The following is a 288,358-nucleotide window of genomic DNA, read 5'->3' as shown; positions in this document are numbered from 1 at the left end:
GCTATTGAGGCAGAGTATTTTCACAACAATGATATTCATTCTCGTTTAACGGGATTTTCAAGACAGAAGGTAAACATAATCTTATCCTCCACAATGACATCACGTTGACTTGAGATCAACTTAACTGCAGTGCAAAAGTAAGTATAAACCCATGTTTGATGGTGGCCAAAAAATAAACAAACAAGAAAAGATTATTCGATGGTTGTGCATTATAGTATTAAAGTTGTGTTAACATAGCACTCGGGAAAGCTTTCAAAAAGTTTTATGGTAGGACATTTTCAGATCTGACGCATCAGTGACAAAATAATGCCAGATGCAACTCCCTATTTTGACCATATGTGTCCGTGCTTTTTCCGTTGAATACTCAACTTGCCTTTGCGTGTGTTTGTGACGAGTGACACGGCAGGATACGCTCACCTTTCCGCGATCACCCGGTATCATCGCTATTTAATAGTGACTCATTAACACATTCTCATGATATAGTTAGAATCGTAAATCGACTATGCTTTTGGCAGAGATTTCTTATGGATATGGAAAGGAGTTTTCGCTTATATATACAATTTACAGTGTTTCGGCGACTGTTCGTAGTCGAGTGACGTTTTCATTAGGTTTGTAATGTTTTGGTCAAATCTATTTTTCAAATGTATACTTTCTTTCGGTTTAAAGAAAATAAGGTAGACGGTCACAGGCGAATTCGTTGTTTTATCTTGAACACGCAAGTTGAAAAAGTCCTCAAATAACAATCCAAACGAAATATTTAGGTATGATCAAAGCAAATATTATTCTCTCGTTTCTTAGTTATAGGGGAACCCCGTCAGCCAAACGTGTGCAAACAATCTTCAACAGATAGTCAATACACATCAGCTGATATGCTCCCCAAGACTGTCAGTTAATGATAAATCTGCTAAACTCTAAAAATCCTGATATGATCCATGCTGTTTCTTAATTCTGTATTTTTAAAACATGTCTTTATAATGAGGAATGTGTAACTTGATTTAAAATGCCATCATGTACATCACGTGACAAATGTTAATATCCAATCTGCATTGTACTGTGGGCCTTGATGCCTGAATTACTGAAGCAACTGTCTGAGACGTATTGTATAACAGAGAAGGAAACACTGACACACGGGCAACAGCTTTCCTTGTTCCTTGAGTCAAGGGGCGGTGGGGTAGCCTAGTGGTTGAAGCGTTCGATCGTCACGCCAAAGACCATGGTTCGATTCCTCTCATGAGAACAATGTTTAAACCCGAGTTCTGGTGTCCCCGCCGTGATATTGCTGGATTATTGCTAAAAGTGGCGTAAAACAATACTCGCTCACACAGATAATCAATACACATCTAGTGTGTAAAAGACACGGAAACAATCTAAACCCGGGCAGCAGGAAACTTGAGCTCGTTTTCCTTGTTCCGTATGGTTTTGGCACAAAGTTAACTGAAACTCTGTCTGCATGTAACACCAAGGAAATATCCGATATCCGATAAGCGTATTTCCTCAAATGAGCGCCATTTTTATATGTCGCCGGCCTCCCGTAAGCGCCGGGCAAGAAGAGGCGTACAAAACATTATGGGCAGAGTGGATTGTGCGTCCGCTCGCATCGGTGAAGGCTAGTGGCTTGATCCATTGACGCGTCATGCCAAAATACGTTAAAATGTGGTACTTGTTGTTGCCCTGCCTGCTCGTCATTAAGGGGATAAAACAAGGACTAGTCTGCTCGGAGTCAGTATACTGTATCTGAGTGGGGTATCCATTTTAAACTGCGGTATGATATCTCAGTGAGTTAGAGCTATATACCCATGAAGATCCGGGTTAAAATAGGTCTTCAGCAACCCATGGTTGTCTTTTGAGGCACTGACGAGATCGGGTGGTCAGGTTCGCTGACTTGGTTGATGCATGTCAGTAGCCCAACTGAGGGAATCGATGCTCATGATGTCAATCACTGGATTGTCCCAACTCGATTATTTACAGACCGCCGTCATATAGCTGGAATATTGTTAGTTGCGGCGTTAAACAACAAACAAACTAGAACTATTAAACCAGTATCAGTCGGGACTATAGAACAAGCAGACACACACACGCGCACACGCACACGCACACGCACACGCACACGTGAATGCACGTCGCTATATATGTGCAGTAATCTTTAATGCGGCGAGAAATCCCATCACCTCTCCTGACCTCAGTGATTGCTCTAATACAAGAAACTCCATCCATTACCTATACATATTCCTCAATATATAGTCTTAGCGCTGGGCTTATGTACTTATTGTAGATATACAATAGTCTTTGTGGTAGCCAACCAAAGACGTTTTCTAATCAATATGTAAAAGATATTACTGGTAAGCTTCGAATCTGTCACGGAAAATCTTCACATTTTCGAAGTGACGGTCCTTGCAAAAGTAACTAACACCACAGAATCCTAGTGACTACGGCTTGCGGTGGAAAGTTGGGGCACGTAGATTTCATACCATTGATTCAACTCCAACTTTATAGTGAGAAGTGATTGACATCATGAGCATCGATCTACGATGATATGCATCAACCAAGTCAGTAACCCTGACCACCTGATCCCGTTGGTCGTCTCTCCATGGCAATCTTCGTTTTGTTTTGTTTCATAACATACTTTTGATAGTAACTGTCACGACTACACAAGCAATTCTTGAGAAATAGTTCCAACAATATCAATAGGAAGAGATAAACGAATATGAGCGAGCAGAAAATATGAAAGAAAATTTCATGTGACATGCGCATTCTAATCCCAGAGCTGGGGAAAAGATGTCGGAAAAATTGTGGCAGATATTACAAGATACTGTGCTGGTAGAAGTAGGATTATCAAGATATACCGGATCCATAGGATTATTAGAGGAAGTCGTGAATATTACAAGCTTTGTATCTGTTAAATCGATACCCAGAGGCGCAATATGTCAATCATTCTAGTGTCAAAGTTTGTTGAACCCGGCTACTGAAATCGTCCAATGTTATCGTATAAAATCAGAATCCTCAGAAACACTAGACATCACATTAGGTCTGTAAGGGGAAATAACATACTGCTCACGAAGACGATGCTTTGCCTGACATTGTTTTCGTCGGCGACATCTGAACAAATCAATAATTCAAAGCCATAATCGTGTTCGAAGCTATGTTCGAATCCCTGATTCTAGGTTTGTCAGAACCACAGCCCTATTCGTGGGTTTCAACAAAGTGGTGCATGTCTAAGAACTGTGTTACTCAGTGATTTCATCAAGCTGACACACTGTGATTAACACTGTTCAAAGGTGCGTTGATGTGACAATTATCAAATAGGTAATATGTGTTGATCGGGTAATTGTCAAATAGGTAATATATGTTGATAAGATTATTGTCAAATAGAAAATATATGTTGATATGATATAATTGTCAAATAGGTAATATATGTTGATATGATAATTGTCAAATAGGTAATATATGTTGATATGATATAATTGTCAAATAGGTAATATATGTTGATATGTTAATTGTCAAATAGATAATATATGTTGATATGATATTTGTTAAATAGATAGGTTGTTCTGGTAATTTTCAAATAGATGATATATATTCGGTTCTTGCCAAAAGTAGGGGAATCCAATGTGGCAGCCACAGTCGCCATAGCATGTCATGAGCCCAGAAGGATGTTCTAGCCTGTAGCAATAGGCCTATGCACGAGTGAAATTAAACTTTAGAATACAGTAGTGGCAGTATTTGAAAAATGAACATTTTGACAATTTTGACAATGGTCTTACTTTTGTTTATGGGAATCTTTCACAAAAGGGAGGTCGTGTCAGCGAGAAATGTGCATCTTTGGAAAGTGATCAAATAAGCTATAAGATAAGTGTTTCACGAAACGGTTAGAGATGACAATCGGACGATTTATCACACATGATGAAGATTAATCGCTTGGAGTTTAAAGATTAATGTAATAGGTTTCCCATTATACAACGTTTCCAAATCTATTAAAATGATAAAGCTGAAATTGGCAGAATTCTCAGATTTTAAAAACAATATCGAAAACAACGGAGGCACAGGGTGACAAACGATCGACATCTAAACTATGTATTATCGTCTTTATGTCCCTCGTGTTAAAAAAACAGATCACAGGAAATCTATGCAAGTATAGGCCTTGGCTCCAGAGCATGCGTGTGGATCCAGCACGTTCAGACCTGTGAATATTTCCCCCCGAATGAGATCAAGTTTCCAATTAGCCTCCAGGAAATTGAAATAACAATTCCAAAAAAAATCAGTTTCTCTCAATTTCATCTAAATCAAGATCAAAGTCAATTATTTGTAAATAATTGATGAAGATGGAGGAAATGGGAGTGTTTGGAGGTGCGATTATATACTTCATCCCGGTGTTGCGACTCACAAATTGTTTCGGGCCTAGAAAATACCATGCAGAACATGAGCGGTGTGTCATATATCCTTCCTCAAAGTACAGATTACCGGATTGATATGGACACCAATCAGAGGGGGAGAAGAGTGATATTGTTTTGATTGAATAAATATCATGTGGTGTTATAGTGCCGTGGATGTATAATATAGAACACAATATTTCCCTTCCGCCACAAACACATTCACACCACCCCTATTCTCATCATAAAATGTTACGCCATCTCATCTACTCCCATCAGTAGGTCGAATATGTCAAAACTCACAAATCAAGGTTGGCCGAGTTGGAATTAGGTTACGTCTCGTTCGAGATTGTTTCACGTATATAGCGACGTGTGTGTACATGAATATGTACATGTGTATGTGACCCGTGAAGATCCGGGGTAGAATAGGCCTTCAGCAACCCATGCTTGCTGTAAAAGGTGACTATACTTGTCGCAAGAGGCGACTAAATGGATCGGGTGGTCAGGCTCGCTGACTTCGTTGATGCATATCATCGTATCCCAATTGTGTGGATCGATGCTCATGATGTCAATCACTGGATTGTCTGTTCCCGACTTTTTTATTTACAGACCGCTGTCATATAGGGGGACTATTAGTGAGGGCGGCGTTACACAACATGTGTTCCGATTGCACATGTACCATGGCCTGTCCGGACTGGTGGTATCCTATTGAGATACTAGCCACAGTTTAACGTGGATAGTAGTAGGTATACTGTATCCATGTTAAACTACGGCATGGTATCTCAGTGGGCTGGAACTATAAACCGGCATCAGTACGGACTAGTACAAGCAGCCACACAAACATACACACACACGCACCAACCCACCCTACAATGCACGCACGCACGCACATGGATGTTGAACGCGACGTTAAACCCCATTTCATGATAAGAATGATAATAATCATAATCATAGTCATCATCATCATCATAATATTAATAATAATAGTTCATTTATCTTGCGCATATTTCAACACCACTCAGCGACATGCTCAAAGCGCTCTTATTATCCCGGTCACTGGAACAGTGAGCACTCAACAATCATTCTCAGCGCCCTGGGGAGTATACTCAAGCTGCTTGTTAGGCGCTAGGAGGTTAACAACCACATAGCCATCTCTTCCTACCGGGTATCCATTCACTGTTGGGTGAAGAGAGGTACATTTTGAACAGTCACTTGCCTTAGGAGACGCCACATGTGTTACATGTGCCTCAGCGGGGGCAGTATCGAAGCCCTCTGGAGCTACGGGGGCGGTCGGGTAGCCTAGTGGTTAAAGCGTTCTAACTCAGGTCTAGTAGTCTCAGCAGTAGCCGTTAGTCTATCCTACCACCCTTCACACGTTCAGCTGACACTGAACCCCCCCCCCCCCCCCCCCTAAAAAAAGAAAGAAACAAAGAAGTGAGTGAATGACTTGATGTTTACGCAGCTTGAACATGCCCCTTGAAGAGGGTATTCAGCAACCCATGCCTGCTGTAAAAGGTGACTATGCTTTTTTGAACAGTCACTTGCCTTAGGAGACGCCACATGTGTTACATGTGCTTCAGTGTGGGGCAGAATCGAAGCCCTCTGGAGCTACGGGGGCGGTCGGGTAGCCTAGTGGTTAAAGCGTTCGCTCGTCAAACCAAAGACCCGGGTTCGATTCCCGACATGGGTGCAATGTGTGAAGCCCATTTCTGGTGTCCCCCGCCGTGATATTGCTGGAATATTGCTAAAAGCGGCGTAAAACCATACTCACTCACTCACTCTGGAGCTACGCTGCCGAAACGCGGTCATCCATCCAAGGACGCTCAGCTGATCTGTGCGCTATGAAGGACCAGGTGAATGATCTCCATTGTTTTAATGGCAAAGGACGAGGTACGGGAAAAATTTAGAAACTCTACTGCTTGCGAAGCCTTTAAAAGGTTTTCAAATGTCTTAAATATGTGCATTTGGGCAATTCTAGTTCTCGGTTGATCCTTATAACATATCATCCTTTAATTAGAACTGACTACAAGTGGTTAGGATGAGTGTGACTGCCAAACCCCAAGCTGAGAATCTTTTTTCCAGTTCTCTATGTTGTATTCATTCATGTTGGCAGTCAGTATGAAATATGACAACTTTCACGAGATATCCAACTTTTTCATCTTTTGTAGTGTGGAAACACAGACCAACTGATTCTGGCATGAATTCATATTTATATCCAGAGGGCGTCGAGCCATTTAAACTTTCTTTTAAGTCTCATAGGCTTGATTTATTTCCTGTAGAAAACTTCAAAGCACCCCATCCGCTATCCTGTCAAAGCAACAAATCACAGCCAAAATATTTTATGACTTAAATAATTGGGATGATTGTTACTACTATGATAATAACGTTGTTGTGTTGATAATCTTGGTGAGAGGAAATTAGGTAATCATTCCAAGTACTTCCCACAGTTGCTAAATTAAACTATTCTTCACTTTTTTTAAAAAAAAGTACTACCTTGTTGTGTTAATATTCTAACTTGTGGTTAACGTCTACAACAGAGATGGGATATCCTTTCAGCGTTTCTCCTTTTTTTCCCGACCCGTGGGAAGAGTCGAACTCAGGTCTACAGCAGTAGCCGTTTGTCTATCCTACCACCCTTCACACGTTCAGCTGACACTCAAGCCGCGTAAACACTCACTTTTTTACAACACGAGCCAGGCATGGTAGAATAGGTCTTCAGCAACCCATACTTGCCGTAAAAGGCGACTATGCTTGTCGTAAAAGGCGACTAACGGGATCGGGTGGTCAGGCTCGCTGACTTGGTTGATGCATATCATCGATCCCAATTGGGTGGATAGATGCTCGTGATATTAATCACTGGATTGTCTGGTCCAGACTCGATTATTTACAGACCGCCGTCATATAGCTGGAATATTGCTGAGTGCGACGTTAAACAACAAACAAACCAAACAATGTGACACAAGTGTATGTTTTACGTTATTGTGTGTGTTCTGATATAGATTTCATCATGTTTGGTAAGCTGCTGTGACCAATTTAAGTGCTTGTGCAGTGTACCGGTGAGTGATGATGTTCCGATATCGAAAGTATACACTTCTAATGGTTGTCGGCAACCATTTTCATATACATCGTAGGCTATCGGTAGATCGATGTATTCATCTGCAAGGTTTTATGTGAAAAGTTGGTTCATTTGAATGTATCTGATTGTTTTTAAGTCTTGATTTTAGTGTTATTTTGATATATTTCTCTGGTGTCATAGTAGAATATTCGTTTGACACTTACATGGCCAGTCTCTCTCACACACATGTACAGACACACACAGACACACACACCATAAATACACAAGCGCGCGCACGCACACACACGCAGACACGGTTTGAGGAACATGTACTGGTAGCTGAGGCTGATGATGTTAATATTTTTTGTATTGATTCAGAGGTGAGGAGAAAGGGGATTTAACGTCGCAATCAAGATAATTGCCCTTGTACAGCGACGTGCGTACGCGCCCCCTGTCCAAGTGCCGGTGTCAGAGAGTGGGATTTCCCCCCTAGCCCAAATTCCCCCCGGAAAAGGGGCTATATAGCCTAATTTCCCCCCGGAAAAAGGGCTATATAGCTAAATTTCCCCACGGGGAAAAATGACTACATAGCCATATTTCCGCTTTAGAGTCAGATTTCCCCCCTTAACACAAGGGGGAAGTATGGCTATATAGCAGAATTTCCCCTATATCCCTCAGATTTTTCAATGCAGTATTAAAAAACATAACCTACTGCACCATTTAACAAACATTGATCAAACAGCAATGGCAAAAGCGAACTTCTTGCATGCCATATTTGACAGAGAAATTGGAGTTAAACGTGTCTCAATTAAAAAACAAGCTTTTAGGAATCCTGTATAAAAAGTTAAGTGTTGAAAACATAGACGATTCCGACTTGCCACTTGTTATTCATGCCAGAGAACTTATTTATGAACTGTTGCTTGATACTAGTAAATACTTCACGTCAGTGATTTTCTACAATGCAATGATTAAGGGTGTGTTGGAATCAACAAACAGCAAAACAGTGGAAGACAGTTATATTTTAGAATTTCTGGACAAAGTTTTGTCCTGTGTTTCTGGCGCAATAGACCAGCTTGAACTCCAACTCCATTAGTATTCAGTAAAATGAATAAAATTATTTTTACATAGTTATTCTGTTAACCAATGTTATGGTTTTAATGGTGCTGAAAATTTCACTGTCGCCTTTATCATGCTGAAGAGCAAGAGGTCCAAGGTTCGAACCCCGTTAGTGTTATTTAGAATAAAGCTTTATTACCCCAAGGGGAATTTTGATTATATTTGAAGTGAAAAGAGTATACATACACTCATTACGAACAATACAATTACAGACCAACACATATATCTGCACTCATACATAGCACTCCATGCAAACTTACATAACACTCCATGCATACAAACATACACACAGAACATACATGCATAACATAAAGCAACAAAATATGCACTATTAAAGAAGATAAAATATGAATTAACACTAGCACATAAGAATTAAACAATGATTAAGAGACAGGTTGACTTGGTTTATCATTCAAAAATAAAATACTAACGGGAACAAATGAAGATTTGGCTCTATTTGATTTAACACAAGGTACACGGTATCTTTTTCCAGATGGTAAAACGTCATACAAGGGTATAAAAAGTGATTTGGTTGGTCTAAAATTCTATTTGCATGCTGTAAAACACGTTGATTGTAAAGAGAGTCCAGACTGTTGAATTTGCATCCTGAGATTTTGCTAGCCACTGTAGTTATTTTAGTTATTTACCTAAGGGCTGACATTAGTACAGGTCCTAAAAGTGTTGTCGCAAGCATAGCCTGCAGTTCACAACCCTGTGCACTAAACAGAATCCGCTCATCAGTTGGTAAATGAACAGATGACGGAAACAGTACTCACGTATATATCTTCCACTGAAACACGAGTTGAAAAACTTGCGGTGTCACCTTTGGAGAGTGATCTTGTTCATGCATGCCTCTGTCCACAAACAGTAAATGGGTACCAAGGAGTTAATGTGGTAATGGTAATGTGAATGGGTAATCTTCTAGCGCCTGACAGGCAGCTTTGGTTGCATATTTCACATGTAGCTGGGAAGTTCTGGAATGCAAAATATACGGGCCTCTGATCGGGGCAAGAAACGCCATGAGCACGCACAGATATATGCGCTATATACGTTGTAAATATACTTTATAATATACTTGGCAGTGAGCGACTGCGGATTCTCGATGACAGAAAAGTGATATGTCACTGCAACCATGATAAGAAGAACGACTGCCGTTCAAGTTTACAGTGCAGACCTGATAGAAATCAACTAGCAAAGTGTGTTTCAACTAGCAATGTGACGTATTGTTACTGAAGACATTTGGAAGATTTTAGATTCGCTTATTTACCTCAAATACACAAAAACTAGATCATAATAAAACAACAACAAATACCCTACTAAAAAAATATATAATAAATAAAACATTTCATTTCGTCAGTGACAAAAGGCTGATCTGATCTGTCGAGTGACAGATCCGCCATATCTCACTGTCGAAATGAACTATCCTCTATTTATTAAAGTTAAGAATGTATGGCGCCATAAAACACAAGATTTTAATCATGGTTTCTCTTGTAAAGTACTCCATCAGTCAACTGTACATCTAGGTACTTTTGATAATAGACATATATTATATTATGGGGGAAATCTGACTCCAAAGCGGAAAATTGGCTATATAGTGTATTTTCCGGGTGGGAAATATGGCCATATAGTGTGCTTTCCGTGGGAAGTATGGCTACATAGCCAGTTTTCCAGGGGATATTTTGCTATATAGCCCCTTTTCCGGGGGAAATTTGGCTATATAGCCCTTTTTCCGGGGGGAAATTAGGCTAGGGGGGAAATTCCACTCTCTGACACCGGAGGTATAATGCGAAGCCAATGAGATGTCTGCCGCAGTTTAACATGGATACTACACTCAGACGCATTAATTTAGACGGCTGAATTTTGTGTGGATTGGGAGCGAAAAATCATATCTGACCTAGATGGTGTGAGGTGAAATGGGGCTTATGTCGCGTTCAGGATTATTGCACTTATAAAGCGACGTGTGTGTGTGTGTGGCTGCTTGTCCGGGCTGATGCCGATGTATAGTGGTAGCTCACTGAGATACCATGCCACAGTTAAACATGAATACCCCCTCAGACACAGTATACTGACTCCGAGCTGACCAGTCCTTGTTTTAGCCCCTTAATGCCGAGCGCCAGACAGGGTAACAACAAGTACAATCTTTTGACGTCTTTTTGTATGACGCGGTCGGGGATCGAACCCCGGACCTTCTGCTCTCCGGGCGGACGCTCTACCACTAGACCACGGAGGCGGTCCCAGCATAACATGGATATCTCATTCAGGCACATTATATACTGACCAGGACTAGTTCCATGTCATGCCGAGCGTCAGGCAGGGTACCAACAAGTACTGTCTTTTAATATATATTGGCATGACGCCGCCATGGACCTCCCGCTCTCCCGACAGACGCTCCACTATTGACACAGAAGTGACTTAAAACCTTATGGTGATTATTACGCTTTGGGTAAAAAAAAAGAAACATAACCGGATAAAAACTGATCGTCAATGATTCATGAAATAGATAACCTGTTGAATATGTAAATTCAGCTAATAACACATCTTTGAAAACCTTCGAATTCCACAATTGCCAAATGACTTAATTGCCAAGTTATATATTTTGTCAGAGTGATCATACGCCGACACACAGCCCCTTCGGTTTCCAATGAAATGTTCACCGCTCAGAGTGAGTGAGTGAGTGAGTATGGTTTTACGCCGCTTTTAGCAATATTCCAGCAATATCACGGCGGGGGACACCAGAAATGGGCTTCACACATTGTACCCATGTCGGGAATCGAACCCGGGTCCTCGGCGTGACGAGCGAACGTTTTAACCACTAGGCTACCCGACCGCCCCTCACCGCTCAGAACCATATTGCAGTAATATATCACGGCCCCGTGATGATCCGGGTTACAATTGGTCTTCTTCAACCCATGGTTGTCGTAAGAGGCGACTAACGGGATCGGGTTGTCAGGCTCGCTGACTTGGTTGATGTATGTCGTCGTATCCCAATTGCGTGGATCGATGCTAATAATGTCAATCACTGGATTGTCTGGTCGAAACTTTATTTACAGACCGTCGTGATATAGCTGGAATATTGCCTGATGTGGCGTTAAAAAACAAAAATATTTCACAACTTTGACAACTACAACTTTGCCAAATAATTTGTTTCGTTATTTTGTCAGAGTGATCATACACCGACACTAATCCCTTTGGTTTCGACTGGAAAGTTCCGGAATTTAATCTACTTTTGAAACCACAAAATTAAAAACACAATAATTTTAAATCGTAACTCACGTGAAAGAGACCACTTCATCCCAGATGTACATTTCAAGTCCCACATAACAGTAAATGTTCACTGAAGAACAATAACAGTACATTATCGCAACAATCCCACCTTCCGCTGTAGATAACCATTTCTGACGTACAACACGTGAATCAAATACACCGCCATCCGTCTTATCGTTGTTAGTTTAAGAGTTGACAGCTATAGACATCACATAAGTCGCCCATGCACTGATCAAGTCATGAAGATAGGATGAAATAGACAAAGCGTGTTTCACCCAACAGGTGCGAGAGCTACGACCAACATGTTAAGATAATTCTATGTCCCTCTATTTCCGAAACAAATAACTAGAAGTTGAAAGTGGTAAATTTTATCACCAGGTGCCAAAAAGGTGTTTCATTGGAGTAATACAAGCTGACACGTTCTTGAGTAACGGAAATTATACAACCGATAGAAACTTACAGTCCGCTTAGCGTCATGTTGGTTATATCTGGTAGAGTGGTATCTCTCGGCTTAGACATCATACATGTATTACTGGCAATGTCAGTGAAAGGGGGGCACTGGTGGTCCGGTCTGTTAAAGCGTCACAAATTGCCGTGTAGAGTTGCGTCCCTTGGGCACGCCAGAAACCTATGAGCATGGGTTCGAATCCCGGTGGTACCCGATTATGTGTCTAGGTTTGTCCCCCTCGGGGGTTTTACCAATGTGGTAAAAGTTTAGACCTGTAGCCATTTGGGGTTTACATCCTATATTTAGCTGACACGCCCTGATATAACGTGAATACTGTTCAAAGTGGCGTTAAACTCAACTCACTCACTCACTGTTAGTGATGACATTGCCGTGGGATAGTCATGGACATTGAAGAGAACGTAATTGTTTGCTTTGGAAATTGAACATTAAACAGGATTATATTCTGATACAATTGTCACCGTAGAAACAATAATTGTAATTATGTTTCAGTAGGGATTGAGGGCTAGAGGGCTTGCATAATGTGTAGACTAACATCTAGTCACTCAAATGAAAATATTTAACAGAAACAAATAGTTCTTAAACAGTAATTTTCTAAACTGCAGTAATCTAGAACTGGCAACTATTATAGACTTGCACGGACTGTAGTATGATAATTCACTGAATTATGATAATTCACTGTAGTATGATAATTCACTGTAGTGTGATAATTCACTGTAGTATGATAATTCACTGTAGTGTGATAAATGTATGGTGTGCGATTATTCACTGCAGTTTGATACCAGTAATTCACTGTAGTGTGATAATTCACTGTAGTGTGATACATGTAATTCACTGTAGTATGAAAATTCACTGCAGTGTGATAATTCACTGTAGTATGAAAATTCACTGCAGTGTGATAATTCACTGTAGTATGATAATTCACTGTAGTGTGATAATTCACTGTAGTATGATAATTCGCTGTAGTGTGATAAATGTCTGGTGTGCGATTATTCACTGCAGTTTGATACTAGTATTTGACTGTAGTATGATAATTCACTGTAGTATGATAATTCACTGTAGTGTGATGAGTGTCTCCTCAACACTCCCTCAACAGCTGGTAGTCACAATGGACGAGAATACAGTCCCTAGTGTGTATTTCCTCCAGGAGAGCGCTGCTGATAGCATGATGTGCGCGTTTCGTGAACACTTGGTGTTACAAAACATTATTCGGTTTTAGCCTTTGACGTTATCATTTATCAGGCCGAAATCCAACTTACACAATACGTGTAAATATGCCAACACAATGTGCAAAGGCAATATTGGCCGATGAAACGTTCTGGCCTTAAAATGTTAACTGCAGAGAATGGGTACCAAAAAGTTCTTGGTATACATATGACAACTCAGGAGCCGAGAATGAAAAGCTATACTAATAATAAACATTATACATAGTGCACTGTTACTACTCGGTATGCTTCGAATAGCAACTTGGAACATACGAGGCATTATGCACGGTACACATCAGTTATGTACCAGACTAGACAGCACAGATCTATTCTTTGTGACTGAACATTGGTTAAGTGAACAAAATGCCTCCCTTATGAACACTATACATGATGATTTTGATGTTTACTATAAATGCAGCTGTACCAGTACTTCTCAGCGTGGGTCAGGTGGTATAGCAACCTTCATACGTAAAGGCGATTGGTGTAGGGTATCCGTAATCAATACATCACAAAGCCAAAATGTAATCGGAGTAAGTCTACAAATAGGTAGTAACACATTTTATGTGATAGGAACGAGATTACCTTCCACTAACATCTTAGACAGTGTATACTTTGAACAGCTGGATTATGTGATGGAATTGTATGACATATACTCGCAATATGGTCTTACTATCCTTACTGGAGATTTTAATGCAGATATACGACAATCTGCTGTCCAAAGAATGAGATCTCGCTGTCTTCAAAGGGTACTAAATGAACGAACCCTATATTCAGTTGTACCATTAGACGATATTACTAAGTATACGTTCTCAAACAAATGTAAAGATGTGAGAACAATGATAGACTATATGTTTGTGAGTGTTGATTATCTGAATAACGTTATTGGTTATACCATTGATACCGATATACCATATACTGTCTCAGACCATCTGCCTATCCTTCTGTGTATAACAAATGACTGTCCTAAAAAAACATATGGTGGATATAAGCTCAACTGGAAGAAAGCGTGTGATACTGATCTTATGCTGTATCGCTATGAAACTGAAAATTACTTTCGTGAAGACATATGCAAGTTGTCCCAATTCCCATCCCACAATGAATATATTGAAACGTATAATAAGTACATTACAGATGCCCTCCATGCATCTACTGCAGTAAGTATCCCATCAACAAAGTTTAAACCCTACCTCAAACCCTACTGGAAAAAAGACAACCTGAAGTTATTACATGATGAAATGCGCAGTAAAAGACGACATTGGCAAGAGAATGGCAGGTCACATACTAAGAACGATGAGAACTTTGTTAAATATAAAGAAGCAAAGCGTAGTTTTAGAAGACAGCATCGCAGATCCAAACAATCGCTCATAGATAGCAGACTGAAAGAACTTTATGAGGCAGCTGAAATAGATGTACATGAATACTTTAAAACTGCTAAACGATATCACAAAACTAAGGACCAAGTACACAAACTTCTTTATAAATGTAACCAAAGTAGTAACGCGGAAGGTATTTGTGGAATCTTTGGTAAATACTTTCGAGACTTGTCAATCCCAACCATGGAAAGTCATTTTGACTGCTCTTTTGCTGATGAAGTAATATGATCAGTCAAAAATATTGAAAACAACGAAACATCTGATGCTGATACCGATGTAACTGCTAACCATCCATTGAAGAGACCATTCACCATTGCAGAGGTATTAAGTACAGTTGAAGGACTGAAAAACAATAAATCTCCAGGACCTGATGGGCTCACAAACGAACATATTAAGTATGCGGGAAGATCTTTATTAAAGCATATTATGGTATTATTCAATGCTATTATTAAACATGAATATATACCCAAAATGTATCATATTGGCGAAATCTTACCAGTACATAAGGGACGAGGAAAAAGTAAAAGTGATCCATCTAACTACAGGGGCATAACACTAACCTCAGTCCTAAGTAAGCTTTTCGAAAGAATGCTTCTCAACAGAATCGAAAAATGGACAAGCGACGATGTAACCTTCCCTCACCCACTACAGTTTGGATTTAGAAAAAAATGCTGGTGCTGAAACGGCGGCTCTCACTCTTCTAGAAAGTATTTCATACTTTAACGAAAGAAACTCACCAGTTTATTGTGCCTTCCTCGATAACGAGAAAGCCTTCGATCGTGTTTGGCTTGACGGTCTCTTCTACAAATTACATAAATTTGGTATCAATGGTAAATTATGGAGAATTCTACGTTTGTCTTACAATTCTATGTACTCATGTGTTAGCTTTGCTGGCTTCAAATCTGATGTTTTCCCTGTTAAACAGGGTGTAGGTCAGGGTCGTGTCATATCAACATGGCTCTTTACTCTTTATATAAACGATTTGCTTCATGAACTAAGCAATTCCGGTTGTGGACTATGTCTCCCATGGGGACGATGCCCAGGAATACTGTTAGCAGACGACACGACCTTGATCAGCTGTAACACAACAGGTCTTCAAATGCTCCTAAACGTTGCAGAAAATTATGGTAACAAGTGGCAGTTAAAATACAATGTGTTCAAAAGTGCTGTCCTAACTTTTAGATGTAGTAAAAAAATAGTGTCGCCTGAACATCTTTACATTGGTAAGATAAAATTACCTGTTCAAAAGGCAATTGTCTATGCGGGAGTGTACATAAGTACTGCTAAAACTTCGGTAGAAAGAACGAGGTTAGCATGTGAAAAACTGAGAAAATTGATAAATGTAAACCATGATTCTGACCTGTACTTTGGTGGACTTAATCCTATAGCCGCAGTGCGCATCTGGCAACGAGTGGTATTACCCTGTGGCTTATATGGATGTAATGTGTGGGGTAAACTATCATTAAAGGAATATGAAATGCTAGAAATCACTCAACGCTATTTCTGTAAGAAAATCCAGGGTTTTAATAAGCGTATGCCTAAAGAAATTGAGAGAGACACAATTGGTGTTATATCAGTACAAGGATACATTGATCAACAAAAGCTTTTGCTCCTTGGTAAGCTATGTAATTCAAACCTAATGTATATTTTCAAACAAATGTTTCTAGCACGACTTGGACAGTTTAGATATAAAACAACACTAGTTAATAAGAACAAGTGGGACACGAAATCACCCATCTTTAGCATGCTACATCTTGTCTCCAAATATAATTTATCTGACGAGGTTAATGATTATATAATGTGTTCAAATTTCATCAAGAAACGATTATGGTCAAAACTGGTGAAAGAAAAGATTCACCTACACGAAAAACAATTACTGAACAATGCGTTTCTGAGCAGATTATCTCTGTCAAGATATCTAACAATACGATCTGGACGAGAACATAGATTATGGAAACTTGCTCTCGATAGACCAGAATATTTTACTTCCTTAGCTAGGCTAGTTCGCTTAGGTTCAATGCCAATGGAATCAAAGGAATGTATTTGTGGAACAGTTGCGAATGATATAGTGAAATACGTTTTCATGTCATGTCAAAAGAATTTAGAAGAAAGAAATATCATATTTGATAAAATCATTGATTTGCTTGATGTTAAAATATTTGTGAGAATCTGGGCAGACGATGACACCTTTCTGACGTTTTTGCTTGGCGGGTTACCTGAACAACTTGAAGTAGAATTAGACTACAATGTATGGGCAGAGAGCATGATAAATATTGGTGGTGCAGTAAAAAAGTGGGATGAAGTCATCCGAAGCTGCTTATACTAAACAATGTATGTATTGTAAACAAGTGTACATTTGTAAATAACACGTGCTAATTGTCCATCTAATAACACAAATAATCAATACGATACATATGTATATGAACTACTTCTGACATATATGTAATATATATATGTATGTGTGTGTGCACATTTATACTATAGATGTTGTCCTTTCACTGTATACCTTGTACTCTTCATGAAATGGAGGAAATAAAGAAGATCTTTCCTCCAGGAGAGCGCTGCTGATAGCATGATGTGCGCGTTTCGTGAACACTTGGTATTACAAAACATTATTCGGTTTTAGCCTTTGACGTTATCATTTATTTTATCTGGATTGGCATGCGTGTGTGGCAGGGAAATACTTATCATAGTATGTGTGGGCCAAGAAACATCAATGTCGCTACTATCGTAACTGAATATGTATGTACAGATATGGCGTTCAGGTCACTTCGCCCAAAGTGCCCGTGTTTTATCAACTAACCACTTTACAACTAGTCTGTCGCTCTTGGTTTCTTTTGAAGATCTTTGCAAATGAAGAAAACAAACCGATAACGAATGCTACGATTGTCAAAATGACTGCAAAGTTGAAAGACTTGATTATACATAATCGGGATTATATTTCCAATGACAGTCATGGAACGCATTTTGAAGTGTGTCTTCCTGGAGAGCAGGTCAGTGTTCCGATCCCCCGCCGCGTTACAACAAAAGACGTTAAAGGATGGTACTTGTTGTTACCCTGTCTGGTGTTCGGAATTAAAGGGATAAAACAATGGCTGGCTGGCTCGGAGTCAGTGTAATGTGTTTAAATAGGGTATAAAAAAACCAGCATAAATCTTGACTAGTAGAAGGAGCCACAAACACTCTATGAAAATTTACCTGACCGCCTCTGTGGTCAAGTGATAGAGCCTTGGCCCGGACAGCGGAAGGTCCAGTGTTCGATCCCCGGCAGCGTCATACCAAAAGACGTCACAAGATGGCACTTGTTGATACCCTGTCTGGCGCTCGGCATTAAGGGGCTAAAGCAAGGACTGGTCGGCTCGGAGTCAGTATACTGTGTCTGAGTGGGGTATTCATGTTAAACTGCGCGCGGCATGGTATCTCAGTGAGCTAGCACTATAAAATCGGCATCAGTCCGGACTAGTACACACAGCCTAACACACACACGTGCATGCACGTCGCAATAATTCTTGACGCGACATTAAACTCCATTTCACCTCTCCTGAACACCAACCTCGCCTCACCTCAGCCCCTCTCACCACAGCTCTCCACACCTCACCTCACCTCACCTCACCTCACCTCATCTCACCACAGCTCTCCACACATCACGTCACGTCACATCACATCACTGTGGTATGTTTTGCAGTTGCGATCAGTTAGCAGTTTGCAAGTGATTGCATCAGTGTTTAGGGCCACGGATGTCCCAGTCGTCTAAGGCACCGAAATTTGAAGTGCAGAGTTACGTCCTTTGGGGACGCTAAAAAGCATGTGACCGTTGTCTCGAATCCCAGTTGGCCCCGATAAAGTTTTCAAGTTGTCAGCACCATACCCGTGCTCGTGGGTTTCACCAAAGTGGTAGATGTCTAAGACCTACATCACCTCGGGCTTTCCTCCCACATTAACTGGCACGCCCTAGTATATCCGGGATACCATTCACAGCGAGGTTAAACAAAACTCACTCACTCACTCACTGTATCAGTGATTGCGTCAGGGGGTTTGCAGTAACAGCCTTGTTGGCTGGTGCTTTACCCCCTATTAGGATGTCGGTAACAAGGTTTGGAATATGACCTTTTCAGAGAATTCTTTGGTTACATTAGTAATCATATTAACCATCATTATCATTCGTTTATTTAGGAATTGACATTCACTTTGTGTGAGGTCATTAGCGTATAAACCTTCATAGAGTGAGGGCCAAATTGTCTGAACGTCGAAGCTTACACGTGCAGATGCGTGTCACTGTTACGTCTAAACAAGACTTTCCTATTTAGCTGCAGTGAAATGGGGTTTAACACTGCGCTCAAGATTATTGTTAAAAATAGTGTGTGTGGTTCTTTGTGCTTGTGCTAGCCTCATGAGATACAATGCTGCAATTAAACACGGATACCCCACTCAGACACAGTATACTGACTCTGAGATGACCAGTCCTTGCTTTAACCCCTTAATGCCGACATCAGGCAGTGTAACAACAAGTACCATCTGCTAACGTCTTTTGGTATGACGTGGCAAGGGAATCAAACCACAGACATTCCGCTCCCCGGGGACACGCTCTATCGACTTGACCACAGAGGTAGTACCATATTTTGTAAAATACACTCTTCAAAAACAGAAACGCACAGGTAGTATGTAGTTCATTGAACCTGACTACACCAAAAATCCGGTATGTAAATTGGAAAAGGTTGGTGGCCTGATATTCGGCAAACGGTGCGTCAAAACGCAGCCGTTGTCGATTTGCAAGTCCTAAACGGCATTGTTTTCACACTTGTTCAAAAAGTCATGAAGGAAAACAGTAAAGCAAAATGCACGTGCAAGTTATGGTATTCGTAACTCGTGGTAGTGGCTATAAAAAGGCAAGCATAAGCGAATAATTTGTCATGCAATTGTCAACATTTTTCAAGTTCGAAAATGCCGAGACTCGGAACATCGCCATAGGACGTATCAAGAGAGGGGAATGGCAGTCTTCTGTTTCACGACACTTCAACGTCTACCACAGCACCATATGCCGCCTTTGGGTCCGATACACACAGTTCAATTCCACTGCAGACCCCTGCACAGGATCGCTACACTCGACTGTTCCACCTACGTCATCGCAATACCGCAGCAACGGAGACTGCAGGACGCATCCTTGGTTTGAGGAGGATATCGGACCAGACTGTCAGGAACCATCTTCGCGAGGCTGAAATCCGACCCAGAAGAGCAGTTACGTCCCTGTTTTGCAACAGACCCATCGACAGCGACGCTTGCGTTGGTGCCATACCTTACAGCCGTGGAATTTGAGAAACTGGTTTAGCGATGAATCACGATATCTTCTTCACCGGCGAGAACACGTGTTTATCGTCGTGGAAATGAGCGTTTTGCCCCATATTGTGTACGTTAATTCGACAAATTCGGTGGCGGTAGTGTCATGGTGTGTGTGTTGGGGGGATATCCTACACCACGAGATCTGACTTGGTTGTGGTTCAGGAAAATTTGACAGCAAATCGCTACATGAAACAAAATCTTCAACCTCACCTTCTTCCAATCATAGACCGCCAGAGGGAGCTGTTTCAACAGGACATCGCTCCACCGCACACAGCTCGTGTCACGGTAGACTACCTGCATAATTCCAACATCAACGGCTTGCCCTGGCCGTCGAGATCTCTAGATCTCAACCCAATCGAACACCTCTGGGATGAGCACAATCGACGTGTACGTCAACGTCAGAACAGAATTCGTACACTTATCCAGTCAGTGCCGAGGAGATGCAGAGCCGTGATTGCTGCCCGAGGCGGTCACACGAGATACTGAGTTCAGCGCAACCTTGTGGCCTTGACTATGACAATGAACAGTTTTCAATGCCTTTGTGTAACGACAACATGTGACTATCAAGCTCCAAATTTTCATATTTGTATTTATGATATTGAATTAAATATATAAATATTAGGTACAATAAATTGACTAAAGATCTACCTGTGAGTTTCATTTTTTGAAGAGTTTATATAATGATATTAACCTATATGCGTACATTGTATAAAGGTGAAGTGTGTCATTTCAGGTGTCTCCGCCGTGATGTACCTGGAATATTGTCAAAAGCGGCGTTAAAACACCTCACTCACTCGTAATATACCCTTGTACGGCGTAACGTCCGATGGAGCTCTGCCATTCTGCATGGTACGTCATCTGCCCTCACAGGGGAAAAGGGAAGCGCGATGTCGGATGGAGGAGACACCTAAGGACGACCTCCGTAAGTAGTGATGAAACAAACCAGGATTAAAAAAACACAACGAAAGTATTTTACTTTGTTATTCAGCGTTGTTATTTAGCTTTAAATGGTTTCCGTGTGAAATGGATCCGTCTCGTAGTTAGCGATTTTGCCCCAGGTCAAAGACTCGTTAACGGACACATTTATTGCCTCGTTAGTTAAAGGTCGTTCCTGTTTAAGCTCCGTCACGAAAACATACCTAATATTAATTACAGGATGAACAAATTATCAAATAACAAATATCAGGATATATATATCCGTGCACAAGGCTGTGTATTGACTATAATCCCCGTGAGAACTCTCAAAATACGTATTTTAATTAGGACTCCCCACGCCCACACACACCCAATCACCCCCCCCCCCCCCCCCCCACAACACACACACCCAACCCCAACCCCCCCCCCCACACACACACACACACACTCACATACCCACCCTCCCGCCACACACACACACACACACACACACAGCACAGCTGTGTCCCAAACACCCCACTGTCAGTCGGAAGAGTTGACTGAATTGATTGATTCCGCGAGGATGATTTCTTGAAAGCAAGCTATGCTGTAAGCCACTAGATGAATGTCAATCACTCCATTGTCTACTCCTTACTCGATTCTTTTACAGGATACCCTTATATAATTGGAATATTGCTACAATGCTATTAAAATGTTGAACAACACATAACAAACAAACAAACGACACGGCAAGTTATCTCCCGGATCATTACTTCCAGCAGAGGAAGCGCCCACTCCTATAAACAGAATCAAATTTCCTCTCCATGTGTTATCGATGACAGTTCCTGCTGTGCGGGCAATCTGCCGACGTAGTGACAATAGACCGTAGTTGTCTGCCGGCTGTCGTCATACTGTTAGAGATTCAATAACTTGGCTCAAACACAATCTGTAAAACAGTTCTCCATCAAGCCAATGTATCATTTTGTTGCCGATCTTGAGGCAAATAATTTGTTTCTGACAGCACATATTTCTACACATTCCCTCTCCCACACACCATCTATCACAGGGAATAAGCACACCACACCCACACACCTTCTATCACCTGTGATCATCATACCACGCCCACACACCATCTATCACCTGTGATCATCATACCACGCCCACACACCATCATTCACCTGTGATCATCATACCACGCCCAGACACCATCTATCACCTGTGATCATCACACCACGCCCACACACCTTCTATCACCTGTGATCATCATACCACGCCCACACATCATCTATCGCCTGTGATCATCATACCACGCCCACACACCATCTATCACCTGTGATCATCATACCACGCCCACACACCATCATTCACCTGTGATCATCATACCACGCCCACACACCATCTATCACCTGTGATCATCACACCACGCCCACACACCATCTATCACCTGTGATCATCATACCACGCCCACACACCATCTTTCACCTGTGATCATCATACCACGCCCACACACGATCTATCACCTGTGATCATCATACCACGCCCACACAATATCTATCCCCAGTAATCATCATACCACGCCCACACACCATCTATCACCTGTGATCATCACACCACGCCCACACACCATCTATCACCTGTGATCATCATACCAAGCCCACACACCATCTTTCACCTGTGATCATCATACCACGCCTACACAATATCTATCACCAGTAGTCATCATACCACGCCCACACACTATCTATCCCCAGTTATAATCATACCACGCCCACACATCATTTCTCCCCAGTAATCATCATACCACGCCCACACATCATCTATCCCTAGTAATGATCACACCACGCCCACACACCATCTATCCCCAGTAATCATCATACCACGCCCACACATCATCTATCACCAGTAATCATCATACTACGCCCACACACCATCTATCACCTGTGATCATCATACCACGCCCACACACCATCTATCACCTGTGATCATCATACCACGCCCACACACCATCTATCACCTGTGATCATCACACCACGCCCACACACCATCTATCACCTGTGATCATCATACCACGCCCACACATCATCATTCACCTGTGATCATCATACCACGCCCACACACCATCTATCACCTGTGATCATCACACCACGCCCACACACCATCTATCACCTGTGATCATCATACCACGCCCACACACCATCTTTCACCTGTGATCATCATACCACGCCCACACACGATCCATCACCTGTGATCATCATACCACGCCCACACACCATATATCCCCAGTAATCATCCAACTCGCCCACACAATATCTATCACCAGTAATCATCATACAACGCCGACACACCATCTATCTCCAGTAATCATCATACCATCCCCCCACACCATCTATCTCTAGTGATCATCATACCACGCCCTCACACCGTCTATCACCAGTAATAATCATACCACGCCCACACACCATCTATCACCTGTGATCATCATACCACGCCCACACACCATCTATTCCCAGTAATCATCATACCACGCCCCCACACCCTCTTTCCCCAGTAATCATCATACCACGCCAACACACCATCTATCCCCGGTAATCATCATACCACGCCCTCACACCTTCTATCACCAGTAATCATCATTCCACGCCCACACACCATCTATCACCTGTGATCATCATACCTCGCCCACATACCATCTATCCCCAGTTATCATCATACCACGCCCACACATCATCTATCACCAGCTATCATCATACCACGCCCACACACCATCTATCCCCAGTAATCATCATACCACGCCCACACACCATCTTTCACCTGTGATCATCATACCACGCCTACAGAATATCTATCACCAGTAATCATCATACCACGCCCACACACCATCTATCCCCAGTAATCATCATACCACGCCCACACATCATTTATCCCAAGTAATCATCATACCACGCCCACACACCATCTATCCCCAGTAATCATCATACCACGCCCACACACCATCTATCCCAAGTTTCATCATACCACGCCCACACATCATCTTCCCCAGTTATCATCATACCACGCCCACACACCATATATCCCCAGTAATCATCATACCACGCCCACACATGATCTTTCCCCAGGAATCATCATACCACTCCCACAAGCCATATATCCCCAGTAATCATCCAACTCGCCCACACAATATCTATCACCAGTAATCATCATACAACGCCGACACACCGTCTATCACCAGTAATCATCATACCACGCCCTCACACCGTCTATCACCAGTAATCATCATACCACGCCCACACACCATCTATCACCTGTGATCATCATACCACGCCCACACACCATCTATCCCCAGTAATCATCATACCACGCCCACACACCATCTTTCACCTGTGATCATCATACCACGCCCTCACACCTTCTATCACCTGTAATCATCATACCACGCCCACACACCATCTATCCCCAGTAATCATCATACCACGCCCACACATCATTTATCCCCAGTAATCATCATACCACGCCCACACATCATCTATCCCTGTAATCATCACACCACGCCCACACACCATCTATCCCCAGTAATCATCATACCATGCCCACACATCATCTATCCCCAGTAATCATCATACCACGCCCACACACCATCTATCCCCAGTAATCATCATACCACGCCCACACACCATCTATCCCCAGTTTCATCATACCACGCCCACACATCATCTTCCCCAGTAATCATCATACCACGCCCACACACCATATATCCCGAGTAATCATCATACCACGCCCACACATCATCTTTCCCCAGTAATCATCATACCACTCCAAAACGCCATATATCCCCAGTAATCATCCAACTCGCCCACACAATATCTATCACCAGTAATCATCATACAACGCCGACACACCGTCTATCATCAGTAATCATCATACCACGCCCTCACACCGTCTATCACCAGTAATCATCATACCACGCCCACACACCATCTATCACCTGTGATCATCATACCTGCCCACACACCATCTATCCCCAGTAACCATCATACCACGCCCACACATCATCTATCACCAGTTATCATCATACCACGCCCTCACATCATCTATCACCAGTTATCATCATACCACGCCCACACACCATCTATCACCTGTGATCATCATACCACGCCCACACACCATCTATCCCCAGTTATCATCATACCACGCCCACACATCATCTATCACCAGTAATCATCATACCACGCCCACACACCATCTATCCCCAGTAATCATCATACCACGCCCACGCACCATCTATCACAGGTAATCATCATACCACGCCCACACACCATCTATCCCCAGTAATCATCATACCACGCCCACACATCATCTATCCCCAGTAATCATCATATCACGCGTACACACCATATATCCCCAGTAATCATCATACTACGCCCACACACCATCTATCCCCAGTAATCATCATACCACGCCCACACACCATATATCCCCAGTAATCATCATACCACGCCCACACATCATCTTTCCCCAGTAATCATCATACCACGCCCACACACCATCTATCACCTGTGATCATCATACCACGCCCCCACACCATCTATCCCCAGTTATCATCATACCACGCCCACACATCATCTATCACCAGCTATCATCATACCACGCCCACACACCATCTATCCCCAGTAATCATCATACCACGCCCACACACCATCTTTCACCTGTGATCATCATACCACGCCTACACAATATCTATCACCAGTAATCATCATACCACGCCCACACACCATATATCCCCAGTAATCATCATACTACGCCAACACACCATCTATCCCCAGTAATCATCATACCACGCCCACACACCATCTATCCCCAGTAATCATCATACCACGCCCACACATTATCTATCCCCAGTAATCATCATACCACGCCCACACATCATCTATCCCCAGTAATCATCATGCCACGCCCACACATCATCTATCCCCAGTAATCATCACACCACGCCCACATACCATCTACCACCTGTAATCATCATACCACGCCCACACATCATCTATCCCCAGTAATCATCACACCACGCCCACACACTATCACCTGTGTCCATCAAACTACATCCGTAATCTTGTGTTTCAACAAAGCGGTAAAAGATTGAGATCACTCACTCACTCACTCACTCACTCACTCACTCACTCACTCACTCTTTGTTACTTCATCAATCATTGTACCTATTTCTATTTTTGGTTTTGTAATGTACAGGTTTACATGACACTGTGACTGGTGAACCTTGACCCCGTCAGTCTAGACTTCAGGCACATTGATCACTCACAAATTTGGCTCACTCACTCGACAAGGCACCTCATATTTCAAAGATTCACAGAATGTCAATTAAATACCTTTATGACAATTTCGGACAAGATCGGTGCCACATGCTTAGCTCAGGATCAACAGCCCTATTTTAGTATGCAACTGTCGTAAGTCCGCGAGTCTCAGAGTCGCCAAACCAGATACCTTGTACATCCGGTTCGAGGGGAGAATTGTGAAGACGAAACCGGAATATTTCTGCTTAACACATTTTACGGAGCTACGCAAAAATCTGCTTCGTGCTGTATTAATTATGTGCACAGTCACAGTCACAGTCACGTTGAATCTTCTGGGATGCACCGTCAGGACCTCGGTTTATGCACGTAAATTCATCATATAGACAATATTTAATGGATGACTCGTATTAATAACTCAAACCCATCCTCTCTGAATTTTGGAAACCCGCTCCGACAAGACTAGTACATGAAACCTGGATCTTCCAAACTAATGGCCACCTCATTACAATGGTTCATTAAGTTCTTAATGGTAGTGGCGGCAATAGAATTGTGTGGACAAAGCCTGACAATGTGTGACACAATCAAGTGCAATGCTGCAATGGAGGTTAGTGGCACGTTAATGTCTGGTTAAGTTTGATAAAACCGGGTCTTGGCCTTCCCACTCTCTCTCCATCTCTCGCCATCGCCGACTGCTGTTCTGTCACGTAAAGCACCTCTCTCAGTCGATGATTCCGTCTGTTCTGCCATGTAAACCTAAACCTGACGTCACATCTAAACATGATGATGAAGGAAAACTTAAACTACAGTAAACTACGTTTATAACGAACTCACGGATAAAACGAACTGTCTTTTTGGTCCCCTCAATTTGCTATATATATACTGCTTACATGCTTATTACGAACTTGGGTTATAACAAAATAGAATAGAGTTTTCTTTGAGTTCGTTATATCCGTAGTGTCCTGTATAACATATAACGTGGTCCAGGTGTCTGTATAATAACGGTCGGCCTTGGCATCTGAAGCATGTTCTATGGTGGGAACGTGCTTTTAACGTTTCTGAACTATATATGGTCGCTATGTCCACATGGTGAGAGGGTGAATACAATCGTTCTGTTACTGTATTAGGGTTTCGTTGACAACAAAGAGAATACTGATGTGGTGACTTGGTACCTTCATTGCTGGACAAGCCACAACGTTTCCGTGATGAGATTAAGCTCAAAATATAGTCTGTAACTCAATATTGATTCGCATCAAGACACTTGTTTAAGAAAGAACAAAAGCTTGACTCGATGCACCATATTACTGCATGTCACTCCAGTAGGTATGATCATTTTGTAACGGTTCAACACCTAGGGACCTGGCCGTTGTGGAACCCGACAAACTGCTGAATGAAGACGGTCACATTCCATCTTTGGAAACTCAGATGCTGCTTTCTAAATGTCAAAGTTCATCCAGGGAAATCCATACCATCATCCTCGTCTTCATCAGCGGAAGATGCACTGCTCCAAGCACCAAACACTCGCGTCTACTATGGAAAAGGGAGATGGATGTGACGCCGCTTTGAACAGCTTGTGAAAATCCGGGTATTCAAAATGAACATTGATGAAAATGTAGTATTACTTTGTGCACTATTACATAGCGTAGATGAGCGTTGGATGAAATTGAACAAGGAAGGGTCCCAGAAAGGTGACAGAAGCTCTCGGTTCTTGTCCGTGAACATCATATATACTAGTATTTATTATGGTAGTTTATCATTGTTGATGAGCTGTGGTACCAACTGAAAACCAGACAGATGGATGGTGGGTGGGTGGGTGTGTGAGTGAGTGAGTGGGTGAGTGAGTGAGTGAGTGAGTGAGTGAGTGAGTGAGTGAGTGAGTGAGTGAGTGGATGAGTGAGTGGGTGAGTGAGTGAGTGAGTGAGTGAGTGAGTGAGTGAGTGAGTGAGTGGGTGGGTGGGTGGGTGGGTGAGTGAGTGAGTGAGTGAGTGAGTGAGTGAGTGAGTGAGTGCGTGAGTGAGTGAGTGAGTAAAAACAGACCTTAAACTGTCCCCAAGCCACACGATTGATTGAGGGAATCGAGTTGAAAAGAAAATTATTAATCAAAATATCTCACAAAATATGTATTGTATTACAACAATATACGACAGACAAACCTTGTCTACTATATTCAACGTACACTAAACTCCGGAGCCAGAACAGTTGTGATAAATTATAGGTGAGGTGAATTTGCGTTTCACGTCGCGTCCAAGATTATTGCACTTATATAGCGACGTGCATGTACATGTGTGTGTTGCTGCTTGTACTAGTCCGGACTGATGCCGATTTAAAGTGCCAGCCCATTGAGATACCATGCCGCAGTTTAACATGACTACCCCACTCCTAGCCGACCAGTCCTTGTTTTAGCCCCTATATGCCGAGAGCCAGACAGGGTAACAACAAGTACCATCTTGTAACGTCTTTTGGTACGACGCGGCCGGGGATCGAACCCCGGACCTTCCGCTCTTCGGGCGGACGCTCTACCACTAGACCACGGAGGCGGTCTTCCATAATTTATAACTGCTGTTTATACATATATTATAATCACTAGTGGAGTGGCTATACTATTTGAAAACAAATTAGAATTTTAAACTACTACATAAAAAATAGACCCACTCTTCGGTCGTCAGTTAATACTGAACACCCAAAGATCAAAATACATACACGTAGTGCTGCTCAAGGTAGTTTGCTCGAGTCTCAAGATCTTTTGGAAAAAAAAATAATTAAGACTGAAAAATATTTATTGTCTAAAACGAAAAACAATCTGTAGACTAATACAAAATAATATAATAAAAAACATATTATCCTTAAGAAGATGTAGGCACAAACAAAATAGAGAACCTGTCTTTCATATTGATGAGCAGCCATTTGTCGAAAGTCTACTTCTCCATTTGGTAAAACCTTTAAATGTGCAAAGAAATAAATTTTAAAAATCTTGTCAAATCTATTTACGGTCTTGAAATGAACATCGATGAAACAGATATGAAAAAGAAAAGAGAGATTTTGGAAAACTAAATCAGACTAAACAATATCGAGAACAAAACGAAATCAACAGACAAATTATGGAGAATGGAGCCAAAACCTTGAAAATAACAGATGGATCTTTACATCAACCACAACTAGCACATATCAAAAAGATACCATGACAAATATAATTATGACATTTCAAAATGATCTTGTGTGTACAAATCACCTCTACTATTTCCCCAGTTTGTAACACTGTTCGTTTGTATACAAGCGCAGTGATGTCTGTCCAGTATTCTTCCCGTTCGTGTTCGTGAAACACTTTTATACAAGCACAGTGATGTCTGTCAAGTATTCCCCCCGTTCGTGTTCTTGAAACACTTTTATACAAGCACAGTGATGTCTGTCAAGTATTCCTCCCGTTCGTGTTCGTGAAACACTTTTATACAAGCACTGTGATGTCTGTCCAGTATTCCTACCGTTCGTGTTCGTGAAACACATTTATACAAGCACTGTGATGTCTGTCCAGTATTCCTACCGTTCGTGTTCGTGAAACACATTTATACAAGCACTGTGATGTCTGTCCAGTATTCCTACCGTTCGTGTTCGTGAAACACTTTTATACAAGCACTGTGATGTCTGTCCAGTATTCTTCCCGTTCGTGTTCGTGAAACACTTTTATACAAGCACAGTAATGTCTGTCAAGTATTCTTCCCGTTCGAGTTCGTGAAACACATTTATACAAGCACTGTGATGTCTGTCCAGTATTCCTACCGTTCGTGTTCGTGAAACACATTTATACAAGCACAGTGATGTCTGTCCAGTATTCCTCCCGTTCGTGTTCGTGAAACACTTTTATACAAGCACTGTGATGTCTGTCCAGTATTCCTACCGTTCGTGTTCGTGAAACACATTTATACAAGCACTGTCATGTCTGTCCAGTATTCCTATCGTTCGTGTTCGTGAAACACATTTATACAAGCACTGTGATGTCTGTCCAGTATTCCTACCGTTCGTGTTCGTGAAACACATTTATACAAGCACTGTGATGTCTGTCCAGTATTCCTACCGTTCGTGTTCGTGAAACACTTTTATACAAGCACAGTGATGTCTGTCAAGTATTCCTACCGTTCGTGTTCGTGAAACACTTGGATACAAGCACTGTGATGTCTGTCCAGTATTCCTACCGTTCGTGTTCGTGAAACACATTTATACAAGCACTGTGATGTCTGTCCAGTATTCCTACCGTTCGTGTTCGTGAAACACTTTTATACAAGCACTGTGATGTCTGTCCAGTATTCCTACCGTTCGTGTTCGTGAAACACTTGTATACAAGCGCAGTGATGTCTGTCAAGTATTCTTCCCGTTCGTGTTCGTGAAACACATTTATACAAGCACAGTGATGTCTGTCAAGTATTCTTCCCGTTCGTGTTCGTGAAACACTTTTATACAAGCACTGTGATGTCTGTCCTGTATTCCTACCGTTCGTGTTCGTGAAACACTTGTATACAAGCACATTGATGTCTGTCCAGTATTCTTCCTGTTCGTGTTCGTGAAACACTTTTATAAAAGCACGGTGATGTCTGTCCAGTATTCCTCCCCCTTCGTGTTCGTGAAACACATTTATACAAGGACAGTAATGTCTGTCCAGTATTCCTCCCGTTCCTCACTTCGGACTTTCCTCCGACATTAAGATGATACGCTGTGATATAACTGGAATACTGTTCCAACACACTCACTCACTCCCTCACTCACTCACTCACTCCAGTTTGGGAAATGTTAGTCTATCTGTAGGATCATGTCTGTAGTTGCTTGCCCTTGACTTCATGATTTCAAATCCGTGTTTGCTGCATGGACACTATTTCTATCGAGGTGTAATACGCGTTTCACCCCCTTCCTGAAATCGTCCATTCTGTAGGTGTAAATAAAAATGTTAAAACAAGTTCCAAATAGTAGAGACACAGACGTGATCAGGCTCAGAGGAACTGCTATTCCAAAAATAAACTTCATCATTATCAAACATACAATTGGACTCCAACACAGCCCGAACACAGCAGCAGACAATATGGCTGCCATTGCCTTGCTGTGTCTCACCCTCACGCCGTGCTCTAAGTCACGCGCAATGTGTCTCCTGGTGACGACATAGATCCGCGCGTAGAACACCACGACCACCACCAGCAGGGTTAATGCCAGCGGTGGTTCTACATACTTGAAGCTGATATACTCTCGTATGGTCGACGTAAACCCTGAGACGATCCATATTCCAACTGCGACTGCAATACATCGCGGGTATGTTACATGTGTAGTGTATCGATAGGGAAACTGAATTGCAATGAAACGTTCACATGCCACTGCAGAAATGTTGAAGAAGTTGAGGTAGGCCGACGTATAACGAAACCATCTTCTCGCCGTAATGAAGTCTGTGTTGCAAAGCAGTTCAGTGTAAAATAAAGGCATAACATCAAAACCACATGTAAAACAATAGAACAGATCCCCAACTACAATGTTAATAATCAACACGTTACATGTCTTTCGTAAATCCTTCACACGAGCAAATGCTGCGATGATGATGCTGTTACATGTTACACTAAAGACTTCAAGGGCGATGGCAGTTACCCCTAAACCATACCGCACTGGCTCCGAATACAAGCCTCCATGCGGGGACTGACATGTTGAATTCCCGTCGCTCATGGCGAGGTTGTGACATCTGACGCTGAGTATGAGCCTTGGTGCAGTTTTGTTGAGGCAAAAGCTACTCTCATTTATATATCAGGTGCACTTAACGGATACATCTCAGTCACAGATACACCCATCAGGGTTACAGACCATTGCAGGGTTGATCTGAACAACAGACACACGGGTCATCATCACACGACTATCACCGGAACATCATAGTAACAGTTACACAGGTCGGAGTCACCGGGTACATCTCAGTAGGAGATACATAGTTCGGGTTCACAGTACCATCAGAGGGTACATATCAGTCACAGATACACACCAGTGTCATAGTACCATCACAAGGTACATCACAACCACAGATACACAGATGCATCTCCGTCTTGGCACAGTGTGCCTGTCTTGTTGATTGTGACTAGAATATAAGGTTCTGAGTGTTAGTGTGGGTATCACACGAATAAATAATTAGACTGTCGCCTCTACGGTCCGCTAAAATATGAATCCGTGTCTTACAACAGCATGCAACACCAGTTGGGCATTGTCTCAAAGATAAAAAGACAATTTCACACCTATTCTTGGCATTATCTGCAGGACATACACGGAGGCTTATAATTGGCATAGGTGTTGCCGACGTAGTGTTGAAATGCTGAGAAAATAATGGCTTGCTATTAATGATGATGATGATGATGATGATGATAATACTAATAATACTAATACTACTACTACTAGTAATAATAATAATAATAATAGACCTTTGATATAGCGCTGTACTCCATACATAAGCTTGTTCTCAGCGTTAGACATTTATTACCCCTGTTAATGGATCAGTGTGCACTCAACAAGCATTCTCAGCTCCCTTGGGAGTATACAACCCAAGCTGCCTGTGCCATTCGTTGATAAAAGTGGTAAAACTCCTTGGCAAGCCTCGGAGTTTTTCCACTTTTGTCAACTCGTGTTGATATATTTGATATCAAAAGAAACGAGGTTGAGATTCACTATTTGACGTCCCGTTCACAGACCAGATAAAACCACCGATATGGTGTTTTACCTAAATTCATTTTTTTTTTCCAAAAATTGTTTTTATAGCATCTTCAAGCTGTTTGTTTTTCCATCTGAATCAAATGGCACAGGTACAGATACTATATTGCCGTAAGTGTAAACTGAAAGTACTGGCTACACGGGCGGTGGAACATGGTATGTGTCGTAAGCGACTGAAAGTACCTTTAGCGTGACTGAAGAAGTTACATCCAAGACATCGGCTAAAGGAATCATTATTTCATTAATTTGGACACGTTTCGTGTCTGGTCGCAGAAAATCTGTCGAAATTCCGAAACTTGATTTTTGAAATTGTTACATCCTTATAAAACAAACTGCAATCCGAATCAATAGTTCCTAATCCCATGACAAAACTCTTTTATATGTCGTTACAGTATCCACACGACTCGTCGTACATGAAAGTTATGCAGGTACCGATACATGTATATCTCCCGAAAATGTGTTAACGACTTTAGCTCACATATACGTAAACAGAATATCTTTATCTGTTACTATAGTTCGCTAGGAATCGGGCAATGGGATAGCCTAGTGGTTAAAGCGTTCGCTCGTCACGCCGAAGGCCCGAGTGCGATTCCCCACATGGGTACAATATGTGAAGCCAATTTCTGGTGTCCCCCACCAGATATTGCTGGAACATTGTTAAAAGCGGTGTAAAACCATACTCACTCACTCGCTAGGAATACATTCCAAATGCAATTCTGGCAAAGCAAACAGTTTTCTTCCGACTTATCATGCAGACTTGCTATTTTGAAACGGGGCAAACATGTAATTATAAAGCGGCGGCAATGTTGCGTCCGAAATCATTAAGCTTAATCTGAATCCACATGTATTTACTTCATAAGAAAGCCCTTGTGAATAAGGTTTCCGTATTGTAAGCATATTTAACTAAAACAGCATAGCATAGCATAGCATAGCATAGCATAGCATAGCATAGCATAGCAAAGCATATTTCGTCATAGGTTTTAGAAATTCCGACAATGTTGCAATAGTGCTGTACAAAATTATATCTTCTACCTCCTACTCAACGTTTGCTAAGGATCACCTCTTTTACAGACGGACATTGACTTCAGGGTGTTTTTCTTATGCATGTTCGGGTAAAGAGTAGTATGTGTTGTTTTTGTAACAGCGTCATTGTCCACACCACTAGAACTTGAAACCAAAACAGTCGAAAGCTCTGTTTAAAATCTGATAATCCAGTTCTACCATCACGTCTAGCAGCACCAAACAAGAGAAATCTGGTATTCAGCGTTGGAGAAAAACTCCGCTCTCTTGGTCTTGAGTATGTGTCTAACATTTCGAATAGTCTTTTAATTAAACAGACTGTATATTCTGTAAGAAATGCAGTTTATCATCTTTTATTAGAAATTTGGAAGACATCGATTTCTCGACCGGAGATTGCAAGATGAAATGGAGGAAACAAACTGCGTGTATATAACACACAGGCGTACGTTGGAAACAAAATCCTATATCACGAACTACATTCCAAGACCCCATAGAAGAGAGTCGCCCCTATCCATATTGAAACTGGTCGTTATTGTAACGCCGCTCTAGCAGAGAGAACATATGTTCACTGTCGAAATGTAATAGAAGATGAGCTGTACCTGTTGATAAACTGTCCTTTATATAACGACTTAAGGGAATATCTGTTCAAGAATTGTGTGGAATTCAGGGATGCTATTAGATATGCTACATATGAAGAGAAAGTGTGTTTTATTTTGTCATGCCCTACATTTTATAAAATTAGTGCCAAAACCTGCAAACTGAAATTGTATTTTAGAAACGATATCCTACAGTCACGCAGAGGTCCAGTCACCAGCCCTGTGATCTACTCAAAGAGACAAGCAAAGACAGTCATGCAGATGTCCAGTCACCAGCCCTGTTATCTACCCAAAGAGACAAGCAAAGACAGTCATGCAAATGTCCAGTCACCAGCCCTGTGATCTACTCAAAGAGACAAGCAAAGACAGTCATGCAGATGTCTAGTCACCAGCCCTGTGATCTACTCAAAGAGACAAGCAAAGACAGTCCGGCAGATGTCCAGTCACCAGCCCTGTGATCTACTCAAAGAGACAAGCAAAGACAGTCCGGCAGATGTCCAGTCACCAGCCCTGTGATCTACTCAAAGAGACAAGCAAAGACAGTCACGTAGAGGTCCAGTCACCAGCCCTGTGATCTACTCAAAGAGACAAGCAAGGACAGCCCGGCAGATGTCCAGTCACCAGCCCTGTGATCTACTCAAAGAGACAAGCAAGGACAGCCATGCAGATGTCCAGTCACCAGCCCTGTGATCTACTCAAAGAGACAAGCAAAGACAGGCATGCAGAGGTCCAGTCACCAGCCCTGTGATCTACTCAAAGAGACAAGCAAGGACAGCCCGGCAGATGTCCAGTCACCAGCCCTGTGATCTACTCAAAGAGACAAGCAAGGACAGCCCGGCAGATGTCCAGTCACCAGCCCTGTGATCTACTCAAAGAGACAAGCAAGGACAGCCCGGCAGATGTCCAGTCACCAGCCCTGTGATCTACTCAAAGAGACAAGCAAGGACAGCCATTCAGATGTCCAGTCACCAGCCCTGTGATCTACTCAAAGAGACAAGCAAAGACAGTCACGCAGAGGTCAAGTCACCAGCCCTGTGATCTACTCAAAGAGACAAGCAAGGACAGCCCGGCAGATGTCCAGTCACCAGCCCTGTGATCTACTCAAAGAGACAAGCAAGGACAGCCATGCAGATGTCCAGTCACCAGCCCTGTGATCTACTCAAAGAGACAAGCAAAGACAGGCATGCAGAGGTCCAGTCACCAGCCCTGTGATCTACTCAAAGAGACAAGCAAGGACAGCCCGGCAGATGTCCAGTCACCAGCCCTGTGATCTACTCAAAGAGACAAGCAAGGACAGCCCGGCAGATGTCCAGTCACCAGCCCTGTGATCTACTCAAAGAGACAAGCAAAGACAGCCCGGCAGATGTCCAGTCACCAGCCCTGTGATCTACTCAAAGAGACAAGCAAGGACAGCCATGCAGATGTCCAGTCACCAGCCCTGTGATCTACTCAAAGAGACAAGCAAAGACAGTCACGCAGAGGTCAAGTCACCAGCCCTGTGATCTACTCAAAGAGACAAGCAAGGACAGCCCGGCAGATGTCCAGTCACCAGCCCTGTGATCTACTCAAAGAGACAAGCAAGGACAGTAACGCAGAGGTCCAGTCACCAGCCCTGTGATCTACTCAAAGAGACAAGCAAAGACAGTCATGCAGATGTCCAGTCACCAGCCCTGTGATCTACTCAAAGAGACAAGCAAAGACAGTCATGCAGATGTCCAGTCACCAGCCCTGTGATCTACTCAAAGAGACAAGCAAAGACAGTCATGCAGATGTCCAGTCATCAGTCCTGTGATCATCACAAATAGACAAGCAAAGAGAGTCATGCAGAGGTCCAGTCACCAGCCCTGTGATCTACTCAAAGAGACAAGCAAGGGCAGCCCGGCAGATGTCCAGTCACAAGCCCTGTGATCTACTCAAAGAGACAAGCAAAGACAGTAACGCAGAGGTCCAGTCACCAGCCATGTGATCTACTCAAAGAGACAAGCAAGGACAGCCCGGCAGATGTCCAGTCACCAGCCCTGTGATCATCACAAAGAGACAAGCAAAGACAGTCATGCAGATGTCCAGTCACCAGCCCTGTGATCATCACAAAGAGACAAGCAAAGACAGTCATGCAGATGTCCAGTCACCAGCCCCGTGATCTACTCAAAGAGACAAGCAAAGATAGTCATGCAAGCCGCCAGTCACCAGCCCCGTGATCTACTCAAAGAGACAAGCAAAGACAGTCATGCAGATGTCCAGTCACCAGCCCCGTGATCATCACAAAGAGACAAGCAAGGACAGTCATGCAGATGTCCAGTCACCAGCCCTGTGATCATCACAAAGAGACAAGCAAAGACAGTCATGCAGATGTCCAGTCACCAGCCCTGTGATCTACTCAAAGAGACAAGCAAAGACAGTCATGCAGATGTCCAGTCACCAGCCCTGTGATCTACTCAAAGAGACAAGCAAAGACAGTCATGCAGATGTCCAGTCACCAGCCCTGTGATCTATTCAAAGAGACAAGCAAAGACAGTCATGCAGATGTCCAGTCACCAGCCCTGTGATCATCACAAAGAGACAAGCAAAGACAGTCATGCAGATGTCCAGTCACCAGCCCTGTGATCTACTCAAAGAGACAAGCAAGAACAGTCCGGCAGAGGTCCAGTCACCAGCCCTGTGATCGACTCAAAGAGACAAGCAAGAACAGTCATGCAGATGTCCAGTCACCAGCCCTGTGATCTACTCAAAGAGACAAGCAAAGACAGTAACGCAGAGGTCCAGTCACCAGCCATGTGATCTACTCAAAGAGACAAGCAAGGACAGCCCGGCAGATGTCCAGTCACCAGCCCTGTGATCATCACAAAGAGACAAGCATAGACAGTCATGCAGATGTCCAGTCACCAGCCCGGTGATCTACTCAAAGAGACAAGCAAAGACAGTCATGCAGATGTCCAGTCACCAGCCCTGTGATCATCACAAAGAGACAAGCAAAGACAGTCATGCAGATGTCCAGTCACCAGCCCCGTGATCTACTCAAAGAGACAAGCAAAGACAGTCATGCAGATGTCCAGTCACCAGCCCCGTGATCTACTCAAAGAGACAAGCAAAGACAGTCATGCAGATGTCCAGTCATCAGTCCTGTGATCATCACAAATAGACAAGCAAAGAGAGTCATGCAGAGGTCCAGTCACCAGCCCTGTGATCTAGTCAAAGAGACAAGCAAGGGCAGCCCGGCAGATGTCCAGTCACAAGCCCTGTGATCTACTCAAAGAGACAAGCAAAGACAGTAACGCAGAGGTCCAGTCACCAGCCATGTGATCTACTCAAAGAGACAAGCAAGGACAGCCCGGCAGATGTCCAGTCACCAGCCCTGTGATCTACTCAAAGAGACAAGCAAGGACAGCCATGCAGATGTCCAGTCACCAGCCCTGTGATCTACTCAAAGAGACAAGCAAAGACAGTCATGCAGATGTCCAGTCATCAGTCCTGTGATCATCACAAATAGACAAGCAAAGAGAGTCATGCAGAGGTCCAGTCACCAGCCCTGTGATCTACTCAAAGAGACAAGCAAGGACAGCCCGGCAGATGTCCAGTCACCAGCCCTGTGATCTACTCAAAGAGACAAGCAAAGACAGTCATGCAGATGTCCAGTCACCAGCCCTGTGATCTACTCAAAGAGACAAGCAAAGACAGTCATGCAGAGGTCCAGTCACCAGCCCTGTGATCTACTCAAAGAGACAAGCAAGGGCAGCCCGGCAGATGTCCAGTCACAAGCCCTGTGATCTACTCAAAGAGACAAGCAAAGACAGTAACGCAGAGGTCCAGTCACCAGCCATGTGATCTACTCAAAGAGACAAGCAAGGACAGCCCGGCAGATGTCCAGTCACCAGCCCTGTGATCATCACAAAGAGACAAGCAAAGACAGTCATGCAGATGTCCAGTCACCAGCCCTGTGATCATCACAAAGAGACAAGCAAAGACAGTCATGCAGATGTCCAGTCACCAGCCCCGTGATCTACTCAAAGAGACAAGCAAAGATAGTCATGCAAGCCGCCAGTCACCAGCCCCGTGATCTACTCAAAGAGACAAGCAAAGGCAGTCATGCAGATGTCCAGTCACCAGCCCCGTGATCATCACAAAGAGACAAGCAAGGACAGTCATGCAGATGTCCAGTCACCAGCCCTGTGATCATCACAAAGAGACAAGCAAGGACAGTCATGCAGATGTCCAGTCACCAGCCCTGTGATCTACTCAAAGAGACAAGCAAAGACAGTCATGCAGATGTCCAGTCACCAGCCCTGTGATCTACTCAAAGAGACAAGCAAAGACAGTCATGCAGATGTCCAGTCACCAGCCCTGTGATCTATTCAAAGAGACAAGCAAAGACAGTCATGCAGATGTCCAGTCACCAGCCCTGTGATCATCACAAAGAGACAAGCAAAGACAGTCATGCAGATGTCCAGTCACCAGCCCTGTGATCTACTCAAAGAGACAAGCAAGAACAGTCCGGCAGAGGTCCAGTCACCAGCCCTGTGATCTACTCAAAGAGACAAGCAAGAACAGTCCGGCAGATGTCCAGTCACCAGCCCTGTGATCTACTCAAAGAGACAAGCAAAGACAGTAACGCAGAGGTCCAGTCACCAGCCATGTGATCTACTCAAAGAGACAAGCAAGGACAGCCCGGCAGATGTCCAGTCACCAGCCCTGTGATCATCACAAAGAGACAAGCAAAGACAGTCATGCAGATGTCCAGTCACCAGCCCCGTGATCTACTCAAAGAGACAAGCAAAGACAGTCATGCAGATGTCCAGTCACCAGCCCTGTGATCATCACAAAGAGACAAGCAAAGACAGTCATGCAGATGTCCAGTCACCAGCCCCGTGATCTACTCAAAGAGACAAGCAAAGACAGTCATGCAGATGTCCAGTCACCAGCCCCGTGATCTACTCAATGAGACAAGCAAAGACAGTCATGCAGATGTCCAGTCATCAGTCCTGTGATCATCACAAATAGACAAGCAAAGAGAGTCATGCAGAGGTCCAGTCACCAGCCCTGTGATCTACTCAAAGAGACAAGCAAGGGCAGCCCGGCAGATGTCCAGTCACAAGCCCTGTGATCTACTCAAAGAGACAAGCAAAGACAGTAACGCAGAGGTCCAGTCACCAGCCATGTGATCTACTCAAAGAGACAAGCAAGGACAGCCCGGCAGATGTCCAGTCACCAGCCCTGTGATCATCACAAAGAGACAAGCAAAGACAATCATGCAGATGTCCAGTCACCAGCCCTGTGATCATCACAAAGAGACAAGCAAAGACAGTCATGCAGATGTCCAGTCACCAGCCCCGTGATCTACTCAAAGAGACAAGCAAAGATAGTCATGCAAGCCGCCAGTCACCAGCCCCGTGATCTACTCAAAGAGACAAGCAAAGACAGTCATGCAGATGTCCAGTCACCAGCCCCGTGATCATCACAAAGAGACAAGCAAGGACAGTCATGCAGATGTCCAGTCACCAGCCCTGTGATCATCACAAAGAGACAAGCAAGGACAGTCATGCAGATGTCCAGTCACCAGCCCTGTGATCTACTCAAAGAGACAAGCAAAGACAGTCATGCAGATGTCCAGTCACCAGCCCTGTGATCTACTCAAAGAGACAAGCAAAGACAGTCATGCAGATGTCCAGTCACCAGCCCTGTGATCTATTCAAAGAGACAAGCAAAGACAGTCATGCAGATGTCCAGTCACCAGCCCTGTGATCATCACAAAGAGACAAGCAAAGACAGTCATGCAGATGTCCAGTCACCAGCCCTGTGATCTACTCAAAGAGACAAGCAAGAACAGTCCGGCAGAGGTCCAGTCACCAGCCCTGTGATCTACTCAAAGAGACAAGCAAGAACAGTCCGGCAGATGTCCAGTCACCAGCCCTGTGATCTACTCAAAGAGACAAGCAAAGACAGTAACGCAGAGGTCCAGTCACCAGCCATGTGATCTACTCAAAGAGACAAGCAAGGACAGCCCGGCAGATGTCCAGTCACCAGCCCTGTGATCATCACAAAGAGACAAGCAAAGACAGTCATGCAGATGTCCAGTCACCAGCCCCGTGATCTACTCAAAGAGACAAGCAAAGACAGTCATGCAGATGTCCAGTCACCAGCCCTGTGATCATCACAAAGAGACAAGCAAAGACAGTCATGCAGATGTCCAGTCACCAGCCCCGTGATCTACTCAAAGAGACAAGCAAAGACAGTCATGCAGATGTCCAGTCACCAGCCCCGTGATCTACTCAATGAGACAAGCAAAGACAGTCATGCAGATGTCCAGTCATCAGTCCTGTGATCATCACAAATAGACAAGCAAAGAGAGTCATGCAGAGGTCCAGTCACCAGCCCTGTGATCTACTCAAAGAGACAAGCAAGGGCAGCCCGGCAGATGTCCAGTCACAAGCCCTGTGATCTACTCAAAGAGACAAGCAAAGACAGTAACGCAGAGGTCCAGTCACCAGCCATGTGATCTACTCAAAGAGACAAGCAAGGACAGCCCGGCAGATGTCCAGTCACCAGCCCTGTGATCATCACAAAGAGACAAGCAAAGACAATCATGCAGATGTCCAGTCACCAGCCCTGTGATCATCACAAAGAGACAAGCAAAGACAGTCATGCAGATGTCCAGTCACCAGCCCCGTGATCTACTCAAAGAGACAAGCAAAGATAGTCATGCAAGCCGCCAGTCACCAGCCCCGTGATCTACTCAAAGAGACAAGCAAAGACAGTCATGCAGATGTCCAGTCACCAGCCCCGTGATCATCACAAAGAGACAAGCAAGGACAGTCATGCAGATGTCCAGTCACCAGCCCTGTGATCATCACAAAGAGACAAGCAAGGACAGTCATGCAGATGTCCAGTCACCAGCCCTGTGATCTACTCAAAGAGACAAGCAAAGACAGTCATGCAGATGTCCAGTCACCAGCCCCGTGATCTACTCAAAGAGACAAGCAAAGACAGTCATGCAGATGTCCAGTCACCAGCCCTGTGATCTATTCAAAGAGACAAGCAAAGACAGTCATGCAGATGTCCAGTCACCAGCCCTGTGATCATCACAAAGAGACAAGCAAAGACAGTCATGCAGATGTCCAGTCACCAGCCCTGTGATCTACTCAAAGAGACAAGCAAGAACAGTCCGGCAGAGGTCCAATCACCAGCCCTGTGATCGACTCAAAGAGACAAGCAAGAACAGTCCGGCAGATGTCCAGTCACCCGCCCTGTGATCTACTCAAAGAGACAAGCAAAGACAGTAACGCAGAGGTCCAGTCACCAGCCATGTGATCTACCCAAAGAGACAAGCAAGGACAGCCCGGCAGATGTCCAGTCACCAGCCCTGTGATCTGACAAAGAGACAAGCAAAGACAGTCATGCAGATGTCCAGTCACCAGCCCCGTGATCTACTCAAAGAGACAAGCAAAGACAGTCATGCAGATGTCCAGTCACCAGCCCTGTGATCATCACAAAGAGACAAGCAAAGACAGTCATGCAGATGTCCAGTCACCAGCCCCGTGATCTACTCAAAGAGACAAGCAAAGACAGTCATGCAGATGTCCAGTCACCAGCCCCGTGATCTACTCAATGAGACAAGCAAAGACAGTCATGCAGATGTCCAGTCATCAGTCCTGTGATCATCACAAATAGACAAGCAAAGAGAGTCATGCAGATGTCCAGTCACCAGCCCTGTGATCTACTCAAAGAGACAAGCAAAGACAGTCATGCAGATGTCCAGTCACCAGCCCCGTGATCTACTCAAAGAGACAAGCAAAGACAGTCATGCAGATGTCCAGTCACCAGCCCTGTGATCTATTCAAAGAGACAAGCAAAGACAGTCATGCAGATGTCCAGTCACCAGCCCTGTGATCATCACAAAGAGACAAGCAAAGACAGTCATGCAGATGTCCAGTCACCAGCCCTGTGATCTACTCAAAGAGACAAGCAAGAACAGTCCGGCAGAGGTCCAATCACCAGCCCTGTGATCGACTCAAAGAGACAAGCAAGAACAGTCCGGCAGATGTCCAGTCACCCGCCCTGTGATCTACTCAAAGAGACAAGCAAAGACAGTAACGCAGAGGTCCAGTCACCAGCCATGTGATCTACCAAAAGAGACAAGCAAGGACAGCCCGGCAGATGTCCAGTCACCAGCCCTGTGATCTGACAAAGAGACAAGCAAAGACAGTCATGCAGATGTCCAGTCACCAGCCCCGTGATCTACTCAAAGAGACAAGCAAAGACAGTCATGCAGATGTCCAGTCACCAGCCCTGTGATCATCACAAAGAGACAAGCAAAGACAGTCATGCAGATGTCCAGTCACCAGCCCCGTGATCTACTCAAAGAGACAAGCAAAGACAGTCATGCAGATGTCCAGTCACCAGCCCCGTGATCTACTCAATGAGACAAGCAAAGACAGTCATGCAGATGTCCAGTCATCAGTCCTGTGATCATCACAAATAGACAAGCAAAGAGAGTCATGCAGAGGTCCAGTCACCAGCCCTGTGATCTACTCAAAGAGACAAGCAAGGGCAGCCCGGCAGATGTCCAGTCACCAGCCCTGTGATCTACTCAAAGAGACAAGCAAAGACAGTAACGCAGAGGTCCAGTCACCAGCCATGTGATCTACTCAAAGAGACAAGCAAGGACAGCCCGGCAGATGTCCAGTCACCAGCCCTGTGATCATCACAAAGAGACAAGCAAAGACAGTCATGCAGATGTCCAGTCACCAGCCCCGTGATCTACTCAAAGAGACAAGCAAAGACAGTCATGCAGATGTCCAGTCACCAGCCCTGTGATCTACTCAAAGAGACAAGCAAAGATAGTCATGCAAGCCGCCAGTCACCAGCCCCGTGATCTACTAAAAGAGACAAGCAAAGACAGTCATGCAGATGTCCAGTCACCAGCCCTGTGATCATCACAAAGAGACAAGCAAGAACAGTCCGGCAGAGGTCCAGTCACCAGCCCTGTGATCTACTCAAAGAGACAAGCAAGAACAGTCCGGCAGATGTCCAGTCACCAGCCCTGTGATCTACTCAAAGAGACAAGCAAGAACAGTCCGGCAGATGTCCAGTCACCAGCCCTGTGATCTACTCAAAGAGACAAGCAAAGACAGTCATGCAGATGTCCAGTCACCAGCCCTGTGATCTACTCAAAGAGACAAGCAAGAACAGTCATGCAGAGGTCCAGTCACCAGCCCTGTGATCTACTCAAAGAGACAAGCAAAGACAGTCATGCAGATGTCCAGTCACCAGCCCTGTTATCTACTCAAAGAGACAAGCAAAGACAGTCATGCAGAGGTCCAGTCACCAGCCCTGTGATCTACTCAAAGAGACAAGCAAGAACAGTCCGGCAGAGGTCCAGTCACCAGCCCTGTGATCTACTCAAAGAGACAAGCAAAGACAGTCATGCAGATGTCCAGTCACCAGCCCTGTTATCTACTCAAAGAGACAAGCAAAGACAGTCCTGCAGATGTCCAGTCGCCAGCCCCGTGGTCATCACAAAGAGACAAGCAAAGACAGTCATGCAGATGTCCAGTCATCAACCCTGTGATCTACTCAAAGAGACAAGCAAAGACAGTCATGCAGATGTCCAGTCACCAGCCCTGTGATCATCACAACGAGACAAGCAAAGACCGTCATGCAGATGTCCAGTCACCAGCCCTGTGATCTACTCAAAGAGACAAGCAAGGACAGCCCGGCAGATGTCCAGTCACCAGCCCTGTGATCTACTCAAAGAGACAAGCAAAGACAGTAACGCAGAGGTCCAGTCACCAGCCCTGTGATCTATTCAAAGAGACAAGCAAAGACAGTCATGCAGATGTCCAGTCACCAGCCCTGTGATCATCACAAAGAGACAAGCAAAGACAGTCATGCAGATGTCCAGTCACCAGCCCTGTGATCATCACAAAGAGACAAGCAAGAACAGTCCGGCAGAGGTCCAGTCACCAGCCCTGTGATCTATTCAAAGAGACAAGCAAGAACAGTCCGGCAGATGTCCAGTCACCAGCCCTGTGATCTACTCAAAGAGACAAGCAAGAACAGTCATGCAGATGTCCAGTCACCAGCCCTGTGATCTACTCAAAGAGACAAGCAAAGACAGTCATGCAGAGGTCCAGTCACCAGCCCTGTGATCTACTCAAAGAGACAAGCAAGAACAGTCCGGCAGAGGTCCAGTCACCAGCCCTGTGATCTACTCAAAGAGACAAGCAAAGACAGTCATGCAGATGTCCAGTCACCAGCCCTGTTATCTACTCAAAGAGACAAGCAAAGACAGTCATGCAGATGTCCAGTCGCCAGCCTCGTGGTCATCACAAAGAGACAAGCAAAGACAGTCATGCAGATGTCCAGTCGCCAGCCTCGTGGTCATCACAAAGAGACAAGCAAAGACAGTCATGCAGATGTCCAGTCACCAGCCCCGTGGTCATCACAACGAGACAAGCAAAGACAGTCATGCAGATGTCCAGTCAACAGCCCTGTGATCACACAACGAGACATGCAAAGACAGTCCGGCAGATGTCCAGTCACCAGCCCCGTGGTCATCACAACGAGACAAGCAGAGACAGTCATGCAGAGGTCCAGTCATCAGCCCTGTGATCATCACAAAGAGACAAGCAAAGACAGTCATGCAGATGTCCAGTCATCAACCCTGTGATCTACTCAAAGAGACAAGCAAAGACAGTCATGCAGATGTCCAGTCACCAGCCCTGTGATCATCACAACGAGACAAGCAAAGACAGTCATGCAGATGTCCAGTCACCAGCCCTGTGATCTACTCAAAGAGACAAGCAAAGACAGTCATGCAGATGTCCAGTCACCAGCCCTGTGATCTACTCAAAGAGACAAGCAAGGGCAGCCCGGCAGATGTCCAGTCACCAGCCCTGTGTTCTACTCAAAGAGACAAGCAAAGACAGTAACGCAGAGGTCCAGTCACCAGCCCTGTGATCTATTCAAAGAGACAAGCAAAGACAGTCATGCAGATGTCCAGTCACCAGCCCTGTGATCATCACAAAGAGACAAGCAAAGACAGTCATGCAGATGTCCAGTCACCAGCCCTGTGATCATCACAAAGAGACAAGCAAGAACAGTCCGGCAGAGGTCCAGTCACCAGCCCTGTGATCTATTCAAATAGACAAGCAAGAACAGTCCGGCAGATGTCCAGTCACCAGCCCTGTGATCTACTCAAAGAGACAAGCAAGAACAGTCATGCAGATGTCCAGTCACCAGCCCTGTGATCTACTCAAAGAGACAAGCAAAGACAATCATGCAGAGGTCCAGTCACCAGCCCTGTGATCTACTCAAAGAGACAAGCAAGAACAGTCCGGCAGAGGTCCAGTCACCAGCCCTGTGATCTACTCAAAGAGACAAGCAAAGACAGTCATGCAGATGTCCAGTCACCAGCCCTGTTATCTACTCAAAGAGACAAGCAAAGACAGTCATGCAGATGTCCAGTCGCCAGCCCCGTGGTCATCACAAAGAGACAAGCAAAGACAGTCATGCAGATGTCCAGTCACCAGCCCCGTGGTCATCACAACGAGACAAGCAAAGACAGTCATGCAGATGTCCAGTCAACAGCCCTGTGATCACACAACGAGACAAGCAAAGACAGTCCGGCAGATGTCCAGTCACCAGCCCCGTGGTCATCACAACGAGACAAGCAGAGACAGTCATGCAGAGGTCCAGTCATCAGCCCTGTGATCATCACAAAGAGACAAGCAAAGACAGTCATGCAGATGTCCAGTCATCAACCCTGTGATCTACTCAAAGAGACAAGCAAAGACAGTCATGCAGATGTCCAGTCACCAGCCCTGTGATCATCACAACGAGACAAGCAAAGACAGTCATGCAGATGTCCAGTCACCAGCCCTGTGATCTACTCAAAGAGACAAGCAAAGACAGTCATGCAGATGTCCAGTCACCAGCCCTGTGATCTACTCAAAGAGACAAGCAAAGACAGTCATGCAGATGTCCAGTCGCCAGCCCCGTGGTCATCACAAAGAGACAAGCAGAGACAGTCATGCAGATGTCCAGTCACCAGCCCCGTGGTCATCACAACGAGACAAGCAAAGACAGTCATGCAGATGTCCAGTCAACAGCCCCGTGATCACACAACGAGACAAGCAAAGACAGTCCGGCAGATGTCCAGTCACCAGCCCTGTGGTCATCACAACGAGACAAGCAGAGACAGTCATGCAGAGGTCCAGTCATCAGCCATGTGATCATCACAAAGAGACAAGCAAAGACAGTCATGCAGATGTCCAGTCATCAACCCTGTGATCTACTCAAAGAGACAAGCAAAGACAGTCATGCAGATGTCCAGTCACCAGCCCTTTGATCATCACAACGAGACAAGCAAAGACAGTCATGCAGATGTCCAGTCACCAGCCCTGTGATCTACTCAAAGAGACAAGCAAAGACAGTCATGCAGATGTCCAGTCAACAGCCCTGTGATCTACTCAAAGAGACAAGCAAAGACAGTCATGCAGATGTCCAGTCACCAGCCCCGTGATCTACTCAAAGAGACAAGCAAAGACAGTCATGCAGATGTCCAGTCACCAGCCCTGTGATCTACTCAAAGAGACAAGCAAAGACAGTCATGCAGATGTCCAGTCACCAGCCCTGTGATCATCACAAAGAGACAAGCAAAGACAGTCATGCAGATGTCCAGTCACCAGCCCTGTGGTCATCACAAAGAGACAAGCAAGGACAGCCCGGCAGATGTCCAGTCACCAGCCCTGTGATCTACTCAAAGAGACAAGCAAGGACAGCCCGGCAGATCCTTAGCAAACGTTGAGTAGTAGGTAGACGATATCGTTTTGTACAGCACTATTGCAACATTGTCGGAATTTCTAAAACCTATTACGAAATATGCTTTGCTATGCTATGCTATGCTATGCTATGCTATGCTATGCTATGCTTTGCTATGCTATGCTTACAATACGGAAACCTTATTCACAAGGGGTTTCTAATGAAGTAAATACATGTGGATTCAGATTAAGCTTAATGATTTCGGAAGCAACCGCTTTTAACAATGTTCCAGCAATATCTGGTGGGGGACACCAGAAATGGGCTTCACACATTGTACCAATGTGGGGCATCGAACTCGGGCCTTCGGCGTGACGAGCGAACGCTTTAACCACTAGGCTACCCCATTGCCCGATTCCTAGCATACTATAGTAATAGATATAGATATTCTTTTGACGTAAATGTGACTAAAGTCGTTAAAACATTTTTGGGAGATGTATCGGTACCCGCATCACTTTCATGTACGACGAGTCGTGTGGATACTGTAAGGCGACACTTTTTTTTATTTCTTGGTTTACGGATTTCAAACTCATTTCAAAAGTGAGGCAGGCCAATTAAAAAAAAAAAAAAAGAAAAGCCTCTCACATTTTTTTTACCAGAATTTTGTCCTAAAAAGTTAGGTAGGTATGAAAAAAAATATCCTGGCGTAATAAAAGTAAAATAACTCAATTTTTCAAGAACATATTTTTTATATCCCTGGCACTCAGCAAGGGTGGCAACATAACAATATTCATGTCATGGGTGGAAATGCATGAAAGACGCTGCTATTTTGGCAACATGGGCAACATTTATCTCTTTCAACACCAGCCAACCAGAAGATTACTGCTGTGACACCAAGTTCCCAGAGACTGTTGTGTGATAGATGAAACCAACATGTATCAAGGAATTATCTGCTGAAATTAACATCTTTGCTACTACATGTTTGGCCATACACTATTTGAAAGGTCTAATTAATCCTATTGTTTATAAAAATGAAAGTTATGTGTATTTCATTATTTAAATAATTCATGAACAGCTAAATAAAGTTCGTTTTAAATAAATAATAATGTAAGCTAAAACATTCATAACGTCGGAATTTAGCGCAAATCTAACGATTTTTTCGGCAAATGTAAGAATTCATAAAATCCACTTACCGGTACCTATTTCTTTTTAATTTTCATTTGTTTACGTTGTTGGAACATTATTTTAAAAAGAATTACAAATAATATCTGTCATCACCCATTTCCCGATGATAGTGGCTGTCCGCTCACTAACATGAGGAAATACCTCGGTTTTCAAAGCTTCGTATGAATAACACATACGTCCTGCCATGTCAGTATACATTAAAAAAACTTATATTGTTTCACCGACAAAATCTGCTACAAGGTTCGTGATTGGTCAAATTTAAGCACGTGACCTAAGGCAGCTAATCAAATTACAGCAACGATAATTTTCAGACTTTGGCGAAAGGTTTGGGTTAAATCATGTTATTCTGAACATTTTAGCATGAAATCGCGATCTATATTAAAAATATGGAACTTTATGGATGCATAGAGCTAGGTTACGAGCTGTGACAAAGATTTCTTATGCATATATTTTGGCATTAAGACATCGTGTCCGAGCCGAGAAATCGAGGCGACGAAAGCCGAGATGTCATTTGACTTACGATATGCGATCGCACGAAAAGTTGGAAATAATACTTTTATAGATATATTTTTGATGATTTTATTACTTTGTAAATAAAGACGTTTCAGCGCGTGAAACGTCTTTATTTTGCTATTTGACATGTTCGATGAGGACCCGTTGTCGAAGTGTGTCCGAGAATATTTTCAATAACATTGCGGGAAATCGTGTCAAGTGAATACATTTTTAATCTATAGATAAAAAAAATGATAAAATCAAATGGAATACGTATTTCAGACATTGTGAAATGTGATAGATTTAATAAATGAATGATATGACAAGTAGGTTAATATAATTATAAACTATTTTGACGTAACTTGGACGGTCTACCGTGCGGTGTGACTTGTGGCTTTGAACGGCCAACAGTGTTGAAATAGTTAAACTGGTCACCACTGCGCTTTGCTTTGACAAGCTTTGATGGTATTAGAGAAGGTTCCCAGCAAGAAATATCAGAGTGACTTACCTTTGCTTTACGCTTGACGAGGAAAAGAAATCTTTTTTTAATTTGTTTGAACTTTTTGTCGAAAAGATCGGCGGTAATAAAAAAAGGGTAATTTTCATTTTTATTTTTTTTTAACATTTGGACTTTGAAAGAGCGGCGCATCCGTAAACCAAGAAATAAAAAAAATGTCGCCTAACGACATATAAAAGAGTTTTGTCATGGGATAAGGAACTATTGATTCGGACTGCAGTTTGTTTAATAAGGATGTAACAATTTCAAAAATCAAATTTCGGAATTTGACAGATTTTCTGCGACCAGATACGAAACGTGTCAAATTTAATGAAATAATTATTCCTTTAGCCCGATGTCTTGAATATAACTGCTCCTGTCACGATAAAGGTACTTTCAGTGCGTTACGACACGTACAGGGTAATGTTCCACCACCCGTGTAGCCAGTACTTTGAGATTATTATTATGGCATTAAACAATATGTACCTATGCAATTTGATTAACAAACAGCTTGAAAATGCTATAAAAACAATTTTCGAAAAAAAGATGAATTTAGGTAAAACTCCATCTCGGTGGTTTTATCTGGTCTGTGAACGCGACGTTAAATAGAGAATCTCAGCCTCGTGTCTACTGATATCAAATATATCAACACGAGTTGATAAAAGTGGAAAAACTCCGAGGCTTGCCGGGGAGTTTTTCCCCTTTTATCAAAGAGTGTTGATATATTTGATATCAAAAGAAACGAAGGTGAGATTTTATTTATTATCAACTTTTTCAGTTTGTAGACAGTAATACGTAATGTCTAAAGTGTAAAAAAGTACTGCTAACAGCTTCAATAGCAGAGCCATTAGTGATGTCATTTGATTGTGACGTCATGGTAACAATTACATCACAATGGTCTGCAAAGCATTGTGATGCAATTTCATTGCAGCGATATCTACAATGTAGATATCGCTTGATCTCACCCGTGATAAGCCCATTTCACCTCACCTCACTACTGTTTAAAACATGGGGCTTGGGATTGTGTTTCAGTCTTGTCACTGGGGTGAGGTGGCATATGGAACAAGAAGCTGAAGCATTATTGATTAGCGATACGTAATAGGTCTGACACTTCTGTACGTATAATGATGTAGAATGGCTCTATGGATGACTTTAAAGTGATAACTTCGTCGGTAGCTTCAGTCGGTTGTCCCTGTCTCCCGTGTATTATTAACTTGTAGTGTGTTTTTTAAACGCAAAGACGACAAACGTTTGTATACAAATTAGTTTGTACTGTTACTGGAGCAAAATATCAATGGTCTCACTGACTGGACACTGACGCCGACGGCAGTTGTACTGCTTACTTGTAGGGACCCGACACTACTCATACCACTGCTTGAGATGATAAAAATTCTGTAATGTCCGAATATATAATGGCTTTGCATAAAGAAATAGATCAGTAACAAAATTAAAGGATAGATGTATGTAAGAAGGTGACCATCTCATCGAGATGTTTTTATTTTGAAGTTTATGAAGTTGTGGCACGTGGTCCTATGCACAGCGAACGGGTCACAAGTTGGTGAAGTTAAGTAACGTCGGTCGCGGAGAGCAGCTGGATGGATGACCGAGTTCAGCAGCTTGATTCCTGAGAGTTTCTAAGGCTTCGGTCCTGACTCCCAACGAAGCACATGCAGCACATGTGGTGTCTCCTTGGGCAAGTGATTTCGTTCAAATTGTGACTCGTTTCACCCAGCAGTGAATGGGTACCCGGTAGGATGAGATGGCAATATGGGTGTTAACCTTCTAGCATCTCACAGGCAGCTTGGGTTATATACTCCCAAGGGAGCTGAGAATGATTATTGAGTGCACACTGATCCATTAACAGGGGTAATAAATGTCTAACGCTGACAAGAAGCTTATGTATTGAGTACAGCGCCATATAAAAGGACTATTATTATTATGATTATTATTATTATTATTATTATCATTATTAGCAAGCCACTATTTTCTCAGTATTTCAACACTGCGTCGGCAACACCTTTGCCAATTATAAGCCTCCCTGTATGTCCTGCAGATAATGCCAAGATTAGGTGTGAAATTGTCTTTTGTCTTTGAGACAATGCCCAACTGGTGAGGTTCAGAGTTTCATACGCATGCTTTTGTAAGACACGGATTCATATTTTAGCGGACCGTAGAGGCGACAGTCTAATTATTTATTAGTGTGATACCCAAACTAACACTCAGAACCGTATATTCTAGTCACAATCAACAAGACAGGCACACTGTGCCAAGACGAATATGCATTTGTGTATCTGTGGCTGGTATGTACCTTGTGATGGTACTATGACACTGGTGTGTATCTGTGACTGAGATGTACCCTCTGATGGTACTGTGAACCCGAACTATGTATCTCCTACTGAGACGTACCCGGTGACTCCGACCTGTGTAACTGTTACTATGATGTACCGGTGATGGTCCTGTGATGATGACCCGTGTGTCTGTTGTTCAGATCAACCCTGCAATGGTCTGTAACCCTGATGGGTGTATCTGTGACTGAGATGTATCCGTTAAGTGCACCTGATATATAAATGAGAGTAGCTTTTGCCTCAACAAAACTGCACCAAGGCTCATACTCAGCGTCAGATGTCACAACCTCGCCATGAGCGACGGTAATTCAACATGTCAGTACCCGCATGGAGGCTTGTATTCGGAGCCAGTGCGGTATGGTTTAGGGGGAACTGCCATCGCCCTTGAAGTCTTTAGTGTTATATGTAACAGCATCATCATCGCAGCATTTGCTCGTGTGAAGGATTTACGAAAGACATGTAACGTGTTGATTATTAACATTGTAGTTGGGGATCTGTTCTATTGTTTTACATGTGGTTTTGAGGTAATGCCTTTATTTTACACTGAACTGCTTTGCAACACAGGCTTCATTACGGCGAGAAGATGGTTTCGTTATACGTCGGCCTACCTCAACGTCTTCAACATTTCTGCAGTGGCATGTGAACGTTTCATTGCAATTCAGTTTCCCTATCGATACACTACACATGTAACATACCCGCGATGTATTGCAGTCGCAGTTGGAATATGGATCGTCTCAGGGTTTACGTCGATCATACGAGAGTATATCAGCTTCATGTATGTAGAACCACCGCTGGCATTAACCCTGCTGGTGGTGGTCGTGGTGTTCTACGCGCGGATCTATGTCGTCACCAGGAGACACATTGCGCGTGACTTAGAGCACGGCGTGAGGGTGAGACACAGCAAGGCAATGGCATCTGTATTATCGGCTGTTGTGTTCGGGCTGTGTTGGAGTCCAATTGTATGTTTGATAATGATGAAGTTTATTTTGGGAATAGCAGTTCCTCTGAGCCTGATCACGTCTGTGTCTCAACTATTTGGAAGTTGTTTTAACATTTTTATTTACACCTACAGAATGGACGATTTCAGGAAGGGGGTGAAACACGTATTACACCTCGATAGAAATAGTGTCCATGCAGCAAACACGGATTTGAAATCATGAAGTCAAGGGCAAGCAACTACAGACATGATCCTACAGATAGACGAACATTTCCCAAACTGAGTAGGTGAGTGAGCTAGAACAGTATTCCAGTTACATCTCAGCGTGTCATCTTAATGTGGGAGGAAAGTCCGAAGTGAGGAACGGCAGCAGGAATGCGGGACAGACATTACTGTCCTTGTATAAAAGTCTTTCACGAACACGAACGGGAGGAATACTGGACAGACATCACAGTGCTTGTATAAAAGTGTTTCACGAACTCGAACGGTAGGAATACTGGACAGACATCACTGTCCTTGTATAAAAGTGTTTCACGAACACGAACGGTAGGAATACTTGACAGACATCACTGTGCTTGTATAAAAGTGTTTCACGAACACCAACGGGAGGAATACTGGACAGACATCACTGTGCTTGTATAAAAATGTTTCACGAACGGTAGGAATACTGGACAGACATCACTCTCCTTGTATCCAAGTGTTTCACGAACACGAACGGGAAGAATACTGGACAGACATCACTGTGCTTGTATACAAGTGTTACAAACGGGGGAAATAGTAGAGATGCTTTGTACAAACAAGATCATTTCAAATGTCATAATCATATTTGTCATGATATCTTTTTGATCTGTGCTAGTTGTAAAGATGTGAAGATTCATCTGTTATTTTTCAAGATTTTGGCTCCATTTTCCATTCTCCATAACTTGTCAAGTGTTTTCGTTTTGTTCTCGATATTGTTTAGTCTGTTTTAGTTTTCCAAAATTTCCATTTTTTATGTAGTAGTTTAAAATTCTAATTTGTTTTCAAATAGTATAGCCACTCCACTAGTGATTATAATATCTGTATCAACAGCAGATCACATCTGTTTTATTTTACATTCTGGTTCCGGAGTTTAGTGTACGTTGAATATAGTAGACAAGTTTTGTCTGTCATACATTGTTGTAATACAATAAATATTATGTGAGATATTTTGATTAATACATTTCTTTTCAACTCTATTCCCTCAATCAATCGTGTGGCTTGGGGACAGTTTAAGGTCTGTTTTAACACTCACTCACTCACTCATGTTCCATTCACGATCACAAAGGATGACATCGCTGAATATGAGAAGCGACGTTTAATAAGCTCACAAGATTCATCATGCAGTCATATGGATAGATGATGTCATCCCATCCATCTTACTGGATTTCAGTTGGTACCACAGCTCATTAACAATGATAAACTACAACAATAAATACTAGTATATTAGATCTTCACGGACAAGAACCGAGAGCTTCTGTCACCTTTCTGGGACCCTTCCTTGTTCAATTTCATCCAACCGCTCATCTACTCTATGTAATAGTGCACAAAGTAATACTACGTTTTCATCAATGTTCATTTTGAATACCCGGATTTTCACAAGCTGTTCAAAGCGACGTCACATCCATCTCCCTGTTCCATAGTAGACGCGAGTGTTTGGTGCTTGGAGCAGTGCATCTTCAGCTGATGAAGACGAGGATGATGGTATGGATGTCCGTGGAAGAACTTTGACATTTAAAATGCAGCATCTGAGTTTCCAAAAATGGAATGTGACCGTCTTCATTCAGCAGTTTGTCGGGTTCCACAACGGTGTTGAACCGTTACAAAATGATCATACCTACTGGAGTGACATGCAGTAGTATGGTGCATCGAGTCAAGCTTTTGTTCTTTCTAAAACAAGTGTCTTGAAACGAATCAATATTGAGTTACAGACTTTATTCTGAGCTTAATCTCATCACGGAAACGTTGTGGCTTGTCCAGCAATGAAAGTACCAAGACACCACATCAGAATTCTCTTTGTTGTCAACAAAACCCTAATACAGTAACAGAACGATTGTATTCACCCTCTCACCATGTGGACAGAGCGACCATATAGAGTTCAGAAACGTTAAAAGCACGTTCCCACCATAGAACATGCTTCAGATGCCAAGGCCGACCGTTATTATACAGACACCTGGACCACGGTATATGTTATACAGTACACTACGGATATAACGAACTCAAAGAAAGCTCTAATTCTATTTCGTTATCACCGAAGTTCGTAATAAGCATGTATGCAGTTTTTATACAGCAAATTGAGGGGACCAAAAAGACAGTTCGTTTTATCCGTGAGTTCGTTATAAACGTAGTTTACTGTAGTTTAGGTTTTCCTTTATCGTCATGTTTAGATGTGACGTCAGGTTTAGGTTTACATGGCAGAACAGACGGAATCATCGACTGAGAGAGGTGCTTCACATGACAGAACAGCAGTCGGCGATGGCGAGAGATGGAGAGAGAGTGGGAAGGCCAAGACCCAGTTTTATCAAACTTAACCAGACATTAACGTGCCACTAACCTCCATTGCCTAATGCACCATTGCACTTGATTGTGTCACACATTGTCAGGCTTTGTCCACACAATTCTATTGCCGCCACTACCATTAAGAACTTAATGAACCATTGTATTGAGGTGGCCATTAGTTAGGAAGATCCAGGTTTCATGTACCGGTCTTGTCGGAGCGGGTTTCCAAAATTCAGAGAGGATGGGTTTGAGTTATTAATACGAGTCATCCATTAAATATTGTCTATGTGATGAATTTACGTGCATAAATCGAGGTCCTGACGGTGAAAGTCCAGAAGATTCAACGTGACTGTGACTGTGACTGTGCACATAATTAATACAGCACGAAGCAGATTTTTGCGTAGCTCCGGAAAATGTGTTAAGCAGAAATAGTCCGGTTTCGTCTTCACAATTCTCCCCTCGAACCGGGTGTACAAGGTATCTGGTTTGATGACTCTGAGGTGAGGTGAGGTGAAATGGGGTCTAACGTCGCGTCCAAGATTATTGCACTTATATAGCGACGTGCATGTACGTGTGTGTGTTTGTGTTGCTGCTTGTACTAGTCCGGACTGATGCTAGCTCACTGAGATACCATGCCGCAGTTTAAGATGAATACCCCACTCAGACACAGTATACTGACTCCGAGCCGACCAGTCCTTGTTTTAGCCCCTATATGCCGAGAGCCAGACAGGGTAACAACAAGTACCATCTTGTAACGTCTTTTGGTATGACGCGGCCGGGGATCGAACCCCGGACCTTCCGCTCTTCGGGCGGACGTTCTACCACTAGACAACGGAGGCGGTCTTCCATAATTTATAACTGCTGTTGATACATATATTATAATCACTAGTGGAGTGGCTATACTATTTGAAAACAAATTAGAATTTTAAACTACTACATAAAAAATAGACCCACTCTTCGGTCGACAGTTAACACTGAACACCCAAAGATCCAAATACATACACGTAGTGCTGCTCAAGGTAGTTTGCTCGTAGTTTCCTAACGACGAGTCTCAAGATCTTTTGAAAAAAAAAATATTTAAGACTGAAAAAAATATATTGTCTTAAGCGAAAATTAATCTGTAGACTAATACAAAATAATACAATAAAAAACATATTATCCTTAAGAAGATGTAGGCACAAACAAAATAGAGAACCTATCTTTCATATTGATGAGCAGCCATTTGTCGAAAGTCTACTTATCAATTTGGTAAAACCTTTAAATGTGCAAAGAAATAAATTTAAAAAATCTTGTCAAATCTATTTACGGTCTTGAAATGAACATCGATGAAACAGATATGAAAAAGAAAAGAGAGATTTTGGAAAACCAAATCAGTCTATACTATATCGCGAACAAAACGAAATCAACGGACAAATCATCTCTACTATTTCCCCAGTTTGTAACACTTGTATACAAGCGCAGTGATGTCTGTCCGGTATTCCCCCCGTTCGTGTTCGTGAAACACTTGTATACAAGCACAGTGATGTCTGTCAAGTATTCCTACCGTTCGTGTTCGTGAAACACATTTATACAAGCGCAGTGATGTCTGTCCAGTATTCCTCCCGTTCGTGTTCGTGAAACACTTGTATACAAGGACAGTAATGTCTGTCCAGTATTCCTCCCGTTCCTCACTTCGGACTTTCCTCCGACATTAAGATGACACGCTGTGATATAACTGGAATACTGTTCTAACTCACTCACTCACTCACTCACTCACTCACTCACTCACTCCAGTTTGGGAAATGTTCGTCTATCTGTAGGATCATGTTTGTAGTTGCTTGCCCTTGACTTCATGACTTAAAATCCGTGTTTGCTGCATGGACACTATTTCTATCGATGTGTAATACGTGTTTCACCCCCTTCCTGAAATCGTCCATTCTGTAGGTGTAAATAAAAATGTAAAAACAAGTTCCAAATAGTTGAGACACAGACGTGATCAGGCTCAGAGGAACTTCTATTCCCAAAATAAACTTCATCATTATCAAACATACAATTGGACTCCAACACAGCCCGAACACAACAGCCGATAATATAGCTGCCATTGCCTTGCTGTGTCTCACCCTCACGCCGTGCTCTAAGTCACGCGCAATGTGTCTCCTGGTGACGACATAGATCCGCGCGTAGAACACCACGACCACCACCAGCAGGGTTAATGCCAGCGGTGGTTCTACATACATGAAGCTGATATACTCTCGTATGGTCGACGTAAACCCTGAGACGATCCATATTCCAACTGCGACTGCAATACATCGCGGGTATGTTACATGTGTAGTGTATCGATAGGGAAGCTGAATTGCAATGAAACGTTCACATGCCACTGCAGAAATGTTGAAGAAGTTGAGGTAGGCCGACGTATAACGAAACCATCTTCTCGCCGTAATGAAGTCTGTGTTGCAAAGCAGTTCAGTGTAAAATAAAGGCATAACATCAAAACCACATGTAAAACAATAGAACAGATCCCCAACTACAATGTTAATAATCAACACGTTACATGTCTTTCGTAAATCCTTCACACGAGCAAATGATGCGATGATGATGCTGTTACATGTTACACTAAAGACTTCAAGGGCGATGGCAGTTACCCCTAAACCATACCGCACTGGCTCCGAATACAAGCCTCCATGCGGGTACTGACATGTTGAATTACCGTCGCTCATGGCGAGGTTGTGACATCTGACGCTGAGTATGAGCCTTGGTGCAGTTTTGTTGATGCAAAAGCTACTCTCACTTATATATCAGGTGCACTTAACGGATACATCTCAGTCACAGATACACCCATCATGGTTACAGACTATTACAGGGTTGATCTGAACAACAGACACACGGGTCATCATCACAGGACCATCACCGGTACATCATAGTAACAGTTACACAGGTCGGAGTCACCGGGAACGTCTCTGTAGGAGATACATAGTTCGGGTTTACAGTACCATCAGAGGGTACATCTCAGTCACAGATACACACCAGTGTCATAGTACCATGACAAGGTACATACCAGCCACAGATACACAGATGCATCTTCGTCTTGGCACAGTGTGCCTGTCTTGTTGATTGTGACTAGAATATACGGTTCTGAGAGTTAGTGTGGGTATCACACGAATAAGTAATTAGACTGTCGCCTCTACGGTCCGCTTAAATATGAATCCATATCTTACAAAAGCATGCGTATGAAACTCTGAACCTCACCAGTTGGGCATTGTCTCAAATATATAAAGACAATTCACACCTCATCTTGGAATTATCTGCAGGACATACAGGGAGGCATATAATTGGCAAAGGTGTTGCCGACGTAGTGTTGAAATGCTGAGAAAATAGTGGCTTGCTATTAATGATGACGATAATAATAATAATAATAATAATAATAATAATAGTCCTTTTATATAGCGCTGTACTCCATACATAAGCGTTAGACATTTATTACCCCTGTTAATGGATCAATGTTCACTCAACAATCATTCTCAGCTCCTTTGGGAGTATACAACCTAAGCTGCCTGTGCCATTCGTTGATAAAAGTGGTAAAACTCCTTGGCAAGCCTCGGAGTTTTTCCACTTTTATCAACTCGTGTTGATATATTTGATATCAAAAGACACGAGGGTGAGATTCACTATTTAACGTCCCGTTCACAGACCAGATAAAACCACTGATATGGCGTTTTACCTAATTCAGTTTTTTCCCCAAAATGTTTTTAGCATTTTCAAGCTGTTTGTTTTGCCATCTTTATGAAATGGCATAGGTACATATTGTTTATTGCCGTAGGTATAAACTGAAAGTACTGGCTACACGGGCGGTGTAACACTGAGCTCTGTCACAGCAGGTTACCAATTGACAGCAATGAACATGGAACGGATTTCTCGTGTAATAGAGGCAACGAGAAAACCGTTCCATGTTCAATGCTGTCAATTAATGTCAACCTTATATATATATGTGTGTGTGAGTGTGTGTGTGTGTGTGTGTGTGTGTGTGTGTGTAATGTATATACGTATAATTGACGTAGAATGCGAAACCAAATGGCATTACCCTCTATGTGTTGTAAGCCACTGAAAGTACCGTTATCGTGATTGGAGCAGTTATATCCAAGACATCGGTTAAAGGAATCATTATTTCAAATCATTAAATTTGACACGTTTCGTGTCTGGTCGCAGAAAATCTGTCGAAATTCCGAAACTTGATTTTTGAAATTGTTACATCCTTATAAAACAAACTGCAAAACTCTTTTATACATCGTTACAGTATCCACACGACTCGTCACCATCATGGACATTCGCTCGTTCCTTCAAAACATGGAGTAAGCGGTCATAAGAATACAATCTTGGTTGTGATACTAGTATGGATGATCCATGACTGGCATTCTTTTGGCACAGAATACAAAGATTCCAATCTGTAGTGACTGATGTTGATATCTTCTGACTCACTTGCCCAATACAAGTTGGGGTAATGATATCATCATTTAGGTTGAAATTTTCCTGAAACAAACAATACAGATCATAAAGAAAAAAATAGAATAAAATAGAAATAGTATTTCTTTTTTGTTTTTATAATCAAACATCCTTTATTAAAAATATTTCTTTGTACATTGTTTGGCAAAAAACATTCAAATAAACACCTCTATTTAAAAAATTTCAAAATTTGGAAATATTACAATACTTCAATACAAATGTATATGAAACTTTTGTAAATCCAATAGAATACATTTTATTCACCAACAAGAATAATATTTAAGCATTGAAAATGCTTTCAAACGTTATGTCCAGAAATATTTTTGAAAAGTGTTTGTGCTATTTAGTAAAAAACAATCATTTCAAGTCTTCATACTAGAATTTGCTATTATTCATAGTTGTTAGGAAAACATTACTAAAAATGTTTTATGTATACTACAATATCTTATGGGTTATAATTTGCAAGTGAAATTACCAAAATATTTAACGTTTCATCTGAAGTCTGCAAGCAAAAGTATTGCTCTAATTAGTTGTCTGGACACAACAGTATGTGACATGCACAGAGCATTGCAGTGGGGCCCTTTTAAGGATGTATAAAAAATTGTTTTTAATGCACGCATATAAAATTATTTAATATATATAAATTGATAGACATGTTGCATAAAGGTACATAAATTATCTATGAAAAATTTAAGAAACAAGAATTATTGCAATATTTTACAAATGCAATTATACTAAATCCCCAAACGGAACGCATATAATTTTTCTGTAGTATAACTTGAGCTAAATAGAATTGTTTAAACTAAAATTGAAATTTCCTGAAACTGAATATACACTAGGAAGCATTTCTAGTTAAAGGGGAAGTGTACACGCAAAAATCACTTTCTTTCTTTTTCTAAACAAAACGCAATTTTAGAATTAATTAGTATCTGTGTTTGAAAGTATACACTCATTTTTTTCACAGTGAACGTAGGAAGCTCACAATAGTGTGAAAATGATATGCCGTTATGAGGCCTTCGTTTTTCGAGCTAAACAGGCCTGAGTTATCCCCCTTAGATTATGACGTAATTGGTGCCAATTCAACTGGGTCCCTGTCTATTCTCAACGCAAAAGATATCAAGTACCAGTTTGCGGTAAAACAACATGGCCTAATACACACTCCGGCGCAGTGGTGACTCAGCATAACACTATGCTGGCTGGCATCTGAGACGCTAGAATCACACACCTGGACCTACACCACGTGAAGCGGCTCTAACAAAGCATGATGACGTCATAATGTTTATCAATTGGCACCAATGACGTCATATTGCAAGGGGCATAAGCCATGGTGTTTTTGTTGTGGAAATAGAACACTTGGTAAATGTGAAAAATATAAATCGTTTTAATGCGAAAAATATGTTAATTAATTGTGATATTTTTATATTTTTGTCTATGACACTTCTATGTTAACACTTTTAATGTGGAAAAAGTACAAGAAAAATAGGTTCATTTCCGTGTGAACTTGCCCTTTAAGTTTAACATGTAGCAAATGGTTGCAATATACTTTTAATGAAACAGATCAAGCCTATGTTGTCAGTCATGTGATTATGAAGAACTCATGGCCGTTCAATTTCTCAATAATTATCAATGAACCAACATAGATAGCACATGTCATAATATTCTATAAATATTCACTCACCTATTTAGATGAATTTCAGCGAGTCTTGGTTTATGATAAGCCTTCCTTGATGAAGGAAAAATTCTTCTTGTCCGAGTTGTCTCAGCCATGTTGACTTGAATGGTCAATGTCACAAGGGGAGATAACTCATTTTTGTAATATTTACCTACAACTAGTCATTATTGCTGTCATCCACACTGACATCAAGTCATTCATTCGCAAACTATGGACCCCAAAAATTGGAAACATTGGTTTTTATGTTGAGTAGGCTCCATAGTATGTGAAAATATATACAGATGCAAATCTCCAAAGTTTTTGAACGAAAAATTAAAAACGTACACAATACAATGTACTACTACGGCAATAAACAATATGTACCTATGTCATTTGATTTACAAACAGCTTGAAAATGCTATAAAAACAATTTTCGAAAAAAATGAATTTAGGTAAAACGTCATCTTGGTGGTTTTATCTGGTCTGTGAACGCGACGTTAAAAAGAGAATCTCACCCTCGTGTCTTTTGATAACAAATATATCAACACGAGTTGATAAAAGTGAAAAAAACTCCGAGTTCAGCAGCTTGATTCCTGAGCGTTTCTAGGGCTTAGGTCCTGACCCCCAACGAAGCACATGCAGCACATGTGGTGTCTCCTTGGGCAAGTGATTTCGTTCAAATTGTGCCTCTTTTCACCCAGCAGTGAATGGGTACCCGGTAGGATGAGATGGCAGTATGGATGTTAACCTTCTAGCACCTCACAGGCAGCTTGGGTTATATACTCCCAAGGGAGCTGACAACCACCTTATGTATGGAGTACAGCGCCACATAAAAGGACTATTATTATTATTATTATTATTATTATTATTATTATTATTATTATTATTATTATTATTATCATTATTAGCAAGCCACTATCTTCTCAGTATTTCAACACTGCGTCGGCAGTACCTTTGCCAATTATATGCCTCCCTGTTATCCTACAGATAATTCCAAGATAAGGTTTGAAATCTTCTTTTGTCTTTGAGACAATGCCCAACTGGTGAGGTTCAGAGTTTCATCCGGATGCTTTTGTAAGATATGGATTCATATTTTAGCGGACCGTAGAGGCGACAGTCTAATTATTTATTCGTGTGACACCCACACTAACTCTCAGAACCGTATATTCCAGTCACTATCAACAAGACAGGCACACTGTGCCAAGACGAAGATGCATCTGTGTATCTGTGGCTGGTATGTACCTTGTGATGGTACTATGACACTGGTGTGTATCTGTGACTGAGATGAACCCTCTGATGGTACTGTGAACCCGAACTATGTATCTCCTACAGAGACGTACCCGGTGACTCCGACCTGTGTAACTGTTACTATGATGTACCGGTGATGGTCCTGTGATGATGACCCGTGTGTCTGTTGTTCAGATCAACCCTGCAATAGTCTGTAACCATGATGGGTGTATCTGTGACTGAGATGTATCCGTTAAGTGCACCTGATATATAAATGAGAGTAGCTTTTGCCTCAACAAAACTGCACCAAGGCTCATACTCAGCGTCAGATGTCACAACCTCGCCATGAGCGACGGTAATTCAACATGTCAGTACCCGCATGGAGGCTTGTATTCGGAGCCAGTGCGGTATGGTTTAGGGGGAACTGCCATCGCCCTTGAAGTCTTTAGTGTTATATGTAACAGCATCATCATCGCAGCATTTGCTCGTGTGAAGGATTTACGAAAGACATGTAACGTGTTGATTATTAACATTGTAGTTGGGGATCTGTTCTATTGTTTTACATGTGGTTTTGATGTTATGCCTTTATTTTACACTGAACTGCTTTGCAACACAGGCTTCATTACGGCGAGAAGCTGGTTTCGTTATACGTCGGCCTACCTCAACTTCTTCAACATTTCTGCAGTGGCATGTGAACGTTTCATTGCAATTCAGTTTCCCTATCGATACACTACACATGTAACATACCCGCGATGTATTGCAGTCGCAGTTGGAATATGGATCGTCTCAGGGTTTACGTCGATCATACGAGAGTATATCAGCTTCATGTATGTAGAACCACCGCTGGCATTAACCCTGCTGGTGGTGGTCGTGGTGTTCTACGCGCGGATCTATGTCGTCACCAGGAGACACATTGCGCGTGACTTAGAGCACGGCGTGAGGGTGAGACACAGCAAGGCAATGGCAGCCATATTATCGGCTGTTGTGTTCGGGCTGTGTTGGAGTCCAATTGTATGTTTGATAATAATGAAGTTTATTTTTGGAATAGCAGTTCCTCTGAGCCTGACCACGTCTGTGTCTCTACTATTTGGAAGTTGTTTTAACATTTTTATTTACACCTACAGAATGGACGATTTCAGGAAGGGGGTGAAACACGTATTACACCTCGATAGAAATAGTGTCCATGCAGCAAACACGTATTTGAAATCATGAAGTCAAGGGCAAGCAACTACAGACATGATCCTACAGATAGACGAACAATTCCCAAACTGGAGTGAGTGAGTGAGTGAGTGAGTGAGTGAGTGAGTGAGTGAGTGAGTTGGAACAGTATTCCAGTTATATCACAGCATGTCATCTTAATGTCGGAGGAAAGTCCGAAGTGAGGAACGGGAAGAATACTTGACAAACATCACTGTGCTTGTATAAAAGTGTTTCACGAACACGAACGGGGGGAATACTGGACAGACATCACTGTGCTTGTATCCAAGTGTTTCACGAACACGAACGGGGGGAATACTGGACAGACATCACTGTGCTTGTATAAAAGTGTTTCACGAACACGAACGGGGGGAATACTGGACAGACATCACTGTGCTTGTATCCAAGTGTTTCACGAACACGAACGGGGGGAATACTGGACAGACATCACTGTGCTTGTATCCAAGTGTTTCACGAACACGAACGGGAGGAATACTGGACAGACATCACTGCACTTGTATCCAAGTGTTTCACGAACACGAACGGGAGGAATACTGGACAGACATCACTGTGCTTGTATAAAAGTGTTTCACGAACACGAACTGGAGGAATACTGGACAGACATCACTGCACTTGTATCAAAGTGTTTCACGAACACGAACTGGAAATATACTGGACAGACATCACTGTGCTTGTATCAAAGTGTTTCACGAACACGAACTGGAAGAATACTGGACAGACATCACTGTGCTTGTATAAAAGTGTTACGGAGAAATAGTAGAGATGCTTTGTACAAACAAGATCATTTCAAATGTCATAATCATATTTGTCATGATATCTTTTTGATCTGTGCTAGTTGTAAAGATGTAAAGACCCATCTGTTATTTTCAAGCCTTTGGCTCCATTCTCCATAACTTGTCAAGTGTTTTCGTTTTGTTCTCGGTATTGTTTTGTCTGTTTTAGTTTTCCAAAATCTCTCTTTTGTTTTTGTTGTCTGTTTCATCGATGTTGATTTCAAGACCGTCAATAGACTTGACAAGATCTTTTTAAATGTATTTCTTTGTATATTTAAAGGTTTTACCAAATGGAGTAGCAGACTTTTGACAAATGGTTGCTCATCGATATGAAAGACAGGTTCTCTATTTTGTTTGTGCCTACATCTTCTTGGAATAATGTATTTTTTATTATATTATTTTGTATTAGTGTACAGATTGATTTTCGTTTCAGACAATATATATTTTCAGTCTTAATTATATTTTTCAAAAGATCTTGAGACTCGTCGTGAGGACACTACGAGCAAATTACCTTGAGCAGCACTTCGCGTATGTATTTGGATCTTTGGGTGTTCAGTATTAACTGACGACCGTAGAGTGGGTCTATTTTTTATGAAGTAGTTTAAAACAATTCGTTTTCAAATAGTATAGCCACGCCATTAGTGATTATAGTATCTGTATCAACAGCAGTTATAATTTATGGATCACAACTGTTTTATTTTACATTCTGGTTCCGGAGTTTAGTGTACCTTGAATATAGTAGACAAGGGTTGTCTGTCATACATTGTTGTAATACAATAAATATTTTGTGAGATATTTTATTTCATAATTTTCTTTTCAACTCGATTCCCTAAATCAATCCTGTGGCTTGGGGGCAATTTAAGGGCTGTTTTTACACTCACTCACTCACTCAATCACTCACCCACCCACCCACCCACCCACTCACTCACTCACTCACTCACTCACTCACTCACTCACTCACTCACTCACTCACTCACTCACTCACTCACTCACCCACCCACTCACTCACTCACTCACTCTCATGTTCCATTCACGATCACACAAAGGATGACATCGCTGAATATGAGAAGCGACGTTTAATAAGCTCACAATATTCATCAGGCGGGAGTTTCACATGGATAGATGGATGTCATCCCATCCATCTTACTGGATTTCAGTTGGTACCCCAGCTCATTAACAATGATAAACTACCATAATACATTCTAGTATATTAGATGTTCACGGACAAGAACCGAGAGCTTCTGTCACCTTTCTGGGACAGTTCATTGTTCAATTTCATCCAACCGCTCATCTACTCTATGTAACAGTGCACAACGTAATACTACGTCTTCATCTATGTTCATTTTGAATACCCGGATTTTCACAAGCTGTTCAAAGCGGCGTCACATCCATCTCCCTTTTCCATCGTAGACGCGGATGTTTGGTGCTTGGAGCAGTGCATCTTCAGCCGATGAAGACGAGGAGGATGCTATGGATGTCCCTGGATGAACTTTGACATTTAGAATGCAGCATCTGAGTTTCCTAACCTGGAATGTGACCGTCTTCATTCAGCAGTTTGTCGGGTTCCACAACGGCCAGGCCCCTAGGTGTTACCGTTACAAAATGATCATACCTACTGGAATAACATGCAGTAGTATGGTGCATCGAGTCAAGCTTTTGTTCTTTCTAAAACAAGTGTCTTGATGCCTATCAATATTGAGTTACAGACTTTATTCTGAGCTTAATGTCATCACGGAAACGTTGTGGCTTGTCCAGCAACGAAAGTACCAAGACACCACATCAGAATTCTCTTTGTTGTCAACAAAACCCTAATACAGTAACAGAACGATTGTATTCACCCTTTCACCATGTGGACATAGCGACCATATAAATGCTAAGTTCAGAAACGTTAAAAGCACGTTCCCACCATAGAACATGCTTCAGATGCCTAGGCCGACCGTTATTATACAGACACCTGGACCACGTTATATGTTATACAGTACGCTACGGATATAACGAACTCAAGGAAAGCTCTAATTCTTTTTCGTTATAACCGAAGTTCGTAATAATCATGTATGCAGTATATATACAGCAAATTGAGGGGACCAAAAAGACAGTTCGTTTCATCCGTGAGTTCGTTGTAAACGTAGTTTACTGTAGTTTAAGTTTTACTTTATCATCATGTTTAGATGTGACGTCAGGTTTAGGTTTACATGGCAGAACAGACGGAATCATCGACTGAGAGAGGTGCTTTACGTGACAGAACAGCAGTCGGCGATGGCGAGAGATGGAGAGAGAGTGGGAAGGCCAAGACCCAGTTTTATCAAACTTAACCAGACTTTGCCACTAACCTCCATTGCCTAATGCACCATTGCACTTGATTGTGACACACATTGTCAGGCTTTGTCCACACAATTCTATTGCCGCCACTACCATTAAGGAATTAAGGAACCATTGTATTGAGGTGGCCATTAGTTTGGAAGATCCAGGTTTCATGTACCGGTCTTGTCGGAGCGGGTTTCTAAAATTCAGAGTGGATGGGTTTGAATTATTAATACGAGTCATCCATTAAATATTGTCTATATGATGAATTTAGTGAGTGAGTGAGTGAGTGAGTGAGTGGGTGTATGGGTGGGTGGGTCTTCTTGAGTGAGTGAGTGAGTGAGTGAGTGAGTGAGTGAGTGAGTGAGTGAGTGAGCTTTGTTGATTACGGATGTAGTTTGATGATCACAGGTGATAGTGTGTGGGCGTGGTGTGATGATTACAGGTGATACATGGTGTGTGGGCGTGGTGTGATGATTACATGTGATTCATAGTGTGTGGGCGTGGTGTGATGATTACATGTGATAGATGGTGTGTGGGCGTGGTGTGATGATTACATGTGATACATGGTGTGTGGGCGTGGTGTGATGATTACATGTGATAGATAGTGTGTGGGCGTGGTGTGATGATTACATGTGATACATGGTGTGTGGGCGTGGTGTGATGATTACATGTGATACATGGTGTGTGGGCGTGGTGTGATGATTACATGTGATAGATGGTGTGTGGGCGTGGTATGATGATTACAGGTGGTAGATGGTATGTGGGCGTGGTATGATGATTACAGGTGATAGATAGTGTGTGGGCGTGGTATGATGATCACAGGTGATAGATAGTATGTGGGCGTGGTATGATGATTACAGGTGGTAGATGGTATGTGGGCGTGGTATGATGATTACAGGTGATAGATAGTGTGTGGGCATGGTGTGATGATTACATGTGATAGATAGTGTGTGGGCATGGTGTGATGATTACAGGTGATAGATAGTGTGTGGGCGTGGTATGATGATTACAAGTGGTAGATGGTATGTGGGCGTGGTATGATGATTACAGGTGATAGATAGTGTGTGGGCATGGTGTGATTATTACAGGTGATAGATGGTATGTGGGCGTGGTATGATGATTACAGGTGATAGATAGTGTGTGGGCATGTTGTGATGATTACAGGTGATAGATAGTGTGTGGGCATGGTATGATGATTACAGGTGGTAGATGGTATGTGGGCGTGGTATGATGATTACAGGTAGTAGATGGTATGCGGGCGTGGTATGATGATTACAGGTGGTAGATGGTATGTGGGCGTGGTATGATGATTACTGGTGATAGATGGTGTGTGGGCGTGGTATGATGATTACTGGTGAAAGATTGTGTGTGGCCGTGCGTGTGTGTGTATGTGTGTGTGTGTGTGTGGGGGGGGGGGGGGTCTCTCTATGTGGTATTGTGTGTATTTGTGTGTGTGTGTGCGTGGGGGTTGTGATTGGGTTTGTGTGGGCGTGGGGAGTCCTATCAATAGCGTGTTTTTAGAGTTCTCATGGGGATTATAGTCAATATACAGCCTTGTGCATGGATATATATATCCTGATATTTGTTATTTGATAATTTGTTCATCTGCTATTAATATTAGGTATGTTTTCGTGAAGGGGCTCAAAAAACAGGAACGACCTTTAACTAACGAGGCAATAAATGTGTCCGTTAACGAGTCCTTGACCTGGGGCCAAATCGCCAACTACGAGACGGATCCATTTCACACGAAACCATTTAAAGCCAAATAACAACGCTGAATAACAAAGTAAAATACTTTCGTTGTGTTTTTTTTAATCCTGGTTTGTTTCATCACTACTTACGGAGGTCGTCCTTCGGAGTCTCCTCCATCCGACATCGCGCTTCCCTTTTCCCCTGTGAGGGCAGATGACGTACCATGCAGAATGGCAGAGCTCCATAGGACGTTACGCCCTACACGGGTATATTACGTAAGGGGGAGATGTTTTAACTTCGCTTTTGACAATATTCCAGGTACATCGCGGCGGACACCCCTGAAATGATACACTTCACCTTTATACAATGTACTCATATAGGATAATATAATTATATAAACTCTTCAAAAAATGAAACGCACAGGTAGATCTTTAGGCAATTTATTGCACCTCATAAAGTCGATATATTTAATTTAATATCATAAATACGAATATGAAAAAAATTGCAGCTCGATAGCCACATGTTGTCGTTGCTAAAAGGCATTGGAAACTGTTTGTAGTCATAGTCAAGGCCACAAAGTTGCCCTGATAGATGGTGTGTGGGCGTGGTGTGATGATCACAGGTGATAGATGGTGTGTGGGCGTGGTATGATGATCACAGGTGATAGAATGTGTGTGGGCGTGGTATGATGATTTCAGGTGATAGATGGTGTGTGGGCATGGTATGATGATCACAGGTGATAGAAGGTATGTGGGCGTGGTGTGGTGATGATCACAGGTGATAGATGGTGGGTGGGCGTGGTGTGGTGATGATCACAGGTGATAGAAGGTATGTGGGCGTTGTGACGTGATGATCACAGGTGATAGAAGGTGTTTGGGCGTGGTGTGGTGATGATCACAGGTGATAGAAGGTGGGTGGGCGTGGTGTGGTGATGATCACAGGTGTAGATGGTGTGTGGGCGTGATATGATGATTCCTGGTGATAGAAGGTGGGTGGGCGTGGTGTGGTGATGATCACAGGTGATAGATGGTGGGTTGGCGTGGTGTGGTGATGATCACAGGTGATAGATGGTGTGTGGGCGTGGTGTGGTGATGATCACAGGTGATAGAAGGTGTTTGGGCGTGGTGTGGTGATGATCACAGGTGATAGAAGGTGGGTGGGCGTGGTGTGGTGATGATCACAGGTGTAGATGGTGTGTGGGCGTGATATGATGATTCCTGGTGATAGAAGGTTGGTGGGCGTGGTGTGGTGATGATCACAGGTGATAGATGGTGTGTGGGCGTGGTGTGGTGATGATCACAGGTGATAGCAGGTGTGTGGGCGTGGTGTGGTGATGATCACAGGTGACAGAAGGTGGGTGGGCGTGGTGTGGTGATGATCACAGGTGATAGCAGGTGTGTGGGCGTGGTGTGGTGATGATCACAGATGATAGAAGGTGGGTGGGCGTGGTGTGGTGATGATCACAGGTGATAGCAGGTGTGTGGGCGTGGTGTGGTGATGATCACAGATGATAGAAGGTGGGTGGGCGTTGTGGGGTGATGATCACAGGTGATAGAAGGTGGGTGGGCGTGGTGTGGTGATGATCACAGGTGATAGAAGGTGGGTGGGCGTGGTGTGGTGATGGTCACATGTGATAGAAGGTGTTTGGGCGTGGTGTGGTGGAATCACAGATGATATAAGGTGTGTGGGCGTGGTGACGTGATGATCACAGGTGATAGAAGGTGTGTGGGCGTGGTGTGGTGATGATCACAGGTGATAGAAGGTGGGTTGGCGTGGTGTGGTGATGATCACAGGTGATAGATGGTGTGTGGGCGTGGTGTGGTGATGATCACAGGTGATAGAAGGTGTTTGGGCGTGGTGTGGAGATGATCACAGGTGATAGAAGGTGTGTCGGCGTGGTGTGGTGATGATCACAGGTGATAGAAGGTGGGTTGGCGTGGTGTGGTGATGATCACAGGTGATAGATGGTGTGTGGGCGTGGTGTGGTGATGATCACAGGTGATAGAAGGTGTTTCGGCGTGGTGTGGAGATGATCACAGGTGATAGAAGGTGGGTGGGCGTGGTGTGGTGATGATCACAGGTGATAGAAGGTGTTTCGGCGTGTTGTGTTTACTCCATGTGATAGATGGTGTGTAAGAGCGGGAATGTGTAGAAAATATGTGCTGTAATCTGTGAGAGATGTTTTAACGCCGCTTTTGACAATATTCCAGGTACATAACGGCGGACACACCTGAAATGATACACTTCACCTTTATACAATGTACGCATATAGGATAATATCATTATATAAACTCTTCGAAAAAGAAACGCACATGTAGATCTTAATTAAATTTATTGCACCTAATAAAGTCGATATATTTAATTTAATTTCATAAATTATATCTCGCCGGTGAAGTAGAAATCGTGAAGAAATCAAATACTTCAACCTCACTCATCACACTACAGTCAACTACTGCTATCAAACTGCAGTGAATAATCGCACACCAGACATTTATCACACTACAGTGAATCATCACGCTACAATGAATTATCACACTACAGTGAATTATCACGCTACAGTGAATTATCACGCTACAATGAATTATCACGCTACAGTGAATTATCACGCTACAATGAATTATCACGCTACAATGAATTATCACACTACAGTGAATTATCATGCTACAATGAATTATCACGCTACAATGAATTATCACGCTACAATGAATTATCACACTACAGTGAATTATCACGCTACAATGAATTATCACGCTACAATGAGTTATCACACTACAGTGAATTATCATAATACAATGAATTATCACGCTACAATGAATTATCATAATTTAGCAAATTACTAGTATCAAACTACAGTGAATAATCGCACACCAGACATTTATCACACTACAGTGAATTATCACACTACAATGAGTTATCATACTACAGTGAATTAGCACACTACAATGAATTATCATACTACAGTGAATTATCATATTACAATGACTGTTCACACTACAATCAATTATCATACTACAGTGAATTAGCACACTACAATGAATTATCATACTACAGTGAATTATCATACTACAATGAGTGTTCACACTACAATGAATTATCATACTACAGTGAATTATCATACTACAGTGAGTGAGTGGGTGGGTGGGTGGGTGGGTGGGTGAGTGAGTGAGTGAGTGAGTGAGTGAGCTAGTGGGTGGGTGGATGGGTGGCCGGGTTAGTGGGTGGGGGGGGTGAGTGGATGAGTGAGTGTAAAAACAGACTTTAAACTGTCCCCAAGCCACACGATTGATTGAGGGAATCGAGTTGAAAAAAAAAAAATATTAATCAAAATATCTCACAAAATATTTATTGTATGACAACAATATACGACAGACAAACCTTGTCTACTATATTCAACGTACACTAAACTGCGGATCCAGAATGTACAATAAAACAGTTGGGATCCATAAATTATAACTGCTGTTGATACAGATACTATAATCACTTGAAATATGAGGTACCTTGTCGAGTGAGTGAGCCAGATTTGTGAGTGATCAAGCGCCTGAAGTTGAGACTGACGGGGTCAAGATTAACCAGTCACAGTGTCATGTAAACATGCACATTACAAAACCAAAATAGATGAAGGGCCATGAGTGATTGAGTGAGTGAGTGAGTGAGTGAGTGAGTGAGTGGAGTTTAACGCCGCTTTGAACAGTATTCACGTCATATAACGGCGTGTCAGCTAAATATAGGAGGGAAGCCCGAAATAGTTACAGGTCTAAACGTTTATCACATTGGTAAAACCCACGAGGGGTGACAAACCTAGAAACATCATCGGGGTGAACCGGGATTCGAACCCATGCTCATAGGTTTCTGGTCTGCCCAAGGGACGCAACTCTACACAGCAACTTGCTTCCGTCAAAATTACCGTCTGTCTCTGGGATAAACATTTGAACGGAGGAGGCGTTGCACAGTTTGTGGGAAGCACTGCCATACAATCGCAACCATATATTAGACATTCCGGAATGTTCGTTTGTTCAGTTTTCAAAATATTAATCGAGAACTGTGTCAACATATTGAAATGGAAGTCGCCAGATTGAAACGAGTGCCGTAAAGCTCGAGAAAGCTGCTTTCTAATTGGCTTATGTCGACTTCTTGTTTGTCGTTTCAGTGGTCGGTCAAAGTTCGCGAAGGTCGTTCTGCCGTGACCCGTAATGGGATGTCCTCAGATCTTTGTTTAGCGGCAACGAGAACTTAGATCTGATTTTAATGAGATTGGCTCATTATGCTACCCTCACCCGCAGATAACACAAGTGGGGAATCAATGGAGGTGCTGGCAAGGTGAAATAATTACCATTGGACTTCACACTCACAATAATTAGTCTCCGGTGTACAGAGATCGATAAACCAATACCATCCAGACGATACAGGTGATGCAGCAGTTAGTCAGCACAATTCTCACCATGACATACACCTGCCTACACCCTTATTGAAAGTATTCAATTTTACTTACAGCGAGATTCTACAGTATATGCTGCTTTCTTAGACAATGAAAAGGCTTTCGACAGAATATGGCAGGACGGCCTTTTTTATAAATTACACCAAATGGGTATCAGAGGAAATACATGGAAGTTATTACACCATAGCTATACAAATAGCCATGCTTTTGTTACTTATCAGGGTGAACAGTCAGATATATACCATGTAAGACAAGGTGTCGGACAAGGAAGAGTTCTCTCTGCTTGGTTCTTCTTAGTCTTCATTAATGACCTTATAACAGCCCTTAGACAAGCAAATAGTGGTATTTGTGTATTTGGTCTAGATATTCCAACTGTTTTGCTTGCAGACGACACAACTCTTGTGAGCACCTCGCCACGAGGGCTTCAAAACGCACTTGATACAGTACATTCATATGCCTCAAAGTGGCGACTAACGTATAACCCTTCAAAAAGTAATGTTGTTGTCTTCTCTAAGACAAAACAAAAGGGGTTAGATATTAATTGCAAACTTGGTGATATAAATATAACAACATCTGACTCTGTCATGTATGGTGGCATACTACTAACGCATAACCTGTCATGTAAATCAAGTATTGAAAAATGTTGCCAAAAAGCAAGACAAAGTATTAATTCGTTAAAATCTGTGGGACTCAACAGTTCTGAGCTACATCCAGCTACCAGTGTAAAAATCTGGTTAAGAATGATATTAAAAACAAGTTTTTACGGCTGCGAACTGCTCTTTGATATTAAGGGTCAAAACATTAATGTCATTGAAAATACTCAACGCTATTTCGCGCGAACTGTACAAGGACTTGATAAAAGATCTCCATCAGAATCCACTATTGCTAATCTTGGGCTTTGGACAATGATCGGCTATATCGATAACTGTAAACTTCAGCTGCTTGGCCGCTTATGTAACTTAACCTGTAACAGTCTTGTTAAACATCTTTTTTGCGCATACATTGCAAATCCAACTAATTCTAAATCTGTATGTGGAGATTTATTATCAGTTCTTAACAAGTATAACCTACGAAACAACCTTTGTACATATATAAGCTGTGGTGTATTTCCTACAAAGAGAAACTGGTAGCAACTGGTAAATAAAACCATTCATGAATATGAAGAAAATATGTGGCGCAGAAAAGTTTCTGTCAATACAGGTCTTTCACGCTTCATGCTAATACACACAAAGCTTACTCACCATATATTATGGCAACTAGCATATCAGTACCCAGAACAGAGGTCAAGTTTAACATTTTGTGTTAGAGTTTCATCACGTAACAAAACTTCCAGGGACTGTTTATTGTGTAACAAGCATGCCTTTGATTATGATAATCACATCATATTACATTGTGAAGCTCTACTGCAAGAAAGAAATGAACTGTTTTCAACCTTTATTGATCTGCTTGATGTTGAAACCTATGTCCAGTTGGAATTACAAGATGAAGAAGATATGTTGTCATTTTTCTTTGGTGCTGATACTCACTTCTCACAATGTATTGATATAGTTACATGGGAATCTGTTATACTGATATTTTCTGCTTATGTACTTACACGAAAGCCTTACCTTGATTATGTCATCTGATCTAACCTTTTGTACTGTGTGAATAGCATGACACTGGTGCTACTGTCTTTTATTGTATATATGTACAGGTAATATGAGTCTGTGTGAATACGTTTGATTAATTATGTATAATCTGCGGATTAACTTCTGGAGGAAATAAAGAATCTCTCTCTCTCTCTCTCTCTCTCTCTCTCTCTCTCTCTCTCTCTCTCTCTCTCTCTCATATGTTAGAAGCTTACCATCCGTGTTTAATCACGCACTGCCAAGCCAAACATCTTAATCAGACCAATTCTTGGACATGAACCTATCATCATCGTTGTCATTGTCGTTATTGTTTACAGATTAAAATTTTTAAAAAGCAGCAAAGAGGTTTTGGGTGATCTTGGCACAGTCAGGCTGGTTAGGCTCATCATCAGCTCAGGGCCCTTGCCCCCTCTACACGCAGCCCAGACAGCGAATGGGACTTCTCCCAGGAAGCGCCGCCTAGTCAAACCCACCCAAAACTTTCGGAGAATGTGAAGACTCCCCAACACTGCAGCCTTCTGTATTCCTGTAAGGGTTGTATTCCTGGAAGCAAATCCGGGTACTCCCCCAATGTGAGTCAATAGACTGGAAGGTACCAAACCTAAGGCACCGAGAACAATGGGGAGTCGGACAACTTGGTACTTGGGATGCAAGCGTGACATTTCGAACGCGAGGTCCGCATATTTGCCATGTTTTTTCCGAATCTTGTCAATCACATTACTGTCAAAGGGACTGAACATTCAATAACATAAATGATTTCATTGGATTTATCAAAAAGGACTAGGTCAGGTTTGTTGGCCTGGATACGTCTGATGCTGTATACGGGCCTATTCCAAAGAATTTTGTATTGATCATTTTCCATGACGCCCTCTACATATCCTAGGTCTTACCATGGATGGACCTCTGTGTCAAAACCACAAGCATTGCGAAGACGGTAATAAAATGATCGAGCTACACCATCATGTCGCTTAAGATACTGTGTTTGTGCTAACGCGGGGCATCCGCTGACAATGTGTTGGACAGTCTCATTAAATTCACTGCATAATCTACATTTCATATTTAGATTTTGATGCAAAATCACACATTGAGGGTTTCGAATGGGAAGTGACTGGTCCTGAGCAGCAAACAGAACAGAAAGCCGTCTGTTTCACTTTTCAAGCCAGCCGACTTCATCCAAGTGAAGAACTCTGCAGGGTTGATCATCCTCTCAACACACTGCACATAAACTGCAGTGGTCGATATTATTATTATCATTATTATTATTATTATTATTATTATTATGAGATGTTTTTCAAAACTGTTTTTCATTATTTATTTCTTGGCTGTAGAGTGGCCTAGTGGTGAAATCCTTTGCTCGTACCGCCAAAGATCCGGTTTTTATTTGCAACCTAGATATGTCGCCAACTTGTTGGCGTCCCAGACGTGGAATTGCTAGAATGTTGGTAAAGCGTCGTAAAACACGTTGTTCTCAAATCAGCAATATTTTCATTATTATCTAGCCTCCATTCAACTCAAATGTGAAAAACATCTCACCCTAAAAGAAAATCGGCTAAATTCGTGTTCACCGTATCCCGCTCCACCCAACCTATTTTACTGTCGACCTGCATCGTGGTCCTTGTTTCCTGATTCCGTTTTGTTTGTTTGTCTGTTTGTCTAAACGCCGCACTCAGCAAAATTCCAGCTATATGACAGCGGTCTGTAAATAATCGAGTCTGGACCAGACAACCCAGTGACTGATATCATTAGCATCGACCAACGTAATTGGAATACGATGATGTGCATCGACCAAGTCAGCGAGCCTGACCACCAGATCCTGTTTGTCGCCTCTTGCTGAAGACCTATTGTAACCCGGATCTTCACGGGTCTTTGTGTCAGTACATACCACATACCTGCGCCCTGGGCCTGACTCGACAGTCTGCGTGTCGATAAATTAGTCTCCATCACACGACAGCTGATAACCGTATTATAACCCGTGTCGGAGAAACAGGTGCTTGGCCAGTATAAGCGCATTATTTGTATTGGCATTTTCGAGGACGATGACTATACTTTCTTTACAAATGACAGTGGAAAATATTTTTAACTTAAATCTTAAATCATGTTCTTATCAAAAGGCCACAAGGCCACGAAAGCTACATCTTTTGAAGGTGAGTGAGCGAGTGAGTTGGGTTTGAAGTCGGGGTGATGCAGATCATTGACGTTGATGGCGTTGATGAAACCCACTATCATGCCTGGAAACATTTCTGACGGTTCTAGGATTCGAAGCCCCGATTACAGCATCATGGCACATCTAAGGGGCGTAACTGTGCAGAATGTATTGCGGCGGCTTAGACACCTGGGCTACCAGTGCCCCCTCTTAATGAAGATGAGTAGGGCCAGAATATGCTTTGACTTTGTTCGTCAACTAAATTGAACTTTTCAGTTATTTGTAAAGAGAGAATTGGAAAACTAATCTTCAGTTGTGGAATACTAGTATGTAAAGCGTCCTCTATAATTATGATGGGTTTCGGCATCAGTGATGGCATTTAGATTAAGAATTCAGCTTTTATGTCTTTAATTTGAATAGAAATTTCTTTTCTAAACTGTGATCAAGCTGACTCATTGTGTAGGCAGCACACGTCGTTTAATATATACATACTAGATTTGCTAATACTTCAGATTTTGTATCACTGATTATGTCCCATGTCCCTCAGCCTCTGCTGAGAGTGTATTACTATCCAAGATGTTTCCAAGGTGTATTTGACAAGGTGAGTAATTAAGTCCTTAATGCGGAGATCAGGTACCTAACCTACACATGACTTGGCACTGTGTTATGAGCCACTGTGCCATTGGAAACCTTAGAAGCTCCCACACGCCAAAAGCGGATTATATTTTGCCCTAGCTGAACAACAAAAGTCAGTTTATTGCAGATGCCTGGCGTGATTCTAAATTAGCTATAGCTACATGTATAATGATCCTTCACACGCACGCACGCACGCACGCACGCACAAACACACACACACACACATCGTGTCCGTCACTGGCTTAAAGCCTCTTTGAACAGTAGTTCAGTCACACCACGGGGTGTCAGCTTGATGCTAGAGGAAAGCCCGAAGTGATGCAGGTCTTGCAAATTTATCACTTTGATGAAACCCATGATCATTGGATCCTGACACGACAGGGGGACGTAACTCTGCACAGCGAATTTCGGTTTTTGAGATGACTTAACTCTAGTTTAACATATAGTCCCAAAATACGGTATGTAAATTGAATATTAAATAACAATATAAGGAACCATACGATCTCTTAATTTCGTCAAAAAAGGGGAACAGAAGAGATGCAAGATCTGACATGGGGATTGGAACAAGGTAATACAGAGACTTGATGTTCTAGGTCGGTAAAAGGCACTATTCGTATCCAATATAGATGGAGCATCAAGAGATATCTGCACACATACATATACCAATCAAAGGTGAGGTGAGGTGAAATGGGGTCTAACGTCGCGTCCAAGATTATTGCACTTATATAGCGACGTATACCAATCAAAAATAAGTTAATGACCACTATAGGTTAATGTCACTATAGTTAATCTGTTATGCCACGCTGCAGTAATGTGAAACAACCGATGGTCCTTAACTTATTTTGAGTAGTATATGTAGAATCGCACCGGGTATCCGGCGTCGTGTTTCTTTTTCCAGTAGGCTACCACATCTATGTTGGGTCAAATTACAGATCCAGGCATGATATACTGGGTTGAATACCTCGCACCTTTGACCTCAATGATTATGTGTTACAACGTATCCAAACGTATCGATTGGGGCTCATTCGATCACCCACTTGTTTGCCTCGGTCGCTATAATCCACAGACTGTCACTACATAAGGCGACTGTGCCTGTCATAAGAGGCGACTAACGGGATCGGTTGGTCAGGCTCGCTGATTTGGTCGATGCATGTCATCGTATCCCAAATGCGTGGATCGATGTTCATGATATCAGTCACTGGATTGTTTTGTCCAGACTCGATTATTTACAGTCCGCCGTCATATAGCTGGACTATTTCTGTATGCTACGTTAGAGAACAAACAAAGAGTCACTTGATAGCTGTGATATCCGCCGCTAACTGAGTCAGCTGCAACGCGCGACTGGACTTATTACAAACAGAGAATATAAACAATTTATAAACCAGGACGTATACAATCAATGTTCTTATGTCGTAATAATTTCATTAATGACGCTCCTTGTTACATGATTAATAAATCATGACATATTCTTGCGTCACAGCCCTACGTGACATAAAATTCAATAATCAACAGATATCATTTTGATGTTAGTAAGTAATTCAACCCATATACACCACACGACAAGAGCGTTACTTGATAGTGTCAGCGCCTCGGTCGAACCAGATTACAACTTAAATTATTCAAAGTACGAGCAAGATTTTAATGACTTCATTCCCCCATAAAAACAGATCGCATGTTTTTTTTATGGAAATCCACGTAGCGGAATTAGGATCACTTTGAAAGTTGTTTGTCTGATATATAAATGTCAGAGAGAGATGGCACCGACTTGTCTCTCAGAGCTGCTCCTCCCAGCAGGATACAGTCCAAAAAGATCCTTTAGATCAGAAAAAGATCATCGTCATATTTATTCATTATTATTATTATTATTATTATTATTATTGTTGTTGTTGTTGTTGTTGTTGTTAATAATATCAATATTATTATTGTTGTTGTTGCTGTTATGATTTTTTAGTGGTAGTATCAGTAGAACCATCATCATCATCATCATTATCGTCGTCGTCATCATATGCATCCATTCATTTATTATTGTTGCTATTATTTAGTAGTAGTAGTAGTAGTAGTAGTAGTAGTAGTAGAAGTAGTACCACCATCATCATCGTAATCACCAATATTTTGTTTTACGGTCGGGTAGCCTAGTGGTTAAAGCGTTCGCTCGTCACACCGAAGACCGGGTTCGATTCCCGACATGGGTACAATGTGTGAAGCCCATTTCTGGTGTCCCCCGCCGTGATATTGCTGGAATATTGCTAAAAGCGGCGTAAAACCGCACTCATTCACTCAATACATAAACCAATGATAACGGAGCACGGTGAAACTGAGCTGTAAGATAGTGTACATTGTCGCGTGGTGACACAACACTATGGGTTAACCGTGGACGGATATGACCCAATCGAATACGCCACAGACATACACTGAAAATGCAACACGCGTGACAGACAGCGCCACAGCTGTGGTCTGAAAGGCAATAACACGCTGGTTATAACGCGACGGTTCGAGAATAAGGTAAGTGCAGCTTTTATTTCAAAATAGTATCAATGACAATTGTTTGTGAGCAGGGGAACTGCGATTTCAATCGACTGGAATCATAATTTTGAAGTTTTATGAACACAAATAATTAATCATTCATATTTCGTAGAGTTGTTCAATATGACCCAGGTGTTGCAATAGGCCAATTTGTTTAGATTGAGTGAGGATATATTGTCGTTAGAATCCAACGCTTAACACCTGTCAATAATGATCAGAAATAGTAATAAACGTATTCCGTCAAAAGTGTTACATGCAAAACAATTTGCAATATTTATTACGTAATAATGTAACAACCAAGTAGGATATAGTTAAGTTTGTTTTCCTTGATATTGTTAATGTTTTCTGCCATACATGTATAGCGGATACAGCGCTGTAATCGTTACCCTGATCGCCGAAACCTCGTTCTGTTATGACTCAATTCTCACATGCATGCCTTTGTTGAAGGGTCATAGCCCGTATCGTGGATATGTAAGTGTCATTGTAACAAAATTACAACAAGGGTGCTAAGTTTTTCTGTGTACTATGCTGGTCAGCTTAGCAAATATTTAAAAAAAATAAAAACCGTGGTGACGTAGGCTATAAAGAAAAATAGCGATAGAGCGATTCGTGTAGCCATTCTTCGCACCTAATCACATGTTCGAACTTTTGATTTTGGGATTGACAGATTACTGGGTTATGTATATTCAAGTTTGCAGGTTCCCCCAGACTTGAAATAACGAGACCCCATAAGCTCATCAGGGCACCTACTGTTGAAATAGAAAAGGTGTAATCTAGCACCAGAGGGCGCTTTTAACAGTTACTGATCTGTGTGTCCCGCCTTGCGTCTGTTTCCTCCCTACAGTACTTATGGTTTCACGATTAAGCCGACCGTATTTGGAAAATTGGAAACGTCGGAGTTATGATTCCTGCAGATAAGATTTGAATTAAAGTAAGAAAGCGAGAAAATTATTTAAAAAGGAAAATAGGCAACAATTTAAAGGAAACCCATATGTAATTTATTTGTATACTAATTTATATACTATTTATATTATTTCTATTCATAGTTCGTCTCCTTGTCGATTTAATGACAATGTTTCATCTGATAGTACGAGCGGTTTCTACCATGATTCTAAGATGTAATTATTTCTAGTCAAGGTTTTAAATGCTAGATTAAGAGTCTAATCAACACCTTGACGATCTCGAATTTCAAAGCATTGTACAACGGTTATAACGAACTCAATGGGACCACTTATTCTTAGTTCGTAAAAATCCTATTTCGTTATAAGCATATACACGGCATATAAAAAGCAAATGGACCGGACCAAAAAAGCAGTTCGTTATAACCGTCAGTTCGTTATAAGCATGTTCGTTTTAAATGTAGTTTACTGTATACACCAAATTCATACGAGCACTTTGATTATCTTTGAGTGAGTGAGTGAGTGAGTGAGTCAGTGAGTCAGTGAGTGGTTAGTTTTCACGAACTGGAGAAAAATACACCGATTTCAGTTCGACATAGCTTTAAGTATTAAGTAATTTCTGTTCGGTATTAAGAGGCTGCAAGTTGTGTATTTTGAATTTCCCTTCGTGTCACGGAAAATACTAATCTGTCTTACAGACCCTGATACAAATATATATTAGATACAGCCCATGCAAGTCTATAATGTTTGGCAAGTCACAAGATCACTGCAGTATCAGGCTGAAAATGAAGAGAGTCACTGGGCTCCTTTTTATTATATTTTTATTAAGATAACTGAACAACTGTATTTTGCTGTACGATATGTTCATTTCAGAGACTAGATGTTAGTCTAGGAAAATGCCGATGGCTGAGCAGATGTAATGCAATTTAGAAATCGGTTGTACAGTGACAACAAACCGTCAGTCAGTCACACAGTCTGGTCCCCTTTGAAAGCATGTAAATACTGCAATAATTCTGCAGTCAAATGTCTACTTTTAATATACATGCTCTCGGTAGCACCACAATCCAATTAAATAACGAAAATTCCTTGGCATCTGGGCGAAGAACAGACAGGGTGACAGTTCTGTATTAGCAAAAGTCTGCTGTCTGGGGAATGTCACACATGACGTGTATATTTGGGGATTAAAAAGCCACTTCGATTGTTTCATTTTTTATATTGTTTATATCTGTGATCTGGGATACATGTAACTGTCATGGTTAAGAAGCAAGGGGGACCGAATCATCCAATACTTGAGCGATTCTGTTTGTTTATTGTTTATTTGTTCTAGATGCCGGGTCAGTTGTAAGCTTTGGAATGTGCCCCACATCTCGGTTACCAATTAGGCTGTCTAGGCCACAGAACCTATTCTCAGATGCTGTTGTGTTAAAGTGCCGTGGAGCACGGGTGGACCAGTCTAAGGTGCCGCAATTAGCTGTGCAGGTTGTGTCCCTGGGGCACGCCAGAAAGCTGTTGTTGTGGGTTCGAATCCCAGTTCGACCGGTTATGTTTCTGGGTTTGTCAGCACCATACCGGTGCAATTGGGTTTCACCGAAGTGGTAAACGTCTGAGACCTGCACCACTTAATTCGGGCTTTCCTCCTACATTAAGCTGACATGCCGTGATATAACTGGAATACTGTTAAAAGCGGCGTTAAACCCAACTCACTCACTCACTAAATGCCCATTAAATGTAGTCACCGATTTGATGGTCAGTTCCAAATCTTCCATTCACAATATGTATGTTCAGAATTGAACACATTTTCAAAAGAGTGAAATGACTGGAATACTGTTCAAACCATCTGTTTATATGAACAATGGCAAACTTATCGAAGACAAATAAAACAACAAACCCGTTTGGTTCTTTCAAATTTACATGGTTATCTTGAAGTTTGTTCCAGAACAAGTGGATGATATTATGAACACATTCACAGCAGGAGACTGAGTCAGACCACCCGATCCTATTAAACCACCCCTTAAAATCAATAGAAATGCTGGGGATTTATTTTGCCCCTGCCCCCTCGGGTTTATTAAGGAACAAATTCTCAGTTGCCTTCGAGCATCGAATACCGTATCTCAGTGAGCTAGCACTAAAACATCGGCATTAGTCCGAACTAGCACAGACACACACACACGAGCATGCACGCCACTATATAAATTTATGTGCAATAATTTTGGGCGCGACGTGAAACCCCATTTCACTTCACCTCACCATAATAATTTACATCGTACAGATTATAATGTAGATAGACACCGAAGGGAGAGGACTGATGAAGTAATAGATACTATAAGTATAAAACTACTTTTACTACTGTACTGTCCGCTTATCTAGACTTGCTTATCAGGAGGATAGAATTACCACACACCCATGAACTTATCTTTCAGTACAGCCTTGGAGGAAGGCTATATCGGAATACCAACGGGTTGAGTGTCAGTCATAGTGAGTGAGTGAGTATGGTTTTACGCCGCATTTTAGAAATATTCCAGCAATATCACGGCGGGGGCCAGAAATGGGCTTCACACATTGTACCCATGTCGGGAATCGAACCCGGGTCTTCAGCGTGACGAGCGAACGCTTTAACCACTAGGCTACCCGACCGCCCCTATATATGTCATAGAGACATAACCATTCAATATGAGGTTTAAAGCAATAGGTATACACTGCTCAGTTTTATGTAGTTATCTAACAAATTCGACATCTCTTAATCATGAAGTTTGATTGTTGAAAATAGGGATTAACATTCTCACAGATAGCACAACTGCAGCTTGGTTTTGTAGCTGCCCCCTCTCAATTGAGATCAGAGTTAAACTGACTGAATGAGTACCTTCATTTTGTGTGCAAGATCTTTTGAAATGTTGGTTACCGTCATTACATAAAGCTAAAATAACAAACAACTTCACACTACGTAAACATAAACATTTCATAGGCTAGTGTTTATACAGGAAGTTAACAGAGGGATAACATGATTATTCTATTGAATTTTAAGTAGTACCTGACCAGTAATGCTGAGTTATAACACATACTAGGGTGGTGATTACGATAATGCCAATTATCACATACACAAACATGATAATATCACATTTTGATCATATTATTACGATAATAAATACTACACAAATTCAATTGTTGTATTCGGATCATATTTTCCAAATTAAGGTTAGGAAAGGAATCGTTTTTACACTAGTCAACATTAAAGACGTTCAAAGACTTTTATGTGTTGCCCTCGGCGCTTGTTATCTCCTCATAAACAGAAGGAATCTCAAAGATTTCAATTAAACCGAGTCTAGGCTCGATGTGTTTTCTTTCTTCTGAGCTAAGGGGGCACTGTTGACCCTGTCGTCCAAGGGGCAGCGATCGTTTGGCAGAGTTGCGTCCCTTGGGCACGCCAGAAACCTATGATTGTGGGTTCGAATCCCGGTTCTTCCCGATTATGTTTCTAGGTTTGTCTGCACCAAACCTGTGCTCGTGGGTTTCGGTGGTAAATGTCTGAGACCTGCATCAATTCGGGATCTTCTCCCATACTAAGCAGCCCGTGAAGATTGCGGGGTAGAATAGGTCTTCAGCAACCCATGCTTGTCGTAAAAAGTGACTATGCTTGTCGTAAGAGGCGACTAACGGAATCGGGTGGTCAGACTCGCTGACTTGGTTGCGTGAATCGATGCTCATGATATTAATCACTATAATCACATTGTCTGGTCCAGACTCGATTATTTACAGACCGCCGTCATATAGCTGGAATATTGCTGAGTGCGGCGTTAAACAAGAAACCAACCAACCAACCAACCCATATTAAGCTGACACGCCGTGATAAAACCGGAGTACTCGTCACGGAAGCGTCACTCTTTTGAGCACAGAAGTGATGTTTACTTTGACATATACCTTTTCTCCAGTAATACATGTTGCGCTGTGGCAAGTTTGAAGTTCATTAACTTTATAACCTGTTCGTGGTCAGAAAACGACAACCAAAAAAATTATTTTTATGTTACATATAAGTTATAAGACCCAATTTCTACTTTCATGACCAATCAAATTCAAACACGCTGAAGGGGCCGTGGGGTAGCTTTGTGGTTTAAGTGACTCCCTCTAGGTTTAAATACCCACTTAGGCTCATTATGTGAAGGTAATATCTCTACAGTGCTCGTAAAATGCGAAGTAAATTCATATTCAATCGCTCACATGGCTTCAGATGAGGTGACGCTGCTGATTAGACAAGACCGTTCACGCGTTCATGAAATATGCATCAATACCGATTTTGAGCCGTTAATCGACTTGTTTCTGAATCATCTTCACCCGTTATAACGGTTCGTCCCATAACGGATCATTACATATTAATTGCAAATGTTTCGGACCTAACATGTGTCGGACGCGAAAGCATATTAATAAGTTTAACGATTTACAGTTACACCTGTCAATACTTGCATTGTGGCGTGGTGGTAGCTATCGGTAATGATGAACCAATTCGTTTTCAGTTGTCACTACGATAGGAAATGTAAACATCGAGACCTCATCAACAGCACCCAGTGTACCTGGAGAATGTTCACAACGGTTGTTTTTGTTTGTTTGTTTGTTTGTTTGTTTGTTTAGTTGTTTGGTTGGTTGGCTGGTTGTGTGGTTGGTTGTTTGGCTGGCTGGTTTGTTGGTTATGTTGTTTGGCTGGTTGATGATATTGGTTGCGTTGGTTGGTTGGTTGGTTATTTGGTGGTTGGTTGTTTGGCTGTGTTGGTTGGTTGCCTGGTTGGTTATTCGGTGATGTTGGTTGGTTGGTTATTCGGTTATGTTGGCTGGTTTTTTGTTACTGTTGGTTTGTTTGTTGGTTGCTGGTTTATGTCGTAGTCAGCAGGATTGAGCTCTTTCACGGCGGCCTATAAATAATTGAATTTCGACCAGAAAAACTCAGACTATTTGTAGTTAGATGAATTCCTCAACCATAGAAAAATAACTGAAAAAAATAGTGATATATCACAGCTGATGTTTACAAATATTATTACGCAGTATAACTGCAGCTGACACAATGAGGTTTTCCGGATTGCTCAGCACCGAGGTGTATGTGTTGCCACACACATGGCCCGGATGTGATTAGTTGGCTGCCATTACATGATAATTGACATACGTCTCTTTCAGCAGACAATAATTGACATATTTCATCCCATTGGCACAGGGATGTCTCATGACCAAAACTGTCGTTGGCCATAAACATAATGTTTGACGTACCTTCTTTCCTAACATGGCTGAAAATAGAGTCAGTCACATGGATGTGATATAAAAACATTAATTGTAAACCACATGACCTTTGTAAAATACTTATCTGTGACCTTTATGATCAGCACAACTAGGTCACGGCTGTTGACCTATATATATTTATAGTACAAGGGCTTGCATAGGTGGCTGCACTTATCTTGAATATGCCGACGACGAGTTGGATAAAAAGTATTAAAGCTACTACGTTATTGTAGGCGTTGCTCGCTATAACAGTAAGGGTCCTCTATTTCTGTTATGTGCGTGAGTGTAATGTGACAACTGTACACGGGAAGACTTGTTCAGCGTTAATACGCTCATATGCTTCGTGCATAATAACATCACACGTATGTGCTGCTTGTAAACGCTAAACGAGATCAATTATATTTTCATACCAAGTCATGAGATGTAGTTTTTTTATCACGATATGGTTTTTTTCTTTAATTCCGTTCAAAGGAGGTTTGGTTTAACGGCGCTTTTAACAGTACAAAGTGCTACCAGCTTAATGTTAAGAAAATCCCGAAGTGACGCACCTTTTTGTTAAGACCCTTAAATCAGGGTATGTTACAGGTTAAGGGTCTGCGGATCCAGTCACGGTCAATGGATGCAACTCTGCACAGCAATTGGGGGTGACTTAATAATTCAATACTTCATAACTCATTTGAATATACCCGGCAAAGGTCAATATTTTAGTTTATCATATCATGTGTGGGTTTCCCGGCAGAATAACGCCAACGGATGAAAATGGTATTGCAAAAGGCGGCGCGTAAAACAACCTTCAATCATTCGCATGCTGTATGAAATGTGGCGGTATATACCAAATACTTCTAACACTGAAGGGACACGGGTGGCCCAGTCGTCTAAGGCGGCGTGGTTCGCTGTACAGAGTTGCCTCCCTTGGACAAGGCAGAAACCTATGATTGTGGGTTCGAATCCCGGTTCGCTCCGATTATGTTTCTAGGTTTGTCAGCACCATACCCGTGCTCGTGGGTTTCACCGAAGTGGTAAACGTCTGAGACCTGCATCACATTTTCTCCCACATTACGCTGACACTCCCTGAAAAAACTGGAATACTGTTAAAAGCGGCGTTACACCCAGCTCACTCACTCACTCTAACACTGAAACTTAGTTTTTTTCACGAATGAAAGACACCATATAGTGAAGATCATGTATGTCGTACACAAACAGGGATATAAATCACCTGGCGCCTGTCACAAATACGCCAAGCTTGTCCAAGGACGTCTGGACGACCGTACTGGTATGTTTCATCCGCACGTGGTGAGATGTCGATTTCACTGCTCATATTTCGCAGCTGAAATGAACACTGTAAGTGACTGGCAGATCGCGTTGGTTTCTGACATTAATTGCCTCGCACGCATGCCAACCAATACTCGCCTTCCTCTCTACCAGGAAAAATAGCATCCCTTTTACGTGCAGCTCAAAATAACTCACGACCTGTCTTGTAAAAAATGCACATGACTTTCAAATATGTAAATAGTGCTGCCACTCGAGGGTAAAAAATAAAGAAGCACTTTAGAGCTTCGAGACAATTGCCACCGCCACTGTATTATGAGACAGCAAACAGATCGTTTTGTTTATCACTTTAAGTAGTGCTTCATCGCATTAAGATGCATCTGTCTGGTTCCATATGACCTTTTTATATCCGACGCAACTACATGAAGATAAATGTATTTTGCTTTTTTCCTATTATATGTTTGTAAAATGATTCTGTGGGAAATTAGCTGAAACAATATTTACTTAATAAAATTAAATACGAAACAAGAGTTCCATTACAAATCGTAGATACACAAACTTCCTGCTCATTTTTTAGATTGCTGTTTTGTTTTCGGCGTAATTGCGCATGTTAATTTTCATTTGACTTATCTACCGTCGTGGTGTTGTGGAATCGGGGATGAGATCGTCCCCAGTACCCTATGACAGTCGTCAGAGCTGACTTAGATAAGATCGAGTGGTAACAACGCCTGACCTGGCTGACTTTGTCGTAATCGTGCAATGATATCCTCGCTCATGTTGCAGGCAGTGACAGCTATTTTCGCGTATGTGATACACCCGTGATGATCCGGGTGAGAATAGGCCTTCAGCAACCCATGCTTGACGTAAATGGCGACTATGCTTGTCGTAAAAGGCGACTGATGGTATCGGGTAGCTTGTTGTTTAAGCTTGTTGCGCTCAACAATATTCAGATTATATGACTGCGGTGTGTAAATAATTGAGTCTGGACCAGACCATCCAGTGATTGACAACATGACAATCGATCTGCGCATTTGGGATACGATGACATGCATCAACCACGTCAGTGAGCCTGACCACCCGATCCCGTTAGATCCCGCCTTATACGACCAGCATAGTCGCATTTTATTTGGGTTGTTGAAGACCTTTTCTACCGGTCTTTCACGGGTCAGATCGGGTAGGCAGGCTCGCCGACTTGGTGGATGCATGTCATCGTATCTCAATTGCGTTGGTAGCTGCTCATGATGTCAATCACTGGATTGTCTGTTTCTGACTTCATTAAATTACAGACCGCTGTCATAAAGTTGGAATATTGCTGAGTGCGGCGTTAAACAACAAACAAACATATACTCAACATATTTCTGTTGTTCTTCCATATGGACATATAACGGGTTTGTGAGTCTTTGGAAAATGTTTGGGGATACACATTTTATAGCGGGTAGTATATTGGCTCGCACGCACCATGTACTCCGAGGGCCTTCTAAAAACATCCCGAAACTTCTCGAACGATCATTCCTGGCATGTTCAAGTTTACACAAAGGTGGATAACTCTATATTACTTGCTTCCCATGTCAGCCGCTAAAATATGGTATGCACCATTTTACCAGCGCTTCAATCAATGACAACCAATGCAATTAAAATTAAAACGGTCTCTCCTGCCACATATGTTTCTTTGTGTGTTATTAAATGACAAGTTACATTGCCTGCACATGTCTAATCTCCTGTGGTTTTGACGATCATCCATTAACACCCGAATAGCCAATTCCCTTCCACTATAGTCTCGCATAACCATACGGGATGGCTCATCACATGTATTTTATCACGTGACCTGTATATATATTTTATTTTGTATGAGGTGAGACGTGAAATTAATAACCTTACCTTTTTTACTGATTTACCGTCCTGAACAGGAAGTAAAGTAGACCAGTGAGACCTCCTCGTCTGTTTCATACTTAGATCTATGCATGACGATTCAGAGTGACAAGAAAACTCTCCACAAGACTGTATGACAAGAAGGATGACTTCAACGTTCCTTTCCAAAGTCAACTTTTCCTTCAAGTCGAGCAATATTCCAGCAACTCCAGATTTTGGTGTCAACATTAAACACCCTTTGCGGTACAATCGATCATGTTATTTCATCGAAGATTGCAAGGAACGTCATACAACTCTTATTTATAAGTTGTTTGATCACGATTACAACATCCATGGCCTCAGTAAAGCTTTCAAAGGTTTTTATAGTAGACATGTGAGGGGCATTTCAAAACGTGACGCATCAGTGACAAAACTGATGTCCGATGCAATTCCCCATTGTGACTTGTACCATATTAACCTGCGTGTTTTAAGATGAACATTGACTTGCCTTTGCGTGTGTTTGTGACGGGTGTCACCAGTGGGGAAAGATACACATACTATTTTCGTGAACACTCGGTATCATCACTATTTGATAGTGATCTGCTTTTAACAGATATTTCTAATGATTGTTGAAAGGTTTTATCGTTATTATTCACAAAATCACGTGACGTTTCTCGTCTCAAATATCTTCACCACTTATGCAATTTCAAGTAATTGTTTTTTCAAGTATTTACCTTCAGCTTAGCTGGTCTTAAACCAGTTTAAATATCAGATGGCATGGCATGTGTCTTCATGTTACGTTGACATTTAACGTCTGGGTGGTACCAGATGAAACCAGTGACGTTTCTTGAGTGAGTGAGTGAGTGAAGTGGGTTTAACGCCGCTTTTAACAGTATTCCAGTTATATCGCGGCGTGTCAGCTTAATGTGGGAGGAAAGCCCGAAGTGATGCAGGTCTAAGACGTTTACCACTTCGGTGAAACCCACGATCACGGGTATGGTGCTGACAAACCTAGAACCGGGATTCGAACCCACAATCACAGGTTTCTGGCTTGCCCAAGGGACGCAACTCTGCACAGCGAATCGCGGCGCCTTAGACGACTGTGCCACCCGTGCCCCCTGACGGCTCTTGACCAAACTATAAGAGATGGGTAGGTGAAGTGTAAAGCAAGGTAAGGTGAAACAGGGTTAAACGTCGCGTCCATGATTATTGCTAGCACTGAGATACCATGACACATACTGACCAGTCCTTGTTTAGCCCCTTCATGTCGAACGCCAGACAGGGTAACAATAACTACCATCTTTCAACGTGTTTTGGTATGACGCGGCCGGGGATCGAAACTCACGTAGGTGGTCTGAAGTGTATGACATTGTCTTCGGATGGTAGATTTGACAAAGAATGACAGTTAATCAACATGTAGGGCCCGTGTTAGCGCTGCTACTGGTGGCAAGAGGTGACTGCATTGGGTCGCCTCGCACACTGGTCGATGGTCACATATTCTAACACTTAGTAGAAGGGGTCTCACAAGTTGTAGTGGGCACAGCTGGAGCACAGCAAATATTTCTGACTGCGGCGTAAAACAGCATCCGCCAGCTGCTGTTTTAAGGGAATTAATAATGAGGATTATTTGCCACGTCTATACGTTTCTCCATCGCGCTATCTGCTTACAAACAGGAAGTAAGAGTCTTAAATTCATCATTTCGGAAAGAGATACACATTCTTTATCGTGCGTTTGACTAGCTCGCATCTCTAGTCCGCTATGTATAACACGCCATCTTATTGCAGTTGTGATCCCCTTAAATTTATAATATTTTTTATCAATATTTTATCAGAAATACCCCCGTGCAGATCCGGTCTTCAGCAACCCACGCTTGTCTCCATCCGTGAAGATCCGGGTTAGAATTTATCTTCAGCAACCCATGCTTGTCGTAAAAGGTGGCATGTAGGGTCGCGTGGTCGGGCTCGCTGATTTGGTTGATGCATGTCATTGTATCCCAATTGCACAGTCACTTGACTGTCTAGTCCAAAATCAATTATTTACAGACCGCCGTCATATAGCTGGAAACTGTTGAGTGCGGCGTTCAACAACAAAGAAAGAAATTAATCAAAAATAGATTTTTAAAAATGGTAAAAGCGGTTTGAAAATCACGTCAGAAACATAACAAGTTTCACCAAATTGTTGATGTAGCTTCAGAAAATAACCACTCATTCGTGAAACGTTAATCAAAGAAAGATAATTTAGTTAACGACCTATATAAGATGCTGAGGCAGCTTTGATCACCCCGTATCTCCTCCAATCATCTTCAGATCGCCCGGTTTGTCTGCAGATGTAACGTGTGTGTCGCAACTGTCCCGTCAATCAACTCGTAATCATGTACATATCACTCCGGCAGCACAGAGCCTATGTTAATAGACAAGATCCACTTTGAAGTTCGCCGCTTTTCATTAGTCAGTGTCACTCACCGACTGATGGTTAACTCCCCCGAAGATTCAACTCGTGTAGGTTGCGAAACACACACAGGCAAGAGGGGGCTTGTTAATTAGCCCGTACAGTGCTGGTGTCGTGATAAGGCCAACTTCGTCATGTCGAGGCTTATCATTAAATTAGGCACTCTCGTTTTCGCGATTACAGCTCGTGTGAGGAGTACAGTTATCAAGGCGGGGCACAGGGTGGTGTTCTGTTAAACTCGTGCGTGGTGTGTGTAACATTTGTAATGATGATGAATATAATGATGATACTACTGCTAAGGATATATACCGAAACGTCGCCTTTACAGTCTTTAAGAAGTTGTTGTCTACTTTGTCACTACTACTACTACTACTAATGCTACTACTACTACTACTACTACTACTACTACTACTACTACTACTACTACAACTACTACTACTACTACTACAACTACTACTACTACTACTACTACTACTAAGGATCTATACCGAAACGTCGCATTTACAGTAATAAAGAAGTTGTTATCCATACGTTGTGTCTACTTTGTCACTACTACTACTACTACTACTACTACTACTACTACTACTACTACTACTACTACAACTACTACTACTACTACTACTAAGGATCGATACCGAAACGTCGCATTTACAGTAATAAAGAAGTTGTTATCCATACGTTGTGTCTACCTTGTCACTACTACTACTACTACTACTACTACTACTACTACTGAATAAGAATAAGAATAATATAATTGAATTTCCTGTCCCTTTTGACACTAATGCGTTTGACAAGATTCGGGAAAAAACATGGCAAATATACAGACCTCGCTTTCGAAATGTCACGCTTGCATTCCATGTACCAAGTTGTCCGACTCCCCATTGTTCTCGGTGCCTTAGGTTTGGTACCTCCCAATTTGTTGACTGACTTTGGGAGAGTACCCGGGTTTGCTACCAGGAATACAGCCCTTCTGACAATCTGGGTAATGCAGAAGGCTGCAGTGTTGGGGAGTCTTCACATTCTCCGAAAAGTTCTTGGTGGGTTCGACTAGGCAGCGCTTCCTGGGAGAAGTCCCATCCGCTGTCTGGTTTGCATGTAGAGGGGGCAAGGGCCCTGAGCTGATGATGAGCCTGACCAGCCTGACTTTGCCAGGATCACCCAAACCCTCTTTGCTGCATTTTGTATTTGTAAATACACATAATGATGGTACACTGCTCCTGATGGTTCTAGCTTGTGGCTGGGTGATGGTTTGTGTGGCTTTAATTGTGTTCTGAATGGTGTGACTTCTTTGTTTCTTAAAGAGTCTCTGGATTTTGTGGCAAACCTTTCCAGAGTACAGGAGTCTGATCACAAAGGGTGCAGACTGTTGACGGGGAGATTTCTGAGATTTCTTGGTGATGTTCTGTATCGTCTGTTGTACCAGCTGCTCTGCTGAAATTTCATTGATCGAATAAATCATACTCGATGGCAAAATCTGCTTGTAACATGCTAGTCAAAGTTAGGTCATATGATAGTCACGTTCTAAGCATGTGCTAGCCACACGCTTGTCACAGGCTAGTCAAATACAACCGCATAGACTGGTTACATACCATTCACAAGTGACTTACGCGTGTCATGGAGACTAGTCAAATAATAGTGAGTGACATGCTAGTCAAGGCTAGAAGATATGACTGAATTTGACTGAATGAGGAATATAAGTGAGTTTTTTTAAATATAAGCATATAAAGACGGCATTAAACATACACTAAATATTAAACAAATAAGAAATGGCTATTCGATGGTGATTAATTTTATACGGATACGGTAACTTTTGTGTTTTGGACTTTTAAGTTTGCAGTATTTTCGTCGACTGTTTTCAGCCATGTAACGTTTTGATGATGTTTGTAATTTTTCTTCAAATCCGATTTTCAAGTGTATGCTTTCTTTAGCCCGATAATTTAAAATGCTCTTTCGTCTTGTTATTAAGTATGATTTCTTGTTCAAGGAAAATTGAAAAAAAAAAATTATACTATCGGAAATAGTTGCATTTTTCAGGTGAACCCGGGTGGTAGCTATAGGGTAGCCAAGTGGTTAAAGCGTTCGTTCGTCACGCCGAGGACCTGGGTTCGATTCCCAAAATGGGCGAATGTGTGAAGCCAACAGTGGTCCCTGTAGGGGTATTGCTGGAATATAGGAAAAGGCGGCGTAAAACCATACTCACTCTTTCGGGGTGAACCCTTCCTGAGAAAATGTTGACGGTGGTGATATTAGCGTGCACTCGATGCACTTTATGTAGTTCAAAAACTCAAAAGAAAGTTAGAGGACGGTAAAAAGAGCTGATCTAATTATAACAGTCTATTGAATTTTCTTTTGTCATTTGTATCAAAATCATAGCACTTACGCGTTTGTAACAGGCTTGCACAGATGCGACATTGATTATTTTAAATCTGTCCATATTATGTGGAAAATACACGCATTCGTGCTTATGTGAAGAGCTGACCCTGACTAAGCTACGTGTGTAAGAGGATTTATAGGGGGATTAAAAGTCACATCTGTTTTTCAAAAATGGTTATACAATTTCTTTTTGTGCACGAATATAACACTTTGATTAAAAAATGCCATTTCCTTTTTTAGTGTTGTTACACGTTAACGTCAGCAATAGTACGTTACTTCACGTCTCTCTGTACGGGTTTCTAATATAGATAAGGCAAACTGGTGATCGATGCTATGAGCAAATGTTGGTATCGAGGTTAATTTATATTGCTTCCCAGAGAGAGTGAGTTGGGTTTAGCACCACGTTTAACAGTATTCCAGTTATATCACTGCATCTGACCTTAATGTGGGAGGAAAGCCTAAAGCGCGCAGGTCTCAGACGAATACAACTTTCGTGAAACCCACGAGCACGGGTTTGATGCTGACAAAGCTAGAAACATAATCGGGGCGAAACGGGATTCGAACCCACAGTCATAGGGACGCAGGTGCGGTCGTGTAGCCTACTGGTTAAAGCGTTCGCTCGTCACGCCACAGACCCGGTTTCGATTCCCGACATGGGTATATGTGTGAAGCTCATTTCTGATGTCCCCCGCCGTGATATTGCAGGAATATTGCTAAAAGCGGCGTCAAACCATACTCACTCACTCATAGGGACGCAACTCTGCACATCGAAGTACTTCGTCGTGCGTCCTCAAGAAGACGTTTATTCTTTACATCAACATTCAACGTCTAAAATGAATTTATACTGTAATTAATACACCTCAGCATGATTCATAATAAATGTCTCATAAACTTAATTAAATCTATTATGGAAATCCGTTTTCGCGTCATATTAATATATATGTCACGCAATAAGCGACCGTATCTCTCCAGTCTGGTCACCATAATGCAATATACAACAAATAATTGTAATGTACAACGTCAATAACTGATAACGGACGCATTCAGGCGGCCTCGTAAGAAGCTCGTTCAGCCGACACCCGCGGCTCTGCAATAGGACACGGGGTTGTTGAGATAAGCGCTTGTACATTTCAAGCCAGGCTGGCTGTGTTATCGGTAATTCCTGCGACATCTGGGAGGGAGTGGAGTGGAGCGGAGTGATGTTTTAATTTGTCCTGAAACACATTCAATATTGAGCGTCCATTAGACCAGTTTGTATAAATATTTATTGTCATTTTATTTGTGTTCACACATGTGATAATATCAATGAGGGCTATAAATAAGCTAAATGTGCACACGGGGAAAGAAATCGAATCGGTTGCGTTCCGTTTATGTTATGAGTCTAGTAGTTATTCCTCCTCTTCATCTTTAACCTTATCGTCAACTTCATCATCATCGTCGTTGTCGTCGTCGTCGTCATCATCATCATCATCATCATCATCAGTTCATGTGCTACCATGTTCACGTAATACTGTCCGCGGCGACTTAATGGATCGGGTGGTCAGATTGGATAAATGTTTTGAGTGTCACTGTACTCCGCGGCGTGGGAATTTGCTCATAACATCAACCATTAGTTAGTGGATTATAGACCGCCTTCATATAGTCAAACACCGCTGTGTGGAACTTGAAGGGCCCTACGTAAATACTTCGACATATTCGAGGCTCGAAAATAATGAATAAAGAAGGAATACGAAGGGACCAAGCTTTGTACTTCGAAACATCTTTATGTTCGACACATCAGAGTTCGACACAAAGGTGTTTGACGATATGAAGGCGGCCTGGAACTGGATTATTGCTGAGTGAGGCGTTAAACATCCCTTGTCTAATTTGACATCCCTTGTGTGACGTGTAAGAATGAGTAACTAGAACTTTTGCGTGTCGTAAGAGCTGACTAAATGAGGATTGGGTGTCCACAATGTGCAACCTAGCTGCCGAGTGAGTGAGTATGCTTTTACGCCGCTTTTACTAATAATCCAGCTATATTACCACGGGGGACACCAGAAATGGAATTCATACATTATAGTCATGTGTGGGGAATCGAACCCGGACCATGGGCGTGATAAGCGAACACTTTACCCACTAGGCCACGCGTCCCTCCTGGCTGTGAAAGCATATCACGATGGTGCAGATAGCTGCTCATGCGACAACCTTGATTATGGTGTCCAAGAATGAGCTCATTTAGTCCAATCTGATGTCTTGAGGTTCCCGTCCTTCAATGTTTGCATCTCCGAGTGAAGACGTCAATTATCTGAGAGTAGATCTGCCTGTCAAAAGCGCTAAGGGTGTTTATAAATCTGCAAGCTGCTAAGGGGAGATAAGCCAACACGTGAGATCTTTAGCATCGGTAGTGTAGACGCAGTGACGGGACTTAGAACGAAACTTTTTTTTGTGGGGCAGTACGTGGGACAGGCTTATACATGCAGCGAACACCCCGCGTCATGTTCGCATCCAACAGCCCTATATTTGTAGTTGGCCCCTATCTTTGTTTCGAACTCCTTGTGTTATTTTCGCAGTGAACACCCCTATCTTTGTTTCGAACTCCTTGTGTTATTATCGCAGTAAACACCCCTATCTTTGTTTCGAACTCCTTGTGTTATTATCGCAGTGAACACCCCTATCTTTGTTTCGAACTCCTTGTGTTATTATAGCAGTGAACACCCCTATCTTTGACTCGAACTCATTGTGTTATTATCGCAGTGAACACCCCTATCTTTGACTCGAACTCCTTGTGTTATTATCGCAGTGAACACCCCTATCTTTGTTTCGAACTCCTTGTGTTATAATCGCAGTGAACACCCCTATTTTTGACTCGAACTCCTTGTGTTATTATCGCAGTGAACACCCCTATCTTTGTTTCGAACTCCTTGTGTTATTATCGCAGTGAACACCCCTATCTTTGACTCGAACTCCTTGTGTTATTATCGCAGTGAACACCCCTATCTTTGTTTCGAACTCCTTGTGTTATTATCGCAGTGAACACCCCTATCTTTGACACGAACGCCTGGCATCACTCTCGCACCGAACATCCCTTTCTTTGTCTCCAGAGCCTGGCGTCATTTTCGCACCATACATCCCTGTCTTTATCTAGAACGTCTATTGTTATGCTAGTCTCGAACACCCCCTTTCTTTGTCTCGAACGCCTAGCATCATTCTCGCAACGAAAACAGCTATACTTGTCTCGAGCGTCTGGAGTTATTCCAGCCTCGAACACCATCTCTCTGTCGTGAGCTGTCATTATCGAACTGAAAATCTGTTTCAGTGTATAGTATCGTACTTATAGCATTGCTTGATCGGGGCCTCATGACCTCATACCGTACATTTAACGCAAAAACTATTTTATGTTCGTGTTTCTCATCGGCCGTCTGGCAGTTCCTTCACTACTGATACAAAATGAAAATATATTGCTTTCTACATTCCTGCTCACTCGACTAGAACCCTCCTATCTCCAAATAATCTGCCAATTACGACAGGTAAATTGGAGGGAGGCTCTTTCAATATAGACCATGGCATCTACATGTATCTACGCCCTGCCAAGACAACACATGATATATCTATAGAAAGTTCCAAATCATGTTTGGTAAACGCCTTACCGGGTTATTCTGACCGTCTTTGTAGTGCACATGTACTCATAGTGAAGAAACAATCTCTGTCCTAGGACAGTGGTTCCTAGCTTACAATGTCGTTCCCTGCTCACTGATTCCTAACACAGAGCGACTAGGACTGTGTTTCTAGTTGGTCCTACTTTCCGATGTTATTGCTACTACGCGGAAAGAACGGGCATGTAACATCATCACCACCATCATCGCTTCATGCTGGTCTTGAGCTACATCCTTGTTCTATGAAGACGTTTGTTTGTTTGTTTGTTTGTTTGTTTGTTTAACGCCGCACCCAGCAATATTCCAGCTATATGACGGCCGTCTGGAAATAATCGAGACTGGACAATACAATCCAGTGATTGATATCATGGAGATACAGGGCATTTGGAATACGATGAAATGCATCAACCAAGTCAGCGAGTCTGACCATCCCGTTGGCCTTTTACGGCAAGCATGGGTTGCTGAAGATCTATTCTATCCCGGATCTTCACGGGTGCTACCAAAACGTAACAATGGTGGGGCAGGATACGTTTTACGTTCACGAACACCTATTTGATGTGATTCATGGACACGTGAACATGATAATTATACCTTTAAAAGATATTTCTCATGGGAAATTATTTTGACGCTTTTATATACAACTTTTGACGTTCAATCGAGCGTGCGCTAAGAAAGACATGTTAGATCAGGGTTACATTATTCAAGACCTTGGTAAAGCTTTCAAACCGTTTAGGGTGGACATGTGGAGGGCATGTCCAAGTTTGACGCATCAAGGAAAAAGGTGATGTCCGATGCAATTCCCCTGTTTTAATTGTACCATTTGTTCCCGTGTTTGTTCAGGTTGGCACTTGACATGTCTTTGCATGTGTTTGTGACGGATGCCACCGGTGGGGCAGGATACGCTCACCTTTTGGAGAACACCGGGTACCATCACTATTTGATAGTGACTCATGCTGTAGTCGGATCGTACAATGGAATCTGCTGTTTGCAGATATTTCTGATGATTATGGAAAGAATTTGATTAATAATATTATATTTTTGTCCGAGGTATGTGTTCGAATCCCTATTGACTCTTTTTTTCACAGAGACATGGGGTGAAATATACTCATGAAGTTATCAGCCGCGATACAACCTTTATTCAATAAGGTTTCATTTCAGAATCGTTGTGACCGCCTTCGTGATCTAGTGGTAGAGCGTCCGCCCGGATAGCGGAAGATCTAGGGTTCGATCCCCGCCCGCGTCATACCAAAAGACGTTTAAAGACGGTACTTGTTGTTACCCTGTCTGACGCTCGGCATTAATGGGCTGAAACAAGGACTGGTTGGCTTGGAGTCAGTATACTGTGTCTGAGTGGGGTATTCATGTTAAACTGCAGCATGGTATCTCAGTGAGCTAACGCTGTAAATCGGCATCAGTCCGGACTAGTACAAACCACACAAACACACACGTGCATGCACATCGCTTATATAAGTGCAATAATCTTGGACGCGACCTTCAACCTAACTTCACCTAACCTCTGATTGCCTACACGCCAACTAATGTGGACATACGTGTATGGTGGAGCTGTAACTGACAACATGCAATCTAAATCTAGTGTACTGAAGTTGAGCTTGTCATAATGCCGCCACATAGAGACAAAAGTCTTGGTAGACCGTAGTCCCGTATCAAATTGCTTCTCCGTGTCATTTACGACATTATTTTCAAGGTTAAATGTCACTATCCTGCCGTTGTATTGCTAATAACGTGCCTGTGTGCAGATGACGTCACGTAAAACAGAATAACTAATTTCCTTTATACCAAAAAAGTAATCAAAATACATTTTCGTGAGCATTCCTGTCTATAAATTGAATGTCGTCCTGCTGTTCTAATAGATTAAGCTTTTTTTAAACAAATCAATGTTGTTTCTACCTTTTCAAAAATTGGACGGGTCCATTACAAAATATTTCTCCAATCTTAACGTTTGAAATTGATACATGTTTTCAATAAAGAAGAAAATTCGATATGCAATCCAGATAAACCTCAAACGCCACAATGTCCCTTGATGGCGGAGAAACGTCTATTATCTGAATCGAAACCAGCGTGTTTTGTTTTCCAATACACCCACAACGACAGACAATTACCAAGGGCTTATGGTAGGCTCCAAGATTCACTTCGCCATGTCCAGATTAATTTCAAACCACTTACTTGTCTCTTGTGAGCGAGTTTCTTTTAACACAGCTTTGAACAGTATTCCAGTTATATCACGGCGTTTCAGCTCGATGTAGGAGGAAAACCCGAAGTGATGCAGGGCTTAGACGTTTATCACTTTGATGAAACCCATGAGCAAGGGTATGGTGCTGACAAACCTAAAAACATAATCGGGGCGGACCGGGATTCGAACCCATTATTGTTTTTGGTGTACCAAAGGGACGCAACTCTATAAATCGAATTGCGGCGCCTTAGACGACTGGGCCACTCGTGCCCCAGCTTTGTTTTGAACTGACTTCAGAAATGACGAACACCAATTAAAATATATATTGGGACCTGTTTTGTATTTTGAAAGTTACAGAGGCAAAGTCGCATTTGATCCTTCGTTATGAGACCTAATTGGTTTGTTTGGTTGAACATATGAGAGACAAATCGTCCCACAAGATAAAGCTAGCCCCAAGGGCAATTTCAAGTCTGTCGTAAAGTGTATGTTTGTTTGTTGTTTGACGCCGCTCTCAGCAATATTCCAGCTATATGACGGTGGTCTGTAAATATCTGAGTGAGGACCGGACAATCTAGTGATTAATAATCATGAACATCGATCTACGAAAATGGGACACAATGACATGCATCAACTAAGTCAGCGAGCCTGCCCACCCAATCCCGTTAGTCGCCTCTTACGACAAGCATGGGTTGCTGAAGATAGGCGATGTATGTGATGAAGAAATCAGGGCGAAGTTGGTCGTGTTGGTTCTACTTTCAGAATCAACAGATTCGAGTGATTTCTCTGCTTTAAACCATGTCATGGTTAAAGTATAATTTCTCTATTATTTTTGATAATGACAATTAAAATGAACATTTGGAATGACCAGTGAATTCCTGGCTCAGAATCAACTGCAACAACAATAACGTGACGTCATCATAATTGTTTTAACTAGTTACTTGTTCTCTCCTGCTGAGACCAAAAGAACTACACGGAGCTTTTGAGTAAGTGGGTGAACATGGTTTTACGCCGCTTTTAGCAACATTCCAGCAATATCACGGCGGGGGACACCACAAATGGGCTTCACACAGTGTACCCATGTGGGGAATCGAACCCGGATCTTCGGCGTGACGAGCAAACGCTTTAACCACTAGGCTACCCGACCGCCCCTGTGGACAAATGAAGTTTTAAAGAAACCTAATTCAACAGGTTTCCACTATGACAAGTTTATTTAAAAAAAAAAAAACACTCGAGAGTACCCTTATGGAAATATTTTTATGTATCCCTTTAAATAAACTTATTCCAGGAACCATATGTTAATGGGCGATGGGCTAGCCTTGTGGTTAAAGAGGTCACTCATCACGCCGGTGCTTTTGAAATCAGCTCAAATGTGTATCAATAGTCTCAGTAATTGCCCTGTACATTGTCTATACATTAAAACATTTGTCCATTTCAAATCGGCCACCACATGATATAAGACGTGTGATAACTGACATAACTTGTACATCTACCAAAGTATCTCCAACATTGCTAAAATCGCGCCAATGTGACGGTGTTTGAAATTTTTTACAAAATGCCTTCAGCTCTTATAAAACTAATGAACTTTACTTTGCTACTTAAAAGTCCAAGACAATGATAAATAACTCCTAATTTGAGACCGTGAGTGTAAATGCACTTTTTCCACCTTTTGACATTTGCATAACACTCCTTATATGTAAACATTATGATTAAATACTTAGGAGTACAGGCTTTTTTTGGTCAAAAAGATGAAAAAGAAGGTTCCATCAAAAGAAATTATTTTTCACCAATCCTATCGCGCAGGGAAAATACGTCGGCAACGTCGATGGGGAAAAAGTGTCTTCGATCTGAAGAGCTTTCTGTTTCTTTTAGCATTGCCGGGAAGCAGATCAAACAAGCAGGCTTGTATGCTCGGACGATCTGTTTCTAACGAGACAGATGTCAACCGGGTTGGTTACCAATGGTCGCCACAGAGAGGTACACACAAGCGTGCTTCAAATCTTAAATTGGAAGATGGAAATTTGCCGTTTTCAGTTTAAGGGTTTAAAAAGCCTGTATTGCCTTTTATACGGGAGGGTTTGAAGTATGACGAAAACGTGGTTGAATTTTTGTGAAATGAAATGAATAAATTGCAAACTACACTTTCTGTTTAATGATTAGGTCGGTTTGATTAAGATTTTAAAATTACTTTTTTTTGCGTTTAAAACTAGGAACGGGTTTTCATGAAGTGAAAGGCCTCTGGTTATTCTGAGAGGCGTCGATTCCTAAGTTGAAAACGTGTCTTTATTGCTTATTCGTGAAGAGGTAGCGAGTTAGTGATTTTTTTACGCGGCTGTAAGTATTATTCCAGCAATATCACGGCGGGGGAAACCAGAAATGGACTTCATACATTGTATCCATGTTGGGGAATCGAACCCGGGCCTTCGGCATTAGGAGAAATCGCTTTAATCACTAACCTACCCCACCGTAAGGAGATTATTAATTACCCGTTTAATAACAAAATAATTGTATTCATCAGTGTTTTATAACATCGCGTGCGGACGAGTGAGTGAGTGAGTATGGTCTTACGGCGCTTTTAGCAATATTCCTGCAATATCAAGGCGGGGGACACCAGAAATGGGCTTCACACATGTGCATCGTACAAATGCATCTCAGAGCTCGCTGTTCATGTCAGTAGGTTGCCTTTGATCTGTCGCAGGACCTGCAACCAAATACGTTTGACATAGAATATACGGACTCACTTTTGTATTGTAGTGATAAGCACCATGGCATTATCAAGGAATATCAATACATGATGTCGAAGCATCGTTACCCCTTGAACGTCGTGTTGCACATGAGAGTATCCCACTCAGAGTAAGTGGATTGTCGTTAGAAATGCCTTCCTCGTTATCTCAACCGACTGGGTATGTTCAGTCTTTAATGAAATGTCAAGTGGATCAATCGGTTTTTTTCAATAAGGAAGGGGAGATTTTTCCCAAACCCGACAATACATTTAAGGAATCGCTTTGATTTTAAAAAGTCTTAATTATTCTTATTATTTTAGCTGGGGTCTTTTAGAATATGTTTTGAATATAAGTATTTGTAAACTTTGTAAAATCAAGATGGAATATGAGATGGAAGTACAAAGGGTAACTGTAATTTTAGTCAGTAAATGACACGTCATATTGTATTCATCTCTTCCTGTCTCTCAAGGAAATGTTTTCGCAATGTACAAATATCGGTAATTAGTTTCTCGCTGGATTAATGGCTCAATTACGCCTACAAGTCTAATATTGATTTCCTATCTGTTTGTGATTGACCGATGGGCTTGGGGAAGTGAAAAGGAGGAATATTGTAATGCCAACTGAATCTAAAACCTGAGGCAACGGAGATTGGTTTGTATTGAAATGCGGTAAAGCGATGAACTAATTTCGCATGGCATTTAAAATATGGGAAGGGCTACGGTTATTACCGATTGTATCGTGTTCGTTGTCAGAGAATTCCGACACTGATTACTGTCAGGAACTTCTCTCCGTTTTTATTTAAGTTGGGATCAAGAAGTCATACAATATTTTTCATATGAGGCGACAAACGGGATCGGGTGGTCAGACTCGCTGACTTGGTTGATGCATGTCAACGATCCCAATTGCGTGGATCGATGCTCATGATACCAATCACTGGATTGTCTGGCCCAGATTCGATTATTTACGGACCGCCGTCATATAGCTGGAATATTGCTGAGTGCGGCGTTAAACAACAAACAAACAAAACATACATGTGTTTGGTGTATAGGTCAGGCTGTAGGAACACATAGGGTGTGTTGTTATACAGGAAATTCTTATTCTATACTAAAAGGACGTGATCAACAAATCTGTCATGATGAGAGCGAACTCCATCATCCCAGGAAAGTGGTGAGACGGTGTCCGTTGTAGAAGGGTACAACGCCCCCGACACCTCCGGTTACACTATTCAATATATATCACGCTCACTCTCAAAATATGAGCTATATTATCACTCATGTCATTTTTTAAAAGAATTTTTCAAAACTGAGCATGCCTTGTCCTTGGGCCAGGTGTCTTTGTCGGTTTAATGATCGGGAATAGCAACATATATTCGATAAATGTTGCTGTGATAGTATCGGAACGGCCAAATTGTCTCATTGTTGTCAGTCTTGCTTGCCGTGTTGACATCGGGCTATGTACCGTGTCCTAGACAGCCTTCACATTATAATCTCCGAGGCTCGTTTTAAAACCGGAAAAGGCAAAGTGTGATTGAGGTCAATGGTCGACTCATCATCTACGAATATTGTATTCATACGCCACTCTCATGCCGGTGACGTCATGTTCTGACACTGAATTTTATTTAAAACAATGTGTCAAATTCATAATGAGTCATAAATATACTATTACACCCGTCACTTGTTAGATACCGTTTGGGTGCACGGGTGGCCCTGTCGTCTAAGGCGCAGCAATTCGCTGTGTCGTGTTTAGGATTGTGGGTTCGAATCCCGGTTCTCCATGATTATATTTCTAGGTTTGTCAGCACCATACCCGTGCTCGTGGGTTTCACCAAAATGGTAAACGTTTGACACCTGCATCACTTCGGGCTTTCCTCCCACATTAAGCTGACACGCTGTGATATAACTGGAATACTGTCGAAACCGGCGTTAAATCAAACTACCTCACTGAGATACCGTTTCTTTACAACACGTGTATTTCAAAAAGCACATTTTAGATGCGTATTTAATGGGGACTCATACGACAATCTATTATATACTATGCTAAAAAAGTAGGGCATATTGGAAATCATCAAGACATATCTTGTGATCGATATTGTATTGGCAAATGGAAATGATATGATTATAGCTGCTGGGGAGTAGGCGATAAGATCTGATGGGGTCCAATGGCTGGGTTATTGAGATGGTGCCGCACTAGTCGTTAAAGACGTCGGAGGTCAAAGTCGAAATTTGCATTATGTAGTCAACGTCACAAAAATGGGGTAAAACCACATTTGTTGGACAGACTTGAACGAATTCTTCGAGGCATGCTTCTGATGAGTACTGTCAGCGCGTGAGAGCAACACGAGTTTATTGAGAGTTGATGGTGGAGTTTGACGTTGACGTACCCATCTCCCAATGACGTCGAGGCGTGGTCATTGGGGGAAAGGTCGGGACTGAATGCTGGCCATGGAAATGACATGAAATGACAAACATAATTATTTCATCATCTAGAGTACACTGTTCCAAACATTCCTAGAAACAGCGTCGTCAAGCAATATTAGCAATATCTCCGTTACTTACACTACCAGTTATCTCAAGCTAAGCTGTCTCTTATCGATTTCAGCTCGTGCTAAAGGTGTCACCTGCAGTGCGTTAACGACGCCACATGGCTGAAATTGATTATAAACTACACAGCTTCCAACAGCTTCTGTAATGCATCGGTCGTTCAGGCTCGGAAAGTTTGTTTGTTTGTTTGTTTGTTAATTTGTTTGTTTGTTTGCATAATCAAAAGTCATATACGAATTGTTTGTTTGTTTGTATTTGTTAAACGTCAAACTCAACAATATGTTAGCTATATGACGGCGGCCTGTAATTAATCGATCCTGGACCAGACAATGCTTTGATTGACATCAGGAGCTTCGATCCACGCAAGTGGTGACTTGGTCGTTGCGTGCCCACGGCGTTGATCGGTACTAATCATGTCAGTCTCCGACTTGTCCCTGGTGCAGACTCAATATATTCACGGGCTGCCGTCATATAGCTGGAATATTGTTAAGGGCGTCGTAAATCAACAAACACACAAGGTTCTGAAAAGCATTTTTATTGCGTAGGGCTTTGCGCCACTGTGTAAGGAAATAAATTTGTATCACTCTTCCGATCATTTCAAGGTTAATATTGTTCATCATCCCCACCGAGCCTTAAGAACGGCCGTGCCTAATATTACATGTATGTCAATCTCATTCATTCATTCATTCATTCATTCATTCATTCATTCATTCATTCATTCATTCATTCATTGTTAACATAATATTGTCTAAATTACTGACATTCATTAAGTCGATCCAAAATGTCGGTGCTCACTTTACTTACAGTAGGGTTTTTTCGGAGTTTTACATTTAAGTGAGGCACAATGTCGGTTTATTTAGTGCTCACGTTACTTACACGAGGGTTGTTGCGGAGTTTAACGTTAGGTGACAATAGTCAAGCATTTTGTTGAGGCACAATGTCGGTTTATTTAGATCAGCTATTCATTTCTATTATCCTTCAGTTTGAGTGGGATGCTGTTAAACGCGGCGTTAAACCCAACTCACTCACTCAGTATGTGTTGGCGGGCAGGTGAAGGGTTGACTGAGGTCGTGTCAATAATCTGGTGAACTGTTGTTTCGTTTACTACCGATTGTTTTCTATCTGTTTCATACCAGTATTTTGTAGTTAATATGCAGCAATGATACGAAGAGGCGACATATGTCTATGGATAAATTCTCCCATGGGTTCTGCGATGGGAACTGAGACCACAAACACACTCCATGTAGAACTAACGGTCCCACCTAGGTCAGCGCCAATTCACCATGTTACTAGACATGTACAGTATGCATATATCGATGAACTCCACAGCTGGCATGTTTATAAGGCTTTTGTCTAACTAGCAATAGCTGGACATATGTATCACACATAAGGTCTGAAAATGATATTTTAAATATATTCTGTACACCGGTGAGCCTATAAACTCAGCCAAGCGACTGATGTCGAGTAGGATTTGGTTGTTTGTTTGTTTGTTTGTTTGTTTGTTTGTTGTTTAACGCCGCATTCAGCAATATTCCAGCTATATGACGGCGGTCTGTAAATAATCGAGTCTGGACCAGACAATCCAGTGATTGATATCATGAGCATCGATCCACCCAATCGCGATTGATGACATGGATCAGCCACGTCAGCGAGCCTGACCACCCGATCCCGTTAGTCGCCTCTTACGGCAAGCATAGTCACCTTTTACTGCAAGCATGGGTTGCTGAAGAGCCCTTCTACCCCGGATCTTCACGGTTCGACGAGCAGGACTATCACAGCGCGGATCCGGAGTCACGTTTTGACACAAGCAGGTTCATATCTGAAGTGACGGCACCGGAAATGTGATTACAACCCGGGGCGTCAGAAGTTTTAGAGCTTTACTATGCCTGGGTTGTCTGACCATGCATGACTGGTTTATCCACGGCTCAGTGTAATCCGTGTGGTCACTGACCCGTATAATCTGTTTGGGAGAGACAATCAGCCACATCCGTAGGTTCCTTAACACAAAGACCGCTGCAACATTAGTTCAGGCATGTGTAATTTCACATCTTGACTATTGTAATGCTTTGCAGCTTGGCCTTCCACAACATCTCTTAGCAAAGCCCCAGAGCATCCAGAACTGCGTTGCATGGCACGACTAGTCACAAAGACCACAAGACGAGATCACATGCCACCGATGTTAAAGGACCTTCACTGGCTCAAGGTGACGGACCGCATCAAGTACACGGTCCTCACATTGTTCTTCAAAGCAAGACAAGGTCGGTCACCAGCATACATGATTTGTAAGTATGAAACTAGACGCAATCTGCGTTCAGTTGATCAAATTACTGTGCATACCCACGTCACGAACACCCAGATTTGGTGATCGCTGCTTTGCAAGAGCAACTCCAATGTTGTGGAACAGCCTATAGCTACCACTTGACATTAGAAGTCGCCAAGACCCGGGCAGCTTCCAGAGCAGACTGAAGACCTACCTTAAGAAATACTTAGTTATGATTATGATGATTATTATTATTACTTACAGATTAAAATACAAAATGCAGCAAAGAGGGTTTGGGTGATCCTGGCACAGTCAGGCTGGTTCGGCTCATCATCAGCTCAGGGCCCTTGCCCCCTCTACAGCCCAGACAGTGAATGGGACTTCTCCCAGGATGCGCTGCCTAGTCAATCCCACCCAGAACCTTTCGGAGAATGTGAAGACTCCCCAACACTGCAGCCTTCTGCATTACCCAGATTGTCAGAAGGGCTGTATTCCTGGTAGCAAACCCGGTACTCTCCAAATGTCAGTCAACAGATTGGGAGGTACCAAACCTAAGGCACCGAGAACAATGGGGAGTCGGACAACTTGGTACTGGGGAGGCAAGCGTGACATTTCGAATGCGAGGTCCGCATATTTGCCATGTATTTCCCGAATCTTGTCAATCACATTACCGTCAAAGGGGACAGAAAAATCAATAATATAAATTACTTCATTGGATTTATCAGAAAGGACTAGGTCAGGTTTGTTGGCCCGGATATGTCTGATGCTGTATACGGGCCTATTCCAAAGGCTTTTGTATTTATCATTTTCCATGACGCCCTCTACATATTCTGGGTCGTACCATGGATGGACCTCTGTGTCAAAACCACAAGCATTGCGAAGACGGTAATAAAATGATCGAGTCACCACATCATATCGCTTAAGATACTGTGTTTGTGCCAAAGCTGGGCACCCACTGACTATGTGTTGGACAGTCTCATTAAATCCATTACATACTCTACATTTCATGTTCACATTTTGAAGCAAAATCACACATTGACGGTTTCGAGTTGGAAATGACTGGTCCTGAGCAGCGAACAGAAAGCCTTCTGTTTCACTTTTCAGGCCAGGCGACTTCATCCAAGCAAAGGACTCTCAAAGGACTCGCAAAGGATCTTCTCACCACTCGATGCAGTGGTCGTTCAGAAAGCCTCTCCTTGGTCGACTCCATATGGCACTTCGCTTGGTTGACACTCATTTCTGTACCGTCCAGCAGTACAGAACCACTGACATTGAGATTATGTCCCACATCCTTGGCTCGTTTTAGAAAACTGTGGAATGCCTTGTTTTCATCATGAGTCTTGACATGTTGTTATTTGAAATCCGTATCAAATACATCACCATCTAATAACTATGTATTGTTTGTTTCATGTTTAGCCACCATCAAACAGGTGTATACTCTCTAACACCCGGTAGTATATTACTGCGGTGTCAAATAACATACACTCACTCTAGATATTATTTACTTATAGTGAGAGAAACAAACATTTCTATTACCTAATGTCAATTTGTCACGTGGGACTTCAATACTTAATATTACTTGACGTGGGGTATAAATATTCACGATACATAAATCTTCACTCACGCAACTGCTGTCGCAATTACAATCCAACATGGTCGTAAGGCCGGTACTGTCATAGACGGTGCCTCTCATCAAAGGCAGACAGTAACTTTGAAGTTTATCTGCGAATGATGGTTTAGCATTTACGTTACAACACACACACACATCTGACATCTGACGATGTCGCTTACAGTGATATATACTGACGAGTTAAATGTCAAAGGCCAAACTCTATTTGAAGTGGACAAAAAACATCTTTCTACTTGTTTGATGAAATACTTATAAGCTTAATGAGGATACGCTGAATTAACGGAACAATGGTAAAGCGATAAATCTACCACGCTTTTTGCTACACATTTGAAACCTCGCACTCTTGAGCGCTCGCGATCCAAATTAAAAAGGAAAACAGCATTATCACTAACCCCCGCAATGGGGCACATTAACTCCAGAAAACACTCAGTCTTGACAGGTTCCATGGAAGCTTTTGTCAATGACCTAACTGCAAGTTCAGCATGTGTTTCATACATATGCAAAGTTTCAAAATAAAATATGAAACGGTTTCCGAGTTATGCTCTGGAAATGAATGTTACACTTATATGCGTCTAAGTCCGGTTTGCTTAGGAAACACAAAAAAAATATTTTTGGGAAATACTAACACATCAAAAGGCACCAGTTCAGCATGTGTTTGATGCATATGCAAAGTTACAACACCAAACAGTTTCCGAATTATGCTCCGGAAACGAATACTAAGCGTATTTGAGTCTAAGTCCAGGTTATTGCCATGGAAACACCAAAGTATAAGAATTAGAAAATCCATAACACCAAAAAGCCACCTGTTAAGCATGTGTTTGATGCATATGCAAAGTTGTATAATAAAATATTTAACGGTTTCCAAATTATGCCCCGGAAACGAAACGTGACGGACGCACGGACGAAATGACGGAGGGACAGCACCCACTCCTATATCCCCCTCCCACTTCGTGGCGGGGGATAATAAGAGATTTCTTATCTACCGTGGGACTACATCAAATTTCAAAACATAGTAGGCATGTTTCTGGTCGATTCTAAATATTGCAACCCCGGGAGCTCAAATCCATGTACATGCCCACTAATTTAATCAACGTTTCTTAAATCAGCGCTATAAATATCCAAGCCGGCGGCCATTTTTCTTACGCATGTTACAGTAATCAATTCTGGTGATGAAATTGCCGGAAGGCCAATAAGTCGGTTACTTCAATCGAAATTGTTGAATGAAGTGAACGATCTGGAAAGGCAAGGTTTAAGGGATTTTCATGAATTTCTAAATAATGAGAAATATGAGTTTAGGCGCATATGTCGTTTTTCAGTATCTACAGCGTGGTCCATAGATGCGGGCGGGGGGGGGGGGGGGGGGGGGGGGGGGGGGGGGTTGGAGGACGTGCGTACGACGTGTGTGCATGTTTGCATCGACCCCGAGCCGAAACCAGACCCTGTTTTATTTCCTTAATGCCTAGTGGCAGGCAGGGTAACACCAAGTATCATTTTTAACGCGCCCGGATCGAACCACCGTCCTTCCGCTCTACGGACAGACGCTCTATGTACTAGACCACGGAGGCGGGGCCTAGGATAATATATTCAGTGGTGTTCCTTCGGGTTAACTCTGTGTTATGACTAGATACAAACTGATTTTATGTGGGGGCACGGGTGGCCCAGTCGTCTACGGCGCCGTGATTCGTTGTGCAGAGTTGCGTCCCTTGGGCACGCCAGAAACCTATGATTGTGGGTTCGAATCCCGGTTCGCCCCGATTATGTTTCTAGGTTTGTCAGCACCATATCCGTGCTCGTGGCTTTCACCGAAGTGGTAAACGTCTGAGACCTGCATCTCCTCGGGCTTTCCTCCCACATTAAGCTGACACGCCGCGATATAACTGGAATACTGTTAAAAGCGGCGTTAAACCCAACTCACTCACACACTGATTTTATGTTATGTAACTGTACCGGAAGTAAACGTGAATGTGCATATAATAATGTCAAACACCACGATGGCATGTTAATATTTATGAAATCACTTGTGTAAAACCAACGTCGCCATGTTGTCCACAAGGTTACACTTACTCCTCCATCAACAAGCACCAACAGTGATGCGCTGTCACTGATATATAGTGGATGGTGTCGAGCGGACATCACGTTTCATCATAAAAGTATCACTATTACCTCCCTTTACTGCCGCTTGTGCAACAGCGCGACACGTTTATTGCCGATAGACGGCGCTGTAATGGAGGCTTTGGGAGGAAATGGACAGTTTATGGTCATTTTGCTCATAAATTCTCGCATTGTTGTTATTCGTTACTGTATCATGTCAGCCACAATCTCATTATTCCCGTTTTAAATCGTTTAAACATCACTTTGTGTTTCTGTCTACTCCAATTTTATGTATATTAATCTAACAGTTAATAATTAGCCTAATCACACGGAGACAGTAGCGCAGTTTTATACTTGTCACTGGTGACAGCGGCTAGACCTAGCCGTGGGTATTGGCACCGGGCGGGGTTCCTCTTCAAGACATCAATTAAAGTTACTGGATTCGAAACCCGGAGATCTGGACGCACTGAATAGATGAATACATTTCCTGCGTGCGTGCGTGTGTGCGTGTGTACTTGCTTGCGAGCCATTGTGTTGTTTAAAGACGCTCTATATTACAGCTTTAAGTAGATAATCGTGTCTGGACCAGATAATCCAGTGATTCATAATGTTTGAGGAACACAAATTCCCCATGACCACCACTATCCATTACGTTTGTTTGTTGTTTAACGCCGCACTCAGCAATATTCTAGCTATATGACGGCGGTCTGTAACAAATCGAGTCTGGACCAGACAATCCAGTGATTGACATAATGAGCATCGATCCACTCAATTGGGATACGATGACACACATCAACCAAGTCAGCGATCCTGACCACCCGATCCCGTTAGATGCCTCTTACGACAAGCATAGTCGGCTTTTACGACAAGCATAGTCGCCTTTTACAACAAGCATAGTCGCCTTTTACGACAAGCATTGCTGAACGGTTCGAATCCCGACAAATGATCACAATGTGTGAAGCCCCTTTTCTGGTGTCCCCCGCCGTGATATTACTGGAATATTGCTGAAAGCGGCGTCAAACCATACTCACTTACTTGCTACAACCGATCATAACGATTTCTGTCATTCGTTGAAGGCGAAAGTGTGCAAAACTGTTATATTCAACTCCCAGTTGTTTTCAAAGTTTTCTCTTGCATGAGTGATGAAAAGACAAATCGGTACGACCTTTCTTCTCGGATTCATCTTATCCAAATTGAGATCACCAGAAATATAATATGTCGAAATGTTACGGAAGTGATGTGAGCGTTACCTGACCATGCGGAGAATTAAACAGCTTTGATCATATAGATCATCTGGGCAAAGATTGAGAAGGCCACATTTCTGCTCGATGTGTAATGTAGGTAACGGATTAGGCCGAGTGGAGCCGAATGTCATATAATGTAAGCTGATTGGACCCGAATATGGCATAATGTAGGTAACGGAATAGGCCGAGTGGAGCCGAATGTTATATAATGTAGGCAGAGTGGACCCGAATGTTCCACATGTAGGTAACGGAAAAGGCCGAGTGGAACCGAGTGTTATATAATGTAGGCCGAGTGGACCCGAATATGGCATAATGTAGGTAACGGAAAAGGCCGAGTGGAACCGAATGCATAACGTTAATAACGGAACAGGCCAAGTAGAACCGAATCACGTAGCTGACGGAAGAGGTCCAGTGGGTCCGAATGTTAAATAATGTGGGCCGAATGGGTCCGAATGTAGCACCATGTGGGTAACGGATTGGCACCGAATGTGTTAATCCCTTGACGCAAACATCAAGGCTGGCCAAAAAAATAGTCCTTGTGATGAAAATATTTTAAGAAAAATGACTTACATTTAAGAGAAAATCTTCATTTTCAGGCTTGTCCATTATGAACCTGCGTGGATATTTGAGTTTCAGGGAATGTATGACAGATGCAGGAACCTGCGTACTTTACACTAAAATTAGTTCCCTTAACCATTCCCACGTGTCTTTACTGCAATAGAAATTCACATCAATAAATGTGCGCTAACCATTACTGATTGGCAATGTTGAATTGCCTTCATAAGAACTTTCTTGTCATTTTATTGCCGTGATCTCTGTGCCTTGTTACCAAATGTTTAACATTCTCAGTCATGTATTCACATGGCATACACAGCCACCTTGCCATGCGAAATCATCACACTTAATTAACGTTGATGGTATTGCGCTCCTACAAGAAGATACAGTCGTAAAACTATTGACACTTGACTTCGACGTGAGCTGTGCACGCAAACACATTCCCCTTAACAATCTGCACTCCTCTGTTCTCCTTAAAACTCAGTTGTCCGCCGTACTGATTTTAAACATTTATGGTATTTAATTTCAGTTATTCTAGTTGCTGTTTGTTTGTTTGTTGTTTAACGCCGCACTCAGCAATATTCAAGCTCTCTGACGGTGGTCTGTAAATAATCGAAGCTGGACAAGACAATCCAGTGATTGACATCATGAGTATCGATCCACGCAATTTGGACACGATGACATGCATTAGCCAAGTCAGCGAGCCTGACCACCCGATCCCGTTAGTCACCATTCACGACAAGTATAGTCACGGCAAGCATGGGTTGCTGAAGACCTATTCTACCCCGGATCTTCACGGGTCTTTTCCAGTCATTGAAATCGCGTGACAATTTGAATATATTACTTCATGAAGTAACGGTAATAATTTGATAGAATTAAAATATATTTAAATGTATTTCTGTAATCTCAAATTTGAAACCCCAAACAAAGCATGAGCCTTAAACTAAAGCTAAGTGATGCAACGCCACACGCAGATTCGACGAAACTTTTTTTTTCTTTCATGGATATCTGTACGCTGGCAACTCAAAATTATTTCAGTTTTGGTGATTTACCGTATTGGATGTAATAAGCGCCCAGGGCTCTCTCAAAATTAGAAATAGGGGCCTCTTATTCGAATATTATTTTGGTGAAAAAAAACAGAGTTGAAAGATAAATTTCGTGGTTTATGCTGACAGCCAGAAATGTTTATATACGAAAAATATGTTTTTCCAGAATTTAAATGCCCATAATTAAGGGTGCATATAACACACGAGTGCGTATTATTCGCGAATAAATAAGTCTTATGTACATTGACCAATCGGAAGGGGTGCTAATTGCGATTGTTCACTAGCCAATATATTAGTAAATATCGCCGTGGGCGCTTATAAGAGCGGGGCGCGTATTACGTCGAATACGGTATGTTGCGTATTTAACGTAGATACGCAGCTTGCCAGTAACTGTGTTGACAGGCTGTCGTGTTGCAGCTGAAGGACGACAGTCGACGGCGTACAACAACGTACCTGGGTGTATTTATGCGACCCAGTCGTCTAAGTACCTCAGTTCGTTGTACAGAGTTGCGTCCCCATGGCGCTACAGGATCCTATACTCGTGTATTCGATCACAAGATTCGCCCATATAAATCCTTGTTCATTCATCCCCATGACTGTGCTCGCTGGTTCGTTGGCTCCACCCATGTGGCTAATGTCTCAAGTCTCACTTAGGGTGTTCAGTTTGTGTCAGTTCACAAGCGAATAACTTCAGTTCAGTGTAACCCTCAAATAATAAGGTTTGGAATGCAACGATAAGACGTTTGATTTCTCTAAATGAATGCCACACGTCCCCAAAGGGGCCTGGCGTTCTCTTCCTGTTCCTTGCGAATTATTATTTCAAGCAGGAAAAAAAATCGTGTTTTTTTCATGGATAATTCACTTTGAAGGTAGATAGCCACTGGGGAAGAGAGTATCCGACAGTTTCAGATGTTAGAGGGAAGGTCGTGTTTACTTTTTCACTCGATAGGATATACGAGAGAAAGGTTACACGAAGTCGATAAACTTGTTCCAGGTTTATCAGTGTTTGTTTATTTCTGTTTATTTACTAATGCATAGTATTCCACTTGTAAACCAATGCCCTTGCTACCACAGACGAGGTATGGGCGTGGCTCGGGTAGTGGGGTGTCCCAGCTGTGTACACTACTATTGTAATCACTGCTGCTTCTAATACAAACACTACTACATCAACAACAACTACTAATACTACTACTACTGATTCTACAACTACTACTACTACTACTACTGCTTCTACTACTACTACTGCTTCTACTACTACTACTGCTTCTGCTGCTACTACTACTACTGCTTCTGCTTCTACTACTACTACTACTACTACTACCAACGCAACTACTGATACTACCACTACAACTACTACTACCACCACTACTACTACTAGTTACTACTACTACTACTTCACCACCGCCACTGCTACTTCTACCACGACTGCTGCTGATGCTACTACAACTACTGCTGTTATTATCATTACTACTACTACTACTACTACTACTACTGTTGGTGATGCTACTACTACTACTTCTAATACTGATGCTACTACTCGTTCTACTACTAATGCTACTACTACTAATAATGATAATACTAATACGGATGCTACTACTACTACTACTGGTTCTACTACTACTACTATTACTACTGCTACTGCTACCACCACCACCGCAACTACTAATACTACCACTACAACTACAACTACTACTATTACTACCACTACCACTACTACTGCTGCAACTACTACTACTACTACCACCACTGCTGCTGCTGCTACAGCTACTACTACTACTGCTGATGGTACTATTACCACCACTGCTGCTGCTGCTACTACGAATACGGATGATACAACTACTACCACTACTGCTACTGCCACCACTACTACCACTACTGCCGTTGTTCAAACTAAACATTGTTTAATAGCTGTCAGTGTTGGAATCTGAGCAGCTGCTCGTCTGACTGCATTGCATTGTTAGAAGTGTAACGGCACGGTCCAACCAAGGCCATTACCCCGACGTCGTAACTGATGTATTCCCTAGGTACACCTGCATCCTGTAACTAGGCAACATAAGTAGTGACGCCAACATCACAGACAGAACACTTCACCCGGATTCCACGCGAGTCGAGTATCTCCGAGTTTGCCCGCTAATCTCCCAAAAGCACACAACGTTCAACAATAGCAGGTTTATCTCCGGGTAGCCTGCTCCTTGTCTTCAGCAGACGGAGGACAATGCACAATGATTCTCGCCGAAACCAAACACACACATTTTATCTAACTAAAGTTTGCTCGCCGGGCCTCGCGCTCGCGAAACCACTCGTCGCAAACACAGCTGGCAACGACCTCGTACAGGTTACACACAACCAAATGTTTTCCCATAGACTTCTATAGTAACGTAATAAATTTGTTTAATAACTTGGCATTCAAAAGCCATTGCATTTACATGTGTGCACAGTCTGGTCTTAAAGCTGCAATCAAAACACAAATTTTGGCAATGTTAGCCAGCTTCCGAGTACAGGAAGCTGAACACACCAACCCTAGTTCCGCACCAAATGTTACCTTCTTGAAAATATCTGTGCTCACATAAAGCACAAGTCAACTTGTTAAAAAAATCAGCACCAAATATTGACAAATATGGTCAGTTTTAATTACTGAATGGATGTACATTTAAAAGACATAAAATTCGTACAAATATCATCCAATCACCGCCTGCAGTTATCTCTCGATCTGCCCTGAAGGTTGAACCGCACTGTCACAACTGGTTCTGATTACATTAGGGAAGTAGTACCACTAGCTATACATGTCGTTGGTTGGAAAACCCAAGAGTGTCCTCGATGTTTCTGTGAGACGCGTTAAGAGGTATGTAATCTTCATTTTGTTTTTTTCTGAATGTTATTTAACGCCGTAATATTCCAGCTATATTGGCAGCCTGTAAATGATCAAGTCTGGACCCGAAAAATCCAGTGATTGACATTATGAGCATCGATCCATACAAATGGGATAAGATGTAATGCATCAACCAAATCAGCGAGCCTGACCACCCGATCCATTTAGTCGCCTCTTACGTCAAGCATAGTCGCCTATTGCATTGGTCGCTGGTGAGTTGGAGGTGGACATTTTTTTAATTGTTGCGATTCATGTTTTATTGTGTGTCTTTTGGCAAGTATTGTGAGGTGAATTGTTTTCTTTGTTTTGTTTGTGTCAATTGTATTCATGTAGACGTTTCGTTCATGCAACGACTTGATTGTGTAAGACGCATATCTATTTTCTGTCTTCCTCGAGGGAAATAGAACAAGGAGAAGGAAGTTTCCGTGTCCAAACCAAATAAACGATTTGTCTGTACCACACTACACTATATTTGACCATGTACATTATTCTTGGTTGGGTCATGTAACAATACATTTGTCAGAGTCATGAAAACAATTAAGTACCTACAAGCGAAGACATCAAATGCATGAAATGATAATGATATATTATTATGTGTTATAATATAATTTAATTTAATTTAATTTAATTTAATTTAATTTAATTTAATTTAATTTGTATGGTCAACGGTTCCGTGTATCAATTACCTTCCCAGCTTCCTGGGGAGTACACATTTCCAACTGCCCGCTTGTTGTATCGTTACAAGTTATGCCGAGTGATGCTTCACCCCAGGGCCAGGAGATAAGGAGAGCAATAACTGCCCCGCCCCTTCAACGTGTACAAAAACTCAATACGGAGAACCAAACGTCTCACAGTTTCAAAATAAACATTGTGATGTCTTCAGATAACACGCCTTTCAGTCTTGACACATGACATGACACACGCGATTATGGCATCCATTCAAACGAAAATACTTCACGAATATATAACCATGGAAACTGTTTTAAAACATTCAGAATATGAAGTGCAACATGCTCAATTCGTTTTAGCAACTACGGAGTAGCTACAGAAATGTACAAGGTTTTTACAAATCTTGCCAGTTTTGAGATGGGGAAAAAAGCGTCTGGGGCCCAGTTTACTTATGATACATTCAGCCTGCGGATGTTGGAGATCCGGTTACAAAATTAAATATATCCAGACCCGGAAGAGGGTTTCAGAAGGGCAACTGGTCTTGCTAAATCAGGAACGTCTTCACGTTCTTCTAATACCTTTCAAATTGGCGATACCGTGATATTGACAAGTTTCACCGGTCTTCGAGGCATTGGAAGATTAAAATATTACCACAGTTCGAGAAGATCGAGATTAAATGTTGCTGGCTTTTTTATTCCTATGTAAATTATCTTAGATATGTTATCATTCCATTTTGTTTTTTTTGTTTTATTGGGTTTTTGTGTTCTTCAACTCATCTGCGTTTGTATTCATCGATTTCGTAAAGTTGGACGCATCCTATCTTTATAATCATCATGGTATCAAATATATATTTATATGGACAATTTCATTTCATTTAAAACCAGGATCGGGTTCCATTCCCTACATGGGTACAATGTGTGAAGCCCATTTCCTGTGTCTCCCGCCGTGATATTGCTGGCGTAAAACCACACTCACTCACTCACTTTCTTGGATGAGTTAAGTGTGTCTTGTGAAATCTCTCATCTGTTGCAAACTTATTCCAATAAGACCAGTTGTCATTGGCGCGACAATTCGAAGTACAGAGTTGCCTCCCTTATTCGTACTAAGATCCGGAAATCGCTTTTTGGAATCCCCGATGTGTCCCATCCTCCCCCAACCCCCCACGTGTTAGTGCACCTCAAACTCAAACATACCAAAAGACGTTAAAAGATGGTACTTGTTGTTACCCTGTCTGGCGCTCGACATTAAGGGGCTAAAACAAGGACTGGTCGGCTCGGAGGTAGTATACAGTGTCTGAGGGGGGTATTCATGTTAAACTGCGGCATGGAATCTCAGTGTACTAGCACAAGCAGCCACACACACACACACACATACACGTGCATGCACGTCGCTATATAAGTGGAATAATCTTGGACGCGACGTTAAACCATTTCACACGGATGCGGAGGGCAGGCTTATCTCGGTTACAGGTAAGAGCTCATTTCTACCTGTGTGGGATGCTTCCACCGGTTGTAACACTGTTACACGACACCGAATTGCTCAACCGATCCGGACACTATACACCTCCATTAGTTCATACTCTCAGACTCTGTAGCTAAACAAGTAACAACAAAAAACACTCCATTGTAATTGGCAGCCGTGACGTTGATCCCCTGGAATGTAAGGCAACTGAAATTGAGCCTAAGCTGATCTTGTCATATATTTCTAGAGGCTTTAGGACTAGAAACTTTCGCAGGGGAAAAAGTCACATATTGACATTTGCGGTTTTTTGTATGAAATAAAGTAAAAAGAAGCAAATACATTTCAGAAACTACATTTTAAAGTGATTACCAAAGGTGAACGTAATTACCAAAAAACGTTTTTAGAAATATGTTTTGAACTGTATATCTAACTAAAAGCCACATAAACGTTTTCGTAATCACAACAAATCAGTACCAACATGGAAGTACATGGAAGCTTCGACGATGTCATAATGTTGTTAGTTTGTTGTTGAATATTGTTGTCAGCAATATTCCAGGCATATGAAAGCGGTGTGTAATTAATTGAGCCTGGACCAGACAATCCAGTGATTGATATCATGAGAATCGATCTACGCAATTGGGATACGATAACATGCATCAACCAAGTCAGCGAGTCGGATCACTTTATCTTGTCAGTCGCCTCTTACGACAAGCATAGTCGCCTTTTGTGACAAGCATGGGTTGCTGAAGACCTATTCTACCCCGGATGTTCACGGGTAACGATGTCATAAGCATGTGTTTATGAATCACTATCATACCAGATGTCCGCGAAAAGGCATCAATCACAAACACACGCAAAGGCCAGTATATTCTTCACCTGACACTAAACGGGAGCATATAAGTGAAAATATGGAATTACATCGGACATACTGTTTGTCACTGATGTCCCACATGGCATTTATGACACATTTATATATAACTACTACTTTCATTCAATGAATAATCCTCAAAAGGGTCTTGTTTATCTTTACAATCAAACGTATTTATCTGTAAATGAATTAATAAAACAAAAGTAGAACCAGAAAGGTCAAATCCAATTCCTCACAAGTTTTGAGACACGCGTGTGTCATAACCTTTGTTATCATACCTGTTTACGTCCTACCATCTGTGTCAAAATGCCGAATAACTTCCCTGACACAAGTGTCGTGCAATATGAATGAAATTCCTGGATGCAAATGGTGTGATCCTTGTTGATTACTTGGAAAGTGACATGGGTATGCTCTCTTTTCATCGGCAGTTTATTTTCGAAATAGAAACTTAAGAAATGAAGCAAATATGAGTTGTGTTTATGGAGGTAAAAACGTACAAGCCGCTGTCTGTTAGCTGACGGGCGTCGCATTTGAGCCTCATTTCCAATAAAATCACGTATGTAACGAAATCGAATCGACGTCAACGTCGAAACGTCAACAAACTCATGGAAACGTTTTTCGCTATAACTGTATATATTTGTTATATTCAACCCCGTTATATCCAGGACTGACCATAACTATCTAATTAATTATTTGACAGTGCCTTTCTTTGGAGATTCAAGATATAGATCAGGTCACTTACACTACAGCGTTTTGTCTTCGACAGTAGGTACAGACATACTTATCTGCCGTCTGATTACGTCTTACACGCTGTCAGACAGCGATGTAATGTATAGCTACCGCTAGGTGTCGCCACCAAGCCTAAATTAGTGCTTACAATCAGCTCTTGTGCACATCAGTCGCCCTGCAACAGCTACGTCTTTGACAAAGTATCTTGACAGTGGAGTATCCGACATAGGAACTCGATTGCTATGAAACTCGCCTGGTGTGTCGTAGATGCTGTCTTGAGGACGAGGATAGATTACAGAGACGACGTCAACGCCGCAAAATCGCTCTTGAATGTCTGCAAACGATCGGTAACAGGAAACTCTACAAAAAAGTGGCCCTGCTGGTTCTACTTGTGTAGAATTCCTTTAACGGCGTCGTCAAAGTCGTCGTCGATGTATGCCTGTTGAAAAAAATCTTTATTTATGCGAACCTTTTTTCTGGAAATGAAGCAAGCATTGACCTGAAACGTTGCTAACTCTTTTCAACCAAAACTTTGCTCATGCCATTCCGGAAATTCAATATGGCCGTCTGGTAGCCATTTTTATGTTTCTGATATTCTGAACAGACGTACGACTCATCGAGAGGAATCTTCGTAGGTCAAAATGCCGTACAAAACTCGTTTCGTAGATTGTGTCCAAGTTTTTTTATTCTGGAGCTGCGAATACCTGTAATATTGTTGATGTGGCGTAAAGTAATATGTATTCATTTTTACTTTCGAAAAGAAAATGACCTCCTGAACTGTCATTTTTACCCTAATTTGTTGTCAGTTATAGGCAATTGCGATTCGAGAAACACATAATGAAACTATGTCCTGAAACTGCGTATAACCGCCCCACAATAACACAGGGTATTATGTTTCAGCCATATGTTATTCTAATGCTATAATTAGTAAGTACCAGACATCCGGTCAGCAGGGACATGCTTGACCACTGGCGCCCGATGACCATTAGCTACATTCCACTGTCTCCCTGGACGCGGGTAGTGTCGGCTCGTGTTGCATAAGTGTCTGAAAGGTTAACGTCCAGTGCCTTCACATTTACTGTCCAGTCAACATGTGGGATGCTTGAACAGATTAACATCACCTTTGTTGCTTCATGCATCGGTCAGTCTGGACTTCCACACTGCACGTACGAACGGTCAACAGCGAGATGGACATGGCGCTTGCTGGTAACATCACACGGTAGTCACATTTCTTCATTAAGATATTAGAAACACCATCAGTTAAGTCACCAGTTCACGTCGAAGTGAGTTTGTAAGCTGCCAGCACCCCTGACAATACGTTACGTTTTCACCCAGATGGGCTTCGCAGCCATTTGGCTACAGTTCTCATATGTTAACATGAGCGGGTCTTTGACCCAAGCTGACTTACTTTGAAGATGTGTTTCAGGGGGGAATTGCTTGATGTAAGGCAATTCTGAGCAGTTGACGGATGACAAAGTGGACACAATTTATAGATAATAACTTCTCTGATATTCTATATATTATAGTACAGACTATTGTGAAAAGCTACGAAAATGGATAATATTGACCATGACCCTGGTCTCCACTTCGGCCGTTTGTTGGTAAGGTGAAATGGGGTTTAACGTCGCGTCCAAGATTATTGGACATATATAGTGACGTGCATGCACGTGCGTGTGTGTGTGCGTGTGTACGGCTGCTTGTACTAGTCCGGACTGATGTTGATTTATACTGCTAGCTCACTGAGATACCATGCCGCAGTTTAAAATGAATACCCCACTCAGACACAGTATACTGACTCCGAGCCGTCCAGTCCTTGTTTTAGCCCCTTAATGCCGAGCGCCAGACAGGGTAACAACAAGTACCATCTTTTAACGTCTTTTGGTATGACGCGGCTGGGGATCGAACCCCGGCCCTTCCGCTCTCCGGGCGGACGCTTTACCACTAGACCACGGAGGCGGTCTCGGTCGTTTGTATCCTCTGATGGCTGTTCGTATTTGGAATCGGGTGATTTTACCTTGGAGTAAATTTGGGGCAAATTGTCCCTTGAAGAATATGAAATGCTAGAAACTGCTCGGCACTTCTTCTGCAAGAAAGTCCAGTGTTTTACTAAGTGTACACCAAATGACATTGTGAGAGATACAATTAGGATAGCATCTCTACAAGGATATATAAATAAACAAACTCTCTTACGCTTATGTAAACTACTTTAGTATGTAATGCTGACACAATATACAGTTTTAAACAAATGTTTTGAGTGCATCTTAGACCGTACCGTTGTAAAGAATCATTGATATACAAGAACAAGTTCGATATGAAATCCCTAATTTTTAACATGTTACGTCTTGTTTTAAAATATAATATGCTTCATAATGAAATTTATGATTACACATGCTCTTCTATGTCTATGGGGCAATTGCTTGGTCACAACTAGTTGAAGACAAGGTAACTGCATATGACCAAATCCAAATAGTAAATGCACAACATACAAGGGTACGTCTCTCTTAATACTTAACAATACGGTCAGGACGAGAGCATAGATTATGGACACACTCGCTCTAGAGAGACCTCGGAGCTTCACTGCTATTGCCAGACTAGTCTGTCATACAGACCCTAAACAAATATATCCAATACAGCCCATGCAAGTCTATAATGTTTAGCAAGTCTAGATTACTGCCGTATTAGGAAATGGAGAAAGTATCTGGGTTCCTCTTTTTCATATTTTATAACTTTAAGTTAACTGTTTTTTTCTGTGAAATATAGGCATTTCAGAGACGAGATGGAATATATGTTCTATGTTTTGAAATACAATGACAGCAGCATAGAAGGGCGTAGGGGGACGGAGGGAGGGGGGTATATACTTTATCCGCATCCCTTATATTGGTCAAGTTATCTGAAACAATTTCACAGGATGTAAAAAGCTGTGGTCTTCATTGCAATAAAGTGGACAATGAAGTGAATCATGAGACGCGTTTTCTATTAAGTCAGGGCAGTTAACCCATCTTCTTTGATCCCGGGAAAAGATGGAGAAGCCACCTCTTTCGACCTTCGGGGTCAAATCCGCATCTGAAATAGGCCAAATCCCCCCTACAATTACGGGCATGGGTGTTAAAACACGGGGCAGATTATGTGCTTGAAGCGAGAACACACACCCACCAGCTGTCCCACCACAGCGATTGTTGCAAGCTTGTATCCCAATTGATGTACTGCATCATCAATTGTGACGTCATCTTCAGCTGCCGATGCTGCTATTTCTAATACTGCCATCAGTGGGTATGTTACTCCACCATTAGTACTACGGTTGACATTGCTTCCATAACTACGTTACAACAACTACAACCGATACGACCAATACGACTTCCTTTGTTAGTTTAGTATTTCGACTATTTCTTGAATTTACATCACTGGTTTTAATCATGATAATGCCGACGTTTATTATGACTACAACAATGGTGATGATGACGACGAGGATCAAGATAATGTAGATTATGATGATGATGACGTCGATGGTGGTAAGATGAGGACAATGATGATGATGACGTCGATGACCATGATGTTAACGAGGTTGACGATGACGACAGTACTGCAGTATTAGAGCTTGCAATTAACAACATCATATACAGCAAATAAAGATTGTTCACTGACTAACTACCTTTTACCGCAGGAAGTTACCATTTCCCGCTCCCGCAGGAAGTTACCATTTCCCGCTCCCACAGGAAGTTACCATTTCCCGCTCCCACAGGAAGTTTCCTTTCCCCGCAGAAATTTACCATTTCCCACAGAAAGTTACCATTTCCCACTCCCGCAGAAAGTTACCTTTTCCCACAGGAAGTAACCATTTCCCGCAGGAAGAAACCTCTTCCCGCCGAAAGTTCGTTTCCTGCAGGAAGTTACTCGTGACACGGTGAAGCTTTATCAATTTCCAGGAACGGTTATCTCAGTCCCAGCATATGCCATGACAGACATGTGCCTTGCATATTGACCTGCAACGACTCAGGCAGTATCATCAAGTACCATTAACAGGAGAAAAGTGGAAGCGAAATGTTGAGATGAAGCAGGGGATGACGTTAAAGATGACAGCCTTTGTTACAAGATATCTAAAATTATGGAGGCCATAGCTACTTCTTGAGGCGATATTTGGCGTGAGCATCCGGCACCATCGACAAGCTTTCGTCAGATGTGCTTTGAAACTACTTCAATACTATTGAACGACTGTAAATAAATCTGTTATTTTGAATGCGTCCTTTCTCTGTATAGAGAATACCATATTCACTCCATTTGAAGAGAAATAAATTGTTGGTTTCACAAAAAACAGTAAGCAACTGAGAAATGGGCCACTTTTGGATTTCCTTCCGCTTAAAGTTGCCACGCAGTGATGTAACTGGAATACTATTTAGGGTGAGTAAAAACGGTCCTATTTAAATCAGATCTTAAATCTCATTACCGCTGAACAATCTAGTTTAACACGGGGTTTCTGAGCGACAGTTACGGGTTACGACATCCTTCGATTCTGTAGGAAGAACATTTCAAACAGAAGAGACTTTTTCAAAGTCGGTAGGAAGCACTGCCATGCAATCTCGGCAATCTATTGGACATTCCAGAATTTTCTTTTGTACAGTTTTCAAATTTTGAGTCGACATTTTTCAAAGCATAGTGTGGAACGGAAGGGGGTGGTCAGGTAGCCTTGTGGTTAAAGCGTTCGCTCGTCACGTCGATTCCCGACATGGGTACAATGTGTGAAGACCATTTCTGGTGTCCCCCGCCGTGATATTGCTGGAATATTGCTAAAAGCGGCGTAAAACTCAACTCAATCAATCACTGGAACGGAAGAGGCCAGTTTGAAACGTGTGCTGTATAGCTCAAGGAAGCTTCTTTCTGATTGGCTAATGTCAACTTTTTGTTCGTCATGTCATTGATCGGTCAAAGTTCACGAGTTGTCGTTCTGACATGACCTGTAATGGGATGTCCTCAGATCTTTGTTCAGTTGTAATTAGATCTGATTTTAATTAGAATGGAGGAAAAACGAATTAAGTCACTCACTCAGAATCAAGTTACTATGTTCAAAGATAACAATTTCTGTGCCATTTACAGTAAACGATGATTGTGTTTTCGTTGGCTTCCATTGGTTATACTTCCTCAAAACTAACATTAAAGAACCTTTGAAGAAAGGGTATAATTGGGTTAAAACAAATTAAATCAAATTAAAAATAGACGTTCGTCGAAGCACAAGACGCCGCGATGCCGGTCGTACAAATGAAGAAGAAAGAACAAACGCAATATGATTTTTATTATGTTACATTAAAGAAAATGAGAACATTTTTCCTGCGTGAAATAATACCAAACAGTGCGTTTATGACAGACGTAGCTTGTGTTTGCCACACTGTCTAGAACTGTTACTGATTGCTTCCGTGGTAGAGCATCCGCCCGGGGAGCGGAGGGGCGTGGGTTCGATCCTCGTCCGCGTCAAAGAGAGTGAGTGAGTATGGTTTTACGCCGCTTTTAGCAATATTCCAGCAACATCACGGCGGGGGACACCAGAAATGAGCTTCACACATTGTACCCATGTCGGGAATCGAACCCGGGTCTTCGGCGTGACGAGCGAACGCTTTAACCACTAGGCTACCCGACCGCCCCTCCGCGTCAAAAGTCTCTACAAAATGGTATTTGTTCTTTCCCAGCCTGGCCCTCGGCATTAAGGAGCTTAAACAAGGCCTGGTCGGCTCGGACTCAGTAAACTGTGTCTGGATGGGGTATTCACGTTAAACTGCGGCATGGTATCTCAGTGAGCTCGCACTATATCACCGGCGTTAGTCCGGACTAGTACAAGCATACACACAAACATAAACGTGCATGCACGCCGCTATGCAAGTGCAATCATCTTGCACACGACGTCATTAAACCCCATTTCACCTCACATCACATCCGAGTGGTCACGAAGTTAGTCAAAGGAAACCGAGGGATAGCGACACCCAGGTTATCACGACATTGTTGGTCCAGTCGTGATTAAGGGTTATTTATATTTATGCGTTAGAATAAGAACTCATTCTTCAAGAGAAGGGTTGAATGGTTATCATTTAGCAGTATACATACATAGTTGTTCTCGTTTTAGCAAGAACAATCTCACAATCAGATATTTCACATTTTGTCAATGTCACACCTGGGACGGTACATAATACCGTTTGGCAAATGTAAGATTCATGATATATTGATTAATATTAGCCCTGGTTTGAGAACAATAACAGAACGGACGCTCAATACGTAGCTATTTTAACTGGTAATCTTGAAATTGCAGTTGTAGCGCAGGCTACAGAAGTTTATGTCATTATGTGAAAAGGGAATACAAAGTCAAGGCCAGAGAATAACCAGTCTCGATTATCTGCCGAAACAGATTCCATTGGACGGAAAAGGCACAGTAGCGGTGAAATATATTTGACTGTATGAATAAAGTAACTCTTAGATTCAGGAGGTTGGGCGGGAATGGGGCGGTTAGGGTTGAGTATTATATTTCCTTTTTTTTTGGTTGCGATTTTTTCTGCACCTAAAGACGGTTGAGTTCATGTTTAGTCGGTTGAGGGTGCACGGGTGGGCCAGTGGTCTAAGGCGCCGCGATTCGCTGTCCAGAGTTGCGTCCCTTGGGCACGCCAGAAACCTATGATTGTGGGTTCGAATCCCGGTTCGCCCCAGGTATGTTTCTAGGTTTGTCATCACCATACCCGTGCTCGTGGGTTTCACCGAAGTGGTAACCGTCTGAAACCTGCATCACTTCGGGCTTGCCTCCTACATTAAGCTGACACGCCGTGAAATAACTGGAATAATGTTAAAAGTGGCGTTGAACCCAACTCACTGACTCATTTTAGTCGGTTGAAATGTACGAACAAAGCTCAGTTAAAATATCGTCGGGAGATGGGTATCTCTGATAAATGCCACAACAATGGTGGCGTTATTGAAATAACATGCCGTAAATTGGAAATAGACGCGTCGGCCTTGAGAGCAAGATTTATGACCATGTCGGTTATAATTTGTTAAAATTACAAAAGAATTTTCTTGTCGGTGAGAAGATGTATGGCACACCTATCCTGACGCCAGTTTCAAGAGGTTGTCATTCAACACCTCTAACGTCAGTGAACAACTTTCACACTCATTATTTCACTGATTGAGTTGGGGGTACGCCGCTTTCAGTAATATTCCAGCAATAGCACGGCGGGGAACACAGACATGGGCTTCACACATTGTACTCATGTGGGTAATCGAACCCGGGCCTTCGGCGTGATGAGTGATCGCTTTAACCACTAGGCTAGCCCATCGCCCATTAACATATAGTTCCTGGAATAAGTTTATTTAAAGATATTTCCATAAGGGTACTCTCGAGTGTTTTGTTTTTTTAAATAAACTTGTCATAGTGGAAACCTGTTGAATTAGGTTTCTTTAAAACTTCATTTGTCCACAGGGGCGGTCGGGTAGCCTAGTGGTTAAAGCGTTCACTCGTCACGCCGAAGACCCGGGTTCGATTCCCGACATGGGTAAAATGTGTGAAGCCCATTTGTGGTGTCCCCCGCCGTGATATTGCTGGAATATTTCCAAAAGCGGCGAAAAACCATACTCACTCACTCATTTGTCCACAATATGTAGTTCTTTCAATATGTTCAGAAAGTGAATCGAACTTACATGTGTTTTTTCTGTATTCAGTAAACTTTATGCGTATCCCTTCTAATCATAAGCCCCGGGCAGGACACTTATCCCCAGCGCCCACGATTATTGCACTTATATAGCGATGTGCATGCACGTGTGTGTATGTGTGTGTGTGTGTCTGGACTAATATCGATTTTATAGTGTTAGCCCACTGAGATACCATGCCGCAGTTGAACATGAATACCCCACTCAGACAAAGTATGCTGACTCCGAGCAGACCAGTCATCGTTTCAACCCCTCAATGATGACCGGGTAGCAAGACAGGGTAACAACAAGTACCATTTTTTAAACGTCTTTCGGTATGACGCGGTCGGGATCGAACCCCGGACCTTCCGCTCTCCGAGCAGACGCTCTAGCACTAGACCACCAAATGGTTCACCGGTAATCAGCCTGAATCCATTGCTCACTTGCTACTGGAATGTCAAGACATTCCCCATCCCGGGCTCAGTTAAAACGAGAATTTCAGTCTCAAGCCAAGAGATTCATGAACGAAGGCCAAACTAACTCTGTTTCTGAAAGCCAGACAGGGTAACAACAAGTACCATCTTTTAACGTCTTTTGGTATGACGCGGCCGGGGATCAAACCCTGGACCTGCCGCTCTCCGGGCGGACGCTCCACCACTAGATCACGGAGGTCTGAGAAGGGTTGAGAGTTGAATGGGGATTAATTGTTTATGAAAGATGTGCTCTGGGGTGTACGACAAACTATTTTATTGCCTAACACTCGTGTACAGTTTGGAGCGATGGGGGAGCCTAGTGGTTAACGCGTTCACTCGTCACGCCAAAGCCCTGGGTTCGATTCCCCATATGAGTACCATGTCTAAAGCTCATTTCCGGTGTCCCCCGCTGTGATATCGCCGGAATATTAAAAAGAACGGCATAAAACCATACTCATTCCCTCTTGTCACAGTAGCGTCAGTGCATTAGTCCTTGTACGTGTGCCAACATTTCTCCTGTCAATGCTTTTACCAAAATCCTTGAACTTCCAGTAAGAAGAAAGGAATGCATGCATTATTTATGACATATTTTTCGTTTTCGTTACCAAACTTGACAGCTCTGTCTGTCTGCCACGCGAACACTTCGTGTCAAAGACAACGGAATGCAAAAGAATTGATCATCAGCGAATAGGTAAGACAGCCATACCTACTTTATTTGAGTCCACGTTAAGTACACAATATATGTGTCGTTAAAGTCATAAGTTCATTACAAAACATAAACTATACTTACCGGAATTATAGGAGAATGCATCAATGAGATATTTATTTACGTTCAAGGAGCGCAGACCTTTACGAGATTGTTCTCTGCTTAAAACATATCCCTACTTTCTCAAACCTAAAATACGTTCCCACTTCTAGATGTTTGACAAAACATGCTTTTGTGGCAAATACTCGGAAATTAAACCATCTTTGTGGTCGGTATTTCTACTGTGTGAGTCGCCCTTTCATGCTGCGCGAGAGATGTTGATGATAATGATGCACGAGAGATGTTGATGATAATGATGATAAACGAGAGATGTTGATGATAATGCACGTGAGCCAAGCTCCTTCGCGAGATGATCCTTGCTGTACATGGTTCTAGGTTCTTTGCTATTACATGGGGCCCTGAACGAGTATTTTATCAATCGCATGACGCAATCGCAGCACAGAAAGACATATGTTTCCTTTGTTTATTAAAGTGTTTCTCTTAAACGGGTTGTTTGATTATTTTAATCTGAGTGAGTGAGTGAGGTTTTTACGCCGCTTTTAGCAATATTCCAGCAATATCACGGCGGGGGACACCAGGAATGATTTTAATCTGAACGTTGTTGTCATTGGCATAACGCTATACATGTTATATTTGTTTATTTACTGATTTGAAAATATTCATTCGTAAGTCAATGTTCTTTTGATGTGTGGCCGATGCCGAGGTCGACTATTCGACGTCGTCAAAGTCGAGTTTGAGAGTGTCGTCGTGGATGTGTTTTAAATATGTGTATACCATTTGAATGTACAAATGTACTTCTAAATTATGGATTTACGGTACAGGTTGATAGATAGATTATCCTAAACTAACCACTTTGACATGGATTTGTTCCTCCTACGTTTTGTTATCACTAAAAAGTCTTTAACGCAAATTAAACAAACGGTGCAGCTATAACTGCAAAATCACTGACACCAAGAGAAATATTTCTTTGTGTCAGCGTACCATTGTAACGTGACTCTAGAACTTTCGTCCGCTCCGATTACGAAGCGAGTCTAAACGTGGCAAATGCCGCTTGTTAATGGCTACCGTGAGTGAGTGAGTAGTGAGTAGTGAGTGAGTGAGTATGGTTTTACGCCGCTTTTGAATTCTGATACTCTTCGACCCTGTAGATGAAGCTTTAAGAGCTAGTCTTGACCTGACGCAGACCCGGAATCCCCGTTTTGGAGAGTAGGACAGTAAAATGACGTATACTGAGCAAAATGAATGACGGTTTACATTAGGACAATGATCTTGGGCCAAAACAATAGTGGGTCTTAACATCTGGGAAATCTGTTTACACATTGAACTTATTTATAGAAAAAAATCAAATTTAAACCTGACGTTTATTGGTTTGAATTCTGATACTCTTCGACCCTGTAGATGAGGCTTTAAAAGCTAGTCTTGACCTGACGTAGACCCGGAATCCCCGTTTTGGACAGTAGGACAGTAAAATACAGCGTGTTGAGGCACAATACCTACATGTAATTCCATAGTAGTGAGTGAGCGAGTTTAATTTTACGCCGCTTTCAGCAATATTCCAGCAATTTCACGGCGGTAGACACCAGAAATGTAATGGCTACAGGAAATGAGGCTGTGAGTTGCTGTAACGCGACGTGTCAGGACAATTTTCATACATGTTTAGTCTGGCATTCCGTCTCAGTTTCAAAAGTAGGTAAGTATGGAATCCTTGAAGGGACATGGATGCGTTGTCGCATGTATTTTAGACCTTAATTTTGCAGTGTTTTGATGCTTATGCTGTCAACCACTGGATTGTCTGGTCCAGATCGACTATTGACAGACCGCCGTCATATAGCTGGAATATTGCTGAGTGCGACGTTAACCAAAAAAGAAACGAATAAATAAACAAATAAACAGTGATTCGCCGATTGTTATCAGTTGAGTAACGCTTTGATAACGTTTTGCAATTTTGTGCTCAAACCCAATTTTCAAGTGTATACCTTGCTTTGCCCGGCTATTTAATCAATAAGCCGGCGTATTAAATATTAGACATAAATATTACGCTTAAACTCAATGCTCGCAAGAAGATAGTGAAATTCAAGATTGAGGGACTTTTAAATATTGTTTTCACTGAACTGATAAGGCAATTTTATCAATTTAATTCCAGAAAATATTCATTTTAGGGTTTTAGGCTGGTTTTGTGAGGCGTGTGCATCGCCTACACACAGGGCTATGCAGTCCAAATCGTTCTTTAAGTCATCTTCATGCTTGCTTGATTTGGGTATTCAAAGTGTCAAGTCGTGATTTGCTGCAATTACCATTTCCTTGAAATTACGCTCATAAAATGCCAGCTGTATCACCTGGGATGTTATTTAACTGTTACGAATTGCTTCACTTACTATGTTTTCGAAATCTGTCAATCGAACGGTGGCATTTCCGAATTGAAGTTGTTGGTTCGCCATCAATTTCACAAGTCGAGAAGGAATGATCTATTTTCGTTTAGCCGTTATCAAACTAGTCGTAAAACATGTCTGTGTTATAAACTGCCGAGCAAAAGAAAGCATGAACTTGAAAACAGTCGCCGAAATAGCGACCCTCGTGTTCCCCGAGCATTCGTCACCACTCGGATGTTTCCGTAACGTATACGGCTTGTCCCGGAATGGGGCGAATTGGTCACGAATGGTTCCTTGAGATGTTATGTGCACCTCACCTAGGCCTGTTGTGAGACTCGTTGATATAATGCATATTACATCGCCTTTGATACCCATGTCAAATACATCACTTTCGAACTATTTCCTGTTTGTTCTTATTTTTTAGCCATCATAAAAATTGGTGGATACTCTTTTTTGCTCAGCAGTTTACAAAAGAAAATCCCCATACTCAACAATATATCTGTTGAGGAACGCACGTGGTCACCGGATCATTGCCTGTGACGAGAAACGTGTCAGTCTTATTGTGGTGAGCGGTTAAATGTCTGGGGGCGGTCGGGTAGCCTAGTGGTTAAAGCATTTGCTCGTCACGCCGAAGACCCGGGTTCGATTCCCGATATGGGTAAAATGTCTGAAGCCCATTTCTGGTGTCCCCTGCCGTGATATTACTGGAATAATGTTAAAAGCGGCGTAAAAACTCACTCACTCACTGCTTTGTCCTTTATTGGTTATAATACGATGCCATGTTGAATTAAAGTTTTTAATCAGGGGGGTTATTTTGAATATACTATTTTAGATATACTTGAATCGTATGTCGTACAGAAGACGATATGGTATGATGCTTGTTTGTTTGTTTGTTGTGTAAAGTTGTGTATAAGGTAAAATAAATATCGTTCTTCAAGTACACCCACCAGTGTTAAAGACACCCTCAAGTATCTTAATTTCCCGGAGTTGATGGGCGGTGAATATATAGGCTGCTAGAGATATGAGTGGAATGGTGGAATGGCTATAAAATGTATACTCTGTGGCCTTAACAAATACAGTCCTTGTCAAAATCACGTGGACCAATTAGATCTCATCATTCTGACATGGAGGTGTGATGATATTTGTACTAACTGGGAACATTCTCAAGTTCAATTCGTCTGTTTGTTTGTTTGTTTGTTTGTTGTGTAACCAAGACACTAAACCTGGCCACCAGATCCATTCGTCGCCTCATTGATTAGTATAGATACTACGTCGCGGACTATGGGTATTAATGGCTAAAGCAACACTCGCCTAAAAAAATATTTTTGTCTCGGGGAACCGCGTTACTTTTAAATCATTTTGACTGCTCACAACAAATCGATCCATAACTGGACATACTTTGGAGAGCAGAGTTCAATGTTTGCCCTGTTTAGTTTGCTGGTATATTTGGTTGACAAAAAAATGATAAAGTGTTCCTCCCAACACACTTTTAAGAAATTTATGCACGAGAAACTTAAAAGTAACTTATGCAGCCTAGATAACAGTAGAAGAATGGACACATAAGATCTTAGCCTTCGCGGAAAAGTATCCATGTCGACTTGATATTTAAAAGTGATGTGTATGAATATGTGATATCATATATTTAATGTATAGGAGGGGGTACGGGTGGCCCAGTCGTCTAATTCGCTGTGCAGTGTAGCGTCCCTTGGGCACGCCAGAAACCCATGATCGTTTCGACCCGATTATGTTTCTAGGTTTGTTAGCACAATACCCAAAGTGGTAAACATCTGAGCCCTGCATCACTTCGGGCTTTCTTCCCACATTAAGCTGACACGCCGTGAAATATCTGGAATACTGTTAAAAGCGACGTAAACCCAAGTCCCTCACTCACTCACCTGCAACGTTTGGAAAAACTAAAACGAAACGAATATGATTATGACATTAACGAATGATTTTCATCATGGGCAGAGACATTTAGGAACAAATCTTCAGCCATATTGATGTAGTCGGAGCTTTGTACTGGCTTCCTGTCGCAATTAACGAGCTTGTCTCTGACGGGATCAGTGTTTCCGTGGGGAATCGCGAGATGTTGACATCGACAACAAATTATGGTGATCAATTTCGGTTTTACAGACGTAAATCTCATGTCGCCATCAGATAACTTATAGACACGCCGTGTCCTGACACTGGTGTTTAGAGTTGCCAATTAAAGAAGTGACAGTAAATTGTTTTTACTTGAGAGATTTTAATTTAAAATGTTGTCAGATTAAAAATTTAATTTAATTTGAATTCAGAAGGCGTCGACGAGTGAGCTGAATTGAGGCAAACATAGTCAACAGCGAACGAAGCGTATAGAATTGAACAGTTCAGTGTCATAAAGGGGCGATTGAAGAAGGTTCAGATGTAAAAACTCGTTTTGCATGTACATTCAGTGCTTCTCCCATGGAGGCACATCCATCTGTATCCATAATTAAAGATGAAGTTTGCAAACTCACTGAAAGATGTTACTTCGACTTAAATATACATTGCCCATGTTTCAAGCAACAATATATGTAAATTCATGCTACGGATTCTTTTGTGGGCTTCACCGTCAGTTATCCTTCCGCGCGAAGGAATACATCCTGGCATTGATAATGTAAAGTGTAATATATAAGAGGACAGCTCTTTCAGCTTAAAGCTGGATTGATGTATAAGAGTTCATAGAAGAATCCACTCTTGTAGATTAGCTTGGAAAAGAAGCGGCAAGCCAAGGATTTTCTCAAGTTTGTTTGCCAGTGAGCAGGACTTTTGCATATTTCAAACAGGCTGAAAGAAATTCATTCAGTCTATTTAAATATACACTTTGGCAACCGTTAGTTTAAGAGTACACTTAAATTGGACAGTTTTCGCTTTAAAGGGTCACTGCGTGCAGAGTCGCGAACCAATACCTTTTCCTCAATGGAGATATTTCCGGTTAATGATAGTTCCTGAAAGGGAATGTACTTGATAACCTTCCTCGCGACCCAAGGACTTGTCGCAATTTCTTTCAAAATTGTTATTCCAAAATATAGTTAGGTTGTTGTCTGGGGAATATTACATTTCAAATTCATTGCTGACTGGAGTGATTTCCAGACGACTGCGTATTTCTACACTGGCGGTTTGATGTCATTAGTCGTGCACATCACGTTGGTATATCAATGGCAGACATCGCCTCTGTATCTCACTGTCGTTTTCTCATCAAGGTGATGCTAGGGTGAAGATGACAGTGACCTCCCTTGATTGTATGTACTCAATGCATCGCGAGTCTGTGTTTTCTGTGCGAGGAGTTCGTCACATACATGCGCAGTTCAAACAACGATCCGACACTATGACAAGTGAGCCTTGACGCCAGACACCAACGCGGCGCCATGTTGTTGTATGCTGAAAAGACAGTCTTGGAGTAAATGTAGACGGAAATACTTCTTCTTTTTTAAACCAAAGAATACTGCAATGACATATCTCCCTCTCACAATTACACCCCTGGAATCTTCTCTGGGTCCGCCTATGCACTTCATAATATGACACAGTATATTTTATATACGTATACTCCATTGAACATTTTTTTCAGAATTGTTATTTACAAAAATAGTCCGGTTGTTGTCAGTGAAATATTACATTTCAAATACATTGGTAACTGGAAGTGATTTCCAGAATTCTAGGAACCCTCATATCTCTTTATTTCCAAGAATTTAAAAGGGGTGAGTATAGGCTGCTAGAGCTGATACTGGGACAGGAATGAAATGGGGGGCGAATGCTTTAAAATATATACACTGTGTTTTGCAAGAGAAACTAATGTTTGAACTAACAGATGACCTGTTTGAAAACATTCTCAGATTCAAATGGTTTGTTTGTTTGTTTGTTTGTTTGTTTGTTTGTTTGTTTGTTTGTTACATACAGTAAAAATCCAGCTGTATGACTGTATGAAGTTTTTACCAGACAAACGAGTGATTGATATTGTGAGCAACCATCCACGCCTTCGGGCTACAGTGACGCGCAATCGAACAAGTTACAGAGCCTGACCACCCGATCCATTAAATCGTCTCTAACGACGAGCAGAGGTTGCCGGGGCTCACTTGTTACCCCGAATGCCCACGAGGATAAAGATTTATGAGTAGATGTCGATGTCATTTTGTTACTCTATCGGGAGTAACAGAAGAATAATTAACAGTTACCATTGACCGGCGTGTTGAGCTAAAAACGTCACATCACACGTGACAACACCAACACCGATTGTGTACCTCGATCGCGAAAATGACTTCTTGAAATTGATTATGTGTGAAGTTGTCACTAACACATGCAGGCGTGTTATGTACATGGCGGGAGATGTCATGGTTTTGACTGAGTGACGCATGTGATGTATTTCCGTCATCAACACATGACAGACACTGAAAAACCATTCTAGAGTACCTTACAAGGTACAGGCAGCACCAGGAAGTTTACATTTAATATATCACCCGATGTATTCTGCAGCTGATCAAATGGCCTTTTACGAAAACCCATCGACTGGAAGCTCGTGAAATCGACAACATAAGAAGTAAGATATTGAGTTGTGCAGTTTAACCAACAGACTTGCGCTTATTGAGAAACCCCATGAGAGATAGGTTCAGTTACCCACAATTAACTGTTATGTGTAAACAGACTTCCATGCACACAGAGAGAGAGAGAGAGAGAGAGAGAGAGAGAGAGAGAGAGAGCATTGTTCCTGCTACCACTAAACAAAGACTTAAATTGATACTTATTTTATTTGCTGTTTTATAGCAAGTGCAAATGTGGTCGCAGAGGTCGCATCTTACATGTAGTTCTTGCTACCGCTATACAAAGATTTGAGTTGAGAAGTGACAGTACTTCTTTAAATTGTCATCAGCTTTATATTTATGCTTGACAATACAATATCACGAAACGACTCATAGCATGCTAGTGTCATATTTCCATCCTATACATATGATGCAAATAGCACTTTGTGTTTGAAGACAGACTGTTGGCAACTTTGTTCTCAGAGGAATTGAACCGCTGTAAATATTCGTTATATGACAGTTATATTTTTTAGCAACATGGATTTTGTTCATCGTAAGCAACACACGAACCCAGTGGTGACTCGGGATGATAATTTGCCCGTTTCAGCTAAATGGAATATCCGTGTCTGTGAAATCTGGACACACACGACGTACTTGTAGTTTCCGAGGATCTGTACGATCTGTAGTTTAGGGTCCCGTGTAAACATGTTAGAATAAAGTTTATTGTTTTTCAGTGATACATATATTGTCACTTTACAGGTTAAAATTCCCTTTCTGAGCTATTGAATATCCGGGTTAAAAGGCGACTATGCTTCACGTAAGAGGCGACTAACGGGATCGGGTGATGCGGTCAGACTCGCTGAATTGGTTGATGAATGCCATCGTATCCCAATTGCGTTGATCGATGTTCATGATGTCAATCACTAGGCTGTCGTCATATAGCTGAAATGTTAATGAGTGCGGCGTTAAACAACAAACAAACAAACAAAAGTTATCTAAAAGCTATTGACCTATGAGACACGACACATAAAACATGAAATTACAATACTATACAATACATAATTAAACATTTTTATGAAATAATCGCAATAAGTCATATTTTTCGTTATTTATTGAACCTTATGTCAAAGTCCCTGTTATGCTTTCAGTTCGGTGCAGCCAACAGCTGTGTTGCTGGACTGTCGCTCCATCCCTCACCTCGCGTCGACGGCTGAAGTAATTCATAAGTCAAGTCGCGGTTGTGTTTGTGTCTGTCACGATAATTATATGTTTTTCTTGTTTGTTTGGCTGCCAACCTCTGCATCTGTAATATATGTATACATACATGCACTAGGATGTAAACAGCTCAACTTGGCATCCCTGTTACCGTGGTTACTCCACAATTGAGGGAGCCTGCAAATGGCTGGTCCGCTTTGTTTGAACAGTTTCTCAAAGTCAGATTCTACAGACTTTGTTAAAAGTGACGAATATGTGAGTGAAATCAGTTTAACAACCAACTCAGCAATGCCCTAGCTATATGACGGTGGTCTGTAAATAATGGGTTCTGGACCAGGCACATTAGTGGTTGATAGCATGAGCATCGATCCACATGATCGTCACAGGATCAGGCCTCCCAATCCCCATTATAGTCAGCTCTTCATCATACACGGGACACACGGGAGCTATTCAATCCCCTCAGGATTCATTCCAATTGACTTGACTTTGCATGTGTTTGTGACGGGTTCTACCGATGGGGACGGATACGCCTATCTTTTTGCGGACACCTTGTTTTACCACCATGCCATAGCGATTCATAAACACATGCTTATGACATAGAATCGTACAATAGACTCTGCTTTGAGTGGAGATTATAGAAATGGCTTTGTCTCTTTTATTCACAATAGTATGGTTTTCCAAGCCTTTATTTGTTCCATTTGCACTAGTGTGATCTCATGATTGGAAAATCCCCTAGATCGCTATTTGCCGATAGAAACGACATTTCAAACTAATTTCCATCAATACTGAAAGACCGATTTTCGATTCGTAATATTTGTCGACAATAACTTGTTAAGATGAATTTGAACAAAATCGATCATCATCAACAATTGGGGGGGGGTGGGGTGGGGGGGGTGGGGGGGGGGGGGGGGGGGGTGGGGGTGAAATCATCCCTTTCCTCGATCCCCCAACCCTCCTTCCGCCTGTGTTGCGACCCTCTCTAATCAAGTTTGGACCAGGTAACCTAGTGGTTGACATCATGAGCACCAATCTACGCAATCGGGTTACGTTGACATGCATTAACTAAGTCAGCGAACCTGACCAACCGATCCCATTCGTCGCCTCTTACGGCAAGCATGGGTTGCTGAAGACCAACTGTAATCCGGATCCTCTAGGGGACCTTCCTCGATAGCGGGATGGGAAAGATTAAGGGATCTCAAACACCATAATTCATTATCAATCATCCTGGTCATAAAGTACTTCAAATTCGTGGCATCAAACTTTAATCACGACAGATTTTTTTCAATCAGCACATGAGGACCGGGACCCACTGGAGGGAAATTCAAATAGAAGAATATTTATCATCTCTACTTCTGCTTCCTCTTCATACTCCTTCTAAGCATCACCTGCGTTAAGCTCTGCCGCTGCAGCTATCATCTATCATGGAGAATCGCTAACTTAATGGTTCGACATAGCCTTGCACCAGTCTCGAAGGCAATAATTATTAGTTTATACATAATTTCTAGATTATGTAAAAAATAAGAACAAGTTGTCCTTAAAAGAAACTGGAGTCCATCCACATAAGTAGACTTGCCTGTTAGGAGGATAGAATTACTACACATCCAAGGACAACCTTGAAACAAGGTTACGTTCGACCGTTTTGAGGATAAATTAGCTACCTAATCTCTAGGCGACAGACAAGCTGTCATATACAGATGAAACTAGCCTGCGTTCTGTTGCTGCGGCGGAGTATAGTGAGGTCTGTGGCTGATAAGATTACTTAATTATTATTTAATGAATATAAGATTGATATTAACCTTTATAGATACAAGGATGAAAGAGTCTTTACAATCCGTCACTGCAAGAGATATTAGTTTGATGTATTACGTCCAGGATTTGTATAGTTTTATCGATGTAATTAGAGTGACTGTTTGTTTTCACTGTAGGTTGGTGACTGCTCCGAAAACAGACTTACCTAGTTCTCGTTAAGCATCGTTATTTGGTGTATATTCCATTTCCCGGTGGTCATAAATTACCGTGCGGGTCATTGATCCGTTCTCCCGAATGAACAGATATTTTCTGTAAAACTTGTCTACCGTTTCCCTTCTTTGAAACCCTCGCCACGTTCGTTGCCCTTCCAATATAGTTCACTACTCAAGGGAAGCTAAAGACCATGACCTATTGTCGATAGCCACATGTGAAAATCGGGTGTTCAATAACTTGTTTGGAGTAGTATTCAATAACGCATAGATTATAAACTACTGTCGTGCATTACAACACTACGTTTCTGTTGTATACCACACCAACGAAAGGGTTGGGTTTGTTGAAAATAATTTGCTTTCGCCCTCTAGTGAGTGAGAGAGTTGGGTTTAACGCCGCTTTTAACAGTATTCAAGTTATTTCACGGCGTGTCAGCTTAATAGGGGAGGAAACCTCGAAGTGATGCAGGTCTAAGACGTTTAGGACTTCGGTGAAACTCACGGGCACGGGCACAATCCTAGAAACATAATCAGGAGGAACCGGGATTCGAACCCACAATCATAGGTTTCGGGTCTGCCCAAGGGACGCAACTTTGCACAGCGAATAGCGGCGCCTTAGACGACTGAGCTACCCGTGCCCCCCTTCCGCCCCCTAGAGCTTGGTATGAAGATGAGAAACACAGGGATGGTCTAAGAATTTGTTCGAAATATGCTTCTGTTTACCCAACAGTGAGTGGGTACCCGGTAGGATGGAATGGTGATGAGTTAACGTCCCACTTCATGTTCAGATACCCGTAATACTCAAAGTCGCACTCTGGCAGTGCAAGGTACACTACCTTCATAGTGTTTCGGCTTCTGGGAAAACTGTGCTTGTCTTCAGATCCGCTTAAAATTGTTTTACGCCGCACTCAGCAATATCCCATCTAAATGACGACGGTTCGTAAATAATTGAATCTGGACAAGGCAATCCAGTGATTGATATCATGAACATCGATCAACGCAATTGGGATAGGATGGCATGCATCAACCAAGTCAGCGAGCCTGACCACCCGATGCCGTTAGTCGCCTCTTACGACAAGCACAGTCGCCTTTTACGGCAAGCATTGGTTGCTGAAGACCAATTATAACCCTGGTCCGATTAAAATGATAATTGCGCGCGCGCGTGTTTGTGTGTGTGTGTGTGTGTGTTAAATGTTAAGACACCAACGGAAATACTCGCCACGGATACATTAACACACATACCGATCCATCTCTTCAAAGCGGACATTCAAATTTGTGGACAGACCCCTTAGGCCAATTAAAATAATCTTCTCATCACTGAATTCGGATCTGCATTTATATACATATGTCTTATTCTGAAGTTGCACTTTTCAATGTAACCCGTCCTTGCGTCCATTTCGTTCATTTACCAAGCAGCGACTAGTGAAAGAGATGCCATTAATAGTATTAGTACAGTGAAACCCTATTAATACGGACGGTAATGAACCCTTGAAATCGTACGGTTAAACATATGTCCGGATAAATGAATCATGTTACTTTGATCATAAATGTTCCCTATTGAGGTGTCACGTGGTCATGTGTACAACGCACAGGTCATAAATCAGGTGAACGCTGGTGGCGGAGAGTAGTTGGATTGGTGACCATGTTCGACAAGTCCAGAGAGTGCCCAGGGCTTTAGTCAATTTCGATTCAGCCCCACACTGAAGCTCATGTTACATGCGGTGTCTTTTTACGCAAGTAACCTCGAAATATGCCTCTGTTCACCAGCAGTAAATGGGTACCCGGTAGGATGAAACAGTTATGGGTTTGTCGCTTTTATTCCCAGTATTATTTCGAAGTCTATATTTGATCCAACTGTGCTAGTGTGATCTCATGATTGGAAAATTCTCTAGATCGCTATTTCCCAAGAAAGGTCATCGTTCCGAAGGTTTCCGTAGTAAGGAGGTTCTATATTTCAACCTTTAGCAAAATATATATCTGCCCTTGAGAATACGGTCGAGTGAATCACATGAAACAAATAGCTAATGATTTGAGATATAGGGGAACACACGTGATGGCAGATACGAATCATTATTGGTAAAAAGTTCAGCCAAAGAGATATCTGCTCTTGGGAATATGTATAAAAACAGTGTGCTACAGTTAAACACTGAATCGCCTACTTGCCGAAGATAGCAGGGGAATGTGCGTTATTGAAATACCTTTTCTCTGTCTTAATTTTGAATAGCAATGTTCGAATTTGATCTGTAGTACACAACCCTCGATAATCCAGTGCATTATGTCTCCATTCCATCCTGATATCTACAGCGGGATGCAAGAATCGGTTGCTATATTCAGGTGTTCGTAATCACCATGTACGCAGTAGAGAGGTTTAAATCCGTTCATTAGAGATTCAACTATTCGCAAATATTGATTTGTGATTATGTATTTTAACCATGATTTAACTTATCTGACAGTTTGGAATCAGAAAATCATACTGCGTAATAGGAACGAAATATCGATGGTATTTTTTCTTAATTTAAGATTATCGACATTGTAAATATTTGATCTTGTTTTTATGCGTTAAACTTGTAATCTGAGCGTCGTCATCAACCCCCAAGTGCTGAAACCGCTTCAGTGACTTAAACTCCTCTGGCATTGACATGCTATGTGCTGATTCTTGCTCACCATTGCTATCAGTTGTGATTGGGCAGATCTTATCGCATCGCTGCAATCGATTGCTATTTACAAGCTAGAGATTACACAGGATCAAATGTTAGGTGGGTGTTGGATGGTTCGGGGAACAACAAAGGTAGTGCGTGAGTATGGTTTTACGCCGCTTTTAGCAATATTCCAGCAATATCAGAGTGGGGGCCACAATAAATGGGTTTCACACATTGTACTCATGTCGGGAATCGAACCCGGGTCTTTGGCGTGAGGAGCGAACGCTTTAACCACTTGGCCACCCCACCTACCCACACTATATATAGGTTTACGGGAGGGAGGGGCGGGGATCCAGGGTGTTGTGGGGCGGGATAAGTGATGGATTGAGGGAGTATAACAGGTGATGTCTGAATAGCTGCCAACCCGCTAGCCCGTGGCTGATAACATTTTTTAGGGACAAGGTCTGATAACCGAATGTCTGATAAACACATTCAGCAATAGTTATTGTATTTATTTTGACAGTCGGTGAAGATTTACTGCATTAAACATTTGCTTTACTGCAAATCACGACTGAATTTCGATTCATTTCGTCTTTATATGGACTGGTTATCAGTTTCGGTGTTTACGAAAGTTTAAACGTGCGTCAGATTGGTTCACCTCGGCATGCGGGCCAATTGTAGTAGAGGTAATAATCGATGAAATCCCTCTGCCAAAATGGCAATGTGGCAGGTCCTGGAAGCGTGTTGTTGCTAGGCCTCTGGTTTAGGTTGTTTTACACGATTTACGATGTCTCAGTCGAATATATTTAGAATTTTTTTGGAAATACTGATGATTTTATAGATAAGACAATGGAAGAAAGGGAGAAAGAAAAGAAAGAGCGAAACCGCGATCAAGACAAACATCGGCGAGTAAATCAGAGAAATGATAATTTAATTTGTTCGTTATCTACTCTAGAATGCACTAACTGGACTGTTAGGGTGACATTTTTTCACACACTGACACCAAGGAATTTGTATAGTTGAGGTGGGGTTGGGCAATTTTGATGCTGGCAAGAACATTTAGCGGTGTTCCACTCTTCTGATGATGATGGGGAAGTGTTTGGTGGTTATGGTATTTGGCAGGTGGATGCAGAGTTGAATGGTGGTTGTTCACTGATGTTGTGAGTGTTGAATGGTGGTTGTTCATTAATGGTGTGAGTGTTGAATGGTGGTTGTGTATGGATGGTGTGAGTGTTGAATAGTGGTTGTGTATGGATGGTGGCGTGAGTGTTGAATGGTGGTTGTTCACTGATGGTGTGAGTGTTGAATGGTGGTTGTTCATTGATGGTGTGAGTGTTGAATGGTGGTTGTGTATGGATGGTGGCGTGATTGTTGAATGGTGGTTGTTCACTGATGGTGTGAGTGTTGCATGGTGGTTGTGTATGGATGGTGGTGTGAGTGTTGAATGGTGGTTGTTCACTGATGGTGTGAGTGTTGAATGGTGGTTGTTCACTGATGGCGTGAGTGTTGAATGGTGGTTGTTCACTGATGGTGTGAGTGTTGAATGGTGGTTGTTCACTGATGGTGTGAATGTTGATTGGTGGTTGTGTATGGATGGTGGTGTGAGTGTTGAATGGTGGTTGATCACTGATGGTGTTAGTGTTGAATGGTGGTTGTGTATGGATGGTGGCGTGAGTGTTGAATGGTGGTTGTTCACTGATGGTGTGAGTGTTGAATGGTGGTTGTTCATTGATGGTGTGAGTGTTGAATGGTGGTTGTGTATGGATGGTGGCGTGATTGTTGAATGGTGGTTGTTCACTGATGGTGTGAGTGTTGCATGGTGGTTGTGTATGGATGGTGGTGTGAGTGTTGAATGGTGGTTGTTCACTGATGGTGTGAGTGTTGAATGGTGGTTGTTCACTGATGGCGTGAGTGTTGAATGGTGGTTGTTCACTGATGGTGTGAGTGTTGAATGGTGGTTGTTCACTGATGGTGTGAATGTTGAATGGTGGTTGTGTATGGATGGTGGTGTGAGTGTTGAATGGTGGTTGATCACTGATGGTGTTAGTGTTGAATGGTGGTTGTGTATGGATGGTGGCGTGAGTGTTGAATGGTGGTTGTTCACTGATGGTGTTAGCGTTGAATGGTGGTTGTTCACTGATGGTGTGAGTGTTGAATGGTGGTTGTTCATTAATGGTGTGAGTGTTGAATGGTGGTTGTTCATTAATGGTGTGAGTGTTGAATGGTGGTTGTGTATGGATGGTGTGAGTGTTGAATAGTGGTTGTGTATGGATGGTGGCGTGAGTGTTGAATGGTGGTTGTTCACTGATGGTGTGAGTGTTGAATGGTGGTTGTTCATTGATGGTGTGAGTGTTGAATGGTGGTTGTGTATGGATGGTGGCGTGAGTGTTGAATGGTGGTTGTTCACTGATGGTGTGAGTGTTGAATGGTGGTTGTTCATTGATGGTGTGAGTGTTGAATGGTGGTTGTGTATGGATGGTGGCGTGATTGTTGAATGGTGGTTGTTCACTGATGGTGTGAGTGTTGCATGGTGGTTGTGTATGGATGGTGGTGTGAGTGTTGAATGGTGGTTGTTCACTGATGGTGTGAGTGTTGAATGGTGGTTGTTCACTGATGGCGTGAGTGTTGAATGGTGGTTGTTCACTGATGGTGTGAGTGTTGAATGGTGGTTGTTCACTGATGGTGTGAATGTTGAATGGTGGTTGTGTATGGATGGTGGTGTGAGTGTTGAATGGTGGTTGATCACTGATGGTGTGAGTGTTGAATGGTGGTTGTGTATGGATGGTGGCGTGAGTGTTGAATGGTGGTTGTTCACTGATGGTGTTAGCGTTGAATGGTGGTTGTTCACTGATGGTGTGAGTGTTGAATGGTGGTTGTTCATTAATGGTGTGAGTGTTGAATGGTGGTTGTTCATTAATGGTGTGAGTGTTGAATGGTGGTTGTGTATGGATGGTGTGAGTGTTGAATAGTGGTTGTGTATGGATGGTGGCGTGAGTGTTGAATGGTGGTTGTTCACTGATGGTGTGAGTGTTGAATGGTGGTTGTTCATTGATGGTGTGAGTGTTGAATGGTGGTTGTGTATGGATGGTGGCGTGATTGTTGAATGGTGGTTGTTCACTGATGGTGTGAGTGTTGCATGGTGGTTGTGTATGGATGGTGGTGTGAGTGTTGAATGGTGGTTGTTCACTGATGGTGTGAGTGTTGAATGGTGGTTGTTCACTGATGGCGTGAGTGTTGAATGGTGGTTGTTCACTGATGGTGTGAGTGTTGAATGGTGGTTGTTCACTGATGGTGTGAATGTTGAATGGTGGTTGTGTATGGATGGTGGTGTGAGTGTTGAATGGTGGTTGATCACTGATGGTGTTAGTGTTGAATGGTGGTTGTGTATGGATGGTGGCGTGAGTGTTGAATGGTGGTTGTTCACTGATGGTGTTAGCGTTGAATGGTGGTTGTTCACTGATGGTGTGAGTGTTGAATGGTGGTTGTTCACTGATGGTGTGAATGTTGAATGGTGGTTGTTCACTGATGGCGTGAGTGTTGAATGGTGGTTGTTCACTGATGGTGTGAGTATTGAATGGTAGTTGTTCACTGATGGTGTGAGTGTTGAATGGTGGTTGTGTATGGATGGTGGTGTGAGTGTTGAATGGTGGTTGTTCACTGATGGTGTGTGTGTGTTGAATGGTGCTTGTTCATTCATGGTTTTGGTGAGTGTTGAATTCTCATGATGGTGAGCAATTGTTGGGAATTACACACTGTATGAAAGCAAAATAAATATAAACACATCTCGCGCTGATAGCAGTATAAAGGGGCGTGGTCGAACGTGGGCGGGACATGTGGTGTGAGCGGGAGAGGCGGAACTTGGGCGGGGCATATGGTGTGACCCGGAGAGGCGGAATGATGTGAATGGAAGGACGGAGTGGCTGTCGATAACTTAGATCTGGCATTTATTTGGAGTGTTCAATACAACCCGTTTAAAACTATATCGCATTAAACCTAGCAATCTACGTACAGAAAAAGACGCACGGACTCGCTGTCTGACCAACACCTGCCTGGTTCAATGTATAAACCCCAAAGGGCAAGTAGTATTAATCTTTTTATCTTGGTCGATCGCTGATAAGCTGATTAGTAAATATATACGGGGAGGAAGAGACACCTGTCACTGTCAGTCACAACATGTCTCGCTGGTCACATGAGACGTTTTTAAACCTTTTTTTACGAATCAGAAGGCTCCCTCAAAATATGAAATGTGAAAATAAATTATATAAAATAAAATGTGAATAGTATTCTTTTTTTATATTCAACCGATCAGAACTATTATATGAAGTAAACCCTCAGTAATCCGGATATTACGGTTCTAAGCAAATCTTCCTGATAAACAAATGTCCGAACCGTGTATAAATATGTCCCCACTAAGGTCATCGGATAGATGAGGGTTCCATATGAACGGGTTCAGAATAATAAAGTGGTTAAGAAATCATATAAACATATTAAAATAACATTGAGATAATACTCATCGACCCATTTATTTTAAAATATATTTTTGGATTAAACATACGTATTCGCAAGAAGTTAACGGGATATGGGACAATATAGCTTCCAACTTTTATTGCCCCCCCCCCCCCCCCCCCCTGGTATGTACGAATTCAGCACTATAGAAGAGACATAAAATGATTGATAGATAGATAGTGTGTATGAGAGAGTGAGAGAGTGAAGATCGATTATTTGAATAAGAAATCAAATACATTGCTGGATAAACAGTTCATTTTGGACTGCCTTACATGTATATAGCTTCAGTATCTGTAACAACGTGATCTGCATTGCAGTGTAACTATAGGTTTAGATCAACGGGTATGTTATGAACACTGTCAGTATGTTTAAGGCTTTAAACATGACGACCGCCTCCGTGGTCTAGTGGTAGTTCGTCCGCCCGGAGAGCGGAAGGTCCGGGGTTCGATACCCGGCCGCGTCTTACCAAAAGGCGTTAAAAGATGGTACTTGTTGTTATCCTGTCTGACGCTAGGCATTAAGGGACTAAAACAACGACTGGTCGGCTCGGAGTCAGTAAACTGTGTCTGAGTGGGATATTCATGTTAAACTGCGGCAATGTATCTCAGTGAGCCAGCACTATAAATCGGCATCAGTCCGGACTAGTACAAGCAGCCACACAAACACACACACGTACATGCACGTCGCTATATAAGTGCAATAATCTTGGACGCGACGTTAAACCCCATTTCACCTCACCTCACCTTTAAACATGACACGTTGGTGACTAAACAATGTACATTTCCATGAGTTAATGATATGCATTTTAACATGTAAATGTTCATGTACAGTTAGGATGCTCTTTGATACCAATTCCATAATAAATCATAATCCAACTGCACAACTACGATTTCTTTTAATGCACTCGTTTTATATTTATGCCATGTCCATAATTTGCATCGAGTTTAATGTAGTATTTCTGAAAACATGATTGAGCAAGGGAATTTTAATTTGTAAAGTGACAATATATGTATCAAGGTATAACAGTAAACTTCATTCTAACATGTTGACTCTTGACTGGAACCGAAGCTTCAGATTGTACACATCCTCGGAGACCACAAGTACGTCGTGTGTGTCCAGATTTCACAGACACAGATGTTCCATTTAGCTGAAACGGGCAAATTATTATCCCGAGTCACCATTGGGTTCGTGTGTTGCTTACGATGACAAAATCCATGTTGCTAAAAAATATAACTGTCATATAACGAATATTTACAGCGGTTCAATTCCTCTGAGAACAAAGTTGCCGACAGTCTGTCTTCAAACAAAAAGTGCTATTTGTATTTAATATATGTATAGGATGGGAATATGACACTGGCATGCTATGAGTAGTTTCGTGATATTGTATTGTCAAGCATAAATATAAAGCTGATGACAATTTAAAGAAGCTGTCACTTCTCAACTCAAATCTTTGTATAGCGGTAGCAAGAACTACATGTAAGATGCGACCTCTGCGACCACATTTGCACTTATGAACTTGCTGTAAAACAGCAAATAAAATAAGTCTGAAACAAAATACCTACACTGACAGTAAAGTGTTTGGGAAACGCAAAAATGACGTAAACTGAGCAAATTGAATGGCGGTTTACATTAGGACAATGATCTTGGGCCAAAACAATAGTGGGTCTTAACATCTGAGAAATCTGTTTACACATTGAACTTATTTATAGAAAAAAATCAAATTTAAACCTGACGTTTATTGGTTTGAATTCTGATACTCTTCGACCCTGTAGATGAGGCTTTAAAAGCTAGTCTTGACCTGACGTAGACCCGGAATCCCCGTTTTGGACAGTAGGACAGTAAAATACAGCGTGTTGAGGCACAATACCTACACGTAATTCCATAGTAGTGAGTGAGCGAGTTTAATTCTACGCCGCTTTTAGCCAATATTCCAGAAATATCACGGCAGGGGACACCAGATATAGGCTTCACACATTGTACCCATGTCGGGAATCGAACCCGGGTCTTCGGCGTAGCGAGCGAACGCTTTAAACACTAGGCTACCCGACCGCCCCTAATTCGAAAGTAAGATGGCGACACCATACATGAAACTTTCTATTAAGAGAATTATTTAGAGAAGTTTTCCATCATCAAACGAAATAGAAATATACCCAAGCAGAGTCACTTAACTATCCTATGTATTATGCCTCACTTCTTTATGATTAATAACCTAGATCAATTCTCCACCACAGCTTCGTGGCGGAAGTGACGTCACCATCTCAACCTTATCACTCACTCAGCCCGTAATGTCTCTCGCTCAGATCGGTTGTTTTTTACGTTCTTTTTTCGCGAACCAAACTCAAGATGAAGTTACGATGGCGCCATCCAAGCTTTGTATAATAATTGAATGATATAATATACCAGATAATAGCGGATGATACATCACTGGCTTGCTTTTTTATTAGTGACACAAATATTCCAATGGCATACAACAGGTACTCCTTATAACAGGTTGTTTATGTATCATTTTGAGTGGAAACATGACTTCGTATGTGCAGCGTCCTGCAACAAACATTTACTTTTTTGTCCAAATTGTGTGAGCTACCAGGAAGGCTGGACATGCTCACATATTTCGCAAACACCTGGTGTCATCACTGATTTTCAGTGATTCATTCATATCATTTTCACCGCTATTTTGTCTTTTACACCAAATCGAATCTGTTTCGTTGGATAATCGAGACTAGCTTTGACTTAATGGCTCGGATTTTGTATCGAGATTAGATGGGGTTGATGATGTGTCAGCGTGATGTGGGAGGTAAGTCCGAAGCGATGCAAGTCTCAGACGTGAAACCTACGAGCACCATCTTCCCGAGGCAAGAGAGTTAACTGACTTGAAAAGTCCAGTTTCCACCCTTGCCGAACAAGGCTGGACTTACTGGGCCCGATCGTAGCGCCACCAGTGATTATTACGAGTTATGTCCCTTATAAGCCTCTCCTAAGGACCAATCAGATTCCCCCTCTCGTATCACTTGCATTTGTTTCAAACAAAATGGCGGCGCCCAGTCAAGACGATTTGATCGATAATCAAGATCTATGTTGTGATAAAACGGGTCTTACCTCGCGAAGTGCATCAAATCCCGTGAGCAGCTTGGTCAAAACGTGAAAAGCCTTGGAAAATATCTGTTGACAACGAGTTGGCGGTGCACATGCTTTGCAAATCATGCAATCGACCGAAATCTGCACGACAGTTTACTAACCGGATTTCGATTTCGGTGCGTGATTTTAATTGGACTATGCATAGACTCGTTAGTCCAGCCAAAATGTAACTCCATAATACCAGCCTAGTTCGGCAAGGGTGGAAACTGGACTTTTATAGTCAATTAACTCCCTTGCCTCGGGAAGATACGTCAGAACGGCCTTTCGCGAACTTTGGAGACGAAATGAAAGGGCTAACAAGAAGCCGTCATTAGCCAATCACAAAGCGTCTTTCTCGAGCTTTACGGCACAAGTTCAAACTGGCGACTTCCATTCCAGACTCCGCTTTGAAAAATATTTTGACAAAAAGTCTCGATTCAAAATTTCAAAACTAAACAAATAATTATTCTGGAAAGTCTAAGAAAATGGCCGAGATTGTATGACAGACTATGGAAAGTGTCGAGCGTTTCAAATATCTTTCCCATATTGGAGCGAGAGAGAGACGATGAATCTGACATGAGTCTTACAGTCCGTAACCGTCGTTCGGAATACCACGTGTAAACCTTTTCGATGTTGCATGATTAGAAAACACATTCCGTCTGTCATTTCCCGATTTGGTAGTCCTGATTGGTCGGATGAAATGTCCCTAGAACTGACGTGACCCGTAATGGGATGTCTTCAGATCTTTCCCGGTAGCGAGAGCTAAGATCTTAGTTTAATTAAATATAGATTGGCTAGGAACCCATTACCACAATTAAACAATGACATGGCCGTCCTTGTAAATCAACAGACTTTTATTAGTTGCACGTGTGATCACTTGTCAGATCTAAGACAACATGATTTGAATTCGGCCGTTGCCTCCTTATCGCTTAACTTTCATCACTGTTTAACAAGACAAGTCAATTCTCAAACACAGTAATATCATGTATTAATTTTATTGGTCATATTTCATTTTATTATCATCATCATCATCATCATCATTATTTACAGATTAAATATAAAATGCAGCAAAGAGGGTTTGGGTGATGCTGGCACAGTCATGCTCATCATCAGCTCAGGGGCCTTGCCCCCTCTACACGCAGCCCAGACAGATTTATTATTATTATTATTATTATTATTATTATTATTATTATTATTATTATTATTATTATTATGGCCTGGTATTGTTTATCCCATATATCATAAACCAATCAGTGCCCTTCGAGTATGTTTGCTGTTTAACGCAGCAATACTTCAGTTGATAACGGCGGTGTGTAATTAGACGAATCCGGACCAGACAATCCAGTGATTGACATCATGAGCATTGATTCAGGCAATTGGGATTAAGTGACAAGTTCACGAGCCTGACCATCCAATACATTCAGTCGCCTCTTACACATGTTGCTGGGGACCTATATTCTTACCCAGAATCCCATCGGTTTATTTCCGATTGGACATCCGGGGCACGAGAATACAATATAACCTTTCTCCTTCTCTTCTTCTATGCTAAACTATCGTAATCTCCTCAACACATTTCAGAGCAAAGTATATTTTCAATGTCGAGAACCTCACCCAATCTGACACAAGGATCCAGCGCGATGCCATCAACAGGTGCCGCGCGCCGTCGTGGTATACACCCCATCAGAATTAGACATTTAGAAGTAGTAAAGTAGGATGTGTTGTCTAACAGTTCCGTTTTCCTATCAACTATCGCGAGTGTAATCACACATGTTTCCTCCGAGGTGTGTTTCCTCCACCTACAACGATAACGTATCGTAACCGTCGATCACGCAACAAAACGCAAACACCACATGAGGTAGCTGTGCATTGTCAGATAAGATACCGAAAACGTTCACAGATGGTTCTAATCATTAGCGCGTGAGCCCACCCTTTCTTCGTATACTTTAATTATTTTATTATATATCCACGTTAAAGTGCTTAGTCTTCCCATATGGCAATTACATAAAACCTGGAATTTTAATGAGCTTATCGTAGTACCAAACGTTCATGATTATGTAATAAAATGGTTGTCTGGAGTGGCGGGAGGCCCGCTGTTTGTTTGAGTTAATTGAGACATGTTTATGTCTTGCTTGCGATTGAGTTTGGGTTGAAACGTATTTGTCTGTTTGATGTATGTTGCGTGTATATTTCATTGATGGTGGGCGATCCAAACGTACATGTTTTTTTGATGTAGGTTGCTTGTATATTCCAGTGGCAGTGGGCGGTCAAAACATACATGGATATTTCGTGTATATTTCATTGATTGTGGGCGGTCACAACACACATGGAAATTTCATGTATATTTCATTGATTGTGGGCTGTCAAAACATACATGTATATTTCATTGATGGTGGGCGATCCAAACATACATGTATATTTCATGTATATTTCAATGATTGGGGGCGGTCACAACACACATGTGAGTGAGTATGGTTTTACGCCGCTTTTAGCAAGTTTCTAGCAATATCACGGCGGGGGACCCTGGGAATGGGCTTCACATATTGTACCCACAAAACGTACATGTATATTTCATGTATATTTCATTGATTGTGGCAGGTCAAAACTTACATGTATATTGCATGTATATTTCAGCGACGGTGGGCGGTCCAAAGAATATCTAGATCGAGACCAAACAAATTATATAACGTAATAAGAAGAATAAGGAGGTATAATTTCTGCAAATAATTTATGTCTATATATACCTACCGATTTGCTATTTATGTATCAGTTCTGATATTACTTATTACAAGAAATGACCTTGATAATATCTCAACTGAACCGATCATTTCCAGCGTGTGCAAAGGATCGTTCTTACAGATAAACATGTGTTCGGAAGTGTTGTAGCGGAAACAAGATTATATATCCTAATGTTTATAGTGTGAGCGTTATCTTTCCTTATGAACCAATGTCAGGCCTCTCATGCGTATCAAGAGGCGTGGGGTAGCCTTGTGGGTTACAGCGTTCCGAAGACCCATGTTCGAATCCCCACATAGGTATAATGTGTGAAGCCCATTTCGTGAGTATTGCTAAAAGCGTCGTAAAACCATACTCACTCATATCATTAAGTGTAAAACGGAAGTGTAAAACATGATTGTCGTTTTGTCACTATCAATAGCGGTTTAATAACAGTGGCAAATAATCCACCCTTGGTCGAGTGTGAAATCTGGAGGACCAACCTCAGACATAAAAATTGGAGTTTTAGAAGTTGGAAGAACTTTTCGAGATAACAACTTCATTAATGTTTGTAACGACATCTCAGGGCCTCCTCTTGCCCCTCAGACCCGTGAAGATTCCGGGGTAGAATAGGTCTTCAGCAAGCCATGCTTGTCTCCCCCCGTGAAGATCCGGGGTAGAATAGGTCTTCAGCAACTCATGCTTGTCTCCCCCCGTGAAGATCCAGGTAGGGTAGGTCTTCAGCAACCCATGCTTGCCGTAAAAGGCGAATATGCTTGTCGTAAGAGGCGACTTACGGGATCGGGTGGTCAGGCTAGCTGACTTGCTTGATGCATGTCATCGTATCCCAATTGGATATCCCGTGGATCGATAATCATGATGTCAATCACTGGATTGTCTGGTCCAGACTCGACTATTTACAGACGGCCGTCATATAGCTGTAATATTGTTGAGTGCGGCGTTAAACAACAAACAATACAATACAATCTTGCCCCTTAATCGTACACAAGGTAGGAGTAATGGACAAAGATAATACGGCGAGGAAGCCAATGGGCTGGACGGGAGATAAGCCACATAAGGGACAAGAAGTAGCCATAAATCGTCGTTACAAACGACAAATGAGCTGTGGTCAATAAAAGTTTCATGTCTTCATAATCATTGAAATACAGTTGTAACGCGGCAACCCATTATATGATAATGTCGCCTTTTTCTGCTGATACATTAAGTATTGTGTCATATCTAAGCGTTCTTTTCTGCGCAAATATTATTGAAGAACAGTAATATTCTAATCAGGGAAATAATTATTTTGTAACCTGTATGGACAAAGCGATCTTCCGACTTCTTGAACAACAACAACAATTAAAACAAATTAACCATAAATTAAACAATTACAATCACGCCGAGAGATAATCGATCTATCGTTTGTCAGGTGGTCCGCCCTGTTTGGCGACACTTTGTTTACCAAGACTACAAGGGTGTACCATTACTTGTTTTGATCTTCACTCGACTCATTCTTGATCATTTTCAGGTAATCTCCAAGCTCCTAACACTGCCGCATCCTGTTTCTGGTTTGTGTCGTTGGGGGGGCACCTGGTTGGCTCCAAACATCACGGTGTCAGATAGTAGATGCGAGAATGTGGCGGCAGCGTCGATGTATGGAGCAATCGCACAGCCAATATCGGCAATGTGATGTGGAGTTCAGCTCAGCGAATCTTCAGCAGACGATAATTGCCAGCGAGGCTCTTGCTTTGGAATATGGAATATTTCCCGCTGTGTCCAGATGGTGAACGCACTTAGAGGTGATATAGTGATCGTCGGTGTTAAGGAAACCCTTCTATGATTCACGACGACGTTCAACATCATTTACCAGATTAAAAGAGCGACAATTTATGTAACTATTTATACATGTTGGTTTTTCACGTGTACACACGTGGCCAACAACAAACATTAGATACTTCTTGAACATTTCAGAGAGCAGTTCATGCATCTGGTGGATGAGTTTTAGCTTGTTAAACTCTGTTCTTTCTCAACTTTGGACTAGGAAGTGGGAATAACGGTTTGATGAAGTTAGCACTAGGGCGTTTCTTCACGACAGTTTTATGTTCTGTAAAGACACCTCGAGGATCTGAGAAATATCGTTGTTGGACAAATTAACCTACTGATTGAAGAAGAATTCGAAAATGGATGGTTCCATGGTGTGTTGGATTTACCTGTTATGGTCGGTCGGTGGATATGTTGGAAATTCTCAACAGGTAAGTAACACTTTTATATAATCTTTGTGTTGGCTCGATAATATTAATTTATATTCAAAGTATTATTTAACTAGATTTTACAATTGAGATAACTGTATCATAATTACGAATGTATTTACATGTTTTTTGTTGTAATGAAAGGAGTTTTGTTGCTGCATTTTTTATAAAGTTAGAATTGAAAACTTCAGATTTAATACAGTATTCATAAATGAATAACCGTATATACGTGTTGGAAGCACATTCTAGTGGGACAGTATTACACATGTGTGCAAGTTAACTAACCAACAGTGGTACACAGAAGATCGTCCGAGTTATGTTATAATCGTAAGTCATATTGTGTGATAAATCTTTGACGTTCTTCACCTCAACATTTCATTGTTGAATTATGTTCAACGTTGTCGTCACTTATGAATAAAGTTCTAGCACATTCGTCAGCACCATGTCGCGCTCGCGGTTTTCCTAAGGAACCATATCGGTATGTGGTCTCTGGTTTCGTCGAAATGTGAAATGTCCAAGACCTGACATTTGCTGATTCACCCGGGGTTTCATTCCAAATTTAGCGCAATCGCCGTGATGACTGATATTTTACGTGAAACACAAGTCAGCCACAGCGTTGCTCCAGACAAGTCAAACTGTTAAGATGAGCCCACCCTCAGATTCACACGAAAGATAATTGAGTAATCCATATGAAACAATTCTACTTTTCTATGAAATTACTAGCTCAGCGAAATCTCTTTACTTTAACCCCATATATGTTAACATAACGTGAACGACCTATTCGTTCACTCTGTTGATAAGATGTGTTAAAGAAGACCTTTTGTACTTTTTAAGAACATTGTGACACTAGGTCTTCAGCAACCAATGCTTGCCGTAAAAGGCGATTATGCTTGTCGAAAGAGGTGACTAACGGGATCTGATGGTCAGATTCGCTGATTTGTTGATGCATGCCATCGTATCCCAATTGCGTGGGTCGATGCTCATGTTTTCAATCACTGGATTGTCTGGTCAAGACTCGATTATATACAGACCGCCGTCATATAGCTGGAATATTGCTGAGTGCGGCGTTAAACAACAAACAAACATACGATTTATTGAGTGGAATATTTAATTAATTTTCAACTGAAGCTCTTTATTAGAGTACAAATTAAAAATACTTTAAGATACTTTTTCGAAACACTGCAAATCTGAAGACAAAATAAATGTCCCATTTTAAATACAGATGTACATTGTCGAAACATTCGCCCCGTGATTACTTATACATTCCTGGGCAGCCTATCAAGCCTAAACATGCAACAACATACTGCGATGATGAGTTTTGGAGCGCACTCGATCGGGAATAGTCAAATAGTCATTAATGAAGGTCTTTCTACGACGACTCTAAACTGAGGCGTTTGTGAACAAAAATGCACTATTAACTGCGCTGAAAAACAACAAATAAAACAAGTCTGTAAAAGAAAACACCGACAGTTAGCTGTTTTGGAAACGCAAACATGTCGTAAACTGAGCGAAATGACTGGCGGTTTAGACTATGACAATGATCTTGGGCCGAACAAAAGTTAGTAAAAAATATCGGAAATCTGTTTACACATTGATCTGATGAATGAAACCTGACCGTAAATTAATTGGTTTGGTCTCTCTGTTGTTTAGTCTCATTGTAGTAGTGAGCTTCCTAGAGCTATACAGCACACGTTTCACACTGGCCACTTTGGTTCCAGTGATCGGTTGACTTGGGGTTTCGGTGCATTTAGCAATATTCCTGCAATATCACGGCGGGGGACGCAACACACATCAACTGTAAATGGTAACGAAAGGAAAGCAGTCAACAACAAAAACACAATTCTTTTTAGTTCATGTTCAACTATGTTAGAAAATACGTGCCAAAGGCGGCCAACTCTATTTCTTATGAGTCGGGGCCAGTTGGTGTATGTCTGGGATTCGTACCAGTACCACACATCATCTTGTGTCGTACAGATCATCCGTCATCCACAGGGCTCTTTGGAGTAAGTCGTTATCGCGTTTCCATCTTTGCGCTTTTAAATTCTTGACTAAGCACTTATGCGCCCTGATTTGTAGTGTTCAATTTTAAGGTCAAATGTGCAGCCATTAAATTATTGTCTCCTGACTTTCATGTCCTAAAGACGTAATTCATGACATCCTCCTGTAAGTTGTAGGCGTTACCACGCATTAATCAAGGTCATTAATCATCTTGTTGTCGAGAAGTCAACTTGTCTATACAAGAATTGATCCAGCACGGGTTAGAATAGGTCTTCAGCAACCCATGCTTGTCGTAAAAGCCGACTATGCTTGTGGTAAATGTCGATTAACGGGATCGGGTGGTAAGGCTTGCTGACATTGTTGATGCATGTCATCGTATCCCAATTGCCTGGATCGATGCTCATGATGTCAATCACTGGGTCGTCTGGTCCACACTCCATTATTTACAGACCGCCGATATACAGCTGGAATGTTGCTGAGTGAGGCGTTAAATAACAAACAAACGTTAAGAAATTAGTGATTCTTGCGTAACGCCGCATCAGAAATCTTACAGCAATTCGCTGCAATGTTTAAGGGTGGGTGAGATGTTTCGATATTTAACCTGTCACATCATGGCAATATACATTGTTTATTCGTCGCTTTTGGAGACAGGCCTAGTTATATTGTCAATAATTACGATATTGTGTGTTATAGATATAACATTTCTTAAGGGTACCATTGACCATACGAGGCCCACCGTTTCCGTTGTCTGGTGGCGTCTGCCCGGAAAGTGGCACGTTGTGGTTCGATCCCCGGCCGCGTCATACTTAAAGACGTTTAAAGATTATACTTGATTCCCTGTGTGGCGCTCGCCATCAAGGGGTAAAAACAAGGACTGGCCAAGGCGAGGTCAGTTTACAATGTCTGAGTGGGGTATCCATGTTAAACTGCGGCATGGTATCACAGCGGACCATCACTTTATAAAAGGAGTGCATTATTATTGTGTATATCCAAAAAGTGTTCACACCGGTTTTTATGTTTAGAATTCCATAAACGTAAACCATATTGTAATCAATTCTTAAATATAGCGTTTAAACAAATACTTCGAAAATAATAAATTCACAAATTGCTTTTTTAATCTTTAACATGTCAAAAAATATAAACAACATTACGAAATCATTGACATCGTTCAGCGAAATAATGCCACACAAGCCCCGCAAATTCTATTATCAGCCAATCAGGAAACAGTAGTCCGTTAGCCCGTAATATTTCGGTTTAAGTTAGCCAAACAAATGCCGCGGAATCACTTGAAATCTATTTATTCTATGATGGGATTGTATATTCATGGTAAGTGATTTACGGAACAAATATGTGTCTTCCTCGTATCCCAAATGTAGTTCACTGTTGTATTATATATGCTTGTCAATACAATTGTACTCAGCTATAAAAATATATACGGTGACATTTGCCCAAAGGGGCCATAACAGAAACGTCACTTCTACCGTAAGTGATGTCTAACGGTGAGCAGCCCACAGACGGCGTTACATAGTGGTGTAAATGCATGTGGTGCCAGAAACTCTCCCCATTAACACTTGACCTTTAGAGCTCGGAAGCAATGTATTAGGCTGATCGTTGGGATGACAAGATTTATTTTTGATATCACTTGTTAGCGATTCCCTAAATGCCAAAATGATCCCTAACCAGCGATTCAAATTAGCCTCTTTTATTTTTCATTTACGATACATCGCAAAACTAATGGGATTATAAACCGCAATCTGATCCCTTGAAATACGCTGCTTAAAGGTATTCAGGACGCAAAGAAGTCTTCGCACATTTCACTGCGTATAAATACATTTTCTTGACACGGATTGAATTCGTTTCTTTACAATCCTAAATTTAAAAAGATCATGCCACTCGACATGACGAAATGGACACGACGTCAAATAGTATTAGTTTTATCAATATTTATCAGAACAAATCCGATGTAGTTTTACCCCACATCCAGGTGCGCGTAATCATGTGACGTCATCCATTGTATCATGACGTCATCGCATTCCAGGGAGACAACACAGCATTACAGAGAAAAATCATGAATGTCTAACAGTTGTGAGAATTTTCGTAGAGAGAGTTTTTTTTTTAAAAACGTGCAAATAACTTGTGTCTTTTTTCAATGTAGATAAACGTTATAATATATTTTTTATTGAATATTACCAAGAAATCTGTGTTATATGTTTCCGATCTTGGAATAATGCTGTGTGCGGCGTAAAACAACAATCAAACCAAACCAAATCATTCGTTCTTTCTTCAGTTTCTCTCTTATAATGTCAATGAATAATATACATGTAAGTAGCGGGCGATTCTCCGAGTATTCTGGAAATATCTTTCTTCATACAATCTTTCATAAACATTATTTCCTTTTTATATAAATCGTTCCACTTTACGGTCACGTTCCCTATTTGTACATCACTCGCTCCATTTGTCTGTCTGTGGGCCAGAGAAAAAACTTTTCGGGCTGTTCGCAATGACTTCCGGATCCAGGTATCGTGAAACCTCGCGTCACTGCACGATAGTTAATGTCAGCCTGCGACTACCAGGCACAAAAGCAATTAGGTGAAATTACCTTGCAGTAACTTCCAAGGGATGAATTATAGAACTCCCCCAAGTGCAGGACCAGACAAGTCAGCTCCTTGAGGTTTGGAACACATTGTAATTGTCCTCTGTCGCCTTCAGTTGATGCAGAAAGGTGTGTGCAGATGCGACCCGTGTCTCAGTGGTGACAGAGTAGGCACTAGTCCTGCACCATGACCGTGGAATATATTTATTTTATGAAAAAATAATAATCTAGAAATGCATTCAAAAGCAAGTCTAGCAAGCTCAAGCTAGCTCTATTCCACAGTCATGTTATTTTGGGGAGAGGACTGGTCGAAATAGCGAACGGTAATTAAGTCCCTTTCTTATCATATCAGAGAAATCAGCATAGGGAATTTTTTTTATTTTTCGAGTCAAGAAGGATATTGTGTAATATAAGATTTCAGAGACTAAATGTTAGTCTAAGTAGGCACCTCTTGTAGCCAGACTCATGCACAATACAAGGCCTGGAGCTGTACATCCGATTAGGCCACACAAAACAGTCGTTTGTTTCCAGGTCCAGGGTTTTCAACAGAAATGGGTCGGTAGATTGGTGCAAGTAATTATTTATGCTTGTAAGGGGCGAATAGACCGAAGAGCGGACAATCACGCCCACAAACTCGCTATATAAATGTAAACCTCTTTGACGCAACGTTAAACCCTATTTCACCTCACCCTATCCAAGAGGCGACTAACGGGATCGGGTGGTCAGGCTCGCTGACGTGGTTGATACATGTCATCGTATCCCAATTGCGCAGATCGATGCTCATGATGTCAATCACTCCGTCTGGTCCAGACTCGATTGACAGACCGCTGTGTAGCTGTAATAGTATTGAGTGCGGCGTTAAACAACAAACAAAACAAACAACAAAACTAATTCTCAAATATGCATCATTCTAATTACCTTCGTTGGTGGTTTCTTTCTAGAAAACAGCTGTTCTAAAAGTGAAGTCTCTTGCGACCACGCTCCACGCAAGCCTCTCATAATCAAATGTGCAAGAGCAACTCGAGACTTTTGTTAGCGGGGCTGTGTTTAATCCATTGATTATCATGATAACCCTCGTCGTGAAGTTATCTTTACACTGTCGTCGCGGATGTCGGCGCTCTTGTAGCCGTGGATAAAGATGTTATGAAACGTCATATCTCCCGATAGGCTTGTTATGAAAGAAACCGTCAGATTGTTTGCGTACAAGATCAATGTTGCAACGGTGACGATCAGATCAGTGTCTTCGATTCAGACGTTATACATTGATCTGGGAAAGTCAAATAACCACGGATAACTCTAGTGACCTGTCTGAAAATTGTTACAAAAGGCTGTATGAAACGCACATAGCTCTTATACACAATTCAGAGCAAGCGTAATAAGGGTGTTGGATTATGTTTGGATGATATTCTTGAAGCAAAATAGCTTGCTTATGCTCAATTAAAGTCTGATGGTTGTATTCAGATTGTGATACGTACTTCGTTTAACAAGACATTCCTGTTTATACAAACCTTATCGAATTTTAACTTATTTTTTGTGACCTTTTCACAGAATGTTAAAAAAAACACCCTTCTTAATTTTGTAGTTATGATCGTTATTACGTTATTTGTCTCCTCTTACGACAAAAGCGTGCTGGGGACCTTCTCTATCGCCGATCCCCACGGGGCTCTACAACACGTGTTTGAAACACCAGTCCCAAATTCTGTGATTCTGCCATCGCGAAAAGATAAGCAGAACATGTAACTCACCGAAAAATTGCAGAAATGATCGCGGAATTTGCCATTGTTTTAATCAACCAAAGCACTAATTTTCATTATTTTCAGGCTTTTCTGTCGAATGTTGCACCCGAATGATGCCCAAATATTTAACATGTAATTAAAACATACAAAATATGAATCTTGCAATATAATGATATAGTGTAACATTGAAATAAATAATTTCCACTTGCAGTATTATAACTTCTTACGTCGCTACGTTTACATCTTACCCCACATAACTATGTGTATTCATTTGATTAATGTTATGTTCTATTCAAAAACGCGTTTATAATGACAGTTTGTGGTATTATTTCATTTCGGAATTGGATTCGAGTTTTCGAAACATTAGTTTGTATTATTGTTTTAGGGGGAAATGGTTATGTTTTTAACGTAATATTGTTATCATGCTGTTGGTTATATTGTTACATGCCTGGATAACTTCCGTGGCCAAGCTGACTATAACTTTGACTGTGGCCTTGGCTAGAGGCATTTTTACATGCTTTACGGAAACATATAACAATGATTCATAGTCTTTATTAGGTATCTTAAAATAACATTCTAAATATACACAAAAAAACGTGTTGGTCGGGTGAAATTAAAATTTGTAATAGAAAGGTTATATCACTATTAATAGTCAAAGGTGAGGTGAGGTGAAATGGGGTTTAACATCGCACCTATATAGCGACGTGCGTGTACGTGAGTGTGTTTGTGTGGCTGCTTGTACTAGTCCGGACTGATGCCGATTTATAGTGCTAGCTCACTGAGATACCATGCCGCAGTGTAACATGAATACCCCACTCAGTCACAGTATACTGACTCCGAGCCGACCAGTCCTTGTTTTAGCCCCTTAATGCCGAGCACAACAAGTACAACAAGTACCATCTTTTAACGTCTTTTGGTAAGACGCGGCCGGGATCGAACCCCGGACCTTCCGCTCTCCAGGCGGGCGTTCTACCACTTGACCACGGAGGCGGTCCTAATAGTCAAAGGCATCCTCCAGGGCTTGCATGTCGGCAAACCTGTGCACTAACTAACCCTCGGATCTATTCCCGTAGTTCTCGCAATCTCAAATTACCTGCCCTTGATTTCCATTTGCCAATTTGATTGGCTACGCTACTAGGTCTAACGTACCAATCAGAATGCAAGTTACAAACCAGCCTCAATGTTCGGTTGTCAATTTTAACATCATGGCGGCCAGTCCCATTGGTTATGATCGAGTTTACGAGGAATTCAACATTGATAAACTAACTGACACGCAAAAGAAAGCCTCAACAATCTTTTTATTTGAAAGGATATCTTCATGTCCATAAAACGGGTGGTTGGCTTTGGTTGTTAGGTAATACGAGTTGCCTCCCTTACAGTTTCCCTTAGTCGACGTTTAATTGGTCGGTAACATGGCAATGAAAATCAAGGGTGGGCAATTTACGAACGCAAGAACAACGGGAATGGATCCAGGGGTAAGTGTAGGTTTACCGAAATGCGAGCCCTGTGGATAGAGAGAATGCGTCAAATGGTGTTTCACTCCCTGATTTGAACAAATGTGAAGTTAGAAACCTTACATTGCACATTCGACAGTTCTTTTTATTTTGGGGAAATTTTGGTTTGGCGTATAAGTAAAGCAACAATTATTAATTCTTAATTTATATTCCTTAAAGAATACTTATATAATAATAATATACACTCGTGTGCATGAGTAAAACGGTACTGAGCATCATCGTATATTTGAAAAGTTACGGACATCTTGCGACTTGACGGTGATATCAACTTGGACGCAATGATTCAGTGTGATAGGTCGACACAAGACATAGGCGTCGATCATCAAACCAAATTGTTTTAAGTTAAAACATTCATAAAAAGGGCAGTCCAAAATGACGGCTACCTCCTTCTTAGTGTCGAGGGTGTGTTTGCTTTGGAAACAGAAATTCGCTAAATCAAGAGATGAGGCTGAGGAATCGATCGATCGATGACACCAGTCACTGACCGGTCATGAACCATCCGATCACGACAAAAACAACATGTGATAATGGTCTGATATGTTTTTTAACAAATCAGAATGGTTCTTAATCACGTGATAGGCCATATGAAACGTCAATGGCAGATACTAATCTCGATTATCCGCTGAAACAGATACCAAATGGCGTAAAAGGCAAAAACGGCAAGGAAATTAAATGAAAGCCAGGAAATTGAAAGCATGAAAATAACATGAAGCAAGGTTCGAACACCTTAAAAGAACCTTCTCATGGTGAAGCGAGTAGTGCGGGCGTTGCGATCGAATCGATACTTGGTTGGCCCCTGTTGTCCATTCTGTGACGAGCCTGTCCTGTCCAGTTAGTTGTGTGATCAGGGATGGACCGAGCGGTAAAATATCTAACAAAGTTTTGTATAGGTAGGCTTTGCTGAGTGGCATCCTCTTGGCACGTCGGAAATCTGTGGTCGGGGGTTCGAATCCTTTTTCGCCCCAATTTTGTTTCTAGGTTTGTCAGCACCACACCCCTGCTCGTGGGTTTCACCAATCTGGTGACCTGCATCACTTCGGGCTTTCCTCCTACATCGAGCTGACACGCCATGATATAACTGGAATACTGATAAAAGCGGCGTTAAACCCAACTCACTCACTCACTCGTGTATGGTTTCTTTCTTTCTTTGTTGTTTAACGTCCCCCTCAGAAATATTCCAGCTATATGACGGCGGTCTGTAAATAATCGAATCTGGACCAGACAATCCAGGGATTGACATCATGAGCATCGATCCACCCAACTGGGATACGATGACAGGCATTAACCAAGTCAGCGAGCCTGACCTCCTGATCCCGTTAGTCGGCTCTTACACTAAGTACTTTGGAGCTACGGTTCTACATGACATATACATATATACCATTGTCACATCACAATTCGTGATCTATGCGTTTTGAGGGTGTTCCACTTATACATATTATTTATATGAATTAAGCATTGATAAGATCATGACTCTATAAACTTTAGAATTTCTATCAGCGTTAAAATCGAAAAAAAAACCTCCAGTTTCCGTAGTCACAGCTGAAAGCAGAGGACATTGTATACGATTCCGACCAGATTATAATGCAGGTATTTATTAATCTCCATCCATGAGTGATGACACCAGGTGTTCGCGAACAAGAGAGTCTTCCGCGACAACGCACCCGATGAAGCCTTGCCACCCGATCCATTGACAATATATTTAAATCAAACCAGATTGGACAGAGGGCACTATGAACCATAACGGGCATCGAACCTCGATCATGCCGAGAACGGACGACCAGGAGGTTTCGCTGTAGCTACTCAGCAGTGCTCATCGAGGATTCCTGTTACAACACGTCGTTGTTGAGTGCGGACAAGGAAGTCGAGATCGTTTGTCGTCGCCATCGTCGCATGTAATCTTTGGCCTTCACACAGTAAACACTTGAGAATGCACAAGACACTATTTTAAGTTCTCCTTTGCAGCTTTATGAAGGCAAGAGCTGGATGAATGGCGTTTCAGTGACTAGACTCTAAACCCAATCGATGTAATCTGCAGTGTTCCAACCTTAGGCAAAAAAAGGTATCATGCTCGTTATTTCCAAACGTCAGAAAGTCTTTTGTTTTTCCGGATTCTTTTAACCAAGGGCGGATAACTCTAACCTGCTTTCCCACGAATGGAAGCTCCGCATGACGCACCATGCGTTTCATGCTTGTGTAGGTTGTGTGTGTCGGGGGAAATAGAGTGATTATAAGTCCCCTTGGTCAAGTATAGTGTTGACATCACTCTTCGGAACTGTTTTGAATTGCTGTGAAAATGTCACTGTAATACATCAACGTTTTTCAGCCAGACGATTGTACTGTTCTACTGTTGGGTTAGTGTTGGTGACAGACCGCAACGGACATGTAAACTCTGCAAATCGCCAGCTATACCTGATGAGTTTTATTATGTAATGTTATTATGCTATGTTATGTTATGTATTATGGAAACGGTAATGAATACAGAACATCTCTCACAGCCGATAAATACATACATTATTCAAACATCACTCAATTAAAAAACTCATTTTTTCCAAAAAGTCACAGATCTCTAAACGCTCGCAACATTCCTCATAATCATTTAGTAAAATATGAAATAAATAACTAATTTATTAATACCCATGCATACCTTTATAGTGTAAGAACTGGTGTGTTCCCGTGTACTTTTTCTCGCACAGACAAGATACGGTCATGAGGTGATTAGACAAGAGCCATGAATAGCGTACTGTACAAAGTTGCGTGAAGCCCTTTTCTGGTGTCCCCCGCCGTGATATTGCTGGAATATTGCTAAAAGCGGCGTAAAACCATATACACTCACTCACTCACTGTACAAAGTTCAGCATGGAGAATTTGCACTTACATTTTTGTGAGGATAGCGTCGAAAAGTCGTGGGATTTGTGTAAGGGTTGCCAGCCTTGTGAGATGGGATGACTGCTATTAAATGACTGTAGTGATTGCAGTAGGTTTTTTGATGAGAATAAACTTGAGTTGAGTTGAGTGAATCGTGCGAATGAGTTCGTCAAAACCAAATAAAGCCGCGTCGCGGCGTAGTTTTAGGCCAAACTAAAAGACCAGATACATCATACTAATGTTTGGCCTTAACGTGCATGTCAAGTGAACGGCAGACAGCAGCCGCAGATTCAAAATGTTTAAAGGGGTGGCGTGTTCTATGGTGTGTGTTTAGGGGTGCGGGGTGGGTGAAGCATTTTGAATGTTCATCTTCAGTGGGGTGCAGACTTGGGAGGGGGTCGATTGTGTGTGTGTGGAGGAAGACTGCTTGTCAATCAGACCTGGCTTGAGAAATATGGACTGCAGCACTGACAGCAAATAACAAGAAATAGCTTAAAATATAATTGTGACTTTATTATTAATATTGTTATTGTGGTTATTTATTATCATTATTTTAACAAATTGGGATGAACATCTTTTGGTATGACAAAACTAAACCTGGACAGTCTTAAGTGGTGATATAGTGTAAGTTGTGAATACTTGTGGCATTTTATAACTGTTGGAATTGCAGGTACTATTATATCTTTAGCAAATATTTTTCAAACATATTTACTCTCAAGACAATGATTGGGCACATGTTATTACAACTAAGATCGCCATCTCCCGTCAATTGTCGATGAAGTTTATTTCACAATTCAGTTCGTGGAGAATAACTCATATACCACGGCATCAACCTTGACTACCCATAAGGACCGAATAATGCCGACACTGCAGCTATAACAGGTCGTCGCTTCTCATCTGTTTTAACATTTCAACAAAACAGTTATTGAGTACGGTCACATGTGCACTGAACTGCATGTTGACGTATGCCTGCTTAGTGTTAGAGCAGGATTTGTAAGAGACTAATAGCAGCTGATATTGATCTTTTTAAGTCGTCGTCAAAGAAAGTGTTTCATCATCCCTGATACGTTTGAGTGACAGGTGTGGTTTTCTCATGGCAAAAGGTATCAAGATATGGAGTTGGGGTCAACACCTGCCTAGTCCGTGCTGCACGTATTACACGTATCAACACCTGCCTAGTCCGTGCTGAACGTATTACACGTATCAACACCTGCCTAGTCCGTGCTACACGTATTACACGTATCAACACCTGCCTAGTCCGTGCTACACGTATTACACGTATCAACACCTGCCTAGTCCGTGCTACACGTATTACACGTATCAACACCTGCCTAGTCCGTGCTGCACGTGTTACACGTATCAACACCTGCCTAGTCCGTGCTGCACGTGTTACACGTATCAACACCTGCCTAGTCCGTGCTACACGTATTACACGTATCAACACCTGCCTAGTCCGTGCTGCACGTATTACACGTATCAACACCTGCCTAGTCCGTGCTGAACGTATTACACGTATCAACACCTGCCTAGTCCGTGCTACACGTGTTACACGTATCAACACCTGCCTAGTCCGTGCTGCACGTATTACACGTATCAACACCTGCCTAGTCCGTGCTGCACGTATTACACGTATCAACACCTGCCTAGTCCGTGCTGCACGTGTTACATGGGTCAACACCTGCCTAGTCCGTGCTGCACGTATTACACGTATCAACACAATAACACGGAAAACAACACGAAACCAGCGACAGCTCAAAAATGCAACACAGGCCCCGCCCAATCTGTTATCAGCCAGTACGGAGACAGGAGTGCGATTGTGAGCGAGGCCTATTTGTCTTTTTTTGAAACATGAACGCAAAAGAAATTGTGTGTTTAGTCAATCAAATGCAACGGAATCACTTGCCAATATTTTAAGGTATGGATGGATGATATTGACACAATCAATAAGGTTCGAGCACAAAGCGTGATTGATGTTATGGGCGGTGTAACACAATGCCGATGGATGGTTATACAGTTGATAAGATGGATCTGGGAAAAGTTGCATGATGTGTTGATTGATGAAGAAAAGATCGCAATTATTGGGATGGGCAACAAGTTGGTAGGAAGCCAGTTGGTCGCTGAAGTTGGTTTTGGTTTGTTGTTCAACGCCGCACTCCAGCTATATGACGGCGGTCTGTAAATATTCGAGTCTGGACCAGACAATCCAGTGATTAATATCATGAACATCGATCCACGCAATGCATCAATGACATGCATCAACCAAGTCAGCGAGCCTGACCACCCGATCGCGTTAGTCGCCTCTTACGACAAGCATAGTCGCCTTTTACAGCAAGTATGGGTTGCTGAAGACCTATTCTCGGTTAACACTGACAGATTAGTTTTAAAACAAACAGATACCTTCAAAATTACATTATGGACGGACACTGCCTTAAGGTTATTCATACATTGATAAATTAGTTCGAATGATTCATAATAAGAATGGGTATGGCAACCGTTATAAATGGTACTCACGAGACCAAGAAGCTTAATCTTCTTATTCATATTTAAATAGGTGATATACGACTTGCCACAATGCATTTAGTCTTTGTTTGTTGTGTTTGGTTTGTTTGTTTGTTGTCTAACATCGCACTCAGCAGTAAAGTCTATACGTAATCGAGTCTGGGCGAGACTATCTTGACGATTCCAAGCTATCAGCTGCAGATCCCGAACACCCGATTCATTTGGACGCCTCCTTCAACCAGCATAGGTTGCATGTGGGACAAGCTCGAACCCGGAGTCCCCCCCCCCCCCCCCCCCCCTCTTCAATCGTTAAGTCGTGTGCCATGCAGGAGATAGCTGGTACATAGCTTTGATGGCGGTAATATCCTTTAACTAGTTCTCTAAAGTTTAAAAAAGTTTGTTGAACACACTTTTCTCGCACTGACAAGATACCGTTATGAGGTGATTAGTCAAGCGACATGACAAGCGTATACAAAGTTCAGAATAGAGAATTTGCAATTATATTTTTGTGAGGATTGCTCGCCTCAGATAGGCTTGCGGTGAGATGACTGCTATTAAACACGGAGAATTATCAAACATCAGATCAAGAAACAACAAACATACACAAAAAGGAAGTATGTTGAAATCATATATATATACACACACACTATATAAATACACAATGATTAAGGTACGCGGCAGGACCGTTTGTTGTGTGTCGTGTCCGCACCGTTTAGCGATATCTTACACAGCTTAGCGTATATGTCTACTTCGTGTAAGCCGATAAATGTCATATTTTACATATCTCCGTGGCATCAAACAAGTAGTGGTAATGTTGGCGTTAAGTCTTATCTATGTCAGGGCATTATCGCACAGTCTCGCCGATGTCTCGTACGTCCACACTTGGGTGCGGTATTTCGTATTGTCCATTTAACTGGCTTAATAAACACTTTAAGCCTTGTGTATACGTGTCTTTGACACCGTACTCACCGGTTGAGGCAGTACTAGACTAGGATTTCATGGGTATTTCTGTGTATTGTTAAGCATGATTCATGGTTTCAGTTGTAGTTGGCATAAGCAGGGGATTTCGGAGCCATTAAGTTTTGCCATACTGTGACAGGTTAAATATCGAAACATGTCACCCACCGTTAAACATTGCAGCGAATAGCTATAAGATTTCTGATGCGGCGTTACGCAAGAATCACTCATTTCTTAACGTTTGTCTGTCTGTTTGTTATTTAACGCCGCACTCAGCATTATTCCAGCTATTTCACGGCGGTCTGAAAATAACCATTCTGGACCAGACAATCCAGTGATTGACATCATAAACATCGATCAACGCAAATGGTATACGTTGACATGCTTCAACGAAGTCAGCGAGCCTGACCACCCGATCTCGTCAGTCGTCTCTTACGCCAAGCAGAGTCGCCTTTTACGACAAGCATGGGTTGCTGAAGACCTATTCTAACCCGGATCTTCGCGGGTCGTAGCCATTAAGGATCTCATTTAAGGATCATGTGTGGGAAGTGTAGTCATAGCAACAGGCCCTTGGCTTGGAACACTTCATCCAGTGCACACAGTAAATTCAAAGTTCTCACTGAAAACGGGGGCACGGGTGGCCCAGTCGTCTTAGGCGCCGCGATTCGCTGTGCAGAGTTGCGTCTCTTGGGCACGTCAGAAACCTATGATTGTGTGTTCGAATTCCGGTTCGCCCCAATTATGTTTCTAGGTTTGTCAGCACCATACCCGTGCTCGTGGGTTTCACCGAAGTGGTAAACGTCTAAGACCTGCATCATTTCGGGCTTTCCTCCCACATTAAGCTGACACGCCGTGATATAACTGGAATACTGTTAAAAGCGGCGTTAAAACCCAAATCACTCACTCACTCACTCTCACTAAAAACTAGATTAATGGGGTTTCCGCATATTCTACTTCATGTTCCCCTCACACCTAAGTGTGTGCCCTTTCCATGGGCACTTCCGGGTCGTAAAAGATCACAAGGAAACTGTGCTTGTCTCACCGTGGGGATTCCGGGTTAGAAAACGTCCCCCGCCATTTAGGCTTCCGAACGAGGCGATAAATGGATGAGGTGTCGGGTGCGATGACGTTGTTTTATTGCGTGTCAGCGTTCCCCGACGTCGTGGGGCGCTGCTCATAACATCAATCACTGGTTAGTTTGGTCCAGATTGGACAATTTACAGGCCGTCTTCATATAGCTGGCTCATTGCAATACAAGGCGTAAAATGACAAACAAAAAATCTTGTCCGCCCTTACGACAAGCATGGGCTGCTGGTGACCTCATCAAATGTTAAATCCTTGCTATAAACATATGGTTTTGGGGAAGTTTGGTTACAGCAAGGTGTTGGAAATAAAAATGCATTTCTATTGTGTTTTAAGAAAAGATGTAAAGATATCTGCCAACAAACATGGAATAATAATTTAGAATGTTATTCTTAGCAGGAATATGTTTGCTCTGTCAGGGAAAATTATAATTATGAACATCTGACTGATTGTATTGATATAGCCATCCAACAAACAACACTTGTTAGGTTTAGCTGTTCTAATCATAATCTATTGGTAGAGGCAGGTAGGCGTCATAAAATACAAAGGCCAGAACGTCTTTGTCCGTTTTGTATTGTGCCATATGTAGAAACTGAATTCCACTTTTGTCTCGGGGGTCCATTACATTCGAATTTAAGGTACTTCCTAAATATTATTGCATATGTCCTACTCTGGATAAACTAAAACAGTTATATAGCTGCAACCTCTATGTTATAAGAAGATTTGCAAAGTATGTATTTCCCGCTCTCAAGAAAAGGAATACTCTTCTTAGAGATGTGCCAGTTTTGTAGTACTATGCCATTGTAACAATGTGAGACTGGTTGTTGCCAGTGTGTGTAACATGTGTTGGGACCAAATCCACGGGGCGTTTGTGGGTTATGACCGGCTTCAGTAAACTTTTGTGCATCCCTCTCAGCACTCTGATGAGTGTTGACCACTTGTTCGTGCCTCGCGGGCGCTTTTGTGAATCGGTTCCCTTATGTAATAATCAGCGTTTCTCTACATGTGAACTGACAAATCCAATGTACCTTGTATAATGGGCCGGTGGCCCCTTTACGGAATAAACGCATTCTACTATCAACTTGCATTCAACTATCACCTAGCATTCAACAAGCATGGGCTGCTGGAGACCTCATCAAACCCGGATCCTGTGACGTACCACAATAGGACCGTGATATGGCCTGCTGTTACCCTAATCAATGTCATTATACAGCCGGCAACATGATGAAACGAGTGTTCGGCTCATGAATTTAAAAACATACTTTAGAGCGATGAGTAGCTTACTGTAACTAAATATCACCATTCAAATTCCGCTCAGAGTGTCAGATATCTGGACACATACTCAGTGAGTACTTCGTGGTGTTAAATGACTCCATGGAAATTAGTATTATGTATTTCAATCAGTCAGTGTGACGTCCATAGTACTCTGACACCGAACCAAAGCATATTTCGATCTATCAACCGAGCGTTAAGAGTACATAATTGATCAAATGATATACCATGCGGTGTGCGAGAATGTATTGAGGACTGTCCGTGTGAGCAAACTGCCGATTTATATTACATAATTACAACATATCGGGTTACTGGTGTTATTATGAATAATAGAACATGTGGGGTTAGCTTTTCTTCATGATTAATGAAGGGAAACATTACCACCGCGATCTTCCTTCCATGACCGGAGCTAACGCAAACATTGATTGAATTTGGGATACGACGCGAGTTGTTTGCTAAAGAAGACAAACGTGTATTTCAAAATATATTAATCAAAAGAGGAACAATGATCTTGTCTTTTTGAAACAGATTCGTGATATATTTGTTTTTCTCACTTTGCCGAGCCGTAAGTTGTTTTTAACTTATCGAATACAAGTGGGTACTGCTTGAGACCTGGGTGTCATGGTACAAACCAACCATAACACAATGACTGTCGTAAGTCTATGTTAAGGTATGGAAGTTACGATCACCTCAGCGTTAAGATCGCATTTACGTCGACTCCTTCCACAGCTACGTCATACCCGTAGGAAGAATAGGTCTTCAGCAACCCATGCTTGCCCTTAAAGGCGACTATCCTTGCCGTTAGAGGCGACTAACGGGATCGGGTGGTCAGGTTCGCTGGCTTGGTTGATGCATGTCATCGTATCCAAGTTGGGTCGATCGATGCTCATGATGTCAATCACTGGATTTTTCTGGTCCAGACTTGATTATTTACAGACCGCCGTTATACAGCTAGAATATTGCGTTAAACAACAAACGAACAAACACAGCGACGTCAACGACAGTAACACCAATAGTATAGTAATTGAGCCACACATGCGGTGAATAAACCGATTTCTTATTTTTAACCTTGCAGGCTAAGTGTTGTGTTTGTTGTGTACGGCGAGCTAAGATATGAGTGGGCTTTAATGTCGAAAGTAACATGGTCAACAGAACAGCTCAGTTGAAGGAAGACACCGATATATACTCAAAGGTTGGAAGCCCTCAAGTTACACGTGACCTCACACGTCACAACGGATCCTCTTTCTGCACACGGCACCGGTGTCATAACTTTCATTTAGACTTATATGTTGACAATTTCTCAATGTGAAATGATTTGTTATATCACAGGAGACGTGTTCTAAAGAAACTTACTTTTTACAGTAGAATAATTGGGAAAATAATCTTTTCATCTCAACATACCATGTACATGTTGAGTTAAAATAAACTCGGGTTCGTTTGAGGCGACCAATTTGGATCGGGTGGTAAGGATGTGACACTTAGCTGATTTCGTTTTATCGTGCTCCGATGGTGTGGATCGTTGCTCATGTTTTCAGTCACTGTTTTGCCTGGTCAATGTTACAGGATTTACTTTGAATTTTTGCGACAACAGGATCAGACAATATTCATTCGTTAACAACCAGGGCAGCTGACAACTAGGGGACATAACTCTTCGCGGTCGATACTCTGACGCGGTTCCACCCGGGGAGCGGAACGTCCGGGGTTCGACCCCCGACCGCAACATACCAAAAGACTTAAAAGATGGTACTTGTTGTTGCCCTGCCTGGCGCTCGGCATTAAGGTGCTAAAACAAGGACTGGTCGGCTTGGAGTCAGTATACTGTGTCTGAGTTGGGTATCCATGTTAAACTACGGCATTGTATCTCAGTGTGCTAGCACTGTAAAACCGGCTTTAGTCTGGAATAGTACAAGCGGCCACACGCACGCACACACACGTGCATGCATGTCACTATATAAGACCATTAAACTTCACGTCGCGCCGGGCAGGGTAACAGACAGTGTCTTCTTTTAACGTCTTTTGGTATGACGCGGCCGGGGATCGAACCAACGGCGTCCGCTCTCCAGGCAGATGCTGTATCCACTACTCCATGGAGCCAAGACGACCCCTAATATGTGTGTCAGCTTGCCTTTGCAGGCAGAGCACGTGCTCAATATACACACCTGGCATCCACCTGCGCGAGACAGTTATAGGTGACCGCACCACTCTCTCCCTGTTCAAACGGAAGACTGTGCCATTCCTTAATGAACTTGGCTACAGATCTAGTTCACCGCTAGTACTGGTGCACGTTTCAGAGTCGGTTTCAGATTGAGTACAAATTAAGCAAAGACGAGTATAAGAGACTATATTTCAACAAGCGTGACGAGCCAATATGTGATATGTTCCTGAAATAGCAGCATGTTATGTTATTTTCCAAACGTCACATTGACTTTTTAAAGGATTATCTGTGAATGGATGCGATTGGGATATGTTGTTGTGGGCCGTAAAGGGCGACAACGCTTGTCGAAAGGGGCGACTAACGGGATCGGGTTGTCAGGATCGTTGACTTGGTTGATGCATGTCATCGTAACTAAATTACATAGATCGATGCTCATGATTTTAATCACTGGATTGTCTGGTCCAGACTTGATTATTTACAGACCGCCGTCATATAGCTGGCATATTTCTAAGTGCGGTGTTAAACAACAAACAAACAAACACACTGACCAGTCGCTTGAGTTGGGCGTAGACAGGTTGATCACAGCATCCTCATCTCAGCAGTGGTCACGCGGAACGTGGATCAGTTCGGAGCAGTAAATCATTGCGATATGCACCAATACATGAAGTAAGGGTATCATGTTTCCCTACTTTGTAATACATAAATATAAATTTGTCAGGGGAAACACTTATAAATGCTGAAATACCATTACCATCACGTTCAAAATCTCAAAAAGCACATAAGGTCAATCCAAACATAAACAGGTGCGCTCGTCAACAGGTATATGGCCCTATCTTACGTTTATTGCAAGACGTATCCTAAAGTATACTGTTTACATGGCCGAATGCTAACCCTTGTACCAAGGTAATGAACAGCCCTCGGCCGGTAGTGTGCGTCGTCTTAGGAGCAGTATGTGCAATGACCAGTTTATCTGGAATTTATGTCCCGCATTCCCCAGACTCCCATAAGCACGGAGCTAATCTATATGCCATACTGCCAGGCTAGAGGGTGAACATGTTCGACGGCATCACGTTGGTACACTTTAAGCCAAAAGACATGGTTGTGGGATTCTGTTATCATCCAGCATCAACTTCAACCTATTCCGCTTGTGAACAGTAATAACCAGAGTGTAGAAAGTAAAGCTTATGGCTTCAGTGGCAGAGAGATTAGTGATGTCATTTGATCGTGTCGTCATGGTAACGGTGACGTCATAAGGGTCTGCAATCACTGCAGCGATATCTCCTATGAGATATTACACCGGTAGAAGCTAGTTTATGGATGATAAATCACAATAACCCATCTACATATGCCTGTGCACAAATTCAAAATCCCAATAGTATAACGACACTATGAGTTATTATCCAGTGTATGGCCTTTTTCATCTGTCTTCACAGATCTGTAAACATATACATGAACTGTATGCTGCATTGTACAATGCTCAGAAATTCTACGTCTGTTTTTTGTAACTTCAGCATGTATCGCGACAGGTGGGGCAGCGTTCGCCAGGAGAACGAAAGGTCGTGGGTTCGATCCCCGGCCGCGTCATACCAAAATACTTGTTACCCCGCTGGCTTTCGTCATTAAGGGCTAAAACAAGGATTGGTTGGCTCTGTGTCTGAGTTGTATACATGTTAAACTGCGGCATGATATCTCAGTGAGCAAGCACTATAAATTCGGCATCTGTCCAGACAAGCAGCCACACACAAACACACACATGCAAGCACGTCACTATATATGAGCAATAACTTTGGACGTTAAACCCCATTTCACCTCATCTCACCCCAACATGTAACGCTGTAACAAATGGCACAGTTGGGGCAGCTCATGAAAATATGTAAATTAAAAGTCATCTAAAAGAGTGTGAGTGAGTATTGTTTTACGCTTTTAGCAATATTCCAGCAATATCAGAACACCAGAAATTGGCATCACACATCACATCAAACCCGGGTCTTCGGCGTGACGAGCGAACACTTTAACCACTGGGCTACCCCGCTGCCCCTCACCTGAAAGAGCATAAAAAGGATGCTGAATTATATTTAGAAAAAGCATAGTCATTGATATAAAAATACCCAATAGTTTGGACCCAAGGGAGTTAAAAATATTGAATTCCTTGAGAAAAATATCAATACCCAAAATGATCGATGACGTGAGCAAATACTCAATGGCTCCAAAATTATCTGGAGCCTTGATTTAAGTTCGATTCCGGATTAGGGTAATATTTGAGGCCCTTGGTGTCCCAGACGTGATATAAACTGCCGGAAAAACGAAAGTATACACTTACCTGCTTCACATTGCCACATGCCTGTGTTGTGTGAAAATGCGCCCCCATGTCCATTGCGACGTTATGTGCACGTCGGATGCCCCGAAGACTCCAACCCTTTGAAAGTCCTTGTCAGCTATGATCTAAACAGCATTTTTTATTCCCTTCGTGCACTTTAGCCATCGATGTTCCCCCATACAGAGATGGTTCAAAGTCCACCACCCAGTGAAATGAGATGACACGTGGTGTACATTTTGACAGAAGCAGATATTAATGGCGCACAGATAACCGTACTCTCGAGATCTATTTACCGTTAGTCATGCTGGGGGCCCACTCCAATGCCCTCTTCTTGGCTCTGGTCAAACTCAGACGTTAAGTAAACGCGACGCAAGACTCATTCATTGACTGATATGCCACAACCTTCATACATGTACAGACATACAGTGAGCGATACCCGTGACAAACCAGGTTAGAATTGGTCTTCAATGGCCAGGATGCTCTCGTAAGGAGCGACTAACGGGATCGGGTGGTCAGGCTCGCTGACTTGGTTGATGCATGTCATCGTGTGCCAATTGCGAGGACGATGCTCAGGATGTCAATCACTGGATAATCTGGTCCAGACGCGATTATTTACAAACCGTCGTCAGATAGTTGGATATTGCTGAGTGCGGCAATAAGCAACTAACAAACAAACATTAATTTTGTGTAGACTACTTAACGCCATGCAATTACATATGCATGGGGCGGCCGGGTAGCCTCGTGGTTAAAGCGTTTGCTTGTCACGCCGAAGACCCGGGATCGATTCCCGACATGGGTTTATTGTGTGAAGCCCATTTCTGGTGTCCCCCGTCGTGATATTGCTCGAAAGTTCCTAAAAGCGGTGTAAAACCATACTCACTCACTCACATGTACATGAAATCTGGTCGGTGGTGTTGTTGATCCTTTAGCTCATGGCTTATTATATTGGCCTCACAATGTCACTGGATCCATCTCCGAGCTTTGTCCATATGCAGTAATTGGGTTACGGCAGACAGATGGGTATGTACACATGAATGCGTGTATACTTGTATACCGTCGTGGTTGATTGATTGAATACAGCTCAGGATGACACGTTCACCATCTGTCTCAGGTTGAAGTGGGTTGACTGATACAATGATCGTATAGAGACCATGGGAATGTTGTTAAAAACTAAAGGTGTGCCCCCAAAAGCTGAAACAATATAGCAAGAAGAATAATTAATTCTGTGTCACTGGAATTTTATGGCCAAGACTCGATTGTCTACACTTACGTTTTTATGCGAATTGTGTGAGTTGTGGGTGCTACAACATGCTTACCCTTTTCGCGAACACCTGGTGTCATCACTGATATCCTGTGATCCAGGTGTCATCACTGATATCCTGTGATCCAGGTGTCATCACTGATATCCTGTGATCCAGGTGTCATCACTGATATCCTGTGATCCAGGTGTCATCACTGATATCCTGTGATCCAGGTGTCATCACAGATATCCTGTGATCCAGGTGTCATCACTGATATCCTGTGATCCAGGTGTCATCACTGATATCCTGTGATCCAGGTGTCATCACTGATATCCTGTGATCCAGGTGTCATCACTGATTTCCTGTGATCCATTGATATAATTTTCACCACGAATTTGTGTTTTACCAATCTGTTTCAGCAGATAATCGACTGATTAGTCCCGGCGTTGACGTTTAATATTCCAGAAAAAAAGGAGATTAAAATCCGATACCATATTTGACAAAATAGTATGTCTGAAACCAAAATCCCAATTAAATTATCTGTCTCTACGAGTCTCTAACTGTCCATACAATAACATTTAGGGATGTAACGATATTCCTACCTCACATATCGATTTTGAGTGATCATTAAAATTTGTTTTGGTGTTCGGGCAACGAGGGCCATTTACGCTTTGCCCATATAAAGTAGCTAAATTATATCAAAATAAGCGAGAATTACATTCTCAACGTCATGGCGAACAATATTCCTAGAATTTAAAAGTCCAACCAGTAAGAGGTCAATATTGAGAACTTTTGGAGACGCCACCATTGCCTTACGTTGACTGACATATTTATGGCAATGCAGTAAATCATGAGCCACATTGAACAATTACACACTGTCTTTATTGATGAATGTCTTTAAGAAATGTCTTTATTAATAACATTGAGATTCGCAACAAGACCACAATGCCCAAGACGAATTCTGGTTAAGGGAACCCTCTCTCCGATTGTTTCGAGATATTTCTAATTTAGTAATAAAATGCCACAGAGATGACGTCCTTTTAAAGATGATGTCCATCTCTGTTGCCATTTAGTTTTAGCATCGATCTTTCTGACGGTGCCTAATTCTGCAGGGGAAGGTAATATTGTCGCATCCTGTTCTGACTCATCAAAGATTAAAGCAGATTTTGCAAATGTATCAGCCTCCTCATTTCCAAGTCGTCGAACGTGAGGTGAGGTGAAAAGGGGTTTAACGTCGCGTCCATGATTATTGCATTTATATAGCGACGCGCACGCCCGTGTGTGTGTGTGTGTGTGTGTGTGTGTGTGTGTGTGTGTGTGTGTGTGTGTGTGCTTGTACTAGTCCGGACTGATGCCGATTTTATAGTGCTAGCACACTGATATACCATACCGCAGTTTTACATGAATACCCCACTCAGACACAGTATACTGACTCCGAGCCGACCAGTCCTTGTTTTAGCCCCTAATGCTGAACACCAGACAGGGTATTACAACAAGTACCATCTTTTAACGTCTTTTGGTATGACGCGGCCGGGGATCGCACCGCGGACCTTCCGCTTTCCGGGTGGACGCTCTACCACTAGACCACGGATGCGGTCAGCCCAACAGGAACAGGTATCCTTGAAAATTCAATAACGTTGCGTATCGCGATACAGTTTTTCGTGTCCCTTCTTCCTCTTTGTATGGGGATGTTGCTCTGGACCAGCTTGATGTGTTGAACTCCCATGACTCGTTAAATCAAGATCGTTCTAATACGTGTACCTTCTTCCTCTGTGTAGGGGGATATTGCTCTCGACCAGCTTATGTTGAACTCCCATAAATTAAGATCGTTCTAATAGTACTATGCAATCAGATTCAGTGTTAACCTTTACCGAAAGGTGGTAAGGTTAACGTTAACCTGAATTATTATCACTTTGGTTACTGCAAGGCATCGTAAATATCCGATCAGTCTATCTATATGTAAACTGCCGGGCGGAAAAGTACACACTTGAAATTTACGCGTCACTCTGCACATTTCTGGGTATTTTGAAAATGAGACATGTTCCTTGGTCCCTGTTCCACTCATTGATTTATACATGTCATAACAGCTCTTATATCCGTATCAAATACATCGAATAACCACTTCTTGTTTCTTCCATATATAGTGTATAGGTGTATACTTCATTTCGCCCGGCAGTTTATATTGCCAAGGCTGAGACGCCACGACTTAATTCACGCGGGACAGATATTTGTCGTTGCTTGTAGTTTAATTTTCTATTTTTTCTCTTCTAATGAAATAAGATCAGTTGTTGAAATTATCTCCCGATCATCTCTAAACCGGTGGTCTGACGAGAGGGTCAATCAGAACACAGGATTCTAAATGCCCTGGTTGAATTTCAGTTAAATGTAAACCTGGATAGAGTATGGTTTAGATGTTTGGCAGAAACCCAATCTATGTGTAGCTATGGCTATCCAGCAAGGAGTCGGTATGTCTGATAAGAACAACCACATGTGTCACATGCTCTATTGTAACATTGCTAGCCACCCTGTACGCGCTGTGAGACAATGACCACTCATTATTTTCCAAACAATTGTCACAAATATAAAACGACCAAAATAGCGCAATGAATATAGCAACTGTTTGATTTCTCGGTCACTTGGCAGGTTTGGTGTAGTGGATAGGTGATCACCTCGGTACTGTTACCACCCAAACGAAGATAAATATCAAGTACTATTAATATGTCCAGAATATACAGGTTGAGAAATGACTACATTCAACGGTATTTTAGAAATGTTCGTTTGTTTGTTTGCTGTTTAACGCCGCACTCAGCAATATTCTAGCTATATGACAGCGGTTTGTAAATAATCGAGTCTGGACCAAACAATCCAGTGATTGACAGCATGAGCATCATCCACCCAATTGGGACACGATGACATTCATCAACCAAGTCAGCGAACCTGACCACCCGATCCCGTTAGTCAACTCTTACGACAAGCATTGTCACCTTAACGGCAAGCATTGGTTGCTGAAGACCTATTCCGCCCCGGCTCTTCACGGGTAGTATTTTAGAGTACATGTGTTTCAGACGAGAGTTAAGAGGCCTTTACGAATTATTATTAGCATCAAAACAATGATCCTTTATTTTCATGGCAAAGGTTTAAGCGTGTCAAAATGCACTATTTGAAACGTGCATTTCTACGTGTCGTAGTGTTACTTTGCATGAACATAACATGGAAAAAGAACAGTTTGCAATATAAACGTACAGTTTGGGTGCATTGTGTGCAGTACCTATTTGAAACCGCATTGCATTCAAAAACTTCATTCCACGTCTCAACGCCGTAAATCGAAACATTGCCATGTGACGCCTGGAGGCAGAGGAGTCTCAGTCTGCAGTTGCACGTCATCGCAATGTTCCCAAGGCCACTGTGTCTCGTCTTTGGGATATATATCAGCAATACAATTCCACACAAGATCGCCACAAAGTGCAGACATCGGATCACCACTGCCGCCACTGTCGCTACATCCAGGTACTTAATTTGCGAAACGAGACTGTCGACACTGAAACTGCAGGTTGAGAACCTGGTCTGAGAAGAGCGTCGACACAAACGATCCGTAATCGGAAGACCGTATGCTGTCCAGTTGCAATCGTGGGTGCAACACGGGCTACGCGTTTGGTTTAGTGATGAACCATGTCTTTTGTGATGAGAAAAATGATTGAAAAAGAAAAGAAAAAAAATGTCTTTTGTTTCAGTGAGTTGGGTTTAACGCCGCTTTTAACATTATTTCAGTTATATCACGGCGTGTCAGCTTAATTTTTTGGAGAAAAGCCCGAAGTTATGCAGGTCTCTGACGTTTACCACTTCGGTGAAAACCCACTATCACGGGTATGGTACTGACAAACTTAGAAATATGATCGTGGCGAAGCGGAATTCGAACCCACCATCATAGGTTTCTGGCGTACCCAACGTACGCAACTCTGCACAGCGAATCGCGGCGCCTTAGACGGCTGGGCTAACCGTGCCCCCTCTTTTGTTTCAACGCCGTGGTTGAAGACTTTGTGTCTACAGACGTCCAAAAGAATTTAACAGCTTTTCGCTACAGCAGGGAGTCTTTACAAAGAAACTCCATAGCCTCCGAGGCTACAGCGATGACATCACACGGTTCCCATTCTTGACCGACAGATCTTCCATCAAGATGATACAAGGCCGCATACTGCAACTGTTGACTATCTACCGAATGAGAACAGTAGTGTTCACCCACGGCCTTTCAAATCGCCAGATCTTAACCCCATAGAACATTTTCTGGGATGACGTCGATAGACACATCGGTCATCGTAAACCGTCATCCCAGACGCACCAGAACTTTTACACCCATTGCAGGACGAGAGGGCTGGGATTCCTGAAGCTCCGATCCACAGACTCCTTCCGTCCGTGCGGCGAAAATGCAGTGCAGTCTTTGAGGCATATAGTGGACACTGTAGGTACTGAGAACAACGCCCACTCGTGAACATGCGTCATCAAAGATTGACCCTTTATTGACTCATTTGTGATTACTTACATTCCGACTTTCTTTAATATTGTGTAATTTTGCTGCCACGCGTTTAAACAGCTGTACGTGGGACCATGCTGTCACCCTTTTCAACAGCTGTACGTGGGACCATGCTGTCACACATTTCAACAGCTGAACGAGGGACCATGCTGTCACACATTTCAACAGCTGTACGAGGGACCATGCTGACACACATTTCAACAGCTGTACGTGTGACCATGCTGTCACACATTTCAACAGCTGTACGTGTGACCATGCTGTCACACATTTCAACAGCTGTACGTGTGACCATGCTGACACACATTTCAACAGCTCCACGAGGGACCATGCTGTCACACACTTTAACAGCTGTACGAGTAACCATGCTGTCACACACTTCAACAGCTGTACGAGGGGCCATGCTGACACACACTTTAACAGCTGTACGAGTAACCATGCTGACCGAATTTCACAACACCTGTAAGAGGGAAAAAGCTGACACACATTTCAACAGCTGTACGAGGGACCATGCTGACACACACTTTAACAGCTGTACGAGTAACCATGCTGACCGAATTTCACAACACCTGTAAGAGGGAAAAAGCTGACACACATTTCAACAGCTGTACGAGGGACCATGTTGCCACACATTTCAACAGCTGTACAAGGGACCATGCTGACACATATTTCAACAGATGGACGGGGGACCATGCTGCCACACATTTCAACAGCTGTACAAGGGACCATGCTGACACATAGTTCAACAGATGGACGGGTCACCATGCTGCCACATATTTCAACAGCTGTACAAGGGACCATGCTGTCACATATTTCAACAGTTGTACGAGTGACCACGCTGACGCGCAGCTGCTTCATAGCCAAAAGGATCGCATATTCCACAAGCTGTATGCTTTGCCATGCAAGCATGTTCGAAATTGTCTGACATGTAAACAGCTGTACCCTGGATATTCGTTTGCACAAACCTTGCGTACTTCACCACGTACGTGTACCAAACGGTCAGACATTCAAATAATATACGATTGGATATCAGAAAGATTTTAGCCTGGCATATCTATTTTATTGTTATGCTTACGTGTGTCACATGTATTGACCTGTGGTTGTCACCGTTCACAATTTGGTGTGCCTCACTCCAACGGCTGATAATTGACTTCGACGGGTAGGACAAAACTGAGTGTAGAGGAGTCATCAAAGGTTTTACCCTAGGGGGTCAGTCACCAAAGAATATTGATGAACGGTCGCATACTGTTTATGGAGAGGCTGACCTATAATATGCCACAATTATACGTTGGGGGAAGGAATTCCAGCATGGGAAAAGGGGGAGTTAGTAAGGTGACCCTCGCTATGGTCCACCCAACACTAGCACCGCTAGAGGCATGTTACATTGATGCCGTCTTCAATTTCCTAACAAAAGGCGCGTTTCGCTCCATGAGTTCCAGGAGACAGGATAATCCTTCATGAACACCTACACATGTCAAAGATGTGCGCGATGGGTCCCTAGAACGCTATCGGCTGAAATGAAGGCCACGCGGGTCACCACCTCCAATGTCCTGTTCGAGCCAGATATAATCACTATCTGGAAGGTTTTCATTTTAGGATCCATCACTGTGATCCCAAAAGAAAACAAGAATCCACGAAGTGGCAACACTTGGGATCTCCTAAACCCAAACGTTTAATTGGAACAGATCCACTGGGAAAGTTATGGCCACCTTCTCCTCGGGCAGTTCAGGCATAATATACATCGATTATTTACAACTATGAATATTCTGCCAACATATCGAAAATATTGCGCGGGCATATCAAACAGAGGTACCGCAACAAAGTCCAATGTGGTGTTCTCCTCACAGACTCCAATGTGCTTTTCTCCTCAAAACTCCAATGTGGTGTACTATTCACAAACTCCAATGTGGTGTTCTCCTCAAAACTCCAATGTGGTGTTCTATTCACAAACTCCAATGTGGTGTTCTACTCACAAACTCCAATGTGGTGTTCTATTCACAAACTCCAATGTGGTGTTCTACTCACAAACTCCAATGTGGTGTTCTACTCACAAACTCCAATGTGGTGTTCTCCTCACAAACTCCAATGTGGTGTTCTACTCACAAACTTCAATGTGGTGTTCTACTCACAAACTCCAATGTGGTGTTCTATTCACAAACTCCAATGTGGTGTTCTACTCACAAACTTCAATGTGGTGTTCTCCTCACAAACTCCAATGTGACGTTCTCCTCACAAACTCCAATGTGCTGTTCTCCTCACGAACTCCAATGTGGTTTTCTCCTCACAAACTCCAATGTGCTGTTCTCCTCACGAACTTCAATGTGGTGTTCTCCTCACAAACTCCAATGTGACGTTCTCCTCACAAACTCCAATGTGTTGTTCTCCTCACAAACTCAAATGTGGTGTTCTCCTCACAAACTCCAATGTGGTGTTCTCCTCACAAACTCCAATGTGCTGTTCTCCTCACAAACTCCAATGTGGTGTTCTCCTCACAAACTTCAATGTGGTGTTCTCACAAACTCCAATGTGGTGTTCTCCTCACAACTCCAATGTGGTGTTCTCCTCACAAACTCCAATGTGGTGTTCTCCTCACAAACTTCAATGTGGTGTTCTCCTCACAAACTCCAATGTGGTGACCTTTATACCGTTCACCAACCCAACTACTACCACTGGCACTGAACCTGAGGTACCCACCATCTAAACTTCACAGTATTTAACCTCCCATGAAGATCCAGTGATATATTAGAAATGATCTTCAACTATCCATGCTTCTCGCAAGAGGCGACAGACGGGATCAATGATTTGGTTATGCATGTCATCGAATCCCAATTGCGTGGAACGATGCTCATGTTGTCAATCACTGGATTGTCAGGTGCATACTCGATTATTTACAGACCGACGTCATATAGCTGGAATATTTACGTTAAACGACAAACAAACAAAACAGTATTTAACCGTTGTTTGTTACCTTGCGCCATCTGTCTGGTTGAAGTACCTGTGAAAATACCACACCCGACATGTATGGAGTCTCTCACATACCACGCTGTATCGCGTTGCAGTGTTTTGAAACAAATAATCAGTACGTTGGGGTGTTTTTCAACACTTTTGACAGGTTTATTATTCATATTTCGAAGAAGATTATCTATCATTCGTCACTATCGCTGTTTCTGCCTTCAGCGCGTCTGTTTCAATTTAAACCCAGACGGTGTGACTCCCGATATGATCTTACACGTTCGTTTAACCTTGGTTCTCGCTATGGCAACTTGAAGACTATATTATTACTGAGATGATGAAAGTTATTTATTGCTCTCAAAAATACGGAGGGGGTCATGGGATATAAAAACATAATGTTAAGACCGGTCGATGAACGAGAGAAAAGAACGGTTTCAGAACCACACGTACGCCCCAACACATCCGAAACATTGTACGTAGACCATACAATTCCTCTGTGCACGTGGGTAGGGGCGGTTTTTTTTATTTTGACACTTCAGAGAAAGGTCTTCTTATCGCTCTGAGCTAACAGTATTGTTGGTTTTCATAATCTATAGTAGCAGGTAAGCTCTGTTTTCTTGCTTTAATGCTGCATTTGTGATGAGGTGGGAAAAGCCTCGTCCACAACGTGATGAACGTATGAGGGCTTTTGGCAACCTTCAAACAGGTCGAAGCTAGGTAGATGTAACCAATATATTCAATGGATCACTATGACTGCCAGAACGCCACTGCATGTTGTCCATGGAAGGGTCAGTGGACAGTACTACCGAGACAGCGTACTGGCGCCAGTGGTTGTACCGTTTGAGCGCCCCACTGGTCCACGTTGTGTCTTTCACGACATTAACGCTCCTGCCCACCGTGCACGTGTCGTAAATGACTACCTCCAGCAGCCAAACATCACCAGAATGCAATCTGACCCTTCCGCCACAGAGGACGTCTGGGACATGATCGGTAGACGTGTACGTCGACGTCACAACGTACCCTACGTCCGCTGACCTGGGCCAGGCGCTGAGAGAGGAGTGATGAACACTCCTTCGGACCAGGCCACAGCGTAAAAACGAATGTGTGAACAATCATGGGGCATGACTCATTGTTGATAAAAACTTTCATATTTTGACAACACACGCTGTCATCTTTCGTGTTTGTTTGGACCGTGACAATACACCGCCAACGCGTCATATTGGTTGTCATGTTACACCCCCATGTATTTCTTCCATTATCCTCGATCCACACCTCTTTGTATTTCAGGTCTCTGATTTCAGAAAGCATCCGTTGTTTTCGAATATCCACTACTTATTTAGACACTCTATGTCTGAAAACGTCCGCCTTATGCAGGTGCTTAAAGTCGATCTCACACCTACATGTATGTGAACGGTCCTGGCAAACATCGATACACGTAATCAAAACCCTCTTTGCATTTCAGGGTATCAGTCATCTCCCAAACATCAGCAAAGTGAATTATTGAACTGATATTCAATAAGTTAATGCTTCTTGAAACTGATTGTAGGCTAGCACGTTGTACACTCGCCTGTCATGATACGGTCCGGCCGAAAAGACGAACATATGATCCCCGACATTAAGTTATGTATTCGATTAAATAAATAATCTACAAAGGAGTATTAATGACCCAGCTTTATGTCAGAGCTTAAAAGGGGGTAAGTGTGGGCTGCTGAAGATGAGAAGAGGATAATGGAATGGGGGCGTTTGTGTTATAAATGTGTGCTCCTGGGTTTGTAAGAGAATCTACACGCCAGGAAGCGAACTGTTGTTAGGCGGCTTCATTTATCAAAGTGTAAACACCAATATAATAGCTTTGATCGAACACCTATCAAGACGTGGTTTGATATAAAGTTGTAGCCCCCGGTGGAACATCGATATGGGAGATGATGTTGTGGTGGCGTTGGCTTTGACTTTGGCGTTGGAGTTTTAGACAGCATTGTTCGAGATTCCATTTATTCTTTCATTTTTGTTTGTCATTTTTTATTTTACTTAATTGTAAATACTCAATTTTAAAACCCTTTAGTACATATCTTTATGGTTAGACATGTTATAATATCGGTGCGATATTCACATAGCATGTGTTCAACATACGTTTCAATTTGTAATTACAAATGTGTGATAGTTTAATTGCAGTCCCTGAAGATAATAAGGAAATGACCTCTGGTGGATTATTTGATATATGATAGGGTTCATGGTCGTCAGCTTTTAAAAGAAGTTGCTTAAATAAAACAAATAGAGGTTGTTTTGAACTGCCTAAGTCATCAGTAACAGATAAGAGAGATAATTTAGATTGCACAAAGAAAGTCTTCTGTGGATGGAGTATCTGTCAAGGATATTCTAACGCTTAGTCTCTGAAAATGTATCATTTTGAAAGAAACTACATTTAGATTGAAAAGGAACCTCGATGAGATGGGGTACGTGTCCCTGAACCTGTGGACAATCTAGACTTGCTTCATTTAGAGCGTTAGCATTACAGTAAGAGCTAGGCGAAAAGGAAACACAATTGTTGTTTTGAGACGGAGGTGTGCTGTCAAGGTATCAACTCATGTCTACTGAGACAGTCTCGTATGAATTCTGCACATGTCCCTATAACTCCATGCTTGTCATAAAAGATATAGTGAAATGGGGTTTAGTGTCGCATTACAGGTTATTACAAGAATGTGTGTGTGTGTGTGTGTGCGTGCGTGCGTGCGTGCGTGCGTGCGTGCGTGCGTGCGTGCGTGCGTGCGTGCGTGCGTGCGTGTGTGTGTGTGTGTGTGTGTGTGTGCGGACTATTGCCGGTTTTATTGTGCTCGCCCACTGTGATACCATGTCGCACTATAATATCCAAATCAGACAAATAATACAGACTCCGAGCCGACCAGTCCTTGCTTTTGTCCCTTTAATGCTGACCGCCAGACATTTTTTACCGTCTTTTGGTATGACGCGCTCGGGGATCGAAACACGGACTTTCCGCTCTGCGGGGTACTCTCTATCCACTTGGCCACGGAGGCGGACGCTTGTACTAAGAACCAAGTGATGAAGATCAGTACTGAAGATGTTTTGTTTGTTTGTTGTCTGTTGTCTAACGCCGCGCTGTACCAATCCGGACTACTGCCGGATTTATAGTGCTAGCCCAGTGAGATGCCATGCCACATTTTGACAAAGATACCCCACTCAGACACAGTATATTGACTCCGATCCGACCTGTTCTTGTTTTTTCCCTTAATGTCGAACGCAGACAGGGTAACAACAAGTACCATCCTTCAACGTCTTTTGGTATGACGCGGTCGGGGATTGAAACACGGACCTTCTGCTCCCCCATGAAGATCGGTATTGACGATGTAGCACCCGACTGTCATCCTGCCCCGACGTCTTGGATAGGTGTTCATGCATTCAACCACAGGTTTGCCTGACCAAAATCGATAAATTACAGATCGCCGTGATATACAGTAAAACCCTGTTAGTTCGGACACCTGTTAACCTTGACGCCCTGCTTTAGAAACGCCTACTTTGCTGCCAGGCAAAAGAAAGTTCAAACGGTACTAAAACGTTACTTGTATCAAATACATCACCATCGACTAACAATGTCTTGTTTGCTCAAGTTTCAGCCACCATCAAACATGGATGTATAGTTTTCTTTCGCCCGGCGGTTTAAAATGAATAAGAAAACGAGTATGGCCACATCAAAATACTCTTTTTTCCCCGGCAGTTGATACAAAAGGCATGGTTCTTTATTCCGGACGTTTGTTAATCCGGATAATTTATTCTTAGACCTATACCAGACTAATGGGGTCTACCTGCTTGATAAAATAACGATCATAATAATATTATCATAATTATAATAATCAATATTTTATTAAATGCCACTGAGTGTTTTCTGTCGTTTAGTTAACTGTCAAAGAGTGATATGGTGGCACATAAAGACAAATTAACAGGCAAACAGTTAAAGTTGGTGTTAATTAATTCAAGATACTCATATTACCAAACACCAATTTAAACTTTCAAGTTGTACGAAACAAATGGTTTGTCATTTGAAATGATTCCGTCCTGTCCAATTCTAAACTGTCGCTGTTCTCTTCAAACAGACATCTAACATTTCGGGCAGTGTTGTATCTTTATAGCTGCGCATGCACAATTCATCAACACACACACACATATCTCTTATCGTCAAGTTTTCTATTTCTGATTGCGAGGACCTTTATCAGATGCTGCGACTCAAAGATACCGACGGCAATTAACATCTGTTACTGGTATTCATGTAGCAATAGATAAACGCTGATGAACGACAGCTTGGCATCAAATCAGTTCCTTGTGAAAACAGAATCTGTTGAATTATGACTTTAAACCTCCAATCATCCTTCTTCAGGAACCAGAAAGCTGCTTCCACTATATTTTCGCATTCCCTTACAGTGTAGTAAAAGTAAGCTCCTATACATTTGTCGTCGATGCAAGTGGTAACATCATTGGTAACAGATATGCACATATATGTTGGCCCCTTTGTGAAAGACAAATGGAAACTATGATTATTGTCTGCAGATGTTGATCAAGTCCTATATCAGTATTTATTTTCTCAGGAATAATGCAAACTTTTGTAGAATTAACGTCCAAGTGTTTTGGTCTGGAAGCTGTGTGAAGTCAGAATTAGTCAAATAAAACAACATGTTTTCATCCCATGCATGACGAGTGAATGACTAAAATGAGGATCGGGAGGCCATATTGTGCTATCGTGCCCCTATGAGGGTTCTCATGCCATATTCCACTACTTAACCCACACTCAGGTATTTGCAGGACAGGATATACTTGTAGAGCGTACAACACTTGCTCCCTTGTACTTGGGTTGAGCGAAGGCTTAAAATCTTGCCCTTCTTGGCACTTTATGCCAGAAGATGCTTTCTGTTTGAGAAACTTAGGTTTCATTTCAGTTAAGACAAGGGATAAACCAGCTAATATCGATCATAGTCCCAAATATACTAAGCAAAACACGCGGTGGACCACCCGATTCATTCATATTACGCAATGTGACAGATAAACTTCAGTAAAATGAAATAATTCGGTGGTCCTTTACTTCTTAGTATTGTACTACCAGTATCGCCGCTACATGGTATTTCTATCATTGTACATAAACATAAACTTTGTACATCACCCAGTTAAATAAGATTAGACGTGAAGTACATTTTTACAGGAGAAAATATTAATGACGTATAACATTGTGCATGGATTCTTTACTCTGAGATCTGTTTAACAGACGGTATGCTGGGGGCTCACTCAATGTCCGTTCCTTGGCTCCGGTCAAACAGACGTGAGCAAATTGAACCATCTTGTTTCACGGTTCACAAGAGTGCACTCAGGAATGAGCAATTTGCTCTCGGAATGCTGCGTGCGTGCTGAGAAATGCGTGTCTGTGTTGGCAAGGTGTTTTGTGTACATGAGAAAACGACTTTGCATTACGATTGGTGAAAGGAGATATGTGTAGACGCGTTGCACTAGGTGATGACAACTGGTAACTGATTGCATATACTCGCAACGTTAGCGCTTATGCTTCTCAGTGGGTGTTTCGTGTCGTGATCGTTGGTTATTTGTTTGCATGTTTCTACTTCTGACGTGAAGGGTTTTAGGAGCCCCAGTGTCTTTTATCTATGATTCAGAAGCCCATATGTAAGGTTGCATTAGCTTATGTTGTGTCGAGTAGTCAACACACTTTTCATGTTCAACTTCGTCAGAAATGCTTGATGGATTGAATGTTTATGTGTATCTTCTTCATTAACCAGAAAGGGGTTCGACTTGATACAACTCAATCGATTTTGTGTTTTTTGTGTGTAAACTTGACTTAGGGATCTATCGACTGTTAAAGGCCTCTTTCTCAGCATCCACACGGTCCAGACATGTGACCTTTTTCATGAGTGATACTGACAACCTGCAATAGTTGCATGGGATGGTCTGGGAGACGTTAATGTATAGTCGGTACTTTGCGATAAAAGCCTTTAGCTTTGATCATTTCTTCAAATATATGTGGCATACGTACATAATAAGGCTTTTTACTGATTCCTTGGTTTTACGGACATGCCGACCTAACATGTTTAAAGGACATATATGAGTGAGTATGTGTTTACGCCATTAGCAATATTCCACAAGGTCACGGTGGGGGACACCAGAGACGGGTTTCACACATAGTACCAATGTGGGAAATCGAACCCTGGTCTTCCTCGTGACCATAAAGGCATGACACCGATGGCGGAGAAAGATGTACCCATGAAACGTCCTTACAGACAGGCAAAAGAAGTTGTCTAAAAATAGATTGTTAAAAGCCTCTTTTCTTAGCATCCATTCGGTCAAGAACTTTTTACGAACACCTGTTATCATTATCATTTCATACTGATTCATAAACACATGCACATGGTACAGTTGGAATCGTATAATCGACTCTGCTTTTAAAAAGGATTTCTTATAAATATGGAATGGGTTTTGTCGTTTTTATTTCCTGGGTCTGCTTTGAAGCCCAAGTAAATTCGTTTGTTTGATCTCGTATTTCTGACTACATCTGGGGTCTTATTCAATATGAAACACTGCTGTTGACGTCAGACTGATTATTGCCAATGTTTCATAAAGATGTAAAGTAACAATAGTCATTTAGCACAAAGAGGACGCTTTCACTATGTCCTTTCATGTGAAGTTTAAAAAGACGGGATTACAAAGACATTGTTAGAACACGATTTTCTTGTGCTGTGGTACAAGGCTGCTAAATAAGTCGTAATATTGATGCTTTGAATGTAACTTCAAATGAATAGGGTTTTTTCCGCGTTGATGTTTTCATTATAGTTAATAACTAGACTGATTATTTTAAAACGTTATGACGATTGATTGAGTTTGATTAACATGTCTCTAATGGTATGTCGAAGTAAAACCGCGGCGAAACATAAAATCATTAGTTTGTGGAAACCATTATGATTTATTGAAGATTTTCATCAAATGTGGATCTTTATATATTTCCATGGACTTTAAATATTTTAGGGCTAGAAGACACAAGATAAAATGACGACTCTGTTTTTCACACAACTATTTCCATTGTATATAATGTTAGACGTATTGAAAGTCAATACCGTATCTTAAAAAAATACGCATAAGTATTTTAGGAGAATGGCATTGCCTCACATCCCAAATCTTTAGAATTGGAAACTCGCGAAGACAGTACGTAACGTGTGAAGCATGTTGCCTGTTCTCGTTATGTGTTTGTGTGGTTTGTTGGCAAATCTATACCTTCGTTAATGCACTGCATCGTCTACTAACCACCAGACCGCCTCCGTGGCCTAGTGGTAGAGCGTCTGCCCGGAGAGCGGAAGGTCCGGGGTTCGATCCCCGGCCGCGTCATACAAAAAGACGTTAAAAGATTGACGGAATGTACTTGTTGTTACCCTGTCTGGCGCTCGGCATTAAGGGGCTAAAACAAGGACTGGTCGACTCGGAGTCAGTATACTGTGTCTGAGGTATTCATTTTAAGCTGCGGCATGGTATCTCAGTGAGCTAGCACTATAAATCGGCATCAGTCCGGACTAGTACAAGCAGCCACACACATACACGTGCATGCACGTCGCTATATAAGTGCAATACTCTTGGACGCGACGTTAAACCCAATTTCACCTCACCTCACCACTAACCACCAATTCCATATTGGGCAAAGCAGAATATTCTCTTTTTAACGTTCCCGAAGTAACGACGTGTTCCTTAAAAGAGCAGAAGGATACACAAAGTGCAGTGTGGTCCAATGGGATCCGTAAAACGATACACGATTTCCTGAATATTTAAAAATACACACAATGATGGCCGAATTACTGTTCTTTATGAAAAGACGAATATTTTCCGGAAATGTAACATGTCATGTTATTAGGAGCCTGCACATTCTTAAACGTCAGTGGGGATGTAGTAACCTCCCCTGTAGCGATAGGTCAACTGTAGGTTGATTTAGCTCTGAGTGTTTAACGAGGTCGTTAATTAACGAGACGCTCGGGGAATACGTTCATCGCGAAGAGATGACTCACATTCACAGTTCTGTTTTTATCCAAAACGGTTATCGTGTGTTTGTTTGTTGTTTAACGCCGCACTCAGCAATATTCTAGCTGGATGAAGGCGGACAAAACAATCCAGTGATTGACATCAGGAGCATCGATCCACGCAGTTGGGATCGATGACATGCCTGACCAACCGATCCCGTTAGTCGCCTTTTACGGCAAACGTTGGTTGCTGAAGACCTACCCCGGATCTTCACCGGTCAAAACGGTTATCAAAACACTTATGTTGTTCAGTTCAGGGACTGAGGTTTTATGAAAATTATCTATTGCTTCGTCAGGCTTCAGTGCTTAGTCTTCTCGTACAAAATAACCTCAGCGGGCGCATGGGTGGCACAGTCATCTGAGATACCCCAAAATCGATGTGTGTTGCGTCTCTTAGATGTGCCAGAAACCTATAATTATGGTTTCGCTTCCCAGGTTCGCCTTCATTATTTATGTTTGTTTGTTCCTTAACGCCACACTCAGCAATTTTCCAGCTCTATGACGGCGGTCTGTTTATTATCGAGTTTGGACCAGACAATCCAGTGATTAACATCATGACCCCCGATCTATGCAATTGGGATGCGAAGGTATGCATCAACCAAGTTTGTTTGTTTGTTGTTTAACGCCGCACACAGCAATATCGAGTCTAAACCAGACAATCCAGTGATTGATATCATGAGCATCGATCCACGCAATTGGGATACGATGGCATGCTTCAACCAAGTCAGCAAGGCCCCTGACCACACAATGTCGTCAGTCGCCTCTTACGACAAGCATAATCACCTTTTACGGCAAGCACGGGTTGCTGAAGACCTATTCTAACCCCGATCTTTACGGGTCGCATCAACCAATTTAGCAAGCCTGACCACCCACCCTCTTACGACAAGCATGGGTTGCTTAGGACCAATTGTAACTCGTATCTTCGGTGGTTGCCCCTGATTATGATTCGAGGTTTGTGAGCACCCAACCCGGCTCGTGAGGTTTAACAAAGTGATATACGACAAACCTTACCTCCATCACTTGAGGTCTTTCTCGAACATAAAGCTGACACACCGTGATATAACTGATATACTGTTCAAAGCGTCGTTAAACAAAACTTAACCAGTTAAAAATGCTGACATAGTCGTTGCGCTACGAGCGCTTTGTTGAACCGGATCTTGTGAGAAACCCGCTGGTAGCCTCGATTGGTTCAAACTATCCATTATCTATCTATACTTACACGTGCGACCCGTGAAGAGCCGGGGTAGAATAGGTCTTCAAAAAGCCCATGCTTGGCGTAAAAGGCGACTGTGCTTGTCTTAAGACGCGATTGGCGGGATCGGGTTGTCGGGCTCGCTGACATGCTTGATGCATGTCATCGTATCCCAATTGCGTGGATCGATGCTCATGATGTCAATCACTGGACTGTCTGGTCCAGACTCGATTATTTACATTCATATAGCAGGATTATTGCGGCGTTAAACAACAAACAAACTTACACGTTCATCGGTCGCTCCCTGACATCGCTGTCAAGCACGTGTGGTACACGTGATAGGTATTTACGTAGTGCATGTGTTCTTAACGTTTGATTAATCGGAATTTCCAAGTCTGCGTCATAAAAAATATCCCCGTCATTTCTGTTGTTTATTACGCGTCGTGCTAAGCTGAGCGGAATGAGTAGATCCAGCTGTAGATGGCTCCTAAACGAGAGCAAAACGTTCACTAGAATACTACTTGGTAGTTATCTACAGGAATCTCCTGTGGCCCAGGTAAAATGATTCCTTGCGTTACGTGAACGTAGAAAGAATAATGGTTTTATAAGAAGGTACATTTGGCAATGTTTACTCACCCTGACAACATGGCTTCATTAAAGAGAATTAAAGCCGGAAGTTCACTGTTTCATCGTTTAAAATGTATTTAGGGATGTTTGAACACTTGCTTAATTTCCACTTCAAGTTGCATCAGTGTTGTAAGTTTATCAAGTGTGGCTCCTCTATTTCCCTTCAGTTCTTGGTTATTGCATTTCTGGTAAAGCCCCCATCGCGTAGATGGGATTCCATGTCTATCAAGAGAGACGCTAGATAGCTGATGTCAAACTGTGTACAAAATATTATACTGGTTATTTACGTTCATGTATGTTTGTTTACGTTTCACATGAAACGTGCAGAGCCTCAATATTTGATATGTTATGTTTTTAGATTTATTCACGGACTTTTATCAGAATAACGAGGCTGGTAGATTATCTGTATGCGCGAATGTTTGTGCTTTTTCAAAACGTATAGATAAGACTTGTTTAGCCGGATCCAGGATTTTGAACAATCTTAACATATTTGTTCTGACACTACATATCTCTTAAATCAATTCGAAGAACATTGTTTTCGCTAACGGTACCCTTGATAACCTTCATTAAACCCCCCATTTAAGTGGCTTCTTCAGGTATCAAGACAGAATCCCGTGTTTTTTCCCGTAACCTTTCAACAACGTATGTATCTTGAACAGTGTAGGTAGTAATTAACTCACCTTGTCTTCGGGATGTCTTGTTAGTCAAGACAAATGTTTACAGGCCCATTGATTACTTAGGAATTTGCAAAGTAAGGGCGTCTGCCTAGAGTACCTATTCTGATATTCCTAGCCTGTGTTTTTTGGAATACGTAACAAAAGAACAAAGAGGCGATCGGGTGGCTCTTGGCTCACGCGTCCGTCCGTCAGTATATAATTGCAGGAATATTGCGAAAGAAGTGTAAAACTAAATTCACACACCTACTGAACCATGCTCCCACGTGCACCCACTCACAACAAAGGTGATCACCTCCTTTGAACACCGAACCTTGCCGAGCATTAAAGCATTGATGTGACTCGCATAGCACCAGGGGTCGACACGCTACAAGGTTACATGTGAGTGTCAGGCTCAGTACCCCCACCACCCCCAACACCCCCACCCCCTCTCCATCCACTCTTACATCAGTGTAAAAAAGCTACCGCAGCTTAATTATTTTAGCATTTCACGAATGAAGCAATACTTATATCATCTAAGAGGAACAGCCAACAAATTATGGCATATCTATTCGATCAAACCGCACCTCTGAACCGACGGATTCAAGTAACACCAAACTGTAAAAAATCCTTTCCACATCAAATAGAAATCCCTGCATAAAGCAGAGTTGATGGTCGACTATATCATGAGCATGTGTTTATGAATCACTATCAAATAGTAATGATACCAGGTGTTCGCGAAAAGGTGAGCGTATCCTGCCAAAAACATTCACTAACTCACTTGTTTACACTGTCGTTCATGGAATCCATGTTGACGTATCTGATAGTTTCTATAGTAACCTAGATAATAGTCACAGTTTGTCACAGGTCAATCTATATGTACCTATATGTACATTAAATTTTTGGCTTTATACGGAAAAAAGTAAATATAAAATGCCAACGCGAGAGAATATCTTGAATGTCCGCCAAAACAGATTCCATAGGTCACAAAAGCAAACTAACGGTGAACATTACAGGAATGGATGATAATCAGTGATGACACCAGGTGTTCGCGAAAAGGGTAAGCACGCTCGCTCTACCGGTAGCACCCGCACACCCGTTTTTAAAATTATATTTTTCTGTGTTTTATATAATTATTATTATACTTACGAAATACGAAAACAAAATAAAAATCCACAAAGATGAATAAAGATAAAAACACAAAAGTACAAGTTTTGTTTCTATGAGATGACTCAACCGCTATCGACAGTAAATGCCAAGTCTCAAGATGATTGACGGAAAATATATATCTGAAGTGTTTTCCAGTGCAATTCGATTCAATGTACAATATATATTATTTAACAAGGATATTAGTCCTATACTTATGGCTATCTGTCAGACACATCTGCGTTGTTAATCGTAATAATATGTTGTGCACGCGCTTGGCCATATGTCATATTGATGTGACCAGTATTTATGCAGTGCCCCTAATAACAGCAGGGAATCGGTTACTTCAAAGGTAATGAATAGTTTGAAGCGAAACTGAGCCATTTCTTTTGATATTACTTTTAACTCCGTCAGACATTGTTAAGTATTCAGAGACTACCGCTTGAATATCTGTCATGAGGAATGATTAAACTAAATGCATTGTTGGTGATCTTGGTAGCATTATGTTTGTTTTGTTTTGGTTTTTTTGGGGTGACAGGATTGCCATACAAACTGCCGGGTAACAGAAAGTAAACACCATGTTTGATGGCGGCTAAAAAATAACCAAACAAGAAATGAGTGAGTGCGTGAGTGAGTTTGGTTTTACGCCGCTTTTAGCAATATTCCAGCAATATCACGGCGGGGGACACCAGAAATGGGATTCACACATTGTACCCATGTCGGGAATGGAACCCGGGTCTTCAGCGTGACGAGCGAACGCTTTAACCACTAGGCTACCCGACCGCCCCAAATGGTTATTCGATGGTGATTTGTTGTTACGGGTATCAAAGTTGTGTTTTGGACCTCATTTTTTCAGTGTTTCGGTGACTGTTTCATTTTCTGCCTAGTCTCGTTCTGATTCAGAGCAAACGTAATGTCAACATTGTGTGACTTTGACTTCGTGGTTTGGCAAGAATTCATCTGATATATAATTTGTCCGTCTTAAATACTTCGAAACACTTATTCGAATTGTCATGTCACTGAATTAAATTGTTGATACACTTTTGTGCGTTCTAGGTACAAGTTGGAAACCTCAAAAGACTAAAGACTTTTAAGATGATACATGTTTGTTGAATGTTTTCAATGACATTTGTGGAACATTATTGTAGAAAAGGAACATATCTTTAATATTATTCTTAAAATCTCGAGTTTTAACGATATATGTAGTTTTACATACCTGGTATTTCTGATATCTTAATTCTTTTGATTACGAGACGCTTGCTTCTTCTCACTAAAATTAATGTGATCGCACAGTATATTATGTAAGTATAAGTATACAGTAACACGAAGACAGCCAAGGCAACACATACATTGAAATACAGTACTGTTGAAATGATGGTACAACTCCTGTTTGTTTGTTGTTTAACGCCGCACTCAGCAATATTCCAGCTATATGACGGCGGTCTGTAAATAATCAAGTATGGACAATCCAGTGATTGACATCATGAGCATCGATCCATGCATCAAACAAGTCAGCGAGCCTGACCACCCGATCCCGTTAGTCGCCTCCTACGACAAGCATAGGTTGCTGAAGACCTATTGTAACCCGGATCTTCACGGGTCGGTACAACTACTGCAATTGTATACCTGCCCCAGTAGTCAACCCACCACAAAGCCGTGTTCACCTGGGATTCTCTTGTAGCAGTAGTTAAATTATATACTGAACTATGCATATGGCACTACCCGAACTAAAATATATAACATAGACAATTTCAGGCATATCATTAGCCGTTACTGACATGAACGGACTTTCTTAGTAGCGAGGGGTCATGAACAGTCATGCTGGTTGATATTTATACTACTCAAAAGAAGTTAAGGATCACCCGATTCTTTCATATTGGTAATGTTAATCTGTCATGGCATGAGAGATTAACTATTGTAATATGAAAGAATCAGGTGATCCTTAACTTCTTTTGAGTAGTATACTTCTTCGAAACACATTACATTTAAAATTTATATGCATGTTCATATATTCAAAAACGGCCAGGGCATCATCATCGTCATCATCATCAGCAGCATCATCAGCAGCATCATCATCAACAACAATCAGTGTGCACTCGACCTTTTATTCTCAGCTCCCTGGGAATATACATGGTGCCTGTGTGGCGATAGGCGATTTACAGTCTCGTTACCAGCTCCTTCTACCGGCATTTGATAGATACAGACGCCATCAAGACCAAATATCGGTGTCTCGGTATTCCACACCATGACTGTCATATATCTGCATTTATTGTGATCACAACCAATCTACAAAATATTTATAGGCAAGTCTAGCTAGCTGCATCCCGCAATAAAATCAGAATTACAAACATATTTTGCAGAAGAGAGAGATGTATCGTGTTATAAAATATCTCACAGACAAAATATTGGTCTGGTATTTCCCAACCGGTGTAGTATTTGTTGCAACACGTTGCAAGTATTGTGACAGGTATATGGCTTTCCCCACAAGTCTCCTGTATGGGGCTTGGCAGCATCTTCCGCTCAACCGGCAGTTGTCATTGATAACGTATGGGAAGTGTGAGTGGCAGGCCCTTGGCTGTGATAGAGTGAACGTCCTGGCACCTCACGCCCTCGACTGCTGGCTGCAGTGATGTAGTATGTCAGAGATCATCAGTATACGGTCTCTGAGTATGCATATGCTTGTATGGGTGACTTCTGGCTTATGGGTCTTTGCTGCCGGACGGATAGTAATTTAACTGCCCATCCAATATCAACTTAAGTGAGGAAGACTGGTCTAGAATGGGGAGGGCACTGCTGTTCTCGAAGATGTTTTCTGCTGCCCTAATGGGATGGGTAGTGTTGGTCTAGCAGATACTTCTAGTTGTATGAATGGGGTGGGTAGTGTTGGTCTAGCAGATACTTCTAGTTGTATGAATGGGATGGGTAGTGTTGGTCTAGCAGATACTTCTAGTTGTATGAATGGGGTGGGTAGTGTTGGTCTAGCAGATACTTCTTGTTGTATGAATGGGGTGGGTGGTGTTGGTCTAGCAGATACTTCTAGTTGTATGAATGGGGTGGGTAGTGTTGGTCTAGCAGATACTTCTTGTTGTATGAATGGGATGGGTAGTGTTGGTCTAGCAGATACTTCTAGTTGTATGAATGGGATGGGTAGTGTTGGTCTAACAGATACTTCTAGCTGTATGATTTGGATAGGTAGTGTTGGTCTAGCAGATATTTCTAGTTGTATGAATGGGATAGGTAGTGTTGGTCTAGCAGACACTTGTAGCTGTATGAATGAGATGGGTAGTGTTGGTCTAGCAGATACTTCTAGTTGTATGAATGGGATGGGTAGTGTTGGTCTAGCAGATACTTCTAGTTGTATGAATGGGATGGGTAGTGTTTATCTAGCAGATACTTCTAGTTGTATGAATGGGATGGGTAGTGTTGGTCTAGCAGATGGTTCTATAAGATACTTCTATAAGTAGCTACGCGATAAATGGCAAAGAACAATGAAGAATGAAGCGTGAAGAATGACGAAGTTTATTTCACGATAAATCATTGTTCTATCATGACGTCATTTCTGGAGATTCGAGTATGCGGAGTGTCTAGAAAGATGTTCCTCACAGATGTAGCTGAGCTTCGGAGATAAACTCAGTGGCCGAACGATTGCATCCAAAAGTTGTAGAGAGTTGACAATCGGTATTAGGAGAACAGGTACAGAGATCGACGTGAGGATTGTGGGAATATGCGGGGAAATATGAAACTAACCAACCTGTACGTGACATGGACTTGCACGACATTTCCGTAGTCGGATTCTATTCAGGGAGTCATCATTATCAAAATTTTGGTAAATATTTTCAAAGCTTGTACATTATATCAACACCCTTAAAGAGGCTGTACATAATGTTGATATCTCATATCGGATGGGGTGGGTAGTGATGGCGTTGGACTAAAGGCATTAGCCATGAAACACGCCGGGCACACTAGAACACATATTGTGACTATTCGATCTTCATATTAGTCCCGGCCCGCCTCCGTGGTCTAGAGGTAGAGCGCCCAGAGAACGGAAGGTCCGGGGTTCGATCCCCGGCCGCGTCATACCAAAAGACGTTAAAGATGGTACTTGTTGTTACCCTGTCTGGCGCTCTGCATTAAGGGGCTAAAACAAGGACTGGTCGGTTCGGAGTCAGTATACTGTGTCTGAGTGGGCTGTTAAACTGCGGCATGGTATCTCAGTGAGCTAGCACCATAAATCGGCATCAGTCCGGACTAGTACAAGCAGCCACACACAAGTACATGCACGTCGCTATATACGTGCAATAATCTTGGACGCGACGTTAAACCCCATTTCACCTCACCTCATATTAGTCCCCAATAGTCGGCTCCAATATCAAGTATATATGTGACACTGGACGCCTATTTCCGGACACACGTTCCTCTGGGAGTGAAACATGGAACTAGAGTACAACTAGGCTCCATGATGGCCTTAAAAAGTGCTGTCTAAAGACTGTCCACCAGTCTACCCTCACGCACAGAGTGGATAGATATGGGCAATGCAGAACACCGTCATTAGGCAAAACGGATTTGGCGTCGACGACGCAGTGTCATACGCGAGGCGATCTGTCAAACGGGAGATAAAAAGTGCTCTGGAAATCTCCGAACAGGGTCTTTATCGTTTTTGCTTTCACGACATTTAGAATTGTAGGCATTGTCCTAAAAGAATTATTTAGGATCATCTCTTTTTTGTGGTGGCCGTGATGGGTTTCCGTACATCTACATGTACTTGAGTACACGATGGGGAGGCTTTTAGGCCTCCCTTTGGAATTCAAACTGACAGTTTTGTGAACAGTAGTAAATGTTTATCAACACATGAAGGTGTGTTACGGGATCACGTCATCATTTTGTGTGTACAATTGGGATTAAGTTTGCAAAATGGCATGATAAGACTATTATTATTGTTGATGGTATTATTATCATTTACAGATTAAAATAAAAAATGCAGACATAAAGAGGGTTTAGGTGATCCTGGCAAAGTCAGGCTGGTTAGGCTCATCATCAGCCTAGGCCCTTGCCCCCTCTACACGCAGCCCAAACAGCGACAGGAAACGCTGCCTGGTCGAACGCACCCAGAATTTTTTCGGAGTATGTGAAGACTCGCTAACAATTTTGTATTTTTCATTTTCCGTGACGCCCTCTACATATTCTGGGTCGTACCATGGATGGACCTCTGTGTCAAAACCACAAGCATGGCGAAGACGGTAATAAAATGATCGATCCACTCATGTCGTTGTGTTCGTGCCAAAGCTGGGCATCCACTGACAATGTGTTGGACAGTCTCATTAAATTCATTGCATATTTCGTATTTACATTTTGAGGCAGAGTCACATATTGACGGTTTCGAGTGGGAAGTGACTGGTCCTGAGCAGGAAACAGAAAGACTTCTGTTTCACTTTTCAGGCCAATCGACTTCATCCAAGCGAAGGACTCTTACCGTTGCTGATCCACTCAACACACTGCACGTAAACTCGGCACACGCTTGGTTGACACACATTTCTGTACCAGCAGTACAGAACCATCTACGAAATCAACATTGATATTGAGATTATGTCCTACATAATTATTATTATTATTCCAACAATGATGCTTACAATATTGTTCCTGAAGACAGTAGTAAACAATATATAATCTTAAATATGTATGAGAACATCAATAAATGAAACCAATTGTGTCATGTTCGATATAACGGACACACATGCACACACGCACACACACACACACACACACACACACACACACACACACACACACACACACACACACACACACACACACACAATACGCACACACACACAATACGCAAACACACACAATACGCACACGCGCATACATCACATGCAGTCACGTCCAACAACACACGAACTCACACACTCGACTTTAACGTTGTATATGTATGTGACCCACCAGGAGAAAGGGGACCTTATGGGTGTTAGGATACAATTGTGCTGTGACGTCATGAGACGATTGACGTCAACTTTCACCAGTGAGATTCGCCATGTGTACTGTACAAAAATATCTTATTTTTCTCTCGTTAGTTCTTGATGTATTAAAAACATTTAATTTATTTCAAAACCTTTTAGCATACATGTCTAACTACTTTCAATTCATCGATTATTATGTCTGAAAACTGCAATATCTCATATATATTATGTATATATATCGTAGGCAAGTCTAGATCAAACTAAACCAAGTCTAGTTTCCTTGATTCCATATGAAAACAGCAGAGGAGGAAAGGCTCCTTTGAAAAAAATAAGTTACAACTATTTAAAAAAATATTTTCAAAGACTATGTGTCAATCTATAGCACAACCTACAATCTGGCTTTCCGAACCACTGAAAATAGAACCAAATGTTGATAGCACCACAGACATATCTTATCAGCATGGCCCTGACACTCGTGGCTAGGTCAATAGTCCCACCATAACGTTTGCTTGTCCACATGTGGTTTGCTCGGCCACAGGTACCGCAAGTCAAGTTTGCGACCAGCGCAAGTGAATAGGGCCAGGTCGATCATATTTCACAGGTCGTAGAGTTGAGGTGAAATTTGGTTTAACGTGGCGGGCAAGAATTATTGCGCTTATATACTCACGTGCACGCACGTGTGTGTTCCTGGTTGTGCTTGTCCGGACTTATACAGGAGTTATGGAGCACGGAGACTCCCAGTCGACCAGTCCTTCTTTTATGTCCTTAATGCATAGTGCAAGGCAAGAAGACAAGTACAATCCTTAAACCCCCTTTGGTATGACGCAGCCGGGATCGAACCACCCAACTTCGGGCAGACCCTCTATCCACTAGACCATTGGGGCGATCCACTGGTCGTCGACTTCATCGTAGTGTGACGTCATGCACATGCATATTGCAGTCCTTCTGTTATTCACAATCAGGATATATATACACTACAGCCTACCTCAAGGGAATGTTTCAGAACAGACATACTACAATATTATACAGCAGAATGATTGGTTAGTGATATTTTGCATAATATTCTATACCAGACCTTTTGGCCAGAGAGGATGTGGATGGGCCATGACTGTTAGCATCTGAACCAATTCCCGACGTTCACGGGATGCAATTCCAGGCTTGTTGTGACAAGCGTAAAGATGAGGGATGGGTTCGACTGCCGTTGAGGCGATTTGCTGCTATATCCTTAAACATTCCTTCTTTGTTGTTAAACACGGGATATGGAGCTGGGTGTTGTTGTTGGGGAGGAATTAGCGTGGTGTTGAACAGTGTTGATCGTATGTAGCATCCCCGCTACACTCACCAGTAGGTTTGAAGAGGCTTCAGGTGAACAGCAACGTGTTTGTTGGTGAACACGTTTGTTCGACGTGGTGCTCAGGGAAGCAAATTTGAGTATATATTTCTTGTTTCATGGATGGTTTTCATTTCAAGGCTGAGTGGTGAAGTGATTGAAGGGAAAAGGAACAGTTGAAGCGATTTATTAGTGAAATGGGATGCGTGCAGGGTTTTGCGGAGTTGCAGTTTCCGTGATGTCACGTGTATTATCTAAATGAATCGTGGATGGGAATCTCTGTAATCAGCTGTTTCACGCTCGTGTGCATGTGTGCCAGTGAGCGTCTCACACACGTGATTTACGTGCATTCTTGGAGGTTTCACAAACACAACGCTCAAAATATCTATCATCCTCGGCACCGGTGTACCCACATTGGTGTAACCAGTCCCTTGCTTTGATCAATCAGATCACTTGATACATACACTCCAGTTTGAATGGCAGCCGTGTGATTGAAATAGACATGTGTATATTGCTGTCAATCACAACTTGGTCCGCTCCTGAAACTACATTTACAGAATAATAGTAAATTACATTACTTCCAACTTTTCCGTCTCTGAACACGTTCTTAAGAAGGTCACAGTGCGCGTCAGAGATTGAACAAGCTGTTGACGAGAGTTCGATATTCGTCAAGGGATAAGGAAATGGACAACTAAACAGCGCACGGAATATAACACTACTGGGTTAATTATTTTGGATGATAGATGTGTATTTCGAGGATCGTGAACAAGAAACCTGCCCACCCCATGTACAACGTTTCACCCAATAATCACAGCGTTGAATGACTTCAAGCTTGATCTGCTTTTCAGAGTCGCCATCCGCGCATACACACGTTGTATTGTGTTACACGAGTGCTTGAACCAGTCCATATAACGTATATACTTGACTGGGCTCTTTCTACATGCTATTCAACTGAGTGACAGCAAGACGCGACGTGTGATGTATATTACAATCAACGAAGATATGGATCAGTCGCGTGAGATTATGTGCCTTTAAATAACCACCTGTATAACGCAGTTACACACTTGAACGCTGACACGACATTCCTTCAACCGATATGAGGCCAACTCCATATGCGAAGTAAACAATATTGAGTCATATACCTGTTGATATCGGGCGGGATAATTGCTTCTGTTGTTTACTGAAGCTGATCATGAAACGACACCTTGGAGATTTTACGCAGGTACATATTGTTTGTTCACCGACAAAGGTTGTTGATCAGATCTGTGTTGTGAAGCCGTGTATGTTTAATACATATAATTTACTGCGTTGATCACCGATACACAACTGAAACCTTACCTGTAAAAAAGTGTTTAACAATCTGGCGTTCAGTTAAATTCGTTTGAGGATTGGACCTTTACTTTTTGGCACTGTTGGTTATGATTCCTAAAACGACTTCCATGCAACGGTACGTTGTGTGACATTATATCTTGTTATATTTAACCACGCTATCTTGACGTACCTGATTGATATATCTACAATAGTATTATATGAAGAATTCATTCGGATGTGTGAGTAAATTATCATTAATGATCATATGTTAAATACCAACAGCATCAATTTGACATACACAAACGAACGTACGTGATCCTGACGTTTAAGCGTTAACGTCAATCATCAACCTCGTTAAACCAGAAGTAGATCTACCTCCTACTACAATCGGGACATATCAAGTTCCATCGAATGAAGGTAACAATAAATTTGTTCATTCGACCGCCGTGGTTACTATCGACATGCAAGCACTAACAGTGTGCTTGAGAGACAAGGCCCACTGACCCGTCACACTAACTCACAGCCCTCCTGAACGCTTGACAACTTCGCGCTTAGGACAGACAACAAGTACAGATGGGATTTCATACCAGGGCGACAAGCACGTCGGCTGTGTAGACTAGACAGAAATAAGTTAGGCTTGTGATATTCCAACGCATCTTGACTTTGTAACGGGCACAGTTGTGATGTTTCTGCACGTGTTCTATGATTTGACGGAGTCAGTTTATCAACATAATGTGGCGAACATTGTTGTAAATAACAGATTGTGACTGGTCACTGTAAGGCAATTCGGTTAGTCCAGTGGATCGGGTAGAGGATGACCAGTACGGGTTGTATGTGAGTCGTGTTTCCCATGAAGGACGTTTCATATCGTCTTGTTATCTTTTAAAAAAGTGAAAAAGAAGAAGATGTACATGTGATTGACAGCTATTTTCCGCGACCACGTTTTTTCCGGATACGACCTCCTCCCGAAGAGATCGCTATGGATAAATAAATCTGACATCATATGTGCTTTATACTTTACTTCAGCAAACAAACCATGAGCGTGTTTCCTCGAGCTATACCTCACCGATAAAATCCGAACGTGTGTTTCCTCGAACTATACTTCACCGATAGGATCCATACGCGTGTTCCATCAAACTATACTTCACCTATAGGATCCATACACGTGTTCCATCAAACTATACTTCACCTAAAGGATCAATACGCGTGTTTCCTCAAACTATACTTCACCTATAGGATCCATACGTAAGTTTCCTCAAACTATACTTCACCTATAGGATCCATACGCGTGTTGCCCCAAACTATACTTCACCTAAAGGATCTATACGTGTGTTTCCTCGAATTATACCTCTCCTATAGGATCCATACGTGTGTTTCCTAAAACAATACTTTAGTTGTAATTGAGGCTGTAGTTTATACCTCGACATCTGCCGCGCATCTTCACCATGGTTTACACCTATCTGAATCACACCATCCATCCCCATCTTCCTCACCAGATCACGTTGCTAGAGAAGTTCAAGCAGCAGCAGGTGCTCAAGAAGGCCTATCTTCAGTGTCAGGAGCGTCATAACTCTACACTCTCTACACTTACAGGTAGGTCGCTGTTTATTTATTTTTAGTTTATCTGTCACTGAGTCTATGAACGTGACTTATAATGAATAATGGATGTTACACAGATAACGAGGGGAGGGGAGCACATCCCTATCCTCATAATCACCCACCAACACACTCACATCCACATCCACACACCCACAGCCACATCCACACCCACGCAGATACAGACATCCACACTTGCACCCATACCCACACACATGCCCACAGCCATTGCCACACCCACATCCATACTTCGACACCCAAGCGGACTCTCACACCAACTCCCACTTTCCCACTTACATAACCGTCTCCATCTTCACAGGCAACCACCCACACCAACACCTCCACACACACACACACAGCCACAGCCACACCGACGCACACCCACACCTCCACACACCCTAAATAACACAAACACACACACACACACACTCACCAACACACCCCACTGGCACCAACACACACACCTCCACACACACACACCTCCACACACATGTAGGGAGCTTGCAGTTTCATACAAAAGGATAGCAAATATTACTAAACAATCTCATCACATTCAAACTGGGCTCTGTCTTTTCAAATCGATAGCAATGGAGGCGCCATTGGTTAATTAACTTAGGCACTTGAGCAACTTCCGCCCCCGCCTTTAGGATATTGCTAACTCCGTGAATGGCGTGCCAATGAGTGAGTATGGTTTTACGCCGCTTTTAGCACTTTTGTCAGGACGGAGGACACCAGAAATGGGCTTCACACATTGTACCCATGTGGGGAATAGAACCCGAGTATTCAGCGTGACGTGCGAACGCTTAACCCACTAGGCTACTCCACCGCCCCGACAATGAGAGTATTGGAACACTGCTGTTCAAACCAAACACTGCCTCTCCTGTAATGAATATTCCTGAACATGGTTATAACCCAGAGGGTGATTGTTTTGACTGATAGTAAACCAAGTAAGTGTTTCAACGAACTCGACTATGGCGCCAAATCTTCGTGCATTGGTCGCGATATAGGGAACATTCGTTTTACTGTTGAGTACCCTTGTTTGGATTTTCTTGGTTTTAGCAATAGTTAACGTTTTTAGTACTTATACATTATGAAACTGCATGTTTTAAAGTTAATTTGGTGTCTATCTTGTTCTCTTCTCCAGTATTTTTAACGTATTAAACAGTGTAAGCTGCAAACCTTTAAACAGCGAAAGTGACAAACTTATGAAATAGTGAAGGCTGCACTCCCTTAAAACAATGAAAGTGACAAACTTATGAAATAGTGAAGGCTGCACTCTCTTCAAACAGTGAAAGTGACAAACTTATGAAATAGTGAAAGCTGCGCACCCTTAAAACAATGAAAGTGACAAACTTATGAAACAGTGAAAGCTGCACACCCTTAAAACAATGAAAGTGACCAACTTATGAAATAGTGAAAGCTGCACACCCTTAAAACAATGAAAGTGACAAACTTATAAAATAGTGAAAGCTGCACACCTTTAAAACAGTTAAAGCTGCAAACGTACAAAACACTGAAAGCGACACACTTATACACAGTGAAAGCTGCACACTTTTGAAACAGTGAAAGCGACATATCTATAAACAGTGAAAGCTGCACAGCTTTAAAACAGTGAAAGTGACAAACTTATAAAATAGTGAAAGCTGCACAGCTTTAAAACAGTTAAAGCTGCAAACGTATACAACGGTAAAAGCGACACACATATAAAACAGTGAAAGCTGCACACCTTTAAAACAGTGAAAGCGACAAACCTTTGAAATAGTGAAGCTGCAAACCTATGAAACAGTAAAAGCGGTATATCTATAAAACAGTATATATAACAATTTTATTATCAATAATTCGCCAGATATCAATGAATAATAGCGCGTATTTTGTATATGCGAGTTGTGACCGGTACGATTCGTTTCTCAAAACATGTCATGTTCTATGTAGGGAGAACATTATTAACGCACGCGAGATATGCCTCAAGGCATTCGAGGTGTCATAAAAACTGACAGAAAAGGTAAGGGAACAATTATAAGAGGGGCACTTCATGTACCGTATGTACGTCGAGATATTGTTTGACGATAAAAGGAAAAAAAAATTTAGCTTCAGGTTTACAAAACAAATATAATTTTTCTCTGTCTGTCCTAGAAATGAATAATTTATGCTGCCGGTCAAAACTGCTTCCGCTCCTCCGGGTGTCATGAAACTGCACAAAAAGATGATTTGTCGGTGACAAGGATTCCCCCTCCCTCCTCCATATTCCACCCCACCCCGAATAATAAATCGTAAGCGCCTGAATCTGTCTATTTTTCTTTGCAGATTCACACACATATATATGTCTTTGTGGAACACGAAAACCTCTTATAATGCATACCACACACCTAATCCCTCTGACGTATAACGACCGCCTCCGTGGTCTTGTGGTAGAGCGTCCGCCCGGAGAGCGGAAGGTCCAGGGTTCGATCCCGGGCCACGTCATACAAAAAGACGTTAAAAGATTGTACTTGTTGTTACCCTGTCTGGCGCTCGGCATTAAGGGGCTAAAACAAGGACTGGTCGGCTCGGAGTCAGTATACTGTGTCTGAGTGGGGTATTCATGTTAAACTGCGGCATGGTATCTCAGTGAGCTAGCACTATAAATCGGCATCAGTCCGGACTAGTACAAGCAGCCACACACACACATACACGTGCATGCACGTCGCTATATAAGTGCAATAATCTTGGACGCGACGTTAAACCCAATTTCACCTCACCTCACCTGACGTATAACATTCCTATTGTTAAAGACGAGCCCGTGTTACTTGGCCGCAGCTAACTGTCCCCTTTCCGTGGGTATTACTATAGCGTCACTATTTTTCAGCTGTCTGCTTTTGTTGAATATTGCTTCTACCTCTGCTAACGGAGTATGCAATTTCGTTTTGTCAGAATGCTATTTCGTATTGACATAAGAGGGTGTGAAAACTGCCAACGCGTCAGTTTGACTCTTTGTCTCTGATCCACCGGGATCCTACATGCGTACACTAGCTTGGACTTATCAAGTGAGGTTGAGTTTGACTGAGCCAATTTGGCTTTTGAAGTTATTACCCTGACAACTGGGAATATGAATTGCGGAATTAGTGCTGCGGTGCGAATTGGGAGTTAGGATTGCGGAATTAGTATGACAGAGGCCAATATACCGGTACCCACGTGAATAGTTGGCATCTGCGTCGGTGGCTTGATGCGGAATGTAATTAGGAGTATACTTCAGGGTTGATAGTGCAATATCGCGAATGATAAGCTTGAGTGACTGTGGTTTTCTCTTCTGTTCAACGAAACATGCAACACATATTGACCCTGACGCTCATGTCAGTTTCCAGGGAGTTTTAACCCCGATTGTCTTACGAAAGGGCGTGTATAAAACTGCTGGATCTTGTATGACCAATATGTCTGGTGTAAAGCTTTGTTTGTTTGTTTGTTTGTTTGTTTGTTTGTGTGTTTGTTTGTTTGTTGTTTAACGCCGCACTCGTCCAGCTGTATGACGATGGTCTGTAAAGTCTAAGTCTGGACTTGACTACGTAGTTTTGACAAAATGAACATCGATCTTCGCAATTGGGATGCGATGATGTTTAGGTACGTACAAATATTGTGATACGATGACTGCATCAACCAAGTCAGCGAGCCTGACCACTCGATCCCATTCGTCTCCTCTTAACGACAAGCATGTATTGCTGAATACCATATATCTACCCGGCTCTTTACGGGTATGGTCGAAATAATGAGTGAGGGTGGTTTTACGCCGTTCTGCACAGGGCGAGGGTCAGCTAAATGTGGAAAGAAAGTGCACAGAGATGCGACACATTAACCTCATTAACTGTATAAAATTATCAAATTCTTCAATCTTAAAAAACATATCTTGAGCATATAGATGTTTTTTGACAGTCGTTTGTATTTAGATTCACTGAACTTCAACCAGGGCTTTGAATCCTTCTTCTTGCAGATCCTTGGTTTGTCAGCACCGCGGCTTTCCGCTACTTTCAGTTGACATCCATGAAATGTGTCTCTCCCGACCCGACACCTTTAAGACTATGAAAGTCAAGTGATCTAAAATAAGATGTTTTACTCCGATGCTAAACCTCTGTACCTGAGGACACTTCTATATAAGGTCGTGGGCACAGGGGCAAGTCGTCCAAGGCGCCGCGATTCGCTGTGCAGAGTTGCGTCCCTTGGACACATGAAACATATGATTGTTGGTTCGAATCCTGGTTCGCCCCGATTATGTTTCTAGGTTTGTCAGCACCATACCCATACACGTGGGTTTCACCGATGTGGTAAACGTCTGAGACCTGCATCACTTCAGTCTTTCATCCCGCATTAAGCTGACACGCCGCGATATAACTGGAATACTGTTAAAAGCGGCGTTAAACCCAACTCACTCACTCACTCTATATAAGGTCGTGTCAGGTGAACTTTCTAAATAGGCTTCTGTTGAGGTGTCCCCAGATCTTGACTTGTATATTGGAGTAATGATCTGATTTTAATGAGACTGGTGTAATTGATGACTTTATTGCTGCGCGCGCGTGTGTATGTGATTGTTGGTGCGTGTGTGTATGCTTTCTTATACTAGTTCACACTAATGCCTCTTTATAGTGCTTTCCTTCTTAAATACCATGCTGCATAAATAGTATGTCTGCGATTGTCTTTAGGAACATTTTGATAGGTCAGTTCACTGGTGTAATTTAGCTTCGCCATTGAGTACCTTGTAGATTAGAGATAGTGAGTGAGTATAGTTTTACGCCGCTTTTAGCAGTATTCCAGCAAAAACGGCGGGGGACACCAAGATTAGAGATAAGATCAAGGCAGTGTAGCGTGGCCATGCATGTGACACTGACATGACAAGAGTGAGGAGAGCTGTCTATACAAGCATTAGTCACACAATGTTAACTTCAGCCGTATGTAGTCACAATTAAGTTCCAGTTGATGCAATTAGAATTAGCTTATTCCTTTGCGTTTATGGAGGTTTTCACGTAAAAACCAATGGCACACTGTACATATAATAAATACTTCAACAATGACAACTTCATCGGGATTTTATTTAAAAAAATTATTGCCCTCAGAGAAAGCGCGAAAGAAATAATAATTTAAAAGAAGAAATTGTCTGCCACAAAATTACATTGTTGCAAGGTGTTCTTGATCTTAATTTAGCTTGGCTGATTGTTGTAATTGAAAGAAAATATCTGGTTTAGCAGCTGTATGTGAAACAAATATCTAGCCCCATACAAAATCCACATTTATGACTTCAGTTTGCAGCCTGAGCCGGGCTCGTCGTGTACGCGATGAGAAGTCCACAAACAAGTCCACTGTTCGCGCGCAAGCTTCTCAGCTCGTGGGGAGTCAGAAGGCGAATGCGTCCCCATTGCTCTTTGTCTGTCTTAAATGTAAGACCCGCCTGGCATGCGGCCACGTTGATTGACGAGGGTTATGTGGTCAGATAGGTGCAGCCGTGATGACTGTTCAAACAAAAAAGAAATGGTCTGGCACAAAAAAAACTCAGATACCTCTTGCTTATGCATTTGAAACCTCGCCTTCAAACGAACAGTTGGTTTATCTCGTAAATGACACCCGCAAAGTTGATAAAGCTTGATAGAGAAAACATAATAGTACAACTATTTATAATCTGTTTCGTTTCGTGTGTTTTGTCGATTTAATATCTGTGTACTGTTTTGCGTATCCCTGTGCCGAGGCACAACAATAATACGTAGAGTCTAAAAGAATGGAATTTATTTAATGAGTCGTGACGTTTACACGTTTATGTTTTGAAATATTAAAGTTTGTTAATCTGATTAACACCCCTGTAAAAGCCACACCAACGGATCAAACAAACAAACGAGCTGAATTCTTTAATGAAATGATTCATCTTGGCTTCTGTTTGACATAAAACAATTCTAGTACAAATCTAACGAGCTGTGCTTAGTAGGTCGACACCTTTTTGTGAGAAACTGATGTTTGATGGCAAAGAAACGAGGAGCTGCTATAATTAACATTGGCGTTTTTATTAATTTCCTCACGCATAATTTGACAGATGATTGATTGCTTTCCATAAGTGTGGTCCTCGTAATGCACGAACAAGTAAGTGTGTGAGTGTGTGTGTGTGTGTGTGTGTGTGGGGGGGGGGGGGGGGGGGGGGGGGGGGGGGGTGAAGATTACCTCTCGCCGCAATCAGTAGTATTCGAGAAGACTATTAATAACTGAGTCTTGGCCATGGGTGGATGAGTTGGGTTTAACGCCGCTTTGAACAGTATTCCATTTATATCGCGCTGTATCAGCGAACCGAGATTCGAACTCACTATCATAGGTTTCTGGCGTGATCAAGGGACGCCACTCTGCACAGCTAATTCCAGCGCCTTACATGTCTGTGCTACCATGTGTGTGTTGGGCCATGAAAACCTGTGGTTGATAGTGTGAGCGACAATTCCAACCGTCAGATACACTAAACGTTTTTGTTTTTGTGGCAAGCATTTGGTACATGGGATCTTCTCTGCCCCGAAATCGCCACGGGGAATAAATAACATTCCTATCAAAATAATATAACAACGTGTTTGTAGACACTGTTTCTTTATTTTTGCTATTACTGTTTATAAAACAATGGTTGTACATGTTTAATCGCATATTGTGGAACAGACACAGTGTACCATCGTCAATAATTGTTGGGGTGCATGTGTACTTCTGTATCATGTATCACACCTCTTCCGTGGTCAAGTGAATAGGACCCGTGAAGATTCCGGGGTAGAATAGGTCTTCAGCAACCCATGCTTGCCGTAAAAGGCTCGCTGACTTGGTTGATGCATGTGATCGATCCCAATTGCGTGGATCGATGCTCATGATATCAATTACTCGATTATTTACAGACCGCTGTCATATAGCTGGAATATTGCTGAGTGCGGCGTTAAACAACAAACCAACCAAAATCAAGTGAATAGACAGCCCGAATAGCTGCAGGTCCGTGGTTCGATCCCTTGTTCTTTTAAGACGTTAGAAAATGGTACTTTTTGTTACTTCTTGGTACATAAGCGTAGATATATTCGTTTGAGATCAATTTTAATTTTCATTGTTTTGCGGTTACATGTCTTACAGACTGACACCGTGTCCGTGTGTGAATATTGATAATATGGGCTTAAATATGTAACTATACAGAACCTAGCTTGTGCCAACATCCTACCAACTCCGTAGTCTAGTAGACAGTGCGTCTGTCTTGAGAGCGGAAGATTGTTGACAAGCGTCATACCAAAAGGACGTCAAAAGATGGTACTTGTTGATTCCCTGCCTGGTGCTTGGCAAGGACTGGTCGTTTCGGTGTCAGTGTAAATCTCTGAGTTGGGTCTCCATGTTACACTGCGGCACAGTCGACGCCAAACCAAACCACTACACCTCACCATTACTGCCCAACAACCTACAGACTAGTATATCATCGCCTCATAGCTTCAGGGCTGTTTAACAAACGTCAGTTGCGGTCATTGCCATGCTGAGTGGTAGGCGTAATCAGCAAAGCAGCACAACCTTACCGTTTTCCTACAGTGCCGTCTCGGTGATTGTCTGGTAGGGGGAAACTAATGGCACATACATAAATACTTCCATTACTTACGTAGACGATAAGAGCTCTGAGAAGAAAAACGTTCAGCATGTACATTTCCCAAGTAGGTTGTCCAATGCAGTTAACATTGGTGGGGAAACTTGCATTGTATAGGAGTAGCCTTCTTTATAGCATATATACATGTAGATAAACGAGTTTCTTGGCGCAGTAAGGAGATAAACCAAGGACTGGTCTACTCGGAGTCGGTGTACTATGTTTGGCATTCGTTACCAACTCGTGTTATACCGTGACAAGCCGAATAGCGACTCGTGCACCTCTCGTGGCCATTTTTGCGACTGGGTTCCGTCTAAGCGCACACGGGCATAGCTAAAAGAATACTCAACTCGTTGCACACTGATATTTACCCAATATATCGTATATATTTAAGATGCTATGGAAAACATCGGAACTTACAGTATTATACAGTACTATTGAACCATGTTAAATGTATCTTGTGTATGTTTTTAAATGCAGTCATATATAAATTCAAACATTATTCCTGAGGGATTCTTTGACCGAAGTACTTGAAGTCATACGCGCATGCTGATTGGTTTGTCATATTTTCACACATAACATTCATCGATAGGGGGACGAGTCTTCTTGCAGGTGACGGAACGGGGCGAGTGGTGACGAATGTGTGACTGGGTAGGTGACCTTGGTGAACTGCGGCATGGTAGCACTGTGGGCTAGCACTATATTCTCGGCATTGCACACACACAGGTGCATGTGCGTCGCTACTTAATCAGACGTCAAATCTCATTTCACCTTCCCTTCATAAGGGAAATTTCTACGTGAATAAAGTTTATTCTAAAAGGCTACGTGTAATATCAAAGAAAACAGGCATTTAATACATAAAAATATATTTCGATTTTTCAGCAGAACAGGTATGCGACGTATGTATATAATAATTATTGATTTAATACATTACGACCTTTAATACCTGCGTGATACCTTAATACAATGAGGAACAGTTGAAAGTGCATTTCATGTAGCAGCGGTAGGTTTTGACTTTCGTATGAAATTGGTAGATGTACTATGCGCCTTTGAAATTACAGATGTATTGGCGCTTTAAAAAAGTGTTTGAAAATACTTTGCACGCCGGGCCTAACAGTGTCAATGAGGTATTCACTTGTGGCGAGGTTGGCACAAGAAGGTGTATCGAACGCCAGGTTATGTCCAGTCGACTCTTCGTGGGGGTTCTATAATCTCATTTTCCTGTGTCTACTGCTGTTTCGACAGACCTTCATCTCACATCAAGAGCAGGATTGTATCACTAATATCAACATCAGTCCCATGTTTTGCAAATATGTTCACCTAATGCTCACTCAAAGCTCATTTGTAAATCGATACTCGGCGAGTGTTCAACATATTGAACAAACGGTATGCCGAGTTGCCCATTGCGGACTCAAGCTGAATAAAGCTCTGTGTTAATGTTTTGAGTAGTTTTTGAAGACGTTGTAAATATCCGGAAAAGGTCTTGGGTACACAAAATGTATGGAGTGAAATTAAAAAGAACTAAAGTAATTACAAAAAGAATGAAAATATTCAAACGTGCACATTTTAGAGAAATTGTAATGAAACATTAATTTATTCCGACAATCATTATTTACCATCAGATCTGTTCTGTTTTGCGAGGAACAGACTAGCTAGCAACACTAATCAGGACGTCAACATTTTGATGATACCATGTTTAGACTGACTGTCCATTTCCAGTAAAGATCCAATATCCCCTCAGCACACACGCACACGCACGCACACGCACACACACACACACACACAAGCACACACACGCACACGCACACACACACACACACACACAAGTTTTCTTGACATATGCCAGGCGATATTGTTAGAAGGCGACTTGGTAAGGGGAATGACCAATGGGGTCATCTACAGAACAAGTCAGCCTTCTCTATAAATAACATAAAAGACGATTAATTATAAGGGACTGTGAGCTGTGAAGAAGTGTTACGCTGTGCCGGTCTGTATGATGAAGTGCGTCTGTCGCCTTGACCCAGGTTTACTTGTTGGACCGAGATCACAGTGACACTCCACCGTTTCCCGTCGTTCATCACAGTCAGAAGCATCTCGGAGACAAACTCTGGAGATTAACAACGAAATTGATGCAGTGTTTTAGTTTTAGTTATATCAAACTTGTTTGGTTAGGAATGTGTATCAATTCGTCGTGAATATCGCCTGGTTTACAAGACTTACAACTTTTACAGAATCGTGAATGTTGTTTTATATCATGGTCGGCAATTTAAACACATTATAAATTAGGTTTGTAATTAATAGTGTCTTGTCAGAAAAAAACCAACTGTTGATAACATGGGCAACGGTCCATACAGTTGGGTCACTGCAACACTCAATAATTGAGTGAATGAGTGAGAATGGTTTTACGCCGCTTTTAGCAATATTCGAGCAATATCACGGCGAGAGAACCCAGAAATGGGCTTCACACATTGTACCCTGCGGGGAATCGAACTCGGGTCTTCGGCGTGACGAGCGAACGCTTTGACCACAAGGCTACGTACCCCACCGCACCCATCAAGCGAAAAGGGTGGTAACATTTCACGAAGCGATCTTAGCATTAAGTGAGTGAGTGAGTGAGTGAGTGAGTATGGTTTTACGCCGCTTTTAGCAATATTCCAGCAATATCACGGCGGGGGACACCAGAAATGGGCTTCACACATTGTACCCATGTCGGGAATCGAACCCGGGTCTTCGGCGTGACGAGCGAACGCTTTAACCACTAGGCTACCCGACCGCCCCTCTTAGCATTAAGACCATCGTAAACTGGCATACGTCAAGGTACATGTACAGTCGTGGCACTAAGATCATGTTGTCTGTCAGGACCCGGGTCACACAGTTTGACCACTCAACTCCGTCGGGTACAGTGGCAGTCCCAATTGCGTGGACCGATGTTCATAATATCAATCAATGGATTGTCTGGTCCAGACTTGATTATTTACAGACTGCCGTCGTAAAGCTGGAATATTGCTGAGTGCGGCGTTAATCATCAATCAAACAATCTAACAGTGACAAGCATGGAGTGCTGGGGATCTATTCTGCCCCGGAATGCCCAAAGGGCAGACAGGGAGCGTGATTACTGCATGAGGCGGGGACAGGGGTGGGTTCGAGCTGACCGCTCTGTCTGGTGCCTGTCTGGACTGCCAAACACCGGAAGCTGTGTCTCTGGTAATATCGCTGCATCAGCAACACTGGCTCAGCCGAGTAAGGGTGATGAATGGATAACCGAGGTCTATCAGGCACGACTAGGCTAATCAGCTGAGGGGAAGTGTTTTTAAGGGGTAGACCATTTGATTTCTAGTGAGGGCCGGGGGTTGGAACACAGCTCATAATTTTGTGTAAATAAAATACTCAGCCCCCTCTGCTTGAAGTATCATGCTCAAAACAAAAGCCTCGACCGCAATATGGCCATCCTCATCTTTGACATCGAGACATGAGCATGACAGACAGTATGTCTGTAACACTCATTTATTAATAATCATTTCAAATCGTCCATTTCAAGATTCCAGATCATGCAAGCCACTGTGTCATATCCTTGGCTATGACTGAAACAGTTGTTGACTGGGATGTGAAATGCCCATTAATCATCACTTACCCTTACTTGGAACAAAATACAACATAAACATGCCTTTATTGTCAAAACACATGAATGATATATCAACAACGTTACAAGTTATGCTGCGAAAAAGGTACTGTGTCCACAGTTTGGTGGATGGGGTCAGGTGTTCAGTATTCGATCAACCATCAATCCTGAAATCAGCACATGAAACTCCTTTTAATCCTTCCTAATGTCACGACTGTCAGTCAGTATTGTGTATGCCCGCCGCGAGTACCAATGCACGCCCCAACTCGACCATGAGAAGATGTGGTACGTCTGATCACAAGAAATGGGATTCAACACCACTCTTCTCGGATGGCCTGTGCTAACTCATCCTTGTTGTAATGGGCGACCTGGTCGTGCTCTAATTTGGCGGTCACACGAGTTCTATAGGTGATAAGTCTGGTGATTGTGCTGGCCAAGGCAAGATGTTTTATTGGACCTTGTGTTGGCTTGTTGAAACAGGGTCTGTCCTCTTCTGCCAATATGAAGCTTCAGAAAACGGCTTTTACTAAACATGGTGTTGTGAAAAATGGTCTTTCAGTATATATAAATGCTTTATTATATTGCAATGTCCAATGTTCTGTTTTAAAATCACATACATGTGTCCTTTTTTCTGTGAACAGGGAGAAAATTTTATATATTCTTTCCATTTGCTGATTTTGAAATGTGACGTAAAAAAATCTCAGCTCTCTTTTATGAAGAAAAAAATCTCAGTTTCTAAAAATGATGAAAAAAACATTACTCTACTAAAAAACAGCCGTTTCGCCAAAGAACGCCATTATCCAGACATCTGGAAAAGGTAATGCACAGTTTTTTTCATGTTTCCTTATTTTTTTTAAAATCGCATCCTGTATTAATTTTCCGATCAAACACAGATGTTTTTGTTTACAAGATGACATACACAATGAAAGCAGAAAAATAAATCGGTTATCTAAGGACTCTGCCGCTGTCACTAGTTGTTTGACGATCCTTTCAAGTGTTCATCTGCACCTTCGCATCATGTTATGGATTATCCTAAAGTGTTCTTTATAAACCATCTAGCATATATCGGCGGCGATGTTTACCAAGATGTGATCAATACCGTATGTAGATAGTTCCAACAAATTCATGGAAGTTCTCTAGTGCAAAGAATGGTTGACCCCGTTTCAATCTATCACTCTTTTCCCAGGGGTTTACGAACTATATACTTGTGGCAATCAGGCGAGCTTGTTTTTTCTCTTTTTTTTGTTCTTATCATTATTGTTGTTGGTGGTGTAGTCGTTAGCGAGGAGACGTTACTAACTCACATATGTCGGAAAGTAATATACGATGATAAAGCTTTTCTTGGGCAACATTTGTAATGTCTTCAGATTTTGATGACGGTCTGTGTACAGTATATCCTTGCTAGTCAGGACCCGGTTATGCGATTTAAAGACATCTGCTATAAATATAACATGCATGTACAAAGATGTTGTTTGTTGTTTAACGCCGCACTCCGCAATATTCCAGCTATATGACGGCGGTTTATGTACAAAGAAAATTAAGAATTGATTGAAGTATGTTTTTAGGATGTACACAGTGTGCACATCGGTTTCTGTGTTTATACCTCTATAAAAACAAAAATATTGAATTCATAAAAAATATTCTTAAACGTCAATAATACTAACTTCCCATATTTTTTATTTAATCATTAATACAAAAAACAGTAGACAACGATACGAAATGAGTTACGTGGTTCAGAGCAGTAACACAACATGACAATGAAAGTAGTCCGCTAGTAGGCGTGGCCTAATTGTTTGAGGTTTATGTTAACATTACCGGAACGAATTGCATGGTTAGCCAATCAAATTCCATGTTATCAGTTTCAACATATTTATGACTCAAGAGCACATATTGCTTAAATTCCAGCTAAAACTGTCTAGGTGATTAACGAGGTAACGCTGATTATAAGCTGGAATTCCTGACATGGCGACATGATTGTACAACATGGATATTTAACTTGATCGAGGGTGGTCTGTATGAACGTTCCTCCGACACAAAACTGGCACACAGTGAGATAACTGAACAAAAGCGTCAACGCCCTTCCCATAATCAGAAGAAATCTGTACTTAAGGCTGAGAATATATGTTTATGAATCACTTTCAAATAGTGATGACACCAGGTGTTCGCGAAATGATGAGCGTATCCTGCCCAACCGGTGTACCTGTCAGAAACACATGCAAAGGCAAGTCAATTGCTCATCTGGAAAAAATACGGTACAAGTAGTACATTAGGAATTGTTTTTTGTCACTGATGTGTCACAATTTGGAAATGCCTTTAAAATATTTACTAGGGCCTTGAATGTTGTAACCCTGATCAAACACCTCTTGATTAAGAGTTGTATGACGGGTATGCACTGAACTGATCTTACCCACTCTGTTCAACTTGTCAGTTGTGCTTTGTGATGCAGGTACACAAATTCATGAGTAAGTTTTACTCACCATTCGCTGTGTATTAAATTGGGTTTAACTGGGTGGACAATTATTATTTAAGAACACAATTTTATAGATACCTGATCAGATAAGGTAATACAATGTATAAAAGCATCATCCAACAAGAAGGTAAAAAGGGACACGAATCCTACACGCAAACGTCAACATTTTTAAATGATCACCAAATATCGTGCAGATTAAGGACATGTGCTTCTTTTAGTTTCTTGAATAACTTTTTGTAGGTGATGGTGTTTCGTCATTCTATCGCAACTGTTTGTGTTGGTTCACAGTTACAAAAACATTATCCACACGACTATATGACAAGAACTAATTAGTTCCAAGAACTAATGTTAACTTTATGTCGAGCAGTATTCCAACAGCTCCTGCCTTTGCTGTCAACATTGCACAACTCTAAGGAACAGTCGATCATGTTCTTCCCACGAAGATTTGAATGAGCGTCAGATGGCTCTTGCTCAAAAGTTGTACAACAGGGTTACCTAATTCATTTCTTCCGTAAAGCCTTCACAGAGAATATGCTTTGGTTGTTAAACGCCGTAGTCAGCAATATCCCAGCTGTGTTGAGATATGACGGCGGCCTGTAAATAATCCAGAGTGGACCAGATAAACCAATGATTGATATTATGAGTGACGTCCCATCTCACCAGGGGACGATAACATAAACCCAACCAAGCCACACAGCCTGCCTGCCTCACAAGCATCGTTCGACAAACATTGGTTGCTGGGGCCTATTCGTACCCGGAATAGTTCGTTTCGCTTAAAGCCGAACTCAGCATTATTCCATCTATAAGACGGTGGTCTGTAAATAATCGAGTCTGGACCAGACGATCCAGAGATTGATATCATGAGCATCGAACCACGCAATTGGGATACGATAACATGCATCAACCAAATCAGCGAGCCTGACCACCCGATGCCGTTAGTCGCCTATTACAACAAGCATAGTCGTCTTTATGGCAAGCATGGGTTGCTGAAGACCTATTCTAACCCGGATCTTCACTTGTTTATTTTACCTAGAACAGACCACGGGTAAGAAGAACCCAGAACGAAAGAAACATCTGCCTAGTGAAGCAGTGTTACTAATAGTCTTTGCATAACCTCACCATTGTTTATAACGAACACAGGACAAGTAAACAAACAGATATAACGAACTGAGCTCGGGGGCAAAAGAAACTATAGCTGTCAGTTGATTTTATCACATGTTTTATTTTCAATTGAGGTGAGGTGAAATTGGGTTTAACGTCGCGTCCAAGATTATTGCACTTATATAGCGACGTGCATGCACGTGTGTGTGTGTGTGTGTGGCTGCTTGTACTAGACCGGACTGATGCCGATTTATAGGGCTAGCCCACTGAGATACCATGCCGCAGTTTAACATGAATACCCCACTCAGACACAGTATACTGACTCCGAGCCGACCAGTCCTTGCTTTAACCCCTTAATGCCGAGCGTCAGACAGGGTAACAACAAGTACCATCTTTAAACGTCTGAGCCTGTTCTCGCCTGGTATGACGCGGCCGGGGATCGAACCCCGGACCTACCGCTCTCCGGGCGGACGCTCTACCACTAGACCACGGAGGCGGTTATTTTCAATTGAAATCTTATCCAGAACATGCACTGTACATGCGCTTAGTCGGCACTGAAAAATAACTTCTACATGGTTTGATTGAAAACTTTTAAATAAGGCAAAAAATACCCAGACACAGATTACTTTATAAAAAATAAGTGATGGTTATATAGACAAAATTGATATATTTTCTTTTACCCCTCATTTTATTTAAAGAGTCCCGACGGTGATATAACACTTGGGTTAAGGAACACCGTTTAACTGATGTCCCTTCAGGGATGTCCTTTCGGATTGGCATGACGCATTGTCATGGCGAGAACAGGCTCTTCCTCAGAGGGGTGGTGTTGTGATCACCGTCATAGAGTGAGTGAGTGAGTGAATGTGGTTTTAAGCCGCTTTTAGCAATTTTTTACGGCAGGGGACACCAGAAATGGGCTTCACGCTCACCGTCATGGAAGATGCATGTGTATTATAATAATAATAATAATAATAATAATAATAATAATAATCAACGGATTAGAATAGAAGGGAATTCCTGAAATATTGGTATTGGTCCTTGTCTTCAGAAGTTACATTGCCGCAGTTATAGTTCAAAGGATGTGAAGATAAAAGTGTGTCCACGCTTCTTCATGTGGTTGATGTCCTTTCAATACGTGTAAACCCTCAAATATGAGAACACTCTGACCAGATGCAGTGATTCCAGATGACCTCGTCCGTCTGTCACTTAGAGGTAGTATACTGTGTCTGAGTGGGGTATGCATGTTAAACTGCGGCATGGTATCTCAGTGGGTTAGCATAATAAATCGGCATCAGTCCGGACTAGTACAAGCAACCACACACACACACACACATACACACGAACACACACACACACACACACACACACACACACACGTCGCTATATATTCAAATATGTTGGACGCGACGTTAACCCCCATTTGACCTCACCTCCATCTTCTTTTACCAATAACATTGTATCCGATTTGTTGAACACCCTTGTTTTTATATAAGTGGTCAGACTATGTAGTGACTATGTCTTTTAAGGTACTTGTACACTGTACATAATTTGTCACATTTCTATTAATCATTGCCGGCGAAATACATTTTTTTTCAATTTGTTATCAAATATACATGTCGTGTTCATAATTCCTGTATATGCAATCGTATTGCTTTGTATCTGTAATACTGTTGATCTGGATGTTCATGGCTCGTTATCTCGAATGATCGGATATCTCGAAGTTAAAACATGGCCCCCTAGGTCCGGGATAACGGGGTTGACTGTACATTCTAATAAAAAATTATTTAAAACGTTTGCAGAGATCACACTTTCATAACAACTGTTAACTTTCTAAAACGTATTTAGATAAGCTATATGTTTCAACGATGTAATAACTTTAGTATTTTCCTTCTAAGAACAATCACGCTGAAGACCCGGGTTCGATTCCCCACATGGGTACAATGTGTGAAGCCCATTTGTGGTGTCCCTCGCCGTGATATTGCTGGAATATTGCTAAAAGCGTCGTAAAACCATACTCACTCAGTCACTCACTCTAAGAACAACATAAGCAGTGTACAGTTGGCCATCGTAGTCATATCGGCGAAGAAGAAATGACTAGTTTCACAACGGAACTATCAAGTTTATACGGGGGCTTTATCTACAATATATCTATGAGTTTATTATTCCAGCTGGGTTTTTTTTAATATTGTTGAAAACAGGCTTCAAGTGTGATAGACAGAAGTGTGTCTTTGTGTGGTGGTATTCGCAGACGTTTTCATTTCGCAGGAGTTATTGTCTAGAGGATAGACTCCAGTGCCTCATGCAAAGAGTATTTAGTTATATCTTCATGTCAAAACTTATGAAGACAAATAGGTTTCCTGTCTTCCATAGACCGCGATAGTCACACGAATTCGCATAATGGAACGGAACACTGCTCGGTGTCTCCATCGATTACCCTCTTGGCACAAACTCATCCCTGTGTTGGCCAAGCTCTGTTCCTTGAATATTTGATGTACCTGTTGTTCCTTACTTCGTCTTGACTGCTTGGGGGGCTTACGGATGTTTGGCACAAAAGTTCCATTCAGTAGGGCAGATAAAATAAATATATTGGTTTTAATAACTTTTATTTCCTCTGGTCATTCGTCATAATTCGTCGTGTTTTGATTTTTTTAAGATTAACTTCCTACAGGTTTTAGTTATAGTTTTTTAAATTATTTATTTATATTCATAGATACATTAAATAAGCATTTTTAACATTTTCTTTACTTCTGGGAGGCGGAATAAATAGAAAGAGCTTTTCATTATATACTAATTTGTCATATTTCATTTGGACATCGACCCGGCGGATTCGCAACAAAGATTTGAAAAATGAAAACCGCCTTGCCTTTAGCCATAAGTGTACATTCAGCTGGTTGGAGTGAGAGAAAAGTGCACACAACCCCATCTCAAGATTGTATTGAAGCAAGTGGACGTATTCACTCGGATCCGCGTGATCAGGTCAAGAAAACCACATGTTCGAGCTTATCGATCTCGTGATAAAGTTGGTTCATTGTAACGACACTGATGTGTGTATGTACTCGGACCCGTGTGATGACTTCAAGATAAGCACCTGTTAGATTTACTCGCCTTCTTGACAAAAGAGGTTCATTGTTTCAAAACAACAAGACTCAGACCCGTATGGATACTTGTAGAAATGCAGGGTTCGAGTTAACCGTCTTCGAAAAACAAGGTGTAAAGTGTAATAAATGGTGTTCTAATCCCCGTAGTGCACTCGGAACTAGGCATCTTCGAGATTTGTATTGGCCCAGATGCACCAGTTAGATCTGAGAAGGAGTTTACGTGAGACCAGGACGTGTTCATGTATGCTAAGATTCCCATAAGAGTCGACTATAGATGTCCTGGGTGCGTGTGTTATTGTGCCACAATGCTCATTATATCACTCACACCAACATTGTCGACCTGGGTTACTTGTCACACCAACCTTGTCGACCTGAGTTAGTTGTCACACCAACCTTGTCGACCTGAGCTAGTTGTCACACCAACCTTGTCGACCTGAGTTAGTTGTCACACCAAACTTGTCGACCTGAGTTAGTTGTCACACCAAACTTGTCGACCTGAGTCAGCTGTCACACCAACCTTGTCGACCCGAGTTAGTTGTCACACCAAACTTGTCGACCTGAGTTAGCTGTCACATCAACCTTGTCGACCCGAGTTAGTTGTCACAACAACCTTGTCGACCTAGGTTAGTTGTTACACTATCCTTGTCGACCTGAGTTAGTTGTCACACAAACCTTGTCGACCTGAGTTAGTTGTCACACCAACCTTGTCGACCTGAGTTAGTTGTCACACCAACCTTGTCGACCTGAGTTAGTTGTCACACAAACCTTGTCGACCTGAGTTAGTTGTCACACTATCCTTGTCGACCTGAGTTAGTTGTCACACCAACCTTGTCGACCTGAGTTAGTTGTCACACCAACCTTGTCGACCTGAGTCAGTTGTCACAACAACCTTATCGGTTAGTTGTCAGACCAAACTTGTCGACCTGAGCTAGTTGTCACACCAACCTTGTCGACCTGAGTTAGTTGTCACACCAAACTTGTCGACCTGAGTTAGCTGTCACATCAACCTTGTCGACCCGAGTTAGTTGTCACACCAACCTTGTCGACCTGAGTTAGTTGTCACACTATCCTTGTCGACCTGAGTTAGTTGTCACACCAACCTTGTCGACCTAGGTTAGTTGTTACACTATCCTTGTCGACCTGAGTTAGTTGTCACACAAACCTTGTCGACCTGAGTTAGTTGTCACACAAACCTTGTCGACCTGAGTTAGTTGTCACACAAACCTTGTCGACCTGAGTTAGTTGTCACACAAACCTTGTCGACCTGAGTTAGTTGTCACACCAACCTTGTCGACCTGAGTTAGTTGTCACACCAACCTTATCGGTTAGTTGTCAGACCAAACTTGTCGACCTGAGTTAGTTGTCACACCAACCTTGTCGACCTGAGTTAGTTGTCACACCAAACTTGTCGACCTGAGTTAGCTGTCACACCAACCTTGTAGACCCGAGTTAGTTGTCACACCAAACTTGTCGACCTGAGTTAGCTGTCACATCAACCTTGTCGACCCGAGTTAGTTGTCACACCAACCTTGTCGACCTGAGTTAGTTGTCACACCAACCTTGTCGACCTGAGTTAGTTGTCACACCAAACTTGTCGACCTGAGTTAGTTCCCGCGGCCACCTGTGTCCGTAGTAACGGCCTTACATACAAAAGACATATTCGATCCCTTATGTCAGTCTGACCTTGTTATGCCATTATTTCCTCAACTGTACTTATGATAGTACGTGGCAGAAGAAACAGTACCATCACCATCATATTTCTGTACTGATGTAGTTAATATTATGTCTGCTCCTGTTAAGGTCTCTACTGCAACAGAACATGGGACAACGTAACCTGCTGGGACGACGCCCCCGCCGGCGAAGTCATTCACCAACCCTGCCCGTCGTATATCAACGGCTTCGATCAAGGAGGTAAGTTTTGCGACAGTATTGCAAACGAAAATACAAATGAACGGTCGGGTAAAAGAAAGTATATATACCTGAAAATTGGATTTGACCAGAGGTGAGGTGAAATTGGGTTTAACGTCGCGTCCAAGATTATTGCACTTATATAGCGACGTGCATGCACGTGTGTGTGTGTGTGTGTGGCTGCTTGTACTAGTCCGGACTGATGCCGATTTATAGTGCTAGCTCACTGAGATACCATGCCGCAGTTTAACATGAATACCCCACTCAGACACAGTATACTGACTCCGAGCCGACCAGTCCTTGTTTTAGCCCCTTAATGCCGAGCGCCAGACAGGGTAACAACAAGTACAATCTTTTAACGTCTTTTTGTATGACGCGGCCCGGGATCGAACCCCGGACCTTCCGCTCTCCGGGCGGACGCTCTACCACAAGACCACGGAGGCGGTCGGATTTGACCAGAACCAGGTCTAACAAAGGAAACTGAAAGACTCTAACAAAAACTGCCATATGTCTACAATACACAAGGGGCGGTCGGGTAGCCTAGTGGTTAAGGCGTTCGTTCGTCACGCCGAAGACCCGGGTTCGATTCCCGACATGGGTACAATGTGCGAAGCCCATTTCTGATGTCCCCCGCCGTGATATTGCTGGAATATTGCTTAAAGCGGCGTAAAACCATATTCACTCCTTCACAACAATATACAAGCAGTCGACAACGGAAAACGATGAGAACGTAATTAAAACCAAGAAACAGCATCAACAATCTGACAGCACGTTCCCGAAAACATGGAAACGGCAGCACAAAAACACACAGACCACAGCCTTCTAAACTTGGCATGCGCAGAACAAGAGGAAACTTGGTCGGCAGGTCACGAGGGTCAACAAACAGCGAGCAAATTTACATATTCGAGCGCTAATTTAGAATATTCTACACGTGAAATATTATTTTAGCGCTCTGATATGTAAATTGTACGCTTTTAGTTCTGACCAGTACAAGCAGTCGCATGCACACACGCACACACGCACACACGCCTACGCACGCGCACACGCACACCATTTAAGCGCCATTAATAATCTTGAACGTGACGTGAACGTGACTTGAACGTGAAACCAATTTCAACTCACATTTCTCCTTATCCATCTTGATTTGTGTTTCCTGCACATAAATATATCCTAAATCCATCACGTGGATTTGTTTGCCATCGAATAGATTTGTTTGACTTCATGCATATAGACTGGTGTTTTCTAAACCCTTCTGCAGACTGGTTTCTGCGCCGAACAGCGCTTGCCTCAAAACAATCCATCACTGTCGTCGCGTGGCCTATTGCCAATACAGGCCACCTGTATGACTTTCAAATGTAATTATCGGACCGTGTATGTAAAGAGAATAAAATCGCGAGGGAACCTTTCCTAATCTCACTGTTGGTAAGCTAGTTAACGGCTGTGAAACACGGTACTGTTGATATGCTCGGTAAGTAGATACGAAGTAATTTGTAAATCCTTGTAGATGAGTGAGTGAGTATGGTTTTCGCCGCGTTTAGCAATATACCAGCAATATCATGACAAGGGACATCAGAAATGGGCTTCACACATTCACACTCCCTCACCAACTCAGTCAAAATGTTAGAACGTTACACCATTTCTGCAGTGAGTATAAAGGTGTCAATCTACGAGCCAGTACGCTGGATTGTAGGCACGTTGCAGGTCACTTTCCTTATGAGTCGTTTGATCTGTTTTGTCAGTAATTCAATATTTCGAGTAAGTGAATGAGTGAGTTGGGTTTAACGCCGCTTTTAACAGTATTCCAGTTATATCGCTGCGTGTCAGCTTAATAGAAGGAAAACCCGAAGTGATGCAGGTCTTAGACGTTTACCACTTCGGTGAAACCCAGCATCACGGGTATGGTGCTGACAAACCTAGAAACATAATCGGGGCGAACCGGGATTCGAACCCACAACCATAGGTTTCTGGCTTGCACAAGGGACGCAACTCTGCACAGCGAATGACGGCGCCTTAGGCGACCTGGCCACCCGTGTACCCTCACTATTTCGAGATTCTGTCACACTGTTCTTGGTAAATGTAAACATTCACTGTAAAAACGGAAAACGGCACTATGAAACTCACATTTAAATCCTCTAATTTTTCTTTGGTGACACCTATCAATGTTAGAATCCCGTTAGTTCTTTTTGTTATCGGGCGGTCGGGTAGCCTAGTGGTTAAAGCGTTCGCCGTCACGTCGAAGACCCGGGTTCGATTCCCGACATGGGTACAGTGTGTGAAGCCCATTTCTGGTGTCCCCCGCCGTGATATTGCCGGAATATTGCTAAAAGCGGCGTAAAACCATACTCACTCACTCACTCACTCTATTATACTCAGGTCTTCCTTATATACATGATATACATGATATCCATGACACTTAGTAGCTGGAATATTGCTGATTGCGGAGATAAACAACAAACCAAACGGCCGGCCAAAGGAAGTATGCACTTAAAAATTTGAGTTGACCAAAAGTTGACAAAGGTTATTAAAACGTTACTGGACTGAAAACAGTCGCCGAAATACTGCAAACATAAGGTCCAAAACATAATTATTACACCAGTATCAAATTCATCACAATAGAGTAACCATTTCTTGTTTGTCTCAGTTTTAGGACCATCAAACATGTGAATACTGTCTTTTACCCGGCCGTTGATAGACGATTATATTAATCATTATACAGTAAACTACGGTTATAACGAACTCAAAGGGACTACTTAGTTTAGTTCGTTATAACCGTAGTTCGTTATAAACATATATACAGCATAACTACAGCAAATAGTCGGGACCAAAAAAATAAGTTCGTTATATCCGTCAGTTCGTTATAAGCGTGTTCGTTATAACCGTAGTTTATTGTATGTGTAATTTCTTACATCAACTCATTATGTTTCCAGAGTTTGCCACGAAGGAGTGTCTGGCTGATGGCACGTGGTCTGGATACAACGGGAGCAGCAAGCCATGGACCAACTACAGCACCTGCAGCAAGGGGACGCTACAACCTCTGGACCATCTTATCACGGTACGGTACACGCAAGTGGCATTGGTCAGACTGTCGACTCTGTCATAACTATGTTTCCAAAGTGCATAGAAATTCTATCTACTTTGTCTGTTTAATATATTCAACCACAGTTTGGCCTTCTATTCTAATCATACGTCCTTCTGGTCAGAACCTTAATCCCCAGCGTTATCTAAAAATATCAACTAACACGCTATGTCGCCGGATCTTACGCACGTACGTGGGTCACTGAACTTGCACCAGGTTATGTAATACATTTACATAAAAAATCTGACCGACATGGTCAAATATATCTATAGTCTCCATGCAAAGTCGGTCCAGACGCGATTATTTACACACCTCCATCATAATGCTGGAATATTGCCGAGTGAGGCGTTCAAACAACAAACAAACAAACATAAAGACACACACCTGTCAGTGATGATTGTAAGCATGGGCTGAGATAGTAGGAATTTAGACCACCACCGTCGCCTGTTACCTAAAAGCACATACTCGAACGAAATAAAATGGAGAAATATTCATCCAACGGGAAGGGCGATTTTGAACGAGATACTTATTATTGCGTTTCACCTACTTGCGTTTAACTTCCAATTTTTGGCATCATGATAGATGCCTGTCATGTTTTCATTCATCAGGTCATCAGCAATACGTTTGTAAGACGGGAAAACTTCACCGGAATGAAATGGTAATTTGTTCAACATTTACACAAGATTTGTCTCACCATTCCAGGAACACGTGCCGCGCGTGAAACTCATGTACACGATTGGCTACTCTGTGTCCCTGACGTTCCTGATTCTCGCCGTCGCCATAATGGTGTATTTCAAGTAAGTGGTCTTTTCGTAAGGCGTGTGGAAAAGTTGACAATTAGATATTGAGGGGAAAAAATCCGTTACTGGAAGATTACGTAACGTGGGACTACCATGGAGTTTATTAGAAGAATTCTGAAAAGAGCCGGATGTTGCCTGGTTGCCATTTTGGAGTTCTCATGCTTGTCACAAGAGGCGACTAACGGCATCGGGTAGTCAGGCTCGATGACTTGGTTGATGCATGTCATCGTATTCTACTAGCGTAGATCGATAGTCATGATGTCAATCACTGGACTGTCTGGTCCAGACTCGATTATCTACAGACCACCGTCATATAGCTGGAACACTGCTGAGTGCGGCGTTAAACAAAAAATAAATAAATGTTAAAGTTATATCCGACCAAGGCCATACTATAGTTGAGGTGGATCTGACCACAGACCCGGCTTACACAATTGGTCATACGTTCTAACCACCCCATCCTCATTTAAATAGGCCCGGGGTTGTACACCTTATGCCCATTCATGTGAGCATCCCCCGTAACCTCATAAGCAAATACATTTGGTAATGAATGTAGTATCAACTACATAGGTTGAGGAAATATTATCGACTAGGTCATGTCTTATAGTATATTATTTGGTAAAGGCATGATCGGGTTAGTGCCTTAGGGGCTAAGGCTTCACAATACGCGTTGCAGAGTTGCGTCCCTTTGTCGTGTCAGGATCGGCTGATGGTTTCAGATTCTTTCACCACAGTGGTAAACTTCTACATCATACCACTAATAAACTTCCACTTCCACACAACGCCCCGCTTTTGAACCAAGATTTGAAAACACCGACACTCATAATGTGTGTTTTACGAGCTTACCCCATACAATAATTTGGGTTTTTCTCCCTTTTTTTATCAAACGGGCTGAGATGCAACACTAACAATGCCGGTCTCAGACCACATCCCTGCTACAGCGCGAAAATATTTTCATTTCTCGATTTACGGATTCGACCGATCGGAGCCAAAAGCCAGTTTCAGAAAATAAGATGAAAATAGTCCAAATATATTTATAATTATCTCGCCAGTGTAGGGGTTATGGATTAGAATACGTTATCAAAAAAAGACAAAAAATTGCTTCTTTTTAAAGCAATATTTCATAAAATATATTGTTAATTGTTCCGGTACCTACGGGCATATTGCCTGGCATGTATATATCATTTTCTGACTTCGCCATAGTCATTATTTCTGAAAAAGGTGAATATATTTTGTATTGCGACTATCTATGCAAATTGGTTAGCAAAAAATCCGTAAATCGTTCAATAAAAAAGGTGCGGCCTCCCTCGCGGTAATAACACATCTGGTTTGGCCGAGCATCGTCATGAATGGAACAGGATTCTCTCAATGCACTTACTTGACACTTATATTTACACCCTGCCCCGGGCAAGTTATATCTGACCAGGAATTGTGTAGGTGGCGTCAATCGGAATGGGTATAGCAGAAAGAGTGACCTCTTAAATTTCGGATTTACTATTTCGTTTAGCTACTTTTAGGGACTCGGGTTCCAGATTAATCTAAATATATTTTCAGTTAATATGTCAACTATCCACTACGTTTCCGTGGCAGATGTTTTTCAATGGATTTCTTTACTGAACTATTTTGGGTTCCAGACGCCTCCATTGCCCGAGGAATATGATCCATCTGAACTTGTTTCTGGCTGTGCTCGTGCGAGCTGGTATATCTCTGATGAAGGGCGTGCTGCTCGTGAATGACGTCGGATTTCCTGGCGACGTCACTGTAACGCCGACAGGACAAACCATCTTCCTAGAAGGACCGGTAGGGGTTTAAATAATTGCAATAATGGCATTTTGAAGCCTATTGTAAATGATATCATTGTTTTGTTTGTTTGTTTCTTTGTTTTTTAACGCCGAACTCAGCAATATTCCAGCTATACGACGGTCAGACAATCAAGTGATTGACATCATGAGCATCGATCCACGTAATTGGGATACGATGACATGCATCAGCCAAGTCAGCGAGTCTGACCACCCGATCCCATTAGTCGCCTATTACGCCATGGATAGTCGGCTTTTAAGGCAAGTATGGGTTGCTGAAGATCTATACTACCCCGGATCTTCACGGGTTGATAGCATCAAATTGTGCGGATTAACAACAAAATGCAGTCGACAAATAATTACATTTTCACCTCTTGTCTGTCACAGGTTTAAGTTATTTCCTGGTGATGTTTTCAGTGTTGGTGGTACACCTATACTAAACACAAACAGTTAGGGATCATGAATATTTTGGGGGGTATGTTATGAAGACTGAGCACGCAATGTCATAAGAATATCCCCAAACATTCATCATCCCTAACTTTTCTTTGTTCAGTATAAAATGCCACAAAGGGTGGGCTAGCCTAGTTGTTAAAAGTCTTCGCTCGTCACGTCTGTGGCCTGGTTTCGAATTCCCACAGCATATATTTGGCCGTAAAATTTGTGAAATATTGACCAAGGCGGCGTAAAACAATACTCACTCACCATGCCGTAACTCCTCCATATATCGAGGGGAACGAGTGGCCCAGTCGTCTAAGGCGCCGCAAGTCCCTTGGGAACACCAGAAACCTATGATCGTGGGTTCAACTTCCGGTTCGCCCCGATTAAGTTACTAAACTAGTGTCCAAAAGAAACGATACCAACATATTTTCAAAATTGTTTTTTACTAAGTGAATTGTCAAGTATGAAAACATGCCAATTCGTATTGCACATCCCAAACACAGCATAGTCGATAAAAAATACCGGGAACACGTGATCACTTCCGGGGAAAAACGTAAATTTCGTGAAAGTGAAATTTCCCTCTCTAGCATGTTCTGCACGTGCAGAAAAACTGTATAAAACGGCTGATCAGACACGTTGATATCACAGCAACAAAACGAACACAAGATATGCCACGTTTGACAGCCATCGAGAGAGAGAGAGCCGTTGGAATGGTCCAACAAGGAGCGTCACACGTCGACGTCGCCAGAAGGTTGGGCTGCGCACGCATCACTATCACCAGGTTGATGCAGCGGTTACGTCAGACAGGTCAGACGTCAGACAGGCCCAAGAGTGGAAGACCACGAGTAACCACGCCCCGTGAAGATCGTTACATCCGGGTATTACACCTGAGGAACCGCACCTTAACAGCGACGTCCACCGCGGCTACAGCACTGGGACACAGGATCAGGCGACAGACCGTCTACAGGAGACTACGGCAGTATGGTATCCGGCCACGTCATCCCTACCGCGGACCGCTCCTGACGCCTCGACACCGGAACAACAGACTGATCTGGGCCAGGCGAGTTCGACGTTGGCAACGGCGGGACTGGGCACGTGTTATGTTCTCTGATGAGAGCAGATTCCTCATCTTCAGAAACGATGGACGGCAGCTTGTATACCGACGATTTGGTGAACGTTTGGCGCCTAACTGTATCCAACAGGTCCGGCCGTTTGGAGGTGGAGGGTTAATGGTTTGGGGTGGCATATGTGGTGACGTCAAAACGATGCTTGTCGTAATTCGTGGAAACCTGAATGCACAGCGTTATCTTGATGACATCCTACGGCCTGTTGTGGTGCCCTTTATTCAGCAACAGCCTCGTGGACTCCTTTTCCAACATGACAATGCAAGGCCACACACAGCAAGATTGACACAGAACTTCCTTGCCAACGCCAACGTACAGGTTTTGCCATGGCCCGCATGTTCACCGGACATGAATCCCATCGAGCACTTATGGGACCACCTCGATCGGCAAATCCGACGTCGCCGTGTGCCTCCAGTCAACGTCCAGGACTTGGAACGATGTCTCCTCGAGGAATGGCAACGCATCACTCCCAACGTCATCAGACGTTTGACGTCATCAGTCCGTAGGCGTGTTCTGGCATGTATTGATGCTCACGGTGGACATACCCGCTACTGACTTGACTTTGAGACGTGTGGTGTGACATTTCCTGTTGTTTCTGTGATCAGTGCTCTAACGAAATGTTCATTTTTCGACCCCACCCATCTTTAAAGGCTTGTCATAATGGTTGTACAGATTTTATTGAAATGAAATTTTTGTACAGATGTTGTGAAAGGATTTCTCAAAAGCATAACACCAATCCTAAACTTCTGCATTGTTTAGTTTTTCTTTTATGTCGTTGCAAACAGGTGGTATCGTTTCTTTTGGACACTAGTTTAGGTTTGTGAGCACCATACCCGTGTTCGTTGGTTTCACCGGATGTGGTCTGAGACTTGCGTCACTACTGGCATTCCTCCCACATTACGTTGACACGCCGTGGTATAACAGGAATAACGGTCAAGGCGGTATGAAACCCAAATCACTCACTCACTCATTATTCATGATGTTTTTCGTCTTGAAAATATCTTTGAGGATGTCAACACATTCACAGTTAAGTAAGTAGAGCGGAGATGTCACAAAACTTAACTTAATTTTTCTTTTCGACTTCGAACATTTCAACTGCCTCCCCAACCCAAACCCCTCATCCCCCTTGCCCCACCCTTAACGCATGTCCCGGTTTCTTTAAAACGAAATGGTTCTTATATTAAGTGCCTAACAAGTACAAGATCTGTTGGTTATCATAATCACGCCTTGTTTGGTTTGCAGCACTGGGAGTGCCGTCTGTTCTTCACTCTGTTTAACTACGCTATCATGACGAACCTGTTCTGGATTTTCAACGAAGGTCTATATCTTCAGCTGATTCTTTCAATATCCGTGTTCGCAGAAAAAACAAAATTGCGATGGTTCGTGTTGCTTGGCTGGGGTTAGTATTTGTTTTCATTTGGCCATTATAAACTTAACAGGGGGCACGGGTGGCCCAGTCATCTAGGGCGCCTCAATTAACTGTGCAGACTTGTGTCCCTTGGGTACGCCACATCCAATGACCAAGGGTTCGAATCCCGGGTCTCCCCAAAATAGGTTTCCAGGTTGATCAGCACCATACCCGTGTACGTGATTTCACCAAAATGGTAAACGTCTGAGACCTGCTTCACTTCGGGCTTTCCTCCCACATTAAGCTGACACACCGTGATGTAACTGGAATACTGTTCAAAGCGCCGTTAAACCACTCACTTACTATAAACTTTATTACCGTGTTTTTATTATCTCCGTTCCAGAATATGATGGTTTGATGTCGGTGATTTGTGTTTACATGTTGGAGTGATGTTTGATGACTTCAGCCCTTAATCTGTAGCAAATGTCAGCAATAATTCCCAATTTTGTTTGGCTGACATTTGTTGAAACTCAATCATGTTAATATAGTTATATCTAACATGGTGGCTTGGTCGGGTCGATTTGTATTTTACTTATGGCAAATATTTTCTTATTATTTAATGTAATGTTAAAATACAATGTTAGAAGAGTTTTAGAAAATCCTGATTTCGAACAAAATAGCAATGTATTTTTCCTATATTGATCCCTTTAATGTCCCTGGCTGCATCTCACAAAAAAACGTCACTTATCCTGATTATTGGACGTCACGCAGCTGTCGTAACAATTATGCGGTGTGTTTGTTTACTTTCAAATCAAATACGTATTCCCTCCTGGGAAATATACGTAATCTGTTAATGATATGAAATTTAGATAATTTATGTTATTATTTATGTTATATTTCAGGCATGCCGATATTATTCGTCATTCCTTGGGCGATGGTCCGATTATATCTCGACAATACGATGTAAGTATTTTATTTTAGATTTGTGTATATGTTTTCATTTTGGTGTGTTTCATTCATACATCTTAACGGTACACTTTTTATGAACAAGAGTGTCTGACGATTGATGATTATAACGGGATCGAGTGGTTAGGCTCGCTGACTTGGTTGATGCATGTCATCGTGTCCTAGTTGCGTAGATCCATGCTCATGGTGTCAGTCGCTGAATTGTCTTGTCCAGACATGTTTTTTACAGACCGTCTTCGTCATGTTGCTAAGTGTGTTGATAAACAAACACACAAACGTTCAAGAAACAGAAGTTTAAGTCTAAGTTGAAGTCGTGGCCTCATTGGTAGGAAAAGTGAAACACAATCAATGTTCTTCAAGTACAACATGTCAATCACATGATTGGCTCCTCCGTCTACTTGACGTTCCTGATTCTCGCCGTCGCCATAATGATGTATTTCAAGTAAGTGGTCTCTTCGTAAGGCGTGTGGAGAAAGTTGACAATTAGATATTGAGGTGAAAAGCGGTTACTGTGAGATTATGGGACTACCATAGGGTTTATTGGAAGAATTCTTCTGAAAAGAGCCAGATGTAGTCTAGTTGCCCTATTGAAGTTTTCATGCTTAACGGGACCGCCTCCGTGGTCTTGTGGTAGAGCGTCCGCCCGGAGAGCGGAAGGTCCAGGGTTCGATCCCGGGCCGCGTCATACAAAAAGACGTTAAAAGATTGTACTTGTTGTTACCCTGTCTGGCGCTCGGCATTAAGGGGCTAAAACAAGGACTGGTCGGCTCGGAGTCAGTATACTGTGTCTGAGTGGGGTATTCATGTTAAACTGCGGCATGGTATCTATAAATCGGCATCAGTCCGGACTTGTACAAGCAGCCACAAACACACATACACGTGCATACACGTCGCTATATAAGTGCAATAATCTTGGACGCGACGTTAAACCCAATTTCACCTCACCTCACCATGCTTAACGGGCGACTAACGGGATCGGGTGTTCAGGCTCACTGACTTGGTTGATACATGTCATCGTATTCTAATTGTGTAGATCGATACTCTTGATGTCAATCACTGGACTGCCTGGACTGCCTGGAATATCGCTGAGTGTGGCCTTTAACAACAAACACATAAACACTCATGTGCGAGATATATTCTGTGAGAAATTCAATATAAGAGAGATGGAGCTAGTGACGTCACTCGAATAATATAATACATGTATTATACACATGATGATTGTTATTGTGGTTGCTTCTGTTCCAGGTGCTGGAACGTACACCAGACACACCCCAAACTGTACTGGATCATTAAGGGGCCAATGGCAGTGTCAGTTGTTGTAAGTCAGTTGTTGGATTTTATTTACAAAAACAGGCTTCTTCACATGCATCAGGTTTTCAAATCACAATTGACAGCGAGCCTTTGGTTTAAACGTTCGTCAAGCCGGATTTGACTCCCCCTATTAAATACGTGCAATGTCTGAGGCGTATTTCTGTTTCCCATCTGTGGCTGGGATATTAAGATGGCGTAAAACAGTATTCACTCACTTAAATCACAAAGACTCAGCGCTGAATGTGTACATTGACCTCAATGCGCTAATGGATAAAATATTCAAATATTCAAGTTGTTGATTTTAGAGACTTAATGTCCTCCTAGTCAATCTCATCTTTCAGCTCCAGCATCCCATTCTCACCCCCCTTAAGCTCTATTAAATAATGAGACACTAGCTGTGGAGTTCCTTTATATACAGAACACACAAAGTTAGGGGTCATGGATATTTTTATGATTTTTTTGCACTGAGCACACAATGTCATAAAAAATACACCCGTGAAGATTCCGGGGTAGAATAGGTCTTCAGCAACCCTTGCTTGCCGTAAAAGGTGACTATGCTTGTCGTAAAAGGCGACTAACGGGATCGGGTGGTCAGGCTCGCTAACTTGGTTGATGCTTGTCATCGATCCCAATTTCCTGGATCGATGATCATGATATCAATCACCGGATTGTCTGGTCCAGACTCGATTATTTACAGACCGCCGGCATATAGCTGGAATATTGCTGAGTTCGGCATTAAACAAAAAACCAACCAACCAATCATAAAAAAATATCCCTAAAAGTATTCATGATCCCTAACTCTTTGTGTTCAGCATAAAATTTTGTTCAACGTTATACATAATGTATTTTGGGGACAATAGGTTCGTCTATAAAGAGGTGTATAAATGGATATGTGAATATTTCAAACTATTTTTGTGTCATGTGATGAAACTTTTAACGTGGTTTTATTTATTTCAGATTAACTTTATATTTTTTATCAACATCGTCCGGTTATTGTTTACAAAACTCTCCGCGTCAAACTGCCACGAGTCTCGAACATTTCGATACAGGTAAATATACAAACAGTTACAGAAAATGTGTGGTAATACATTTGTTAGTCATCTACAACTTCAAATGTCAAGGAAACAACAGAACGTTTGAACGGAGTCTTCAAGGCTCTGGGAGTGTTATGTAGGAGATAACCGCCCTGTGTTTTCAATGTAGGGCTAGGTTACCTTAAATTTAACCGCGCTAAATTGAATTTGGAACCGAACGCGCAGCGCAACTTAAAATACATTCGCTTTGTACATTTCTATCGTGTTTTCTGCATGAACTGTATTACCACACATTCTTTGAATATTGTAGTGACCGCATTTGCATTTTGTAATTATTTGAATATGCCAACCGACAATGACTGACAATAGCACTCCTCTATGAATATTAGCTTCCGCTAATACGGCCATCAAATCGACTGTTTCAAATAGAGGGGGTTTATTGTGACTTGACAACCTCTGGTTGACCAATCAGAATCGAGGAATTTCCAAATTCATGGCAAAATTTTCTCTACTCGATTTAACCATAGCCAATTCATCATATATCAGTTCAAGTGATCTTGACAGCCTCATATCCGTGTCTGAAAAGATAACATGTCCATTCAGAATTTAGAGTGTAAAAATCCCAATGCTTTTCAGAATTTCTTTTTCCCCGCGCGCCAGCAACAGATATTTTACGCCTGTTTCCTAAGGTTCATGGAAAGTATGTTTGAAGCATAAAAAAAGTTGATAAATGTTGTTTTAAGTTTCTTTTGGGGGGTTTATAAGTTAACACTGACAGTTGGCTGACGCCCTTCGGTTTTATCCATAGGATTCGGGTTTTTAATCTCATATAAACCCTTTGACGTCTGTTATCCCACAAGTAAATACTGACCCGTTAAGATGTGGGGTAGAATAGGTCTTCAGCAACCAATGCTTGCCGTAAAAGGCGACTATGCTTGTCGTAAGAGACGACTTACGGGATCGGGTGGTTCAGGATCGCTGACTTGGTTGATGCATGTCATCGAATCCCAATTGCGTGGATCGATGCTCATGGTGTCAATCAATGGATTGTCTGGTCCAGACTCGATTATTTACAGAGCGCCGTCACAGAGCTGGAATAATGCCTAGTGCGGCGTTAAACAACAAACCAACCAACCTACCAACATAAATACTGTAGATATGGTCTGTTCCAGACGCCTGGCCAAGTCCATAGTCATCTTGATCCCCCTGTTTGCCGTGTACTACATGGGATTCATCTGGCTCCCCGAGGATCTTGGCACAACCGGCATAATCATCAAGCTGTACATTGAGATCGGTTTTAACTCCTTCCAGGTGGGTGCACTATATGTACCTCGACTTTTTGTAAGTCGACGGGTCGCGAAGACTCCTTCCAAGTGGGTGCAATGTATCTAGCTCGACGTTTTGGTAGTCGAAAGGTCGTGAAGACTCCTTCCAAGTAGTGCAATGTATCTAGCTCGACGTTTTGGTAGTCGACAGGTCGTGAAGACTCGTTCCAAGTGGGCACAATGTATCTAGCGCGACGTTTTTGTAGTCGACAGGTCGCGAAGACTCGTTCCAAGTGGGCACAATGTATCTAGCGCGACGTTTTTGTAGTCGACAGGTCGCGAAGGCTCGTTCCATATGGGCACAATGTATCTAGCGCGACGTTTTTGTAGTCGACAGGTCGCGAAGGCTCGTTCCAAGTGTCTGCAATGTATCTAGCGCGACGTTTTGGTAGTCGACAGGTCGTGAAGACTCGTTCCAAGTGGTGCAATGTATCAAGCTCGACGTTTTGTCAGTCGACAGGTCATGAAGACTCGTTCCAAGTGGGTACAATGTATCTTGCTCGGACGTCTGGTTAGTCGACAGATCTTAAAGTATCATGAAAAGATAGTCATATTTTTTCCTACATCATTATGTAGCTAGTAGGGTGTACAATAAGTTGGCAGAGAACAAAAGTGTGAAAACGTAAAGTCAGCGCTGTTGCGCGTAATTAAAAGTACGTATGTTGAGGTCACAACCCAAACGAATCTTAACAGCGCTTACCAGAAGGCGTGGCTTAATTAGCACGGCCGGCTAAGGCTGCAAGCTGATTGGGTATTACCACCATCCGGGTACAGAATATACACGATGGTTACATTAGTTGTTATGATACTGATATGGATTCCAGGTATGCCACGAGTGTGGCTAGTGGGGGCGTGTCAATTTTAACCTTGATTTAACGTCATTGATATAATTTTAACATCGTAAGATATTATCCTTCAGTTTTAGGGGCGCGGGTTACACCCAAAGCATTTCTTCGTTTTGTTCACTAGGATGGGTTGAAGCGTTGATATTCGTGAATAATCTGATATTCTCAATGTATATGCTGATACGCTGAGTTCAGGATTAAAAGTTGTAAATGATCAGAAACAACGCTTTGTATGTATTTTGTAACGTATGTAACGCTGTGGAAGTAGTCCGCCAGTGGTTACGTAATTTCAAGAATACAGTCTCGTGAAAAACCTATGAACGTCAAAATGTGTCGTTCATACAGTTATGAACGTCAGTTTCTTGGTCATGTGACCCCCCTCACGTCCGGTCGAACTGCCGTATATCGTGGAAACTTCACATTTAAAAAATTGTTTCTTTGGCCCAGCAGTCAGGTTTCAGACAATGTTACAGTGTTATCTGTACATGTAAAAGTTCCGACCCGGAGTCTTTGGAGTTACCCTCTCTGTGAGAGTATTTCGATGTCGCAAAATATTGAATCGGTTTTCCAACTTAATTTTACGAAATCCTTAACGACAATATTTATTCGGCAATCTGTTTGTTATTCATATTTCAACACAGCGATAATTTGATAGGCTTAATATTTCAACTTTGATATAACCCTTGTTTGTATTTCTATTGCAGGGTTTTTTCGTGGCCATGCTATTTTGTTTTCTGAATACTGAGGTGAGTATATTACCATGTATTAAACGGGATCCACCAATGAAGGATCTGAGAGGGTCTGGGATTTATGTTATAGAAAGAATATTTGTTCACTTACAGATTTTATTACAACATGTTTCTCTGTGAAATGATTGAGTCGAACAAACATATTTTCTGGACTTCCGGTGAACAATTTATTGTTTAAGGTAAAATCTGAGCACAAGTAATAACTTTTCTCACGTGTCATTGTTGTCGAATGTGTTTAAGATTTTGCCATGTCACCTTTACCATGCTCACACCAAGTTTACAGTCGAATAAATCAGCTGGTCATATCCAAAAAAAAATATCTCTTGATAATCTTTACTTCGGTTAAGATTTCTGTACATCTGGAGTTTACTGAATCTCGAACCTCGTCTCTATGAATCAAAATGTGTTTTTCCTTTTTGTTTGAGAAAATGATTTCAATATTTTTTTCAATGAACAAATATGATTATACAAGTTGTATATTGTACATAGTTTTGTCTTATTTAAGGTTCAAACTGAAATCAAGAAGAAATGGCAGCGACAGGTCCTCCGCCGTGCGAGTAGTATCGCCGGCCGGTCGGCGGCATCAATGCACCACAGGAGCACCAGGTACCACGATTCATCCATGATGAAGTCAGCAGCTGATTCCACGGCGGATGCCACCACAGTAGGGGAACAAAATGGACATCTAACCCCGATATCCGAGGAAAAAGTGCCTTTACAGAAATCTGCTGATTGTAACGCCAATAAAACCGGAAGTACGCTGCAAAACGGCGACAATCATGCGCAGTGTGAACCCATGATGGATAATGACAGTATTGTTTGAAATGCCCGGGAGACGACGATGCTTCTACCTTAGGATACGGAACATCCAAAAGAGACCGTTACGTTAGATAGTCATCGTAAGAGAATGTGTCCCGAAAACAGCTTTCTGATCAACAAGTTCCGTTGTTGAAAACGTATGTCAAGTCTAAAGTGATGCTAAAGTGGACATTCGTATATGCCTTAGAAACGTTTACAATTTGCCATTGGCAATTCAAGGGTCATTACATTAGAAATGTGAGTGAACGTACTTTGAACATTATATGAACTGATCTGTGAGATGTGACGTCAGTCAATACGATGTGCCCATCGTGCGTCTTGAGTTGATAGACTCGAGTGTTGTGGTGGTGCCCAGTGGATGGTTGGGTCGCTGTTATTTACATAAGACATTGTCCAGTCAGGGTGTCCATATAAGAAGTTCGATGTTGTCTAAACGGGTACAGCCACTGCCCAACATGAAGTGGTTGGAGCGGTTGGGACGTGTCAAACAGAAGGTTGGTCCATCCGCAACATGGTAAAATCGCAGGTGGCGTCGTATGAATGGTATGCTTGCACAGTCGACTGAAAAACGGATTACGTTGGATATTTCTCACAGTCATATATATAAGAAACGTTTAAGCCTTACAATTCAAACTTCAATAGACCTATAACACGCACAAGTGTTTATAAAACATATTCAAGACGTGTTTCAGAAGGATTGTTTGAAGACGGCACAGGAGGAAATGAGACACTTATACGGACTAGACGTCTTGGAAACCTAGTTGATTAAACGGAGTTTGATTTATGTGTGCTTAGAGATACATATAATTGTCGGTTCTAGGTCATCATCCTCGAGGGGAGGTGGGTAAGGCTTGTGGCTCGCGCTGAAGACCCGGGTTTGAAAACCCACTTGGGTACAATGTGTGAAGCCCATTTGTCGTGTCCCTCGCTGTGGTATTGCTGGAATATTGCTAAAAGCGGCGTAACACTCTACCCACTCACTCACTCACTCATCATCCTCGATTATCCAGTGTATTATATGTCTAGTCTGATGCAATAAATAACCAGACCCATTTACTATCAGGGGCGGTGGGGTAGCCTAGTGGTTAAAGCGTTCGCTCGTCAGTATCATCGTACCCCGACGACATCGAACGATGTTCATCACATCAACCACTGGTTCGTCAGGCCCAAGACGTGGTGATACGGCTCGAATCTTGCCGACAACAATGTGAGCAACATTCAACCATACGCTACCGTAGCTTCGTTATGGAAGTGACGTCACTTCTCTGTCATCCTCATCAGTACACCCAACAGTATTTCTCTTGCATATGATTGGACAGTTATTTTTAGCGTCATGCGAAGGTGTGGTAGCGAAGGGTATTTATCATCTTAGGTAAGGTAAAATGGGGTTTAAGGCGCGTTCAACATTATTGCACTCAAAGAGCACGTGTGTGTGAGGCTGCTTGTCCTAGTCCGGACTAATGTCGGTGTTATACTGCTAGCCCACTGCGATACCATGCCGGACATGGCAGGACATGGATACCACTCCGACACAATGTACCTTTTTGGTTCTTTAAAACTTATTTCCTTGTACGCGCACACATGAAAAAGCAACCGCATAGTCAGTATCAACTTACTGACTCCGAGCCGAACAATCCTTGTTTTATCTCATTAATGTCGAGCGTCAGGCAGGGCAACAACAAGTGTCATCTCTTAACGTTGATTGGTGTAGCGCGGCCGGGGATCGAACCACCGACCATCCGCTGTCCGGGAGACGCTCTATCCCCTATACCACGGGTCGTTCATTTATCGTTATGATAGGGGGCACGGGTGGCCCAGTCGTCTAAGGCGTCGCGATTCGCTGTGCAGAGTTGCAGCCCTTGGGCACGCCAGAAACCTATGATTATGGGTTCGAATCCCGGGTCGCCCCGATTATGTTTCCAGGTTTGTCAGCACCATACCCGTGATCATGGGTTTCACCGAAGTGGTAAACGTCTAAGACCTGCATCACTTCGGGCTTTCCTCCCACATTAAGCTGACACGCAGCGATATAACTGTAATACTGTTTAAAGCGGCGTTAAACTCAACTCACTCACACTCACTCGTTATAATACAGCCAGATAGTACCCCGGATAATCGATGATCTTAGCTCATAGACCGAACGTAAATTGTTCATAACCATTTTTTGTAGGTTGTTCACTGGAAAAATATATCTGAATGTTCTAAACTTAATCATGTATTGTCGATATACCGGTCAGGTTTGATGAAGGGAACGACCATTTCATATTTTGTTGATTTATTTCGAGGGGGGGGGGGGGGGGGGGTTGTTTTGTTTTTGTTGGTATTTATTGTTGTTTATCACATAAATATATATCTTCTTTTAGGGATGGGATGGGGTGTAGTTTCTTAGGTATTTGATTCCCGGTACATAAATGGTACAAAAATGTTAATGAAACACGCACGCACATATCACATATTCAAATTATCGGTCCCTAACGAGCCCCACATCAATGTTGATAACTTCGTGAATCTTTGTGTCAGCATATCCAAATACGGTCACGTTGTGAGTGTTTCAACGTTCCCAGATCTGACTCTATCATGACATAAAGCATAATGTATCTATCCTTCACCATGTGAGAACAAAATTCATGTTTGACCTTGGAAGGGATCACCGTCGAGTGTTCGCGTGCATTTATATTAAAATAAATGTCAGCTTTATTTTATACAACTGAGTTCTGTTTGGGTTCATTTCCCCCAATTTCAGAGAACAAGGACCGCTTTAAATCATGTCCACTGACCACGATGGAATCAGCCTGCAGGGCCCAGTGTAAAGTTGCTTATGCGACGTCTAGTTTTCATCCATCTCATCAAAATCAGATCTTATTTCCGAGGACATCCATATTACAGGTCACATCAGAATAACCTTTCATCCGACCAATCAGAGCGTCGCTTACAAGATCGGGAAAGTGACAGTCCTTATGTGCGTTCTTATCACGCAACCTCGAAAACGTTACATGTTAACACGGGGTATTCCGAACAACAGTTGTACGACTGTACGACTGATTGGGGAAAAATCATCGTCTATCTCTCGCTTCTATGGGACAATATTTGAAACGAAAGAGACTTTCCATAGCCACTGAGAGGTGCTGCCATACGATCCCGGCCATTAATTAGACATTTCAGAATTTTGTACAGTTTTCTAATTTTGAATCCGATATTTTAAAAGCGTTGGCTGGAATAGAAGTCTCCATTTTGAAAACTGCAAAGCTCGGGAAAGCTGCTTTATGATTGGCTGATGCAACTTCATGTTAGTCATTTCATTGGTCGGTCAAGGGTCGCCAAAGGTCGTTCTGACGTGACCTACAATGGGATGTCCTCAGATATTTGTTAAACAGTAGCGAGAAGAAGGAAATGACTGTGAGAGTTTTCATTCACCAACGCCATCCCCACAAAGGCAAATCTCTCGTTCAAGAATCACTCCTCTAGTTATTGGTTCTCATTTATTGTGTAGCGCCGCACTCGAAGCTAAATATAACAGGATGACTTCAGTTGTGGATACTTGGTGAACATGTTTTCGAACTGATGATTATTTGTTTTTTGTTTAAGGCCGCACTCAACAATATTATATGACGGCGGTCTGTAAATAATTAATACATCGTGTACAGAAATTCCAGTGATTGACATAATGAACATCGATATACTCAATTTGGATAATATGACATGCATCAACCAAGTCAGCGAGCCTGACAACCCGATCCCGTATGTCAATGGTGTGTTTTAAAGCTACATGATACGATGTTCAGTTGTCAAGATTCGACGACACTTAATTAACCAAGACCCGAAGCCTCATCACTCGACAAGTTGTTGTTTGGTGTTTAACGCCGCGTTTAGCAATATTCAAGCTTTATGACTGTTGTCTGTTGACTGTCGTCTGGACCAGATAATCTTGTGACTGATATCATGAGCATCGATCCACGTAATTGTGATACGATGACATGCTTCAACCCAATCAGCGAGTCTGACCACCCGATGCCGTTAGTCGCCTCATACAACAAGCATAGTCGCTTTTTACAGCAAGCATGGGTTGCTGAGGACCTATTCTAACCCGGATCTTCACGTGTCGATCACTCGACAAGCATAACCTTGAACATTACAGCTCTATGACGGCGGTCAACAATGATGGAGTGGGTGAATGTTCTTTTGCAAAGTATACGTTGTCAACAACACCAAAGACGATCGTATCTCTAATAATATAACACGGACACAGATAATTCGTGTAAAAACTACTGAAAAGTGTCTATATTATTAAACGTAATCAAACATATTGTATATTACAAATTGCGATGAAACTGGTGATGTTTTTCCTTATACGCTACTCAAAACAAGTTCACTAACATTTGGAAGGTTGTGTGTTTCAATACCCACCGGCAATGGCAGATTACCTATGATCAAATGAAGAAATCGGGTGTTCTTTAACTTCTTTTGAGTAGTATATATTCTCAATAAACAAACCCATCGTTTCAAATCTATTTCTTTAAAAAATCTAATGTTAACCAGAGGACAACCATTCGGAGTACACGAACATTTGCGATTCCAAATGCTGTCCATATACGATTAGAATAGTAGTCTCCCCTTTATTTCCAGCGGATGTGATTTTACAGCACTTCAGAGAGAGATACAGTGTTATATTGTGTATCACGTTTATGTCGCACAATCTTTAAAAACAAATGGTAGTTTATACCCAATCTCATTAAAATCAGATCTTAGCTTAGCGGTAGCGAGAACTAAGATCTGATTTTAATGAGATTGGTTTATACCTCATTTAAGTTCTGGTATTGTTCCAAATGCCGGATTTAATAGGCCATATTGAGAAACGAGTTATTTTGTCCTTTTTTAAAATGATTATGTATAATGCAGATGTTCAAGTTTTCTTGTTCAACGCCGCACAAACATATACCAGCTATATGACGACGGCCAGTAAATAATCACATCAGGGCTACACAAACCATTCACTGATAGTATGCGCGGTATACCACACCGTTAGGGTACGATGACACACAATCAGCCAAGTCACCCAGCCGGGCCACCCCCTCCATTAAGTGGCCTCGTTTGTTTGTATGTTTGTTTGTTGTTAACGCCGCACTCAGCAATATTCCAGCTGTATGACGGCGGTCTGTTTAAATAATCGAGCCTCGACCATACAATCCAGTGATTGACATCCTCAGCATCGATCCACGTAATTGGGATACGATATGCTCAACCAAGTCAGCGTGCCTGACCACCTGCTCCCGTTATTCGCCTCTTACGACAAGCATTGTCGCTTTCTTCGGCAAGCATGGGTTGCTGAAGACCTATTCTACCCCGGATCTTCACGGGTCTTCAAGTGGTCTCGTATGGATTGTTGGCGACCAATTCTAACCCGGAATACGTACATGAGAGATATTCTGACAGATTGAATGTCACATGGATCTAAACAAGAAATGGACAAAGGACTACACCCATGAAGATCCGTTGGGTAGACACCCGGCCCATGCTTGTCGTAAGAGATTGGTGGTCAGGCTCGTTGCCTTGGCTGATGCCAATCACTGAATTGTTTGGTCCAGACTCTGTTATTTAAAGACCGCCGTCATATAGCTGGAATTTTGCTGAGAGCGGCGTTCAACTTCAAACAAACAAAACCAAAGACACAAACGTGTCGACCGGTTTGCCGTGTTGAGGTGTCTTCCAGATTAAGTTGTTGCGATAATATATTGACCGATCAACATTCTGTTCGAAGCGGCTATAAAATCCAAAGCTTCTTTGTCATTCACTTCATTTCGTGGTGAGGTGAGATGAAATGGTGTTTAACGTCGCGTTCAAGATTATTGCACTTTCTTAGTGCTAGCCCACTGAGATACCAGACCGCAGTTTAACATGAATACCCCACTCAGACACGGTATACTGGCTCCTAGCCGACCAGTTCATGCCGAGCATCAGGGTGCCTCAGGGCGCTCCACACTAAACCAGTGTTGCGACAGCGCTGTGCAGTGCAGTGCAGTGCGCCGGTGCGTTTATTTTAACTCATATTTGGGCAGCGCTTCAATGCAGTATATTTGTCGATTATCAAAATCGAGACGAAAGGTGTTCAAAAAATATAGAAGAAAAGATTCCCCTTGAACAGACGTTATTTTGCAGATCTTAAATGTGCAAAGGAATTTGATTTTAGGTAATTTAATTGTTCACATGGATGTTTCTGTACTTTAAGAATCAACAATTCTTCATTTATTTGTGATATTGGCATTGTGTTAACTTCTATAAAGAATGTATTTTCAAACCATGAGTTTTCTTTTCACTCTGAAATAACATGATAAAAAAGGGATTTTTACTCGATAATATACAGACCGCCGTCATATAGCTGGAATATTGCTGAGTGCGGCGTTAAACAATAAACAAACAAACAAATATCAAAGTGGTAACCGTCTTAGAACTGCAACACTTTGGGATTTCCTCCCACATCAAGCTGATACGCCGTGATATAACTGGTATACAGTTTAACGCGGCGTTAAACGCAAATCACGCACTCATTCATAATTCATGATGTTTGTGTATTAACGGGATCGGGTAGTCAGGCTAGCTAACTTGGTAGATGCATTTGATGCGTTGAGCGATACTCGTGATGTCAGTCATTGGATTGTCTGACCGCCGTCATATAGCTGAATTATTGCTGAGTGCGGCGTTAAACAACAAACAAACAAAAGAAAACTTGAAGTAAAAATATTTTTTAACGAAACTATTTGAAGCATCAGTAAAATACAAGCATTCGCGGTAGAGATTTTATGAAAAGTTACCACGTCGACTGACCTGTTTGAGGGGGAATTATAAAGACATTTTTAACTGTTTAGGGACCACTATGAACACGAACTGTAAAATGAACGTGCAAAACATGATATTCTCACGGTGTAGGCTGATTGACTGTGACATTGGCTGCTTAAATATTCATTCAGTTGACAGTTATACGTTTAAGCGAACACTCTTTCCGACAGGTCAGTTATTGGTGGAGGTGAAGTGAAATGGGCTTAAGGTAGCCTTCAAGATTACTGCACCTATTTAGGGGTTGGATGGGGGCTATTTATCTATTTTATTGTCTGTATGTGTGGCTGCTTGTCTGGACTAATGCCGGTTTTGTGCTAGCCCCCTGAGACACCATGCCGCAGTTTAACATGAATACCTCACTCAGACACAGTATACTGGCTCCAAGCCGACCTCACCTTAATTCCGAGCGCCAGGCAGGGTAACAACAAATACCATTTATTAACGTCTTTTGGTATGATGCAGCCAGGGATCGAACCCCCACCTTCCGCTCTCCTAGCCGACACTCTAACCACTACACCAAGAGGCGGTCCATTCGTTGAAATGGGGTGGGGTGACGCGAGGTGGGGTCACCAATCAGGAAGTGTAGCCACCCCTACCTCATCCACACAACCACCCCACCCCACCCCAATCAAAACGACAGACACCACTATCTACCCTCTTAATCTGCTGGATGACCGACCCGTGAAATTTCCGGGTTAGAATAGGTCTTCGGCAACCCATGCTTGCCGTAAAAGGCGACTATGCTTGTCGTAAGAGGCGACTAATGGGATCGGGTGGTCAGGCTCACTGACTGGGTTGATGCATGTCATCGTATCCCATTTGCGTAGATCGATTCTCATGATATCAGTCACTAGATTGTCTGGTCCAGACTTGATTATTTACAAACCGCCGTCATATAGCTGCAATATTCCTGAGTGCGGCGTTAAACAACAAATAAACAAACAAACAAAATTTACAGACCGCAGTCATATAGCTGGAATCATGCAAGCAAACTGGATGACCGAGGTTCGTCAGTGTATATATTAGACATGCCCAGTTTGGTGTTTGTAAGAGTTCATATTGTGTGGCATAACTTCAGCGCTGATGATATACTTTTAGTAAACACATTAAATTAAACATGTGAGAGAAAACGCCTTAAAGTGCACGAGATCATATTCTAAGTAATCAGACTCAACGGCTCACAAACCATCACGATGTTCGTCGCAGAGTAAAGGAAAAGATAAAACTTCAGCTCAACAGACCAGTACGACCCGTGAATCAGGATTAAAATATTCATTTAATCTCATATATTTATCTCTCCACGATGCCTCAGCGGTTGTAAGAATGTACATCTGACAAACTGTGAAACAACTAATATCTCAAAATGAAATGCATTTCGAGACAGAAATTCTTTCGTCAGCCACTCAAAAAGCGATTGCGTCTGTGACGGGCATTAAACGATTGATATGGCGTTTGTAATCTGTCGTTAAATTGATCAGTTCGCCATTCTCCAGACATGGAAGGAGAAAAGAGAGGCGCGTCGCTTTGAAAACTGTTTGCAAACAGCGACACGTTATCTGTGTGATGTCGTAGTCTCCCTTGATGGTGGTATCTGAAGGCTAACCCTTTTGTAGTTAAACGGATCTCTTAAACTAACCTGTCTGCCTAAATTGATCAACAAGCAAAGGCAGAGTATAACGGGCCCATTTACAAATTCAATTACAGATCGATCACTGGTGTTTGATTGATACGGAGGAGGCTAGATTGAGTTTGGTTTGTTTTTTGGTTTGTTTGTTTTGTTGTTATTATTTTTATTATCTTTTTCGGTGTGTGTGTGTGTGTGTGGTGTGTGTGTGTGTGTGTGTGTGTGTGTGTGGGTGGGGGGGTGTTAGTATAATGTGTATATTTTACCCTACCGTTGACATCATCATCATCATCATCATCATCTTCATCATCATCATGTATAATAAGCCTCATTTGTCTGGTGGATACAGAGTTTGTCCTGAGAGTGGACAGTCGTTGTATCTGTCCCTGACCGTGTCATACCCCAAGCTGTTAAAAGATGTTACCCTGCCTGGAATTCAGTATTTAAGTGATAGAGCAGGACTGGACGGCTTGGCGTCAGTATACTGTGTCTGAGTGGGGTATCCATGTTAAACCACGACGTGGTATATTAGTTGGCTAGAACTATATGACTGGCATACGTCCGAACAAATACAAGCAACCACACACAAGTGCAAGCGTTGCTACATAAGTACAATAATCTTGAACCAACTTCATCTTACTCTCCTTTATTTATATTCTGTATAATAAGAATGACTGTGTCAGCTTGGTTAATTAAACGCCCCCTTGAACAGTTCTATACTGTCGGGACGTTGGGGTAGCCTAGTGGTTAAAACGTTCGCTCGGTACGCCGAAGACCCGGGTACAAAGTGTACCTGGTCTAAAGGTGGCGTAAGACTCACTCACTCACTCACTCACTCACTCACTCACTCACTCACTCACTCACTCACTCACTCACTCACTCACTCACTCACTCACTCACTCACTCACTCACTCACTCACTCACTCACTCACTCACTCACTCACTCACTCACTCACTCACTCACTCACTCACTCACTCACTCACTCACTCACTCACTCACTCACTCACTCACTCACTCACTCACTCACTCACTCACTCACTCACTCACTCACTCACTCACTCACTCACTCACTCACTCACTCACTCACTCACTCACTCACTCACTCACTCACTCACTCACTCACTCACTCACTCACTCACTCACTCACTCACTCACTCACTCACTCACTCACTCACTCACTCACTCACTCACTCACTCACTCACTCACTCACTCACTCACTCACTCACTCACTCACTCACTCACTCACTCACTCACTCACTCACTCACTCACTCACTCACTCACTCACTCACTCACTCACTCACTCACTCACTCACTCACTCACTCACTCACTCACTCACTCACTCACTCACTCACTCACTCACTCACTCACTCACTCACTCACTCACTCACTCACTCACTCACTCACTCACTCACTCACTCACTCACTCACTCACTCACTCACTCACTCACTCACTCACTCACATCACGCACGCACGCACCACTACCACCAGTCCCCAACTCCAACCCCCACTGGGATATTCCCAAGCTACACTTTAATAAACCTCGTTATACCTAACACTTGTGGTTTATAATTATTAATGAATAAGTCAGTTGTATTTGGTAAATATAACACATTAATACTAATACAAACGTGACAAAGATGTTGACCGCAATTATAGTGCAGACACGCCAAGAAAGATATTCAGGCCCACTCTGCGCACATCCGATCCCGACACGAGTAAGCAACATACCTCACTGCGAACTTTGGCGACTGGGGTACCCGGAATTCCATTTATTTCACCATTTGTTGTTTAACGCCGCAATATTCCAACTATAAGACGTCGGGTTCTAAATAACCCGTGATTGATATTATGAACAGCGCCCGCGGCCACCAGGGTTTGATAACATATGCAATCACCGAAGTCCTCAAGGACAAGGATTGCTGCTCAGGACCTACCCAGAATCTCTACGGGGTCGTTCATCATCATCATCATCATCATCATCATCATCATCATCATCATAATAAGCACCATCATCATCATCACCATCATCATCATCATCCAGCGCCCCAGTCAACGAACCAGTATGCCTACAAATTGCTTTTCCAACTCCCTTTAGGTGCACAATATTTTCCGTGCAATATATTATTAAGAAATCAGTTACCTGGCGCGAAATATCAAACTGTTTGCTTTTAGCGTAATTATTTTAACAAAAAAAGTAAACATAATCATCATTTTGTTCGTAATGATTTTACGGAATGTTGATGTCTGTGGTTCTGTAAAATTACATGATATGAAGCAGAACATGGACGCATGTTTGAAGATGGTTCCGACACAGCATGCTTGAATTGAATAACCTCGGGTGATGAGGACGAGGTTACCTCAAAGGTAAATTCAACTGGGTTGCATGTAAATATCCCCTACTGGCGTGGGAACGACTCGAGTGTGTCGTCGCCGAGAGGAATATCATTACTGTATGTTAGTGAGCTGTTGTCAAGTGTAAGGGGGTCGGTTGGGTGGCCTAGTAGTTAAAACGTTCGCCCGTCACGCCGAAGACCCGGGTTCGATTTCCGACATGGGTACAATGTGTGAAGCCCATTTCTGGTGTCCCCCGCCGTGATATTGCTGGAATATTGCTAAAAGCGGCGTAAAATCATACTCACTCACTCACTCAAGTGTGAGTCAGAAAAACCAGTGGTTGATAGCATGAACAACGATCCACGACGACAGCAAACGGTGATAGTTGTATAATTAGATTCTGTAAGACTGATGTGATAAACCTGTCTTTCTAAAGCCGCCATATGTCTGTACATTTGTAGCAGCGATATTTAGCTTCCCGAGGCAACGGAGTTAACTGACTTTCAAAGTCCAGTTTCAACCCTTGGCGAACTGGACTGGAATGTGTGGGCTGGATCATTCCCCCAACAGTGGCTATTACGAGTTATTTCCCTTGTATGTTCCCCCTACTGACCAATCAGATTCCACCTCTCACTTGCATTTACTTCAAACAAAATAAGGGAGCCCAGTCAAGACAATCTCATCGATAATAAAATCAGTATTTTTTAATAAAACGGATTTTACCTCGCGAAGCGTGTCGTACTACTTGATCACCTTGATTAAAAACATGAAAAGTTGATAGTGCACCTGCACTCGAACGAATTCGGCACACGGTGGTTGCCATGTTGTTTATGAACCGGATGTCGATATCGTAACGGATTTTGACTATGCATAGACTCGTTAGTCCAGCCAAAATATAACTCCATAATTCCAGCCTAGTTCGGCAAGGGTTGAAACTGGACTTTAAAAGTCAGTAAATTCCTCTGCCTCGGGGAGATGCCATATACATAGCTGTAATAAACTCTCTCTTCAGCCGCCATATGTCTGGAAATATGTTGCAGCGATGTATAGCTCTAATATACAGAGCTGTGATAAACCTCTCTCTCCTTAAGCCGCCATAGGTTTACGTAGCAGCAATATATTGCTGCCGTATACAGAGCTGTGATAAACCCCTCTCTTTACAGCCGTCATATGCCTGTAAATATGTATCAGCGATAGAACTCCCATATACTTAGCTGTGGTAAAGCCCTCTTTTCTACAGCCGTTACATGTCTCTAAATACGTAGCAGCGATATATAGATCCCGTATACAGAGCTGTGATTAACTATCTCTTTACAGCCGTCATATGTCTGTAAATACGTAGCAGCGATATAGCTCCCATATACTTAGCTGTGATAAACCTCTCTCTCAAAATAAACCTCCTTGTTTTTACCTAACTACAAAACATTTGAAAATGTCCATGCATATTATTTTATGGAGAAATGAAAGTGAATGTTTTAAACCTAACTGCGCCATAGTTGATGATGATTTTACCAGACTTTGTAACAGATTGTCTTAAGTGGTTTATCATGTCAATGCCTAACCTGTGATTCTCTGTTTCTATGTACCCCCTTCCCCCGTTACGTCTGTCTCTATCTCAGCTTTAGGCAATGAAACCTATCTATTAGAGACGACCATGTTTTTTGGTTAGAAAAAACTGAAATCTTTATAGCCCGTCACGTGCATTGTTGATTTCCCATCATGGTTATTGTTTTGTTGTTTGTTTGTCTGTAAATGTATCTGTTGTTGTTGTTGTTGTTGTTGTTGTTGTTGTTGTTGTTTTCCAGCTATAAGACTGCAGTCTGTAAATAATAGCCTGGGACAGACAATCCTGTGATTGACACAACGAGCATCAATCTCATCCATTGGGAGAAGGTGATATGCATCAACCAAGTTCTGAAGACCATTTCTGACTCCTACCTTCACGGGTAGTAATGTATCTGAGTTGTCCATTGTTTGTCGTGAGGTTCCAGCATTGTACTTCAACACAACACCCACGTCACCAAGACCGCCTCCGTGGTCTAGAGGTAGAGCGTCCGCCCGGAGAGCGGAAGGTCCGGGGTTCGATCCCCGGTCGCGTCATACCAAAAGACGTTAAAAGATGGTACTTGTTGTTACCCTGTCTGGCGCTCGGCATTAAGGGGCTAAAACAAGGACTGGTCGGCTCGGAGTCAGTACACTGTGTCTGAGTGGGGTATTCATGTTAAACTGCGGCATGGTATCTCAGTGTGCTACGCTATAAATCGGCATCAGTCCGGACTAGTACAAGCAGCCACACACTCACACACACACGTGCATGCACGTCGCTATATATGTGCAATAATCTTGGACGCGACGATAAACCCCATTTCACCTCACCTGTCACGGCATAGCAGATTATCTATAGCAACATGAAAGGACTGGGTGTTCCTTTACTTATTTTGATTAGTGTATGTTAAATATGTGTATACTGTGTGTGAGTGGGGTAATTATGTTAAACTGCGGCATGGTATCTCAGTGAGCTAGCACTATAAATCGGCAACAGTCCGGACTAGTACAAGCAGCCACACGCACACACACACGTACATGCATATAAGTGCAATAATCTTGGACGCGACGTTAAACCCCATTTCACCTCACCTCCACGTCACCACCGTTGCTGACACTGACAAGGTTCCAAGTCTTTTCATTATTGGTCACAAAAACGTGCCTGATTTTTTGGCCGTGCGCGTCAAGGGAACCTGCGTTTTCCAACATTGACGTACAGTGGCAAGGGGGATAACCCTTCACATATGGCCTTACGGTGTATATTATTATTTATTGCCTCAACAATAATGACACTACTATAACCAATAATATCAAAGTGATGTGTTGGGCGAAAATAGCACACCTTATGGCCCAGTCTCTAAATCCAATTTCTACCTCCCCAAAGTCCCTCTGGTTTAACAAGGTCCTCTTCCCACGAAGCCGTGCTGGTTGTCGACCCATACCCAGCCGCAAACTTTGGACACCTTGTGGTGGCATTCTATGTGGATGGGGGGATTTCTAGAAACCTTTGTGAAAAAAACGGTGGAACATATCTCCATGGTAGGTATCAAAATCAAGTTTTCTATTTCTTTAGGAATACTCAGCGTATGTGTTGTGGACATTGCGAGTCGCGGTTGGTGAAACTGTTTAAAGGGATATGATTTTCCATTCAGCATATTATAGGTGTCGTTATATGATTGATGGACACGTCCGAGTGAAAATCTTGATTTCACCCCAAAAAATGTTACAAACACCCATCCTCTCTCTCTCTCTCTCTCTCTCTCTCTCTCTCTCTCTCTCTCTCTCTCTCTCTCTCGCCCTGCTGGTGGCTCATTAAAACCCAGTCCCCCATGGGGAACTAGATGCTGTTGAAGACGTGCGTTCATTTTGCTCAGACAAGAGAACCACACTGACTCATCGGACTAATCAACTTTCGGACGAGCGAGCACCCAACAGTAAAATGAATGTCAAACCGTTGAAAAAGAATGATTTAAAAATACATACAAAATGATAAATTATTCCCGAGATTGTCTCTAAAAGTCAAACTTCCTCTCGTAGAATACATCTCTGTTATGGACCTATATATAATCCTTGTGATGTTATCCTATTGTTTTGCTCAGTGTATTTTTTCCAAGAACAACGTGACCTGAAGAGCCAAAGATCCCTTGCACGCAATGATAGACTGTAGCAAGGGCTTTCTGTCGCTGGAACTGTACGTAAAACACCATTAAGGTCGAGCGGGGAAACTCCGGGGTAGACCAGGTCTTCAGCAACCCATGCTGGTCGTAAGAGGCGACTAACAGGATGGATCGGGTGGTCAGGCTCGCTGACTTGGTTGATGCATGTTATCATATCTCAATTGCGTGGATAAATGCTCGAGATGTCAATCACTGGATTGTCTGGTCCGAACATGATTATTTACAGACCGCCGTCAGTCAGCTAGAATATTGCCAAGTGGGCCTTAAACAACAGACAAACAAAACAGCAATGTCGGTTCTGTTGTCAGAGGCGGCGGGGGATGGGGCTGTTGCGGGGTGGGGTGGGGGCGGGGGTTGCGGTTTCTGAAGGCAACAAGTTTTGAGTTATTCAACATCAAAGTTTCGTATGTCAAGAAAAAAGATCTCAGAGCTTGCCTTCGTGTAAATGATACACTTGAGTTGTTCACTAACCGTTTTTTCTTCAGGGCCTATTCTAAGCATCCACCGTGATGTAGCTGGAATATTTCTAAAAGTGGCGTATAACAACACTCACTCACTCACGCTTGCGTCATGGCATGTCAATGCTTCCAATAGCATAGTCATGTAGGGGTCGCGGTTTTTACTTGATTTTGCATGGTTAAAAAGACAAATTAAACTCCTCTTATAACTCGTCCCCTAATGTCCAAAAATTAAACAAATTATCTAAGGAACCCGGAGGCAACTAATTCTTCTTTTATGAAAAGCCCTTTTTTATTCGCTCTGGATATCGCAGTTTATTTTATTTATTTTACATATTTTCGCTCCATCGAAAACAGTTATCCAAGTAGCTGAACCAGCTCAGGCCCTTTCGTCGTCACATCATGGCTGCAGAAGTATCTCAACTTCCGGGAAATGAAAGTATACACCCATGTTTGATGGCGGCGGATAATGAAACGAACAAGAAATGTTTTTTCGATGGCGATGTATTTGATACGGACATCATAGTTTTCGGTTTCTGCCTTTGTAAGTGATAAGGAAGCATCCGTTTGATTTCTATGGGGGCATACAAATCAAATGGATGCTCCCATAAAGCAATGTCAGGATTCGAACTCTAAGATCACGGGAACCATGTATTTTGCAGATGACGCCGCCACACATCAGAGACGGAAGGTAGATCTGTGCGGTTTGTTCCGCCAAGCCCAAACAGTGTCCGGTTAATCAAATCCGGTTCATGTCACATATTTACAACAGCTATCACCTTGTGATTTCAATTATCAAACGTTTAAACAAGTTTAATCTAATTATCTTTGCTGTGACTTAGAAGGGGTTAAAAACCGGTTCTATGAAGATCTGTGAAGATCTTTGAGACGCGGTGGGCTTTGATCTCTCAGCGACGAAACACAGAGATGGCCAAAGGCTCAGCCGCACTTAGACTCAAAACCTCTTTTTGCGACTTTCTGTAAAGACATGAGCTTAAAGCGATCAAAGAAGGGGGTTCTACCATTATCGGAATGTGTATTTAATGGTAAAAGATTGCTTTGGGCAATATAACTTTCCACACTTTCAAAACAGCATAGCGTAATTCTAGTATCTTTGACAGAGAATTGGTCCTGTAAGATTAAGTAACATGTTCGCTGTGCCGTGTGCATCGGTATGAAATTGTCTTGAATAACAGCTCCCCGCACTGTAGTGCCAGACAGACATATTTTTCATATTTTTCTTTATCATATTTGATAGTTGGATAGTTTCAGTTGCAATAATAGCGTGCGGTCGGTACTAATTTGCGTATTGTGGTGTAATGGCGTTGCACTTCGCGTACTTTGTTGTAAGTATTAACATATGTGCTGAATTGGAACTAATTTCTTTTCTTATCTTTCGATGGAACTGTTAATACTATTAAGTAAAGCAAAGCTCGTGAACTGAAATCATCCATTGTCCTCGTTATACGGCTTGCGCTGGGTGACATATAGTACTACCCTTAAGATGTAGGTTATTGTTTGCAATTATGATTAAAAGTAATATTAAAAATGTATTTCGCAATACAAGTTATATGATACTATTTTTTAACATCTGATTACGGATTTCACAACACAAAAGTCAAAGGTTTTAAATTACGAAATGTTGAACGTATTAAACAATAGATTCAGCTTCTTAAAGAAAAAGCGACAACTTTAGCCATTAATATAATATTCATATTCCATATCTAATGGTTTAAATATCGCTATGGTATGTCAATACTGGGTCGGGGAAAAATAATTTATTTCACATCTTGACCCAGGCAAAAAAGCCCCCAAGCGAACCATGCGAATCCAAAGTAAGAAATGAAAAGGAGAGAGGCCTTTATATAAAATACTCCAAGTGGTCATTACTACTTATCCGATGATGCTGGCTCAACAATGACTAGGTGTCTCGCGGGGCCGCGTTGCGGTGATATCCCGTCAAATATGATATGTAATTAGGGAAACATGATTGTAGCCCTGTTCCCCTTTCTCTGTAATTCGCTGCTACTTTCATGTCAACATCTTCTTATGATCATTGTGAACAACCTCATCCTCGAAAGAAAATATGGATTAACCCCAGCAGAAACTATTTGAAGGTCATCGAGAACTCACGGAATGCCGCATTGCAGACGGTTAAACAAGTCTCTCGTCACAGAACCTGAAATACAAAAATATCCAAAAAACATACACGACAACTTTAATATACTACTCAAAAGAAGTAACAATGAACTCCCGATTTTTATATGACTATAGCTAATCTGACACGACAACTATGAAAAATATGGGTGTCCTTTAACTTATTTTGAGTTATATTTTTTCTTCTGAAAAAAGAGATTCTCGAGGCATCAATTATTTGTTGAAAGACAATTTAACAAAATAAAATCTTCAAATATTTTTTTTTTCCATGGCTAAAAGTCAAGATAATTATTATAATTTCTTTCTCCTAGTTTTGTATATACTACTCAATGAGTGAGTGAGTGAGTATGGTTTTACGCCGCTTTTAGCAATATTCCAGCAATATCACGGCGGAGGACACCAGAAATGGGCTTCACACATTGTACCCATCTGGGGAATCGAACCCGGGCCTTCGATGTGACGATTTAAAGCTTTAACAACTAGGTTACCCCACCGCCCAAAGTAGGCTACCCCACCGCCCCATATACTACTCACACGAAGTTAAGGACCACCTGATTCTTTCATATAACTGTAGTGAATCTGTCACGACAGACCGCCTCCGTGGTCTAGTGGTAGAGCGTCCGCCCGGAAAGCGGAAGGTCCGGGGTTCGATCCCCGGCCGCGTAATACCAAAAGACGTTTAAAGATGGTACTTGTTGTTACCCTGTCTGGCGCTCGGCATTAAGGGGCTAAAACAAGGACTGGTCGGCTCGGAGTCAGTACACTGTGTCTGAGTGGGGTATTCATGTTAAACTGCGGGATGGTATCTCAGTGAGCTACGCTATAAATCGGCATCAGCCTCCGGACTAGTACAAGCAGCCACACAAACACACACACGTGCATGCACGTCGCTATATAAGTGCAATAATCTTGGACGCGACGTTAAACCCCATTTCACCTCACCTGTCACGGCATAGCAGATTATCTATAGCAACATGAAAGGACTGGGTGTTCCTTTACTTATTTTGATTAGTGTATGTTAAATGTTATTTTAGTGCGGTTTGAGGTACTCTCTTTTTGTGGTGTTTTTACTGTATAAGGTTCCATGTTGTGAAGACATTATCTGGACTACATTGATTACTCTTGACTGATTATTCATTACTATTGATTGATTATGGATTTTTCAGCGTTATTGAATGAGGATATTATCTGGTCGCTTGTCATTTACTTACGTACTTATGCATCCGAATAATATGATCGTGACGTGGTTACTATCTAACCAATGTTATTAAATTTACAGAAATTTCAATCCTTTTCTAATGATGAGTGCACGTTCAGACTAATGCCGGTTCTATAGTGCTAGCTCACTGACATACCCGCCAGTGCAACATGGTACCCCACTCAGACACAGTACACCGACTCCGAGACAGCCTGTCCTTGTTATCCCCTGCCGAGCGCCAGGCAGCGTAACAACAAGTATCATATCTTGCGTCTTATGCTATGACGCGACCATTGGATCGAATCATCGACCTTCCGTTCTCCGAGCAGGCACTCTGTTCACTAGACCAAGGAGGCGGTCCATTAATGGTGAGGTGAGGTGAAATGGGGTTTAACGTCGCGTCCCAGATTATTGCACTTATATAGCGACGTACGCGCGCGCGTGTGTGTGTGTGTGTGTGTGTGTGTGTGTGTGTGTGTGTGTGTGTGTGTTTGTGTGTGTGTGCGTGCGTGCGTGTGTGGCTGCTTGTACTAGTCCGGACTGATGCCGATTTATAGTGCTAGCTCACTGAGATACCATGCCGCAGTTTAACATGAATACCCCACTCAGACACAGTATACTGACTCCGAGCCGATCGGTCCTTCTTTTAGCCCCTTCAAACCGAGCACCAGACAGGGTAACAACAAGTACCACCTTTTAACGTGTTTTGGTATGACGCGGCCGGGGATCGAACTCCGGACCTTCCGCTCTCCGGACAGGCACTACATCCACTGGACCATGGAGGCGGTCCATTAATGAAAAAGGAAATCGCACAGTGAAGTAATACAAGCTTTGATATGTTCAAAGTTGATATAGCTGTTTGTAATCATATAGCTTCACAACAGAAACATGATTAGGTAACATTCTTAATCCATAAATAACTGACGATTAATTTCTCAGAAACTTTCATTGGATAAATATAAAATAAAATGCTCAAAAGTGCAGCGTTACCCCTCTTGTATCAATCTTATTATTTAAATGTATATTTTACTATTTTAACGCTCGAGTTCATCCTTGAGGAGAAGTTAGTGCATAAGCAGATACAAATCTTAAGTCCCGAAGTTTAGGGTAAGCGTAAATATCTCAAACCGACTTTTTTTTATCCGACATCGAACTTTGGAACTGCTGCCTAAACAGAGAAACACGTCCTTCGCAGACTTCATCCGTAAAAATACATAGCTTTTAAATATTACAATAAAATTCCCCATGACGACACTAACACCAACGTTTGCAGCGTTGTCGTTCGTCGTTAATGTTCTCTTCCGGAGTTCATTTATCGCTAATCACGGTTCAACTTGACAATTAAAGCCTAATTTCCTACCAATAATCCCGCTTCACGCGGATCCGTCTCCACGGACAAAAGACGTTCCACTGCGTGTCTATCTGACTGAGTTAGGGGGGTGAGGTTGCTGTAACAAACCCAATTAAAGGGAGGCAATCCAGCCCTAATGATGCCGAAAGACAGTTTGGTCAAACTGACCACTTATCAAACTGACCGCTTATCGACGGCCTATTTGGACGGTGGTTCTCCAAACCAGTTAGCGTCCTTCCATCTTAGAATAAATGTCACATCAAAGGGCTTTCTCTTTCAATTGACATCAATTTGAACGCGTCAAATCCACTGAGGCACCGTGTCAGCCAGTTAGCGAAGCGCCAAATGACTATGCTAGACGGGCGTGGGGCACGAGACTGGTTTTTCGCGATAATCTGTGACAAATAGAGACGCTTGACATATCTTGATTACATGGTGACAGGGCGAGGTTGATGGTGGGGGGATGGGATGGGGGTGGGGGGAGTTGATCGGGTGGGAGGGGGTGGGGAAGGCCCCCGAGGGAACAGATTCCCTAGTTTGCTGAATGAAGTCGATGTCGATGAGATGTTTGATGAGGTTATAATAATGAAGCAACATTAAGCAGCATCTTATTTCAAAGCAGTCTTCCCTATGATTAAGTCTAGATCAGATAGTTAGATAGTTTGTCTTACGCAATCATTTGAAACAGAAGTATGGAGATTGTGCTTGAACCCTGCTCTCTGTTTTAACCTCACAGCAAATATTTGATAAATGTTAAAAGTCAACGCCTGAGAATAACCAGTCTCGATTATCTGAAGAACAGATTCCATTGGGCGTAAAAAGCAACCTAGTGGTGTAAAATATATGAATAGATCACTGAAAATCAGTGATGACACCCCTAGTCCATTCTCATTAATTCCCTTCTCAACTCTAGTAGGTCTGAAATTAAGTTTGTCTCTATGTTTGTTTGTTTGTTCGTTTGTTTGTTTGCACTCAGCAATATTTCAGCTATATGACGGCGGTCTGTAAATAATTGAGTTCGGACGAAACAATCCAGTAATTGACATCATTAGCACCGATCCACGCAATTGGGATAAGATGACGTGCATCAACCAAGTGTGCGAGCCTGACCACCCGATCCCGTTAGTCACCTGTTACGACAAGCATAGTCGCCTTTTACGGCAAACATGGGTTGCTGAAGATCTATTCTACCCCGGATCTTCACGCGTCTCTGAAATTAAGAGACTTAAGGGTTTTATGTAACCTCATACAACTATTTCAGGTTCCGGCAAATAGTCTTTAGGTCGGAGATTTGGCTATTTTTGTCACCCCTCCAATGACTGGGTGCGTGAGTTGGGTTTAACGCTGCTAAGACATGTATTTCAGTTATTTCACGGAATGTTCTCTTGAGCAGCATTCAACTGGGTTGTCATGGCGACGTGTTAACAACACCATCATTAGACGTGAATAGGATATAGGAGAAACTAGTAGTCCTTGGAAATGTGATTCAAGTCGGTCGGTTCAACATGTTTTTTGTCTGAAAACTCAAAGGGCATGTTGTTAATCAGTAGCCGAGCCACACAAATACAATGTCTCAATATAATGCAGAGATATATCATTCTGATGGCGTGACTAAAGTATTGTTATGTGAAATAATCGGGTGTTCCTTCACATATTTTGAGTAGTATAATCAGGGAGAGGGCAGAGTTGGTCCCAGACTGGGACGTGGTAATATGCGATGTAAGTGCATTTCGGTGTGTTGGCCATCAGGACATGTACAGTTGTACACTATTTCTTATAGTCTAAGCGAACGGCCATATACACATATATGTGAACCTTTACTACAGCAGTAGACCAGCTATGTGACGGATGTCTGGAAATATTCGCATCTCGGACAGTCAATCCAGTGATAGATATTGTGAGGAATGATACACGCCGACGGGGTACAATGGCATGCAACAACCAAGTCATAGAGCCTGACCACCACTCGATCTATTTGGTTGCTAGGCATACCCACGGGGGCGCAGGAGTAGTAGTAGTAGCAGCAGCAGCAGCAGTAGCAGTAGTAGCAGCAGCAGCAGCAGTAGTAGTAGTAGCAGCAGCAGTAGCAGTAGTAGTAAAGGTGATATCAGTTAAGTGTAGTAGTAGCAGTAGTAGTAGTAGTAGTAGTAGTAGCAGCAGTAGTAGTAGTAATAGTAGCAGCAGCAGTAGTAATCGTAGAAGCAGCAGTAGTAGTAGTTGCAGTAGTAGTAGTTGCAGTAATAGTAGTAGTAGAAGCAGCAGCAGTAGTAGTAACAGTAGAAGCAGCAGTAGTAGTAGTTGCAGTAATAGTAGGAGTAGCAGCAGCAGCAGTAGTAGTAACAGTAGTAGCAGCAGTAGTAACAGTAGTAGCAGTAGTAGTAGTAGTTGCAGTAGTAGTAGTAGTAGTAGTAGTGATGTCAGTTAAGTGTAGAAGTAGTAGCAGCAGCAGTAGTAGTAGCAGTAGTAGTAACAGTAGAAGCAGTAGTAGTAGTAGTTGCAGTAGTAGTAGTAGTAGTAGTTGTTGAAGCAGTAGTAGTAGTAGTAGCAGTAGTAGTAGTAGTAGTTGAAGCAGCAGTAGTAGTAGTAGCAGTAGTAGTGGTGGTAGTAGTAGTTGAAGCAGCAGTAGTAGTAGTAGTAGTAGTAGTAGTAGTAGAAGTAGTAGTAGTAGTTGAAGCAGCAGTAGTAGTAGTAGCAGTGGTAGTAGTAGTAGTAGTAGTAGTAGTAGTAGTAGAAGTAGTAGTAGTAGTAGTAGTAGTAGTAGTAGTAGTAGTAGTAGTAGTTGAAGCAGTAGTATCTGCACATGTGTCAGCGGACATTAAATGAAGAAGCTCCCCCACCTGACTCTCTGCTGTGACGGGGACAGACGACACATGAATGACGGGTAATCACGGCGGCTCCGTGCTGCCACCTGCCGGTAATGAACTCAAGTAGACAAACCCTACAGCCGTAAAATTAAGAAAGCGGCTGTCACAAACTTGCTCCTTCTGCGAACAAAGTTATAGATAAATGTTTGTCCTTTGGGCAGAAAATTGTTATTTAATCACCTTTCAGGGAATGGGAAGCTGGGCAAATGCTGAGAGATTGGCAGTTACACTCTTCTGTCTAGGTTCAATTAGGAAACGACGGCCGCCCTGACGTGGATAATGTGTTATCGAAAAAGGAATACCCTACGATTGGTGAGATGGTTTTGTAAGAAGATGATTTTTGTATTAACCTTCCTAATGGAGTACGCACTGAACAATTTGGGACCTCATAGACCTGGTGAGGTGATCGGCGTTTCATTTGGGTTTTTTTAAATTTGAGGGATTTTTTGCTTGTTTTGATTTTATTTTTTTAATATTGTTTTTGGTTTTGGGGATGTTGTTTGTTGTTGTTCGTTGGTTTTTTGGTGATGGGCGTAGGTGAGGGGGGTTGGGGGGTGGGGTGGGGGGGGGGGGGGGGGGGGGGGGGGCATGGGTTGCCCAAGACATTTTCTACCCCGGATCTTCACGGGTCTCTGAAATTAAGAGATTTAAGGGTTTCATTTAACCTCATACAACTATTTCAGGTTCCGGGAAATAGTCTTAAGATTGGAGATTTGGCTATTTTTGTCATCCCTCCCATGACTGAGTGCGTGAGTTGGGTTTAACGCTGCTAAGACATGTATTTCAGTTATTTCACGGAATGTTCTCTTGAGCAGCAGTTAGTTATAATCATTCAACTGGGTTGTCATGGCGACGTTTTAACAACAGCACCATTAGACGTGCATAGGATATAGGAGAAACTAGTAGTCCTTGGAAATGTGATTCAAGTCGGTCGGTTCAACATCTGTTTTTGTCTGAAAACTCAAAGGGCATGTTGTTAATCAGTAGCCGAGCCACACAAACGCAATGTCTCAATATAATGCAGAGATATATCATTCTGATGGCGTGACTAAAGTATTGTAATGTGAAATAATCGGGTGTTCCTTCACATATTTTGAGTAGTATAATCAGGGAGAGGGCAGAGTTGGTCGCAGACTGGGACGTGGTAATATGCGATGTAAGTGCATTTCGGTGTGTTGGCCATCAGGACATGTACAGTTGTACACTATTTCTTATAGTCTAAGCGAACGGCCATATACACATATATGTGAACCTTTACTACAGCAGTAGACCAGCTATGTGACGGATGTCTGGAAATATTCGCTTCTGGGCCAGTCAATCCAGTGATAGATATTGTGAGCAATGATACACGCCGACGGGGTACAATGGCATGCAACAATCAAGTCACAGAGCCTGACCACCACTCGATCTATTTGGTTGCTAGGCATACCCACGGGGGAGCAGGAGTAGTAGTAGTAGCAGTAGTAGCAGCAGCAGTAGTAGTAGCAGTAGTAGTAACGGTAGAAGCAGTAGTAGTAGTGGTTGCAGTAGTAGTAGTAGTAGTAGTAGTAGTAGTAGTTGTTGAAGCAGTAGTAGTAGTAGTAGTAGCAGTAGTAGTATCAGTAGTAGTAGTTGAAGCAGTAGAAGTAGTAGTAGTTGAAGCAGTAGTAGTAGTAGTAGTTGAAGCAGCAGCAGTAGTAGTAGTAGTAGTAGTTGAAGCAGCAGTAGTAGTAGTAGTAGTAGTAGTAGTAGTAGTAGTAGTAGTAGTAGTTGAAGCAGCAGCAGTAGTAGTAGTAGTAGTAGTTGAAGCAGCAGTAGTAGTAGTTGTTGAAGCAGTAGTAGTAGTAGTTGAAGCAGTTGAAGCAGTAGTATCTGCACACGTGTCAGCGGACATCAAATGAAGAAGCTCCCCCACCTGACTCTCTGCTGTGACGGGGACAGACGACACATGAATGACGGGTAATCACGGCGGCTCCGTGCTGCCACCTGCCGGTAATGAACTCAAGTAGACAAACCCTACAGCCGTAAAATTAAGAAAGCGGCTGTCACAAACTTGCTCCTTCTGCGAACAAAGTTATAGATAAATGTTTGTCCTTTGGGCAGAAAATTGTTATTTAATCACCTTTCAGGGAATGGGAAGCTGGGCAAATGCTGAGAGATTGGCAGTTACACTCTTCTGTCTAGGTTCAATTAGGAAGCGACGGCCGCCCTGACGTGGATAATGTGTTATCGAAAAAGGAATACCCTACGATTGGTGAGGTGGTTTTGTAAGAAGGGGAATTTTGTATTAACCTTCCTAATGGAGTACGCACTGAACAATTTGGGACCTCATAGACCTTGTGAGGTGATCGGCGTTTCATTTGGGTTTTTTTAAATTTGAGGGATTTTTTGCTTGTTTTGATTTTATTTTTTTAATATTGTTTTTGGTTTTGGGGATGTTGTTTGTTGTTGTTCGTTGGTTTTTTGGTGATGGGCGTAGGTGAGGGGGGCGGGAGGACTTCTTTGGTGACATACTATTGCCATACACAAAATATTTTGACACATTTACTCTTACTAGGTTTTGATGTGGTATTTATAGTGCATACCGTATCTATGCTAAGTATCTCCCTTGCTGACAAATTACCCAGTCAACACAAACACACAAACACGCACATACACACTTGCTTATTTGGCGCATCATAAAATTACTTAAAACCATTTATTACCTACGAGGGCAAACATGTCGGTGTTCATAAAAATCAGATGTGCCCTTGGGTCATATCAGGTCACGAGACAAGTGTATTGTTTCCGTCATAAGGACGGCATTGTTGACGTCATTCGAATCTTATTGTGACGTGAGGTCGGAATGACGCCACACTAGTAACGACGTCATAGCTTAAGATTGTTGGCGTCATTCGACAAATTGTGGTTCTGCCGCTGTTGCGACTTTTTTTTCCTTATATGAAAACACTAACATTCGTCTCTGTATGTCGACATCATACATACATACATACATACTAAATAGAACATTATATTCGTGTTCATGTCATACTATGTTTACGAAACTCGTGCCAAAATTCCGGTAATTCTCGCTCCGGAAATACCCGAACTTGTGTCGTGAACATAGTATGACATGAACACTTATATATTATCCTCTATATAATTATGATCCTAGATTAACAAACCCAGCACAATATCCGAGTATACCCAGCCTTCGTCCTTGGCCACTTTGAACGCTGTTGTAAGCGTCAGCCACTCGAACGCCGATCCGGCAGCGACTTCCTTCATTCCTATAATACCTGTGCCTTTTACAGACCTACGACGATTCTACAACGATTACAATAATCAATTCATCAAAACGGCGTCCCTGACGGTTAGTTTATAGCCCCTTGCTGTAATCGTACCGCTGTGCGAGCGGAAAGAACCACAGCGCAGCAAGCCAAACAACACCCGTCTTACACATGTGCAGATCTTCATCCGGAAAACACATTACTGATTTCAATAACACCAACATGTAATAAATATCCCTCAATAAATTACTATCACATAATTTAAACACCCCTGACAGCTTCACCAGCATTATACCGTTTCCTAGAGCGACTTCCGTCTGCGGTGTTATGATAGACGTGGCTACATTCGAAAAGTGTGCCGCGAAACGGAACGAAAGAGGCAAAGGTTTATTTGTTTGACCGGGAATTGCCAACCCATTCGACTCAGCAGAACGATAGACATGCGAAGTCTTGCTGATTCTCTAATTTGACAGTTTTACGTAAACAAACCGCAACGAAATTGGTGATATGCGGAGCCGGGACTGTGAACCTACTCCAGACCACCAGCGCGGGAACAATTAAAACGGCATAAATGATAACTCCAAATCACGCGAGATCGGAGCAGGCGAGATTTTCCGTCTCTCGAATCCCAACAAAAACGAACAAGGAAACAATGCGACTGTAATTCAACAAATGTTTTTTGTCTCATGTTTTCAGGATTGATGTCAATGGGATCTTAAGTAGCGCTGACCTTTCCTCATTTGTCAGCTTGGTGTGTATCTCCAACCCCCCGAGCCGTCGCCTCACCGACGGAGGGTAATTTAGTCGCCTTTTATCCGAAGAATGTGCTGTAGTTTGGTTTCACGGCGCTTAAAACAGTATTCAGTTATGTCAGGTGTGTCCGCTTAATCATACCACTTCAATATTTTTTTTGTTTATGGTCTACTCTTCCGACAAGCATGGAGACTGAGAAGCTGTCCCGGAACAGAAGTAGTTCTTCTCCTTCTTCTTCTTCTTCTTCTATTTCTTCCTCTCCTTCTTCTCCCCTCCTCCTCCTCCTCCTTCTTCCCCTTCTTCTCCTCCTTCTGCTTCTTCTCCTTTTCCTTCTTCTTCTACTTCTTCTTAATGTTTAACGCCGCACTCAGAACTATTCAGGCTTATATGCAGCGGTCACAAAATAATCATGTCTGGACCAGTGATTGACATCATAAGCATCGATCTACGTAATTGGGATTCAATGACATACATCAACCAAGTCAGCGAGCCTGACCACCCGATCCCGTTAGTCGCCTCTTACGACCAGTATGGGTTGTTGAAAAAAAACGGGTGGGTACGTTATATAAAGGACATTATTAATTTGAGATATATTTATGCATAAGACTCAAGACACACTTTCATCCCTTGACATATTGTAATTTGCTTCAAAACATAACTTGAGGGAACGGGTTGCCCAGATTCGCTGTGCAGAGTTGCGTCCCTTGGGCATGCCAGAAACCTATAATTGTTGGTTCGAATCCCGGTTCGCCCCGATTATGTTTCTAGGTTTGTCAGGACCATACCCGTGCTCGTGGGCTTCACCGAAGTAGTAAACTTCTGAGACCCGCATCACTTCGGGCTTCCCTCCCACATTAAGCTGGCACGTCGCGATATAACTGGAATACTGTTAAAAGCGGCGTTAAGCCAAACTTACTCACTCACTCACTCAAAACAGAACTTACAAAGGCTTCGTGAATGCAAGTAGTGCAGGAGTCAATTTAAGTTTGGTGTGGTTGGGTGGGGTGGGGGCGGGGGGTAGATGGGGCACTTTTATTAACAAAGCACTCGCTCCGTTAAGGCTATTTAGCTTAAGTTAATTCTACTAAATGGTTGTTAAACCTTTAATATTCTAGCAGTTGACAGTATAAATTTATTATGATCTCCCAAGAGCAACTGTACATTGCCTTACGTTTTATCCCTTTTCATCCCCAAAATATTCGATGTGTTATAATTGTATTTTCTATCAGCGGTTATTTCATAGCTATAGCTATCAGATCGCTTATGTAGTGTATACTAGACAGGATACCAGTCTGTGTCACCCTGTCTATAACGTGGAACATGCGTCTCACTTCTAAATGTTGAAATAAAAAGTGAAAACAAAATTCAATTTTGAGAATGGTCCTTTAAATTCATAATTCCATCACTAAAATATGACATTATGTACCCAAGTCTGTTTAACATTCAACAAAAATTTCTCAGCGGGCGAGGTGAAACTTAAAATGTCAACTATTTTTAAAGACTATTTCATAACTGCTTTATTCGATTACCTTGTCAACAGCCATATGTGCTTTATGTGCTCAACCTGATAGCTGTTCGGTAACCTTTGATGTGCCGCCATGATAACAGCTGTCTTGGAGTATATATTAATCATACTTACAATCAACTTGCTTTGGGAGTCATGTTCAAGTACCTTCAGAAAAAAATGAACGGGAAAAAGCTAAAAGACCTACAGCGCTACCTCTTTAATCTCCCAAATCCCTTAGTGCGAAAACCCCCCATTCGATGATTACAAATGGGAGGAAAGTATTTATACTTTGATGCACGGTAAGGTTAGGTAGAACGATTGCTATTTTTGCTGGAAATAGTAAATCCTGGATTCCGTGTTATTCTAAGTCCTACTTTTAGTACCTTGTACCCGTTTAACCAGACGATTAGGTTGAATGTCTGTGTTAACCAGGTTGCTCTGATTGAGCAATTAATTTTGTGTTTTTTTTATGTGTTTTTATGTGTTTTATGTATTTTATGTGTTTTATTAATCTTGATGAAACAACATAATGTGGAAATGAGCGTAGAACTTGTAGAATCGAAATACCCGGCATGCACAGGGGTTTACGGGAAGTCCGTTGTGTGGCGTGACTTGTACAGATTCTTAGCATCGCCAGTATCTGGGTACTCAGGTAATGTATTATTATCCGAAGACCACGTATCACAGAATAATTAATAAAGAAAATGAGTAAATATTGCTCCTTTTCAATTCTGTCCATTTGTACATAAGTTTGGAAAGGATTTACGTATATTCTGTTGCGCTGGTGTCTTGTGATTGCACAAACACAGTTGTAGTCACGCTTTAACGTTGTAGTAGGATACCTGGTCCTTATCACTCAACCCGCTAACACCTCTCACTCACTCACTCACTCACTCACTCACTCACGCACAAATCACGCACGCAAGGACGCACACACATATATACACACACGACCCGTTAAGATGAGGGTTAAAATAGATCACCAGCAACCAACGCTTGTCGTAATTGCTTAGACTGATGCTCATGATGTCAATCACTGGATTGTCCAGACTCGATTATTAACAAGCTGCCGTCAAACACTGAAAAAATGCCGCGTGAGGCGTTGAACAACACAAACACGCACGCACGCACCACTACCACCATTCAGCCCCTAACTCCAACCCCCACTGGGATATTCCCAAGCTTCACTTTGATAAACCTCGTTATACCTAACACGTGTGGTTTATAATTATTAATGAATAAGTCAGTTGTATTTGGTAAATATAACACATTAATACTAATACAAACGTGACCTATGGTTCTCAACCAATGGGGTGGAGCTGCTTGTACTAGTCCGGACTTATGACGGTAGTGCTAGCCCACTGAGATACCATACCTCAGTTTAGAATGAATACCCCACCCAGACACATTATACAGACTCCGAGCCGACCAGTCCTTGTTTTAGCCCCTTAATGCCAAGCGGTAGGCAAGGTAACAACAAGTACCATCGCTTATGACGTGGTCAGGGGATCGATCCACCGACCTCCCGCTCTCCGGACAGACCTTTATCCACCGAAAGTATGACTTCGAACAACATTTCCAAAAAATATTTACGCCTAAAAATACACAAGAAATATGTTTTGTGGCCGACATGACTAAGTGTTTACTGGGTGACCCGTATTGCCGTTTACAACGATTTCACGCCGACTCTTAAAATACACCCCGAAGATGTAAGAAAGAATTTTGATTGACGATGAAGGAGGGACGGTGCACTCGAGGCCCGAAGTTTAGAGATCATTTCGTTAACACCTGCCCAATTTACCGTATATTAATTGCGAGATATGAGCCACATCTAACAGAAACCAGGTTATCGAATGTCAAGAGGGGTTGCCGAGAGAAGTGAAAGGAAATAAGTCTTTCAAACCACGATATATCCAGCTTAAGTCCCGTTATTAGCCCCTTGTTCGAAATTCTCTTGTAAAGAAGTATCGCGAAAGACCAAAGCGAAAGCGGGGAGCGAGTACGGCGCCTTTGATCATGGATTTATGAACAGGTGTACTATAGGTAAAATCTGATTTCCTCAAAGGCAACGAACATAGTAATTGCATGGGGTTTTTCTAAAGCCGCATATTTCTAAAACATTGGATGATTGTTTGTTGCAAATCATGGGTTGGGCAGGTGGGTATGTTTTAGGGGCATATTGAAAACACATGTTAGTCATGTGTAGGGAGTAGGTGGGTTCATAGATATGGCTCGGATGTGTAAATTAATGAGGCTTCTTCTTTTTTCATTTTGACGTTGCTTCCTAATTGTCTACGTTTCCACTCAACGCGATTTATATTTGCAGATCTTAACAAATACACCGACCCCCAACTCGATGGATGATAAAGAATGCGTTCACTTCACCCTCGATGATCATGGATACACTCACCCCCGACTCGACAAATGATAATAAAAAACTCATTCCACCCTCGACAGATGATAATAGTTTAACCGACTCCACTCTCGACAGATGATAATAAATACTCACCCAAACCTCGGCAGATGATAATAAATACTCACCCCACCCTCGACAGATGATAATAAATACTCACCCCACGCTCGACAGATGATAATAAATACTCACCCCATCCTCGATAGATGATAATAAATACTCACCCCATCCTCGATAGATGATAATAAATACTCACCCCACCTCCGCCCTCGACAGATGATACTCACCCCTCCCTCGACAGATGATAATAAATACTCACCCCCACCCTCGACAGATGATAATATATACTCACCCCGCTTTCGACAGATGATAATAAATACTCACCCAACCCTCGACAGATGATAATAAATACTTACCCCACCCTCGACAGATGATAATGAATACTCACCCCTCCCTCGACAGATGATAATAAATACTTACCCCTCCCTCGACAAATGATAATAAATACTCACCCCACCTTCGACAGATGATAATAAATACTCACCCAACCCTCGACAGATGATAATAAATACTTACCCAACCCTCGACAGATGATAATAAATACTCACACCGCCCTCGACAGATGATAATAAATACTTACCCCACGCTCGATAGATGATAATAAATACTCACCCCACCCTCGACAGATGATAATAGAAATACTCACACCGCCCTCGACAGATGACAATAAATACTCACCCCACCTTCGACAGATGATAATAGAAAAACTCACACCTCCCTCGACAGATGATAATAAATACTCACACCGCCCTCGACAGATGATAATAAATACTCACCCCACCTTCGACAGATGATAATAGAAAAACTCACACCTCCCTCGACAGATGATGATAAATACTCACCCCACCCTCGACAGATGACAATAAATACTCACCCCACCTTCGACAGACGATAATAGAAAAACTCACACCTCCCTCGACAGATGACAATAAATACTCACCCCACGCTCGACAGATGATAATAGAAATACTCACACCGCCCTCGACAGATGACAATAAATACTCACCCCACCTTCGACAGATGATAATAGAAAAACTCACACCTCCCTCGACAGATGATGATAAATACTCACCCCACCCTCGACAGATGATAATAAACACTCACCCATACTAATAAATACTCACCCCTCCCTCGACAGATGATAATAAATACTCACACCTCCCTCGACAGATGACAATAAATACTCACCCCTCCCTCGACAGATGATAATAAATACTCACCCCACCTTCGACAGATGATAATAAATACTCACCCAACCCTCGATAGATGATAATAAATACTCACCCCACCCTCGACAGAAGATAATAAATACTCACCCCACCCTCGACAGATGATAATAAATACTCACACCGCCCTCGACAGATGACAATAAATACTCACCCCACCCTCGACAGATGATAATAAATACTCACACCGCCCTCGACAGATGACAATAAATACTCACCCCACGCTCGACAGATGATAATAAATACTCACACCGCCCTCGACAGATGACAATAAATACTCACCCCACGCTCGACAGATGACAATAAATACTCACACCACGCTCGACAGATGATAATAGAAAAACTCACACCTCCCTCGACAGATGATAAAAAAATACTCACCCCACGCTCGACAGTTGATAATAAATATATTCACACCACCCTCGACATTTGATAATAGATAAACGCATTCCACACTCGACAGATGATAATAAAACCCCATCCTCGACAGGTGATAATACTCATCCCAAGCACGACAGATGCTTATAAATTCATTATCATTACACTCTGCTGATGATAAGAAGTACACCGACCTCACCCCAGAGAGATAATAAGAAATACATTGACCTGACCACGAGAGATCAGAAATACACTGACCTCATCCCCGAGAGTTGACAACAAATACTCCGACCTCATTCCCGAAGGATGCTAAGAAATACTCTGACCTCACCAACGAGAGATGGTGGGAAATACACTGACCTCATCCCCGAGAGATGATAAGAAATACACTGACCTCATCCTCGAGAGATGATGAGAAATACACTGACCTCATCCTCGAGAGATGATGAGAAATACACTGACCTCATCCCCGAGAGATGATGAAAAATACACTGACCTCATCCCCGAGAGATGAGAAATACACTGACCTCATCCACGAGAGATGATGAGAAATACACTGACCTCATCCACGAGAGATGATGAGAAATACACTGACCTCATCCACGAGAGATGATGAGAAATAATCTGACCTCACCCACGAGAGATGCTAAGAAATACACTGACCTCATCCACGAGAGATGCTAAGAAATACACTGACCTCATCCACGAGAGATGATGAGAAATAATCTGACCTCACCCACGAGAGATGCAAAGAAATACACTGACCTCATCCACGAGAGATGCTAAGAAATACACTGACCTCACCAACGAGAGATGATGAGAAGTACACTGACCTCGCCAACGAGAGATGATGAGAAATACACTGACCCCATCTCCGAGAGGTGATAAGAAATACACTGACCTTCTTAAATTAAGTTATATCAATCACAGTACATTTTGTTTAACTCTACCAATGGTAATTATTTTTCGACATTACAGTTTTGTGGGTACATTCATAGATAAAACACACAAAATATTTGCTTTTAAATTTTTTTAAATTCTGGTGTTCGTTCAACGTTTTATGCTAAATGTATAGATAAAATGAATTTTATAACTACGCCACAGATATAAACAGATGTAACAGAATATATGTGTTTCTCGGTTGTGTAAATCATCTGTTGGTATGGAGTATATAATACATGCTTGTTCCGTCGCCATGATTCATGAAAGAATTTACAGAATTCTTCCAATTCACTTAACAATTCCTTGCTAATCAGTCTGTTATTGTCTCTCACAGTTAACACAAAACATGAATGAAATGTTTCGTGTGTTATTTCACGACGTGGGACGAAAACACAACAATGGAACGTGAGTGTCCATTCACTTCGGGTGACTTCTTTAATTTAATTACAACGAAGTTTGGTCAGAAACTACACACAAAGTATTTACAAGTGCCTTTATTTATAAATACGGAGAATCGGGCTCTGCTTCGGTTTTGATCAACACAGCACGGTGTATGCGGAGTCGGCGATAGCAGCGAGGCTAAGCTTGTCTAGGCTGGTGGTACTCTCTAACCCCCCGATCTGCTCACGAACTCAAACAGACGTGAAGGTCGAAGCAGCGTTTGTCAAATATGGGGGTATGTATGGGAGGGGGAATGGTTTGCGGGGGTGGTGAAAGTGGGGATGAAGTATATGGGCTTCCTGTCATTAGCGTGTTAAAGGCACAGGGTCATGTTTTGTTTTTCAATGAATCACCTTAACTCAATTTGTTTCGAGAGTATGGCTTTGTGCAGTTTCGTATTCTAACGTTTACCTCGCTTGTAATTAGCTACGAAGCTGCGGCTTGAAATGTTTTTTGGTCAACGGGTTTTAGTGTTTGTCTTGTCAATATGTTTTGTTTATTTGTCTTTATGTTGACGTCCAGTCTCTGCTCGATATCTATTAAAAACATCTTCATGTGTATCACGTTTATCGAATTGAGTAAACCACGACGCCATACAACAGTAACACAAACACACATTATGATAAGAAACATCAACGCCAGAGAATAATCAGTCTCTGTTATCTGATGAAGCAGATTCCATTGGGCGTAAATGGCAAAATAGTGACCAAAAGTAACATAAACTGATCACTGAAAATCAGTGATGACATCTGGTGTTCGCCAGAAGGGTAAGCATGTCCTGCTCTACCGGTATCACCTGCCACTCACGCAATCTGCATACAATGTGTTTGTTTCTTTGCTGACGTCGCCTAGTAGTACTACTGCCATACCTTAGAGTTGATCTTAGAGTGGATTTCTTAACTTTCCGGGGCGGTCGGGTAGCCTAGTGGCTAAAGCGTTCGCTCGTCACGCCGAAGACCCGGGTTCGATCCCCGACATGGGTACAATGTGTGAAGCCCATTTCTGGTGTCCCCCGCCGTGATATTGCTGGAATATTGCTAAATAACAATAATATAATAACTATCTATTCCAGATGAAATAACTATCTATTCCAGATTGTATAACTATCTATTCTAGATTGTATAATTATCTATCCCGTGTTGCATAACTATCCATTCCAGATAATATAACTATCTATCCCAAATTGTAAAATTATCTATTCCAGATTGTATAACTATCTATTCCATATTGCATAGTTATTTATTCCAGATTGTATAACTATCTATACAACGTTCAACGCGGCGTTCAACAGTATTACAGTTCTATCACGGCGTGTCAGTTTAAGGTGTCACCCAATTGGCCCGGGTTTGATTCCCCACAAGGGCACCGTGTATGAAGCTCATAACATGGTCCCCAGCAAGAATTCCAAGCATACAACCCCCCCCACACACAAAAAAAAAAGGCGGCTAAGCCTACAATGATCCTCAACAAGGATGCGAAAGCAAACAATGATCCTCAACAAGGATGCGAAAGCATATAATAGTCCCAACAAGGATGCGAAAGCATACAATGATCCCCAACAAGGATGCCAAGCATACAATGATCCTCAACAAGGATGCGAAAGCATACAATGATCCTCAACAAGGATGCCAAGCTTACAATGATCCTCAACAAGGATGCGAAAGCATACAATGATCCTCAACAAGGATGCCAAGCTTACAATGATCCTCAACAAGGATGCCAAGCATACAATGATCCTCAACAAGGCTGCCAAGCATACAATGATCCTCAACAAGGATGCCAAGCTTACAATGATCCTCAACAAGGATGCCAAGCATACAATGATCCTCAACAAGGATGCCAAGCATACAATGATACTCGACAAGGATGCCAAGCTTACAATGATCCTCAACAAGGATGCGAAAGCATACAATGATCCTCAACAAGGATGCCAAGCTTACAATGATCCTCAACAAGGATGCCAAGCATACAATGATCCTCAACAAGGATGCCAAGTATATAATGATCCTCAACAAGGATGCCAAGCTTACAATGATCCTCAACAAGGATGCCAAGCATACAATGATCCTCGACAAGGATGCCAAGCTTACAATGATCCTCAACAAGGATGCCAAGCATACAATGATCCTCAACAAGGATGCCAAGCATACAATGATCCTCAACAAGGATGCCAAGCATACAATGATCCTCAACAAGGCTGCCAAGCATACAATGATCCCCAACAAGGATGCCAAGCATACAATGATCCTCAACAAGGCTGCCAAGCATACAATGATCCTCAACAAGGATGCCAAGCTTACAATGATCCTCAACAAGGATGCCAAGCATACAATGATCCTCAACAAGGATGCCAAGTATATAATGATCCTCAACAAGGATGCCAAGCTTACAATGATCCTCAACAAGGATGCCAAGCATACAATGATCCTCGACAAGGATGCCAAGCTTACAATGATCCTCAACAAGGATGCCAAGCATACAATGATCCTCAACAAGGATGCCAAGCATACAATGATCCTCAACAAGGCTGCCAAGCATACAATGATCCTCAACAAGGATGCCAAGCATACAATGATCCTCAACAAGGATGCCAAGCATACAATGATACTCGACAAGGATGCCAAGCTTACAATGATCCTCAACAAGGATGCGAAAGCATACAATGATCCTCAACAAGGCTGCCAAGCATACAATGATCCCCAACAAGGATGCCAAGCATACAATGATCCTCAACAAGGATGCCAAGCATACAATGATCCTCAACAAGGATGCGAGGGCATACAATGATCCTCAACAAGGATGCCAAGCATACAATGATCCCCAACAAGGATGCGAGGGCATACAATGATACTCGACAAGGATGCGAAAGCATACAATGATCCTCAACAAGGATGCGAAAGCATACAATGATCCTCAACAAGGATGCCAAGCTTACAATGATCCTCAACAAGGATGCCAAGCATACAATGATCCTCAACAAGGATGCCAAGCTTACAATGATCCTCAACAAGGATGCGAGGGCATACAATGATACTCGACAAGGATGCGAAAGCATACAATGATCCTCAACAAGGATGCGAAAGCATACAATGATCCTCAACAAGGATGCCAAGCATACAATGATCCTCAACAAGGATGCGAGGGCATACAATGATACTCGACAAGGATGCGAAAGCATACAATGATCCTCAACAAGGATGCGAAAGCATACAATGATCCTCAACAAGGATGCCAAGCTTACAATGATCCTCAACAAGGATGCCAAGCATACAATGATCCTCAACAAGGATGCCAAGCTTACAATGATCCTCAACAAGGATGCCAAGCATACAATGATCCTCAACAAGGATGCCAAGCATACAATGATCCTCAACAAGGATGCCAAGCTTACAATGATCCTCAACAAGGATGCCAAGCATACAATGATCCTCAACAAGGATGCCAAGCATACAATGATCCTCAACAAGGCTGCCAAGCATACAATGATCCTCAACAAGGATGCGAGGGCATACAATGATCCTCAACAAGGATGCCAAGCATACAATGATCCTCAACAAGGATGCCAAGCATACAGTGATCCTCAACAAGGATGCCAAGCATACAATGATCCTCAACAAGGATGCCAAGCATATAATAGTCCCAACAAGGATGCCAAGCATATAATAGTCCCAACAAGGATGCGAAAGCATACAATGATCCTCAACAAGGATGCCAAGCATACAATGGTTCACAACAAGGATGCCAAATATACAATGATCCTCAACAAGGATACCAAGCATACAATAGTCCCAACAAGGATGCCAAGCATACAATGATCCTCAACAAGGATGCGAAGCATACAATGATCCTCAACAAGAATACCAAGCATACAATGGTTTACAATAAGGATTACCAAGCACACAATGATCCTTAACAAGTATGCCAAGCATGCAATGGTTCACAAGATGGATACCAAGCATACACTTTTTCCGATACACAAGGATACCAAGAAGTGTGTCGTAGAATAATGGGGACTGCCCTGTCGAATGTTGAGCAGTATATTATCCTAGTACATCATGTTTGTCCTTGAACCAAATATGAGACCGTGCGTTGAGAAATGTCCCGGTGTTGGGAATTATTGAGAAACACTCGGATGTCGTTTTTGATGTTGCAACCCCTTGGTTCTGGAGCCTACACACGAATAGCTCTCTCTCTTTGTTGACGTTGGTAAAAAATGTTCAAGCAGATTCATTGCCATTGTATAATAAACAATGGACACTGATGTATTGTTGGGACAATTTGTTGCAGCTGGAACGACGGGAAAAGGACGAATGAGTGAGTGAGTATTGTGTGACGTCGTTTTAAGCAATATTGCAGCAATGTCACGGAGGGGAGACACTGTAAATGGGCTTAGTACGTTGTACATAACGGGGAAATCGAACTCAGGCATTCGTCGTGATACATCAACGCTTTAACCACTACCCCACTGTTCCGCACAAGAAGAGGAGATACCACAAGTAACATTGACGCGTTTCAATTCTGAGACCGCCTTCATGGTCTAGCGGATAGAGTGTCTGACCGAAGAGCTAAATGTCGGGGGTTCGATACCCGGCCGCGGCATACCAAAAGACGTTAAAAGGTGGTACTTGTTGTTACCCTGCCTGGCGTTCGGTATTAAGGGACTGAAACAAGGACTGGGTGGCTCGGTATACTGTGTCTGAGTGGGGTATTCATGTTAAACTGCGGCACAGTATCTCAGTGTGCTAGCACTATAAAAATTGCATTAGTCCGGACTGATACGAACAGACACATACATCCTCTGGTCAGAAGACAAGGGATTCAGATATTAGAAACTTCGTTTATCCGGACAATGTTTCAGCTGGACAACCGTATCAGCAGCAGCAGACAATAGATGCAGGTCAGTACAAGACGCTTCACAGGAAACCTTAAAACTATACTACTCAATATTTGAAAAGGATAAACAGTGCAGGAGTACTGTTGTGTGACGTCGGACAACAAACAGTTACTTTTTCATGAAAATTGTGTGAGTGGAGGTGAGGTGAAATGGGGATTAACGTCGCGTCCAAGATTATTGCACTTATATAGCGACGTGCATGCACATGTATGTGATTGTGTGTGTGGCTGATTGTACTAGTCCGGACTGATGCCGATTTATAGTGCTAGCACACTGAGATACCATGCAGCAGTTTTACATGAATACTCCACTCAGACAGGGAATACTGACTCCGAGCCGACCAGTCCTTGTTTAAGCCCCTTAATGCCGAGCGCCAGACAGGGTAACAAAAAGTACCATCTTTTAACGTCTTTTGGTATGACGCGGCTGAGGATCGAATCCCGGACCTTCCGCTCTCCGGGCGGACGCTCTACCATTAGACCACGGAGGCGGTCTGTGTGAGTGGAAGGTGCTACCTGTAGAGAAGGATATGCTTTCCTTGCTTCGAACACCTGGTGTCATCACTGATATTCCTTGATCCATCCATATACTTTTCATCACTATTTTGCCTTTTGCGCCAAATGGAATGATCTGTTTCGGCGGATAACCGAGACTGGTTATTCTCTGGCTTTGACAATTGACATATTATAAGAATCAGATTTGTGTGTCATTGAAAGATAACAAAATGTATAGAATACGGTAATCTATGCATGCTCCGTGATTCACACACACGAATGTCACAGGTGACAAAAACATTTTGAAGGCGATAAAGACTGATTACAAGAAATCTTCGGAATGACGATCGATCGCTTTAACCCCCAGGCTACCCCTTGCATCATCCAGCGCCTAGAACTCGCCAAGAATGTCACCCAAGCGAAGATACGTCTGAGGCTGTAAACGGGCCAATTCCAAAGAATTTTGTATTTGTCATTTTCCATGACGCCCTCTTCATATTCCGGGTTGTACCATGGATGGAGCTCTGCATGGCGGTAATAAAAGGATCGAGCTACACCATCATGTCGCTTAAGACATTGTTTGTGCCAAAGCTGTTTATCCACTGACAATGTCATCGCATAATCTACATTTCATATATGCAAAATCGCATATTGACGGTTTCGAGTGGGAAGTGATTTGTCTTAAGCACCAAACTGCAAGCCATCTGTTTCACTTTCCAAGCCAGCCGACTTCATCCAAACGAAGGACTCTGCAGGGTTGCTGATCTTCTCAACACACTGCACATAAACCCGATACAGTGGTCGTCCAGATAGCCTCTCCTTGCGTCTGGGCCGATTTGAGATGGCACTTCGCTTGTTTGACACGCATTACAGTACAGACCATCAACAAAATCAACACCGACATTGAGATTATGTCCCACGTCCTTGGATCGTTTAAGAAAACTGTGGAATGCCTTGTTTTCATCATGAGTCTTGACATACTTCACAAGAGGATCATCAGACAAATAAATGTGTGCAAAAGTACACAATTCAATTCTATCATGAAGAGCCTCCAGGTTAATGAAACCACGCCCTCCCATTATGATTGGTAAATCTAAGCGATTGAGGGAAGAGCGGGGGAGGGGGGGGGGGGGGGGGTATCTTTTGTCTGACATGATTCTTCTGGTGAGGGTGTCATTATCCCGAATTTCTTGTTTCTTCCTATCAACAACACCAACAGAATACGAAAGGACGGGCACAGCATAAGTATTTGTGGCTTTAACTTTATTGCGAGTTCTGAAACTCGAGATTTTCTTCAGTTCATATTTGTACTCTGCCCGAAGTTTGTCCTTGATATGGGCATTCTGGGGTTATTATTAATATTATTATACATGATATTTTGTAAATAAATATGTTTTAAATTACCATTCGAAGTTGTACCCTATCCATTTCACTCTGTAAAATAAATGACTTCTTTCTCCAGCTGTCCACATGCTTCGACGTTGTTATGACGTGTCTTGTGCAATGGTAGACAAAAACTACCCCACTGCACTTAGGATTTGACAGTTATCTATACATAACAAATGTTATATTTGAGATTACATTTTCTGAGTAAACTACAGATTCTCGTACTTTTGGGGGTTGAGTCCCGTCCGGGATTCAAACCCACACTGCCAGAGTTAGGCACCAAATCGCCGGCACACAAAGTCAGCGATCTAACCCACTCAGCCACCGAGGCTTCCACAAAATGATAGTCTGACACCTGGTAGTCTAGATCACGTAATTTGTGTACCCATCTGACAATATAACATTTGTTACATTTCACCACTTTCTAAATGGCATTGTGTGTTCATATCTATACATAACTTGATATGGCCTCTGATCATTTAAAATATTTTGACTTCCCAAATCATCTTAAGATTTCTACAACGATTTAAACAGCCCCAAAGTGTATGTTTAATATTCCTTTTTACACATATTTTACTGTTTTACACAATCCTTATATGGGATATTTTATAATGCGTTATATCTAAACGTCATATTTCTTGTCAAACATTTGTTCAAGCTTCTCTAAGACATTTAAAGAAAAGCAAACGTGCTGAAATCGAGCAAAATTCCACATTGCCTTTGACCCCGTGCAGACAGCATGCTAATTGCACGCACGTTGTCAATTTCTTGTCAATTTCTTGTCATTGGCTGTCAATCAGTTGCGGCAGCGGCCGCGAATACGAGCCATTTGGAAGATATTAGTGAGTTAATGGACGTGGATGTCGGTAAAGTCTGAATATCTGCGTTTATCTTTAAATGGGTGTAGGGGCTGTTTTGATTAGCGCTATATAAAAGGCGAATCATAAACTATTTGGGCCTATTGTATGAAACTTCAAAGCCGATTTCAAAAACCGAGTAGAACATAGAAGAATTCTTGGTTCATAATTCGTTTTAAATCAAATTGTTATGAAAATGTAGGAATTTCATAAACAGATGACATTTACACGATTTAAAGGAAACGCATAATCCGGTCCGACCACCCACGTGTGGTGTCCGAAAACACGATAGTGTGTTAAAGCGTGGATTTCTACGATACGGAAAAAAAATATATAGAAGAGATTGTCGTTTTCCTTGTTCTTTCAAGAAAACAATCTTTCTCTCGGAATATAATCGGGATGAAAGCGCCAGCAGTAATACCCATATTGTTTGCGTTCGTTTAATTCCGAACACCTTGCCGTTCCGTCGTTTATATTTACCACCCCATGTGACTTGAATAAACGAAAATATGGAACGGCGAGCGAGAAAAATAAAAACATATGACGCTTTGGTCTATATGTTGAGCGAGATTGTATTTTCATTTCCAATGGACCCCACGTGAAATAAAATCGTAAAATTGAAAGATTGAACCAAATGTCGGATACAGTTATTTCTCAGAGTCAACCTGGGCGGGATTGAATTAAAATGAGTTTGGCTCCGAACACCATATTATATAGAACGTGATTGCCAACACTGTGTGGAGCCAGGAAGCATGAATGGCGTCATTAACCCTCCATGTGTTTATCACTCTTGGCTAAAAAATATATTCTGCTAATACTTACGGTTCATTTTTCGTCATTCTCTACACGTTTCTCGTGATTTTGCGATAACATTTTGAACTTGTATGTCTGTCGTAGGTGCGTTTTGTACACATTTATGTTATATATATGGACAGAAATTTGCGTAAAAAGCTCATTTCCAGGAATGAGAACAGCATGTTTGTTTAGAGAAGCACATTTTTGGGTTAGTTCTGCGCTGAACGTGTGTATGGTTGTGTAAAATGAATAACATCTTATAAAGTGAAAAGTCTAGAAACAATGTTTACATGAGGCAATAGCAATGGCGGGATGAACTTGCACTTGATAATGGCAGAGTGGGTGGCACGGAGAATCATATCTTGCTATTTGGTATCACTGCCGGCAGTGTCTGATATAAGGTTATATGTCTTGTAGTAGCTGACACAAGGGTTACTAGGTTAGAAGTGTCTGATACCGTGGCTACAAGGCTGGAAGTGTCTGATACAGGTACTACGAGGCTAGACGTGTCTGATACAGTGGCTACAAGGCTAGAAGTGTCTGATACAGGTACTACGAGGCTAGACGTGTCTGATACAGTGGCTACAAGGCTAGAAGTGTCTGATACAGGTACTACGAGGCTAGACGTGTCTCATACAGTGGCTACAAGGCTAGAAGTATCTAATACAGTGGCTGCAAGGCTAGACGTGTCTCATACAGTGGCTACGAGGCTAGACGTGTCTGATACAGTGGCTACAAGGCTAGACGTGTCTGGTACAGGTACTACGAGGCTAGAAGTGTCTGGTACAGGTACTACGAGGCTAGAAGTGTCTGGTACAGGTACTACGAGGCTAGACGTGTCTGGTACAGTGGCTATAAGGCTAGAAGTGTCTGATACAGGTACTACAAGGCTAGACGTGTCTGATACAGTGGCTACAAGGCTAGAAGTGTCTGATACAGATACTACGAGGCTAGACGTGTCTGATACAGTGGCTACAAGGCTAGAAGTGTCTGATACAGGTACTACGAGGCTAGACGTGTCTCATACAGTGGCTACAAGGCTAGAAGTATCTAATACAGTGGCTGCAAGGCTAGACGTGTCTCATACAGTGGCTACAAGGTTAGACGTGTCTGATACAGATACTACGAGGCTAGACGTGTCTCATACAGTGGCTACAAGGCTGGAAGTGTCTGATACAGTGGCTACAAGGCAAGACGTGTCTGATACAGGTACTACGAGGCTAGACGTGTCTGATACAGTGGCTACAAGGCTGGAAGTGTCTGATACAGTGGCTACAAGGCTAGACGTGTCTGATACAGTGGCTACAAGACGAGGAGTGTCTGATACAGTAGCTTCAAGGCTAGACGTGTCTGATACAGTGGCTACAAGGCTGGATGTGTCTGATACAGTGGCTACAAGGCTGGAAGTGTCTGATACAGTGGCTACAAGGCTAGACGTGTCTGATACAGTGGCTACAAGACGAGGAGTGTCTGATACAGTAGCTTCAAGGCTAGACGTGTCTGATACAGTGTCTACAATGCTGGATGTGTCTGATACAGTGGCTACAAGGCTGGAAGTGTCTGATACAGTGGCTACAAGGCTAGACGTGTCTGATACACTGGCTGCAAGACTAGACGTGTCTGATAAAGTGGCTACAGGGCTAGGCGTGTCTGAAGCAGGTGTTACAAGGCTAGATGTGTCTAATTAAGGGACTACGACACTAGAAGTGTCTGATACATGTCCTGAGATACACTGTGCTACCAAACTAGGGAGGGAGTTCGAACAGACTTGGGTTGGGGACTTTGATAAAGATAGATGTCACAAGAAGAGGGGAAGGCTGATTAGGGTGGGATGGGGGGTGGGGGGTGGGGGGAAGGGTGGTGAGGGGGTGGGGGGGGGGGGGGGGGCGTGTAAGGAATAAAGAAGGGGAGCGGTGAAGATGGGGAGACATGTGGGGTAGGTGCGGGTGACTGGGAGACTAATAACTCGGTGAGGGACAGCTAGCTAAAACTGGGGGGGGGGGGGGGCGAATTAGGAGGGCGGAGTAACAAGATATTGATAGTCAGTAGGAGATAAGCACGTGATGGTGAGATGGGCTAGTGAGTGAGAAGACGGGAATTAAGGGGTGGTTTGGTGTGTGGGAGAACTTCTTTTACAATTATCATCAGTTCTCTTCCTTACTTTTTTACAAATGCAGAACAGTAAGACAAGCCCCAAGTTGGAGTCATTTATCTGAGTGTCAGAGGGTGCGCTTCGAGGGAAGGTGAGTTGAAGGCAAGATCCGCATGTTTGTAATACACAACTAACCCCGGGAAGGGACAGTTCCGTGACAGTTCCGTGACAGTTCCGTGACTCATCCAGGGAAGTCCTTGCATGCACGATAACCTTGTGATAACCATGATAACCTTGGGATGACCCCTGCAGTGGTGTTTTATATTGCTCAAATCTGTATATCTCAAAATATAATTTATGTTTGAGAGTTCAATAATAAAATATAGGTTGTAGCAGAATCGCTCGGGGTACATGTGGTTGTATGTCTCCCGCGTTAGGTTTTATACTACGAGCCGGAGGCGAGTGATATAAAATCTAACGAGGGACGCGCGAGTGATACTGCTACAACGAATTTATTTTACCGACGTGTTTTAATCTGCCTTTGTAAAAGAATTAAATATGATTCAAACTTGATATAAAAACACAGCTGTTCCATAGAGCTGAGGTTAACTTGTGCTATGTCACTTTCATTGACTCGGAAAAAGCGTAAGGCTTTTTTGCTTCGAAGCTTTGTGTAAGGTATATATTCTCCCTCTGACAATCCACGTGCAGCTTGTTTTCTTCGTGGTGGGGTAGAAGGGATTTCTTCTCCCGCTGAGAAATGCATTTCCCTCCAAAGCGGGATACATCGTATGTTATCACGATCACGTTAACCAATCAGATCTCTTCCTTCTGACATTGAGGTATGATAACAGCATTTAAGAAAATCGTCTTTCTCAGGAGCCATACCGAATACACAAGATGTACCTCAAAAGATGAAAAACACATCATAAGAGTATGGTAACATGTACTTCTCCCTGTCACGAGGAACGGACGCAAGTCGAAAAGGATGCGAATTAAAGTAAGGTTAGAGCTGAGCTTGGTTGTTTGTTTGTTTGTTTGTTTGATGTTTAACGCCTAGCTCAGTAATATTCCAGCTACATGACGGCAGTCTGTAAATAACCTTGTCTGGACCAGACAACCCAGTGATTGACATCATGAGCAACTACGCAGGTGGGATACGATGACATGCATCAACCAAGTCAGCGAACCTGACCACCCGATCCCGTTAGTCGTCTCTTACGACAAGCATAGTAGCCTTTTATGGCAAGCATGGGTTGCTGAAGACCTATTCTACCCCGGATCTTCACGGAGGCGGACAGGCATGGGTTGCTGAAGACTAATTCTAACCCGGCTCTTCATGGGATAACACATATGTACACCACGGCATTTCTAAATATATTGGAAGGTTTCACCCACCGTTTCAGCACTGGTAAAAGACATCAAAACCACCCATTCTCCCATGATGCACCTGTCACATAGCGCTGACATCATCATTCGTGGAACCGCTCTGACATCTTTAACCCTGTCCGCAATAGTACGTTTATTTTTTGTCACGATATTTATGTTTCGCGATTTATTACGCACTATCATCCTCGAAAAGAGGAGAGGAACTATTTACGACCCTGTGATATGCCAGTACTTTGAAATCAGCTCAGTAGGTATGAAATCATGTTTCCAGAGACGCAAGTCTGTGACGAAGTGTTTGAAGTTAAAGTCGCACACATATCGGCCCAGACACTCGTAAAGCCAGAAATAGTTAGTATCCATTGGCAGACAGGCATGTGAGTCACCATCATTGAAATATGGAGGCCGGAACAGGTTCTCTGATTGCTGTGCGCAGTGGTGATTGCGATTATCTGCAGACGGTAGATCAGTTTCTTGGATATATTTGTAATATCAAAAGGAAGATCTAAAATGGACAATAATAATGCTTTTAGTGCATAAGAAAAGTGCTGTTAAAAGAATTCCACCAAGTACTGGGTTCTGGATTCAGGAACAGCAAAGTTCAGCAGTACAAACAGTATCTCGTGTTTGACGTAAGAACCGCCCACGTTAGCATCCCATGCTAGCTGCAAGGTGAGGTGAGGTGAAATGGGGTTTAACGTCGCGTCCAAGATTATTGCACTTATATAGCGACGTGCATGTACGTGTGTGTGTTTGTGTGGCTGCTTGTACTAGTCCGGACTGATGCCGATTTATAGTGCTAGCTCACTGAGATACCATGCCCCAGTTTAACATGTATACCCCATTCAGACACAGTATACTGACTCCGAGCCGACCCGTCCTTGTTTTAGCCCCTTAATGCCGAGCGCCAGACAGGGTAACAACAAGTACCATCTTTTAACGTCTTTTGGTATGACGTGGTCGGGATCGAACCCCGGACCTTCCGCTCTCCGGGCGGACGCTCTACCACTAGACCACGGAGGCGG

The 288,358-nt window shown here is 42.2% G+C and overlaps 2 protein-coding genes across 4 annotated transcripts; one reads left to right on the top strand and one right to left on the bottom strand.

Moving 5' to 3' along the window:
* The first annotated feature begins 80,009 nt into the window (after nt 1–80,009).
* LOC124142631 (secretin receptor-like) lies at nt 80,010–243,732 on the top strand. Of its 3 annotated transcripts, XM_046511202.2 has the most exons (14): nt 80,010–80,114; nt 154,200–154,923; nt 206,406–206,502; nt 226,179–226,289; nt 229,214–229,338; nt 230,065–230,159; nt 231,794–231,959; nt 234,763–234,919; nt 235,771–235,831; nt 237,080–237,152; nt 238,103–238,194; nt 239,352–239,490; nt 241,054–241,095; nt 241,604–243,732. In XM_046511202.2, the coding sequence occupies exons 2-14, from the start codon at nt 154,852–154,854 to the stop codon at nt 241,919–241,921; spliced, it is 1,548 nt and encodes a 515-aa protein (XP_046367158.1). In that variant the 5' UTR covers nt 80,010–80,114; nt 154,200–154,851; the 3' UTR covers nt 241,922–243,732. The 3 variants fall into 3 exon arrangements, with proteins under 3 accessions (XP_046367158.1, XP_048246306.1, XP_048246299.1); XM_048390349.1 differs by lacking the exon at nt 206,406–206,502; XM_048390342.1 differs by lacking the exons at nt 80,010–80,114; nt 154,200–154,923 and adding an exon at nt 204,698–204,820.
* Nucleotides 143,446–154,193, bottom strand: LOC125374730 (early nodulin-75-like). Its single transcript, XM_048386042.1, has 2 exons — nt 154,159–154,193; nt 143,446–145,894 (listed from the first exon to the last, which is right to left on the bottom strand). The coding sequence occupies exons 1-2, from the start codon at nt 154,191–154,193 to the stop codon at nt 143,446–143,448; spliced, it is 2,484 nt and encodes an 827-aa protein (XP_048241999.1).
* Nucleotides 243,733–288,358: the final 44,626 nt, after the last annotated feature.

This window comes from Haliotis rufescens, unplaced genomic scaffold (genome assembly GCF_023055435.1).
Source record: "Haliotis rufescens isolate VD_foot unplaced genomic scaffold, xgHalRufe1.0.p SCAF_10, whole genome shotgun sequence".
NCBI classification, from domain to species: domain Eukaryota; kingdom Metazoa; phylum Mollusca; class Gastropoda; order Lepetellida; family Haliotidae; genus Haliotis; species Haliotis rufescens.
This window is presented reverse-complemented; position numbering and strand designations above follow the sequence as displayed.

Coding starts and splice junctions, on each gene's coding strand:
- LOC124142631 (XM_046511202.2), top strand. CDS start 154,852: ATGGATGGTTCCATGGTGTGTTGGATTTACCTGTTATGGTCGGTCGGT. Junction 229,339..230,064: donor CTCTGGACCATCTTATCACG/GTACGGTACACG, acceptor TCACCATTCCAG/GAACACGTGCCGCGCGTGAA. Junction 241,096..241,603: donor TTTGTTTTCTGAATACTGAG/GTGAGTATATTA, acceptor GTCTTATTTAAG/GTTCAAACTGAAATCAAGAA.
- LOC125374730 (XM_048386042.1), bottom strand. CDS start 154,193: ATGATCAAGAATGAGTCGAGTGAAGATCAAAACAA. Junction 145,895..154,158: donor TCGAGTGAAGATCAAAACAA/GTAATGGTACAC, acceptor TCACACCATCAG/TGAACAACCACCATTCAACA.